Source organism: Sorex araneus, chromosome 4 (genome assembly GCF_027595985.1).
Source record: "Sorex araneus isolate mSorAra2 chromosome 4, mSorAra2.pri, whole genome shotgun sequence".
Lineage (NCBI taxonomy): Eukaryota > Metazoa > Chordata > Mammalia > Eulipotyphla > Soricidae > Sorex > Sorex araneus.
Window position 1 is genome coordinate 132,338,403 of NC_073305.1, and position 263,835 is coordinate 132,602,237.

The following is a 263,835-nucleotide window of genomic DNA, read 5'->3' on the forward strand; positions in this document are numbered from 1 at the left end:
ATACTTCCCTCATACAAAGTTTGGGAACCCATCCCTTCACCAGTGCCCATTCTCCACCACCCGTAAACCCAGTGTCCCTCCCACCCTCCCCAATCCCATCTCCCCCCCACCCCACCCTGCCACTGTGGCAGGGCATTCCCTTCTGTTTTCTCTCTCTAATTAGCTGTTGTGGTTTGCAATAAAGGTGTTGAGTGGCCGCTGTGCTCAGTCTCTAGCCCTCATTCAGCCCGCAACTCCCTTCCCCCACATGGCCTTCGACTACAATGTACAGATGACTAGTTTACTTTATCAGGGAAACTAAAAAACAAATATCTGAAAAGGTTCAAAGCTAAGTATGAGAGAAGGCAGTAGGGGTTCCAAGCCCCTCTAAGTTCATGACGTCCTCCTCACCCCAGATGCCAGCTTCAAAGTTTCAAAGTTTATCCAACAAGAAGCTCTTAAACCCCATTTCTTTTTTGTTTGGTTTGGTTCTGTTTTTCGGTTTTGGGGCCATACCCTGTGATACTCAGGGGTAACTCCTGTCTCTATGCTCAGGGGACCATGTGGATATTGGGAATCAAACCCAGGTGAAGGCAAGTGCCCTACTTGCTGTGATATTGCTCTGGCCTCTTCCTTTAGGTTTTTTATGGAAATGTCACAGGGCATGACAGATGAAATCATTGGCAACTGATTCACCAACAAAAACACAAAACGGGGGTCAGAGCAATAGCACAGTGGGGAGGGCATTTGCTTGCATGTGGTTGACCCAGTTCGATCCCCTGCATCCCATATGGGCCCCCGAGCAGGAGTAATTCTTGAGTGTGGAGGCAGGACTAACCCCTGAGCACCACCAGGTATGATCCAAAAAAAAAAAAAAAAAAGACCCCAAACACACAAAAAACCAAAAAACCAAAAACAAACCCCACAAAATAATGGTCCCCAAACACCTCTCCTCTCCAGTCAACACATAAATCTCCCTGCTTTGCTCAAAAGCCTCACTACCATGGCACTTTGTCTTGTCTAAATTTATCTACTCATTTTGGGCTGGGGAGTTGTGTGCTTTGCATGTGGTAGCCCCAGGTTCAATCCCAGTAACACACAGTCCCCTGAGCACTGCTGAGAGTGGCCACCGAACAACTCTGAGTATAATCCAAAACACTTTAAAAATTTTCAGAACCTATTCATTTCTAAGTGTTGTGTAGACACATGTGTACTGTATGTGTTTCTGTATATTGTGATGTACAGAACTGAACCCAGGTCATGAGTTGAAGTTGAAAATGATTTTTCTGGAGCCAGCTGGTATAAGCTTTGCAGCAGCTGGAGGTAGAATCCCACTTCTGAATCTTCTGGACGTGATTAAGGCCACTTTCTCTCCATGGACTCCAGCCCAGCCATTCTAAACCTTTCTACTTCCTGCCACCAGGGTCATTATTTCCAAAAGTTCCTCTGAAATACAAGCCCTCACGACTGAAAACAATCAGTTCCTCTTGCTATATATGAAAAAAAATCACATCTTTTAAGTCCAGTTCCCAAGGCCTTCTCATTTTGTCATAATAGAATATTAATATGTCTTTTCCTTTCTCTCTAAGGAACTTCACTCCCAGCCCAGTTGGACAAGCTTTTCTCTGATCAAATCCATGTCAGCTGTGTGCAAGGCAAATGCCTAACCAGCTGTACTGGCCCCAAGGAATTAACGTCTTTGTCAATCCCAATGGTGGTTGGGGAACCATGTGATGCTTGAGATTGAACTGGGTGCTCTGGTACTAGAAATTTACATTCCAGTGCTGTGAGTCATCTCCTACTGATCAAGGGAATATACATATGTATGTGCATATATATATATACATACACACATATATGTATATATATAGTGTCTCTTGCCCCTGTTCCTGGCTGTCTTCACCGGGGCCCCTCAAAGCAGGGTGGGTTGTTTCCCTCCCCGTCCCGAGCGGAGCCCTGGCAGCCGAAGACCTCTGGAACCCAGCCACAGCCATGCTAAAGCCCCTCTCCACATGTTCGGATGAGCCTCACACATGAAGGAACCGGCAGAGGAAACCAGGTATGCAGGACCCGGGGCTGAGATCTCCAAGCCTGCTTGGATCGGGATTGGGCCTCCTCCACCCAGAATTCCCATTTTCCAGTAGCTTGGCAGCCACACCCACACACTGCCCCGGTGCCGTGTAATCCCATCAATGGCCAAGATCCAGAGACTATAAAACAAAGCTCCCGACCTCTCATAGCCTAGTTCTCCCTCTCAGAGAAACTGGCAAGGTACCAAGAGCATCCTTGCCCAGCAGAGCCTGGCAAGCTCTCCGTGGTGTATTTGATATGCAAAATACAGTAACAATGATGGGTCTCATTCCCCTTACCTTAAAAGAGCCTCCTGGAAGAACGAGTAAAGAGAGGCTACTAAAATCTCAGGACTAGGACGAATGGAGACATTACTAGCGCCTGCTTGAGCAATTCAATGATCAATGGGATGACAGTGATACAGAGATACAGTGAGATATATGTATATATATATGTAATACAAAAGCCCATATATAATCCCATCCATATGTGTCTGTACACACACACACACACACACACACACACACACACACACACACACACACAAAATCCCCACTCCATGCAGTACTGGCGATTAAGCCAGGGTTTCACACATGTAAGGCAAGTGCTGTACTAAGTTACAATTCCAGATGGACAGTGAAACATTTTGATGAAGGAACTTCCATAGTGACATTTGTCTTTGTCCCAAATGAGGACAGTTGCCTAGATTTGTAGCACCATAAGTGGTAATTGGTAGGTAGAATTAGGGTACTTACAAAGATACCCTCATTGGGACTAGAAGATGGACTCTATATGGATGAGAAGCATGGAATGAAAGGTCAGGAATTGACAATATGAAGCTTTGGGGCTGGGTAGCTAATTATGAAGACGAAAGCATAAGAGAGGTACAAGCCAAGGGCAAGTTAGGATCACAGCTTAACTGGATTCAATTTGTATTGGATGTGTAAGATGGATGTGGCTGGTGTGAGCCACGACGTAGAGGTTTATGTTGGACATCACAAAACCCACAGTGGGTTTTCAAAGTCATGTGATGAGCTTACACGCTGAGTATAGCTAGAGATGAGAACCAAGGCCTTGAGCCTGAGGGGTGTTTCAACGTTTAGGGGTCAAAAGAAGGAACAAAAGTATCATTTCTCAGTTTCCTTAAACTGAGAAAGGTTGAGAGAAGAGGAAAACCAAGAGGGTGTGGTGTCCAGTGAAGAAAGTGCTACAAGAACGAAGGTGTGATCAACTGTCAAATGTTTCTAAGAGGAAACCAAGATACCATCTGGTTCACTCTGAATACATTTCCCCCCTATTCTAAGTTCTCACAATGCTTCATCGGATCTTTTACATTGCAAGTTCCAGCTTGAGCTCAAAGTTTTTATTGTCCCCCCTCCTCTCTCCCCTCAACCCCATCCTCTCTCTTTCTAAATTTATTTTTTATTTTCGGGCCACACCTGGTGGTGCTCCAGTGTTACTCCTGGCTCTGAAGTCAGTGGGATGACGGGCATTGAACCCGGGTTCACTGTGCAAAGCAAGTGCCTTACCCACTGCATTATTGCTCCAGCCCCAAGAATACCATTACTCCTTTTAAAATAAATGCTTGAAAAGGTCAATCAAGGAATTCCATAAAATATAGGAGAATATAACAGAATTAGCAGTTAGAGTGGGTTTTACGGAAATATACTAAATGTCTTTTCAGACTGAAGTATATAGGTTTTGTTCTGTCTAGATGATGACATGCATCTGAACTATTGCTAATTAATCATAACCTCTCTGGTAGTTTTATTCTTTTTTTTTGGGGGGGGGAGGGGCTACACCCAGCACTGCTCAGGGCATATTCCTGACTCTGTGCTCAGAGATTACTCCTGGTGGTATATACAGGAGTAATGAGGTATGAGGTTCTGGGGCTCAAACCATGTAAAGGTAAGTGCCCTACCCATTGTACTACTGAGCTGGCTTTCTAGTCTTTTATGCTGTTTCATAGGACTTGCCACGGTAACTTAGGTTTTACCTATTTTTCCTATATTATACGTATACATATACACTTTTTTTTTTTTTTGCTTTTTGGGTCACACCCGGTGATGCTCAGGGGTTACTCTTGGCTCTGCACTCAGCAGTTACTCCTGGCAGTGCTCGGGGGACCATATGGGATGCTGGGAATTGAACCTGGGTCAGCTGCATGCAAGGCAAATGCCCTACCCGCTGTGCTATCGCTCCAGCCTTACATATACACATATATTATCTTTGAACACACACACAAAATCTCTACACATATGCTGGCTTTCTATTCTCTTATGCAAATGTTTCTAGGTGCTTGACAAGGTAACTTAGCTTTTCCCTATTTTTTCCATATTAGATGTATACACAAATACATACACTACTTTTAAACACACACATACACACACACACACACACACAATCTCTACACATATGCCCTCAGTCTGGTTATCCTGGTTTTTCTTCATCTGGAGTTAATAACTTCCAGGGGTCATTGGTAGCTTGTCACACTTGACTATAGTATCATTATAGTACATCAGATACCGATATTGGCTGACATTCCCTATTACTGTAGCACTGGAGCACTGTCATCCCGTTATTCATCGATTTGCTCAAGCAGGCACCAGTAATGTCTCCATTGTGAGACTTGTTGTTACTGTTTTTGGCATATAGAATATGCCACAGGTAGCTTGCCAGGCTCTGCTGTGTGGGTAGGATGCTTTTGGTAGCTTCCCGGACTCTCCGAGAGGGATGGAAGAATTGAACCAGGGATATGGCATGCTGGGAATCGAACCCGGGTTGGCCACGTGCAAGGCAAACGCCCTACCCGCTGTGCTATTGCTCCAGCCCCGGAATGACCAAATTTTTAAGGGAGGTGTGACTGAAACACAATAACCCAGAAAAAAGGCTACAAGTCAGGAGACGAAAACACTCCCTGGGCCTGCAGAAAATGGACCAGATACCATTAGTGAGTCTTGGAGTTCCTGTTGCTGGGGAAGAAAACTAAGCCAACAGTTCTGAGTGATAATAATGCCAATATCCAAGTTAGAGATATAATCTCTCAGCAACATCACTTATTATTTTAAAAATGTATATCAGGCTTGTTCTCCCTTAAACACTTATCTCGCTTGCTTGCCTCTATTCCTCTTAACAGCCTAACAGCCCAAGCAACTATGATTTCCCACTAGAGATGAGAAATGTCCGCCTGTGTGTGACAGAAAGCCATCTCTCAAAGGTGCCTTTCTCTATCTACTGACCTTAGGGACTCCATGTGGAGCACCTGTGACAATTTTCAGAGACTGACACATGGCAACCCCCTGGTCCCTTTGACTAATTTAATGGTAGCTCCCTGGGTGCAATAATTCATCAAATTCCTATTTGATTGAGAAGGCATTCCAAATGATTGAGAAGGCATTTACCCCCCCAAAAGCCAGTGACCACTTGCCTTATTCTATATGTTTGGATGGATGCTTTATAAAGATAATGTGTGGTCCTGGCCTTTACTACATCTTACTCTGAATGTGCCTGTTCAGATTATAGCTCTGTTGAGCAGCCAGTTTAACCACCCACTGTCAGATTATGAACTCTAAATGGCTATACATACTCCTTGCACATTCCTTGGCATGCATTTGTTCCTCTACACTTGGTAAATGTATTTCAAGAGTAACACTGGCAAAATGGAAAACATTTGGGAAGAAGGAATAAACACATTAGAAATAGTTTGGGAAAAGAAGGCTAAGTCTTATGTTATAAACTCTAGATCACTTAGGCCAGACTGATAGTACAAAGGTTAAGGCGCTTGCCTTGCTAGTGGCTGACCCAGCTTCCTTCCCCGGGCACCCATTTCCTGAGCACTGCCAGGAGTGATCCCTGAGCGCACAGCCAGGTGTGTCTCCCAAGCCAATAACTAAACTCTAGATTATTAGGATTTATGGATTTAACAGAATAATTCTCAAGAGATCAACATGACATGATACTGGGGTTGGGATGGATCCTAGTTAAGAAAGTTTGTTTATAAAACAGTGCTTTATCTTAGATTTTTAAAAAAAGCCTTTAATACATCACTGTATTTTAGCCTTTTAAAAAGGAGCTTAGTATATAGCTTTTGCCCAATTCTTCTTTAAGTATTCAATACAGTTCTCTATGTTCCACACACACTGCCAGGTCCTACAAATACAATCCTGAGCCACGCAGACCTGTTTTCTGTTCTTAGAGAACTTAAATGTGACAATCAAATGCCACATACATAGTTATTAAATTCCTTGCTGTGAAGTGTTCACCAGCATTATCTAAGTAACATATAAAAGAATGTTTCAGTGAAACTCAAATATTTCTCCAATTTCTTTTATGAACAGGAATCCAATAGCTACCTCAGGCTGAGTAACTGCTCACAAATCTATCACAATTCCCTTGCTTCAGCATTACATTTATAGGAGTGAAGGCTAAGAGGCAACAGCAAGACACAAACCACTCATTTATGAAGAGGTCAGAATCAAGAAATGCCTCCAGATGCTGGACGAAAATAGCTTCATATTTTAGAGGTTGCTGAAATTAGGGTGATGTTGAAGCAGATGTGCACCATGGGCCACACTACCCAAAGGCACACCAGGATCTGAGCGACAGCAGTTCCTGCTGAAAATAGCCCATTTGAGTAAGCAATTCTTTGTCAGCAAAGCACACCTGAACAAGAGCACTTAGTTGTACTGATTTCTGAACAAAAAAGTTCTTCCTATTTTTATAGCTGGTGGTATAGTTGGTATTTTTAACTGGAAAATGTAACACTGATTTTGAAGCGTCATTTTTTCCTTCTCTGCAAAGCACCATCATCTGTCTATTGCACCAGGAACTGGGGGAAATAGACACTGCCGGCTGGTGCTTTATTTGTCCTTGCGACACTGGGGTGAGGAAAGTTTCAGAGGCAGCACCAGGTTCATCACTTTCAGAAGATTCAACGGGTATGTCAAAGCAGGTGGACACTCTTAAATTTTCACCAAGTCTTCATCCCATTGTTGATCACTCAAACACAGTCTGTTAATAGGGTCAATTTTTTTTTTTTTTTTTTTTTTTTTGCTTTTTGGGTTACACCTGGCGATGCACAGGGGTCACTCCTGGCTCTGCACTCAGGAATTACCCCTGGCGGTGCTCAGGGAACAGTATGGGATGCTGGGAATTGAACCTGGGTGGACCGCGTGCAAGGCAAACGCCCTACCCGCTGTGCTATTGCTTCAGCCCTGGGTCAAAACATTTTTAAAAACCTACTTAAATGGATCTAAAAGCAGACCCTTTCCCCCTCTCTGGGTTCAGTGTCTACCAGGTTCAACAGTACTGCACTGCACTAGTGATCATACTGCACTGGTGATCAGACTGGGGAGAATCGAAAGGTTTGTCAAACAACAACAAAAAATGCTGGTTATAATGACAATCATCAAATCTTTGAAAAGATACCTCTCATCCTAACACCTTTGTTGGTAACTCTTAAAACTTTCTGACCAGGTAGTGAATCTAATTAGAAAACTAAAGACTCAAGTATTTTCACTGACTTCATCCCAGTCATCAACAATGGAACTGAGTTAAACAGCCTTCCCTGCCCTCTGAAAGCACAGCATTTCTATTTAGTATGATTCTGGAAGATTATTTTGGAGTCTGAGAAAAATGTGATCATGGATATGCATGAAATAATTTGGGGTTACTCCCAGATCCCCAAAATAACCTAGTAAAGCATTAAAATACTTTTTAAAATAGGTTTTCAAACTGTCGATATCATCACATTTCATTTTTCCTTATACTCCCAAGATTCTACACTTGTTTCAATGATGATGGCATACCTAACAGAACTTACCAAGATCAAAATATCAATATAATGTATGGTAAAAGTGAGACTTGCTTTAAAACCGAATTCCTGAAAACTAAAAGTCCAGCTCAACTGGCCTATAAATATACTAGAATGATAACCTGGGTTTGATTCCTCCACCCTTCTCGGAGAGCCTGGCAGGCTACCGAGAGTATCTCGCCCTCACGGCAGAGCCTGGCAAGCTACCTGTGGAGTATTCGATATGCCAAAAACAGTAACAACAAGTTTCACATGGAGATATTACTGGTGCCCACTCGAGCAAACCGATGAGCAACAGGATGACAGTGATAGTGACAGTGACAGAGTGATAACCACTAAAAGTTACTGTTGCTTAGTACCAAATCTTGCATATATTTTCTTAGCATATGTTCAATTCTTTGTTTCCAGTGAATGAAGGATAAACAAGACTAATTTATTCATGGGTTCATCTCAGACAGTCTGGAATGTGGCCTTTACACTGCCACGCTATAAAGCCCGGCAGATCAATATTAATGAGTAGCCACTATGGGTCACTGGATATATAAGTTGCTTATCAATACAACTCCACCCATGGGGCAGACCTTAGGCCACTCAGTGAAAGCCATGAAAATTATACAACAGTTTCTATCCAAGTTGAACTTATTCCTTCCTAGTTGACAAATAATTTGACAATCTACTTTCACTTTCTTAGAGAGAGAGAGAGAGAGAGAGAGAGTGAGTGTGTGTGTGTGTGGGGGGTGGGGTGGGGGTGTGGTTGCCACCAAGGATGAGTTAGATAAGCATATTACAATTTTTAGCTCTGATTTCCCCCATACATTCTCTACCCTCGTTTCCTTGAGAAACTGGTTTTTAAATTTTCAGTTTTTTCAATTTTTGGTTTATAGTACTATTAATAATTTTCTTTTTTTTTAAAAAAGAACTTTTTGGGTTACACCTGGCAATGCACAGGGGTTACTCCTTGCTCTGCACTCAGGAATTACTCCTGGTGATGCTCGGGGGACCATATGGGATGTTGGGAATCAAACTCGGGTCAGCCGCATGCAAAGAAAACGCCCTACCTGCTGTGCTATTGCTCCAGCCCTAATAATTGTTTCTTAAGAACATAATTTCAACATCACACCTATCACCATTGTACCCATCTCCCTCTCCTAAGGATCCCCAACACCGCCCCCCCCCGCTACACACCGCCCATTCAACTGTGTGAATCAGTTCCTCCTCATGTGCCTTTGTATCTTTGCTGCTGCCTTGCTATCTTTAAGTCCCACATATGAGAGATTATACTGTATCTGTCCCTTTCATTCTGACTGACTTCATTCAGCATGACATCCTCAATTTCCATCCATGTTGCTATATGTTGCTTGGTTTTGTTCTTCCTCAGAAACTTTTTATGACTGGTATAGGTATAAGACTAATATACCTGTCTTAGGTATTTCCTTAATAGGTAATTGTTTTATATACTTTCATTTCCAACGTCTAGAAATAAAGACAGATACAACTTTTATTTAATTTTTTAATAAACCATAAGATTTAAATATCCAAACTAAAAGAAACAAAAATAGATATTTAAGCTAGCACTGATTTACTTTTATTTTTCTTCTGGGGACTGGAGACTAGACTTACCTGGGACTGGAATGGAGTAATACAGTTAGGATGCTGGTGTAATAATGAAAGAGTAAGTCAAATTGAGCAATGGCTTGATAAAATTTACTTGATACAGTAGTCAAGATCCAAAGCTCACTTGAGCCAACCTCAGAGACCTCACCCTGACCGTGCCTGGGGAAGGCGTCTATGGCTTACTGTTCTCACCACACTGTCTTCCTCACACAGAGAGCTCTCTCAGGCAATTGGATCCTTTTGCTCACAGAATCTCACTTCAATCTGTCAAAACATCAAGGGGGAAAATCCCAAAACCAAACAGATGAATACACACTTTTAATGTGAACCATCATATTCTACCAACCTCTTCTGAAAAATTACAAGTCAGTGGGTTTTTATGCTTAACTCAAACAATGCTTTTTATCCTCCTTTACGAAAGGTCACTTTTCACTTTATTGACATTAAGTCAATTATTTGCTACCTGCTTTTGTTTTCTCTGATTAGTTTATTTTTTCTTATTGGTTCTTATTCTTTCCATTCCAAATCATTTGATCCCTGACTTGAATCTTGTCCAGTGAATAAATCTGGTATTAATCAGTGAATAGTCGCAAAAGGGTAAAAGGAAGCAGTGAGCACTAGCAGGATCTCACTTCAACATTCGTACAAATTTTTATAAGAAAACATTCATTTTTATTATGAAACCTAAAACCATTACTGTTTGAGGACCGTGTTTTTTTGCATACGCAAATGGGTTGACATTCAATATGGACAGCAAGCTAGCTCACAAGAAACAAAGTGTAATGCACAAATACAGTCAGCTGGTAGAATTCCAGCAGCCTGGTAATAAAGTGCAGCAAAAATTTCCTTATGTTGAGTAAGAACTCCAGTAACCTCTGAATATTTTTGGTAAAGCTAAGGAAAAGCTACTGCAGTCTGGAGACTGGTAATCTTGAGACTTCAAAGAGGCTTCCAGGGAACACCACAATGAAATATTAGACCTGGAGCCAATGAGAAACACGAGGTTGGAAAGGAACAATTTTCCTCCAAATGTAAAATTATCTTCTACAGATGTTTAGCATACTATGATTTAACAGCTCTACATTGATACATCAGCAGAGATACATGGTAACATTACTGATACCTTGAGCATGTGAACACATTTAAAAATAGGCAGCAAGAAATTCTATGCCAGCTCCTGAGACAAGTTATTCTACACCCTGCACCCAGCCCATGCCAGTGATGACCAGCCTGAATGGAAACACACAGAGTAAAAACGGTGATCTACTGATAATCAGAAAGTACTCGAAAAGTGACAAAAATTGTATGTTATTAAATGACAAAACATATTTAGAGGCTTTATTTAAAAATCTCTTACTGTTCATTATCAAAGTTACAAGATTGTTTGCATACCAATAGACAGACTGTAAACATAGGAAATTTTCATTAAGGAAAGATGGGTTTACTGTAATTTGATCTGTTACAAAAAATTACTGCAAGTTATTGATAACAGAATTTCTCTTTTACTTTCTTAAGTCTAATTCTCTTGAAAATTAAACCAATGTTTCCACTCCCTTGAGCTAAAGTTCAACTATGGTCACCTTAGGAAATACCCCTGTTTATTTGTTAATCAGATAGACAAATCGAGTGGCACATATTTCCATCTTCTTCTCAGGCCAGAGGTTTTGGCTTCCCTGGTATCTTACAGGAACACAGAAGACTGGCGAGTGGTCTTGCCAAGTCTTTCCTGCTGCAGCAGAGGCTGAATGACGGCAGTGGAGGGGAGCAGTGGTGATGCACAGGCAGTCCGGCCCAAGGCCTTGGCTCACGTGGACTCTTTCTCTCCTGCTTGGCCTGTCGCAGTGTTTCTGGCCAGGGTGCTTCCGCTAAACCTGACTGAAGCAGAAAGGTGACATGCTTGGGTAAATCCTGTGTCAAGGTGATTCCGCTGAGGCGATGAGTCGAGCCTTCAATCTGTCGGCTGCGGGATGATACTGATATGAAGAAAATTATCCGGGTAGCTCAGATGTTCGCTCAGCCACTGCAGCGGTGTTTCCAACATCGGCTCGATTCCATGGATCATCACCTGATTCCTCTTTTCCCCATCTAGTCCAAGAAAGAAATTCAACAATCATCAATAAATCCAAACAGCTGGAGAAAGATAACCAGCTGCCTTTGGAGACTCCTTAGCAAACCAAGAAGGTCAACCTGGAGGGTCTGCAGAGCAAGAAATGTGGACATGGAGAAAGTTCAAATGTTGCAATATGTCTCACCCAAAACAGAAACTTGAGGGTTACAATGAATTCTGATAAAAATTCTGTTGCTCTATGTGAAAGTATTCATTCTTTCTTAATTACTGTGCACACCAAAGATTGACGTTAATGAAACCATAGTGGAGAAAACAACCCAGTGTACCCACTGACCAAAATTTATTTTAGTTACACATTAAAAACTGTACTGTAGGGCTATGAAAAAAATGACAAGTACACAAAATAGGTCAGCTCATACTTAAAATACATGAGATGGAAATATGAATAGAAATCAAGAATGAGATCAGTGTTCAGGAAGATTGTTTAATAAAACAGAGCTGTAGGCTGTTTTAGTAAAGTTCAAATATATATAGCTGAATGCTCTGGAGACACAATTAGAATAAGACTTAAAATTTTATTGAGAAGGAACTACAAGTCTGACTCAGGGATTCCAGTTTTAGTCATGAAACCTGATTGATTTTTGTCAACACCCATTCACGAATTAAAAAGGAGCTGCAATTCACTTTTCTTTTAAATTCAAACTTTACTACAAATTCAAGGTTAGCAGTTTGTTATTTATGAACTTTGTACGGTATCTTTGTATGGATATCTTTAGGCAGAAACATCCTTGGTTGTTCAAGGAAAAAAAGAAAATAAACCCAAACCAAACCCCTCCTGAAATAAAATCCTTAAACAATTTTATGTCATTCTTAGAGCTCAATTTGTGCCTTGTTTTTTTTAGTATCTTCAACTACAAGGTTTAACCGCTCAGCTTCCTGGAGAAAGAAGTACAAGGAAAAAGGGCATTCATGGAACTACGAGAGGCAAATATCCTACTTTTCCCTTTCTGTTCATAATTGACTTTTGCACCCTTAGTGCTCTGATGTCTGGCAAGATGGGAGGATGATGTATGGTGATAATGGCATGGCTGGCACCTGAAACAGGAGACCCTTTTAAAGTAGTATTTACACTTCTTCTTTTTAGAGGCAGCACACTCCTGGGAGGTGACAACAGTTCAACAGTTTGACAATAAGAAAGGACAAAACAAAAAAACAAAAAAAAACCACACCACACAGAATTGATAAAGAATGTCAAAGTTAAAAAAAAGAAAACTATAGATTCCAAAAAACAAAGTTCCAAACCACTCTTTGAATCACCGACTTAATTTAAAATGCTTTTAAAACATTTATTTATTTTTATATTTTTATTCCTTTTTTTTTTGAGTTGTTTGTTTTGGGGCCATCCCTGGTTGTAATCAGATACTTACTCCTGGCTCTGTGCTCAGGGATCACTCCTGATGGTTCTCAGGGGACCATTATATGGTGCTGGGATTGAATGAGGGTCAACTGCGGCAACATATGTGCCTTAACCACTGCACTACTATTTCTCTAGCCCCTAAAATACTTTTGGGAAAAAGGGCTCCCCTCAGACTACTTCTAACCTAAAAATACTTTCATTCTTTTGATTTTTCTGCCAATCCTATTGATTCCATCCCTACCTTTTACAGTTGTAATCAGAATGTTAGTACAATGACTGGTTCTTTGTGATGATGTGATTATCTACAAGTAAAAGACTGAGTATAAGAAGCAGGATCTAATTGCTTTTAGAAGATTAAAAAAAAAAAAAAAACTCAAGGGACTGGAGTGATAGCACAGCGCGTAGAGCATCTGCCTTGCATGCGGCCAACCCTGATTCAATTCCCAGCATCCTATATGTCCCTTGAGCACCACCAGGACTAATTCCTGAGTGCAGATCCAGGAGTAACCCCTATGCATGGCCGGGTGTGACCCAAAAAAGCAAAAAAAAAAAAAAAAAAATTCCAGTGGATAAATCCTCATATATGTGAAATGATTCATTCCTTGAAAGTTATACGTTGCCAACGTTTTACTGTATTGAATCTTTCTTAGAATATTTGAAAACATTTCCGGTATAATTCTCTTTATATTCTAATTATATATTTCCTTGAAATATTTGAGCATTCTCAGAATCTTCCTCCTACTTAACACTGAGTCAAAAAATGAAAGAGTCTGGTCTAAGAGTAAAAGTTCCTTATCTAAAGTTTTTCCTTACGCTGGAGTTACCTTCATGTAGTCTAAAACAGAGTAGAAGTCACAACTAAAAATCCAAAAGTGATTAGAATGTGAGACCAAATACAACATGGCACAAATCTACTCAGGCATAGCTTGTTAAAAAGGTAAAAGACCAATCCTGTTAACATAAAGATGCAGTTTAAGAGTGTACAAAAGCTGAAGCTGGAGAACATAAGCACTATTTCAACACTTTGTGTAACAAACCCAGCAAGTCCTATTAGCAGAAACCTGAATAAGCAACACTGATTCGCAAATTTAACTGGTGGGTGGAGTGGCAGGGGGAGGGGCCACTTTTTAATCTGGAATTTGCCAGCAGTCTTCAACCACTGGCCCATGAACGGGTGCCAGTCCATAGGGTAAAAGACTGAAACTCCCTGATCTGCTGCCTTGGGTTAAACGGCAGGGGCTAGTTCATGGGTATAAAAAAGTTGAAGAATGTTTAACTAGATAACAAAGGAAGTGGGTCTGAAATGATCATATTCCACAACACAATAACTCAAGATTTAAAACATATCATTCTGCCATCATCTACATTTGTCCAAACATTTCACCAGTACAAGCCCCCCATATGTTATAACACAGACAGACAGACAGACAAACAGACAGACAGACAGACAGACAGACACACACACACACACACACACACACACACACACACACAGCACGCACGCATCCCCCTGCTTCCTCAGTAATCCCCACTGCCAGAAGGGGTACCTGACCCTGAGCAATCAGTGAGTACATAAATGCTTTCAAAACTTGGCGAAATTTGTTGCTGACAGAATACACAGTCACAATGAATGTTTTGAGAATAATTTGATAGGTGCTCTGCCAGGAAGAATAGCTCTACCTATAAAGATTTTTGGTTATTAACAAAATGTCAAAACATTTCTGGATATACCAAGAAGTGTATTTGTGCTCTCCTTAATTCATGCTGCCATAAATAACAAGAAAACATGACCAGACATTTTGGCAATATCACAACTAACAAAATGAAAAAGTAGCAGGTGTTTCTGCTTTTTTAAACAGGAGAAAGGAAACACTTGATGGTAACTCATGTTTTTAGTAAATATGTCTTTGTGTTTCAAAATGGGAATCTAGATTTTAATACTTGGAAGTAAGAAACTTGCTCTACAAAGTGAATGACTAAGGAGAAAAATGTTATTCTACATTTTCATCTGTTCAAGGATGTTTTCTGTTAGTTTGATATTTTAAAGTAGGCAAACATCTAAAACAGCCATTGAGTAAATTAGTTCTGTATAAATTCTTTCATGCAGGACACAGGATAGGGGTATACCTTTTATTTTGGTATAATTTCACACAGAAAAGTTCTAAGACTAGGACAAGGAATTCCCCTTTACCTAGATTCATCAAATGTTTACATTTTGTTCAATTTGCTTTATCACTCTGTGTGTATATACTTATTTTCTGAATCATCTGAGAGTCAAAGGGAAACACTGAGCTCTTTACCCCTAAATGTTTTACTGTGGACTTTCTAATAAAGAGATTCTCTTACATAACTACAGAATGGTCATCAAAAAATTAAAACGCTGAAGTACTAATTTAAACTCCCATTTTTTCTCATCGTAGGATACCATCTAGGAATCACACGTTCATGTCTCTACACTAATTACCCCTAAATTAAAAGCATAATTCTTTTATCTGGGCAGTTTTTAGACCTCTTTGCATGTTTTACCATGAACATTTTGAATAATGCATGTCATTATTCTGTAGTATCTCCATGTAGTAATTTTTAAACAGAATTATTTTAATTTAATTATTTTTATCTAGTAAATATAAGGACAATCATAGATTAAAAACTTGTGATTAGTGAATCAAGGGAAGCATCCAAATTAAACACCAGAGACCTCTATTTTCTCTACAGAGAGGAATTCAATTCACCTTGAGTTAGATAGTAACTCTGAAAATACATCAATAAAGAGAATAGCACAATGATTTTCACTTCTTATATTTACTTATATATCTAAATATTAAGATATGATAAAATGTAAGTATATAATCTACTTTTAATATTACTAATAGCCTAATAAAAATGAACTTACTTTTATCTAACAATTAAAGTGAGCACTTTTTAGTACTGAGCAGTTAAATTGTTGTTTTTGTCTGTCTGGAGCCATACCCAGCAGTCTTTACTCAGGGGCTACTTCCGGTTTGGTGCTGGGGGTGGCTCCTGATGATGCTCAGAGAACCATGTGGTACCAGGGATCAAAACCAGGCCTCCTGCATGCAAAATATGCATTCTGGCCTCTGAGCTATATTCCTTGACTTAAAGTTTTACATTTTATGAAAAACATATTTAGTGTCTATGAGTAGAGTGTTAACAATGACAAAAACACAAAGAAAATATACATTAGTTACCCAAGTCAGTAGTGAAAATTATAAATCTAAAATGACAGTGATTTTTTAATACAGGTATAAAAAAATGATTTTTACATACAGGGATATGTGTATGCATGACAAATGTGTGATACACAATCATATGAAAGACAGATAAAGGAGAAATGCATCAAAACATAAACTGCAGTAAGCAACTTGAATTCCAGTTCTGTTAATGAAGGACTCTGAGCAAGCTTCATATGCTTTGTAGGTTTTTTCTTTACTTATAAAATGGAGGTGTCTAACCAGTTGGAAATTGAAAAAAATATTGAAGACATGGGCCTTTCTCTAAATTATCTGAATCAATATTTGGATAAAGTCTTCTTTTAATGTTTTCTTGAGGGGCTGGTATAGTGGTTAGGGCACTTGCCTTGCACAAGCCCGACCTGGGTTTCTTTCCCAGAATCCCATATGGTCCCCTAAGCAATAACAGGGAGTGACTCCTGAGCACAGAGCCAGGAGGAACCCCTGAACATCACTGGGTACAACCCAAAAACTAAAAATCAATAGTAAACATGCTTGCTTGAATGAATCTCAGGCAGAAACCTAACACACAGCCTTGATGAAGATGGTCAAAGGTTTGGGTCCAGTGGGTTGCGCCTGTCTGCCGAATCTGGAGGCTTGATGACAGACTGTGGTGCTTTCTTTTCTTTCTTTTTTGCTTTTTTTGGGTCAGCGATGCTTAGGGGTTACTGCTGGTTCTGCACTCAGGAATTACTCCTGGCAGTGCTTGGGACCATATGACATGCCGGGGATTGAACCCAGGTCAGCCGTGGGCAAGGCAAACATGCTCCCCACTGTACTATCTCTCTGGCTCCCCGTGGTGTTTTCTGACAGAACTTCGTGAGGGAGCTTGTAAGCCACTGGTATAAAAGAAGGGATCTTGAGCGCGCCTTTCAGTTCCAGTAGAGCAGTCCTTTATAACTAAAGAACAAAACAGTTCAGAGTTCAAATCAGCATAACTCACTCCTTTTCGATAGAAGATAAATGACTTAGCATTAAACTAAGCCTGAGCCCCGGTTTCCTTTCCTTACAGTGTGGATAAAAAGCTTTAGTCTCTGCGCTACATAAGAGTAAAGGAGACGTCCAGGCACAAGTGCTGAGCACACAGTCATACACCTGGTCAGCCCGCTGTGATTCTCTTCTCAACTCTTCCTGTCCATTCGCTCAGGTCCAGTATGTCACTCTTCTGTTCCTATAGTGTAGTATTCAGAACGGGTGTGAGGGGTGCACACTCGGGGCAATGCTGGGGATGAGTGTGGGGTGAGGGAGAAGGTGGTACTGGGAATAAAGTCTGGGTCCTGCATGCACAGCCTGCACTCACTGAGCATTCTCTCCAACCCTGGAAGACTGGTTTTCAAAAACTCAAGTTCAGTAAGCAAAAAATGTGTTCACTACAATCCGCTCCCAGCAAACAAAGTTATAAGAATAAGGCAATTCTCTCAGTACTTAAATATACTAAAAATTCATACAAAGATCATAGTCAATGAAGTGGCTGGCATGTAAAGGTATGTGGGAATTTAGTTTCATGCTAATATATACTTTGAATCTGTCTCCCATTATCATGCAGAGTAGTATACATAAATTCTAAGAATATGTTAAAGAAAAAAAAGATTACAACAATGAAAACCTAAACCCAGATGTGCAAACAACTAAATGAATGACATAAAAAAGAAATCCCTTAAGCACTATAAACCCTATGGATTAATCTACCAGTGTCCTTATTGTGTATCTTCAATAGGGCACATCAACTAAATGTCAAATGAGCCCTACTGTACTATGCTTACCTAGCTTAACTGACTTTAGTTAAGTTTCTTTGTTGTTTTTTTTGTTTGTTTGTTTTTAAAGACCACTCAGAGAGGCTGGAGCAATAGCACAGTGGGTAGGGCGTTTGCCTTGCACGTGGCCGACCCGGGTTCGATTCCCAGCATCCCAATATGGACCCCTGAGCACCGCCAGGGATAATTCCTGAGTGCAGAGCCAGGAGTGACCCCTGTGCGTCGCTGGGTGTGACCCAAAAAGAAAAAAAAAAAGACCACTCAGAGGGAGGGATGTGGGAAGATACTTCCAAACCCTCTAATATATAGTTAAAAATACATCATTATTGGAGAACTCACAAGAGCAATGATAGAGAATTTATTTCCCACCCCAATCTGCATTTTATTTCCCATCCCAATCTGCATTTCAGCCCTCCACCACACCTATCACTCACTTTTCTACAAAGAATGTCTGACCTGTCTTTATAACTGTTTACTTAAAATTCTAGCAAGATGTAAGTTTCATTCTTACTACTAATAAGTAAATCTCTTTTAATCTCTTTTAATTTAAAGGAAGCTAAAGAAATGGAGTTGGTATGTTCAAGGGAAAATGCTTTTAATCAGAAAATTTCAGTTTAAGTAACTAATCTTTTTTTAGTTCATACCTGTGAGTAGGGTACGACAGAAAATTAAGGTCAACAATATGTTTAACTTTGTGGCTTCACATTTATATTCTTAATTCAGCAGAAAATGATTTCGTTTTCTGTTCTTGGAATGTGTGATATGAAAGTTAAAGTTCTGAAAAGTACCCATACTTCTGGAAAAGTTCTAAACAAATAAAAAAGATGAGCTTCATGATTACCACTAGTCTGAACAGTTTTGTTCTGCCTGACAAATTCTTTACCCTCAGATATGTTCATTAGTAAAATGCAACTAATTGAATCCATCGACAAGAAAAGCCACAGGCTGGAATCTGAAGTGCATACATCACGCTGAAGGATTCTGACTCAGCCTCAGCAGTGGTGCTCAGTGAGGTCAGGTCAAAGAGGGTTAACCAAGCCAGGATACAGCCAAAGGAATACATCAAACACTGATTTTAAAAGGGCAATTAATCTTAAGACAGAAATGCTTCCTGGAGAATGAGATCTCAATCTTAAGAGCACACTACATGATGTAGCAGTAAAAATGAACATATACAAGCTCACAGAGCTTTTATCCTATGATCACAAACAGAAGGAGAGTGCTGTGTACAGAGAAATACAAACTCACTTAAAAATACTTACATTAATTTCTTCCGGATTTATACTCAGCTGTACAGCTCTCACCAAACATAAAATATCACAGCTAATACGCAACAACTATTTTCATGTATTAATAATATTTAAAATATATTCTTTCTGTCCACCTTATTACCCCTAGAGCCTTGCCTTGCATCACTGTGAACAAGGTTTTAAAAACATACCCATGTTAATGCCTTCACTTTCTTTTATTTATACTCCTTTATTGCTTAATGAGAAAAAAATTAAGCTAACAAATAACAGGTGATTGAGAAAACTATAAAAAGAAATTTATATAAAATTGATTATTAGATCACTTAAAAAGCTAAAAGTCACCTGCCTCAAGATAAAAATGGGGTAAATTTTAGAAAGGAAACCTTATTCATAAAAAACAAAACAAATCCGAAAAGATAGTGCAGAGGGTAGGGCACATGACTTACATATAATTGACCTAGATTCCATCCAGTTCTGCATATGGTTTCCTGAACATGATTAGGAATGATCTCTGAGCACAGAGCCAGGAGTAAGCTCTGAGAACACATGGCTGGTCCCCAAGTATACCCTCGCCCCCTTCCAAAAAACCCAAAATAAAACTCTGAAAACATGAATTGAATTTTTTTTTATCCTGGTTAATAAAATGGCTCATTCTAGTTGCGTTTAAAATGTCCAGTAATAACTATAGAAATAGGACTTAGAGAATAGTTCGTTTGTGTTACTTAAAATATATGTGACAGGGCTGGAGGATAGTACAGCGGGTAGGGCATTTGCCTTGCATGAGTCCCACCCGGATTTGATTCCCAGCATCCTATATGGTCCCCTGAGCACCGCCAGGAGTAACTCCTGACTGCAATATACTTGTATATTGCTTTTTGGGTCACACCCGGCGATGCACAATCCTGATATGTGTGTGTGTGTATACATACATATATGTGTATATATATGGTAAGGTGATTATCACACTTCTTATATATGGGCAAATGGAGTGTCACTGGACTTAATGAAGAAATCACTAACTTTTGTTTACAAATGTTATTTTAGTAAGAGATTTTTTTGTTTTCTAGTGGTAAAGGTGAAATATTCATTGAGTAAGTGTCCACTCCTACATTTTAAAATGACTGGTATTTCATTTAACATTTTGAGATTTAAACAGAGAACAATAACTGAGAAAAAGTCAGACGCAAACTGACAGTCATCTCATGATCGCCATTATTGGAAAATAATGAAAACAATCAGTTTACTATCACTTTGATTTCTGAACAGATTTCTGTTGATAGATTAAGTCATTAAGAGATTCGTTATCACCAAGATTTGTCTGAACAAATCACAAGAACAAAGCACAAGAGAGGGAAGGAAAATAATCAAGGCAAAGAATTGGATGCACTTTTGTTTAAAATTTGATGGCATAATTTAAATTAAACCTAACAAATAGTTTCTATCCAAACATGAGCATAGAAGAAGACCTTCTTGGAGTCCACCACTGTGAATGCTGCCATGTTGTTCCTCTCCCCTGCCCTCAGTATTTATATCAAATAACAAAGAGGGACCAACAAAGAGCAGGGGAATGTGAGAGAGACTGAAGGGTGAGGAAGGGTGAGATGAGACTGGTATTATCTAGGCCCAGACCCATATTCCAGGCAAGCAGTATCTGATGAAAGGGGGTCTCCCTCCATTTGTGGATTATTGATTCTTCAAATAACTGTGTGATCTGTTGATTATAGTCTCCAGTGAAAAACTTTCACTAGCAGCAAGACTTCTGAATCTTTCCACTGAAGATTTTTACTTCTAATATACCAAGTCTGTTAGTGAGCTGGCTTACAGTGACTAGATTAACATAGGCTTTTTTCTTACCAGAGCCACACGTTTGGCATCTCTAATTGTCTCCAGAAGTCAATTTCTGACAATAAGTAGAAATCAGTGGCATGAACTCTTGCCATAATTTAAGGTATAAATTGTTACAGTATCAGCTTACACTTAAAAATTTCTACATTCTGTTTGGACGCAGAACACTAACACAACCTTGTCTCTGCTGAGCAGGATTATGAACAAACAAGAAAAACAGAACTGTTTCTAGATATTTTAAATTTTTTGAGTAGTCATTTGTGAAGAAATACTAACAAAACTGTAAAAAAAATAAATTACTATGAAACCTTCGAAAAATACAATAAAATGCCACAAACTTTTGGTTCAGTAAAGTCCTATCGCCATCGTGGGAGCCAGGGGTGGGGCTCGGTGGTAAAGCCGGGGTCCCACAGGCCAGGGGGGCCTGGTTCAAGCTCTACCACCACAAACAACATTCTTACAAGGCTGGTGGGATAATGGAATGAAACAAATAAATGAGGAAAATCAGAACTACAATTTCAGTGGAAGGGTCTCAATGAATAAATTCCCAGAAAGCAGGGCAGATAGAGGAATGGAAAAAGAATGGAAAAAGAAAGTGGCTAAAAGAGCCCAGCTGGGGTAAGAAAGATGCATGTCATCTTTACAATTTGCCATAAGATGTAAACTTCTCCCTACATAGATGTGCTCCGCAGATACAATTTCAAATATAAAATTCAGGACAAAAAAGCCCAGCTATTACAACAGTCTAATGAATTGGAACTGTGGAATGAGTTTATAAAACTGAGAATGAGTATTTTTATTCTTATAAGCCCAATTTATTCGTGGCTTTGTAGTCTGTAGAATAAATGAATAAAAGCTATGCTTTTAATTTTTGTTTCATTTTTTTCCTAAGTTGTTTTTAATGAACAAAGAAAACTATTTCATCAAGTCTGGTTCAGAAGCTTAACTCTGAGTCATCTTAACTACAGCTGACACCACAAAAACAATTTACCTGAGCTTACCTTTGGTTATTTCCTGTTACCTCTAACTTGGCTAACTCCTTTAGCCACTTACAAAACAAAACAAAAAAAAAAGAAGCACACAAAGCAACTCATCATTAGTTGCTCCACAAGAACAATGACCTAAAGCATGTCTTCATAAATATAAGTACATTCTACTTTCATATGATGAAATGGAACAAAATTCCTTCCTGCATGAATCACTTGTAAGGAGCAGGAGACAATGGTGCCACAGAACTTTTATGAAGTACTTTCTCTTTTTACTATATGATGACAGCCAGTTTCTCATCCATACACACCCAATCTTAAAGTCTTTCGCTTTCAACTGAAGTTGGTGCAGGTGTTTCAAAATGCTTCACCTGTGACAATACCCAGGTGTACCAAAGTACACAGTAAACAGTTCTTTGCTAAATCAATGACTAAATGTTTTGGATACTCTCTAAAAGTCTTGAAATGAGAATTATTTTTCACTGTAAAGATACTTAAAAAATATATAAAAATTTCTTCAAAGATAAGATTAGAAATTAGAAACACAGCCTCCTTTTGGTATGAAAGGTTAGCATCTACAAGTAGCTCTAAATTACAGATACTACTTATGATGCTACTTATACTTCAAAGAAAGGTGTACATTCTCTGGTCAATGTAAGAAGGCATTTTTGATGGGAAGAAGTCGAATATACAAAGACATCAAGCTCCAGCACCTGAAATAGCCTAAGACACAGATTTATGGGAATAAGCAGACAGTGGAGATCTCACTGGTCCCCTCTTAAAAACAAAAGAACCAATCACAAAGGAAAACACAGTGTATTCTCAGGAACAGATGCACAGGTTGCACAGATGAAACAGTTAGGAGAGATCAGAATCTCTTTTTATTCCTTCCTTAGAGAGGTGGGACACACTGAATTCAGAGTCTCATACAAGGTCTACTGCAAAGTAACAGCTCTGACCCAGTTTTGTTTGTTTATAATCACTATATTTCAGGCAATATGTTTACATTAGTGCCAATGTTGATGGTTTTGATGTACAGTTACTGCACCACACTGCGAACATAGTACCCAACACCTTCCACTTATGCTATTTCATGCCTACCTCTTCATACCTCTTTATTCTTCCCCACCCCCTCCACCCCTGTAATATCAGTTTTGTCATCTAGGGCTGAAGGTTCGTCATCATCTGTTACTGCCTATTCTCCTGTTTTGTTTCTCTAAGTACTACAGACACATGAGATCATCTGATATTTCTCCTCCCTCTGACTTACTTTGTTTAACAAGATACCCACCAGTTTCATCCACACTGTAGAAAACGGCATGATTTCATCTTTTCTTACAGTGGCACAGTATTCCATTGTGTATCTATACCACAACTTCTTTATCCATTCATCTGTCACTGGAGATTCAGGTAGTTTCCATGTCCTGTTTATTGTACTAAGTGCTATAATGAACATAGGTGCGCATATCACTGTCACTGTCATCCCGCTGCTCATCAATTTGCTGGAGTGGGCACCAGTAACGTCTCCATTGTGAGACTTGTTGTTACTGTTTTTGGCGTATTGGATATGTCACGGGTAGTTTACCAGTCTCTGCCATGCAAGAGGTGTGCATATCTTCAAATTAGTCTTTTTTTTTTTTTTTTTTTTGGTATTCTTGAGCAGAGAGTCTCTTGCCCGCACGCCTGGCTGTCTTTCCTGGGGCCCCTTGGAGGGGATGGGCTCCAGCTTCCCTCCCCGCCCCAAGCAGAGCTCCCGGAAGCCGAAGACCACCGGAACCTAGCCACAGCCATGCTCGAGGCCCCTCTCCACACGTTCGGACAGGCCTCACGCATGAAGGTACCAGCAGAGGAACCCAGGTGTGAGTAATCCCATCAACGGTCAACATCCAGAGACTTAAAAGAGAGCTCCCAGAAGATATCTTGTAGCCTACTTATCCCTCTGGGAGAAACTGGCAATCTTCTGAGAGTTTCCTGCCCACATGGGAGAGCCTTGTAAGCTTCCCATGGTATATTCACATGCTAAATCCAGTAACAAGCTGGATCTTATTCCCCTGACCCTGAAAGAGCCTCCAGTGCAACATCGTTGGGAGGGCCAAGTCGAGAGAGACTTCTAAGATCTCAGGGAAAGGACTAATTGATAGATTACTGAGCCCGCTCAAGAAATCGATGATTGGGGCTGGAGTGATAGCACAGCAGGTAGGGTGTTTGCCTTGCACGCGGCCGACCCGGGTTCGATTCCCAGCATCCCATATGGTCCCCTGAGCATCTCCAGAGGTAATTCCTCAGTGCAGAGCCAGGAGTGAACCCTGTGCATCACTGGGTGTAAACCAAAAAAGCAAAAAAAAAAAAAAAAGAAAAGAAAAAGGAAAAAGAAATCGACGATTAACGGGATTTCGTAATCGTGATCGTGATTCTTGAGCTAGATCACAGCCCAGATTTAAAAAATAAAAAGCATCCCAAATCTCAGCGTCATTCTTGTACAGAGCTGCGTTAATCTTGCATGTATCAGGATCTGGGCATAGGGGTGGCAACAGGGCACAACTATATGTTCTGGCAAAACAGGCTGAATGCACGCAAAGCGGTACCATAAACTATTCTCTAGCTTCCCAAATGTTATTTTAAACTAAGCTAAATAGGTTAATACAGGTACTCCAGATACAACAACAATGACAACAATGGTAAAGAATAAAAAACCAAAAAAACACAAAAACGTTTACTTAAGGGGTTAGGGAAATAGCTCAATGGACTGAACACTTCACATGCAGGAGGGTCCCTGGTACCAAGTGGTCACTAAGCACTAGTACTTGGGTACGCCTGAGTGAGGAGCAGCCCCAAAGTACTATGTGGACCGACTAAAGTCTACACAGCAGCTTTCTTTAAACATATGTTAGAAAATGGCAACACTGGTTATCTTAGTCTGTGAAGAGTGGAAATGGATAGGGTTTGGTAGCTAGGAATTGGAAAAGTCACTTGCCACTAAGTTTCTTATATTATGAAAAAAAAAATCTGCTTAATCAAACACATTTAAAAAAAAAAAGGCGAGAGGCAGCAAGACAGCACAGAAGGTGGGCACTAGTCTTGCCTGTAGCTGACCTATATTTGATCCCCAGCACCCCATTTGGTCCCCTGAGCACAGTGCCAGGAGTAAGCCCTGAGTACCTCCAGCTGTGGCTTAAATTCCCTCCATTTCCTCCAAATATATAACAAATAAGACTGTGGAAATTACTTTTCAAAAGAAAATAAAAGGTGAGTCAAAGACTGGAAAAAAGCGTGAGTCCTGTCTGATAAAGGACTTTATACCAAGAATATTGAAATAACACTCAGAGATCAGTAGGTAGATGTAAAATCCAGGAAATTATGAGAAAAAGATTTGAATAGATATTTCATATGTTCACAAATAATAAGTGCATGAAAACACATTCAATATCATTAATCATTTTTAACAAAACTTAAAACTATCACAAATAACACTATAAAACTAAGATGGTAACAATAAGAAAAAAAATACGTGTTGGCAAGAATGCAGAAAAACTGGAACTCACATACATTATAAAATGAAGAACTATATGAGGATGCAGTCAGTTTGGAAAAGTTGTGCAGTTTCTTACATTATTTAGTAAGCAAAATCTTAGCATACAAACAGCTATCCACAACTAGGAACCAACCCCTCCTTCCAGTGAAAACACTTCTACACATGGTTTCTTAAGGATTCCCCACTCATGATCCTCCCCTTTTTGGTTTCTGGTCCACACCCAACAGTGCTCAGTGCTTACTTCTGACTCTGTGCTCAGGAATCAACCTTGGTGGGGCTTAGGGGACAATGTGGGGTCCCAAGATCCAACCTGAAATCACCTGTGTGTGACACAGGTACCTATCTACTATAACATCTCTCTAGCTTCTCATGATTCCTTTTTATCTGAAATTTTTTTTTTCTGTTTTGTTTGGGACTATACCTGGCAGTGCTCAAGGCTTACTCCTGGCTCTGTGCCCAGGGATCATTCCTGGCTAGCTCAGGGGACCACATGGCGTGTTCGGCATTGATCCTGGGTATGCTGCATATAAAGCAGCCCTACCCACTGTACGATTGCTCTGGCCTGAGAATTTTTATTATATTTGAATATTTACTTTTCTCTCTGTATTTTATGCATATAAAATTTTGTTGTAGTTACATAATGGTGTTTACAATGGCTTTGACATTTATGGTCTTGGTGTACACACTTTTTAATGCAACTCTGGGTACACAGATAACTAAAATAGGTAGACAAATCAAACTTTTACTGATAATAAAACATGACACCATTTATTTTAAAACAAAATTTTACAAAGTTATATGGCTTCCACATGGGGTTCCAACCCACAGGTTCAGAAGCTAGGAACTAAACAATGGCCTATATGTGGATTTTATAGTAGTATTATTCATAAATGTTGAAAACAGTCCAAATGCTCAAGGGTAAAAATGAACAAAGTATGATATCCACAGTATCCTCAATGTAACTATTCAGCAATAAAAAGCATACAAATCTACCGACTAATACAGTCTAAAGAGTGTGAATTAAAAAAAAAACAGAAATACAATGCTAAGTAAAAAAAAAGTAGCTTCTGTATTATTCTATCTATGCAAAATATTCATAAGAGATAAATTACAAAGACAAAAAACAGTGGTAGTTTATTAATAGTTCACTGTTCATAAACTTTCCTTCTATTTTGGAAAAAACAAGGAACTAACTAAAAACAAACTACAAAAAACTGAAGATGAACTGGAATTCTTTGATATTACTGTAATCAACTTAATGTTATACTTGAGCCAGAATTTATGGACCAAAATACTTTAGGGTAATGTCACAAAGAACTGATTGGAATAGTGAGTAAACATTTATCCTAACAGTAGAGATATGAAGATGTGAAAGACACCACTTTAAAAACACTGACATGTAGTCTAGAGCAGTGATAATTAATGACGAAGTTAGATTTTATAGAATATAATACATTTTCTAAATTCCATCAGTCATTTAAATACTGGAATATCACCAATTACCCCAAATCCCATTCACTCTGTTTCTCCTTCTATTTATTAGGCAAGCCACATCTTTATTTATTTATTTATTTATTTATTTTTTAAAATTTATTTTATTGAATCACCATGTGGAAAGTTACAAAGTTCTCAGACTTATGTCTCGGTTATACAATACTCAAACACCCGTTCCTTTACCCGTGCCCATATTCCACCACCAAAGACCTCAGTCTACCTCCCAACACCCGCCCCCCCCATCCCCACCTGCGTAATTGATAAATTTCACTTCATTTTCTCTTTACCTTGATTACTTTCCATAATTCAACACAAAACTCACTATTGTTGGAGTTTTCCCCCAAGAAAGACAGCCTTACTGCCAATGAAGCATTTGATAATTAGTTTTCCATTGCTGAGAGTGGAGAGATATGAAGTTCCACTGTCAAGTACAAAGAATTTTTTCTCCCCTCCTTCCTGCGCCACCAAGTTCATGCCTGCTTAATAAATAGTCCTCATATTATGGCTGACACCACACCGCCCGACGAGAAAAAGAGATATTTTCTGTCCTCGACCAGCATGGGGCTATGGCTTAGTTCACAGTCTAGAGACATGGCTGCAAGCAGTTTCTGGAACCAAAAGTAGTTCCTCCGGATTCTGGCTGATCTGCAGCAACGCGGCCGCACAAGAGCGTGGCCACCCGGGTCGAATCTCAGCGGAGCATGCGTTAGTATCGGCCCGCGACTCCCCAAGTGTCCCGCTGTTCCAAGTACATAATTTTTTTTAAATTTTAATTTCTCCCCCCCCCCCCGCCCCATTCCCGCGCCTCTAAGTTCGTGCCTGCTTATAGACCTCATAATATGGTGGACGCCACACAGCGTTTCTCCCAGAAAAGGGAAAAGAACCGAGAAAGGAGGATATTTCCTCTCGTCGGCCAGCATGGGGCTATGGCTTAGTTTACAGTCTAGAGAAATGGTTGCTACTTTGATTACCTTCTATATTTCAACAAAAAACTCAGTATTATTGTTTGGAGTTAACCCCAGTCAGACCTGCTAAAAAGGAACTGTTTCACATTGCTGACAATTAAGATATAATAGGTCTTTTTTTGTATGGAGTCCAAGGAAAATTCTGCCAGTATTTGCATCCCTGCAAGCTTTCACTTCCCTTTTGTGGTGCTCATATGGAGAAGCCTGGAGAGAAAAACCCTACCCTGCTGGCGGTGAATGGGCCGGGGCTCCCATCCCAGTCTGGGGGCCTCTCCGGGAGCTGCTCGTGTCCAAAGTAGCTCAGTTGCCACCGGGGTTGAGCTCGTAGGGCAACAGAAAGGACCAGGCCCGAGTGGCGCTGTGCTTAAATATCAGTAAAGGGCGGGACCGGCAAACCCGCCCTCTGGGATCACCTGGACGTCCCGCTGGTACCTGCATTCTGTGTTCTAAAACCGGCTGCTGCCTTGCTGCGCCCAGTAAGGAAGAGTTGAGAGAGAAAGCCCTGCCCCGCTGGCGGCGAATGGGCCAGGGGCTCCCATCCCAGTCTGGGGGCCTCTCTGAGAGCTGCTCGTGTCCAAAGTAGCTCAGTTGCCACCGAAGCCACATCTTTAGATTCAAGATACAGGAACTGAGATGATTTAAGTCACACAATACTGCAATCTCCCCAACTGAGAACATGTTAATATGAAATACACCATTATCTAGTCACGTAGGATGATTTTTTTTTAACACTTCTTTCTATAAATGACTTGAAAGAATTATAAGACTCCCATTCACTGTATCATTGTCATCCTGCGGCTCATCGATTTGCTTGAGCGGGCACCAGTAACATCTCCATTGTGAGACTTGTTACTGTTTTTGGCATATCGAATATGCCACGAGTAGCTCGCCGCCAGGCTCTGCCGTGCGGGTGAGATACTCTCGGTAGCTTGCCACGCTCTCCAACAGGGGCAGAGGAATCGAACCTGGGTCGGCCACGTGCAAGGCAAACACTCCAACCCCAACAACTTGATACATCTTGTAATTGACCAATCGGCACTAATTCAGTAACACATCTCCAAGTCAGCACACTTCTCTCCACCTCCACCCTAGCCCCCATCACCATCAACTCTCCCAGCACTTCTCTTTTTATTGTTTGTTTGACTTGGGGGCCACACTGGCAGTGCTCAGGGCTTACTCCTAGATCTGTGCTCAAGGATTACTCCTGGTGGGCTGGGCAGACCATCGGAGGTGCCAGGGATTGAACCCACATTGACCATATGCAAGGTAAAGGTCTTGCTCTCAATACACACTCCAGCCCCCAGCCGCTCCCAGTACTTCTGAAACCGCCTCTAACCTGCCTCCTGCTTCTTCCTTTCCTGCCCACACCATTCTATTTACCAGTGAGGGGAACCAAACTGCTCCATTTCCCTGTCTAAAATTCTTCAGTGGCTCTCCATTGCCCTTGAAATAAAATCAAAGAGCTTTACCCTGCAGAATCTAAACCCAGTATTCCTCTCCTCTCCCTCCACCACTCTACCCTCCCTTCTCTGCCAGATTTGGGCGAACATCTCTTGTTCCACATCCAAGCCCCGAGACTTTGCCCTTCCCATTATATTAACAAACACACTAATCTACACTGAAATTTCCCCAATAGCAACAACAGGATTAGTGTTATCAATTACTCAGTAATTATCAATTATTCAGTAGTAGCATGATGATCAAATTATGGTACAGAACACGAAGGGCCACAGTATTATATCCTTATTTTTTTTTTAAGCTTTAGGGCTAAGAAAGAAAGTTAAGGCACTTCTCTTCCAAGTGGCCAACCCAGTTCAATCCCTGAGTCATGAGTAAATCCCAAACAAGGCTAAGTGTGACCCTCAAAATAAAATAAAACAAGCTTTACAAATACACGTATGTCACTCCTCTCAAAAGTTCAAATGTATATCTGCTTATGTACATTTAATAGCCACTACTGTGTTATAGAAGCTTTTTCTTTGTTTTTTTTTCCATGTTCTTATTGCCCCTTATATTGCGATTGGAAAAAGAAGAATGTAACTTATATGTTTCCTTCTTTCTCTACAGGAAAATAATTTTAAGCCACAGTATAAAATAAGCTCTTCATTAGCTGTTAAATGTCAAAGCATACTAGAAAGCAATAGAAAGTCAATCAAGATATTTATTACCCATTACTCTCTCCCTCTCTCTCTCTTTTTTTTGGTGGCGGGGAGGGTTGCGTTTGAGTTCGGGGCTACACCTAGCAGCTTAAGGCTTACTCCTGGCTGGCACTTAGAGACCATTTCATTCCTTGAGGGCTTGGGGAATTACATCTGGTGCTGGGAATCAAACCTGGGTCAGCTGTGTGCAAGGTTAAAGGCATTATTATATTACGTCTCTGATCCCATTATTGAATATTTCGAATTTTAAAATATCAACAAAAGTTGAGAATGAAAAAAGGGGAAGATTAAAAATATTTACCAGAGGGGCTGGAGTGATAGCACAGCGGGTAGGGCGTTTGCCTTGCACGCGGCCAACCCGGGTTCGAATCCCAGCATCCCATATGGTCCCCTGAGCACTGCCAGGGGTAATTCCTGAGTGCAGAGCCAGAAGTAACCCCTGTGCATCGCCAGGTGTGACCCAAAAAGAAAAAAAAAAAATATTTACCAGAACTGATTTCACAAATACCCAGAACACCAACGATGTGATAAAATATAATTTCAAAAGTGTATTTTATTTTGCCAGAGAACTGATTCTTCATTTTGTTAGGGTCAATAATTTATAAAATGTTAAAATACTGTCTCAGAAGTTTGTCTCTATAAAGAAATGAAAATATTTTACTAAAGTAACCAGTAACTACTATTTACATATGCAGAATGCTTATGCTCTCTTAAAGATCAATGAAAGAAGAATTTCTAAACTTTAAAAAATATTAATTTAAAAATTTTGCTGATCATATTACCTTCAGGAGTAATTGCAGAAGGACAAACTTCTTTCAGGAGATCACCTAGTGTGGTCAACTGTCCATCTGTAGCCATAGGGCGAAAAAGCTTCTGAATGAAAGGTCGTTCCGTTGTCGTCTGATGAAAAAAATGAAAAATGCATTAAGTCTCTGCTGCTGAGAATTATGAATCAGAAATCTAGAGGTCAGCAGTAGATGCTTTTTGATATAGTGAAACAACAGTGAACATCACAAATTTATTATGATCAACACACAACATAAATTAAGGATATTTGACAAAACAAATGTAGGGCAAGTGATATTCTAAAGCCAACTGGTTTAAAACCTTAAAAACAGTGAAGTGTGTTAGAAAAATTGAAAACTCAAACAACTATGAGTTGTTTTTAGGTGGAAGATAAACCTAAAAACAAAACTGAACATCAATCAAATTTCTGAGGTATGGTAATAATTTCTGAGATGTGATAATAAGAACAATATCCTTACTCTTAAAAAAAATCATTCCTAGACCCAAAAGCATAGCACAGCGGCTTAGCGGGCCTGCATGGCAACCCTGCGAGCACATGGTCCCGAGTTCAAATCCCAGAGTCCCATATGTACTCAGCACAACATTCTGGCAACCCAGCAGTTTGTAATCCCTGGTGTCTCACACACACAAAATTCATTCTCAGGTATTCTGGGGTGAGGAGGCACTATAAAGGCTGAACCTTCTCTTCAAGTGTTTATGGGGGGCGGAAGGGGGGACCGTGTGTGCATGAAGAGAGCAAGCACATGTGGACAAATGTTTACTGGGATACATGAAGGGTACATGTTCTGAGCTATTTTTATTATTTTTACTTTTCTGTACGTTTGGAAAATTTCAAAATACTAAATGCAGTAACATCTCTGCCATGGTCGGGAGCGCGCACTCCCTCTGTTGCAACAGGAGGAAGACGGTGGGCCTCGCCAGGACAGGGCACAGCCCTGAAACCTGCGGGCTGAGAACACACTGACGTGGGCTCTACGGCCCAGATCCAGTTTCTCTGGAAGTAGGGAACAGTCCAGGTCTCTGACATTTCTGTGGGCAAATGAAGAACTGTACCCAAGTATAAGTGAGGAAGTGAGTAAAATGAAGGAATGAGTGAAAGTTAAAGGAAAAAGAATCCATTTTTCTTTCTCTCACCTTTTTTGATTTATCTACTTTTGAGCCACGCCAGGTGGTGCTCAGGGCTTACTCCTGGCTCTGTGCTCAAGGATCTCTCTTTGCTGGCTTCAGGGACCGGATGGGGCTGGATCGATAGCACAGTGGGTAGGGAGTTTGCCTTGCAAGTGGCTGACCTGGGTTCGATTCTTCCATCCCTCTCGGAGAGCCCGGCAAGCTACCGAGAGTATCTTGCCTGACGGCAGAGCCTGGCAAGCTACCAGTGGCATATTCGATATGCCAAAAACAGCAACAAGTCTCACAATGGAGATGTTACTGGTGCCCGTTTCAGCAAACTGATGAGCAACAGGATGACAGGGACCTGAGATTGAAGCTGGGCTGGCCTTGTGCAAGGCAAGCACTCACCTGATATGCTATCATTCCAGCCCCATAATTATTATTCTAATGTCAATAAATGTTTTCTGGTTAAATAAAAAATTACAAACACACACATCTCACAAGAACAGGATTAATAAAAAATATATTGAGGCACTAAAGACAAGTTTTTCTTGTAACCTTAACTTCTTTGATAGAACTGTTAAGTATGTATCTGGTGAAAAATAACCTGGTTTTAAGAATAAGTATAAAGTAAAAAAAAAAAAACCAACTTTACATTTTATATTCAATGACAACATAATTGTTAAAAGTGATATTTCTATAATAATAATACAGTTGAGTATGGCAAGTATGAAAAAGAGCATAGAAAAGTCTTGATAATATGCACTGAAAATAATGCAATTCACTTCACTTAATTAAAAATTTTAACAGGTTTTTTTTTAAGTACAATAGATATTCTTCAACTTAGAAAGTGTATGTTTTTCACACAAGGTAAAACAGAGAACAATATCATGGATAATCAAGGGTTAGCTGTGTAAGATAATGGAGGTTAGAGTTCAGAGAGTTGAGGAAGGGACAGTAGTCAAAATTTAAAATCACCACCACCCATTTAGGGCTTTCTACCTTCCAGGCAATGAAGAAGCTTTTAAGACATTTTAGCAAAGGAAGTGACGTGATGAAAGAGGCTTTTTTTCTGAAGCTAATGGAAAAGAGCACTGCGTCCAACACCGTGGCTGCAAGGAAGCCCCAGGACTGAATAATGCCATGTAGTGATGGCTGGACTGGACACACAGGGCTGTGCTCTCAGCTGTAAACAAACACACCTCAAGGTCCTTCCCTGCTTAACATACGTGCTTGTATTCTTGTATATACGGGCTTAAATGGCCCCAGAATGAAATACAACAACCTCCACACACTTCCCTCTTATTGTGGTGGGAAGATGTTCGCTGGTTGGGTGGGTGTTTGAATATTATCTGTAATGAACTATTGTGAACTACTTTATGCAAATAAAATGCATAAAAATCATAGAAAAAATTAATATACTAGAAAATACCAGTTTTATTAGTAGGTCACATCACAGACTACGAAAAGCACCAACTTTTAGGAGTGACGTGTCCTTTAAAAATAGCCCTCTATAGACAGGTGATCCATTCAACTACACGCAGAGGTTTGAAAAGACAATGAAAATAAGAGTGTATATTCTTTAATTCTTTCTCTCTTCCCCCTCCCCTAATGTTTGGGTGACACTCAGTGGTGCTAAGCGGACTACAGGGATCAAACATGGGTTGGCCACATGAAAGGCAAATGAGTTACCCATATTCTGTCCCTAGCCCTTTGGGAAATTTCTTAACACATCTCATTAACTCCAAATTGGAGTTCAGCTGAAAAAACTAACTTATAGGCCAAATTATGTATATGTTGAATTCTAAGTACTGAACATTTAAAAGCTATTCTCCCTTTGAAATAGTAAGAATTTAAAAAATACAAAAAAGCTCCATGAATACAAGTTCTGTAAATTTTGATTTAGTATACATTGAAACCAAATGACACTAACAGAAATTTGAATCTTCCCCTCTCAGACAAGGTTGTTTTAATAGGAAGATAGTTCAATACTTACTTAATCTAGCCACTTATTTGCAAATATGCAAATGAACTCCGTGACTTCCAAGAAATAGCAGTACTCTCATATGAAAAATACTATGACCTGGCAGTCATTTCTTTCATAGACATGGTATTCACAACCACCTAAAATATACTTCCTAAAACACACACCACCCATGATCTCTAAGTTCACATGTATGGATCCAGAAACGTACAGAATCATGAAATCTGGCTTATGCTGTAATGTTTATATGGCAACTGGAAAGGGGCAAAGTCATTTTAGAATTAAATTTAAAACTAGTGGGGAAAGCACTGATAAAATGGACTTTATAAAACTGTTATTGTTCTGCAACAGATCCTGTGCAGATGGAGAAAAGAAGTTGCCAAGAGGAAGCAAGTATGTATAAAGCACATCTCCAAAGAAGTTCTTGTACCTAAAAATACTTATGTACCTACATACAAATGTACTAAAAAACATTTAAAAAAAAATAGAATAAGGAGTAAGGAACTCTTTTAGAAGAGGGCAAACAATCAAATATGGCAAAAAGAGTAAGGATGTAGATGTTTATTATTGTCATTAGGAAATGCAAATTAAAACCACAATGCAATTTCACTACATACCATACCAGAAGGTCTAAAATAAAAAACAGTGATAGCAGCAAATATGTACAACCGAGATCACTCACAAATTGTTGGTATGAAAGTTAAGTGGTATAGTTCCTATTTGGGGGGAGGAGTATGATGCTTTCTTACAAAACCAAGCATGCGTTTACCATAAGGCCTAGTAAACTACGCAAGTACTCTCAGAGAAATGCAAACCTACATTCAGAAAAAAAAAACAAAACACAACATTGCATGCAAATGTTCAGAGTAGCTTTATTCCTGACCTTAAGCTTCATACCCAAGATAGTCCAGCCATTTTACTCATTGGAATTTACTAGTTGTTGTCTGCAGCTTAAGGTCACGAATAAAACTAATCAGCAACAGCAGCAGCAGTAGCAGTAATAATAATAAGGAGGAGGATAATAATGAAAACATGCGACACCTTGCATGGAGTTCAAGGGAATTATGCTGCTCGAAAAAGTCAATCTTAAAAGGTTACATGCTGTCTGACTTTATTTACATAATATTAGTATAACGATGAAATTTTAGAAATGGAGAAAGAAAACAGTGGTCGTCAGAGAACAAGGAGAGGGGGAAGCAAAGGCATGCCTATGGCTAAAACGACTAGCATGAAGCTTAATCTGAAACAAAACTATATAAAATTTATGACATATAAAATTTACAGATTGTATCAATCTTCTGGTTATGATACTGTACTGGGGAAAGATGGTTCCAAAGGGGGGAATTGCATGAAGAGCAGACCAATCTTTCAGTATTATTTCTTACAACTACATGTGAAGATGAAGACATATTAATTTAAAATGCCCAGTATGTAGAAAATGTCAGAAGTATTGGGCTGGAGCAATAGTAGAGGGTAGGGTGCTTGCCTTGCACATATAAAGGCTGGTCTCAATTCCCAGCACCATGTATGGCTCCCCCGCTCGATGGTTCATCATGATGGGGGGTGGCAACAGTGCCAAGCAGCGAAGACTAAACCAACAAGTGCTGCCCAGAGACGGAAGGAGGTGAGTGTTTGTCAGTGTGCAGATTGTTAAAACATGCCAGTCAACCAAAAGCTTGCATTCAGTAGACTGGGAGCACCTGTGAGGGCAATTAGGGGTCGCCCTAAAAGCATCCGTCCCTCTCAGAGAGACCAGCAAGCTACCAAGGGTATCTCCCTCCACCCCCGCACTGGAATGGGAAGGAATGGGAGTGAAGATAGACGGTCGGCAACTACACCACCTCCGCTTCGATGATGACACTGTTCTAATAACACTAAACATTAGCCAAGCGGCATGAATACTAGCAGACTTTGACCATAAGTGTGGAAAGGTAGGACTGCAGCAGCTGAATCTCATGAAGACAATGCTCATGAGAAATGGACTAGTTCCTGACGTTCCATTTGCTCTCAACGAAACGAACATCTCCGAATGCAGGAGTTATGTGTACCTGGGCCGAGAACTCAACATGACAAACGACTTAGCACCAGAACTGCACAGGAGGAAGAGAGCAGCTTTGGAACACCTTCAGGAGTGTCAAAGATGTTAAGAGGATGAAAAAAAAACCTCCGGCTCCAGGCACATCTTTTCTTCTTCGTCTTTTTTTTTTTTTTTTTTAATTGAATCACTGTGAGATAGTGAGGCACATCTTTTTGACTCCACTGTTCTTCCTGCACTAACGTATGCCTCAGAGACCTGGGCCCTAAGGAAATAGGATGAGAACACTATTTGGGTCTCCCAAAGAGGAACCGAAAGAGCTATGCTTGGAGTATCATGTTTCACTCAAGTGAGAGAAGGAATCCGGAGTTCCATTTGCCAAGCATCGAAAATCAGATGGGTCTGACACATAATGTGATTTGGAGATGACCGCTGGACTAGAGCCATTGCTAAATGGATTTGATAAGACATCAAAAGAATGCATGGCCACCACCTACGAGATGGTCAGACTTCTCCGTCAAGACCCTGAATGAACGGTTTGATACTCTTCATGTTCCTGGAGCAAGCAGACGCCGTTGGGCTACACTAGCACATGACAGGGATGAATAGAGACAGACGTACTGGCGCTCGCTCGAGCAAATCAATGAGCAATGGGACGACAAGTCATACAAGTAATATAAGTGATGTATGGTTCCTTGAGCCCTGCAGGATTGGCGCCCCAATCAAAAAGAGTACTGTTATTATCATATATGAATTGACAATATTAAACATTCCTATGTAGAGCTGTGACATAAAAACACGAAAAATTGTAACAATTTTATAACAAATTATAACCTTGTAATTCTGTCACTACGCAGCGGCAGTAGCAAAGTTTATTATTTTTGTCACAGAGTATTAATACATAACAAATTAGAAATGTTGTTTGTTAAAATAATTATTTACAACTAGAAAGGTATGTTAGTTGGTTCAGTGATAATGGAGTAAATGACTATAAAGACAAGAATCCAACCTGATAGTAAAAACTAAGGTTCCATTCATAGAAACAACGTGATTAAAAGTTATAGAAGATGGGCTGGAGAGATAGGACAGTGGGTAAGGTTTGTATGTGACAGGACAGTGGGTAAGGCCTTGTATGTGACAGAACTGGGTTCGATCCCCAACACCCCACATGCCTCATATGGTCTTCCAAACATTATTATAAGTTAAATCCTACATACAGCTGGTTATGCTCCCACAAATAAAACAAAAACTTATGAAAATCAAAAGGGACTAGAGACATATTTCAGTGGCAAAACTAATGCTTGCAAATTCAGAAAGAATACAACAACATAAAAAAGATGCTCAGCTAAGTGCATTAATAAAGATATGAGAAGTTCTTTTTTACTGTTAGTACTGTTCTCTGTAGTGATGTGTGTGTAAAATGAGCATTCACATTTAATTGATTTATTTTTTTGTGTCTACCACTTATCTTCATATCAACTCATCCTTATGCCCACATTAGTTTCAAATCATCATGGAACCATAAGTGTTATTTTTTTAATCAATCTTTTCAATTATATTGTATGAGATTATATGATAGTCTAATTTTATAGAACCAGTTAAATATTGTTGGTCAATCAGCTAATTTCCAAATTGTGTAATATCTGAAGTATTATAACAAAAAATATATGCACTTATTTCTTTCTGGGTTTAAAATATTTTAATTTAAATAATAAAATGAAATAAAAAGAGAAAGAAAGACAGGATTCAATTAAGCTCATTAACTTTTAAATGAGCTTGATAAAAAGATGAGGGATGGGGTTTTCCCACTGACATAGCAGACAGAATCTGATGATGACAAGAGACCTGTATGAAAATTATCTTAACAGTAACAAAGGTTCAGGATTTCTGTTCAGTGATCTGAATCATTATAACTTGGATCCATTTATCACTTATTCAACTGAATCTTAAGTGAACATTGCAATCTCCTTGTTGAGTTGAAGATACAAGTACTATTCTGATCCCTTATATATGTTATATTTTTCCAGATGTAAAAATATGTTTTGATATCATCAATTAATTTGTGTGTGCCTTACTTTTTTTTGGGGGGGGGGGTCACATCCCTTTAATTAGGTTATCAGGAACCATGTATCGCCAGAGATCAAACCAGAGCCTCCTGCATGCAAAGCATACACTCTAGTCCACTGAACTATCTCTGGTCACTGCTGCTTTACTTTTAAGTGCTGTGAAGTAGGATGATTAGTTTACCACATGGATAAATAAATACCAAAGGGGTGGGGCAGGAGATGGCTCCTGGCTCAGGCAATTGCTTTGCAAGTGTGATGCCGAGGGTACAATCCCTCACAGCCCTGCATACACTGAGCAGGATCTTGCCAGCGTTGCAGCTTGTGGAGGAACTTGGCTGTCCGTAATTCCTCGCACCACAGCAAGTTCTGGTTGCACTGCAGCCAGGTGTATGTGACCACTCCCCAGAACCCCACCCCCCAGCAGTGAGCAACACAACTAGAAAGATAAAATTCAAGCACTGTGGTCAGATATGTGGACCCCCTCCAGCTGAACGTGTGCAAGCACTACAACATAAGGAAGAGAATATGTGGTGAGCACTGCAGAGGAGTGCGTGAGTAGCTCCTTGTCATCAAAACATCAACAGAGAGATGGGGGCAAGTGCAAAGGATTTCCCTGGCTTGAGGACCGGGGCTGGAGCATACACTTTGTACGCAGGAGACCTGGCTTGGTTTCCAGCACTGCACAGCCTCCAAAGCGGCACTGTGCGTGACCTCGGAGCACTGCCCGCAGGAGTCCCTAGCACTTCGGAGTGTGGCTCAAACACAACTATAAAGACGCAAGGGATTTCCCTGTTAGCTTGGGAGGTGCTTTAAGAGACAACTGTACTGATTTATAATGGGACTTACTCATTAATAAAGAATACTTATATTTAATTGATCGTATAGGCTATACTATGTTTCAGAAGAATTAATCTGAAAGAGGGATAAATAATAAAAATAAAGTAAAAATATTTATTCTCGTTTTAATATATTCCCTTACTATATTTATAAGTAGCATAAAATGAACTAAAAGACATGTAAAAACATTTTATAATTCACAACACTAATAGAACACACACTATATTATGTAATCCATGCACAAAAGTTAGCTCCAATATTAAAAACTTCAACAACCCAAACATGAAAGCTTGTAGCTATCTCACGATGATTCAATAAAATTTAAAAAATAAATAAAATAAAAAGTATGACATTTAGGAACTTTAAAAAATATAAAAACTTCAACAATTTTTAGGGCCATTTAAAAAAGCACTTCTACTTGCCATATATTTGAAAATATTTGCTACTTAAAAGTAGCAAAAGCTTCAAGTCAAAGTCCAAGCTTCAAAGTAGCGACAATAATGAAAAATCATAAACGGTTTTTACAAATATGAGTTAAAAGAAATGCTATGCTTAATAGAACCATGAAGTTATTATTATTTTCTTGCTGATGATGGGCATAAGAAGAATTCAAAAATAAATATATTACAATGGAGAAATTACACAGACTTCCGGTCCATGTTTTAAAAAACTTGACACTTGCTCCTCTTCCCGCATCCCAGACCCTCTGCTTGTTCCCCCACCGTTCCAGGAGGTTCATCTCTACGATGACACTCCAGGGGCCTTTTTGAATAGGAAACAGATTTACTTCGAGGCTGGTCCCAACAGCCTCTACAGCTGCCATCCGCCTTCTCTCTGGGTCCACCTCCACGTCAGACCCTCTGGCTTGCTCCTCCACCCTTCTAGGAGGCCCTTCCACTTCCACATCGCCAACCCTCCGCTTGCTCTTCCACATTCTCAATGAGGTTCCTCTCCTACACCACGTGTGTCTGCAGCAGTGCAACTGCTCTACCCATCACACCTCACTCTCTTCACATTTTTGCCTCCTTTCACTGGGTAGAGACCAGGAGGGAAAAAGAAAAAGCAACACCCAGACATATCGCTCAGAGATTTCTTGGGACGCTAGCTACGCAGATTCACTCTCAACACAGCAAACACAACAGGACACTCACGTCAGAAATCCACCAAGTTTAATGAGTGAAAATAGTACAGAAGGTGCTACCAGCACCGACAAGCTCTGTAAACTCTTGGAGAATTACTTTAGTGACACTGTGTTGCAGATGTTTAATGAATTCACAGAAATGATGGTACGAATAATTAGCAAAACAAATTATGAGAGCAGAAATGGTTAAAATAGAATCTTAAGTGACAGAAAAGAATGGTTGGTAACACAAAAAAGCGCAAGACAAGGTCTGAGCAGCAGAATTATAGCAGCTAAAAGGATCGAAGAGTTCCAAGAGGCCCAACGCCTCCCACTGAAAATAGGCCCAAGTAGAAAATTTCTGAGATACTTTAAGTCAGAATGACAAAAGCCAAAGACAAGAGTCAAAATATTGAAAGCAGCAAGATATAAAAAAGGAATTTACATACAAAGAAAAGGCCAGAAGATTCATAGCAGATGTATCAAATGAGACTCTACAAGCCAGAAGAGAACAGTGGGATGCAATTAAAAAAAAGCCAACTCATCAAAATGAACACCTCACCATGAACACTCCATCCAGATAGATTATCATTCATATATGAGGAATAAGACAGAATTTTATGTATAGACAACAGCTTAGGGAATTCATAGCCTTAAAAACAGTTTTGCAAGAAGTATTAAAGGAGTTCTTTAAAAGACAAGCCTTCTCAGCACTTTGCCCCTGAGTATGGCATTCACATATGATGCTTGGGATTACCTTCCACCCCATTGAGAAAGGTTTGCTTATTCCTAGCTTGTTATAGGTTTTACACTTTCCAATAATGGATCAATGTTTCACTTACACTAACTATGCACTATGTCTGCTCAGCTAGTAATTTTTTACAACTATACAGATTTTTATTACAATATTTTACTTATCAATACAGGTATTTAAACATTATATTTTTTCAATCCATAGCCAGTACTCCCTTTTTAGGATAAAATACCCTTTTACTTTTTTTTTTTTTTTTGCTTTTTGGATCATACCCAGCAATGCTCAAGGGTTACTCCTGGTTCATGCACTCAGGAATTACTCCTGGCAGTGCTGGGGGGACCATATGGGATGCTGGGAATCGAACCCGGATCGGCCGCATGGGCTGCATGCAAGGCAAACCCTCTACCCACTGTGCTATTGCTCCAGCCCCCTTTTACGCTTTTTACAAGCCTATTCACCTTTTCCCTTAAATTTTCTTAATTCTCCTCTCCTCATTCATACTAAGTTGTCTATTTTAAGTGCATTAGCGTAGTATTATTTATACTATTAATTTTTAAAACTTATACCTGTAAAAAAAGAAAGATTCACAGTTACTGATTTACAGTTTTGTAGAGTTTGGGGGTTTAGCAGCATCACTATCTCCACAGTAATTCAAAAAAAAACCAACTCTCATATATGGGACATACAGAAACATGGTAAAGGCACAACACACGGTCAAAGACATAGGAACTAGACTTTGTCTATACAACTGAGTTTATATTGGGGATAAGATAATGGAGGGAGGGACTCTGGGGACACTAATGGAGAGAAACAGACATTCTGGTGATGGGAGTGGTGTTGGAATACTGCACACAGGAAAGTACAATTAACAGTATTGTAAATCCCAGTACCTCAATAAATGATTAAAAAATTAAGTTCAAAAACTTCTCCATTTTTTGGGGGGGCTTTTTGGACCACACCCAGCGATGCTCAGGGGTTACTTCTGGTTCTATACCCAGGAATTACTGCTGGCAGTGCTTGGGGGACCATATGGGATGCCGGGGAATGAACCTGGGTCAGCCATGTGCAAGGCAAATGCCCTATCCTCTGTAGTATCTCTCTGGCCCATGTTCAAAAACTTTTGTGATTGCTTTTAAGAAATGTATGCCTATAATAGCAACAAAACCCATGAACACACACATAGGTTGAATAGAATTATCCCAGTAGTAGTACTCAAGTTCAGAATCTCTGAATAATGAACATTGGGCACAGGTAAATTATATTAGAAATCTTCGTTCATTACAATGGACCGAAAAAAAAAAATAAAAGAAACAAACAACACATGAACAAATGTTTTCTGCAGTGATGTTAAGTGATAACAAAAATGTATGTAACAATAGATAGAAAATTTAAGAGCCTCAGGACCACACCAGAGAGATAGTCAAAGGGCTTGAGGCTCTGAGCTACAGCCCTGAGCCATCCAGCCTGCTCAGTTCATCAGAGGCTCACTAGGAGTGGCCCCTGGGTTCCATGAACATGCTTCCATGCTTGGGAAGCTTCCCCATATCATAAAAACAAAAAACAATAAAACCCACAAAAGTCCAAACACAAAGAAACTCTAAAGTTTTCAGCAACTAGAGCAAACCAAACTGTGTGTGTGTACACATGCACACATATTCTAAAAGTAGACTACAAAGGAGGAGATACAGAATACAGTATTACAAAATAGAAAACATTAAAATAACAGTTTCAAAAGATGATGAAAACAAAGGAAGGAAGAAGGCGTCCAAGATTCCAGGTACATAATATTTAATAAGAAAGTGATAAAGGCATTTCAGGGAAGAGTCCAGCATTATCATTTTCCCTTTCATACTGGTCTCCTTACTGAAGTATTCAGAGGACAGCTGAAATAGCATCCATGAGAAATCAGTGTGTAAGGGGAGGACGAGAGCTACTAGTTTAGTATTGAAAGTGTGGCATGTCAGGTTATAGTGGAATAAAGTAAAGGCCTGGTTAGTATCCAAAATTTATAACACAACTGATTAGGGAAAACTATCAATCTTTAGAAGTTTTGTGTTTGATTTTGACAATGAAAATAATATAACTTCAAAATGACTGCTATAATAATTAAATAAGATACATAAAACACTAAAGGCAACAGGTGCTTACCAATGATTAGTTCTTTGCATTCCTCCTTTTAACCCACAGTTAAATGTAGAACCAAAGAAAGGCAACACTATTTGGTCTTTACAGAACCAATTACAGAGAAAATGAAAAATAACTGGCATTCAACCATCAGTTCCCTTTGAAGTCTTGCAAATTAGAATAAATATGTGGCACAAAGAAAAAGAAAACAGGGGTTTACACAGGATATGCTGCCAGACTTTACCAACAGTGACACATGATACGTGCTTCAAACTGTCACATGCATATTCGGCCTCAGATATATTCATGCATGTCAAATTTTGCATCACATGCCTTTCAAAAGAAGCCTCATATTAAAATTAGCTTAAGAATATACACATAGCTTAAGAATATACACAATTATAATACCTCATTAAGTAAAAAGAACAGACCATTTTCAAATGAATGCTTTTAGACCTTTACAGTAAATAGTCCTTTTGGGGGTGGGCGGTGGGGGAGTCTGGCAGGGAGTGGGTAGGGGAAGTCTGTGCCACTCATCAGACGACTTTTATCCTTTATGTAGGGAAATAGGAGACCTGAAAATAAGCACTTTCTGTAGTTATGCGACCAGAGTCTGAAGTCCACTTTTAATATTCCCAACAAAACTAAAAAATAATAATTAACATTTGAAAAGCCATCATTATTACAGCCAGGGACACTTAATCCTCAAAGCAGTGGTGTCTTAATTGAGACTATGATTAAATGAAAGCCCCCATCAGAATTATATCCACACATCTGGTTTGAAGTTTATATTTTGACTTATTTAAATTGTTATATTTATTATAATTCTGTCTAGACAATGTGAAACCTATTTTGACACATAAATAGTTAAGGCAAAGCTTCTTTGGATACAGGCTACCATTTGCGCCTTTCTTGCAGTGTTTCACTGAATAAAAGAAGCAGTACTTCCCTCTGACTCAAGGTTTGAGTCTATTTGGTGCTATTTGGAAGCCAATTTATAAAACACATTATACTGCCTAAATTTTTTTTCTGAAATTCAGTTGGGTGGCCAAATGAGAATCTATTGATTAAAGCGCTAGGTTAGTATATTTAGTAATAGTTAACTACTTTGTAAAGGTTATTCTCCAAAGATTTCAAAATCATACCAAAAGGAATCTGAGAGAAAATTTCACTTTCTTCTAAAACTTCCTAACATCTTTGCTCATTTTACCCAAAGCCACACAAAAAATGGTGGGATTTATAAGGGCACAGTGATTAATAAACACCTTTTTATAGTTTATTAGTAAGCTGCGTGTTACAGTTTATTAGAAATTGTATTGACTTCAAAACTGATAACTGTTCTCCTAATAACCAATAAAGTGTCTTCTCTAGAAAAATGTTTCTGTATCTGGGCTAGGAACCAGTGAAGCTTTATAAAGAGCCTCAACGCTTGGTCTGTGGGTTTCATAGCAAATGCTGATATTTGTAATATGGGAATGTTTCTGATAAAAATAATTTTAAAAAATTTTATTTTACTTCATCAACTCTGGTCTCATGTTAGAAGTTTGAAATGTACAACATGCCTAAAATCACAACTTTTGTTTTTCTCCATAGATAAAAATCAATGCTACCGGGTTCCGACTTGAAGCCACAGAAAGTTAGCCTCGGATTACTTCATCCTTTCCAAATGAAAGCTTGCTTAAACTTAAAAAAAAATTAATTTTAGTAAAGTGTTATTGATTTCATGAGTCCTTGTGAGTTTTCAGATGTACCAAATAAATATAACAAAATATTTTAGATTGTACTGCTGAATTAATTAAGAAATCTAAAAAGCATAGTAGTTTTACTATCCTGAAGAATAAATCTAAAAAGTAATGTAGCAAAACTCAAAAAAGAAAAAAATAAAAGAGGAAGTTCTATGGTCTAGGATTAGATAAAGGTTTGACAACTTACAAACAGAAACAACGGAAGAAAAATGATTTCATCAAAATTTTAAAATTCTGTATGCCAATAAGCACAGCAACAAGAAAATGAAGAGATGCATGAAGAAAGCTTAGTGGCTTAAGTGCTTGACTGGCTTTACAACCCAAGTACCTGGGTGAGCCTAACAGCTCTGCTCTCAGGATCCCCATCCCAGAAAGGGCCCAGAACATAGACCTGAGCTCAGGAAGCACCTGAAACCAGTATAAAATCATGAGTTTAATCTTCAGTGCCCAGCATGCATTGTATGATTCTGATGCCACGGTTTGGCATGTTCAGTGGGGATAGGGATGGGAGACGATGGAAAAAAACAAACAAAAATTTTAAAGACACATGCCAACTCCCCCACCTCACAGTATGGAAATAAATATCTGCCAATCAAGCATATGATCAAGGACTAGTATCCAGAATATAGATAAAGCCCTCCACTGCAATAATAAAAAGAAAAAAAAACTTTTAAATGAGCAAAGGAGTTGAATATATTTCTAAGAAGATATACAGAATAAATAAGCACATAAAATTTTAGGACAGTGGATAGGGCACGTGCCTTGCACGTGGCTGACTTGAGTACAATCCCTGCACCCCATCCCACCCCCTGAGCCACTCCAGGAGTGAATCCTGAGTGCAGAGAAAGGAGTCACCCTTGAGCACCACCAGATGAGGGCCCCCCCAAACCAAAACAAACAAGAATTTAAATTTCATCTCATTAGTAAGTAGGAAATCTAACTCAAAACAAAAATGATATAGGTCTCTGTGCCCTCTAGGACAACTCTAAAATGACAGAATATAGCAAGTGATGGCATGAATACAGACAAATTAGAACTCACATACTTTGCTTGGTGAGAATATATACATTGCACAGCTGTTTTGGGAAGCAGTCTGGAGTTCCCCCCTCACCCTCAAGTAAACACAGAATCATCACATATACCAACCAAGCAAAACCAGCCCTAAATATCTACCCAAGGTAATTAAAATTTGTACTCTTGAAAACCTATAATCATTATGCATAACTGAATTTTTAATAACAGCCAGAAAATTAGGAAGAATTCAAATGCTCATTAGCTGGTGGCAGGATAAGCATAATATCTTTCCATCAAGAGAATATTAGTTGGTCATAAAAAGGAGTACAGAACAAGGCACAATAGTAAGAGACCTTGGAAATACGATATAGATAAAAAATGCCAGATACCTAAAAGCCATATAAAATTTCCATTCACACGAAATGTTCAGGACAGACAAAAGTGTGGATACAGGTATGAGGTTTCAAGCAGGCACGGGGCGCGGGGGAGATAGTTGTACCAACTATGATTTTTTAAAAAATCCAGTAACAGTAAACTTGGTTTTGGTTTCTAGATAACATCGCCATCAAGCTATTAAAAAAATAAATAAAAAAGAGTAAAAGAGGCCCGAGGATGTGGCTCAAATGGCACAAGAGCACAAACCTCGCTTGTTCAAGGCCCTGAGGTGAACCCATATTACCACACGCTCCACACCCCCCAGCACCAGGCAGAGTCCCCACGACAAAAGCAACAAAATAAAGGAGGAAATAAAAAACAAAAGCAGGCGTGCGACAGAGCACATGCCTCACGTGGATCACACACTGGGTCTGGTTGCTAGCATGAAATAAAGGAAAGGAAGAATGGAGAAAGGGAAAGTAATGTTACAAAGTGCCCACATGGAACAGGAGGAGCCTTCCCGGGGTGACAGCACTGATCCATCACAGTGTGACTATTCATGCACAGTCTGTTTACTTCATGAGTTAACCGAATGCCCCACCCCCAAACTCTAAAGGAGATAGAGATCCCTCCCCGCCCTCCCATACCTGGCCCCAAACAAGGATCAAAAACTATTTCTGCCCTCAAAGATTCAGGAAAATTATAGGTTTTTTTTCTTTGTAAGTTGTATGCCAACATGACAATTTTAAAGTTGCCCTTCAGATTTTAAGTGAGTTTACGTAATAGTTTGTCAAAACTCATTTGCAATTTATTTATTTATTTATTTATTTATTTATTTATTTTTTTAGTTGAATCGCTGTGAGATGCATAGTTACAAAGCTGTTGAGGGGCTGGAGTGATAGCACAGCCTTGCACACGGCTGACCTGGGTTCAATCCCCGGCATCCCATATGGTCCCACCGCCAGGAGTAATTCCTGAGTGCAGAACCAGGAATAACCCCTGAGCAATGCTGGGTGTGATCCAAAAAGCAAAAACAAAACCAAAACCAAAAACAAAAACAAAGCTGTTGATGGTCAGGTTTCAGTCATACCAGGTTCCAACACCCATCCCTCCAGCAGTGTACATTTCCCACCACCAATGCCCCGTTTCCCTCTTGTCACCACTCCCCTCTCACCCACCAGCTTGTCTCTGTGGCAGTCATTTGTAATTTATGTTCTGATACGTAAACAAGTTCTTCAAGTTTTGAAATTAGAAATATTAAAGAATGAGGGAAGGTTTACTAAACTAAGTACAGAATTTAATAATAATGGGGTACATGACAGTCATCTCTCTTACCAAGTATAGTATCTGGATGATGAAAAGAGGAGTTCTTACTGATAAGTTGCTTCAAAAGTCATTACGCTTAGTAACTGGTGTTGGCGTGGATGTGGGGAGAAAGGGACTCTCCTTCACTGCTGGTGGGAATGCCGACTGGTTCAGCCCTTTTGGAAAACAATATGGACGATTCTCAAAAAGTTAGAAATTGAGCTTCCATTTGACCCAGCAATACCACTCCTGGGAATATATCCCGGAGAGGCAAAAAGGTATAGTAGAGATGACATCTGCATTTCTATGTTCATTGCAGCACTGTTTACAATAGCCACAATCTAGAAAAAACCAGAGTGCCCAAAAACAGATGACTGGCTAAAGAAACTCTGGTACATATACACAATGGAATACTATGTAGCTGTCAGAAAACATGAAGTCATGAAATTTGCATATAAGTGGATCAACATGGAAAGTATCATGTTGAGTGAAACGAGTCAGAAAGAAAGAGACAGACATAGAAAGATTGCACTCATATGTGGAATATAATATTGCTGAGAAGTACAAGTTTGCAATGATGCAATTTCTGGCACTTATTTCTCTGGATTTAGTTACTAAAATACTAAAATACAGAAATCCAAAACCGTGTGGCCGCTAGTACGGCCACTCAACCTCATATCGCTTCATTCTCAGCAGTGGAAAACAAATTATCAAATGCTTCCTTTTCAGCAGGTGTGACTTTAAGGGGGAGAAACTCCAAACAATAATAGTGAGTTTTGTGTTGAAATATTTAATGTAATCAAAGTAAAGTGAAATCTATCAGTTACACAGGTGGGGTGGGGGGCTGGGGATGTAGGGGGGGGGTGGAGTTATACTGTGATTGGTGGTGGGATATGTGCACTGGTGAAGGGATGGGTGTTCGAGCATTGTATAACTGAGACTTAAACCTGAAAGCTTTGTAACTTTCCACATGGTGATTCAGTAAAAGAAAAAAAAAAGTCATTATGCTTATTGTTTCTGAACTTTCTACAAAAGCTCAAAATATTGCCACCTGTCAGGACGGCCAAGGAATTTTCATCTTCCTACTTCATCCTCACTAGTTCGGGACCACTGGCCGCACACTTGAAGCATTGCGCCTTGCAAAGGGGAGGAAGGGCCCTACTATAAAAAGGAACTATCTCACTTGCAGATCACTGAATTAGGATCTGGAATGACACAGGAGCAATGAAGGTTAGGATTTACAGCACTGCTATCATAATTAAATTTCAGCAGTACATGGCCTATCCTATGAATTTTAGCATTTATTCTACAAATCTTATCTTCATAAAATTTCCCATTTTTGAAATGTAACATATAAAAAGGGTAATCTACAGAATCCACAAAAGGCTGATGTATCCCAGTGGTATCTTAATTCAAGAGAGTAATAATCCAATTCCACAAAATTTAGCAAGTAAAATGATGGGTTTTCTTTATACAATAGATATTTCAAAACAGTATGAACATTTTTGTTGTTTAGCACACTTAGAAGGTGATTTTAAAACAGGGCCCTAGTAAGATTTTATGCATCAAAGATCATTCTTATAATAATTTATCCATCTGAGAAACGGAACAGATTGTGGTGAGAGACTGAAAGAGACACTCTGCTTCAAAGAATTCACGAGCAAAAGATGATGCTTGTGGCTGAAAGCTATAATCATTGCACTTATTTTAAAGCCCTCTTAGGAACCAGGTCTTAACAGATGATAAGCTTGGCCTCATGAAGAGATAGTTACCAGTTAATCTACAATGAGTGAAAGAGCAAGGTATTTCAACCTAAAGGTGCTTTAAGATGTTTTCTTAAAAAATAAAAAATTTCCTATTAAGGTGTCATGATTTACAAGGTTGTGCATAGTTGAACTTCAGGCAAATAATATTCTATTTAAAAAAAATTTTTAATGAAACACCAGGAGATACAGTTATAGACTTACACAGCAAACAATATTGTGTAAGTCTAACCCACAAATCCCACCACCAGAGATAACTTTCCTCCATCAATATCCCCAGTTTACACCTCCCATCCCAGCTGCCTCCTGTACATTTTGAAGTCTGGTTGTTGTAGATCGGATGTCATGTTTTTAGTTTAGTTGGTCCTGTGGTTCAGGCACATAGATAAACCACACCTCTACACTACCAACGTGTCCGAGGCCCTTGCCCCTCTGCCTGTTGAGTCCTGTCCACCTCTTCTTATTCCCCTCTTCAGTTTCTTTTCTTGCCTACTCTACTTAGCACCATAATCTAGGAATCAGTATAATTAGGTATCCCCCCCTCAGACACCTAGCACTCCTTTGTCCAATTATGCTATATACTACAGATAAGTGAGATCCCAAAGCTGTATCTTTCTCTCCTGGAATCAACGTTGATAAAAGAGGACAATTCCTTACTATTAAGTGAATTAAAAAAAATATTTAATATAGGCGACACTAAAACATTCCAAAGCAACAAAACAATTTGACTACATGTACTGATACCTAAGGCAGGCATAAATGTCAAAAGGTTTTTAAAACTTTAAACAAATGTATTGGAGAGAAAGGAAGAAAACTGTCAATTTCGCTCCACTTAGGATTCCTTAAGCAATGGAAAGAACCAAAGTTCACTTTGAAGTGTAGATTCTTTTGAAAGCGACTCTCCCCTGTTTTATATGAAGCATCTGTCGCTAAAATGAACACCTAGTGAAGAGTATGAATGCTACATTACATAAGCAGACGTCAGAACTGACCCAAGCTGATTCTAAGTTACTTTAAACATGCACACAGAGTCAGAAATTAGCTATGGCTTACTTCTTAAAAGTAACAGATAATTACCCTCATCATGGTGAAAAGGAATTTAAATATACGCTAATAGAGGTATTTTTCCTTTAGCAAAGCTCTGCTTTTAAAAGTAAACTTCAAAACTTTAATTAAAATAGGAAATGCTTTATTTACTATGTAATAAAAACACTTCAGGTTAATGAGGCAGAGAAAAAGGACTCTGTAAAGGAGGAAAGATGAAATATAAAGATGAAGAAAAAGGAGGGCAGAAAAGAAGAAAAAGGAAAGACTGAAAGGAAAGGCAACCAAACTATATTTTCTTAATTTTATTGTTTTGTTCTTGGATCACAACCACTGGTTGTCAGGACTTACTCCTGGCTCTATGCTGAGGGCAAGTACCTTAACCCTCTTCTATATCTCTGGCTCCTTTCTTTTGATTTTAACCTAGCAGAAGAAATTCTTTCCTTTTATGTGCAAGCAATAATCTATCTCCATCTCATCTATGTTTAGGAAAAAAACTAGATAAAATGTAAAGAATAAATACGATGCTCGATTTTTAAGTCTTTAGCTTTGTAAACATGTTTGCTTGACATGCTATTTCTCTACATTTCAACCATAATGTTCACTTATAATGATGCTACAAAGATAAGTTTAATATGATGAAAAGCACAATTAAATGAAGTTCAATAATAAGTAACACATATTAGTTTTACTTCTCAAAGTTCTGGGCACATTTACTCAAGTCATACACCTAATATGCAAATCACTTATTAATAAACTCAATCTGAAATCCCCAGCTTATAAAAATTTCACAACTTAGTACAATTTTAACTAATTGATGCATACAGATATAGAGACAGCTGACTTTCCTGAAAAGATCACACACAAGGAGGATGTATGATCTATTCAAATATGAATTCCAAATGTAGATTCAACTCGAAGCTTAACTGTAACCTGAGTCAGCATTTCACTGAGAAAGGCCTTCCTACCCTCAAAGTCCCTCCAAGCATTATGTTCAATCAATGCCTCGTAACACCAAAACTGATCCTCCTATACACTCCCTGTCTTTTTTGAGACAGAACATTGAGAGAGATTTCCTGTTTAAGATATGTTTTGTAAAACGTTCTCAAGGTATCAAGGTGAGAAATTACAATTTAAGTGAGAATCAACATTTTAATAAACCACAATCAATATACAAAAGAAGTAAAAGATCTGAGGCATGGGAGTATGTCTGTATCAATGTGCATCTGTAAATATCAATATAATCAAAACATATGGGTATGCCTATATATTTGCATTTGAATTGCTTTACTTGTTTTATTGCTTCAAATAATTTGCATAGATCATGAATCAAAAGATTATATAAACCTCCACAAATCCTAAAGTCTAAAAACACAGCTATCTGAAATTGCTGCATTACATATTTAAGGTTGCCAAGACAGCAAATTTTAAAAGTCTTTATCAAAAAAAAAAAAAAAAAGCTCTATGTGGAGATGGATTTAGCTAGACTTACTGTCATCATTCCTCAAAATACACCAATACAGAATCATTATGTTTGTGCAACTGACACTTGCTAAAAAACAACAACAACAACAACTGTATTTCAACTCTACATCAGCAATAAACAGACATGAGAATTAGAAAATATTTGATTTAAAACCACAACAAGAAAACTCAAGCGTGACCTAAAAGTCATAGACTTCATTAAAAAAGTATGCATTGGTAGATGAACTCTCAAACAAAACTTTTCTAGGCTCAGTTCAGAAATAAAGAAACATTATTTTTTTCTTCCATTTCTGAATGATGATCTCTTATGCTGTTGACTTGAAATTGTTTGTAAGTAGTTATTTTAAAAGTCTGAGTAATTAGACCAAAAGCTAACTCTCACAGTTGCCCCAAAAGAAGGAACCACTACTAAGAATCAAAGTCTAGTAATTCTGTTCTTAAGAGACAGGTGGTGTGTCTTCTGCAATGTTATATGAAAATCATTTATGAGAAGAACAGAAAAAAAATCAGAAGGCAGTTTTCACTATTGGAATAAACAAGTGATTAAGCAATTTTTTTACACTATTAAATTGTCAATACATTTAATGATCACCCTCCAAGGCCATTCTAAGTGCTGGTACTCTCTGATGGAAAGAAAAGGTAAGAAAAAATGTGACTGACATCAAAATCAATGTGGATCTCAGAGAACTTTTTGAGTAGTATGGGTGAAAGAGTGAACATTCTTAGACACAAAATGAAGGGCTGCACAGCCAAGACCTTGTTAGTTCAGCAGTAAATTGGGAAATCCCTATTCGTTAGGAAAAGATAGACTAAGTTAATCATTAAGGCAGCATCAAGACTTGGGCTGACAGTCCCATGATACAGGTTATTTCTGGCATGTGTTATCAGGCTGACAATTCATCTAAGAAACCCAAACATAAACTGTAACTTGAGGTACCCTGATAAATAAATAATGGCAAGTGAAGATTTAAACTTTAAACATATTTAAAGGAGTGTAAGAAAAAGAAAAATATTTCATCAGTACATTAAGACTGAAAGAAAGATCTTTATATAATATAAAGATTTTTTATCTTGTAATAAAAATACTATTGAGTAGTTAGATATGAAACAGCTCTTTCTCATTTTACTAACACTTCTAACTTTTAAGCCATCTCATTCACATTAAACCTATGCTTTTGTGACATGTCAAATGGATTCAAATGGAATCTAACAGATTTTTGCTCTATCACTTAGTTTCAAAGCAGTATTAGGGTGGCAAATTATCAAAATGAGAGAATGAAAAAAAATATATAATTATTAACTAAGAACAAGGTATATGTTTACGTCCGAATATCATAAAATGTTAATCATATTACTACAACCAACTTGTGTGTCAAGGAAGCTAAAAAAAAAAAATCCTTTTTCAGTGAAATAATTAAGACTATCTTATCACAAACTCTCTCTCTTAAAGTGAGGTATTTGATACATTAGCTTCTAAAATCACCCTATAGTACTAAATACTTAAATAAGGGGAATGAAGTTTATTCTATTCCTAAATTCAAGAATTCAAGCTTTAATGTGATCACTAAAAACTAGTTAATTGGTAAATGGAAGAAGAGCATTCTCTAAATAAAAGAAAACCACACAATTTTAGTTATCTGTTTCAATCTCTTCACACTAAGGGAGGAGGATGTTATGTTTTTACTTTCTGTCCATGCATTTTCTCTGTTAGGTGAAAAAAAGGACTGAAGACAGGAAGTAACAAAAAAGGGTGGAGTAATAAGCCCAATTTGTGTAAAAACTGGAAATCTGTCTCAAATGGAAAGTTATAATACAAAGAAAATAAATATAATGAACTTAACAGTATGTCAAAGGGAACAGTGATTAAGAGTATGGGTGCTGGAGCCAAGAAGTCTAGGTTCAAATCCCAATTCTTCCACTTACTAAACTGAGCGGTCCTGGATAAGTTTCAGTAAGCAAAGTTTATCATCTCAACTACCTCATCTAGACAATGGGAACAATACCAGCGCAAATCTCAGAAGACTATAGTGAAGATTAAATGAATTAACACATGTAAAATATTTAGAATAGTATGTGGCACACAAAGTCCTCAATGTTAGCTAGTATTTGTTTATAGCTTGATTAGTAGCAATATTTTGAATATATTAAATTAAATAATAACCTAATTTAGACATCATGAAAAGTACTGACCTCCTTTAATAACTTTGTAAGTTTGATATAACACCAGTAACGGATATTCTGATTACTCAAAGAACAAATCAGGGATATCTCCATCAGATTATCTGTATTATATGAAAATATGGTAATAAGCTTAAAAGCTCTTAGAAACATTATTTGCTCTCATCAAATACTTTAAAAACAAAATAGCAAATCACAAGCATCAAAAAGTTCCCATTTAAAACCATGACTATTGTCTTTAAAAACATCCGCCAAATAAGTTTGTAATTAATAGCTGGTTTCATTTTTCAGAAATCCACTTAGGAAGCAACTCAAGTCTAAAACAATCTCGGAAGGCAGTAGCTAGTTCTAGAAAGGGCACTGGAAATTTGCTGTGTTGGACTGCCACCTACAGGTCTTCATCTACCTATTTCTTTACGGATAAAGACTAGAATTATTTTTTGTTACACATCAAGAATATTAATACCAAAGAAATTATTATCCATTCATTCTAGAAGAATAGTCTCTAAGAAATTTAAGGACAAAAATGAAACAATTCCTTGCCATATGGATTTCACATATTACAGAAGAACTATTTAGGCTCCTACAGAATCATGCTGAAATACTGGTTAAGAAACATCTATATTACATTATAATGTTACATATAGAAGAAATAGTTTAGAAATCCAAGACGCAAGTTCTACTCCTGTTTCTGCTATCAAATAGCCAACTGAACGTAAATTTCCAAGGGCTGAATTAGATTACTAAAAATTAATTCTCCCTTGAATATTCTACAAATACATTTGTCATAATAAAAAGTAAAATAAAATGCTTTACAATGAAGTTCAGAGAAAGGAAAGAAATAATCATTATGCAGTATGAAAGGGCTGGAGTGATAGCATAGCGGTTGAGTGTTCGCCTTTCACTCGGCCAACCCAAGTTCGATTCCTCCGCCCCCCTCGGAGAGCCCAGCAAGCTACCGAGAGTATCGAGCCGGCACGGCAGAGCCTGACAAGCTACCCGTGCGTATTGGATATGCCAGAAACAGTAACAATAAATCTCTCAATGAGAGACATTACTGGTGCCCGCTCGAACAAATCGATAAGCAATGGGATGACAGTGACCGTGACAGCAGTATGAAAAGTTGGAGCATGTATAGAGAATACAAGACTTCTTGGGGAAGATGACATCTGAAGAAAGTTTACAAGCATTCTGGAAGTAGGTGTTATTCCTAGAAGGAATGAAGAGAGTAAGAAATTAAAGTATTAGATATGTTCTTTGGCACAACACATGCTACTACTTGGTTGGAATCTTATTATGTATTATAAGTTAGACTAACAGGAACTAAAAGTGCACATGGCAAGATGGGGTAAATGCAAATGTTTCTGGTATATTACAACATGCAATTCTAAGAAACTGATCAAAAGTGATCCCAAGCTATTAAGGCCAGGGTCACGAAGAAAAGTGGTAAAGAAACATGGAACTGAAACAGAAAGAGTAAGCTGTGTGAGCATTAGGTAGTGATGGGAAATAGATTTGAGGACTTATATTTGGGGCCATATTAAAAAAACCATATAGTTTTCTATACAAAAAAATATGCTAAGAGCAAGAATATACTAATAAAAGGAGTGAGCTATTTGTCAGGTTAGTTCTGCAAATAAAGACACTGGTAGCGGGGTGGGATGGGAGTGGTGGGAACGATACTGGGGACATTAGTGGTGGAAAATGTACACTGGTGGAGGAATGGGTGTTTGATTATATTGTATGACTGAGAGCTTCGTAACTATATCTCCTGGTGATTCAACAATAAAAAAAAAGAACATTGGCAGCGTGGTAAATGATCATTACTGGTGATAAAATAGCACTGTAATGATAAAAATAACTCACATCAAATCATACTGATTTAACACAACAGCATCTGATAACAGTAAAGCAAATAACTTAAAAATCATCTAATCTGTACCCGGTATAAAACTTAATAAAAATATTATTTAGGGACCCCGTGCACAGCTGTTTCATCGGGGGCACCCAGGAGGGAGGGGCAGATGAGGCCCCTGTCCGTCCCAAGGGGCCCAGCTCTAGCAGCCCAAAACCTGCAGAACTCAACTGCTGCCTTGCTCAAGGCCACTCTCCAAGTGCTCAGGCCAAGCCTCGTCCACGAGTAAACCTATTTGTGGACATCGCCCACCTCACACCACTCATACTCCAAGAGTAGCGCGTCACATTTTACGGGGTTTAAAGTAGGAGGCAATCAATGTTAGAGGGTGATAAACATATTTTTACAGATATATATATATATATATATATATATATGTGTGTGTGTGTGTACACACACACAAACACACACACACACAAAAGCACACAAAGCTCAACCCTTAACAACATAATAGTAATCTCTTATAGACAGGGCGAAATACAACAATCTTCACACACTCTAAGGAAAGTTTTTTGGAGCATTTTCAGCAGGTTATTCATAACAAATATCGGTGGTCACTGTCACTGTCATCCCGTTGCTCATCGATTTGTTCGAGCGGGCACCAGTAACGACTCTCATTGGGAGACTTATTGTTACTGGTTTTTGGCATATGGAATATGCCACGGGTAGCTTGCCAGGCTCTGCCATGCGGTTGGGATACTCTCAGTAGCTTGCCCGGCTCTCCAAGAGGGGCGGAGGAATCGAACACTGTCGGCTGCCTGAGAGGTGAGTGCCCTACCTCTGTGCTATCGCTCTAGCCCCATAACAAATAATACAAAATAAATTATTTCAGTTCTGCTTTGGGGCAGGGGTCGGGGTTAGGAATGGAAACATCCAAAATATGGTGGTGGGAAGGTATAATGGTGGTGGGACTGGTGTTGGAATATTAACTGTAATCAAATATTGTGAACTAATTTATATAAAATTAAGTTAAAAATAAAAGTATTATTTAATCTCTATAATAAGCTTATGAAATATCAGCATTCCTATTTTATTGATAATACAACTGAGGTCCAGAGAAATGAAGTAAATGTCCCAAATCACACAGGTAACTGGGATATAAATTTAAAATTGCCTTAATGAAAAAAAATTACTAACCACTTGTTATGTTAATCAATTCTTCTAAATTTTTCAAATCTATATCAAATTATCTGTGGGAGAAAAAAAATCCATAATATGTGGTGCCAGAGAGATGGTACAACAGATAGGGTACTTGCCATGCACATACTCAACCTAAGTTCAATACCTTGCACCTTATATTGTCCCCCCCAAGCACCACCAGAAGTAAGCCTTGAGCACTACTGGATGTGGCTCCCAAACAGAAAACAAATAAAATCCAAATAAAAATATGTTAACTTTCATGAAAAGCAATAAGCTACCACCCTACATCAATATTCATATTTTAAAGCTATATAGTGAGATAAAAAATAATTTTTTTTCCCCTTTTTGGGTCACACCTGGCGATGCACAGGGGTTACTCCTGGCTCTGCACTCAGGAATTACCCCTGGCCATGCTCAGGGGACCATATGGGATGCTGGGATTTGAACCCGGGTCGGCCGCGTGCAAGGCAAACGCCCTACCCGCTGTGCTATCTCTCCAGCCCCAACACCGAAATAATTTTTAAAATATTTTAAAAGTTATTTAAAAAACCAGTATTTTCTTCCTCTTGTTTCTACACCAGTTGCCCTCTGAAATATAAAGGGTAAGAATAATTACAGAAACTAGTATCTGAATAATTAATCTCAACTATCTCTTTCTCTGTAAAAGCAACAAGGAATGCTGGCATGAAAAAAATGTTCTAAACAGATCTTAAACTCTTAGAAAAACTAGAAGAGAAAATGCACAGTACCTATCACAGTTGAGATTTTACATCTGTTTGTATACTCCCTTTGATTAGTTTCTTTCCACCTCTGTAGACAATTTGCTCCACACACAGATTGATGGATGGTATTAGCCAGCATGTGTATCCCCTGTTCTTAGTACAGAGCATGGCATACAAATATCTGAGTTAATGAACATGTTGTGAATGAATAACACAAATGTTTTCTTACATATTGTATACTGGCAGGATAATATTTATGAATCTACTACTTCAATGTGTCTAATTTTTATTATAGTCTAAATGCCAATGCTTGAAGTCTTCAGTCATTTTATAATTTTTTAAACAGATCATCTCATTAAATACCATCTGTTTATGTGTGCTATTCTAATAACATTTTAATTATGTTTCTGAAACACTTCCTGCCTTTAAGCTCATCTCTAGAATACTGGCTAATATAAAGCACCTGGATTTCAAGAACACAGACCTGAAACTCTCACACCAAACTAGACTGTTATGTAAATGATAGATATGACACATTTTAGTCTATTATGTATCTCTAGACTACTTTTGAACCTATTTTACTTTTACCACAAAATTTTTGTCACTATATTATAATCATTTTGTGCCTGTGGTCATAGAAATACAAATGAAAAAGAACTTAAGTTTTCCAACAATATATACAAAAGCCAGTTCTTTAAAGAATATCATCATCAGTACAGGTTTCCTAGGTTCCTATTAGTTTACCGGCCAGGTGAGCTTCAACTTTATGTGATATAACTTGATATTCTGCAAATTAATTTTTTAAGTCAAATCATACTTTGTAAGTCTTATCTAGGTCTAGGTTCCACTTCTTATAATTTTATGTTTGCTTCTGGGCAGTGACTTAAAAATCCCTTAACTTCAGTTTCTCCCATAAAAACCAGATAATGATTCCTATACTGTTAAGATAATTTTAATACGTCAAAGAATAAAATAGGGGGGCTGGGAAAATGACGGTGCAAAGAGTTAGAATGTGTGCTTTGCAAGTACGAGGTCTTGGTTTAATCCTGGCACCACACAGTCCCTTGAGCATTCATAGTCAGGTATAGCCAAAAGTTATTTTTTTAAAAGAAGGGTCTCCCTCAATTTAAAGAACTGTGTCAGGAGTCTGCAAAGTTAAAGAATGTTTTAATGAAAATTATATCCTTCACTATCATATTAACAAACCTAGACTTTAAAGTTTTATTTAAATTTACATACTAATTTAATATGTCAAATAGTACAGGGATTTTGTTATGGCAGAGCCTAGCAAGCTACCTGTGGTGTATTCAATATGCCAAAATCTGTAACAATAAGTCTCACAATGGAGATCTTACTGGTGCCCGCTCAAGCAAATTGATAAACACCTGGAAGGCAGTGCTACAGTGCAGTGCTACTACACTTTAAAATATAGTAAAAACTATGTTTTATCAACGGAATATTGCAACCATACAAACTATTCAGCTACAAAGAAGTCATCAGTGGGAATCTGGTTTTACTGTTGGATTTAATAATTAGGGAAATGGAAAACAGAACCTATCTGGCTTTGGCCAAAGTTATGAAAATGTAAAAATACAAAACAGAGAAATGGGTGAGGTCAGGAAATGACCAACTGACAAAAACGAATACTCCTTTCAATTTTTGGTATTCACTTACATTGATCAGTAATAAAAATTCAATCAAGTCAAGTAACAACCAAGTTGGAAAGAAATACCGCTAACAGGAAATGAAAACATTTTCAGGCTCTGTTCCTCTTGTCTGATGAAAACTGCCAACCACTTAACACAGAAAAGCGATCAGACAGCAATCCTAACAGAGACCCACCTGGCAACTAGGTTCTGTCAAGCAAATTTTGAGAATTCTCTATCTTCCCACTTTCTAATTATAGAACTTTATATACTCTCCACCCCCACCCCACTCACACACACGACTTTCATGTTCTCTCTACCTTAACCTAAGTTATGATGCTGTAATAAGAGGTATGAATACATCTGATATTTCCCCTAGAAAAGAATAATGAATACAACAGTTCTCCCCTATGCATATTATCTTGATAATAATCTTTAAAGTAGTAATAATAATAGTATTAAAAGTATTATAATGCATCTGTAGTATAGATAGTAGAGCATAGTTAAAAGTATACATGCCACAATCTCGCCAAATTAAATACCTGAGAGTTATATATTAAGAAACTCCTCTTTTAGGAATAAAATTTTTTTAACCAATTTTTACAAATCAGATACTTGCTGGGCTCTGGAGATATATTACATGATATATTGCTATTATGCAGCTCATGGTACAAAAGAATAGTTCTAAATCAACTATTAATGGTGAGTGATTTAATATACAAATTCTATTACAAGCAAGGATCCTAGACAAACTGCAATAACAAAATAACATTCTTCATGAAAAAGACAAACAACTAAAAATGTATTATTTTCACTCTTAGAAATTATTAAAAGTCATACAGCACCAGGGGCTGGAGCAATAGCACAGCGGGTAAGGCGTTTGCCTTGCACTCGGCCAACCCAGGTTCAATTCCCAGCATCTCATATGGTCCCCTGAGCATCGCCAAGGGTAATTCCTGAGTGCATTGACGGGTGTGAGACCCAAAATGAAAAAAAAAAAAAGTCATACAGCACCATAAAGAAAAGGACTATACTTGTTATAAAAACATCTGACAAGTGTTCTAAAGTCAAGAGTTTAAAGTGCATTAACAACCAAGTCACAGATATAATGAAAGAAATGTGTAATGGGGCTTCCTTAAAAATCAGCGTCTGCAGCAGGTCTGAATCCATCCATCACTCCGACCCCTTTCTTATTCTGGACAGGAAGACCTCCTGGCAGGGCTGCTCTGCCCACCTTCTGGACACACAGGAGTCAGGGTCACCCTCCCACAGAGCCAGAGGAACTCCATTCCAGTTACAAGCTCTTCTAGGAAAAGCCAACTCCCTTACAAAGCCAAATGCTTCAACCTTCAAAGCTCAAATATTTTAAAAGTCTGAGCTCAGCAGGATGTAACACAAACTGATAAAAAAAAAAAAAGTCAAAACCACTTTTTTACAAGTGAATGAGGCAAACTGTGGTCTTAATTTACTGTGTGCTGTCCTTTTATGTCACCCTTCTAGTAGTTTTCACTTGATCCTACTCTTCTCTCATCACTGCTTACTTCACAAAATGCTTCGAACTTTTTAGCTACTACGAAAACATTCTCCTTACTACAGTTTCCAAAATCTAAACTTAAAGGAAATGGGTGTATTGGAGGGGAGGGAGGAATGGTACATATGTGGATGGGCAGAGGGTGGAACTCAGAGGTCTGGATTAGAGATTCCTCATTCCACATGAGGAAGGTCTGTTGGTTTCCCTGAGCACCATGCCAGGTACGGCCGCCAAATTTAGTTTTAATTAAAAAATTAAATCTAATATAAAATAAAATGGCTAGTTTCTTCAGTCTGGTGTTATCTGAATTACAAAGTATTTCTTTTATTAGCTTTACAATTGTTACTGGTGCTGTTTTGGTGCAAAAGAAACAGTTACAGTATATGAAATAATGTGCTAAATCCTGCTGCATAGATATTTCAAAAAAAAAAAAAAACCCAAAAAACTAACACTGATAGTACAGCAGGTAAGGCGCTAGTCTATACACTGCTGACCAGGGTTCAAACCCCAGCATCCCATCTAGTCCCCTGAGCACTGCCAGGGACATCATCAGGTGGGCCCCCCCACGACAAACAAACAAACACACAAACAAAACTCTAACCTTTAAGATTTCACTAGCCTGTTGAAGGTATTACTGTATTCAAAGTGCTAGAGGGAGCAAGAGGTGGCTTTAAACTTAAAAGTCACTACTTATACATACAAATACTGATGCTACAATCATTGATCCCAGGAAAGTCAGGCAGGTGGAATTCGTACCATTCAGTTACTCATCTTCCCCTTCCCAGCCCCAGAGTGGGCTACTACTTAAAACAAAACTGGATTCATTCAGAAAAAAAAGCTATTATATTTGATCTATATGTTCAGGGTCTTATTTGACTTTTCTTTGTGGCATAATTAAAGCATATCACTATTAAATCTAACTAGAAAATCACTCCCAAAACTTCTTTTAGGAAAGACCTGGGTGGCCGGTACAGATTCATTTTATGTGAGATATTTGTACTCTCAGTTAAGACAAACTTCCTGTCACTTTTCCTATAATGTTCTATACAAAAGAGGAAATTTTTTATTTGCCCACTATCAAACAGAATCAGCTGCCAAAACTAATAAACTCCTGTTCTTAGTAGATAGCTTTACACCTCAGTATAAAAAGGCTTTCCCCGAAAGAGTCACAACAACTTTGCCCTTCTTTTCCTTAATATTTCTCTGCAGACTTTTCCTTTCTTAATGTTTTTTCCTCGGTGCCAGGGAGCAAACCCTGAGTCTCATACATTCAGTCAAGGCAAGTGTTCTACTGCTGAGCCATATTCCCACTTCTCTTGGGTTAACCTCTACATTTAATTCAAATTTCTAACTGCTTTGCTCCACAAATTTTTATATGATAAACACATCCTTCCATAAAATAACATAAATATCTTTACAGTGTTAGCATTATGATTACTTCATTCAATGAACTACGATAATCAATGAGTTATGAACTATGATATCAATGAACTATGATAATCAATGACAATGATTTCCTTTGGCTATCATTGTCAATGTAGGAAATAGCTAAGTGGCCATTATTAGTATAGCTTTACTTAGAAAAATTATAAAGTATTGCCCCATTCTCTCTAAATGAAGTCATATAAAAAATTTTTTTCCTATGCAATGCCCCATAAAATTTAGCTTCTCCTGATGTCATGATAAATTTTTATTTTATGCATAACGAGAAAAACTTGTATCTCATCACACTTTCTCCCACGCTTTAACTTTTTAGGTCAATTTCAGTAAATCTGAACCTCACTCATTTATAGCTTATGTGATTTATCCGAGTTTCCATTTTATATTTTCAGTGGGTTTGATTTTAGTTCTTTCTCACTTAACGATTATATATTCCTATAAATCACCTCAGGTTCTTTATAATATAAAAAAATATAAACAATGGTGATTTGAAGCTCATTGTCTTAATATTTATGTTGAAAAATTACTTGTGGAATTAACTTCCTTTTCCTATTTAAAAAATACAAGAGCTGGAGAGATAGTACAGTGGGTAGGATGCTTGCCTTATGGGCAGCCAACCCAAGTTTGATCCCAGGTACATCACCACATACAGCCCCACTGAGCCCCACATGGCACCCCATCACCACCGGCAACAGTTCCTGACTGCAGAGCCCAGTTAGTACATTGGGGCCAAGTGTTTCAAGAAGCTTGCACAAGTGACAATGTTAAAAATACGACTTCCTACCTGATATATTCTAAAAGGGATGTATCGAAATCCATTTTCTTCTGCAGGATATTCCATGAGTTTCCGATTGATGGCCCAGAATTGATCAAATCTGTCTGTAATGATAAATTTACTTGTTATTTAAAATGAACATTATAATATCCTATGAAGAGATGATAATTCAAGTATTTTTCTATATTACTTTTCACTCTTCTGGGTTATCGATATAGATTTTTTATTTTGGAGAAACACTAAACAGATTGTGACAACTTGTGTTAGGCAAAAAAATATATATCAATAAGGAATAAATGTCTTGATTCTTTTGGTCCTATTTCTATTACAAATGTGCAACTCTGAGAAAATTAAATTTTACCCAGAACTTGTTTAAATGAAGGAGGCCCAGGATGTATATGTCAGTGGTTTAGAGCACCTTTCAAACATATATATATATATAACATATATATATATATATATATGGCCACAATTTTGATCCCCACAGCTGCCACATGCACCGAGTGCAATCTTGTCAGCTTTACTGTCTGTGGTTTCTGCACCACAGCCTTCATGTGCAGCACTGCAACTGAAAGGATGCCACCCCCAGCAAACAGTGTGACTAAAGAGTGTGCAAGCATCATGAACAGGAGTGTGACTTCCACCAAGTACATATGTGAGTGGGCTGGAGCAACAGCACAGCGGGTAGGGCATTTGCCTTGTGCGCGGCAGACTCAGGTTCGATTCCTCCGCCCCTCTCGGAGAGCCTGGCAAGCTACTGAGAGTATCTCGCCCGCACCGCAGAGCCTGGCAAGCTACCCGTGGCGTATTCGATATGCCAAAAACAATAACAAGTCTTACATGGAGACAAAACTGGTGCCCGCTCGAGCAATCAATGAACAATGGGATGACAGTGACAGTGAGAGTGACACATGTCAGCATCTCCGGGAATCCCAGGAAATGCTAGAGTCTGCACAAGCACCAGAATTAAACACGTGTGAACCCTGGCAGAGCTCCACAAGCTGATGTCCAACCCTGGCAAGCACCACAACCAAATGTGTGTGCAACCCCTGGTGTGGCAAAAACATCAGGACAGGGAAGGGAAAGGGAGGTAATGGAAAACAGCCAAAATATCAAAGACAGAAAACATTAAATAACTAGATTAAAATTACAGGAAATACTATGAAAAAAATGTGCAACTGACAAGAAGAAGCTGTCAAGTGTAGCTTAATCTCACACTAACAAAAAAACATTCTCAGGTTCAGGACCAGAGAGACAGTGCAGCAGGCAGAGTGCTTGCCTTGGATGCAGCTGACCTGGGTTCTATCCCCAGTGCCACATATGGTCTCCTGAGACCTGCCAGGAGTGGTTCCTGAGCCTAGAGCCAGGAGTAAGCCCTTGGCACTGCTGGGTGTGGCTCCAATACAAACAAAATACCAACCAACCAAACCAAAAAACCTTCTCAGGGACAATCTTAAGAAAACTTTCACTGAACTTTTGCTTGCTGCTCCACCATCCTAGGTGAGGCTTGCCTCTGCTGATAGCACTGTTGGGAATGGAAGGCAGAGCCCCTCCCTACTAGCTGGGTCCCAGCAGCCCCTACACCCATCTGACCCTATGAAAGGCCCACATCACAGCTTCTGAAACACTGGCTGTAGAAGAGGCCACACAACAGATCACTCAGCAAATTATGGATGCTCCCAGGTATTCTTCCTGTCATTCTGTGAGGATGGGCAGAGAATACAGAGCAACCTCCAGTTTAATCCCTCGGCATCTTCCAGGGTGCGCACAACAGACTTACCCCCAACACAGCAAGAACACTAGAAAACCAATGCGCAAAAACTATAGAAACCCACCAAGTTCAGTGACCGAAAATACTACCAGTAAGTCCTCAGTGTCTGCAGTGGCACTAGGATGAGTATGTTCAATCAGTCCAAAGAAATGATAGCACAGATAGTCAGCAAAGTGTAAGGACGTATAAAAGGAAAAATTAAAAAAAAAAAAACACTACAGTCAGAAATGACAGAAATGAAGAACATGGTAGGTGATATTTTTTTTTAAAATGTCATAGAAGCTCTAAATAGCAGAGTAATAAAATCTGAGTAAAAGATCAAGGAGCTCCAAGACAGAGGAAGAAAACCTCTAGGAAACACCAGAAGGTGTTCAGGAATATAGTCTGAAATGAAATGAACAGCAAACCACAGAGCTACATGATGAGTTCAAGAGGGACAATCAAAAATCATTGGAATCCCTGAAGAACATGAAGAGAAACATGATGAAGAAACAATAGTAAAGAAATCACCAATAAGATTTCCCAGAGTTGAGGAGCACAGGCACGAAGATCCAAGGTTGATCCAATTAGGAAAAGTATAAGACAAATTATACTCAAAATGGCAAAATCCAAAGATGGAGACAGAATATTGAATGCAGCAGGATCAAAAAAAGGAATTTATATCCAAAAGAAAGCCCATAAAACCTATCAAATGAGACTAAGAGCCAGAAGAATATGGAAGGCTACTGTATAAAAATTTAATGAAATGAACACCTCACCAAGAATACTCTATCCAGTTAGATTATAATTCATATTTGAAGGATCAATACAAAACTTCAGACAGCCAACAGCTTAGGGAATTCCTAACTTTGAAACCAGTTTTGTAAGAAGCATTAAAAGAGCTCCTTTAAAGGACAGGACAAACTTCTCAACATGCGGCACTGAGTATACCCCTCACCAATGTGCGTATGGTTGTCCGCTACTAGATTAAGGAAAACTAAAAACATAGCAATTAATCATCACAAACTCTCTTTTATTGATTTATTTTCTGACAATTCTTATTTGCCATTCCTGTAAGTTTTATTGGACCAAGCAACATGAAATAAATTTGTAATATGCCTGCCAAAAGGACAGGCTGGCAGAGTGGAAGGGAACCTGGGGTCACTGGTAGAGGGATGGGAACCCAGGTGATGGGATTGGGATTGGAACATTGTATGCCACAAACAACTCTATTATGAACAACTTTGTAAGTCAAGGTGTCTCACTGTGTTTTTTTTTTTTTCTTTTTGGGTCATAACCCGCATTGCTCAGGGGTTACTCCTGGCTCTGTATTCAGGAATTGTTCCTGGTGGTGGTTGGGTGACCATATGGGATACCAGGGATTGAACCTAGGTCAGCCTCGTGCAAGGCAAACACCCTACCCGCTGTGCTGTCACTCCAGCCCCTCACTATTCTTTAAAAAATAACAAAAACAAAACTTTACTGACACATAATTCACACACCAAAATTCACATTCACCCTTTCAAAGTAGACAACTCGGTGATTTTCAGTCTATTCAGAGCAGAGGAACAACTGTCAACATCTAATTTCAAAGCATCTTCATCATCCCCAGACAAACCCTAACCGCGTCCCCTTTAGTTCCTGGAAATCACTACTCTACTTTCTCTATCTAGTCTATTTTAGAACTTTTATACACCGAAGTAATCCAATGTGAAACCTCTGGCATTGCTTTTTTTCCCCCCTGAACGTGTTTTCAAGGTTCACTTGTACCGTAGTATGTACTTCATTTGCTTTTATGGCCATGCGATATTTCACTCCTACCCTACCCCAGCCCTATTAACAAAACAAACAAACAAACAAACAAACAAACAAAACCAGTGAATTTCTCTACTAGCCTACTAGCCTGAAAGATGTCTTCTCCAGCAAATTCTAAAACCACTCTTGGAAAGGATAACTTGATACTTGTTGTATGTATGTTCCTTCTATCCTAGGGGATTATATGGCTTTCTTACAGATGTCATTCTTTATCAAGTGTTTAATAATATTTTAAAATTTTGAATTAGTGAATCACCGTGGGGTACAGTTACAGATTTACAAACTTTCACGCTTGCATTTCAGTCATACAATGATTAAGTACCCGTCCCTCCACCAATGCCCATTCTCCACCAGCAATGAGCCCAGTATCCCTCCCGCCACCCCGCTTCTGTGGCAGGGCATTCGATTTTGTTCTCTCTTTCCTTTTGGGTGTTGTAGTTTGTACTAGAGGCATTGAGTGGCCAGTGTGTTTGATCTACAGCCTACATTCGGTTCGAATCTCCTAACCCGAGCTGGTCCTCCCAATGTTTAATAATTTCTTACATGAAACTTACCCTATTTACCCCTCAGTGGTTTCAATCTCTAAGCAGAGTCAGAATGATACAATTACATTAAAAGAACAGATATAATAAAACATCTGTATTCATATTAAACCTTCTTATAAAAAAGTTTATGTTCTTAGCTAAAATAGACATTTCTCAACAATACAAAAAAAAATCCAAAAGTAAGCTATCACTTGCAAGTCAAAGTTAATGCGAAAAAGGAAAACTGAGGAGAATAAAAGATAACCAGTGCTGAGACTAAATATATAATCAAATGTATTTTATTGAATTCTGAATTCTAATCAACATTTTTTTAAAACCTGGAAGGATACATTGCTAATTTCCTCCATATTAATATATCAAGAAACACGCTGAGCTGTTTTCAGGTAGTACTTTAAGTACCGGAACTATGCTATAATTTAATAGCCAAAAAAATAGTACGAATAGGGGCTGGAGCAATAGCACAGCGGGTAGGGTGTTTGCCTTGCACGCTGCCGACCCGGGTTCGATTCCCAGCATCCCATATGGTCCCCTGAGCACCGCCAGAGATAATTCCTGAGTGCAGAACCAGGAGTGACCCCTGTGCATCATCGGGTGTGACCCAAAAAGCAAAAAAAAAAAAAAAGTACGAATATAAAATTAGCACCAAAATGGTCATTAGCTGTTCTTTTTTTAAAAAGTGCAATTGTAAGGACTGGGGTGTGGGTCAGTGGAGGAATGCCTAGCAGGAATAAGGCTCTGGGCTCAATTTTGTACATCTCAAAAATAAACAGGAAAATAACTCAAAGGGCTAGAGTGTATGATTTGGATTGATCCTCTGCACAAGGTGGTCCTCTAAGTACTGCCAGGAGCAATTTCTGAGTACTAAGCTGGGAGTAGCATCAAAGCATTGACGGGTATGGCACCAAAAGTAACAAACTGCAATCGTACAGGAAAAAGCACAAGTTCAACAATTTCCAAATGAACTTTATTAACTTTATTCTAATTCAAAAGCAAACAAAACATGGGTAAGAGGTAGGAGAAATTTAACACTAGTCTTCACTTTACTTAATCAGAGGGCAGGAAATGTGAAGATAACTTAGAGCTGTTAACCCTGCACATTGCCTTCTAGTCCTAAAACTAGCATTTGTTTAGAAAGTTGCCCTTAAAAGTCAATTTGCAGAAAAGGAAGGAAGGAAGGAAGGAAGGAAGGAAGGAAGGAAGAAAGAAAGAAAGAAAGAAAGAAAGAAAGAAAGAAAGAAAGAAAGAAAGAAAGAAAGAAAGAAAGAAAGAAAGAAAGAAAGAAAGAAAGAAAGAAAGATTCTTTTTGCTTTTTGGGTCACACCTGGCGATGCACAGGGGTTACTCCTGGCTTTGTACTCAGGAATTACTCCTGGCAGTGCTCAGGGGAGTACTCAGGAATTACTCCTGGCAGTGCTCAGGGGAGTATGGGATGCTGGGAATCGAACCCGGATTGGCCATGTGCAAGGCAAACGCCCTACCCACTGTGCTATCACTCCAGCCCCACAAGCAAGCTTTTTTTTTTTTAATTTATTTATTAATTAGTGAGTCACCATGAGGGTACAGTAACAGATTTACACATTTTCATACTTGTGTTTCCCTCATACAGTGTTCGAGCACCCCTTCCTCTACCAGTGTCCATTCTCCACCACCAGTGAACCCAGTATCCCTCCCACCTCTCAACCCCTTTCCCCCTCCCCTCACCCCTCCTCCCTGCCTCTGTGGCAGGGCATTCCCTTTTGTTCTCTCTCTCTCCTTTTGGATGTTGTGGTCTGCAATAGGGGTATTGAGTGGCCATCATGTTCAATCTATAGTCTACTTTCAGCATGCATCTCCCCTCCCGATCGGGTCCTCCAACCAGAGTTTACTTGATGTTCCCTTCTCTATCTGAGCTGCCTTTTCCCCCAGCATGTGAGGCCAGCTTCCAAGCCATGGAGCCAAACTCCTGGTACTTATTTCTACTATTCTTGGGTGTTGGTCTCCTACTCTGTTATTTTATATTCCACAGATGAGCGCAATCTTTCTATGTCTGTCTCTCTCTTTCTGACTCATTTCACTTAGCATGATACTTTCCATGTTGATCCACTTATATGCAAAATTCATGACTTCATCTGTTCCAACAGCTGCATAGTATTCTACTGTATAGATGTACCAAAGTTTCTTTAACCAGCCATCTGTTCTCAGGCACTCGGGTTTTTTCCAGGTTCTGGCTATTGTAAACAGTGCTGAGAGGAACATATAAGTGCAAATGTCATTTCGACTATACTTTTTTTGCTTCTCCGGGATATATTCCCAGTAGTGGTATTGCTGGGTCGAATGGGAGCTCAATTTCTAATTTTTTGAGAAGTGTCCATATTGTTTTCCAGAAGGGCTGAAAAAGTTGGCATTCCCAGCAACAGTTGTAGAAGGGTCCCATTTTCCCCACATCCTCTCCAACAGTGGTTGCTTTTGTTCTTTTGGATGTGTGCCATTCTCTGTGGTGTGAGGTGGTAACTCATAGTTGTTTTGATCTGCATCTCCCTGATGATTAGTGACGCAGAGCAATCAAGCTTCTTAAAACTCTGATGAGCACTGATTGTTTTTCTCATTCTCTGTTGCTTCTACTGGTTCTGGAAATTTAAAATAACATCTGGGGGACCTGAGAGATTGTACATTAGGTAAGCCACTTGCCTTGTATACAGCTAACCCAGCTTCAGCCTCCAGCATCCCATATGCCCCCCAAAGCTTGCTAGGAATGATTCCTGAATGCAGAGCCAGCAGCAGTGATCCCTGAGCATCACCAGGTGTGGCCCAAAACCAAATAAATAAACATCTGGGAGAAAAAAACTTATTTTAAATTTCAAAGACCCCAAACTGATACAACTAAGAAATGTTCTGAGCTATAGTCAATGAAATTTGTCTTTATTTTGTTCCTCATAAGGAAAAAACTTTAGGAAAAGTGTGGTGATTTATTCGAGCTGGGGGGTGATTAGGGTCCTATCTGGTGAGGTTCAGGGCTTATTCCTAACTCTCTGCTCAGAGATCACCCTCTGTGGGGCTCAGGGGTACCATATGTGGTACTGGGGATTGAACTTGGTTCTGCCACATGCAAGGCAAGATGTTCTATCGCTCCAGCCCCAAGAATGGCAATTTTAAAAATCTCTATTTTTCACTGACGATCTATGAGTTAAGCATGTAAGACAAAGTAATTTTTAGCATGCTGGTTCCATAAATCCTGTGTGCTCTAAAAAACACCCCCAGGAGACACAGAGGGCACCTAAGAGCAGCAGGGGTCTGACACTGACTCTGTTCTGCCATGGGGGGGCTGCTGGCAGGGACCCTCACACTCCTTTCCACAAGGAAGGATGGCCTGCACCACACACACTCCCCACATGTACTGTCCCCAGTATCTGTGATGTCAAAAAGAACACATGCTCCCAATTAGGTGTCAGGACAAGTGTTTTAGGACAAAGGGATGAATGTCTTCTTTCTGCTTATCCGAGGTAGTCATAGAATATCTCGGAGTAAATACAACACAAGCTTTTCTTTGAAGAGAAAAGCAAGTGACTGAAAATCACCTTGTAGACAAGTCACGCCTCTCAATTACTCAAATCAGTACTATAAGTGGCTATAAACTACATGAAGCATTTTAACTAGAGGCTTTCAAAATGCGCAACAGAACAGCACATCCAAGCACAGGTCTGTTCGAATTCATTTCTTCATATGTTACAAAGTGAAATAGGAGGAAAAAAGGAAACAGAAATTACTGAGTGCCAAATGCAGGTGTGCAAAGAGAGCGACCTATCTTCAAACTCACTTGTCTTCTGAGCTGAGTCAAATTAAAAGACTCACATGTTCAACATGACTGTTAGGCTACACTAAGGCAGGAAGCATCCGCTATGTGGCATCAGGGGGGGCTCGGGTCTGCTCAACAGAACTGCACCCACATGTTTCTATGACTCTAACTGTCTGAGGTTTTAGAGTTACTGAGATGTATCTGACAAGAAGGCCCTAACCAAAGCAAAACAGTCTTGAAAAAACCTCAAGGTCTCTGAAAAATTCATCGTAAAGAGAGAAGTGAGGCAAGATCAGAGGGTTGGCTTCTGCATTAAAGCTAAGGAGAGTGCCAATCCTGGAGAAGCTTAATCCTTAATCCTGCACATAAACACTGATCTTGGCAGTAGGCCGGTACCCTGGGGAGTCTGTTGTTCGAGTGAATCAGAGGAACAATAAAACCTAGATCCAAGGACAATTTTGACCAAGGCTATGACTATCTCAGAATAAACAGAAAGAAGACATTCATCCCTTTGTCCTTAAAAAAAAAAAAAGTGCTGCAGTTTAGAAAACTGGCATCAAAGGACAATAATCAAAATTACATTGTAGTAGTCCCCTAGTCTGTCCCCAAATTAGTATCCCTCCTACATATCCAGAATGCTCTTTCTTGAACATGAATCAAATTATATCATTAATAAAAAAAATTTCCTAACATTTTTCTTTCCTTTGTTTTGATGCCCAACGGAGCTGGCGATTATTCCTGGGTGTGTGGCCAGGAGTTGTGACCAGCAGTGCTCAGGGGACTAGTCAGAGCCAGGGGTGGAATCTGGGCCTCCCACACGCCGAGAATGTGCTCCAGCCGGCTGAGCTCTCTCTCCAGTCTAGTTTTCTAATGGACTGTAAGGAATAATGACTCATAAAGCACTGTTAACAGTATGGCTTATTGTGAAATTAGATATCAAACTCATTAGGGAGGGGGGGGGGCTGCACCTCCTTCTAGCCCGTGAGTGGAGCATGGTAGCAGGGCTGCATGCACACAAGCAACCACAATGTACTGAAATACCTTTCCTGGAAGGCACCTCCTTCCAGCCCCCTCACCCAGCACCTCCTTTCATCCCTCTTGGAATGCAGCAGCTCCTGAATTCTTCTGAGATCTCACTGCCGACCAATGTGCTTACTTGACTCCAAACCATGCCACTTTTCTTTTCTGCCTTAGAAAACACCAGACTGATCCCCACATCACAATCTAAGATGCCTGGAATCCCCACTTTTCTGATCTTCTCAGTTACTTGTCTCACACCACTCAAGCCTCAACACAAGCATCACCTAACTCCTCTTGGAGAGATTGCTTGTAATTCCTGGTAAGCAACCGTCTCCTCATTCATCCCCCTGGCCCCCAAACACCTATCCTTATTTGAATATATAGCAGGTCTTATTTGACCTATATATCAGGTCTTGAAAAGGATGCCATTTCATTTTAAACACTTTTAAATAGCTGCCTGGCCATTGCTAGGGACCATCTTCAGCATGGGCTTCATTCCTTCTTGCAGGTAGCTACAATTCCTCCCTCCCACATCCTAACGTGGGAGGAACTGTCCCCGTCTGAGTGAGTACAGGTGAGTGTGAATTCACCTTTCAACTTGAAAGGTTTCTTGTCTGTGACTGGTTCCTGTTGTACACTCTTAGCTGCTGGGAGAGCTTCTAGTCACCTGTGACTCTCAACTGTCGCAGTTGGAAGTTGGATGAGTGAAAGAATGAATACAAGTAATTGTTTAACAGAAGTATTGTGGGTCATGTTTAGAACTTTGGTGGCTTTTCTGTCACCAGAAATATGCACAGGAACTTAAATAACTCCTGTTCATATCAGCCTATTGTATAATTGGTTTTTAAATACACAATTTCTCATAAAGTGGCTTCCATGAACCTATGTAATTAAGAACTTACTGTACGACACTTATCCTACTTGCTTAATTACTTATCTCTTCTCCCAACTAAAATATAAGCTCCATGAAAGAAGGCCTTTGTCTTCAGTTCTAGAATGGTCCTGACAAGTACATGTTTAATGATGTTAAGGAAATGACTGAGAAACTAAATGAATGACAAATTTAAGCAAATGGGGAAGAGTAACAAAGGAAGTGACCCTAAACGTGGCACACAGCGTAGTGGGAAAATTGGACACTCTAAAACCTTACTTGCCTGGGTTTGCTTCCTAGTTTTGCCAGTTAATGGCTGGGTGAGTTTAAGCAGGAAATTTTGTGTTCTGATTTTCCTCATCTGTGAAATGAAGTTATTACTTTACACACTCATAGCTACTGAAAGGATTTATGAACTATTAGCTGCAAAATGTAACAATACCTAGTGCAAACACTAGCACTGGTCTCGGGTTACTGCAGGTTCAGTGAACACCTCCCTTCAGCTACCAGGTAAGTCAAGTGTCAAAACCAGTATGGGAACATAGTTCTGCCAAACCCCACCATCAGGAGATGGCTAAAGCATTCGGTGTGGCCCAGGGCCAGGGAGTCTGCAGCACTCAAGTCAAACTCTGAGCCAATGCTGCCCCCTGGAGCTATGCAAATGAGTGAGAAGTCTAGGTGAGATAAGACATAATGTAGTTCAGCAGCAACTCTTTACAACACCAATTTCCTCTACCTACCCCCTTCCTCCAGTCCTTTCGACTACTGTCCAAGGCCTTATCATCTCACGCCCATGGGAACAATTTAGTTGCCCTTTACCTCCCACCAATTTCAACAGTATTACTTTCCACTTCCTTATCTTGAAATAGTAGTAGGGTAGGAATGGTGGCCCAAGAACATCTAGGTCAATTTCTGAGAAGCCCTCCATTCTTGACAGGCTAGTCTGAGTTCTAAGATATTTAAAATCAAATAACAGTTCCTTCCCACTCTCCTGCCCCTCTCTCCCAATATATCTTAAAATATTAAGGAAGAGGGGACAAGCATGGTGGGTAAAATCTATAAACAGAGCCAGTGATAACAGTAACTAAAAAGCAATTATAGTTAGTTTACAAATGGTTAAAAAATATTGTTGAAAACTTTAAAACTAATTTTATTGAGATCGAAAGAAGCAGGCTACAAATTTCAATTTCAACATCACAAAACAATAAACCATAACTGCAAGTTACAACATCTTTAATGTATTCCAAGAGCCAATCCCAGTAATTGGGTTTATTTTTAAGTAGAGAGAATTTAATTATTGTATTCCAAACAATTAAGAAAAGTTCATTTCAAATTTTATTTTGAAATTGGTCCAGTAATAACTTAAAAGGGATTCAAAATCCAGTAATTTCACAATGTAAAAAACCCAATTTATTCTATGTGCTCATGTTAAAAGTAAAAAAAGGAAAAATGATTTCAATTACATCTAAGTCTTCACTTAATCTAAGACAACCTTTAAAGTAGTTTCTTTGCCAAAAAGAGATTTGCACAGCTGTGGCAGAAAGACTAAGTATACTTCTCTGTAAGTCACCTGGAGCCTAATAACCAATAACCCAACTTTATTATCTTTCAAAACTACTATAAATTGGAATTTTTTTCTCTCAAGCTAAATTATACTTTATCACTTTTCTAAATTCAGAGGGCCAAAACACAAATTTAATCAGTAAACAAGTTCACAATTCCAGAGGATACTCCAAAACTGTAAAACAAAAGACCAAAAAACCAAACAAAAAACCCTTAATGTTTTATTATAAAGATACTCCATTTTAGTCACCGTGTCTTTGCAATATTTATTAGGAATAAGAATATCCTATATTTAATATAAATTCCTTATGTTTCTGCTCACAACATAAAAATGAAAAAACTCTACTATCATCAGTCACCCACTGACAAATAACAAAAAGTTTAAAGGGTGGGGATGCAACAAAGGTCATCCAAGAGACTGAATACATAGCACCATTTCCAAGCTTGAGTTGCTGAGTTGCTTACTTGGGTCATTTAAAAAACAAACACAATTTTAAAATCCCTTAAAGAAAAAAAGAGGAATTAAATATTAATAACAATGCCAGAGACGTACTCCAGACCAAATATTTTAGACTCACTGCCATGGTCCATTTTGGAAGCTCCAGATGATTCTAATATATAGACAAAGCAAACCACCTCCAGATGTAATGAAAAGTAAGAGCACTTTAAAATCACTCAGACAACGCATATAAAAGTATTCAGGTCTGGACATAATAATTTAGTAAAACTAATATAGTTCCAGGTGAATTCTGTTTTACTGCAAATCTAACTAACTTGTGGCTGGTTAGTTACATGAAAAATAATCTTTTATAAAAAAGTTCTCGGGGCTGGAGTAAAGGCTTTAAGGCACTTACTTTGCACTTGTCTGACCCCGAATTGATCTCCAGCAATGCATATGGTCCCCTACACACTGCCAGGAGTGGTCCCTACGCACACACAGAGCCAGGAGAAAGCTCTGAGCATTGCCCAATGTGGCTCCCAAAAAATAAACCAAGAAGTTCCCAATTTTCAAATGATTAAGAATCTTTAGATTAAGTCTAGGCAACAAAATAAGGAGCATGCTGAAGCAAGCACAAGTTCTTATTTTGGAGGTCCCGATGTATGTACTTACCTATCTAGCTAAGTATTAGGCACAATTGAAACTTAAAAGCAAGAAAAATGAAACGATTATACAACCAGTTCTTTCATCATTTAGTATGTAGTGAGGAAGCCAAAAAACATGAACAAAATTATCACATTTTCTAATAGTTTTGTCTGATTGGTCATGTACTAATACTGCTGGTGATTTGTATCCCCGAACCCAGCCCTCATCTACTCATATAGCAAATTTAAATCACATTCAAGCATGAGGCACCAGCAGTACATACCACCAACATCAATGTTAAGTAAAAAGCATGTTAGAAGTTGTATGGCAAAGTATTATTAAACAGTACCAAAGTGATGCTACAGGGAAAAACTTGGCTGATACAGTAGGACTAGAGAAATCATTTTATCAGTAACACTGCCTTCCCAGAATTCCGCCTTTCCAAACCCCATAGGGTGGCCCTGTGGATGGCACCGTGACCACTGCCGCCCATTCTGCCAGCATGAGACAAAGAGTTTAACTCCCAGTACCGTCCACATGAGCTGAGTGCAGTACTGGTGGCTACACAGGAACTCCTGGTGCCACAACTGAGTGCACAGATTTCTAGTGTACAGAACCTGGGCATGGTGCTTTACTCACAGAGCTTATGGGGATTGCACATTTTAGTTCCAGAACTTGCACACATTGGTGAGTTCAACAACCAGAGAATATGTGAACACCAGAACTAAATTTAGAAATTTTAGCACACAATAATCAACCAGAGATCTTGTTGAGTTACAGATTGCTGGGTCTGTCCCCAAGTTTCTGATTCAGTTGGTCAAGGTGCATTTCTAGTCAGTTCCTAGGTAATGCTGATGCTTCTCATCCAGTGTCCAAACTTTGAGAAAATATTGCTCTAAGGAAAATAGATGAGCTAATGGACTAAATAAAATATTAGGAAAGTACCTTTGGGGATTTTTCTGATCTCTTAGAACTAACAAAATCCTTCATTTTCATTAAAAAAAAAAATAGGTTAATCTATATGTGCAAAAAATATGCACGTATGACTTTTAAAGAAGAAAAGAATCACAATATAAACTCAAATAGTAATGATAGGTCATGATTCTAAGAGTGAATATTATTTATTAAAAAATGTGTATAAGTGTCAACATTCACAAGGAAAAGGTTCTTGAGCCTTCTTGAAGTTATAAAAACAATGACAACATACTAGAAGGTATAAATTTTAGGGCTGAAGAGATAGCACAGCAGGCTGGGTGCTTGCATATGGCTCACCCAGGTTCAATGCCCATTACTCTATATGGTCCCTTCAAGTCCTACAAGGAGTGATCTCTGAGCAAAGAGCCAAAAATGAGTCCTAAGCATCACCAGGTGTGTTCCCAGGCAAAAGAAAGCTATAAAAATTTTAAATGTGTTATAATGAACATAAAACTTATATTTAAAAAAAATGCTACTATCAATAAACTTTGCGATATATGCCCATTTGCTGGTAATGGAAGCATTCAATAAATGTGTTAGTATAATTTATAGTATGTTATGAAATAACTGTCTAAATGTTTTTGCCAAGTCTTAATCATGGTGTTTGCTGCCAAATCTACCGAAAGTACTGTAAGAAGTTGTAATCCAAATTACTACCAAATTTACTTTGAATTTACCTTATTGTACTGTAGGCAAAAACAGTCTTGGAAATGTTTAGCTGTGTGCAGTAAGAACATACAATAATGGCTATGAAGATTCAACAATTATCAAGGGTCAGAGTGATAGTATTGTGTGTAGAGGACTAACTGGCCTGGCACACAGTCAACCTGAGTTCAATCCCCAGTATCCCTTAAGGTCCCTCACACACTGCCAGAAGTAGTTCCTGAAAACAGAGCGGGAGTAATCCCTGAACATCACCAGGTGTGCCCCCACCTCTCAAAATCAATAAACATGAGGATTATATGGGACCGTTGCATTAGTTCACTGCCATCTATCATTGTGAATTTTAACTACTGCATCTTTAAAGACAAAATAATAAGGACGGCACTTATTGTGAAAGTAAGTGAGCATGAAATTAGAACCTATCTCATTCAATTCAAATCTCTAAGTCTATTTTTTGTTTGACATATCCTTACAATTTTTAACTATAAACAACTAACTCAATACATCTCCACATGATTGCCTCACTTGTATCACTTGTCACTTGTCATCCCGTTGATCCTTGATTTGCTTGAGCGGGCGCCCGTAATGTTTCCATTTGTCCCTGTCTCGTGCTAGTGTAGCCCAATGATACCTGCTCGCTCCAGGAACAGGAAGAGCCTCAAATCGTTCATTCAGGGTTTTGACGAAGAAGTCTGACCATCTCGTTGGTGGGCAGCCATGTGGTCTTTTGGAATCCAGTCGGTAACAGCTCTAGACCAGAGGTCATCTCTGAATCGCATTATAGGTCCGGCCCATTTGATTTTTGATGCCTTGGCAAATGAAACAGTGTCCCTGATTCTTGACCTTCGACGGAGGTCGGAACTCTGGATTCCTTCTCTCACTTGAGTGAGACATGATAATCCAAGCATAGCTCTTTTGATTGCTCTTTGGGAGACCCGAATAGCGTTCTCATCCTGTTTGCGTAGGGCCCAGGTCTCCGAGGCATATGTTAGTGCAGGAAGAAGTGTGGAATTGAAAAGATGTGCCCGGAGCCGGAGGTTCTTCATCCTCTTAACCACTTCTTTGACGCTCTTGAAGGCGTTCCACGCTGCTCTCTTCCTCCTGCGAAATTCTGGTGTCAAGTCGTTCCTCATGTTGAATTCTCGACCCAGGTACACATAGCTGCTGCATTCAGAGATGTTTGCCTGACATGACTGCCTCAGAGACAATTATCAAACTTTTGGCCTCAAAGCTCTCCTCAATTTGGCTTTTGTTTCCCATCCCAAGTTTACTCTATATCTAGTTATTTCATATCTCAAAATAAAACACCTCTACCATTTGTCTGTCCACATCAGAACCCGGGAGCAATTCTGTGCTGCCCTCCATCCTTACTTTTTATATGATAAATTATCTGATTCCTTCAATTCTACCTCTGAAACACCATATTAATTTTTCTCCATCTCTATCATCGTCAATGTAAAAGGTACTACCATCTTACATGTATGTCTACCACTACAGCCTTTCCACTTGCACTCCTATCTCATTTAATGGCCAGAATGCTTTCATTTGCATTATGTATCTCAATATCCTGCTAAAAACCTCCCAACGGCTTTCTACAGCACACAAAACCTAAATACGCTCCTCTGCCAACAGAAGCCTACCATACACACAGCATCTAGTTCTTCCCCGTCTCTCCAACACGTCATTTTGGGTCACTCTTTCTCCTCTGCTACTCTAACCAGAAGATACTGGCCTTCTTCTAATCCTTTAAAGCATCCAAATTCTGGCTTTGCTTTATCTCCTTGAAGTATGCAACTGCCCAGTGTGAACAGTTCCCTCTCATCCTTACGATTTTATGTTAACTATCATCTTATAGAGGCCTTCCCTAACTTAATATAAACAGCTCCAGTACTTTATTGCATTCAGTGAGAAGACTGTAAAATCAATAGCCAAAACCAAAATTTTTGTAGCTTTTCATGGTCTTCAAAAGTACTAGCAAATTCCTACTTCACAGTGTTTGCCCTTGTTGTTCCCTCTACCAAGGAAAAGGTTAGCCCCAGATAAGTGCGTATTTTGCTTCAAGTTTCTTTCTTTATTGGCATAGACTTTCCTTTTTAAAGAGCAATGCCCAGTCCTACAGAAATCTTTCTCAACTTTCCTTATTTAATTTTTCCCTTTAGAGCACGTATCGCATGACATATAATATATGTTTTGTTTATTACTTTTATTTATTTATACTGTATTTTCCCACTATAATTTGAAATGTAAGAGTAAGAATGTCAACCTGTTTTGACCACTGCTTTATATCCAGTACACATTCCCAATACACATGGAAGTACTGGCAGTCACCCCCACGAACCAACTCCAGCACCACTCTGTAAACTCTATTACTGGCGTTGCTTCAGAAACTCATAAACAAATCTCGAAAGAGATCAAAAGCCAGAGACACAGCAGCAAGTCCCGGAAGACACCACAGAGCCAGAGACTGAAGTTCACTATCAGTTAAATGACCTATAAAGTTCTGAATAAAGTTCTATGTCTAATTTCAATACTATCACCATGCTCCAGTCAACACGTACTCCTCTGAGCTCCGAGAAGTTACCAAGCTCTTTTCTGCTTTGGAGAATAATCCAAAGCATGCCTTATGCCCGAACACTTTTACTAGAAGCCCTGTCCCTGTTCTCTCTTACTCCTTCCTCTGCAACTCAAGTTATAAGCACAGTAACTATTTAAAGGCTCTACTTAGAGTGCACCACCTAATCACACATGTTAGAATAAGCCTCTTAGGAAAGTGACCATGCCTCTCTATACTGCCACCCCAGCAGTCTGTCTCTGTGCACTTAACACAGGCTAGCCCCTAGTACCAAATCCCTGGGTATAATTCTCTGTGTACAATAAATATTGCTTTCGAAAACTGATTAATTCTTGACCCCCCTCAGCACCGCTACATATAGTCCCGACGAGTGCCAAGCTCCAATGGGTATGGCACTCGTCTAGCCCCCACATTACTGGGTATGGTCCTGAGAGCCAGGGCACCACTGGCCTGACCAATGCTGGCTGGTGCACAGAGAAGCTCCAGGGCCCCAAGCACGGCTAGATGTGACCCTTACATTAAAAAAAGAAAAATAAATTTTGCTAAAAATAGGAAGATTTCAAAATTTCACTAAAAGAAGAGATCCACAAGTTTACTTATGTTTCCTATTGGCAGTTCTACTTAGGAAATTACCTTTTATATTTCTACTCCCACAACAGTATCTGACACCATTTAAAAAAAGAATCACAGAATTAAATCTTCATACACTAAATTGACTTCAAAAATCTGTTTAAGTGCCATATATGACACAAGTATTGTTGGAAAGCTATTACCTCCTACTAAGTCCTGGTTAAATGATGGAGGAAGAGGAAAATGGAAAGAAATTAGTAACTATAATTATTCTTCCAAGAAACCTTTCTGGAATCAAGTAAGCATATTTTGCATCAGAATATATGGACATTTTGTAGTCAATGAATTTTCCTCTGTGTGGTGTCATCATCTTTATATTTAAAAGGAAACTCCGGCATAGAGAGAAAAGTGATCTACCAAGGCAAACAATAAGAGATTTAGCAAAGTAAAGATCAGATTCAATGCTTCACCCAAAACAACGAATTATCAAATCAATGCTTGTCCTATCATATGTAACTGATAAAAAAAAAGGCAATTAAAATTCATCTATTTCTATAGCTTCCAAAGAGCTAGAATCACTGCATTTATCTTTTATGTCATCTACCAAAATAACTTTTTTTTGGTTTATTTTGGGAGCCACACCTAGCAATGCTCAGGGGTTACTCCTGGCTCTGCACTCAGGAATTATTCCTGGCTGTGCTCAGGGAACCATTTGGGAAGTCGGGGATCGAACCTAGGCTGGCCGTAGCAAATGAACAATCAACCATACAATCACTCCGGCCCTCAAAGGAATTTTTACAATATCATGACTCATAATAAAAATCACCTATAGCTTACTACTCTTTCTACATAAAAGGCAATTCTGAGGTTAAAATGGTACACTACCATAAGAATTTCTTTAAATAAGATCAACCACACTAGAGATAATATAAATTTTCAACAAATTTAACAATCAAAATTTATATTATATTCAAAGATATTAGACTGATTTAACATCATCCATTTTTAGTATATTTAAGCTAAAAACAAAGTCAATAAATTGTGCTAAAACAATATTTAGAAATTCCCTTAAAGCTGTAACTTATAAGAAAAATAGCTTCACTGAAAACATAAAATTAGTGGTATTTAAAAAAGAACATGACATTTAATAGAAAACAGCCTGTACTTATAGCAACAACTGCCTCTAATTAATAAAACTGCTACTTTCTTTTCTTGTGGTCATTAATTTCTTTTCATGGGAGGTTAAAAACTTTTGTAAAGAAAATGAAAACCCATAAAAAACATTGAAAGGCACAGTATGCCTTAAATGAGTTTTCTTGGTTTCAAAAGCTTTTCTTATTTCTCTTTCATAGAGATCTGAAAAATTAAAATTAGCATTTGAAAGTATTCAAAAAATGTTTAAATCGTTATTTACTTGCTGTGCTCTACAGGTGCAGCTCTGGATAAAAAAAAAATGCCACCTGCTACGTCTCAATTTTGACGGATTCAGAATTGTATTAGTCAAAGCTGAAATATCTTTAACTTCTCAAGTAGAACCTAAGGTAGAGAATTCTTAAACATAAACATGTTTTCCACGAATAAAATCAAGTAAGTACTTTCTCTATTTATAGCAATATTAAACTATATAGAATACGCTATTCATATTATTTCCTCATAGTAGTAAAGAAAAACAAAATAATCATTTCAGTCAATATCCTAAGACTATTCCAGGTGCAAAGGATATAAAAATGCATGATACAATCTAGTCAGGGAAAATATATATTCTAGCAGAATACATAAACTATTAACTAAACCAGAGTGACAAAATTAGAGCAAAAACACAGAGAGCCACGAGGACATGAAAACAAATACTCTGCTTCCACTGGGCTATAAACTCATGCAAATAGGGTCCATGTGTGTTCCAGCACTGCCAGATGAGCACCAGTTCCCAGCGCAGTGTGTGGTACAAGCTGAGGATTCAAAAAATATTTTTTGGCTAAAAAATAAAAGGAGAAAGACATCATAAAGTCAACAGAAATGAGCATCAGCATGTAAGTGGGGGCCAGAAGATGGCTTGATGGTTAAATCAAGTCTATGGTCTTGCAAAAGCATAAGGTCTTGAGTCTACTCCCCAGCACAGCCACAGGTACCGAGTACAGTCCTGACACCTCCCCACAATTTCCCCACCACACTGCACCTAGGAGTGTGTGAGCACCACATAAGGTGCATCCCTCAGCCAGTATTGCAATTAAGAAGATGCACAAAACTACGAAGAAGACTGAGAGGATTGGAGTTATATACTATTTAAAAAAACAAACAATTGAGAACTGGGTATTTAAACCCCAAGTAATGCCTGGTCCCCCAAGCATGGCCAGGGGTAGTCCAAAAACTAAATTAAATAAAATTACTGTAATGAGGATAACCTAAAAAGTCATGTCAAAGAAGGAAAGTGAGATAAGACAAAATGGAACTTTACGCCCCCTCACCCCCCAAAAAAAAATCAATGGAGGTAGTACTTCCAGACTTAGCACCCAACGAAGTCTGATATGTTAAATTACACTAAGTTCAAACTTGTACTGTTGGATTCATTCTGTAGGTCAAGGGAGACTCTGAGCTGTTGGCTTGGTGTCTCCTATGGACTGACACATGGCTTCAGAGACAGGAAGTATTTCCCTCTGCGGGTGGCACGGTCTCTGTCCCAGTATTTAACACAGTTGTCACAGTATGAATGCAACCAGAGGTAATTATAAATGAATAGACATGGCTGGATTCTAATAAATCATTTTTTTAAAAAAAAAAAAAGTGGGACAGAGACTGGAGCAATAGCACAGCGGGTAGGGAATTTGCCTTGCACGCAGCCAACCCAGATTCGATCCTCAGCATCCCATATGGTCCGCCAAGCACTGCCAGGAGGAATTCCTGAGTGCATGAGCCAGGAGTAACCCCTGTGCATCGTCAGGTGTGACCCAAAAAGCACCCCCCCCCCAAAAAAAAAAAAAAAGAAAAAGTGTTTATTTCCCCCATCCTTTCCCTGTAGCGGTTGTGAGTAGGAGCAATACTCACACCCAGGTGTGGTGCTTGTGCATTCAGATGCAGTCCTGTCGAAGAGTCGCACACTTAGTGGTCTAAAGCACATGGTAGTTACAAGTGTTTGCCAGCACTTAACACTTCCTGGGCATGATGCTCATACATGTTTTAGCCACCCACAGTGTGGCTCTTTCCTGTGGTGCTCACACAGCTGGTTTCGGTAGAGTCAGAAACTGCCTGCAGCACAGGGGGGGGTCACAGGCAGTGGCACCCAGCACACGTGGTAGCACCAGGGACTGAGCCTCTCATCTCACATCCGTTTGCAAGGCAAACGTTCTCAACCACTAAACTGTCTCCCAGGCCTCTCTAATCAATCTGTATTTATTAGCCATGACCATAGTTTGCCTACCCTGTTCCAGAATTACTTTGCAGTAATTCTTTTAACAAGACAGCTTTCCTTCTTTTAAAATGTTTTTACATTAACTGTATTAGCTTCCATTAAAGTCACTGAAGACACTGTAACAGAACATGAGATATTCTCTTGTTTTAATGATTGAGAAACTGAAAGTTCGAGTAATTTGTCCTACAGAACTAATAAGCTAGGCCTTTCTTTCACTATTTCTGGCCATTATTCTCTAATACCTCAAGTGAAACATTTTAACCCTGTTTGGAACCATTTGCTGAGTCCCTAAGCATTTTACAGCAGACTCACCACTCTCAGAACATTTTAAGAGCATCTACTTCAATGTGCATTTGTATATTTATTTTGAATCTGAAAGTAAATTATTTTCAGATCCCTTCTCTCTTTGGAAGATTTCTGTCTTTTCCCCTTCAATTTAACTTTCTACACACAAGTCTCTTAAAATATCACATTTTAATCACTTAATAAGAATTTGTATGCACGGCAATTTGAAGGTCTATCTTATCAAAACTTATAATCAAGTTAAGAAATGCCAGAGATGACACTAAAGAGCTTACTTCAAAACTAATAAGCAAATTCATGACTTGGATCATATCTTAGATAATGAGAAAATCTTATATAAAGTATTCCTATTCGTAACAAGGGTGTCCCTTGTACTACTGAAATCACATATGTCCTGAGTTGTCTAACTGATAGTTTAACAAAAACTACATATTCTAAATCAATTACTCACAAGATGATTTCTTTCATACTTTACATCAGCTTTGTAGAAATTAACATTGCAGGTTAGCGAGATAATGCTGGAGTCAAGGTTCTTATGCTGCACGCAGCTGACGCTGGCCTGGTCCCCGGGACACTGCTAGGAACAGTTCCTTCACCACTGGCAAGGTCCAATCCCATGCCATCCTCACAACAGGAAGAAATGAAATACTGTTATACTTGCCATTTTGTAATCCCATCCAGAGTTGCTTGTGATCTTTTTTCTGCATTTCATTGATTACTTGACTTTTATGTTTTAGAGCATCAGCTTCTTTCACACAAGACATAAAATGAGCTTCAATTGCATCCTTAGACGGACAATGCAGAAGATCCTTCTCCGGAAAACTCTACCAAAAGAAAACACATAAATATAAAATATGTCAAATATCTTAAAATTAGCTTCTTAAAAAACTATATTGCTTCCAATTTTCCAATATTTTATAGCAGACTGCCTTTTATCTTCTCAATAAAAGATTTCAGTACACCTCTAAATATTTTTTACAAATAAGTTATAAATCTGTAGTCATCTGAAATTTTTATAACTTTTCTAAGTAATTATTCTGTAATATGTGTTTACAGAAACATACAAAATGGTGTGAAAGATAAATCATTCGTAAAACAGCTTTGATTATTCAAAGTTGTCAAGAACATGGAATAGAATCTCACACTGCTGGGGCTAGAGCACCAGCACAGAGGGTAGGGTATTTGCCTTACACGCATTCCATATGATCCCCGTGTACGCCAGGAGTTAATTCCTGAGTACATAGCCAGGAGTAACCCTGAGCATCACCAGGTGTGGCCCCAAAACAAAGCAAAAAACCTCTCACAACACTGCTGATGGGAATGTACAATGGCACTGAGAGTTTTGGAAGACAGTTTGGTAGTTTCTTCAATATATAACCACTACCTGATCCAATCATTCTACAACTAGATTTTTAGTGGAGAGAAAGAAAAAAGTATATGTGCCAGAGTGATAGTACAGCAGGTAGGGCACCTGCCTTGCATGCAGCTGACAGGGATTAGATCCCCAGCATCCCATATGGTCCCCTGAGCACCACCAGAGTAATTCCTGAGTGTAGAGCCAGGAGTAACCCCTGAACAACACCAGGTGCGTGACCCAACCCCCGCCTCCTACCAAAGTGTCTGTCTGACACAAAAAAACATTCATGAATGATTACAGTATCTTTACAGATCTTACACTACTTACAATGGGGTTACATCCTGATGCAATCATGTAAGCTGAAAAAATGCTAAGTAAAAAATAATGTGAATATGCCTTACCTGCCAAACATTATACGTTGGCCTAGTCTCCCATAAACAGGCTCAGAATGCTCCAAATAACCTCTGGTTGTGAAAAATCACCTAACACAAAGCTAATTTTTAAATAAAGTACTGGTTATGTCATGTAATTTATTGACGACTACACTGAAAGTAAAATGGCCTGTTGAGCAAAGGTTTCCAAACTAATTTACCCTACATCCACTTTCCAGAAAGAAAAAAAGTCAGTCAGCACTCTTCTGCAAAATACACCTTCTTAAAGTGAACGCACAAAAAGCACCCCCAATTTCAGGGGCCCCCAGCTGGCAGCTGCACTCTGGGAAGCACTGCTGTCGAGTATCATGATGGGCCCCGGGGACTGAGCTGCTGGGCGCACAGTGCAAGCTCATTGCTGCGGCCCGGCATTGTCAGAATAGACAGCAGTATTCAAACAGGCTTCCTAATAAACATGTAGCAGCCACCACAGCATAAGATGGACGATCTCATACAAATATGGTAAGTAAAAAAACAAAACAAGGGAAGAGACAATGTCCAATGAACACAAACCTAACTCTAACCAGAGAACTGAGCCCAGAAAGAGGGTTGAACGGGTTCAATGGCCAAGAATGGAGGGATATTTGGGGGCAGATACGGTGCGGTTAGCACCATAAGCCTAAGACATACAGGCACCTACACTCTATACACCGATGTTACCTCAATAAAAAAAAAAAAAGAACCAGAAGAAAAAAAAGTTAGCACTTTCTATTTGTAACAAAAACCAGGAAGCAGTCAAATAATAAAAGTTATTATCAACAGGGAAATGAACATGTATGACCAAGCACTATTTTTTGGTGATAATACTCAGAATGGAACCAAGGGCTTCACAAGTACAAAGCAAGAGCTGAGTTGCCTTTCTAGAGGATTTTATGGATTTATAGATTATGGATTTTTGGATTTTATGGATTCTTATCCATAAAACGTGCAATAAACTTACCAATGTTGTAATAGGTACTACTTGTTGTATGTCAATAAAACCTTAGCAAAGTTGCTCAAAAATGTAGCTTTTTTACTTAAATAGCTCAATTTACACGATACAACAGAATCTTTAGGAAGGTGAGGTTATGATCTTTAAATGCTAAGCAAATGAGATGACTTTTCATAGAAAAACCAGGTTATGATAGCTAAAACTAATTGTACTCAGACCTATCAACTCAGTAAATCCTCAGGTCATGACTTTAGTAACAACATTACCAGATATATGTTGTAATAAGCAATATAAATTAAATTAATCAGTGCTGCTAAGGGAAGAGGTTTGGGAGATGGGAGGGAAACTGGGGACAGTGGTGGAGGTTAAGGGGACTCTGGTGGCGAGGCTGGTATTGGAACACTGAATACCTGAAACAACTGTATTGTGAACTCTGTAAATCATGATGCTTAAAGTTTAAAAAAAAAAAAGTGACAACAATGAGATTATCACCTCTCTGAAAGTCAAAATTTTTAAAAAACTAATTATATACTTAGTATATGCCACTGTGATCTTTAAATGGATTAGACAATTTAATCTTCACAACAACTCCTGTGGAATGCACTGCTATTTTCTCTGTTTTATAGATTAAAAAAAAAAATTAAACCTCGGTGGGGAAACAAGAGTCCAGAGATTCATACAGCTCCCAAATGCTGGAAGGAGGGAATCTGACTTGAGACACTGCTTTCAGCCACTCTGGAATACCCTTCCTTCACAGGACCTAACATGGGAATTAATCATTAAACTCAAACAAACTTTTACTCCTCAAAAGTTACTGAGTTCTTTAGTTAAAAAAAAAAGGTCAAAGAGTATACAGCAGACAATGGCATTTAATCAGAGTACTGAGGTTACCGTATTAACAGTCAACATGCATTCAGACAAGTCAGAGAAAGCTCATGAGTGACTAAGAAACTCATAGCAGATGCCCTCCTACCAAAAGAAAAGACACTTGAATTATGTATTTCCTAAAGTTTATATTAAAATTACAAAGAATCTGTCATACCTCCTTCTAGTCACTAGGAGAATGATATCTAATGTAATGTCCGATCAAATTGTTTCTGCTGAGTAAAGGTGAACCATGATATCTACCGACCTACCCACTGGTCACAACTGCCTACAGCACAAAGAACAGCTGAGACAATCAGTTCCAGTCCAACTGTTGAATGACTGTGAAGAGGTAACTCACTGGTATTTTGCTTTCCAATTCCCTAGTGACTAATGATGCTGAGCATCTATTTAGGTGCTCACTGGCTATTTATCGATCAAGAATATCGACTGAAATCCCTTGCCCCTATGTATTTTTATGGGGGTTATCTCCAGCAGTGCTTCGGGGCCCAGGGCAACTCCCGGCAATGCTCACTCGGCCCAGTGTTGCTGGCCTGGCAGTCTGGTGCTAGGGCCCAGGGGCAGAGCAATAGGGGAAGGGCACATGGTGCCAGAGAACAAACTCAGCTCTTCCACTTGACCTATCTGCTTAACCTCGTGCCCATTTTTAATTAGGTTGTCTTTTCATCACTGAATCCTAAGAATGGGATACTACACCCAGCAGTCCTCAGGGGAGACTCAGGCACCACCAAGTGCCCAGAACCAATCAAACCCAAGGTTCTGGCATGTAAAGAATGAGTGACAGTCCTTCGGACCATCTCCCTGGTCCAGTCAAATTCTTAGATTTGGACCTCTGACCCATTCCTACGTTGCCCCGTATGCCATCCTTAATGAGGTGCTAGGTATCAGACTGCAACCAGTGCCACCCAGTGACTGCACAAGACAGCTTCAGCAGTGCTAGGAAGGACCCCAGGGCCTGCGATGTGTAAGGAGTTTGCCCTACTGCTGAGCCACATCCTCAGCAACAGTTTCACAGGGGCCAATTCCATCCTTCTGCATGTGAGTATCCAGCTGCCCCACAACTGCCCACTGGAAAGCTATTCTGTCTCACTGAACTGTCTTAGCATTCACAAATAAAATTAACTGCTCATAAATTAACTGCTTGGGTTTATGTCCTCCCTCTCACTTTTAATTCATTGCATTGTGTGTCAATCCTTATCCTTATGCTGGCAAGCAGTCTGGGTTACTCTTGGAAATTAAAAAAAAAAAAAAGTCTGAGTCTAATGTGTGTGCGCGTGTATTGCTGAGGACTGAACCCAGAACTTCACCCATGAAAAGCAAGACTTTTTATTTATATTTTTATTTTTTACTTTTTATTTTTTGTAATGGATCCCCATGAGGTGCAATTACACTTAAAAACTTTCGTGGTTATGTTTCAGTCATACAATGCTCAGCACCCATCCCTCCACCAGTGCCCATTCTCTACCACCAAAGGTCCCAGTGCGCCTCCCCCCACCAAGGACTTTTTTTTTTTAAATCACTTAGCTCTATCCCTGGTGTTAAATTACTTTTGTGGGGGTGGGGTGGGGTGGGGTGGGGAGCAGCGGAGAGGGAATGTGGGGGGGGGGCTAAGTGAGTCTGCGGAGACCCAATCAGGTGATGTTCAGCCAGCTGAGCCAGCAGTTCAGTGTGAGGGCCTGAGCTGTCTGGGCACCGGGGTAGCAGGATATATCCAGCTCGACTGGGCAGTGCTCAGGGAACATGCGGTGGCAGGGAACAAACCAGGTTTGTAAGCATGCAAGGAATGCTCCTAAATTTTCAATCTAGCGCTGACCCCCCAAATAAAACTCTCTTAAAAATCTTGTTTGACCCATTCTGTCTCTTTTCTTCTCAGACTCTGATTACACGTGTTCAGAGTCCCAGATACTACTGTCCTAAATATAATAGGGACTCTGGTCTATCCCCCATTTTCTTTTTCTCTATCACATTGAAAAATACAATAAATCTGTCTTCAAAATCTCACCAAGGCTTAAGGTTTCTTGTTAAACCCATCTAGTAAAACTTTTCTTTTTTTTTTCAAAATGTGCGTGGGGGAGGAGGAGCACACTCAGCTGTGCTCAGGGCTTATTCCAGGATAATTCCTGGCAGGTCTGGGGGGGACATATGAGGTGCCAGTGAAGCAAATCCAGGCCAGCCGTGTGCAAGTGTGGAAGCAAAGTGACCCACACACTGTACTATCACATCACTCTAGCCCCCCATCTAGTAAACCTTTGACTTCAGATACTACTATTTCCAGTTCCATATTGTTTTTCGAGTCTGAGTCCAAGTCACTGAGCTTCTAATAAAAAGCTTCTCAGGGGGCTGGAGCGATAGCACAGCGGGTAGGGCGTTTGCCTTGCATGCGGCTGACCCGGGTTCGATCCCCAGCATCCCATACGGTCCCCTGAGCACCGCCAGGAGTAATTCCTGAGTGCAGAGCCAGGAGTAACCCCTGTGCGTCGCCAGGTGTGACCCAAAAAAAAAAAAAAAAAAAAAGCTTCTCAGGACCAGTTTATGCCGGTTGCATTTTCCCCTCTAGTTCTGGTTCAAATTTTCCTGCTTGGCACGTGTCCAGTAACAGCTGACTCTGGTGCCTGTGGTTAAGGTACAGTGCTCTACATCTGTGTCTCCCAGAGTGGGCTCTGCCCCTCCCTGGATGGTGCTGGCACTATTGGGGGGGTGAGGGCTGGGGGGAGGCAGTGTTGGTAGTAGGCTCAGGGGCAAGGAAAAGGGGGCATCTTCTCTTTGTCTGCTAAAAAAGGGTAGATTTCCAGGGGAGCACTGAGTTGGTTTTTGTTTCGCTTTCCTGAAAAGAAGACAGCAGGCCAAATAATCTGAGGGCCTCTGACCTAGGTTACACTGTCTTCTTTAGTTCTGTTCTGCCTGGTGGACATCCTTGATTCCAAAATGGCTTAACTGCAAGTATTATTAGGGCCGATTGAGAGCAATACTTACTCTGTAATAGGAACTGACAAACTTTTTTTAATAAGGGCTAGAGTATAATGGTGTTAGATTTGTGGATCAAGTTCTCAATTGACTTTTAGCCAGGAGTAATTATGTGAATGAATCAATATGGACGGCTACATTTCAAAAATTCTGTACAAAAAAATTTTTTGTTTGTTTTTGTTTTTTGGGTAACACTTGACAATACTCAGGGGCTACTCCTGGCTCTGCACTCAGGAATTATTTCTGGCAGTACTCAGGACCAAATGGGATGCCAGGTATCAAACCCAGGTAGGCCACATTCATGGCAAGCACCCTACTCACCGAACTATCACTCTAACCCCCACAACACTATTTTTACTTTGTCTACCTGTAATCATTCAGCAGTGTTTGCACAGATCCATCAATACTTATGCTACCCTGTTTTGCTTAGCTAATGCAAACTCAATTTCAAAATTCAAATTTCTGCTCTTATTAAAATATACCAATCTAGTACCATATTATCAGGAAGAGAAAAAATACCAAATTATTGTTAGCTTTTGTTTTTACTGTTCTATATTTAGAATATGCAACAGAACAGAGCATTTTAAAGTACTCACTGTCCTCACCTCAGTTTCTGAATCACACTAACTTACTTTCATAAAAATTTCAATCACTGTAAACAATCTTTTGACTAAATGCACTTTCCAAGCTGCATGTCTACAGGAATAATTTTTTTAAACAAAGAAGAAAGGAGAAAGGTCTGGGGAGTTAACTAACGAGTAGGAGCAGGCGCTCTGCATGTGGCAGGCCCAGGTTTGAGTCCCAGGAGATGCCTCCAAGCACAGAGCAAGATACAGCTTGTGTACCTTTGAAAACAAACAAACAAACAAAAATTAAGGGGGAAAAAAAAACAAGCAGAGAAATAGAGCAGAGGGAATGAAATGTTAACTGGCAAGTCTAGTTGAAAAAATGTGTGCTAACTAGACAACTCTCAACATTTCTAAGAGATTTAAAGTATTCAAAATATAAAATTGTGGACAAAGAAGCTGATTTTCAGTAAGCTAATCAAGATTTAGGAATAAATAATGTTCTTAAAGTTAATAAGGCAAGTGTAACTCTTATTTAAGAAAGTAATTTAAAAAGGAAGGAAAATATCCAGACCTACTTGTTTCAAAGCAATTATACTAAACAACTACAATATACTCCTCTATCAAAAATCTTAAAAAAACCTAAAAAAGCATTAATTTTATAAATCACCTTTCCAGTTATTTGGTTCTACACTCAAGATCATCTTTTAAATTTTCAATGTTTTGTAAATGCAACATGGGAAACTAATATCCAATTTTAATAAACACTGCATTTATCTGTGGGTATTAAAATCACTTAACCGCTGACCTCAACTGAAACCTACAGAAGCAAAATGAAAAAATGTATTTTAATAAGAAATAATTCAGATGTCCATTAAAGTTTGAAAAGCTGTATTCTAGATAGTAAAACTCACTTATTTCATGCATTCATTATATGCATAAATTATAATTCAAATTATTAGTATCGACATATGTAAAAATTCAAATAAATATGTCTATGTGAAGTTTTGAACAGGTTTCTCCACACAATAAGAATTCAATTAAACTACAAAATGAAGCAAGTGTGGCGGTTGGGGAAGGGGGTGAGTAACAAGGCAGGGGAGACTTCAGCACTGCATAAAATCTAGTGAAAATCAGTATCTTTGAAAATAACTATGAAAGAAATAAACTCAAAGCAGTCTGATTAAAGCTTAGGTAGCATCTGACACAATACAACATCATCAAAGAAAAAGACTGGGGCCGGGACGATAGTACAGCAGGGAGGGTATTTTGCCTTGCACGCAGCCGACCTGGTTGAATCCCTGGTATTCCAAAAAAAGTAATAAAAAGAAAAAGAATGGGGGACAGGGTGATAGTACAGAGGGTAGGGTGTTTGCCTTGCACGTGGCCAATCTGGGTCCCTCCTGGCATCCTATATGGTCCCCCGAGCACCACCAGGAGTGATTCCTGAGTGCAGAGCCAGATTAACTCCTGAGCATCGCCAGGTGTGACCCAAAAAGGGAAAAAAAAAAAAAAAAGAAAAAGGAAGAAAGAAAAAGAAAAAGACTAACACACCATTTGATAACATAAACCTTAATTCCTGTTTGTAAAAAGCATTGATTTTCCTCCCCGAAAACTTGTTACTCAGTTTCATTATAATCAATCAAAAGTAATGCAATAGAACAGATAGGCTTGTTCAAACAGTATAAACTATCAAATATGTGGGAACAATCTTTAAGGCAAGCTATATTTTGATGTAACTTGAAATAAATGCAACTTAATACAGAGAAGAAATCTGGCCAATAATTTTCCTGCAGTGAGGCCAGATAGCACTGCACCGTCACTGTAGCACTGTCATCCCATTGTTCATCGATTTGCTCGAGCAGGCACCAGTAACATCTCCATTGTGAGACTTGTTTTAACTGTTTTGGGCATATCGAATACTCCATGGGTAGCTTGCCAGGCTCTGCCATGGAGGAAGGCCAGATAATAGTAACTAATTTAAACACTTGGAAGCCTGAGCAAATCTGAAATGTTTTCTAAAATTTTTTTGTGTTAAGATTCTGCCTTAATTATATCCTTATTAATTTAATTTCTCTAACAAACTTTGCTGGGAAGAAAATATTTGATTTCCTATGAACCTCAAAGAGCAATTCATTTAAATTACTAAGAATAAATCCATTAACTATTAAATTAAAATCATGTTTTCATAAAAAATAATTTTTCAGGATAACAAAAATTAGGGGAGAATACGAGCATTATTTTATAACTTTATAATATCTTTTTATGTTTGGCTTAATAGGAAATGGATGGATTATCTCATTTACTTCAGATTCAATATCCTATAATTCATCCTGGTTAAAGTATGCAAATATCCAAGCTAATAAAAATGTGGTTAAATGTTGGCAGGGATGTGGTAAAAAGGGAACTCTCATCCACTACTGGTGGAAATGTTGTCTGGTTCAACCCTAGTGGAAAACAGTATTGAAGTCCTCAGTAAGCTTAGAACTGAGCTGCCATAAGACCCAGCAATTCCACTTTTGGGCATTTAGCCCCAAGACAAAAAAGCATTCATTCAAAAGGACATATACACACAATTACTCTTTGCAGCACTTAGTACAATAGCTAAGATATGGGATTAACCTAGGTGTCCAAGAGCAGATGAATGAATTATGAAGATATATAGACACAGTACATAGGAATACTCGGCAGCTGCAAGGAACGGTGAAATCACGCAATCTGCTGCAACCTAGTTGGAGCTAGAAGAAATCACTTTAAATTAAGTCAGAAGAAGGACAAACACAGGATGACCTCACTTATCTGTGGTATATAGAATAACTAGATAAGGAAATGTAGTGTAGTAAAGGGGGGATGTCTAGATCACTCTTGACCCCAGAGTTTGGAAAGATAACGACTGAGAAGAAATGGAGGGATAGAAAAGAAAAAGATAAGAAGTAATGGGAGAATTGGGGTCAGAAGCCTTGGTTATACCAGTGATGTAGGAGAATGTATTGCTATATATCCAAAGAATAGACTCAACAACACTGAAAACACGAGAGCCAAACTACAACCACAGAACTTTGAAATGTGCCTGTCAATGTGGGGGTGGGTTGGGGTGGGGGTAGGAAGAAGCAGGGAACACAGGTGGAGGTAAATTGACACTGGTGCTGGGATTGGTGTTGGAATACTGTATGCCTAAGACTCAACTATCAGTAATTTCATGTCCCCCGCTCTCAAGCAAGTTAATATTAATAATTTATACGACTTTCTCCATACCACGTCCTCCAGAGCAGTTTTAAGTGAAATTGGTATTATTTTTATAATACGAGTGCATTATTAAATAATACAATGATATTTAATATAGTTTGGTACACTGCCTTGCTTACCATGTGCTTACATGCAAACAATTTTACTTTTCGTGTTTTTCCAGATCAGTATAAATGTAAACGTAGCAGAGGGGACTATGTGTGTAGCTGAGTAAAAGGTAGGTGCTCTGCCACTGAAAAACATCCCCAGTCCAGTAAGAGTCCATCTTATTAGGGATTCTGGAGTCTCTCTGATTATACTTAGAGTAATTTAATCTTTATAGCATTATAAAGTTAGTATATTATTATTATATACAATTTCTGATTTGCAAGGTAACACAGTAAATGAAAATCATTGGTTTCAGAATAACATCATTATTTTCTATAGTGCCAATCTCAAATCTGTGGCAACAAAGCCCTGTGCAGAAAAGCATTTAAAGTAAAAATGATAGGTAAAGACTGCCAGTAATCCTCAAACTCAAGTTTATCAAAACAGGACGGAAAGTACCTTAAGAAGAACAGATGAGCAACTACAGGCAGTGATTTCACAAAATGGTTACCAAAAAGATCTAGTTACACCTTAAAAACTATTGGAATTATTTCTCAAAACAAATTTAGATCAAGTCTTTGGAATCGTTTCTCAATCCTTTGTCTCATTTCATTCAAACTTGCTTTGGAGTTTTTCAAAAGTATTCTTTCCCTCCCCAATCCCAGGATCCCATTACTCTCAGAATCTATGGATTTCCTATTTGTCCTTTTAAATGAATGCATTTCAAATACTATCAATATTAAACAATGCATTAAGCTCCAACAAAGAGGCAATTATACTTGAAGAGCTAATCAGGAACAAATTGAAAAATATTTTATAGATGAACTCTAACGGCAGTTTAGCAGTTAAAAAGTGTCAGGAAAAAAAAGCAATAAACCTTCTCAGGAAAAAAAAAAATTCTACTCTAAGTCTACTTACTAAGTACCACAAGTGGGACAAGTGGGAAATGCTATTTAAACTATACCTTAAAATGTACTGTGATGTTCCAAGGAAGAGCTGAACTTGATGCAAGAAGATCAAATAGCAAACCAATTGGATAATGCCTAAAAATGAAAGAGTATATTTTGAGAGAGAACAAGAATTTAAGTATAACTACAATGCTAAAATAAAACTTCCAGCAAATGTTTAACATGAAATATCAGGGGGCTTTAACTGAAAATCACAGGAAGGTAATATTTTATATTACCTTATACTTGCCTGGACTAATAAAGTAAGCAATATCCAGGCATTAGATAATTTTATTCTAACCATTTCATTTCTCATGAAAGCCTCAATATACTTAATGGGACTATGCTAAAATACCTTATCAACCAAGAGCATGGTTACATCTCAGCATTGCAGCATCTAAATGATTATCCCAATATTTATATAATCAACGAACATTTTAAATATATTTATTTTTAAAACAATGTAAAGTTTTAGGAAAACTGATGTGAATTTTAGGAAAAAGTAAAGTTTTAGGAAAATTAAATAAAATTTATGTAATCACCTATTTTGTAGTCATTACTACCAACACATAAGCTAATCTTTTATCTTCGTATATGAATCTCAATAGATTAGGCTTATCATTAATAAACTATATTATAACCTATTTATTTCACATAATAACATGCCAATATATTCTAAAATCACTGAATATTCTTATGCAACCTAACACTAAATCTTTAAAAAGAACAAATTTTGGACTTCCCAAGTGAGAGAACATTTCTTAATATTACCACTACTAGCAGTGGAGCAAACTATTTAAGGATAATAAATGTTTAATAATACAAACCTTGCAGAATTTCATAAACAAACCTTATTTTATAAATGATCCTTTTAAAGTATTTATAAGGAGAGGCTGGAGAAGTAGACCTGGAGATAAGGCACTTGTCTCATAAGCACCCAACCCTGGTTTAACTCTGGTCAACATATGGTCCCCCCAACAAGGCTGGGGTTCACTCTAAGCAAAGAGGCCGAGATAGCCCCTGAACACTACCCAGTGTGGTCCAAAGACTCAAAAACTAAAAAAAAAAAGAAAAAAGAAAAAAAAAAGAAAAACAGGTATCTACAACAAATAGTTTATTCATGAATAGTGATTCAGAATCCCAAATAAGACCAAAAAAAAAAAAAAAAAGGAGGACTACTTGTTCTATGTACAGCCCTGTTCTCTCCCATATATTAGTGAATCGCTCCTAGAAATACCTGGGGACTAGAACAAGAACACAATGGGCAGGGCTTTTGCTTTGCATGCGGCCAGGTTCAATCCCTGGCACCCCATACTGTGGCCCGAGAATGACTCCTCGATGCAGAGCCAAGAATAACCCTGAACACCACCGGTTGTGGCTCCAATACAAAAAGCTGAAAAATCGGAAATACATACCTGATTTTTCTCAGTAATCCCTATATATTACTTAATCAAGATTTAAATAATAGCTAATATTACTGTTATCTTACTCTTAAAATATTATAGTTGTCAAAAAGTCGTCAGTCACTAGCAATCATGTATTTATTTGAACGAATGCTCTGATAGTAAAATAAAGCAACAGGTATCTTTAGTCACACATGTGTTGTATCTCAATAATAACCTTTGAACTTCTATTTAAAGAAGTCAGAATCTATCAGAAATCTTTTGAAACTCTAACTATATACTAAAGGAAATCTTATACCACAAACAATGGAATATTTCCCTCAGGAATTTCTGAAACCAGATAAGCCTCTGGCATCAAAGACTATAAAAATAACAATTAGACATATTATATTCTATGTAAATAATAGATTCTATCACATTCTGGTCTTCCTGGCTGAATTCTTAATAGATGGCAGGCTTCACATAATTTCTCCTCTCTTTTGTTTTGGGGTCATTCCCGGGGATAACTGGGGGACCATGCAGTGGCCATGGATCTAACCTGGGTCTCCTGCTCACTAAGCGTGATTCAGCCTTATTGCGCTACCTCTGGTGCCAATATACACCATTCTTAGTCTTCAATTTCATTTTTAGGCTGTCCCTCTTAGGTGTCTGCAACTAGGTTAAGAATGAATGTTAAATTAACAGCACACTGCTTTCCAATTCTCTGAAGTGCTACATATCAACTAAAGAATTCCTTGAAGAGATTGTGTAGTTGATCTTTTGGATGAATTCACCAGTGATCTGATCCATAAATGATTAGCAACTCAGTGTTGCATGCATTCTCTGGCATTCAAAAATGAAACTATAGGCAAACTCTAATGTTAAAGACAATCTTAAAGCAATCTGTATCATATAAAATTATGCATCATATAAAAAATAGCCTCTATTTGGGTGAGCATACAAGTTAACCACTAAATATATTTTAAACTCAGTGTTTTTTAAAAGGCCCAAAAGTACAAAACTTGAGCACAATATAAATCAATAAAACATTAAACAATGTATAAATCAATAAAGATCCACAAAATAGTTATTATAAAGATCCAAAGGATCCAATTTTAGGTTCTTAACTTCTTTTGAGTGGTTTCCTATTTTAAAAATGGATATTTCATGGTTTTTATTCTTACATAAAGTCTTCCAAAAATCAAGGAGAAAACTTCCTTCTTTTTTTAAGAAAAAAAAAGAAAGAAAAAGGATTTGGAGATGTTGCTCAAGTGGTAGAATTCACACCTGACTCTCAGTTCCTTCCCAGGCACAAGGCTTCCTCTCTACACTGTATGGTCATCCACAAGGGACCACCAGGTATGCCACCCCACCTTTAGAACACATGGAACTTTCTATCTAGTTAGTAACATATGTATGCCCTGGATTCTTTTATGAATCTAAGATATACTGTAAGATCTTGGTGACTTTATTTTTTCCTATGTGTCTTGAAACATTTTGTGATTTCATCCTTCCAGGAATTATTTCAACACCCTAGAAATGATTTCAAAAATGTCATCATTTCCAAACCAAAATAATACGTTGGCAAGCCTAGATAAAGTAATATATCCTACTTTCACTTTCTTTCTTTTTTTTTTTTTGTTTTTGTTTTTGTTTTTGGTCCACCTGGCAATGCTCAGGGGTTACTCCTGGCTCTGCACACAAGAATCACTCCTGGTGGTGCTTGAAGGACCATATGGGAATTGAAGCGGAGTCAGTCGCGTGCAAGAAAGTGCCATATGCACTGTACTATCTCTCCAAGTCCTTCCATTTTCTTATTGTATTGCCTAGAGAACACTATCCTATATCAATAAAATATGAAATAAGAATGTAGACACCATCTTTGGAGTCTATCATTAAAATAGCTGAAAATTCAAAATATTTAATTTTTTAACCTGTAACAAGAAAGATAAAGCTGACAGAGAAAGATGCTTTGCAACTGAATAAACCATAAGACTTTGCCCAAAAACAATACTTAGGATGACAATGAAAAAAACTAAATTAAATCTCAGACCACTAAGTCTTTAAGATAATGGTATCCTATTAAATTTATAGAACTCAAGAATTAGTAGTGAATATAGTTCTGAGTAAATGACATTCTCATCCACAGCATTCAATAGTAGAATTTAAGCAAACAATACTTTATGACAAATACTTCAGCCTCTCCAGTTTGCTACAAGGATGTGTGACAGTATTCTTTTACCTTTTATACTATTTGTGCACTGCAATTTATTTCACAGTAATTGGACAAATGTTAAAAGCAAATGATTTTGTACAATGGTGATAAGAATTAGAAGAGTAAAAATGAAAAGGTATTCTTCATTCTAAAAATGTAAGATCAATAACCCAAAAAATGATCTGTCAAAGAATTTTAAAATCTAACACTGTGGTTAAATGCAATTAAGAGCCAAAAAATAATAAACTAGCGTATCTTAGAAGTCTACAGGAATGTAAGACTTAAGCTATTACTTAAGGAAATGCACATTTAAGGAAAGTACACATTCAAATTCAGAAAAACAGATAGTGAAAATTTATAGGCTAAATTTAAATCACTGTATCACTGTCACTGTAATCCTGTTGTTCATTGATTTACTTGAGCAGGCTCTAATAATGTCTCCATTCGTCCCAGCCCTGAGATATTAGCACCCTCTCCTTACTAGTTTTTCCCAAGAGATCTGAGGCTCTTTTCAGGATCTGGGGAATGAGACCTGTTATTGTTACTGTATTTGGCATATCAAATACGCCACAGGGAGCTTGTCAGGCTCTCCCGACTAAATTTTAATATTTATGAAAATTTCTAATAAAGTCATACATTATTCTTCTCTAAATTATTTACAAAAGTGAAATACATTTTTCAAAGCTCTGAGAACAGTGCAGCAGGTAGGGTATTTGCCTTGCATGCTGTATGGTCCTCTAAGCCCTGGAGTGATACCTAAAGCTCAGAGCAGGGAGTAAGCCCTGAGCACCACCAGGTTTAGGCCAAAATCCGAACGCCAAAAAAATTTACCTAAGTCAGAAAAACTTACGAATAAAATAATTTCTACTGTCAAAGTCTACTGCACTGATGCGCAGTAATTACATCAGAACAATTTTGATGCAGGACAATAAACCCAAACAAACAAAGTAACTGAACTAGGGGCTGGAAAGATAGTATGGCAGGTAGGGCAGCTGCCTGGCATATGACAGACCTGAATTTGGTCTCTGACATCCCCTATGGTCCTCAAGCACAGCCAGGAGTGATTCATGAGTATAGAGCCAGGAGTAAGCCCTGAGCAACCCCTGGTGTGGGCCTAAGTCCCCCCAAAAAACCCACAAAAACGAACAAAAAAATCAAACAAACAAAAACAAAACTGGTTTTAAAACTGTGTCTGACAAATTTATTAATATGCAAGAAAATCTAAACAAATAAAAGAATGGCAAAATTTAAGGTACTGAATTTCTCTTACTATAACTGGTTTAGTTTTATCTGTCAAATATTTCAAAAGTGCTACTTTGCACAACTCTGAAACAAGCATTCTATATGTAATTTTATTAGAAGGCTTCTAACCCACAACATAGAAACCACTTCAGCAGAAACCACATAAGAAAATCATGTTGCCATTGGCTGTTGGGCTGCTACTCCTGCCAATGTAACCTAAATTTAATAAGAAAGGGAAGTGGTGAGATTTTGAACCTGGAATACATCCCAGAAGAGAGCCAACCAGCTAAAAGACCAGTCCACTGCCCTGCACCTGTCGGATTGCACCAGAGTTTTACCGTGCTTGCTGCTTCCACTTCATTCCTTTTCTTTCTCTTCCTTTAATTGCTCATTTTCTCTAAATTCAATTCTCAACTATTTAACTGTCTCATTTTTCTTTGCATATTTTTTTCTTTTATTTTGATAAAAGAGACAATACCCTGGCACAAGCAGCAGCGAACATGATATGCTCTGAAATCAGCCAAGGTGCTGTTTACTCTAGTCTAACATCTGCAGTCAGAGAGCCAGCCAGACTCTAAGATCAGCACTGAAAAGAACCTTCCAAGTTTACTAGGACTATCATCCCATCTAATATGCTATTAGAGATTCTTGTTCTATCCTTGACAAGTCTTTCTAAATTTTATTACCTCTGGTATAAAATCTAAACCAGCCTCAGTATTCTTCAGGAGTACCAAGAACTAATCTCTTAAAATAAGTCTAATTATAAAAGTAGAAAGTTTGAATGTGAGTAATAATAAGAAACTTTACCCTTTAAAATGCAATGTAAGAGCACCCTCTACTGATCAACTCAAATCACTAAAAAAAAAACCAAAAACTGAATTAGATGAGTATCATCCATTTCTCATGTAATTTTTAAGAAAAGAACTACAGAGGATGAAACATCAATTAGCTGAAAAATTTCCAGGAATCTCTTTGCAAAACATAGGAAGTATTCATTATACATACCCAACTGCTCACCATTTTTTTATTTTGGAAGGGAGGCCTTACCAACCTGATACTGTAAACCATAAGTCAGTAAAGGGTTGGATTTTTTGTTTTTGATTTGGGTTTTTCTTTTTTCTTTTCTTTTTTTTTTTTTTTTTTGCGAGGGGGTGGGAGCACTAGCAGTAGGGCTTCACACAGGTAGGGCAAATGTTTTTTTTTATATATGTATATATTTTTTAATTTTAAAGGTTTTTTATTTTAATTTTTGTTAAGTTGAATCACCATGAGATACATAGTAACAAAGTAATTTATGACTGGGTTTCAATCATAACAATGTTCCAATACCCATCCCTTCACCAGTGTACATTTCCCACCACAAATGTTCCCATTTTCCCTCCTACCCCGCCCTGCCCCCCTTTGCCTCTATGACAGAAACTTTTCTTCTCTGACAATGAGGTTCAGCCCAGTTCCAGTAAAAGGTTCTCAAGGAGAGAACAATGTCAGATCTATACATAGAACTGGGGATGACAAAAAATTAATAGTACTGGAGGCAGGGAAACAACATATTCAGAAAGAAGAATCAGAACCTTGGGGCTAGATGATAAGGAAATGAAAAGCGAAGTCTGAACACCAACAAATTAAAGAGTCTGTTCTTTGATAACAACAGAGTCAAACTTGAAATCAATAAAAGACAGACCCAAAGCTGTGGAAGTTGAACAGCTCATTTATTAATAATGAATGGATTACCAAGTCTTGAAGATCTGTTAAATCTTAACAAATGTCAAAAACAAAAATAAAAATAAAAACTTAGTACCAAAGACAAAAGCAATGTTGAATTTTGTATAGCACTTTATTTTAAAAATATGTAAACAGGGCCAGAGAGAGAGCTCAAAGGACCAATCTCAATGCCAGGATGCCATGGAGCCGCAAAGCTCAGAGCTGGATGTAGCCCAAGCACACAGCACATGGACCCAGACAAAAGCAAACAAAATTATATATAAAAATAAGGTAAGTGAAGTACCAGTGACTGATGGCACTACAATGTACTTAGCACTACTGAAGCACTTGCACACTATAAAATGGCTGAGACAGGGAACTTTATGTATTTTACAACAATTTTGAAGATTTTAAAGGTATGGTCTTAAATCAATACTCTAAGTCCCCATCTAAAGAAAGTAAAGGGGGAGGAGTAAAATGAACTTGAAGCAAGCAGAGGGAAGAAAATTATTAAAAACAAAGATATTAATAAAACTGAAAATAGGAAAATAAAAAACAAAGAAACAAAAGAGACTGGCTATTTAAAAAAATCAATACACTTAGAAAACCTTTTCTGAAGCTAAAAAAAAATTAAGGAAGAGATCATCAACATTAAGGATAAAATTGGGAGTATGGGAATGTCAATACAGACCCTAGAAGCATTAAATGATACTTAAAGAAACAACTTGTTATTAGAAACTCAACAACCTGAAAAAAAAATGAATCAATTCCTCATAAAACACAAACTACCTAAACTCAAAGTCAGTGAGACAGCTAGTGTGTATGGTTTGTACATGGGAAGCTGAAGACCAATGCTCAGAAAAACAGTCAGTCCCCAAACACCACCAAGAGTGACCCCGAATCAATCTCTTTCTGGGAGGAGCCCCTAAGCATGACTAGGCCTCACCCTGCAGCAAAACAAAGGGGGAAAAAAATGAGGTTTGCTCTTTCAAGTCCATGTTCTTCCTTGAACATATATCTTGTTTGCTTATCTCTATTTTCTGCTTTTTTTCTTTCACTATGGAAAAGTCCCTGATCTCTCTTGGACACTTAGTTCCTCTCTTTCTCATGTCTCATGTCTTCCTAGATGAATTTTGTTAAATAAAAACAATCTTGCTTCCACAAAAAAAAAAAGGAAGAAAAGAAAAATAAAAATGCACAATCCGAATACACCTATACACAAGGAAATAAAAATTCATTATATCAAAAGTTCCCTCCTCCAAAAATCTCCAGGACCAGATAGTTCCACTGACGATTTCTCCCAACCATTTAAAAATTAACACTATTTTTACATAATATATTCTAGAAAATGTAAAAGGACAGGCGTCCTAATCATTTTATAAAAGCGTTAACCTAATACCAACCTATTTGATGACAGTAAAAAGGTACAAACAAAAAATAACACAACTATAGAGATAAGCATCTCTCACAAATTTAGTCACAAAAATTCTCAACAAAATTAGTAAACATAGCAATACATAAAGCAATTATATATGATGATAAAGTGGGATTTCTTTTGATCTTATATATTTTTTAATGATAAAGTGAGATCTGCAAGACTGGCTCAACATTGAAAAAACTTCATCAGTGTAACAAAAATGACAGAAAAATTATATGATCATTAATAGTTAATAAAGAAAAGGTATAGGGAGAAAAAAACTTTCACCAAGTTAGAAATGGAAGAGATTTACCTCAACCTGATGAAAAGCAGCTGAGTAGTCAGAAACACAATTGAAGACAGCTTTAAAATTCAGAACTGTTCCTTATATGATGAGAAAAGCCCAAGTAACTAAATTAAGACAAAGAATCAGGAATAGAAGGAACATTAATTTCCACTTTCTTCTTTTATGACTCTAATGTTTAATGTCCTTTATTCCTTGGATTTATTTAAAACTCCAAAAGCATGGTATAAAAAAAGATGTTGTGTCTACTCAAATATTCTCCACTCTTCAGGCACTTGCTTGGTCTCAAAAATCTACATCTCCAGGGGGCTGGAGTGATAGCACAGCAGGTTGGGCGTTTGCCTTGCTCGAGGCCGAACTGGGTTCGAATCCCAGCATCCCATATGGTCCCCTGAGCACCACCAGGGGTAATTCCTGAGTGCATGAGCCAGGAATGACCCCTGTGCATTGCCGGGTGTGACCCAAAAAAGAAAAAAAAAAATCTACATCTCCAAAAATTTCAGTGGTAATTGCTTCACTCCAGTAATGATCTTACCCTAAGATACCCACTTGGGAAGTGCCAGGGTATATTGATAGCATATCACTAGGAAGAGAACTGATTTTTAAAAAGAGAAAGGAGAAGGACTTAGCCCAGAGTCCCTGGATTACCTTTCATGCCTCTGGAAGTTGCTCATTCCGCAAATATATGGGCATACCCAACAATATTAAAGAAAAAGTTCTTAAATATTCTTAATTACAATGAGGCTACAGAAACACATAACCCATAAAAGTGATATGAATAGAAAGTTCAACACTCCAGAAACTAAAACAAAGGTATACGAGTAACTTTTAAGGACGCTGAAAGAGAAAATAACTCATTAATAAAATACTATTAGAAAGAATAAATACTGGCAAAATAGGAAGCTGACGTACTTAAGCCAAAATTTTTCTACTCATAGGGAGAAATAAGTTCAGACATTACTTATTGGTATCATACGAGAACATAAATCTGCAGAACACAAATTACATACAATCCGAAAATCACCACCAGACGGGGTTTGTTAGACTAGCAGCTGAAAGACAATATTTAGTAATAACTTACTATAAAATATAAACTGAAGTTTCCACTCCTATCCAGAGTTATCTCAATTGGTGTGGTTTGGGTGTTACACACACACACTGGGCAATATTTCTGATCACCACTAGAGGGAGTGCTACTGGTGCTAGTGAGCAGAGACAGCAACCACAAAAACTGTTACCAAGTATAAGACAGCCCCTTCAGAACAAGAATTAGCTCAGTCAAAATGTCAATAGGACTATTGAGAAGCTGCTTTGCAATAATAAAACTAAAAAGCAATGTTTCCATAGCATTAATCAGTATGAAAATCTACAACATATATAAAATACATTTTCAATATTTAAAAGACAGTTTAGAACAGAGATGTATTCTATTGCCACACAAGATAGTTCCTCCTTCCTTCCCTTTACTCTACTGATCCTTGCTCCTTTTACATTTCTTTAAAATCACTTTCCCATTCCAAAATCTTTAGTTCTTCTGAGAAACGTACTGGTGCTGGGGCGATAGTACAGCAGGTAGGGCGCTTGCCTTGCTGACCTAGGTTCGATCTCTGGCACTCCACAGGGTTCCCCGAATCTGCCAGGGGTAATCCCTGAGAACAGAGCCAGGAGTAAGCCCTGAGCACTGCCAGGTGTAGTCCAAAAAAGCAAAATAAAACAAAACAGAAACTAAACAAAAACCACCGACTTACCACTCTATTTGAGGTCTACAGCTTCTCAAAATCTTGAGTCTAACATAATCATGAAGGTCGTATTGTTTTGTTAAAAAATTATGTTATTTAAAAAAAGTTGACACCCTCTTTGCAGGACCACCTCAAAAGGCTAGAGTTACGACCTATTACTAATACAAATACATGAACTGTATGCATTAGTTATATCACTTTGTATGCTTTTAAATCATAATAAAAAATTACTCTGGGAAATTCAACAGCACAGAATGCATTTCAAAACTTCACTACATATTTCTTTTTTTTCTTTTCTCTCTCTTTTTTTTGGGGGGGTGGTTTTGGGTCACACCCGGCAATGCACAGGGGTTACTCCTGGCTCTGCACTCAGGAGTCACCCCTGGCGGTGCTCAGGGGACCATATGGGATGCTGGTTATTGAACCCGGGTCGGCCGCGTGCAAGGCAAACACCCTACCCCGCTGTGCTATTGCTTCAGCCCCATTCACTACATATTTCTGAGTAATTCTTCTATTCACATTAGCTTCACTTAATTAACACCAAGTACCATTCTTCTTAATTATGTCTAAGTTAGAACTTATTTTAATACTCCTAGATTCAAACAGCAAGACCATTTTTTTAACCTTCTTATATTTTTCATATTTCATTTAAATCTTGACAGTCTTTGTTTCTTTTAATCAACTATATCCATAAGGCAGCATTTCTAAAACCTATATATTTCAGCCTAACTGAACCATTTAAAAATTCTCTGTAATTTTCTTTCTTCCTTTTGACAGTTATAGAAGCACAAGAATAAAAGACGAAAATAAATAAACTAAAAGATTTACTACTGGCTCAGTGAGGTTCAGGGTGTACTGCTGATTCTGTCCAATGCATCTATATGTTCCCCCTCTGCATTAGTTTCAGGTTATCTGCTCAAAACAGTTCTCAAAGGCCACCAGCAGAATATCCTTTGGAAACTCCCAGTAACAGAGGAAGTACAAAAACTGCACTGTGTATCAATGAACCCAGATTTATAACTTATTTTTCATGTTACTTAAAAAAATTATTGTTCATATCACAATGAAACTTTAGAATACTACATCAAGGTTAATGAATATGTACTCATATATACTGGTCAATTAAATGTGTTAATTTGAAAGAGACACTTTAGGTAATTATGAATGTATGTAAATTTTGAAGGCAGGAAATAAAAAAAAACCTGAATGGTGTCAGTAAATTATTCAGATGAAATTTTAAATATATCTGCAAAACAGAGAAAACAAAAGGCCACATCACAACTACACTAGCAATTATGCCATAAAAAATGTCCACTGATGAAAACAGAAAAATCTAATATTTTATGTGACTAGAAGGCAGAAATATTTTCAATAGTATTCTATAATGCTTTAAATTAACTTCATTTTAAAAACTAGATTAGTGATTTCTTTCTTTAGAGCAAGGCTTCTGAAATGTTTCCTACTCGGGATCCCTTTTTGCCTTTTTGAGTTTTTGAGAAAACTCAAGTGACAGCTTTCAGAAATACCTCAGCTGTACTATGAGGATAGTTCTGAATTAAGATCCACTTGTTGTGCATTCAGAAATCTTCTCCTATTGCTGTATTTTTAACAATCCTCACATTCAGTTGCATGACCTCTCATTGGACCAATATGCTCAGTTTAAAAAGCAAGGCTTCGCAGAACTTACTACAAATGACTCAGAGCACAATACCATCTCTTAGCTCATATAATTAATGCTTAACATTGTAGAAAATCCACTCACCATTTCAGAGGTGTGCCTTCATATTCAAACCATATCTCACTAATGTCTTCTTGTCTCATAACCTTCTGAAAGTGTTTTTTCACTTTGTCAGTTACCAACGTCAAGTAACTTACTCTTGGCAAAAGCAACTGAAATGAAAATTTATAAAACCTTATTTATTTATAATTTTTCAATATAGAGATATATATACACATACTGTAAAGTCCTAAATTCCAATGAAAAAGCTATGTCTTTGTATCATTTTATACTCTCTATACCAAGCAGCTTTTTATGTAGAAAATGAAGGGCATTTAAACATAAGATGTCTAAATTAGATGTCTAAATTTCTTAAGGTATCATTAAGTACTGCTTATGCCATAAATGTCTAAAACGAAACACCTATGTACAATCTTTCCATAATACTTTCCTCCAAATAAAAATGCAACAGAATTAAATAACATACTACCTGGGATACTTAGTTCTACCAAATTTAATTTCAAAAACTAACAATGATTTAGGGTCCTAGATAGCTCAGTAGGCTGGAGCACGTGTTTTGCATGAGGGAGACCCAGTGAAATCCCAGCACCACACTGCCCACCAGGGCAATGCCTGGAGCAAACCCGAATACTGAACCAGAGATAGCCCTGAAGCATCACCAAAAGTAGCCCAAAACATGAAAAGAAAAAAAGAAGAGGAAAAAGTGCCGAGAGAAATTAAAACTGATTCACTTCAGTTAAACTGTTCTGAAAAAATAACTCAGCCTTAATGTACCTCACCTCTAGACTGATAAATCAGGGATTTTCATCAACTGACGAAATCTTAATAATCTACAGTTCAATAAATTAGCTGCAAAGAACATTACAACAAAGATATATATACGACTAAAGTATGTTGGGCGTGAGGGGTATAGTGCCACCCAATAGGTCAACCTGTATCAGCAGCCTGATGGTGCCTACAGGCTTCCTGATACCCCAAAATTGCCACTGTGCCTCTGGGCAGACCTCAACAACTTGGGACTAAGTTTCTTGAGAAATTAAACGGCCCAAAGTTAGGTACGTGAGAATCATGCCCACAAACCACCTCGGCTCAGTTATAAAAGCTCATATATCGTCCTTGCTTCAGAGACCCATAAATAAATCTCGAAAGACATCAAAAGCAGGCCATTTAAGTGCATTAATGGCCATGATTCAGAGACTCACAAATGAATCTCAGAGGAGAGCAGAAGGGCCGCAGAGTTGTCTCCCCACCCCACGTCAGGCTGATTTCACCAGGGCATCTCGGAGGGGGCAGGTGAGTTCCTCCGCCTGCCCCAAACGAACCCCCGCAGCTTGCCAAGCTCATGGCCAACCTTCATGGGCTCATCCCCAGCCCCCCATGCATTAGAATGAACCCAATGAAAAACCCAGGCATGTGGGACCAGTGAGTGAAAACTCCAGGCTTCACAGGGATGGGCAAGCTTCCCCCATCTCCCTGCCCTCCCGGTTTCCTGAGAGTCACACCCAAGAACTGCCTCTGTGCACCACTAAAGCACACTAACGGTCAGGATTCAGAGACTCACAAATGAGTCTCTGAAGAAAGCTGTACACCACAGATATCCGGACCAAATACTTAAAACTTTGAGAATTCAAGGAGCACGCAGTCACTTTCTCGGCTGTGTGACACCTCATACCATTCATGTCAAGCAACACAAAAAATATTATTTAGCATCTGCCTAAGGGGCAGATTGAGGTGGTGGTGGTGGGAAGATTTAAAGTAATAGTGGTAAGAAGGTGCAATGGTGGTGGGATTGGTATCGAAACATTGAATGTAAGCAATTACTGTGAATAACTTTCTGAAAAATTTAAAAATTTTTTAAAAATTAAAAAAGTAATACGAAGTTCAAGCCTGCTTCAGTCAGCTTAATCAGTGGCTGAATAAATAGCAGTACTATTTAAAATAAAAAATACATTAAAAAATAAAGTAAGTTCAAAGGAAAAATACATTCATAAAAAGTTCTCATGAGGGGCTGGAGCGATAGCACAGGGGGTAGGGCGTTTGCCTTGCACGCGGCCGACCCGGGTTCAAATCCCAGCATCCCATATGGTCCCCTGAGCATGGCCAGGGGTAATTCCTGAGTGCAGAGCCAGGAGTAACCCCTGTGCATCATGGGGTGTGACCCAAAAAGCAAAAAAAAAAAAAAAAAAAGTTCTCATGAAAGTATGTCTTGGCAGGTCAGAGAAACTGTACAGGGGTTAGGGAGCTTTACTTGGACATGGCCATCCCACATTTGATCCCAGCACTGTCCCCTGAGCACCACCAGGAATGATTCCTGAGCAAGGAGGCAAGAGTATGCCCTGAGCATTGTCAGATGTCATTCCAAAATGAAAACAAACATGATAGCATCAGAATGGCCTTTAAGGGTCAAATGAAAATTTTCATTTGAAAAACTATCATAGGAGTTCATTATAATATCATTTAAAAAGGATGGTCTAACGAAAAACAGTATTATTGAGGAATGCACTAGCAGCTGAACCTGAAAGACTTAAAGATAAACTCACAGAAAAATCTACTATATTTAACATGGGATATGGAGGGCTGGAGCGATAGCACAGCAGGTAGGATGCCTGGGTTCAATTCCTCCATCCCTCTCGAAGAGCCCGGCAAGCTACCGAGAGTATCCCACCTGCACGGCAGAGCCTGGCAAGCTACCAGTGGCGCATTTGATATGTCAAAAACAGTAACAAGTCTCACAATGGAGACGTTACTGGTGCCCACTCGAGCAAATAGATGAACAACAGAGCTACAGTGCATATTATATGGGAAGATGGGATGAAGGATTGGAAAAGATCGAAAGATAAGAGAATAAGACAGAGGGGTTGGAGCGATAGCACAGCGGGTAGGGCATTTGCCTTGCACGTAGCCGACCTGGGTTCAATTCCCAGCATCCCATATGGTCCCCTGAGCACCGCCAGGAGTAACTCCTGAGTGCAAAGCCAGGAAGTAACCCCTGTGCATTGCTGGGTGTGACCCAAAAAGCAAAAAAAAAAATAAAAAATAAAAAATAAGACGGAAGAGATTTTGGTAATTACTAACCAAAAAAAATCCAAGGAGAAAGGCAAGTCAAAGATGACTTTTGATCTACACAGTTAATTCTTTAGACTGCAATAAAACAGAAGCTTAGGGTACAATGCATGCAGAAGACTGATGATCCTGATACTATCATTAAATCCCTCAAGTGTGACTGTGCACTTTGAAGACAGACAATTCTGGCAAGAAAAAAGTAAGGCACCCAACTGTGATAGCTTGAAGGCTATTCTTTTCTTTCCCCCCACAGAAATGCATTCCAAAACTTAAAGACAGCATTCTGGAAAACTGGTTAGGATTTGTATAAAAAAACCCACAACTAGATAAATGGAGTCTTTCTTTTTTTTAATTAGCATTCTTTCCTCCTCTGTAGTAAGCATTTTATTTCTTGCTTTCTCAATTTTCTGCCTTAAAAAAAAAGTGTTATTCGCTTTCTGCTTCTGTGAACCTAACTACAATTTTTTTTTCTTATTATTCAGTATCTCTTGATCAGTTAATGAACTAAAACTACTGTACTCTAGAGTACAAGAAAAAAAATACTGCGGTGAAAGAACTGATATTTACTCACTCTAGGCCAAGTTAACAGGTCCCAATAGGTAATATACGACAATGATCCCAGGGCTGTAAATACAGGGAGATTTAAGTATAGATCAGAAGGTTGCTAAAGGTGTTAAGTAAGCTGTTAGAAAGTACTGTGAATTCAACAAAGAATCCCTCTTTTACAAAGAGACAACTGGTATGTGATTAGAAAAGAAAACGGAAAGTAATAGAAGGTATAAAGAAAAGTATTAGGTGTTTTACAGACAATGTTAGTGCCTCTATTTACATACAGCTTAAGCAACTTGCCAAAATCATTTTATTAAATAAATGGCAGAGGAAAGATTCATTAGAGGCAGAAATGATAACCAAATACAGACGTGGCATGGGCAGTCTCTGAAAAAATTTTAAAAGTACAATAAATTAGTTCTATTTAAAAAATAAGGGCCATCCCCAGTGGTGTTGGGGGCTGGCTGAGGGAACTACTGCTAGCAGTGCTTGGCCGAGCAGCTCTGACCTAAGGGTTCAGCGCTGCAGGTGCCACCTGGGCTATACCAAGCAGTGCAAGAGCGGGGTGAGGTAGCCACAGTGCTAGACTTCAGCTGAAGTCTCAAACAAGCCCAGCAGATGCTTAGCCACTTTCAGCTCTCTCCCTGGCCCCAACGGGACATTTTTTAGAATGAAATAAATGAGTAAACTCTATTCGTTTGTTAAGTTTGATATTAGGAAGTCCAGAGCCTTCATTTTAAATGTCTGCTGGACATCGTGCTGTAATCTATCCTGTGGAGAGCAACGTTAGCCTGCAGCAATGGTAAGAGAGACATACCAAGACTAATGATACTGAGCTCAGGTATCAGCTCCTGATTCTGGACAGTGCTGTGCTACGTCCCAACGATCCGCTCAGACTTAAAAGAACTCACAAATGACTCTCATGAAATAAAAACTGCTTTGCAATAAAAAAAAAAGAGAGAGACATTAGAATTAGACATGGATTTTCATCATTTTCTGATAAAATCATAATGCCCCACATAATGCCTGCTTGACATAATCAAACACAAAATAAATATTTGCCAAAAGAATCAAAGATGCCAAAGGTTCAGCGAAGCAAAACACCAGAGAGCAATTGTTATGTTTTTTGTTTGTTTGTTTGTTTTTTACTCTGGGAGATGGGAGGGTTTGGATGATATCCAGTGGTGCTCAGGGTGGCTGTGCCCAGCTCTGTGCTCAGGAGTGGCTGACTCCTGGCAGTACTCCAGGGACTACATGTGGTACTAGAAATCAAACCGGAGTCAGCAGCAGGATCCCAGGAAGGCACGTGCCTGAACCCAACACGATCTCCCTGGCACATTTCAAATGTCCTGTCAATATGATTAAGTCCATCATACAATGTATTTGGAATCTTCTGCTCAAACCGGCCTTTGGTGCAATTTGCACCTAATACCTACTGTAATAAATAATTCTATCTACAAACTCTATGATTGAAAATTCTACCTTCAAATTCTATGATTGAAAAACGACTACAAGAGTCAATACAAAACCAATTTATCTGGCAAACAGATAAAAATATCAAAAAGAACAAAAAGACACCATCATGAGAGGTCTTCCCAGCTATAGCTCAGTGGCTGTACATTCCTCTTTTATTAATCGTGCCAGTATTTACCACTTGGTCTTTTTTATCTCGTTTGGGAAGCCATGGAGCCTACGTTCATAGGTCCTGAGCTAGTGCTGGGGAACCACAGTGTGCTCAGGACTGAACCCAGGACCGCGCCTGCACTCCAGCCCCTGTGAGGCATCTCCCCAGCCCTGCTGTGAGGAGGTCTGCATGGACAGCTGAATGCCGCTAAACATACTCACACTGCTGGGTGGGCATCACTGCCAGCTGCCTCCCAAACTGTTTCATCACTCCAAACTCAAACTCTGTGCCCTTACCCTAAACCCTTGGCAGTCACTGTTCTGTGATTACAAATTTGACAACTCTAAGTACATCATGTGACTGGAATCGTAAAATATTTGTCCTCTTGGATTTATTTTATTTTATCTTGCTCATTTTTTTTTTTAAAGATTCCTTAACCCATGTTCATTGCTAGGTGTGATCCAAAAAGGCAAAAAAAAAAAGAAGAAGAAGAAGATTCTTTAAGATGGTTTAATATGAATAAAGAGAGTGGCTTCTTTGGAATACTATAGGCTATATAAAAATCTATCCTCCAGCTCTCGGGGCTAATGGAAGTAGGGGTGGGGAGGATAGGGAAAAAAATCAATCTTCTCACTTAGCAAGGGCAAATATTCATTGAGTATGATACAACTGATTTATTATTTGCTACGTAATTTGTAAAGAAAGTATGCTTTTTTTCCCCCACAGTTGTATAAGTTATGATTCTGAAAAAAGGTGCCTATGATTTATTTATGCCAAATCCTATTTTGCCCAACAGTTTCCAATTACAAAGTTAGATATTTACTTACTGATAAAAAAAATATTAAAACATTCTGTAATTCTGTTCTACTTTTAAGTTGTCAGGGAATCACACTGAACCATGAATATAGTGCAGTGAATGCAACAGAAAAAAAGGGTTCCTCTCCACACCCTCGCAGCCGGGCAGCATCGCAACCTGAGCGCTCTCGTCCCCTTTCTTCCATACCACCCCTATGTAAAACTTTACTTTAAAACTGAAATTTCCCCTCTCACTGAGCTCACACAGGCCGAAGATGTAAATACTAAAAACAAAGTTTAAAATATGATGAATTCCAAGTATGAGAAGAAATAATGTTACCAGAGCAAGGAACAAAGAAATATAACTAGATCTACAAGCTCAGGGAAGGCCTTGAGTACAAGCCCTTAACACAAGAATCAGAAAGGAAACAGGAAGGAACTATGGGTGGGTGGGAGTGTATGGATGTGGAGTAGGGACAGGAGAGGTGGCCGCTCACTCCAACAGAAGGAACTGCAAGAAGGCATAGGATGGATGTATTCATTCTAAAAAGGCCGAGACAGACATATTCGAAGAATTTTAAGAAGTTGAGTATGACAGGAATGTAGAGAATTACCAAGAAAAATGAAGAACTTCATAAAATTCATTAAGGATTCTACGGACAGTAAGAACCACAAAAAGCTTTAAGAAGGCAAATAACAAGATATGTAACATTTTGAAAAAAACTACCTGCGCAATAGAAAATTTTAAAGGGGAAATTATTTATGCAAACCATTAGTTTTTAACACAGTGGTTCAAACTAGGCTAAGCAGTGAATCAAGTAAGAAATAGGGCAGATTCAAGAGCTATTTGAGATGAGAAGAAATTAACTGAACTGCTGACCAAGCATCAGTACTGGAGAAGAACACAGCAAATAATGAATCCTACGTCATTAGAAAGAAAAATGACTGATTTCACTTTAATGATAGTGCTTATAGGACAGGTGACTGGGTTATCTGGGAGTGAAGATGATGATTCGTTTAAACAAACACAGTTTGAGCTCCTTTAAGACACTCAGAATATTCAGCAGTGTGTACGTCTGAAGCTCTAGAGAAAAAAAATCTAAGGAATGGCCAAGATAAAAAAGATACTTAACAGGGTCTGGGGAGATTAACTCAAAGAACTGGAGCACAAATCTAGCATGGATGAGGCCCAGAGTCTGATGCCTGGCAAAGTAAGGCCTCCTGAGTACTGTCTGCGCCTGGTGGTCCCCAGGACCACCCGATGGAGGAATAGAAACCATGTGACAGGACATTCCCCCCAAAAATAAAAGCTCAACAAAGATTACAAGAATAAATAAGAATTCTGGAGACAAGTTAAAAAAAAAAATTTACAGGCAAAGTCCTGTGGAATGCCAACACTGAGGATCAAGAAGGAAAATCTGGCAAAGGAGAAAATACACACCCACACACACACCACATACACCCACACACACACACACACATACACACACCACCACCACCACACCACCACCCCCAGGCACTACAAAGCAAGAGATGGCAGTGGGGACATCAGTAACCGGTATCAAAAACTGCTGACAAATTCAGTTAAAAGTCAGAAACTTGGGGCTGGAGCGATAGTACAGTAGGTAGGTAAGGCGTTCGCCTTGCACGTGGCCGATCCGAGTTTAATTCCCACCTCCCATATGGTCCCCTGAGCACTTGCAGGAGTAATTCCTGAGTGCAAAGCCAGGAGTAACCCCTGAGCACTGCCAGGTGTGACCCAAAAAGAAAAAAAAAAAGTTCAAAAACTTGCACAACACTTGGCAAAAGAGAGGTCTTTTTCTTGGAGGAGTGTGAAATACAGAGAAAAGTAAAGGGTGAAAGGTAGGTAGGCACCAGATTTTTAAGAAGTTTGTCTCCTAAGGAAAAAGAAATAAGGCTGAAAGGGAAATAGGATCAACAAAGAACTACTATAAGCTAACAAGAATTTTAAAATATAAATACGGTAAAGGCGGCCTCATAGGTAAAAAGTTGAGGAGCCAGATCAACAGTACAGCGGGAAGGGTGCGTGTCTTGCACAGAGTTGCTCTGGGTTCGATCCCTGGTAGCCCAAATGGTTTCCTGAACCCTGAGCACAGAGCCAGAAGCAGCGGAAGCATGCAGATTCTCCAAGTCATGGAGACAGTCCTGTTTCGTCACTTCACCTGAATTTGGAGAGTCTAGGAAACAGACCTATTGCTCCTCGAGCTGCAATATTTTAACCTCATGTCACCCTGTCACTATCATCCTGTTGCTCATCAATTTGCTCGAGCGGGCACCAGTAACGTCTTCATTTTTTGAGACTTGTTGTTACTGATTTTGGCATATCGGATACGCCAAGTGTAGCTTGCCAGGCTCTGCCGTGTGGGCGAGATACTCTCAGAAGCTTGCCAGGCTCTCTAAGAGGGGCAGGGGAATCGAACCCAGGTCAGCCAAGTGTAAGGCAAACGCCCTACAGCTGTGCTATCACTCCAGCCCCACGTCACCCTAACTCTCAAAAAAAAATTATTATAACTAAAGAAATTAAAAATACTTTCAAGCATTAATATACAGCCAAGATACATGCGAATATGAGCCCAAACATGTTCAATGATACTTCTGAAAGATTAAATACTGCCAGTGTTTTTGTACTTTTTTCCTATGTATATTTAGTTAAACTCATGCATGTATGTATTTAAGGAGCAAAATTTGAATTGTACTACATCATTTACAACTTAGCTTTGATCTTATCTTTTAATTGAACCACCTATTTTCTAATAAAACACACATTCACAAAGTTGTGCATGACTGAGTTTCATCCAATGTTCCAACACCCATCCCTTCACTAGTGTACATTTTCTGCCATCAGTGTCCCCAGTTTGCCTGTGCCCCCCCCAGCCCCCACGTTGCCTCTATGGCAGATATTTTTCTTGTCTTTTTTTTTTTTTCCTTTTAGGCACTGTAAAATCTAGCTTTTAGATTACTATGCTTATCATGCAACACTCTGCTGCATGTGATTCTATCACAAGAATCTTTTCCAAATTAATCAAATTCAGATATAAAGTGAGAATATTTCAAGTTTGAATATTTGTTAACTTCAGAAGTGTGTCATATTCTGATTTAAAAGTAAAAGAAAAAACACTTCTCAGTTTGGGGCTGGAGCAATAGCACAGTGGGTAGGGCGTTTGCCTTGCATGTGGCCGACCCAGATTCGATTCCCAGCATCCCATATGGTCCCAGGAGCACCGCCAGGAGTAATTCCTGAGTGCAAAAGCCAGGAGTAATTCCTGAGTGCAAAAGCCATGAGTAAACCCTGAGCATCGTAGCTGGGTGTAACCCAAAAAGGAAAAAAAAAAAAATTTCTCAGTTTCACCATTTTCACAAACTAGATACATATACACTTTGTTTAAGCGGTATAAGGTTACTCAGGATTAAAATTTTAATTAAAATAGCAAAATCTAGTTTGAAAATAAAACAAGTAATATCTTAAACCATATTACAGAAGAGTGAAAAGAAATACCTTTAACAAAATTCTTCTAAGCTGGAATTTACAGTTTGTATTTAACTATTGAAGTTTTTCTAAAGGCGGAAAACAGCTAAAACTTCAAATATATAGAACTAAGATTGCAAAAGCACTAGTAATAAAAGGCTCCTCTATGCAGGGCACAAAGAGAAAAATCAAACAATTTCTGAGCTCAAAAAAAAGTTAATAAATGGGTTCCCGAGTAACCTGCAGTAACCTGACTTCCTGTAACAACAGCAGGCTAAAGATTAACAGTCTCTCTAACAGCCAAGGGAGAAAGCACAGAGCAAGATTTATTTATTTGGCAGGGAGCTCTATTTGAGGGAAAGCTGGCTGGTGCTCAGCACCTTCTCCTGGCTCTGTACTCCCAGGGATCACGCTTGGCAGTGCGGAGAGTCATATGGAGTCCCAGGGATCGAAGCCTGGTTGGTCAAATGCAAGGCAAACGACTCACCTGCTGTACTATCTCTCTGTTCTACAGCAAGCTCTATTAAAGTAAAATAAAATTTACTGAAGTGAAATAAACACACAACGACTTTTCCAAATCTGTCTGGGTAAAAATTATTACATGTAACTTAGAATAAAAAGAAAAAAACTGAAATAATGACAACTGATAAGAATGTCTAGGCTTGGGGCTGGAGCGATAGCACAGCGGGTAGGGCATTTGCCTTGCACGCGGCCGACCCGGGTTCGATTCCCAGCATCCCATATGGTTCTCTGAGCACTGCCAGGATTAATTCCTGAGTGCAAAGCCAGGAATGACCGCTGTGCATCGCCAGGTGTGACCCAAAAAGCAAAAAAAAAAAAAAAAAAAAAGAATGTCTAGGCTTATTAGGGATTATCAGTAAAAGAGCAGAAGAATCTGATTAACAGACATGTTAGATGCCAAAGTTACATATGTACTCAAAAAGGGAAAAAAGGAGAGACAGTAGGGTAGGAAGAGTGCTTGACTTTTACGCAACAGATTCAGGATTGATCTGTGACATCCCGTAAGAGCCCATATGGTCCCCCAAGCACCAAAAGGAGTTATCCCTGAACGTACAGCTAGTAGTAGTAACCCCTAGGACCTAAAGCAACATTTCAACAATAGCTGGTTCTTTCCTCTGGTCAGCAGCATTAGAAGTAAATTTTACTGCCTTTTTTCTACTTACCTATGTTTTCTGATTTGTTTAGTCATACCTAAAATGCTGGATAACAGCCTTCAGGTTTTTATAGTTTTATTTACAAAATTAGTCCAAATTAAATATCCCACTTGCTACAATTAACATACTTACATAATATGGCTCTGCCTCCCGTTCAGTTATCTCATCCTGATACAGGGTAAAGCAAGTTGGAATTCGCCCAAACCACACATCTCGAAGCACATCTTTGTCATCTGTCATTCTTCCAGTGGGTAACGCAGTACATATAGGCTAAGTTCTTTTCCAACCAAAAGCCAAACTGAAAATAAAATAAAGAGCATTCGTCAGGGCCTTTCAGATAAATGCACTCGTAATGAAACAGTAACAGAAGCAAAACAGCAAAAATGAATGCCTAAAAGTCATTTTCAAAAACTGGCATCCACACTTTTACAAATGAAAGCAAAGATCACTAGCTTCTACATGCAGAACTATGTATTTCAAATAAGCATACATATGTAACCAATTCAAACTACATGTGATAATGTATGCAAGTAATACACTACAATCTGAGTGAAATTATACTTGCACCATTCTCTCAAGCCCCAAAGCAGTTGATTATTTACCTAAAATATACATTTCATCTATGCCCTTTATTTTCTTATGGCACAAGCCCCCAAATATCATTTTCAAAATTACGCCTTCCCATCTAATATGGTCAACCCGCCATCTCTAGATTCTACATCTTGCAAGATATACATTTCACAACTTGGAAAATATCTTTGTGAAAATCTATTTCCATCTCATCATTTGGGTTCATCAATATGTTCAGTCTTATTTACTATATTTGTTTTTACCAACTTTGCTGAAGACTATGTTCTGGTTTTCATATTTGTTTTTATAAACTTCTGCTGAAAAACAGGTCCAGCAAACTATTCTGTGTCCTCTGAAGAAATTTCCTCTCTGATCCATTAAAATTCTATCTACTAAAAACACAGCTTATAATACTATGCCCCAAGAGAATAATCTTTCTATTCTGAGCTTTTTTTAGAATAGTGTCTAAATCAGAAATATGGCAGTAAATCAGCAAACTGAAGAATTCTGAGTGTGGCAGAATTTAAATTTTAGACTCTGTAATATCCAAGTGCCTTCCAGTACTAATCCTCTACAATTAGATAATAAGACAATAAACAGTAAGAGTAAATGCTAAAGACTCTTGATATCTAGACCAACAAATTCAATGTCCTACTCATACATTTCCCAGTATTCAGGAGCTAGCCAATCCACAACTTACCATAACGCACCCTATAATTGTACCTTAAATACTGATTTAATCAAATATCAAGTATTAACACTGAATTATTCAAGAAATTCTTTGTTAGCTCTTCTGAGCAGTATGCATCAAGAGTGCCATAAAATTTTTTAAAAGTCACATTTTCTATCACTATATTTAAACACACTCTGACGGTCAATCTGATGCAATGTCACCTAAAGGTAAATAAGCTGTCAAAGGAGTAGATAACTTGTTCCACATAACACAAACATTATTTATGAGTCAAATAGCATTCTAGGCACTTGAACTGAGTTCAGTACTCCTTCCAGCACACTTCAGTGTTCTATCTCCTACTCAAATATATCCATAAAGTTCACTATTCTTAGCAACTAATACATGCAAACTTCGTGTATTCTAATTCTACCTTTCAAGGCTTCAAATTCAAATGATATACTGAGCTTCAGCAATCTGCAGAAAAATTTCAAGTTTACAATTCACACAAAATCAACTCGGGAAAATATTGCACTACTTCCTGATAACACTGATAGCATGTTCTTTTTCAATATATTTACTGGTTGCATTAAGTGAAATCTGAATTATGACAAATTTAATCTGGCAAGGTGGTAAGTAAAGGGTCTCTGTACTCGATACATCATTACTATTAAAATTCCTCTTTTATTCACAATGGAAGAAAATGGAGACAAAGAGTGCCTTTCCTAAGAGACTTTATGAACATTCAAATACAATTTTGGAGTTGAAAAATCACAACCCATACTGTCACAATGGTATATCTTCTTTCCCCCCCAAAAAATAGTACAGGAGGGGCTGGAGCGATAGCACAGCGGGTAGGGCGTTTGTCTTGCACACGGCCAACTCGGGTTCGAATCCCAGCATCCCATATGGTCCCCTGAGCACCGCCAGGGGTAATTCCTGAGTGCAGAGCCAGGAGTAACCCCTGTGCATCGCCAGGTGTGACCCAAAAAGCAAAAAAAAAAAAAAAAATAGTACAGGAAATAAAATTTGAAAGAAAATTCAAAATGTATGTATGGTCACCATGGAAAGGTAACGCTATAGCCTCTCTCCTTCTCTCTAAGCACTCTTCTCTCAAGAAGTAATAATCATCTGAACAGTCAGATTCCAAGACTTCATTTGATCATTTGAGCCACGTTTATTAAAAAGCAGGGGTCACTATAAACCAAAATATGATAATGCGGACACAGCTCCCTTTTTTCTCCCCATCTTTAGATGATAGAACTGAATCACTTGTTCATTCTTTTCACAATTCCTTGTCTTTCTTGTGTCAGAAACATTAAAAAAAAAAAAACCTGCAAATGTTTCCCACTTTCTTTGTGAGAGGTCCTTACCAACAGTCATACAAACACCGAACTGCCTCTTTTTTTTGTACTTAAAAAATAAACTGCAGAACTTGGGTAAACGTGATGTGAGAGAAGACAGGCCATCAAAATTCTACAATGGCATCTTAGGCACAGAACCAGTAAAAGACATTGGTATCTCAGGGGCTGGAAAAACAGTATAGCAGACAATTTGCCTTAATGCAGCCAAAAAGACCCACCCCGTCCCCCACCAAAATAAAAGTTGTTACCTTCATTTTCATAAACCATTGTTTCTTACATACATATTTTTTATGACCTCAAGGTGCAACGTGACAACCAATACAAATTCTACCAAACTGCACGAGTCCTATAAACTGCAAACAAGATAATGTACTGACCCTGCCTCAAAAGACCCAAACTGATAGAATCATAATGTCAGTCTTCCAAAAGGTATTGCTAAGTGAAGTCAAAGACAAATACCATGTGATCTCACATGTAGAATCCAAACAAAAACCTCTTCTCAAAAAAGATATCTTGTGTTTCCCAGAGGTGTATGGTAAGGGAAGGTAAAGCTGGAGAAAGATGGTTTAAAGGTATAAACTACCCATCATAAATAAAATTCTAAAACTAATAAATACTGGAGGTGTAATGAGCAACATGATAACTAGAGTTAATACTACAGAATAATACACAGAAGAGTTGCTGAGAACAAATCATTGACCTCTTCACAAGAAAAAGAATGTTTTCTCTTGATTCTTTCTTTTTCTCATATTTTCATGAGAAAATGTTAGCAGAGTCTACTGTAGTAATCAATTCACACCATGTAAATCAACTCATCATGCTGCATATACCTCAAACTTATACCATGGCGTATGTTAATTATTTTTCAGTTAAACAGAAAAATATCAAGAAAAACTGCCTGATAAATAAAATGAAAGGGCATAAGTAGTATCCTTTTCAAAAAGGTAAAATACAAAAACCAACTCCTTAGAGGCACTACAATGTGGGGTGTGGGAATTCAAAATGTGGAATAAGGAGCCAAACTACCTGGATTCAAAAATCTAAATTTGGGGCTGGAATAATAGCACAGCGGGTAGGGCATTTGCCTTGCATGCGGCCGACCCGGGTTCGATGCCAGCATCCCATATAGTCCCCTGAGCACTGCCAGGGGTGATTCATGAGTGCAGAGCCAGGAGTAACAGGAGTAACCCCTGTGCATCGCCAGGTGTGACCCAAAAAGCAAAAACAAAATCTAAATTCGTCACTGACTCTGATCACAAGTAAATCACTCAACTTCTCTGTTTTCTCATCTGCAAAATGAGAATAGCACTTAATAGATATAAAAATTACGTTAGTAGAAAGCACTTAATATAGTGCTATAGGACTACAATAGAATATGGTGTTTACAATATAGTACTCAACGGTATACCTATCGTATTAGTTTGGAAAACAAAAACCATAATTCCAAAACATTTAAGTCTCTTAGGGACTTTAAGAACTGGTGCCGGTGCACACACTCTGTATGCCATGGCTTGACCCCAACAACACATGGTGCACCCAAAGCTACCCAGGGCACCCAAAGCTACTCCCTAGTAGTCAGAAAAAGCTCATGTGCAACACAGCGTGGTACAAAAAAAAATCCCTTCATATGTCACAATTCTTTTAAAGAATTCTGTTCCTGAAGTTTTTTGGTTTTTCCTCCCCCCTCCCACCCCCGTTGATTTGTTTTCTTTTGTTTTGAAGTCACACTCAATAGTGCTCAAAGACAGCATAGGGTATAACAAATAGCCAATGGCAACAAACCCTGAGGATCTTTCTACAGAACTAAGTTTACCCAAAAGGTGGGCTGTGGGTAGGGACCTTGAGACAATAGCGGAGGAATGCTAACACTGTAGTGTTGGAACATCATTGTATGTCTGAGATTTTACTACTATTATAAATCATGTGTCTAAATAAAAATTGGGGAAAAATACAAAAAGTAAAAACAGGAATTACAAGAATAAAAAAAGCGTAACTTTTACGTCTAGCACAGCAGGTAGGGCATTTGCCTTGCACATGGCCGAACCGGGTTCAATTCCTCCATCCCTGTCGGAGAGCCCGGCAAGCTACTGAGAGTATCCTGCCACACAGTAGAGCCTGCAAGCTACCCATGGTGGTTTCAATATGCCAACAACAGTAACAAGTCTCACAATGAAGACGTTTTTGGTGCCCACTCGAGCAAATCGATGAGCAACAAGACAACAGTGCTACAGTGCAACTCTTACATACTGAACACTGCAAATATCAATAAGAGCCAATAAACATTTCATGTTTTATATACCCGGGTATTTGGCAGGTGCCCAGAGGCTATATCTTGGTGGTGGTGGTGATGATGATGATGATGACCACGATGTTTTCCAAAATTTAGACACAGCCAGAGACATTACCTCTGAGTCTCCTAAATACCTTTTCTTCCCATGCTTCCCATGCCTTTGCTTACACCAGGGGTTCCTCCCCCTAGGGGAGCACTGCCCACACCATCTCCCAACTGAGATATTCTCCAGGTGCCAGCTCAAACAGCCATGCTGAACCCTGGTTTCCTCTCTGAGCCTTTTCTTTACTGCAGCACTTACAAGTCCAGAGGAAAGACTTTTCTTTTATCTCTGATTTATAATCTCATAATCTTTCCATCACGTCATACCCACCACCAACTTCCCTTCCAACTCTAAAATGTCCATGGTTACAATTAAACGTTGCTTTGTAAGAACTTTTATAAGGTGGGGTGGGTGGCACTACTGCCATATCTGATAATGATCAGGGAAAATTTTAAAAGATAGAACTTGAAGAATGAACAGGCAAAGAAAAACTAAGAACAGGCAAAGAAAAGGCAAACATTCCAATCAAGGCAAACTAACATTATCAAAGGCAGGAAGCAGGCAGCAGTAGGACAACTGCCAACTTTTGGGGGAACTTTGGGTTGGAAGTTGGTCAAGAGAGAGCTAACAACGTAGCATGTTTTAATGTAACATGATCCTAGAACATTCATTTACCTCATTAAGGTTGTCTTAATTTATCTTTCATCTAAAATTCACCAAGGGTGCTTAAAAATAAAAAAGACAAATTCATTTACCTAGTTAAGAGATGAATGAATATTAACTGTAGAGACACTTTTTTGTGTGTCAAGTCTCTGTAACGGTAACAAGAGACCAGACCATGAAGCATACCAAATGGTAGACTGGGGATTCTCGTTATCACCCTACAAGCCTCGAGAATCTGTATGATTTCATGATTGTGAAATATAAAAATCAGAACAATAGAAAATATCAACATTTTACATATTAAATATAAAATTTAAGTAGGAGCAGTGGGCAAAGTAGATCTTCCCATCAGAGAGAAGCCAGACAGGAAGCAATGCTAACAACTTAGTTATGTAGTAGCGAGCGCCTGAGCTGGGGAGGGAGCAATGAATTCACGACTGACATGAGGTCTTCCTCATATCTTGAAGTTGGTTTAAAAAGAAAATATGGGTGAATGATAAAAAGACTGGGGAAGATTTATTTATTTCGGGTTGGGGGCTGCACCCAACAGTGCTCAGAGTCTACTTCCAGCTCTGAGCTTGGTTTTTGGGGGTAAACAGATGGCAAGGAATCGAGCCAATATGCAAAGTGTGTGCTCAGTCCCTGGAGCTATCTTTTCAGACCTGATAGGGAAGATTTAAATGCTGACAACAAGGAATACAGTAACATAGTAAGTTAAGAGCTTTCTAAATCCAACATGACTTAAACCTCAGAGTTGTGTGTCCCTGGGGTACACCCAATTTTCTGAATCTCATGTTAAAGGTTATTCTAATTTCTTAGGGCTGATGAATATTTTCAGTACCTGGTAACCAATCAGTGGTATACGTATTTAATACAATTTCCAAATTTTTCCATGACCCCTCTACTTCAACACTTTTCTATTCTTATTTTACTTTTCTCTCAGAGAGCCCGGCAAGCTACAGAGAGTATCCCACCCGCATAGGCAGGGCCTGAGCCTGGCAAGCTACCCGTGGCATGTTCGATATGCTAAAAACAGTAATGACAGATGGAGCTGGAGCAATAGCACAGTGGGTAGGGCATTTGCCTTGCACACGGCCGACCCGGGTTTGATTCCCAGCATTCCATATGGTCCCCTGAGCACCACCTGGAGTGGTTCCTGAGTGCAGAGCCAGGTGTGACCCAAAAAGAAAGAAAAAAAAAAAGAGTAATGATAGGTCTCATTCCCCTGACTCTGAAAGAGCCTCCAATCGTTGGGAAAGTCAAGTAAGGAGAGGCTGCTAAAATCTCAGGGCTGGGAGGAATAGACATTACTGTTGCCCGCTCGAGAAAATCAATGAACAATGGGATGACAGTGACACAGTGATACAGTAATTTTACTTTTCTCAACGTTTCATTTATGCACCGTGATTTACAGTATGGCTACAAACAGTATTTTAGGCATTCCATATTCCAACACCACACCCTCCACCAGTGTCAGGATTCCTCCACCAACACCACTTCCCACCCACTCAGCTCCGTATGCTGGCTCTGTTACCTGTGGCCATCTGTGTTCCCGCAAAATGCTGTATATACCGCTAGAGATGATTCTGTATTCGTCCCTCTCCCTCTGCCTTTACCCAGCAGGACACCCTCAAGGTGCATCCAGGCCGCAGCACTCTTCCGGAGGCTGGACGGCATTCCCACCAACAGTGGATGAGGGTTCCTTTTATTCGCCCTACTGCTCTGGTTCTTCCCACTCTTTCTGATGTGTGCCAATAGCCCTGGTGTGAAGTGATTATCTTCTTTTTAATCAATTTAAAAGTTTAATTTAAACTTTAACCAATTCTTAATCCTCTTTTTAAAAAAAAAAAATTCAGTTGAGAGCCAGAGTGATAGTACCACAGGTAGGGCACTTGTCTTGCAACAGCTGACCTGAGTTTAGTCCCCAGCACCATATAAGACCCCGCTCCCAAGGCCTGTACAGAGTGATCAGAGCACAGAGCCAGGAGCACGCCCTGAGCACAACCAGGGTAGCCCTCCAAAAAATGAAACAGAAAATGGATTAAAAAAAATTCTATTGAACATGAGCTCCTTGGGAAGCTTTCTGCTACACAACTACCAATCTGATTTTTTAAAAAAATCTTTACAGATGTGTTTTGGGGCTGGAGCGATAGCACAGCAGGTAGGGTGTTTGCCTTGCACAGGGCCAACCTGGGTTCGATTCCCAGCATCCCATATGGTCCCCCAAGTACCACCAGGAGTAATTCCTGAGTGCATGAGCTCCGAGTAACCCCTGTGCATCGTCCAGTGTGACCCAAAAACCAAATAAATAAATAAAGTGTGTTTTGTTTTGTGCCACACCCAGCCATGCTCAGGGCTTACTGCTGGTAGGGCTCAGAGGACCATAAGTTGTGCCAGGAACCGAACCCATGTCACCTGCCTTGGAGGTGAGTGCTTTCTTTGCCTGCTGTACTATCGCTCCAGTCCCCTTTTTACTTTTAAAATAGTGTGTTAGGAATAGGAATTGTACAGCCAGTACAGAGCTTGTCTTGCACAAAGCTGGCACAAGGCTGACCCAGGTTCAATCCCCAGAACCACACAGTGTCTCTTCAGCCCCTCCAGGAGTAAGCCCTGAGCACCACAGGTTGTGGCCCCAAGATGAACAAAACACACACACACACACACACACACACACACACACACACCACACACACACACAGTGTGCTATAACAATCCACTGCACTTATGTTAACCTAAATCTGTTTCCTGTCCCCCACCCCACCGAACTGTGTGAATCCTTGACAGCAGAAACAGAATCATATTTACTTTAGTATTTAGCACTAGGCTCTGAAATTTGTGGTTAGAAAATATCTAATTACATAAAATATATAAAACCAAAATTTGTATCAGATACTTATAAAACTTCCATCTAAACTCTTTCCCAAATCAGTGCAATCACATTTTAAATCCAGCAAAATTCATGGTTTTAGAAAGATACTTTTCCTCTCCTACAGCAAATGAGACCATCACTATACAGCCAGCCATCCACTTGAAGGCTGGCTCTCAGAAGTCATGGACTACCCAGAAATTACCAAGAATAACAAATACTATTAGCAGTAAATACAGTGGTAAATCTTCTAAACAGTAAATAGTAAATCTCTTTAAAAATATTATTTGTGCTGGCTGATCTACCTTTAAATCCACAAACATTAATTTCTTTCTTTTTTAATTTTTATTAGTGAATCACTGTGAGGTACAGTTACAAACTTACAAACTTTCATGTTTGCATTTCGTTTACATCCCTCCACTAGTGCCCATTCTCCTCCACCAATGTTCCCAATATCCGTCTCACCACCCCCACCCCACCCCCACCACCCCACCCTGCCTCTGCAGCAGGGCATTTCCTTTTGTTCTCTCCTGTTGGAAAATTTCTAATATGAACCCTGAGTTCCTACATTTCCCAGATAACTTTTTCAAACTTTCCCTTTTGCCAAATGTCCACATCTTCTAGCTCTCTCAGTTAATAAATTTGTTTTTTCTATTTCCCTCTGAGAATACTGATAATATCAATCCTGTTCCTAAGGTTCAGGGGTTTTCTAACGGGATGGGGTAGGGGGGGCGGGGGCAATGACAGCCAGGGGTTCTGCTTTTCCTATGGTACAACTTAAATAGAACTCTCAGCTTCACACCTACAAGGCAAGGGCTGGTGAGATAGTACATGTTAGAAATAGCACTTGACTTGCACAAAGCCAACACTGGTTTGATTTCTGGCACTGCATATGATCCCTGAGAACAACCAGGAGTGAACCCCCAGCAGAGTCGAGAGTAAGCCTGAGCACAGCTGGGTGTGGCTAAAATAAACAAATGTTCTACCAAACATACATAAAGCAAATGTTCTACCACTGAGCCAAATGCCCAGCTCCTCTTATGGCTTTAGACACCATTTATAACTACCAATTCCCACATCTTTATCTTCAGCTGAATTCCAGTTTCATACATATTATTACACATTATCAGTTCATACATACTATTACACATTATCAGTGCATCTGAAAATTCATGTACAAAAATGAAAATGAAAATCATTTCACAACTTCTTCATCCACTCTTATTACTCTGAGATCTTCTCCATATCACTAAGTGGTAAATTATTTAGTTGCTCAGGCCATAGTCCTTGGAGTCATCCTTGACCCTTCATATCTTGCAGGCTCTAGCTGGGAAACAAGTCTAGAATCTGGCCATTTATCATGAGTTCCACAACTACCACCCGGCCCAAGCCACCCTGACCTTTAACCAGGCTACATGCAAGCGCCTGCTAACAAGTGTCATTTTTGCTCTTGCACAGAAACACAACACACCAGATATACCATTTAAACACCAGCTGGATCAGTTTGCTCCTTTACTCAAATGCCTAGCATCTCAGATCTTCAAAGTAAACTAAGGTTTTCCAAAGTTCAGCAAGGCCCTACATCAGTGGTTTTTTAACTGCAGGTTTAAGGATGAATGCAAGGCCAAAGGGTAAAAAAGTTGAAGACCACTGATCTACCACACTGGTTATGAGTGAGACTGCACAAACCTGTGTTTGAGGCAGGTGGGAAATGCTGAAACTCTCTGCAAATGACCTGACCTGGCTACACTGGGACCTGTTTACTTGCTTAACTGGGTAAGGGCCATTTAAACTAGAAGATACAATGTTTGTTGCAGCAGTTAGTATATATAATAGTCAAGATATGGAAGCAACCTATATGCCCAACTACAAATGAATGGATCTATAACTTCTGATATACACACAATGAAATACTGTGCAGCTCTAAGAGAACAAAAATCACACACTCCATTGCAAGAACTAGAGGATATCATGCAACAGTCAGAAGGAAAGAGACAGATACAGAATAATCCCTCACATCTCTGGGGCTTGAGATGAAGCAAGGTAGCAACAAAGGGCCACAAACTGAGAAGTGATCCACACAAATGAGTTGGGGAGGAAGGGTTTGAAAGAAAGGGGCATTGGGAACCATGAACAAGGGATGTGGTGGTAGGTATACCGGTGATAGGTGTGGTGTTGGAATTATGTACAAAGGAAACCATCATTAGCAATATGATAAATCACAGATCTCAATAAAAAGTTTTGAATGTTTAATGAATTAGAAATAGAAGGTATGGAATCAGTGAGATAATACAGAGGTTAAGGCTTTTGTCTTGCACACCGGTAAGCCCTGTTCCAACCCAAGCAACCACCAGGAGTGACTCTCAAGAACAGCGCTAAGAGTAAGCCCCTAAGCACTGCAGGGTGTGGCCCAAAGACCAAAATAAAAATAAACTAGAAAGTATGCTAATGTCTCCATAACTTTCAGGGTGCTCTAATAACTCTTTCTACTAAACTATAAGCCCCCAATATGCACCATTTTTAGGTATCTAAAGCCACCTATACAATAACCTATGCTCAATATCAAAATTCCGAAAAGTCACATCAGGGTTTGATTTTCTTTTCCCCTCTAGTGCTTAGTCACCACCCGTGCCAAAGTAAATTGTGCTTTACTTCTTATAGTGTCTTGATGGACAGCATAGGGTTGTCCTTGCTCCTCCACAGGGAGCTTAGGTTTATTGAGTTACTCCCACAACAGTGCTCCCGAGGCACACCAATTCCATCAGGCATTAGTAATTCTATATTGCCTTTCTCTTTCCTTTATGTCACTTGCATGGTTTAGCAATATCCTTTTTTAGCAATGTCCTTTGTACAGACACAGGAAGACAGTTCATACTATGCTTTGGTAGCATGGGAGTTTATGACTCCAAATAATATTTACTCCTGGGCATCCATCATATTTACTTAAGCCTCAGCTGCCCTTACTTCCGAACACCCCCAAAAGGAGGGTCCCAGTGAGAGACAAGGATGAACCCAGGGCAGGCTGTAAGCAACCCTGGCATCAGAATGGGACAAGCTATAGTAAGTTAAGAGCATGGTCATGGACAAATTCTGTCATGACCCAAACAGAAGTAACTGAATAAGGACCCTGCTGGGGTTAGAAAAGACTAACCTGGCCTGAGGACTGTAGTCTGGGATATATAGCAAGACGTCTCCAGGAAGAGCCAAACTTTTAGCTTAATATATCTGTGTTCATACAAAATGACTAGAAATATAAGAAAAAATTTACTATGATTGTTTAAATGAATTACTAGCTGAGGAAAGGAGAAAGCAATACACTCTGGATGGAATCCTGTCCTTGAGCAGATCTCCTAGTAATCTAGAGTGCTGAACCCTCAGATGAGATCTTATCCTTGAGTTCATCTCCTAGAACTTCCCCTGGAGGAACGGTTTAGCATCTGTTTGTTGTAAGGACAAGGTTCAACCCCACCTATGTGTGCCCCCCCCACCCTTCATGGTTTCTATGTAACTATGCTCTAAAGGGAAGAGAGGAGATGAGGCTAAGGACAAGGGGAGAGAAAAAAAAGGAGGCTTAGGGACAAGGGAAGAGAAGGAACAACGCTGGAGAGAAAAGGAAGAGAGAGTACTAATGCTGTAAAGGGAGAGAGAGAACTACATTCGGGAGGAGAGAGAAATAAAATGGGCCCTGTTTCTTAGTTTCCCGGTCCTTTGTCCGTCATCACCATGGGACGACCAGGGGAAAGGCTCTCGGCCACTGACCACTCAAGTCCCACGTGCCCACATTTCTTCTTTGAGTGTCTCCTGTTTTATATAAGGTCTCCAATGCTTGTATTAGTGCCCTGTCCTCAAAGAAAACTTCGTGATGGCACGGATTGTTTTGAATTGTGTTTTTTCCATTACATGCCAACTTGTCAAACCTTTTCGTTCTAGAAAGCCAGGCTTCAGTACCTGTTAAATGCTGAAAGCAAACCTACACTTGGAAAACCACACGGTCTTCTCAAAACCCATATCCGTGCAGCATCGCTCTCGTTGGATCTCCCCCTCACCCCCATCCACCCCCGGATTTTAACTAGCATCCTCTGCACCACACTGAACTTCAAAGCCCGGGCTTCCATCGACTGTGAAATTGTAAAACTCCCCCGGAACCACTAGCCTGGGCCAAGAGCATTTCTTTCCCATTCAAATTCCCCCACCCGCCCTTCCAACTCAAGAGGCGTTCAGCTCCTGTCCATCCAAACACCCGGCCTTTGGGAAGTTGCGTGCTGGTCCCTGGGTTCCCATCCTGGCTGAAAAGCTGGATTCTCTCCCTTCCTCAACCCTGCAGAAAAATCTAGAAACCCATCGCATTTTCCCAACCCTGGGTCCTCCAGAGCAGAGCGTTGTTGTTTTTTGTTGTTGTTACTATTTTTCCCCCTGAAAACCCTCCCAGCAATTCGCGGCAAGGTGGAAAAAAAAAAGTGCTTGGCAATCGCAAAACGACTTTGGTATGATTGAAACGAGACTCTGAACGCCGCGGCGGAAAGGATGCCGGTGTCCGCAGGGGAAAATATATAATAATAATAACAACAATAATAACAAGAACAACAACCTTGCGAATTCCGAGAGAATCGAACTGGCCTCCCCTGCGAACAGAGAATGCGGCCGGGGAGGAGACCCGTGGGCAGCGACGGTGCAGGTAGGTCCAGCCGGGACCCCGCCCGGGCTTGCCCCCTCTCGGGAAGGGCAAGCAGACAGGCAGACAGACCAGACAGACAGACACACACACCGTCCTGGGGACACGGCACACGCTGCGAGGGCGTCTCCAGGGGGGCATCCTCTGGACCCCGGCGGGACAAGCCCCCTTCGCCCAGCACCGCTGCCCACCAAAAGGCACCTCTCGCCGACCACTCAGGCTCTCCCGACCGCCACACCTCCCAGCCTTCCTCCTCCTCCTCCTCCTCCTCCTCCTCCTGCAGGCGTACACACACACACACACGCACACACCCCGCGGACACACGCGCGCGCACCCTACCAGAAGCGCCGGCTCCCCGCAGTCCGGAGAAGACGCTGTGGAGTCCCGGGCTAGGGCTGGGCGGCGGCGCAGGGAACCCGACCCGCAGAGGTGCCGCCGCGACTCGGACAGCCCCGGAGCCCGCGCAGCCGCACAACACACCAGCGCGGAAGTCGGGGCCGAGCCCGGCAGCGGCCACTTCCGCCCCGCGCTCTCCAGCGTCCCGCGGCCGCCGGCAGCCAGCGCCCCGGAACCCGGGCAGCCCCCCGCGCGTCCCAGTCACCCTCGGCGCCCGGAGATGACGTCACGGTGCCCCCACGTGGCCCGCCCTCCGCCCCTCCGCGGTCGGCCCAGCCCCGCTAGGAGGCCGGAGCCCCGACGGAGCATGCGCAGACTGAGCGGCGGCGCGCCGGTGGGGGTCAGCCGTCCCTCCCCCCTCCCTCCCTTCGCCCCCACCATCTGGCACGTTCAGGACTTGGGGTCCTTTGCCAAAGGCCATGTTGTTTGGTTTTTCTTTTCTTTTGAATCCCGATACTTGCTTCGCTAGCGTTTGAAACGTAGCAAGCTCTGTGGTGGGTTTTGCAGAACAAAGTGGAAGAGCGTCTGCCCCCCCCACAAACACACCCCCGCCTCCTGTGCAAGAACTTTTAAAACGACGTGAGTGCTTGGAATCGCGCAGCAGCGCGAGGGAGCCAATGGGAATGAAATCCCGCTCAGTTGTGGCTGCTGCGTCCACCACGTGCGGCCCAGATGTAGGACTCTTGCCCTTTTTTACGCTCGTCCTTGGCATAAAGGCTCCATCCTAAACCTGCAGTCCTCCCGCAAGCCCAACTCGCGACATAGACTGCCATGGAGAGTCCCTGGCTCACGCTATTAATATTGACAGAAGTCTGGTTTTTGTGGTGTTGTCGATGATTTTTCTCCCATCTGTTCTCTCTTTACTCATTTCTGTTTTCTCAACATTGTCAGTGCAAAGACAGGCATTAGTATTAGTCACACCTAATGGAGGAAAACAAATCTATGGATACTGAAATTCTCTGCTCTGTTCACTAGCGTGTGTCTATACCTTTCTGCGGTGACATTAATAATCAACGAGTAAAATGCAGTGCTGAGAGATCTGGTGCTAAGAGTGCTTGATCAGCAGAGGAAAAGAGCCCAAAAGTAGAGAGAGAGTATGGGGAATATTGTCTGCCATGGAGGCAGGGGGAGGGTGGGAAAGGGGAGGTATACCCGGGATATCGGTGGTGGGAATGTGCACCGGTGGAAGGATGGGTGTTTGATCATTTTGAGAATGTAACCCAAGCATGAAAGCTTGTAACTATCTCATGGTGATTCAATTTAAAAAAAATTTTTTTTAAAGAAAAGAGAAAGCAATATGCCCCTAGATCAGATTCTGCTGCTGGGCAGATCTTCTAGAAGGAATTAGAGTGCTGAAGCCCCTGGATGGAATTCAGATCCTTGGGTGTATCACCTAGAAGAGTTTCCCCTGAAAGGGGGCTTTACATCTGTTTATGTTTATATTAATGTTCAACCACACCTATGTGTATTTGTTGAACAATACTACTTCCCCCAACCCTTCACAATTTATCTATAATAATCCTGATTGATTTGAATGAACTGACCCTGGATAACATCCTGTGAATCTATTCCTTCCCCCATCAGGGATGGGGGGAGGTCCCTCCCACCACATCAACTTCTAAACGGTGGGTGACTCAAACAAATGGCACCCGGAACAGAGATGCCTCAGAATTCAGACAGCCCACCTGTTCTAAACATGTGTTTCCCTGTTCTTTCTCTTTTCCTATAAAACTGCATCTTGGACCGTGCAGACACGATGATTCGTTGGGGACATGAGTTCATCATCTTCTCAGGTTGCTAGCCCCTGAGTGAACCTGTTTTGTATCAACTCTTGTCTCTTGGTAAGTAGTGAACATCTCATGAATAATTTTTAAATGTGTTTCAGAGTATATTTCACACTTAGCCACCTACAATGGAAATATCAATCTCCATTTTTCTAAACAACACTTCAGTATGTGAAGTTAGCTCTTGAAGGAGGAAGCCTCAGTTTCCCCTTGCCAGTGAAAGAGATAGCCACAGTTTCCTCTCTCCCCCATCAACCTGACACACATTCCACCCCCAAGGCCTTGTCAGCATTCCCAGGGCTTCCCCGGGAACTTAAAACTCTGCCCTGTCTCTGGGTTGACCAGGAGACTAAGATAAGGGGCGAAAATGCCCAGAAAGATTTAGACCAGCTAGACATCACTGTAATTTTCTGGCACCATTTGTTAACACTTGCCACCTAATAAGGGATGCCAAAAGCTCTTAAAACGGCCTTCACCAAACTCCCTTACCTTAATTTAGTCCTATGCTAAGTTTCTCCCCCACTTGGGAGTTCCTTTTTCTTTTATTTTCTTTTCTACTTTCCAATAAACTTTTCTACTTTACAACTCTGAGTCTGAGCATCTTTATTATTCAGTATTTTCACTCTTGAAGAACCTGGGAATTATGGGCATACACAGACACCTGCCACTGCTGCTTTTGCCTAATCTGCCTCACTCTTGGGCCCCATAACCCATTTGGGGATAAACTTTGTCAGTCCTTTCCACTGTTCTTCACATTCTGTCTCTTTTTTCTGGATGATGGCCCAGTTAGTAGCACCCTTACTAAGTGGTGCTGCATCTTCTGAAATTTTCTATTGAAAGTAACTTATTTTTTTTAATTGAGGTAAGTGTACTTTAAAAAAATACCATTTCAGAAATAAATTTGCAAGACTGGGCAATCATACAAAAATTAGAGTGCGTGCTAGGTTTGTGGATTGAACTTGGCTGGGTGTGGTCCTGGAGGTCCCCAAGTCTAGCCAGATTGGCCCAAGTAATCTCTGGCACCACAAGCCTGAGCAGCACTGCCACCTCTTAACACCCTAAGAGTCATTTGGGAGGCCTTAAAAAAAAGTTATCCACTATGACCACCATAAAATTGCTGAACTCCTATGTACCCTTGTTATGGAGCTTCCTGACTGGTGGGATGAGAAAAATAAAACCAACATCTGCTTTCCGCGCCCCTCCTCCCAAAGAATCATTGTCAATCTCTTAGCATTGTTGTTTCCAGGCTAGATCAATTTTCATGAACTTACTCACTCTCATTTCACAATCAGTTTATCGTGAAAAATCAAATTTTTCTTGCCAGCCAACGAATGAAATCACAAATATGAGATGATTTATAAGGGTTTTGTGTTTGTTTGTTTTGTTGTTGTTGTTGTTTGTTTTTGCAATAAAGGAAGACATTTGTTGATGATCAGATAGTGAAGCAAAAAGAAAGAGGCCTGGACATTGTGAAGGGACCTAGAACTACCTACTGAAACTGCATAACAAAGAAACTTTACCATTCTAAGTGTTGGGAGTTGTGTATGTTAATTTTATGAACTAGAAGTTAAAGACCCACTCTCAGGAGAGCTAACCAGTTTTGTAGAAACACCATGATCCTCAAAGCAGCTCTACAATGGGTCCTTCCTTCATTTCTTCTAGCCTCATTTTATTCCCTGACTTGTACTTCAAAGGCCAATAGTTTCTTCTTCTTTCCCCTTCTCCTTCTTTCCCCTTCTCCTTCTTTCCCCTTCTCCTTCTCCTTCTCTTCCTCCTCCTCCTCTTCCTCCTTTTTCTTCTTCTCCTCCTTTTTTTTCTCCTCCTCCTCCTCCTTTTTTCCCTTCTTTCTCCTCCTCCTCCCCTTCCTCCTCCTCTTCGTCCTCCTCCTTCCTTCTCTCTTCTTCCTCCTCCTCCTTCCTCCTCCTTTTTCCTTCCTCCTCCTTCCTCCTCTTTCTCCCCTTCCCCCTCCTTCTTCTCCCCCTCTTCCTTCTCCTCCTCCCCCTTCTCCTCCTTCTCCTTACCTTTTTCCTCCTTCTTCTTCCCCATACTCCTCCCTCTCCTCTTCCCCCCTTCTTCCTTTTCCTCCTCTTCTTCTGCCACGTCTTCCTCCTCCTGTAGGAGGTGTCTGCACATACTTCTATTTCATTTATACCATCGTTCCCAGTGTCCCTGTCCTATAAAATACTATGCTCCCTACAGACCAATTGGTACACCCTTCTAGTTCCAACTTGGCTCATTCCCCAAGACACACTTCAAGGCTTGAAAAGCTTCACCAGGGGCTGAGTGATACTACAGTGGGTAAGGCAGCTCAATCCCCAGCATCCCTTATGGTCCCCTGAGCATTGCCAGGAATGATCCCTGAGCACGGAACCAGGAGTAAGCCCTTGAGCACTGCTGGTGTGCCCCCCCTAACATAATAAAAACAAAATAAAGGAAAAGCTTCACCCAATCCAGGCTACATGCTCTTTAGTTACCTCAATCATTTTTTTAAAAAACGTCCGAATCCGGGGCTGGAGCGATAGCACAGCGGGTAGGGCGTTTGCCTTGCACGCGGCCAACCCGGGTTCAAATCCCAGCATCCCATATGGTCCCCTGAGCACCGCCAGGGGTAATTCCTGAGTGCAGAGCCAGGAGTAACCCCTGTGCATCGCCAGGTGTGACCCAAAAAGCAAAATAAATAAATAAATAAATAAAATAAAAAACGTCCAAATCCAACACAATGCTAGGCATTCAATAAATGTTGAAATAAGTTAAGCTAAGCATGAGCTTTCTTTCAAGAGTCCCACCACTTTCTGTACACAGAGGGATTTTCCCTCAAAACTTTCAGTTTTAAGAAATAGTCACTTTGTTACTTCATCAATTTCAAAATGATCATCAAGTTAAGTTGCAGGTGATGGAGACACATCAGTGCTCCCAGAGTGGGTCCCATTGCCACTTGCAGTCACTGCTGCACTATGCCTTGGTGCCAGGGTTGTCATCTGCTTGGAGAAAGTGTCATGGCTTCCTCCATCAGACTGCACAGGGTGCAGAATATTCCCAGAACACAATCATATTTCTTTTCTTTATTTCATATTTGGTGGGATTATACGGCGCCGGGGGCAGTCCCTGGGTGTGACTGCCTAGCTACTGGAAAATGGGAAATCTGTGCGGAAGAGGCCCAGTCCCTAACCAAGCAGGCTTGGAGGTCTCAGCCCCGGGTCCCACACACCTGGGTTCCTCTGCCAGTACCTTCATGCTTGGGGCTCGTCTGAAGGACACAGTCTCTTGCCCGCACACCTGGCTGTCTTCACTGGGGCCCCTCAGAAAGGGTGGGCTCCAGCTTCCCACCCCACCCCCAGCAGACCTCTGGAGCCTAGCCACAGCCATGCTCAAGGAAGGCCCCTCTCCACACGTTCGGATGAGCCTCACGCATGAAGGTACCAGCAGAGGAATCCAGGTGTGTGGGACCCGGAGCTAAGACCTCCAAGCCTGCTCCGATTAGGACTGGGCTTCTTCCGGCCAGATTTCCCATTTTCCAGTAGCTAGGCGGTCACACCCAGGGACTGCCCTTGGCGCCATGTAATCCCACCAACAGCCAACAGCAAACATCCAGAGACTTAAAACCAAGCTCCAAGAATCACATGGCCACTTTGTGGCCACACAACATCTTATAGCCAACTTCTCCTTCTGGAAGAACCCAGCAAGCTACCAAGAGTTTCCTGCCCACATGGGAGAGCCTCGCAAACTCCCCATGGTGTATTCATATGCCCAAAACAGCAACAATGCTGGGTCTCATTCCCCTGACCCTGAAAGAGCCTCCAATATGGCATCATTGGGAAGGACGAGTAAAGTGAGGCTTCTAAAATCTCAGGGCTAGGACGAATGGAGACATTACTGAGATCGCTCGAGAAAATCAATGGTCAACGGGATAATGATGATGATGATGATTTCATATTTACTCAAAGATGCTGCTCCAAGGATGTGAGAACAGAAACTCCTAGGAAGTAGTGATGAATTCCTATTTCTGAAAGACTATAAACTGGAATTCCCCAGGTAAAACTGGAATACTTGTCCAATATTATATGTATACTAACATCTCTCTACTTGTATTAGTGAATTAAATCAATGTATCACATATCCTATAGAAATAAATATTTGGAAATAGATACATATATACATTCATAAGTCAAACTTTATATATAATTTTTGATTCTATAAATAAGGCTGGAGCGAGAGCACAGTGGGTAGGACGTTTACCTTGCATGCAGCCAACCCAAGTTTGATTCCTCCAATCCTCTCGAAGAGTCTGGCAAGCTACCGAGAGTATCTCACCCACACAGCAGAGCCTGACAAACTACCCGTGGCATATTTGATATGTCAAAAACAGTAACAACCAGTCTCATAATGGAGACGTTACTGGTGCCCGCTCGAGCAAATCGATGAGCAACAGGATGACAGTGACAGTGACACAGTGAAATATTATTATAAAAAAATCTTGAATTAAAAGTTCCTTAATTTTAATCAAATCAAAAGTTCTTGATTTAACTGCTTCCATAGGAATTTTTTCCATAAAAAAATTTTTTTATTTAAAACAGGGGCAGACATTGGTGTAGTGAAGCAGGAATGCTGGGGGAGGGTGTGTTGTTGGAATGATGTATGCGTAAAACTATTCATCAACAATATTTTAAGCTTCAGCATGTCAATAAAACATAATATGTAAAAAACAAAATAAGGCTGGGATGATGGCACAGTGGTCAGGATGCTTACCTTGCACATTGTTGACCGGGTTTGACTCCTCGCACCCCGTATCGCCTTCCGAGCCCCAAAAGGACTGATCCCTTAGTGCCAAGACAGGAGCAAACCCTGAGTAAAGCCCGGTGTGGCCCAAAATAAAAAGAGAGAGAGAGAGAAAGAGAGAGAGAGAGAGAGAGAGAGAGAGAGAGAGAGAGAGAGAGAGAGAGAGAGAGAGAGAGAGAATAAGATAAGAGATAAAAGTTAAACTAGAAACAGGGCTGGAGAGCGATGCTAGCAGACTGAATCGTGCTTTCATGCAGGAGGCTGGGTTGGAGACCAGGCACCTCAAGTTTTTCAGAGCCCCAAGGGGTGACACATCCCCACATCCAGTACAAAGCTGATGGAGTTCTTCTGTCCTCATACCAGCACCGGTGGGTGTGGCCTCAAAACCAGAGCTTAGGAAATGTAACATTTAAGCAGTCTTCTTTTGGGGTGTGTGTAGGGGCATGGGTTTGGGGTGGGGGGCACACCCAGCTATACTCAGGGGTTGCTCCTGAACTAGTCTTAACAACGCTAGGGGATCAAACCCAGGTCAGTCTTATGTAAAGCGGCAAATGCCTTCTCACTGTACCCTACTCTCAATACTCTAAGGAGAACTCTTACAGAAAACTCTGGGTGGCCTGATGGTTAAACTGGTAAAGAAACTTTTGGCAATAACCATTATTTCCACCAGGTGTCACCCTTGACCAAATGTAAATGCTTGGGCCCCTTATTTTAATGTAATCTCATTTATTAAGAAGTCTGCACTTCAAAAGGAAGGTCTAGAATAATAATCACTGTCACCATCGATTTGCTCGAACGGGCACCAGTAATGTCTCCGTTGTGAGACTTGTTACTGTTTTTGGCACATTTGAATACACCACGGGTAGCTTGCCAGGCTCTGCCATGCAGGCGAGATACTCTCGGTAGTTTGCCGGGCTCTTTGAGAGGGACAGAGGAATCAAACCTGGGTCCGCCGCGTGCAAGGCAAATGCCCTAACCACTGTGCTATTGCTCCAGCCCTAGAATAATAATATTAAAAAGAAAACCACCCCACAGACCTGAAGCAAATGTTTGCTTATCACTCATATTAAAGGCTTAATATTTGACATACATAAATCCCTTATAAAACCTGCTGCAACAACAACAAAACACCATCAAAAACTGTGAAGAGAAAAGCAAAACTTTCCTTAAAGGTGACCAATGGGTATATGAAAAATGCTCTTCCTCACTTCCATCAAGAAAACGCAAGTGAAAACGCTAAGATATCACTTCAGACTAGTGAGACTGACACACATTAGAAAAGAACTTCACAGCCAATCCTGGAGAGGATGTCAGGTAAAAGAAACCCTCATCTCCTGTTGGTGGGAATGTCCTCTGTAGAAGACAGCCTCTGTAGAAGACAGTATGGATGGACACTTCTCAAAAACTAAGCATTGATCTTTGCTATCACCCTACAGCCTCGTTTCTTGACATCTACCCCCAGGGCCCCAAACCACTATTTAGTGAACCCAAAACACTATTTCAAAAAAGACAGTTCTTCTCCTGTGTTCACTCATCACAACCAAGATCTGAAAGTAACCCACATGTCCAAAAACAGATGACAGGGTACTGAAATTGTGCTGTACATATACACAATGGGATACTACTCAGCTGTCAGAAACGATGAAATCATATAATTTGCGTCTAGGTGGATGGAACTTGGCATATCATGCTGCGTGAAGTTAGTCAGTAAGAGAAGCAAATGAAGAATGATCGCTCTCTTATGTGGGTTATAGAAAAACGTAGTCAGGAAATAACAAAGGGCCAAAGGCGGTTATACAGAACTGAACTTGCCCAAGGCATTAGCAGGGGCCAGGCAGGGAGGACTATGGGACATTGGTGGAGGGAAGCTGACAATCTGAGGACAGGGTGTGGTGTTGGACATTGCATGTGTGAGGCTATCATTGGCAGTACTGTAAATCATGGTGCCTCAATAAAAATTAAATCAATATAATTAAATAAAAGGGCCCCTCTGACTCCCTAGCCAGTGGGGCCAGTCAACAGCTCCCTCCAGGTACTGTGTTTCCCAATGGAAACCACTGGTTTATCTCAGAACACCTTGTGAAATCCTGCTTGTTCTCACAACAAAAGTACTTCAACTTTTTTTTTTTTAAAAAAAGATTTTCTATACCTCAAATATATGTCTAGGACACAATTCTAATCTACCCTGCCAGCTCCCTAAAAACACAGTTCCTCACTATCTGTAAAGCAGATCCATATGTCTTGCTCAAACCCTAATCCAGTTTTTTGGCTTGTCTCTAACCTCCTCTGCTTCACAGCCCATGCCTCTGCTCCCACTGATCCTTCTGCAAAAAGGACTCACTCCCCAGAGGTGTAAGGAAGACACAGGCCATCTCTATCCTGCCCGCTAGTTGCTCACATTCTAGGGGGCAACATAGCATTTCAGAATTTAGAACACTGAGAAGCAGAATGAAATGAGTGGCTAGTGGGTCTTATGTATAGACTATAGGTTGTGTGTGTGTCAAAACCAGTGCTTCAAGCACTATTTGTGAGAAATGTAAATTTTACTCATGTCTTTGCATGACTAAATACTAAGCCTAAAATAGGAGGACTATGTATTTGCACATTTGTTTTTAATTACTGAACTTTATTTGGGATGGGGGCTGGAGCGATAGCACAGCAGTTGGGTGTTTGCCTTTCACGCGGCTGACCCAAGTTCGATTCCTCCGCCCCTCTCGGAGAGCCTGGCAAGCTACCAAGAGTATCGAGCCCGCGCGGCAGAGCCTGGCAAGCTACCCGTGTGTATTGGATATGCCAAAAACAGTAACAATAAGTCTCTCAATGAGAGACGTTACTGGTGCCCGCTCGAACAAATCGATGAGCAACGGGATGACAGTGACAGTGACAGTATTTGGGATGGGGAGTATTTTAGTTTGGGGATGTGGACGTCACAATTGGCGGTGCTCAAGAGCTGTGCCTTGTTCTGTGCTCACTAGGGCCCCCTGGCAATGCTCAGGGAAGCTGGGAATTGATAGATATGGTGCCTGGGATTTGAAGCAGGGTTGTAGTGGCCCAACACCATGCCACACAAGTGCTTTACCTCTTGTATTACCTCTCCAGCCCTGGAGCATTTTAGGTTCACTGTAAAACTGAGTAGAAAGAACAGATGCTTGTATATTCCCTGCCTCCATACATACAACCACTTCCAGTATCACATCCTAGACTATGTGCAATAGTTACAGTCAATCAAACCGTGCTGACATGTCCTTATCTCCTGAAGCCCAGTATTGGTATTAGGGTCCATTCTTGGTGCCAGTCAAACCATACTGACATGTCATTATCATCTGAAGCCGGTATAGACATTAGGGTTTATTCTTGGTGTAATGCATTCTGTGAGTTTGCCAAATGTGTACTGACATGATTACAGTCAGCTATGATTACAATCACATGCACAGCAGTTTCACGACCATGAAAATCTTCTGAGTTCCACCCATCCACCTCTCCCTCCTGCAGCCCCGGCAGCTACCCATCCTTGGGGTTCTCCGTCACTTTGCCTGTTACAGACGTAATATAGTTGAAATCATAAAGTACACACTTTTAAGATTAGCTTTTTCACTTAGTCACATGCATGTAAGAAACTTTTGTGTCATTTCAGGGTGGAGTGTTTGTTTTATTACAGTAAACATTTATTTATTACTTTTAGGTTTGGGACCACACCTGATGGTGCTCAGGGCTTACTTTTGGTTCTTATGCTCAAGGATCACTCCTGGGAGGCTCAGGGAACCACACCGGCGACTGAAAACTGAACCCAAGTTGGCCACATGCAAGGCAAGCACCCTTTCCACTGCACTATTTCTCTGGGCCATAGAGTAAGCATTTTTAAAGATTGTTTGTTTAGTTTTGTTTTTTGGGTTTTTTTGTTTTGTTTTGTTTTTTGCTATTTTGTTGAGCCTAAATTCTCCCCGTTCTCTCCCCTGGGTCTCTTACTGTCACTCCCTGAATTGAGGGAACCTGTTAGCTTGACCCCATCTCTCCCATTATTATTATTATTATTATTATTATTATTATTATTATTATTATTATTTTGCTTTTTGGGTCACACCCGGCGATGCACAGGGGTTACTCCTGGCTCATGCACTCAGGAATTACTCCTGGCAGTGCTCGAGGGACCATATGGGATGCTGGGAATTGAACCCGGGTCGGCTGTGTGCAAGGCAAGTACCCTATCCGCTATGCTATTGCTCCAGCACCTCTTTTATTTTTTTTAAAATTTTTTATTAGTGAATTACCGTGAGGGACAGTTACAAACTTATGAACTTCCGTGTTTGCATTTCAGTCATACAGTGATCGTTTACTCATCCCTCCACTAGTGCCCATTCTCCTCCACCAATGTTCCCAGCATCCCGAGCACCACCCCCACCCCATCCCCCATCACCCTACCCTGCCTCTGGGGCAGGGCATTCCTTTTTGTTCTCTCCTTTTGCGTCTCTCCCATTCTTACACTTCCTCAAGAGGCACCACGGAAAATGCTGATTTGGTACCACTGCTCTTCCCTTGGAATCAGGTAAGGAGCCCCCCCACCCACTTCTGGCCCTCAGAAGCCCTGGGACCCCCAGGAAATGTCTGAAAAGCCTGGCCTGAAAGAACAATTGTCATTCAACCACCTCCATGTGGCACTAGCACTCTTCTCCAGATGCACCTTCTCTGACACCCCCACACTGGTGACACTCTTCAGGAAGGTCCTGCCCTTTTTGCCTCTGGGCCTAGAAACAAGCTGTCTCCCTGCTGGCTCATTACTTCCCACTCCTTTTCATCATTCGTGCCTTCCTGTCTGTTAAGCATCTATTTGGTGTTCTCTTTCTCTGGGCAGTCCCCACTACTATCCCCATGAGTGGGCTAAACTCCCTGTGTTCTGCTGACCATTGACTGATGGCTCTTCTCTTCGCCATGGGAAGACTATACTATTTTTTGTTCCTCAAAATACTGTTGCCCCTTCTCCAATCAGCACTGAAGCTCTCTTCGCTGTTTTATTTCCCACATTGGACCAATGAAGTAGGTGTGGGACAAGTGTTAACCAGTGAGATAAAGGAAGAAAAAGAGTAGGTTGTCTGGGATTAGAGTCAGAAAAAGGCCTAGAAGTCAAGATGAGGAATGAACTGTATCTTCTAGATCAGAATTTTTCAAATTGTCAGTTATGATCTAGTAGTGAGTTTTAAGATCAATTTTGTGGCTTGCAGGAATCTGTGTCTGTGGAAGAGAAATTTATAGGCTAGACTAGATAGAAAAGAACAGAACAGCATATCAGGGTTCCTTTAAGTTGCAAAGTTAAGTTTGTTTCATAAAACTTTAGTTATGAAACTTTAGTTACATATATCTTATGTGAACATTTACATATATCCTATATAAGTTTTGCTTGTAATGTAGAAATTTAATTCTTCTTATTTTCTATGGCAAGAAGTTTCTGCAGAGGTCTGGAAGATAACTCAGTTGCTTAGAGCACCTGTGTTTTATTTGAGATTTTTTTTTTCCTCATTGTTTTAATGAAGCACCATGAAATACCGTATCACTCACTGTATCACTGTCATCCCCTTGCTCATCGATTTGCTCAAGCGGGCACCAGTAAACATCTCCATTGTGAGACTTGTTGTTACTGTTTTTGGCATATAGAATACGCCACGGGTAGCTTGCCAGGCTCTGCCCTGCAGGTGAGATACTCTCGGTAGCTTGCCGGGCTTTCTGAGAGGGGTGGAGGAATCGAACCCAGGTCGGCTGTGCACAAGGCAAACACCCTACCCACTGTGCTATCGCTCCAGTCCACCATGAAATACGCAGTTGCAAAATTGTTCATGATTGAGTTTCAGTCTTACATTGTTCTAACACCCATCTCTTCACCAGTGTACATTTCCAATGTCCCCTCAGCCTGCCTCTATGGCAGACATTTTTCTTCTCTTTCTTTTTCTCTACCCCACCTATTTTTTTCATTATTAGGTACTGTAGTTTGCAATACTTTTACTGAAAGGTTATCATGTATATCACCTTACCTCCTTTCAGCACTCAGTTCTTATCCAGAGTGATCATTTCCAGCGATCACTGACATAGTGGTAACTTCTCTGTCCTAACTGCTACCTCCTACCTCATACCAATCCTCCTGGTCCTGTTTCTACTGTCTTTGGATATTATTCTCATACTATGGTTTTTTTATATCCTGCAAATGAGTGTGATCATTGTATGTCTGTCCTCCTCTCTCTGACTTATTTCATCCAGCATGATATCTCCATGTCCATCCATGTATAAGCAAATTTCATGACTTCATTTTCCCTAATGGCTGAGTAGGACCGTAGCAAAGAATTTGAGTTCTTGAGCAAAAGTCATTCAAGGAGCCTCTGATCTCAGGATAGGCTGCCTCAGAGTACCCTGGGCTCCACCTTGATTGGTCAGAACTCATAGCACAGCTGGTGGGAAGTGCGGAATTAAAAGCACAGCCCTGGTCCTTTGTAAATTACTCTCATTTTCTGCTGGAGGTGTGAGAGACATTGTCTCCTAGCCCCACCACACTTTAATGAACAAATATGCATCAGTATCCAATACGGGAAATTTCCCTTCTCAATCAGGAGGTGCGGAAGGGAAATCTATAGCTTTGTCTAGTCTAGTGAGCTTTATAGCTCTTCCCACTTCCCTTTTAGGTGTGCCTCTGGATTCTGTTACTCATATGTTGCTTTTCTAGAAACTAAAAGATAAAACTGTTCATCATAACTTACTGCTGTGTTGCTACTTTCTCTACACATCATGGTGTGGTATTCTCTTAGAACGTTGCTGATTTCTGAGTCATATCAAAAATTTGGGAGAGAAAATAAATAGATGCTTCTCAGAGGAAGACAGGTAGATGGCCAGTAGGTACATGAAAAAAAATGCTCAGCATCACTTATCATCAGAGAAATCCAAATCAAGAAGACAATGAGATATCATTGCATGTCACTGACAACAGCACATAGAAAAAATACTGGGAACAATCTGTGTTGGCAGGAATGTGGTGATAAAGGAACTCTCACACACTGCTGGTGGGGTATAGCCTGGTACAACCCCCATGGAAAAGAGTATGGAGATTTCTCAGTAAACTTAGAATTGAACTGACATATGACCCAGCAATACCACTTTTGGGTATCTACCCCAAAGTCATAAAAACACTCTCTCAAAAGGATATATGCACATAATTGCTGCACTCAGTATAATAGCTAAGCTAAAAAATCAACCTGGGTGTCTAAGATAGATGGATTATTAAGATGTGGTGTATATACACAATGGAATACTATGCAGCTGCAAGGAACAGTGAAATCATGTAATGTGCAGCAATGTGGTTGGAACTGGAAGGTATCATGTTGAATGAAATAAGCCAGAAGAAGAAAGACAAACAGATTATCTCACTTATCTGTGAAATAGAATATTGGATGAGCAAATGTAGTAAAAAGAGGATGCCTAGATTACCCTTGACCCCTGGATTTAGAGAGAAGGACACAGAAGGAAAGAAATCAAGGGGGAGAAGAACAGAACTGGAAGTAGTGGGTGAACAGGCATCAGAACTTCAGCTATACTGTTGATATGGGTGAGTGGTATCATTGTATCACTGTCATCCCATTGATAATCAATTTGTTCGAGTGGGCGACAGTAACGTCTCCATTCGTCCTAGCCCTGAGATTTTAGCAGCCTCTCTTTACTCATTCTTTGCAGAAGTGCCACATTGGAGGCTCTTTCAGGGTAAGGTGAATGAGACCCATCATTGTTACTGTATTTGGCATATCGAATACAACATGGAGAGCTTGCCAGGCTCCTCCATGTGGGCAGGATGCTCTTGGTACCTTGCCAGGTTCTCCAAGAGGGAGAACTAGTCTATAAGGGGTCGGGAGCGTTGTTTTTTTTTTTTTAATTTTATTGAATCACTGTGAGAGATTTACAAGGTTTCATGTTTGGGTTACACACAATGATCAAACACCCATCCCTCCATCAAGTGCACATTCCCCACCACCAATATCCCTGGTATACTCCTCCTTTCCCACCCTCCCCCTGCCTCCATGGCAGATAATATTCCCTGTACTCTCTCTCTCTACTTTTGGGCATTATGGCTTGCAATACATACACTGAGAGGAGCTTTGTTTTATAGTCTCTGGATCTTGACCATTGGTGGAATTACATGATGCCGGGGGCAGTTTCTGGGTGTGATTGCCTAGCTACTGGAGAATGGGGGTGTCTGGGTGGAGGAGGCACAGTCCCAATACGAGCAGGCATGGAGATCTCAGCTCCGGGTCCTGCACACCTGGGTTTCTCTGCTGGTTCTTTCATGCATGAGGCTCATCCAAGTATGTGGAGAGTGGCCTTGAGCACGGCTGTGGCTGGGTTCCGGAGGTCTTCGGCTGCCGGGGCTCTGCTCGGGGCAGGGAGGGAAACTCAACCCGTCCGGCTCCGAAGGGTCCCAGTGAAGAGGGCCAGGTGCGGGGGCCAGGCACGGGGTGAGTGGTATAGCGGTACATCCAAAACACAGACTCAACAAAACTGAAAACATAAGATTTAAGCTGCAGCCAATAAAACTTTGTAATGTGCTGATCTAGTTGACAGGTGGGGATGGGATGAGTATTGGAGTGGGGAGAGAATATGGGAACACTGGTGAAGGGAAAATGACACTGGTGTCGGAATTGTGCTGAAATATATGCCTAAAACTCAACTATCAATAACTTTGTAAATCACAGTTCTTAATTTTTTAAAAATGAAGAAAATATATTTAAAACATAATTTTTTGAAAACTTGTTAATTTCTGAACCATTTATCTCTATTAACCTCCTTGAGAAATGCTCAGTTTGTTTCCATTCTATTTTATTTCTTTATTTTCAGTTTTGAGCCATAGCCAGCAGTGCTCAAGGCTTACTCCTGGCTCTAAGCTCAAGGATCACTTTTGGCGGTGCTAATGGGAGGTTATATGGGGTACTAGAGCTCAAACGTGGGTCAGTAGTATTCAAGATGAACACCTTACCTGTCGTACTATCTCACAGCCCCTGCTTCAACTCCTTGTTCATTTATTTCTAGACTAATTGAAACTCATACCTTGATCTTTCACATTTGGGCATAGTCTACTAGAGGAAGGCAGGGGAGAGTAAAGACAGGCACATCATGGGGTGAAAAATCTGGGCCAAGCTGTAGTCTTCAGTCAGTACTTCCAAATGTAACAAAATTTGGTGATAAAGTCTTTAAAGAAGTGATTAGGTTAAATAAGTTTTTGGGTTGAACCTTAACAAATATGATGAATATTTATATCAGTGACGAAGATGAGGGCCCCCAAGCAGACTATGTGTGGGCAAGTAGAGAAGACAGCTGTGTGCAAAACAGGCCACAGGAGAAACAGAGTTTGCCAACATCTTGAACTTAACCTTTCCTCCCCTGGCGCAGAAGACCGAACCTAAAGGTCATATCAAGGGCAAGTGTTCTACTGCTAAGTTACTTACTTGTCCCTGAAGTTGAGCTTTGTGAGTAGTGGGTGCTCAGGTATCCTGGGGGCACCTTCTGGAAATTTTTGACCTACTTTGATACAGTGCTTCTTGGGCTTTGCAATGCCAGGGCCTAGCCAGATCATCCAGCAGTACTGGGTGACCATGTAGTGCTGGGATCAAACAGGTTAGCCTAAGAAGGGTGGCTCCCTAACAACCACACTGCCTTTATCTCGAACTGAACTTTTTACCTCTAAAATCATAAGATTATAAATTTCTACTTAAGAAAAAAAGATTCCAGCCCTCACTATCAATTGGTTATATTAACCTGAAGCAATTTATTTAACTTTTCTAAGCTTCATTATTCTCACTTGCAAATCAGGGCTAATAACGGTCTCCTCCCCCCCACCCCAACATGAGATTTCCATACGTAAAAATTCAGATATATATACATACACCTAATACATAGTATAATACTGACATATAGCAGACCATCAATAAAACATAACAATAAGCTCAAATGGGAGTGCACATGCCTTGCACACATAAGCTCGTGGGTTCAATCCCTGGTGCCACATGGTACCCTGAGCATCTCTTGGCATGGCCCCTACAAATAAAAAAATGAATTATCATTGATCATATTACTATATATGATTTCCTGCTATTATATCCCTTCAGATAATTTTATATTAATTAATTCCTTTATAAAATATTTTCTATGTATTAGATCTCACATTTAATAGCTACCATTTGGGGCATACCCCTTTCAGACACCTTCTCTTTATGCTTTTGCATTGTCAGGGATTAAATTAAAACCTCACTTATGCAAGACATATGCTATAACACGGAACCTCAACTTCAGCCCATTTTGGACTTAAAATCTATGTAATTTGACTGTAAGTGGCAGAAAATTGAACAAAATAGAGATGTATTATTTTTCATTTTACAAGAGGTCTAAAGATATGCATCCAGGGCTGGCTGGGTCTCCAAGACTTCATAAATATTCCAGAATACTTCTATGTTTCTGTCTCTTTGGGCAGAATCCTTTGGGCCACAATATGGATCTGGCTGGGGCTGGAGCTATAGTACAGCGAGTAGGGCGTTTGCCTTGCATGCGGCTGACCCGGGTTCGATTCCCAGTATCCCATATGGTTCCCTGAGCACCACCAGGAGTAATTCCTGAGTGCAGAGCCAGGAGTAACCCCTGTGCATCGCCGGGTGTGACCCAAAAAGCAAAAAAAAAAAAAAACATAATATGGATCTGGCATCCTTGACAGGAGGGATGAAGAAGAGCGGTAGAGGCCAAAGGATTTTTTTCTTTCAAAAGCTTTCCTTAACAGGGGAAACCCTCCTATGAACATCCATATATACCTCAATGAAAACAACTGTGTCCAATGACCAACCCACGTGGAAGAAATACTAGAAAATCATATAATTTTAGCTCAATATGTTTCTTGCTTAAATATAATTGGTACCAGATTTTGCAGAAGAGGAAATGAATATTGGAGTGGATAAACTAGCCCCAAGTTTGCTATATGACTTCATTTAATTTTACTTTTAAAATTAAAAAAAAATAGAGTCAAATAAAAAAAAATACTAGTCTGTATTAAAATTTGGTACAATGAGTTTGAATTTAGAATTTCCTAATTTAATCAATGGGGATATTATAGTCAATGTCAGTTTAACTGGAGGAAATATATTAACTTTTAAATTGGATTGGCTAATCTATTTAGTCAGAATAATTAACCCACATTGACATGCTTTGCATTGAGAACTAAATATAGTGATAAATGGGCTCGATTGTTGTATATATAAATTACCTGTATCTGGAGAGTTAAGCAGTATTTGAATCGGGTTGTTTAAATTTTTAAGATATTTCTATTATTCAATTACTACAGATGTGATATTCTATGTTTTTGAGTATGGAAATCAACCTGTATAGACTATTGCTTGTTTTATCTACATTTCACTCACCTACCTCAAATTCTTTTATAGAACAAGATTAATATGACTTAAAAACCCATAAAAAGTCATCATCGATTTTAAAGAGTTAGTTAATATCCGATCTACCTGCATAAGTGACATTTAACCAGTGTGGTATGTAGATATAGCATGTCTTAGTTTTAGGATGGGTCCTTATCCAAGTAATCTGAACATTTTAGTAAATCAGGTATGAGTGTTGTCCAGATTAGTTATTCGGGCCAAGTTAGGAAAAGAGAAAGAGGAATGAGGTGAATGAGGTGAATATGAAGTAGCCAAATATCACTGTAGCACTGCCGTCCCATTGTTCATTTATTTGCTCGAATGGGCACCAATAACATCTCCATTGTGAGACTTGTTACTGTTTTTGGCATATCGAATACACCACGGGTAGCTTGCCAGGCTCTGTGGTGCGGGCGGGAAATTCTCAGTAGCTTGCCAATCTCTCCGAGAGAGACGGAGGAATCAAACCCGAGTCAGCCGTGTGCAAAGCAAACACCCTACCCACTGTACTATCACTCCAGTCCGAGGAGTAGCCAAGTAATTAAAATAAAGTTAATGTGTGAGGAAGAATTTTATGTGCTGGAGAGCATCCTTTGCATGTAGGAGGCCTGGGTTTCATCCTGGCATCACATGGAAATGATGCCCCAGCACAGAACCAGGAGTAGCCCCAAAGTGTAGCTAGATGCAGCTCAAAAACCAATAAAAATAATTAAAATTATTATATTATAATCAGATTATAAATGATTAAAAAATTCACATTAAAGCAGAGACATCTTTGGTTTGTATTTTAATCACTTAATTTTTATGTCTTATGTGGTATGCTAGGTGTTAAAGTCCTAAAGGATGTTCTGGGCCTTATATTGCATTTTGTAATGCCCTGAGTTATGATAATTGATTGTTTAAAGTATATACTTATTATAAAGTTCAGTATTAACTCTAATTATCAGGAAATTTTCTTTATAGCTAAAATAGAATGCTTGATTAAAACCATTAGCTTAAAAGTAGAGTTAAAAAGTTGGGTGACATTTTAAAATGAACAAATAGAATACAAAATATGTTTTCCATCAAAGCTGAAATTCCAGGAGGCAACATACTTATTGAACAATAATGTAATTACTCCAAGCATTAACAAAACACTTTTGCAATTTCTTTTAAAGCCAATTAAAACAACACACAAGTAAAACAATTCATTCTACTTTGTAAATAGAACTGGTTTTTATATCCTCCCTTCTGAAAAAAAAAGTTACATCATCTTCATAAGTTCATAAATCTTTTTTTTTAAGGGGGGAGGAGAGAGGGTTTCAGGGCTCCGGATTCACACCCAGCACTGCTCAGAAGTTAGCTGTGTCACGGTATATGGGGGTGTTGGCTTAGCCCTGCAGTGGGTGGGCACAGTTAAGGCACACAGTGATGGTGTGTTGAGTGGGTAATATTATGAACTCATGTCCACATGACTGCTGCCCCCGAGATAAAACCAGATATATGAGTATATCCTGTGGAGTGCTGTAGTAATCCCTAATACTTGTGGGCTCAGGCCAGAGAGCTCTAGCAGCTGTGGATTCCAGGTGGTGATATAAAACTATATGTCAGGAGTGGGTGGAATTTTCAGCAAGGCTTTCCTCTAGGCTTTAGGCTGTGTGCAGGGTTTTCAGACGGTGCCCATGGGTGTTGAAATTAGAAAGGTTGTATGATGTTGCCACGTTAGTCACACCAGTGTTCCCAGCCAAGGGATCATCCTCAGAACTTCCTGATTCTCAGGCAGTTTGTAAGATTGGTAAACAGACTTCCTTCACTTATGGCTGGGTGCTTTTCAGGCTACCTTTACTGTTCTGAGTCCCGAAGTGAGCCAGCGTTTCAATCCTTTACAGATGGTCTTATATTCTCTCCAGCGCGTTTTCACGCTGACCCGCAATGTAACAGATGGAGAAAACTGTCTCTGTTGTTAGAATCAGAAGATTGGGATGCCTTATGCAGGCCACTGCCCTCCTCTTCTCCCCTCCTTTTCTGCTCAGGGAAACATTCAGCAACATTCCAGCCCCCAAATCCCGAAGTTTTAGGTGCTAGTGGAGGTAATCTTTCTTGACGAGAGCTTGTCTCTCTTTTCTTCGTTTCTGGATTCTGTCCTCTGTTTTATTTATTTTCTTTTGGGCCACAGCCAGAAGTGCTCAGAGTTGACTCCTGGCTGTCATAAGATCACTCCTGGTGGGCCCAGGGGACCATAGAGGATGCTAGGGATCAAATTCTGGTTGTCCTTGAGCAAGGGAGGCAACCTACCCTATAATATAACTCTGGCCCCTGAATTCTGTCCTTTTATTCGTTATTGTGATATCTCTGTTTGGTTACTTTTCAATTCTCCTTTTTTAAATAAATAATTTCATGTGTAGTTCAAGATTTGAACTAGAGCAATAGCACAGCAGGTAGGGCGTTTGCCTTGCACGCGGCCGACCCAGGTTCGATTCCTCCGTCCCTCTCGGAGAGCTCGGCAAGCTATCGAGAGTATCCTGCCCGCACGGCAGAGCCTAGAAAACTCCCCATGGCATATTTGACATGCCAAAAATAGTAACAATAAGTCTCACAATGGAGACGTTACTGGTGCCCACTCGAGCAAATCGATAAACAGCAGGACAACAGTGCTACAGTGCTGCAGTTCCAGATTTGATATGTCCATCGGAGAATGTGAGTTCATTTTACTCCCATGCCATGGTCTTAAACCCCATCCAAATCTTGAAGAACAAAATCACATGACTCTGAGTACACCTTACCCAAGACTTCCTCTTACTGCTTCACCTGCTTTTATCTGGCCCATATTCTGTACTGACTCCCACTTATCTGGGGGAAAAAAAAGAGAGAACTTAAATGTAGTGTTCCTTTTCTACATATTTCTCTGGATGGTCTCATTTAATTTTATGACCTATCATGTTTAGTAATTATGTCTAAATCTATGTATTTGATCCTGGAACAGGACCATATTTTTCTATGATTTCTCGGGCATCTTTAAAATTGAGTCTCCAGGTACTTCAATCTCCATATGCTCAATAGCAAATTGATTTTGTATCCATAAGCCTGATATTCCTCTCTTTTAATTGATGGTTCCTTTCCTGTCTATTTGTCTAAACTGGAAAACTAACCTTACTGTCACCCTTCGGAGACGATAATAGTTTCTCTGTCTTCTTCCAAGGTGAGTTACTGATCCCCTCTCCTACACAGACCTTCTTTTCTCTATCGGCACCCTACTGCCCTTGTGTGGGTTCCCAAAATCTCCCACCTGACCTCTTGCAGTGACTTCTTACCAGTCTTCCTGATCCGCTTTCATCTATTTTCTCTGTATTCTGCTCCATTCAGAGTACTCTTTATAAAACCCTCATTTGTTCATGTCACTTCTCCAGTTGAAAGTTCCTATTGTGTAGAAAGTTAAATTCGAATTCCTTGGAAGCCATGATGTACTGAGTACTTAGCAATCTCGGCCTACCTAATTTTACCAATGTTATCTCTTGCCACTTTGCCTACTTCCCCCCCGCCCTTCTCTCCAGCCACACTTAACATCTCACTATTTCCCACTAACAATACATGTCCTTTCATAATCCTGGGCCTGGCTCAGATTGTTTACTCTTCCTGGATTGCCTGCCCTCTCTTCTCCAGCTGGTACATTCTTATTCATTGGAATCTTCAATAAACCTGCCATCTCCCTGCTGATGACTTCCTTGAGCCAATCAGACTTAGTCACTTCTCTGTTTTCATGACCCTTAACTTTGCCAGTGATCATGCTCCATGCCTTTAGCTGCCTAGATGCTTTTGAATTCTGTAATTTTTTAAAAACTGTGTGTGAGGTTTTGGAATCATATCTGGTGGTGCTCAGGGTTTACTCCTGGTTCTGTGTTCAAGAGCGACTCCTGGCATTGCTTGCAAGACCATATATTGTGCCAGGAATTGAACTAGGGCTGACTGTATGCAAGAAGTTCTAATCCTCCTGTAGGATCTTTCTTACTTCCTTTGTAAACTTTTAAGCACAAGAATACCATCTCTCTTTTTTTTTCTTTTTGGGTCACACCCAGCGATGCAAAGAGTTTACTCCTGGCTCTGCATTCAGGAATTACTCCTGGAGGTGCTCAGGGGATCATATGGGATGCTGAAAACCAAACCCAGGTCGGTCGCATGCAAGGCAAATGCCCTACCCACTGTGCTATCACTCCAGCCACCCTGTCTCTTTTAAAACCTCCCAAATTCAAGCTTCCTTTGCATAGACAAGTAGTTATTAAATGACTTATGCTGGGACAGGAAGATAGCTCTGCAGTAGAGCACTTGCCTTGAAAGTGTGAGTCCCTGAGTCAATGTCCAGCACTATGGGGGAAAAAAATCTGAATAACCCAGCTTCCCACAATCAGATGTACCTACATTGACTACTACTTTTTTTGTTTGTTTCAGAAGTAGAGAACATGTATGGCAGGTGGGTGAGGTGGAGGACTTATCAGGACTGGGCAAAACAAACAGGCCTTTCACTTTTGGTTTGTAGAAGAAGAGCTTGTGGTTTATAGCCAGCATAGCTGAGAGCTGATAAGAGTCAGATTTGCTAGAGCAGCATTCAGGGTGGCTTGGCATATCTGTGCTACAGATTCTTGTTCTCTGATTCTGTGCAACATACTATGAGTCACTTAATTTGCCTTGAGAAATTAATTTATTCCTCAAACAAGCTTAAGTGGATCTGTTATTTTTGTTTGGCTTTGTTTTTCCTGTGCTGGGAACTGAACCCAAGGCCTCACACAGGCAAGGGAAGCACTGTTCTGCTGAGTTATATTCCCAGCCCCTAAGTGAATCTATCTGTAATGAGTAAAAAAAAAAAAAAACCAGTGAAACAACTCAGAACACTATTTATAAAATAAAATATTTTATCTTCTTGAGTTAAGTTGTATTACATCTAGATATCTGTTTCACTAGATTAATCATAAAACCTTTTATGTATCTATGCATATTTCCCATTTCTTCATAATTTTATAGGGCTAGAATTATAGTATAGGGATAAGGTGCTTGCCTTGCATGTGGCTGGCCATAGTTTGATCGCTGACTTCCCATAAGTTCCCCAAGCACCACCAGGAGTGATTCTTGAACATGGAGCCAGGTGTAAGCCCTAAGTACAGCTGGGTGCTTCTCAGATACTAAAGTCTCTATCTGTATCATTATGTCTATATTTACTGACTACCTCTTCTGTGCCAGGCATTATCCTAGTCACCGGGGATATAATGGTGAAAAGGTGCACTGTGCTGATATGAAGTATATAGTCTAAAGGTCTGTGACTGCAATAGTCAAATAAAGGAATCAACCTAAATGCCTGATCACCTCATAATGAAAACTTTGGTACGTATGTATGCAATGGATAGCACTCTGCCAATGAAATCATTCCTTTTGAGACAACTGGATGGAACTTTAGGTGATTGTGTTAAGTAAAATAAGTAAAGAAGTGACAAGCAATGACTGAATGGTTTCACTCACATATGAAATGTAATAAGGACAGTTAATATTCTGGCAAATAAGTTTATTTACTGTCAAAACTAACAAAATAGCTCCTGCGCCAACAAAAACTATGGTGTTTACTGGGGATCAAAGAAGGATGCAAGAGAAATAAGTAAATGAATCTGTTGGTGGTGGGAAAGAGCTGCTTGTGGGTGTGGTGTCTTATACACATAAAAAAGGTGATAAACTATACTCTGAAAATCCACAATATAAACTAATTAAAATGAATTTAAGAGGAACAAGCGTTTTCATTTAGAAAAAGAAAATCTGCCTGAAATATTCTAGAGATCCAGTTAAGCTAGTATAAATAACTTTATTATTTTATTTAGCAAATATTTTATCTTAAAGTATAAAGAGACAAAATTAATAAGTGATAGAGATCAGAAAAACAATAAGCTTTGACAAGAGAGTAAATAAGACTCTAAGAGGGAACAGGGAGAGACTTCTGAAGTTTTGGAAATGTTAATATATTTTAATGATGCTTTCAAAAGCTACATAAAGAAGAATTGTCCTCACTAAAAACATTGTAGACCCTCAGTCAATAACAATATACAACTTTGAGATATACGCATAATTGTTTTTACTGTGCCTAAGCTACACCTTGGTAAAAATGTGAAAATAATGAAATAGAAATAAATGTTGCTTAAATGGACGAATGAATGGATGAATCACCTGGGTCTTAAAAGAGAAAAGAAAGAAGACATGCGTGCACTGCACTGAATTTTTAATCAATACTTTGTTCTGGAGTTCATAATTTTCTCTAACAATTGCTCATGTACTTCCTTTAGCTAAATATTAGTTGTGTTTGCCATTTAACCATGACCATGAGTCCATGAAAAGAAAACCGTGAACAGTAAAGCGGATGATGAGGATTTTGTGGGATTGGCATTTGATTCACTGCGAGTGAACTACTATAAGCCCTTTGGAATCGGAGGAATATGTCTAATTCCCTTTTGCTTCGTTTTGTGTTTTTATCCTTTTGTGTTTTATGAGATAACAAGTACAAATTAATTACCCAGACTCTCGACAGGAGAGGAGTTGGCACCCGCGTGTTTACCAACAGGAACGGAAGCCGCCCAGAATGTGACATTCGGAGCAGGATCGTCTTAATTGCGGGCAGCTGGGCCACGGGATGCGCCTCTCCCATCCTTCTTCAGGCGGGGTCATGACTGAGCCACGCATGCATCCTGCCAGCCTGACACAGGCCACAAGCAGCCAGCCACCAACTCCGCGGGCGCCCCGATGGCCCAAGGCCCAAGGACGCTGTCGAAACCTGACCCAGAACTGGCTTCCAGGCGGGAGCTGGACACTGAGGGTCCAGGGGAGCAGTTCCCAGGCCGCGCGGTAGGTGTCGCTGCTCCGCGCCCGCCGCCCGCGCTGGGGACCGGGGGCGTGTCCGCTCTACCTGTGGCTCCCGCGGCGCGCGCCTCACCTGGACCCGGGGTGGCCCGCGCCGCTGGGGGGCGCTGTCCCGGGGCCCGGCTGCTGCGCCGCACGCGCTGGGCGCTGTCGCGGTCCTCCGAGCCTCCGCCGTCGCCGTCCCCCGCAGCCGCGGCCAGGGGGCGGGGTCCGACGGCGCGCCTGCAAAGGCGGGCGAGCTGGCACTCGGGCACGTTCTTCCACCCGGGCCGGGCGGCGGAGCGGACGGGGTACGAGCGGCCGGACGACGACGGAGACCCGAAGATGCCACTGTCCACGCCATCGGAGGGGGACCCCGGGGAGTCCGTGCCGTCCAGGGCCCCCAAGAAGCACACCCCTTTCCTCATTTGGCGCCCCAAGAAGAAGCAGCAGCTTCCGCCGTCCAATTGTGGAGTGTTCGTGCCGCACCCGCCGCACCAGGCTCCCCTCGGCGAAGCCAGGTAAGAGGCTCGGGCCCGTGTCCTCCTCCCCGCCGTCCACTCGGGCTTCGCTGACTCTGAGTGGTCTCCACCACCGGCCTCAGACTCAGCACCAGCGAGAGGAACTTGGACCTACCCCCTTTGTGCAGAGCCTTTATAGCCAAGGGTCTACACTGTCAGCTTGCAAACTTAACGAGAGCAGCAGGCGAGGGAAGGTGATTCCCCGGAACGAGGATAAGATACCTGCTGTGCCTTGGCATTACAGAATACTTTAGATAGAGGTGCTTTTCTTGCCAACATCTCTGCTTTGGGAGTGGGTGTTTGTTTGGGCGCCACACACAGCGGTGCTCGGGAGCTAGTCCCAACTGAGTATACAGGCAGAGTCCTGGCAGCAATAACTCGTTCCTCCTGCATGCAAAGCATGCTCTCTAGCCCTGTGCACCAATTCCGTGTGTGTGTGTGTGTGTGTGTGTGTCTGTGTGTTGCTTGTTTTGAGGCCACCCTAGGGGCAAAGCTCAGAAGCCAAATTAGTGGTTGAGCTCAGGTGACCTTTAGTGGGGGCACTCCTGCCCTTTTGAGCTGTCTCTCTGACCTGAGAGCGCCACCGTTTCATTTAAGTTCCATCCCCATTATTTCCACATTCCATTCCATTTCCACACAGTGCGAAAGGAGGAAAGGCTAGGAATGCCTTCCCCCATTTTATAGTGGAGAAAATGACACTTGAGTAAAGGATTGTCCCCTCTGGGGGTCAGTGGAAGAACTCAGTAGCACCCTAGTTATTCAATGTAATTGTTATTGGGCTTTAAATTTTTTTTATCACGACTTTATGGTAGTTTTCTCTATATATAATTATTCAGTTATTCTATTTGTATTACACGTTGAACAATAATCAATTTGAAGTAATAGTATATTTATCTGGTTGGGGTGATAGAAAATAGTTTTAATGAAGGGTAGTTGGTAGAGTCCAGCAATTCCTCCTTTTTAAAAAATCCACTTTGTGAACAGTGAAGGCTAGAAGAAAATCGTGCAACATTTGCATTTCAGACATATTTACGTATACTTACAGAAAAGCCGTATTTAAAAATGTTTTCATTTAGTGATCATTAATTTTCCTGCACACCTTAATAATTACAAGAAGAGCTGTCTCTGTGAGCAGTGAGAGAGATGCTAGAAGTGACCATAGCACAGAGGAGGGGGTTCAGGGAGTCTTCCTGGAGGAGGATGACTGCAGTGGCTAGTCACACAGAAAAGAGGAGGCACAGCAAGTTCCAAGCAGGAGTTGCAGTTTCCTCCCCAGCACTTGTGCATAGCGCTTCCTGGGAAGCGCAAGTGGTTTCAGGGAAGCCTGAATGTGTGGGAAGGAGTGGAGGAAGACTGCTAAGAGAGGGAAGTTTTTGCTCAGATTTTATCATCGGCAGAGTAATTACAGTAATTATTTACAGCAGAACACATCTCTATTCAAAGACTTATTATGTTTATTTATAAATTGAAATTTCCAATAGTACTATTTAATGATGCACTCAATGTTTTCCCTAATACCCCAGTAAATAAATAGTCCATACATTTCTATAATGGTTTTTCTTAGCTGGTTTTGGGTCATTGTTTCCTATCAGAATGTATTAATAAGCAGGGAGCAATAATTTACTCAAGTATATTTTAGTCTGAAATCCAAAGTAGGTCCTTTTGTTTCTCTCTTAGAATTTCCTGTACTTTAGTTTAGCCTGGAAGCACTCCATGCTTTCCTTCAGAACTGGAATTTACTTGGTACTAACAAATTGTTCTGAAAACAAGATGTTTGTCTTTGGGCTGTTTTTCTAGTTAGATAATCTATATAGATACTTTACATGTGTTTGAGAAAGTGTGCCATCTGATCTGAAGTGTTATTCCTTTCTATCTGGGATTTGGAGGTTGCAGGGGTAGGGGGGGAACCTCAGCCGGGATGAGTAGGACTCATGATGTGACTTGTCTCTATCTAAGTATGGACAGAGGATAGCCATACTAGTTATCATTTGCCAGACATATATGATGAATAGGCTTTAAGCCAAGCAAAAATAAATTTCTGGTTCCAGAGAGATAGTACAAGGGTTAAGGCACTTGCCTTGCATGCGGCTAATCCTGGTTCAAACCCCCAGCATAACACAGGATTCTCCAAGCATTACCAGGTGTGATCCCTGAGAACAAAGCTAAGAGCAGGCCCTAAGCACTGCTGTCATGTATGCCCTCAAGTCCCATTCCCAAGAGAATTTCTATTCTGGCTGTGTGTCCATGGACAAGTTACTGCAACTTTCTGAGTCTATTTCTTCATTTGAAAAATGGAGAAAATAGTTATTCTGACCCAATAAAGCTGTCCTGGATACTAAAATAGAGTTTATTCTATTAAATATACTTTTCATATGAACTGGAGCGATAGCACAGCAGGTAGGGCGGCTTGCACTCGGCTGACCTGGGTTCGATTCCTCTGTCCCTCTCGGAGAGCCCAGCAAGCTACTGAGAGTATCCCGCCCTCACAGCAGAGCCTGGCAAGCTACCTGGAGCATATTCTATATGCCAAAAACAGTAACAACAAGTCTCACAATGGAGATGTTATTGGTGCCCACTCGAAGAAATCGATGAACAACGGGATGACAGTGCTACGGTGCTACTTTTCATACATCTGCAGCCCAAAGTAGAAACTTAGTAAGTGTAAATCATTATTATCAGCAGCAAAGGCAGCATTATCAATATTACAAATGCTAAGTTCTAATGAAATAAATGGAAAGGGCAAAAAGAGTTAGATCAGGGCCTGGAGTGATAGCACAGTGGGTAGGGTGTTTGCCTTGCACTCGGCCGACCCGGGTTTGAATCCCAGCATCCCATAAGGTCCCGTGAGCACTGCCAGGGGTGGTTCCTGAGTGCACAGCCAGGAATAATCCCTGTGCATCGCCAAGTGCGACCCAAAAAGAAAAAAAAAAGAGTTAGATCAGGGAAAATGTCTTCTCATAGGAGGGCTTGCCATTCCAATGATGGGTTAAAACTTATTGGTACTGGGCCGGAGAGATAGTACAGCAGGTAAGGTGCTGACTTGCTTGCAGCTAATCCCAATTCAATTCCTGGCACTTATATCATCCCCAAGCACTGCCAGCAGTGATCCCTGAACATAGAGCTAAGAGTAAGCCTTGAGCACTATTATGTATTCCCCAGACTTCCACATAAACAAATAAAATTAACTAGCTAATGAGTAGATGCTCTTAGAACAGTGACCGGTATACTGTGCTATATGTTAATAATGGCATTTATAATTTTTGCTCCTTGAGGCTTCCAGTATTATTCTGATTAGGAAAGGACTCTTTAAAACATAGAAGGAAGGAAATAGACTCATGGTTAAAGCTCAGTGTGGTGAGTTAAAACAACACAAAACAAAAAAAGATCAGCCTCAAACTGAACTGAACCCCAGGTCTAGAAGCAAGCGTTCTTGCTTCCTGTAATCTGCCACAGAGCCAAGGGCAAGTGGTGGGTGGGCCTTGTAATCCTCTGAGATCTGCAGCCCTAGTTTCAGTTGGAGGAGAGCACCAGCCTCGCCAGAGGGCAGAGCATCCTCCCTGGGCAGACCGAGACCTGCTCCTCGTCCTGGTAAGCAGGATTGGGTTTCAGGACTGCCTACAGCTGGGCTTTGTACTCCTGTGAATCTTTCTTTTCTTGAAATGGAAAACAGTTACTCCCTGTTTCTTCCCTATGAGGCAAAGCTGTCTATCTTTTCTTTAGGAAAAAGAACAATGGTTCACAATCTTGTTTGGAAGCATTCTGGAAGTATTCTGGAATGATAGAGTGTTGATCTTAGTGATTTAAAAGTGCTTCTAGTTTTCAGTATTTTTAGGGGATGGGTTGGGGGCGAGGCCACCTCTGACAGTGCTCAGGGTTGACACTTGATTCTGTGTTCAGGTATTATTCTTAGAGGTTGGCAGGGGGAAGGGGGGTGCTTTATATGTGGTATCAGGGTATTGAACATGGGCCTGTTGTGTGCCTTACCCACCTTATTATCCTTCTAGTCTCTTTAGTTTACCCACAGCATTTGTGACTTGTTTAGTGTTTTGAATGCTAAAAGGTTTGATTATTTTCTTTTTCTTTTTTCTTTTCTTTTCTTTTTTTTTTTTTTTTTTTGCTTTTTGGGTCACACCTGGCGATGCACAGGGGTTACTCCTGGCTCTGTACTCAGGAATCACCCCTGGCGGTGCTCAGGGGACCATATGGGATGCTGGGAATTGAACCTAGGTTGGCTGCGTGCAAGGCAAACGCCCTACCCGCTGTGCTATCGCTCCAGCCCCCAAGGTTTGGTTATTTTCTGACTTAAAGACATAGTTAGATTAATCTGGTTAAATTTTATCTAATGTTACCTCTAAACTTGTTAATAATTTTTTGTTCATTGCCAAAGCCAGGGATTTGAAACTTTAGCTTCATCTTGTTCCACCAAACCCCCAGCAATTTAATTTAATTAAAAAATTTATTTTTTATTTTCTATTTTTTTGCTTTTTGTGCCCCGGTAGTGCTCAGGGGCTACTCCTGGCTCTGCACTCAGGAATTACTCCTGGTGGTGTTCGGGGGACCATATGGGATACCGGGGATCAAACCCGGGTTGGCCGCATGCAAGGCAATGCCCTTCTTGCTATACTATCACTCCGACTCAAAGATTTTATTTATTATTATTATTTTGCTTTTTGGGTCATACCTGCTGTGCTCAGGGATTACTCCTGGCTCTACACTCAGGAATTACTCCTGGTGTTGCTCAGGGGACCATATGGGTTGCTGGGGATTGAACCTGGGTCGGCCGCATGCAAGGCAAATACCCTACCTACTTTACTATCTCTCCGGTCCCACCCCCAACACTTTCATTTCAGCTTTTTCATTACTTTCTGTGAGCTCCAGGGAAAGTTACTGCTGTAACACCAGTTTTATGAGTGTCATGTAATACCACTTAGCATCTTATTATTTTTTTAGATTTTTCTTTTTCTGCACTGATTTACATAGTCTCATACCCAGTGCCTGGAAGATGGTAGGTGCTCCATAATGACTTTGAGTGTAGGCTTCAGTGAGGAAAGCATAGACACTGGTATAGGGCTGATCAATTTCCAATCTGCCTCAGCATTTGGATAGCTTGTGTTAAGTCCCTTCAAACTGTTGGAGGTCTTCAGGCTTTAGCTTTCTCCCCTGAAAAATCGAAGGCTAGCACTTCCCCTTTCCGACTCTATGGAGATTTGATATTTTATGTGTTAGACACCAGGCCTAGGACCTGACCCCAAGCAAGTGTTGTGCGTAAATGAAAGGTGAAAACAGAAAATTTTGAGGCACTGAAGACAGTGATTGTCATGGTCTTCAGAGTCTTGGCAGCAGCATGAATAAATACATTTTGACTTTGCAAGTGGAGTCAAGCAACTTCAGAAGCCCAGAAGTTGTAAGTAGGTCTGGCAAGCCTTGAAGTGCCTTTTGAGTGTGTGAATCTGCCTGCTAGTCTATCAAAGGGCGGCCCTTTATCCATTCAGGGACTACACAGTGTTCAGACATCTGCTTTGTGAAGCCAAAGACAATCTCTCTGCTTGAAGTTAGGAGTTCCTACTGAAGTGATTTTAGAATCTAAGGTTATCATAGGATCATTCTTTCTCCCTAACCGCTGGGATTATATCATCTTATCTACCCTCTATTTCTATACTTTTGTTCCCCATCTCTTTAGTCCATGTAAAAGAGGTGAGGAGTGATGTCAGTCCTTTCAGAGATCTTTAGAAAATCTTTTCAGTTCACTTTTTTTCTATTTTAGTGTTTGATTACAAATGTTTTTTTTATAAGAATAAGACAGTGTACTACTATTTTACTATCTGTCCACAATTAGTTTAACAGACATTAGACAATCAGTTCATTTTCTAACTCCTAATATTCAAATTGCCCATCTTTATTAATGAACATGAAAAAAAAATCTGTCTTGATGGTGGAGCTCACCTAAGGGGTTGTTTGGATTCCAGGAATATTCATGGAGAGTAACAGGATTTATTAAAAAAATAGTGTCTGATGAGATCATTTGAAGCTTGAATTGCTTACATTACTGTGTTTACCTTGAAAACTATCAACTATTTGCTTCATCTCCATATCTTGTACTTTTTATAGGGAAGATTTAGAGATCCTATTTATGGGAAGCAATGCAATCTAACCACTGTATCACTGTATCACTGTTATCCCGTTGTTCGTTGATTTACTCGAGTGGGCACCAGTAACATCTCTATTCTTCCCAGCCCTGAGATTTTAGCAGCCTCTGCTTACTCATCTTTCCCAACAATTGAAGACTCTTTCAGGGTCAGGGGAATGAGACATATCGTTACTGTTTTTGGCATATCGAATATGCCACGGGTAGCTTGCCGGGCTCTCCAAGAGGTATGTGTATATGTATGTATAAATATGTATATATGTATATATATATTACTCTTTATGATGTGTTGCCTACTGTCTGAAATCCATCAAATATGCTGTGGTAATTATGGAAAAAGGGTAGGAAGTGTCTTATATTGTGTCAGTCCAGAAAGCGTTCTGGAGCATGGCGGCGGTTTGGTAGTGGAGATCGCCTGCTGGGCTGGGTCCCTTGAGGTGGGAAGGATTCCCATCCGCCCCCTCTGTGTCACCCCTAGTGAAAACAGCCTGGCGCAGAGTCCCAATATAACCATAGAGTGATTTTTCTAATGATTAATGATTCTCTGTTGCATGTTCCTTTCTGTATCTTCACATTGGATTATCAACAGATTTAAAAGCAAGTTTCTTATAAACATAAAATGTGAACACCTACTAAACCCTTCTTCAGTATAAGACATTGGGGAATAGAATTCTGATATTATCAGTGATCCCTGTTTTTAGAAATTCCCAGACTAGTTGGGGATAGGCATATCAGTACAAATGAATAAAAGGAACACAGGATGTGTTAATGTAGAAATAGAAGATTGGCCACATGTACTGAGACCAACAGACTTATAGTGAAGGAGAAGACATATTCTCTTGTGAAGAAAGTTTATTTATATTGAATGGTAAATTATATTTAAGTTTTCTGTTAGGAAGTCCATCAAAGACTTTGCATTTTCTTTTTTTTTAAGTGTTTTTTTTTTCCTTTTTGGGTCACACCCAGCTATGCTCAGGGGTTACTCCTGGCTCTGCACTCAGGAATTACTCCTGGAGGTGCTTGGGGGACCATATGGGATGCTGGGAATTGAACCCAGGTCGGTCACATGCAAGGCAAACGCCCTACCCGCTGTGCTCTAGCCCAGGCTTTGCATTTTCTTGAGGTGATGATCATCTTAAACGATAGCCATAGTATGGAAAAGAATAATCATGGAAACTTATTTTCACAGTGGCCTTAAAACAAAGAGGATCATATACTCAGTATTTCACATAAATAATTCCCGCAGCTTCTTAAATATCTGTAGTTAAAGGTAGCAGTGGAGATGCCTCAAAACATTGGATAGCGTGCCTTGTGTGTGGGATTCTTGGGTTTGATCCCCAATTATGAATGCAATGAATGGCCCTTCAGGACCTCCAGCTTTTGGTTACAAATTGATACCAGGAGTACCACTGGGTGTTCACCCTCAGAGTCACTGTCACTGTCATCCCGTTGCTCATCAATTTGTTCGAGCGGGCACCAGTAACGTCTCTCATTGAGAGACTTATTGTATCTGTTTTTGGCATATCAACCAATATCAACGCACGGGTAGCTTGCCAGGCTCTGCCGTGTGGACTCGATACTCTCGGTAGCTTGCCAGGCTCTCCGAGAGGAGTGGAGGAATTGAACTCGGTTGGCCTCGTGAAAGGCGAACGCCCAACCGCTGTGCTATTGCTTCAGCCCACCCTCAGAGTAAATAAATAAAATATAGAACCTGAGATTATATTATTTCAGTTCTATCATTTTTTCGCATTCATGAATAGATACTGGCCTTGCATGTGACCCGCCAATTTGTAAATCTTGACTTAAATTAATGGGAAACATGACACTGACATTCTAAAATTATAGGTGGAAAATAATTAGCTCTTGATATTATTCAGATGAATTAACAGACCCAAAGAAGATTGTTATTTTGAGTATACAATTAAGTTGGTATCTACTCAGGCTTTTGTTGTTGTTGCTATTTAAAGGTATTGGAGTGTCTTCCAGAGAGAACTCAGCATTGCCTATATTCTCAAAGCATTGTGTTTGTGTTTTTTCTTAAAAAATAACTTGTCTCTGAGGTTGGGGTTGGAGAGATAACCCGGATTCAATTCACAATATCTCATGTGGTCCCCAGAGTCCCACCCAAAGTAATCCCTGAGCATAGAGCCAGGGGTTAGCCTTGAGCACTGATGGGTGTGGCCCCAAAACCAAACCAAACAACAACCTATCTATATTTTTCATACCCTGTTGTTTGGCTCAACCAACATGTGTGAATGAATGGCTGACACTTGTAGGGAGTTTAGCAAGAAATGCCGGTCCATTGTTTATTAGCCTCATTGGCTCATTTGCCATTCCCTTCGAACACAGCTGCATGAGGCTAATCCAATGCCTTATCAAAATAGCTCAATGGATTCACTGAATGGTGAATTAGTTAGTTCTAGAGAATGAGAAGTTGCTTAGTACTGTCCTGACACTCTGGTGAGGGTCCTGACTGGCTGCTTAGCAGATGTGGCACAATGGCCCAAAACCTTGCATCAACTGGTCATTCTGACCAAGTACTTAGAGGCCTCAAGGACATAACAATGAAGTAAGGACTCCAGTGTTGCCAGTTTCATGTCAAAATGGATGTATATTGAACCCATAGCTAAATCAATAACAAGGTAACAAGTGCCTTTTGTTTTTTTAACCTTCATATATGTGGCAATAAAATGAGTAAAAGTAAGTTGCTGTTAAACTTGGTACAGCAAGTCTTCTTTCTGTGGTGAAGAAAGTTGGTTGCTGACTGTATTTATTATTGTTGTGTGCTTCTCAGGCCAGTCGCCCTGAGTCTCGTTCCATAGTAGTTAGATTATGACATCCTTCAGGTAATATCAACAATTTCAAGAAGGGATTTGGCCATGGTTACGTAAAGACACTGAATGTGATATACCTCTGACTTTTTTTTCAAATTAGTTAACAGACATTCCCATGAGCTCCTGCTAGTCCTTTGGGCTTTATGAATGATTCCTTATTCCATAATTCAGGGTCAGATGGCAAAATTATAAGTGCTATGAAACTAGAGCAAGTTTGGGTTTATAATAATAGTTTCTGACTGTATCAGTGAAAAGATAGTTATCCATGAAGATTTGATTAAAAGATGCATTTCTTGGGGGCTGGAGAGATCATATAGTGGGTAAGGTGCTTGCCTTGCACACAACTGACCCATATTTATACCCCACACCCTACATGCCCTCCCCCAAAAGATGTAGTTTCTTTAGCACACACTGTATCAGACACTGTCTAAGCACCTGACTGATATTAAGTCACTTTAGATCATTCATATCTTCCCAGAGGGGTACTTTTATCAGTCCCTTACTTTGAAGGAAAATAAGACAGAGAAAGACAGGAACTGGGATTCCTCAGCTTTTGGTTACACTGTGGTTAATATAACTTCTTTATATTTCCATCACATACACTTAAGTTCTAGATGCTACAGGCAGAAAGTTGAATATATATATATATTTATGTGGGAAATAATGATAATTTTTGGAATAATTTCTTTGTCAATAGTGGGAAGAAGAGCATGCAAATTTATAGAAATATAAGTGCAGCAATGTTTTGGAAGATCAATTTCTAAGCAGAAATTCTCAAATGCATGTTATAAACAAAAGGTATTATATCGGTATTCTGAGTCAGAATTTCTGCCCAAGCTTTGTCAGGAGACAGCAGCACCAAGAGGTGGGCCCAGTTTGCTCACCTTACTTCCTCCCCCACAATCTTGGCACTGGCAGTAGAATGCGGAGTCAGAGATAAATGCCTAGATCCAGCCCTTTCCATACACAGGTTAGGATGAAAGGAAGAGAAGTCTCCTCTGGAAGCTAGAGCTTCTCTAGCTGCTCTAACTAGGAGAAGTCCTGTTGTTTGAGTTTGACGCCTTAATTTGTCACTCAGCCTTCTCTGCTAATAAATAATTTTACCTAGGTTGACCTTAAACTTCAAGGAATTATAATGCAATGTTGATATTTGATCCCACTAGAAGTTCCAAATTCTCTGTGCTATAAGCCCATACTTTCATTTTATTAGTGAGGATATTGAAGTTCCAAAAAGATAGTGCAGATGAAAGAAGCGAAACTAAGACTCAGGTCTTATAGTTTATGGTCTGTGGTTATTTTGAGTTCTCTTAGACTATAAACTATACTTCTCTATTTCTGGTCTGTGTCACCTTTGACAGGAACTCAACTGACTCACAAAACTTCCAGATGACTATCCCTTGGAAGACTTCCTCTAGTCATAAACTGTGAGGCTGTCTGATCCCTAGATTTGGCTAGCAGGTGTTCAATAAGCATATGCCCTATAATCTGGCTTCTGGCATAGTAAATAATTTCAAGGTTTCTGTTATTAGTACTTTCCCATCTCTCTCAAAAACTTTCCAAATTTCGTTTTTGTTTTATTTATCTTTTCATTTTTTTTTATTTTCAAGGAGTTGTTCACAGTGATTGATTACATTCAACATTTCAACACCAATCCCACCACCATTACACCTTTCCGCCACCTTTATTTCGAGTTTCAAAAATATTTTTAAAGCTATCACAATCCATATTTTATAGCAGTGAAGTGTTATGTAAAATTATAGAGACTGTCTGAATTATCCCCATTCAGGAGCACCCTGTGGAGGGTTTAAAGTGATGCTGGTGGTATGATATATAATATATTTTATTTATGATTTGTCATTTAAATATTTTCATAATGCTGAGGGACTTATAAACATTCTATGGAAACTGGTTGTCTTTGCATCTGTTATTAGGAAAAGATGCAGCTGATAAACAGAATGCTTGGCATTTTACAGACAGTGTCTCCGCTATCACTGTCTCCTTGCTGTGAGTGCCAGTGCACACCTAAGAACTAGTTCTTTTCAAGCCCGTGCCGAGGAGGCTCTGTAAGGCCTTTCCAGCCGTTCTTGGCTCTGCTGCCCTGCAAATGTTGGCTTCCTTTCCTTCTGCTTAGCTCCCAGGAACTAAGTGGCTATTATCTGGGAAGCAAAGACAAGCTATTTGCTCTAAAGGTAGGATTACAAAGTGATTCTCATATGATTGGCTAACCTAAACACTTTTGTTTCAAATAAGCTCAATTATTGATCAGGCTTCTTTGTTGCAGCATGCTTTGGATTAAAACAAGAGCATTTGTATTTCTGTATGTGTCAGTAAACGTGTTTAAACATGCGGATCTAAAACTCGATTTTGAATTTTTTTTCAAGATAAAAGCAAAGTAAAGTTGAGCGTCTGACATCTGCTCAAAGTTTTGTCTTCACCAGTTTGCATTTTACGATAGTCTTAATCTCACTCTGTAAGAAGTTTCAAGTATTTTGTCCTACAAGTCTTAAGAATGAACGCAAGATTGACACTCGTATCCTTCCTTGTTATTTCACTTTTATTGAAATTTGGAGCGGGGGCGGGGGGGCGTGTCCATAAGGGAACAACTAGTCCCTAGACCCAGGTTGTAACTCTTGAAGATGCAAAGAAATTGTGTTCCCTTCATTATCATACAATTTTACCCTCCAGGGAAGCTTTCGTTGCAGCATCCATTTCCATGCTCACTCACAACAGGATACCTGGTTACTTTCCTGTGTACACAAACTCTGGTTACGGTCCCATGATTTACAAAGCCAGCAAATGTTGAACAAAGAAGAGCGTTAGCTTTATACCCACAGCTACTCCACAACTGATCAACAAAGAGCTGAAGTGACAGCAGATTGGATTGGGCATGTTTTCTGAGGAAAATGGTATGGCATAGGGGGATGGAGGAGAATTCTCTCAACCAGATTAACCCCAACTTCTCCAATTTAAACATTAAAAAAAGTTTGTTAAGGGAAAAATTGAGCAAAGGCCATGAACAGTTACTGAGTGTTGTTATGTGAGTTGACTTTATTTAATGTTCACAATAGCTTTGCAGGTGGTTTTATCCCCATATAGCCAGTTGAGAAGACTGAATTTGAAAGAGGGGAAGTAACTTACTCAAGCTGATTTCTCTAGTAAATGACAGAATAGTATTGCAATCAGGTCTTTCTGATTTCAAAGCTCATAATATTTTCACCATACCATAAGAAAATCAGAGATCATTGAAAGAGTATTTTGTAAAAGGGGTGTGTGTTTGTGTGTGTGTGTGTGAGATTGAAGTTACAGAATAAAAGCTATTGATTGAAATATACTTATTCATTTGTCCTCAAAACTTTCATGATGTAGGGGCTGTAGCAGTAGTGCAGGAAGTATAGTGCTTGCCTTGCACAAAGCCGACCCCGGTTTGATCCCAGTGTCTTGTATAGCCCCCTGAGCACCACCAGGAGTCATTCCTGAGTGCAGACTAGGACTAACCCCTAAGCATTGCTGGGTGTGACCAAAAGCCCAACCCCCCCGTCAAAAAAAAAAACCCAACCTATCACAATGTCAGAAACTAGGGAGGAATCATTTATTTTTTGGATTATTTACACTCTAACAGGTTCCTTCATAGAGAAGGGGAGTATCCAAATGGGAAAATTTCATGTGCATTGACAAGTTTATTGGGAATCTTTCTTTTCCTGGCACCTTTGTTTTCTTGAAAACTCTTGACTTAAGGTAATTCTACTTAGTATCAATGACTCAGTTGCTGAAGTGTTAACTAAACTAGTTGTACCTGCTCTCCAATCTACTCTAAAAGCCACAGAATCTCACTATCTGTTGTGGGGATGATTCGCAACACATTGGAATGTAAGGTGAAAAATGCTGAGGATTTTCCTCTCTTTGTAAAGATTAATCATTGCCTTATAATAGGAAAGAACATGCTGGTGACTAAAACTTCATATATTTCATATATATGTGTCACTACTGTTGCTTAAAAGCCTTAGATCTAGACAGTTTGGTACAAAAATTATAAAACCTTTTAACTAATCATTGTCTCTTAGGAGCTAGTAAAACCGTCTTTTAAAAAATTTTTAAAATTTTTTAAAATTTATTCTTTTATTGAATCACCATGTGGAAAGTTACAAAGTTTTCAGGTTTAAGTCTCAGTTATACAATGCTCAAACACCCATCCCTTCACCAGTGCACATATTCCACCACCAAGAATCACAGTATACCTCCCCCCATCTTTAATGCCATTTTTCTCAAGATGAAATTTTACTTATTTACTTATTCATTTACTTTTTTTTTTGCTCTTTTGGGTCACACCCGGCGATGCACAGGGGTCACTCCTGGCTCATGCACTCAGGAATCACCCCTGGCGGTGCTCAGGGGACCATATGGGATGCTGGGATTCGAACCCGGGTCGGCCACGTACAAGGCAAACGCCCTACCCGCTGTGCTATCACTCCAGCCCCTCATTTACTTATTTACTTATATATTTATATTCATTTACTTATATACTTATATTTATTTGCTTATATATTTACTTAAGTAAGTAAATATATAAGACTTTTTCTGTGTGGTGCTCAGGGGTCTATGTGGCATGCTAGTGATAGAACCTAGGTAAATCACATACAAGCAAGTGCTGTACTATTTCTACAGTTCCTGAATTTTATGTTTGATATTGATATCTTGGGATTTGAAAAATTGCATTTAAGAATGACCATTAATTTTTATGAAAATGATCATATGTAATAAGCTAACTCAGAGTATGTGATGACAAGAGTAAATTTCTTTTTCTACTTTATATGAATCAAAACATGCCTCATTATCTAGATTTAATGTAGTTGTTTTTTAAAAAACCTAAGTTACTGTAGTCATTAGTACCATACAGTTTATGGTAACAACTGGAAACTTGCTGGTGTATCTTAAACCACACTCTGCTCATTTTTGCTAAACATAGAACTTATCTAATTTTATTTATTTATTCTCTTGGTTTTTGGGTCGCATCCAGGTCTGATCAGACTACTCCTGGCCCTGTGCTCAGGGATAATTCCTGGTTTAGGGTGCCATATGTGGTACAGAGTACAAATGCCCTATTCATTGCATTGTCACTCCAAATGACTTTATCTAATTCTGGAAATAATTAGTCAAGGATAGTGGTAATAGAAACAAGAAGTGTGAGTCAAGTGCCTGAGCAGATGTTACATCCTCTAAAGTGGTCTTGATAGGTGGTCTTTGGTGACTGTTTGCCACTCTTAGGAAGTAAGTCAATATGAGACTGGACTTTACTGATAACAAGTCATCTATTCAACAAATGTTCATGAAATTGCTTCTGTGCAGGAGGCCCTCGATGTGGGCTGGTAAGCCAATTCAAGTTGGGTCATTAGGAAACTGAGTCTCAATTTCCTGCTTTCTGGAGAAGCTGGAGCATTTGTCATCAAAGTAACAAATATTTGCCACAATTAGAGTTATATGATGGAAGAAGAAGAAGAATCAAAGGTGTTCACAATAGAGGCAGAGAGGTACAACATACAGTGTAAGGGATGGAAGATTTAAATGTCCAGAGCTCTCAGCACAACTAAAGGAATTCTGAAGGACACTTGATAATGTTTGTGTATGTGATACACGTGACCCAGTTATGTGGATATAAGATCTCTAAATTTATGGTATCTACAGATAAGGAAGCAAGGGTGTGTGTACATTCACACATTCTAGCACTAAGTACTTCCCACATGAGTGGAAATAGAAAAATGCGTTCTGTTTATTTTCATGTTCCTCCCAGGAGTTAGATTCCAGGTTCCAAATGCCATTTTATTCTCCTTGTAGAGGCTTGAGCAAGTGTTGATGGTCAAATTGGTTAGGTAATGTCATTTGTTTAGATGTCCCATCCATCTAAAATGGTTCTGTGGGAATGGTCAGAGAACATTGCTAGATCACTTCTTTTGTGAGTGGGTCTCTCATTTTACAAATGTCACTGATATCTGCGTTGACTAGCTTGCCAGATTTACCCCTGTAATGAACAGTCTTACTTTGTTGATAACAATACTAATATTCTGAGCACATTTTCACCTACCTTGGCACTCAAGATGAAATTACAGATAGCCCTTTACATTCCTTTTGAATCCTGTTCTACTTTTTTACTTAGTACTTTGTCAAAGCATTTTCTCACTTATTTGAAATATCTGAAATAATTTTCTTACTTATTCTGTTAGTGCTGGACATTTTGTTTATTTCCAGTGGCTCATTATTATAAGTGATGCTCTATGGAAAAGTTCTCTCTGGAAAGTTCCTATTTGCCCAATCCAGAGGCACTCTCTATTCTGTAATACTGAGGGCTCTCATATCCTCTAATTTCGCATTTGCTTCCTCCAGTGCTCCTAGAGAGGAGACAGTAGGATTTATACTGTAGCACGTGAGAGTGGTTTGGTTCCCGGAAAGCCTGTGTTGGCTGGATTTTCGCATAGCCCAGCTCTTGTCTATTCCAGCACTCCTTCCCTTTGCCTGGATGTCCCTTGGTGGTACTGGCTCCCTCTGGTTCAAACCTCAGAGCCGCTGCACTCTTACTGGTTTTCCCTCTCCTACCTTCTTGCATTCCTGAGAACATTTTCTTTTAAGAAAATATATTTTTTTAAATTTAACTTTTTTTCGGGCAGGGCATTTACCTTGCATGCAGCCGACCCGGGTTTGATTCCTTCGTCCCTCTTGGAGAGCCTGGCAAGCTACCAAGAGTATCCCACCAGTACTACAGAACCTGGCAAGCTACCCGTGGTGTATTTGATATACCAAAAACAGTAACAACAAGTCTTACAATGAAGACATTACTGGTACCCACTCGAACAAATCGATCAACAATGGGCTGACAGTGCTACATTGCTAACTTTTTTTTTTATCTTAATGAATGACTGTGAGATACAGTTACAGATTTACAAACTTTCATGATTGGGTTTCAGTCAATGTTCTAATATCCATCCCTCCACCAGTGCCCATTCTCCACCACCAATGTTCCCAGTATCCCTCCCCACTCCCTGTATCCATGGCAGGCACATTCAATCTTACTCTCTCTCTCTCCTTTTGGGTGTTGTGGTTTGCAATACCAGTGATAAGCAGCCATCATGTTTGGTCCTTGGTCTACTTTCATCACATATCTCTCCTCCTGGGTGATCCCTCCAACCACCATTTACTTAGTGGTTCCTTCTCTATACCAGCTGCCTTTTCCCCCAGCACATGAGATCGTTTTCCAAGCCATGGAGCAATCCTCCTGACCCTTATTTCTACTATCCTTAAGTGCTAGTCTCATATTTAAGCCATCCATTCTTTAAGCTCTTCAGTTACCTTTTTAATGTCTGCCACCCATTTTTCACTGGGATGTAAATAACATCATGTGCATCTAAGGGAGAGACTCTTTTTCTTATATTTTACTTCCAGTCTTTGCGCTGCTGAAGGGTAAAAGATCACTTCCAATTGGTTGGGAGAGTTAAATTAGGTCAGGTTTGAACCATTATTAGTGGGAAAATGGTGACTGATTAAATTAAGCTACTTTCATAAAGATAAAACAGATTGCTATTGTAATAGAAGGAAGCAATAAATTCTTCTCGCACTGTGTTGGCAGTCTTGATTTAAAAGATAAGGTAGACACTTAAGGTGCCAAATGTTTCCAGTTCTCTTTTATAATGTGGATATAATTGATCAAATTGATTTGTGTCTCTTTTCATTCTGAGACTTTGTGGCAAAATCATCTTTTCCCTCTTGTTCTTGGCTGTCTGCATCATATAGACCTATATTCTTTGATATTCCTTTTTACTTGCTTGTCTGCTCATATGTCCTACCTTATAAAAAGGACAACAGATTTTGTTACTTGAAAAGATGTCGTATTTGGGGCACCTCTGAGTGATTGTTCTCTTAGTTCTTCAGTGAAATGCAGGGGCCAAAGGGATGGCACCAAAGGCAGAAGGGCATATGTGACATGCAAGAGTCCTGGACTTCATCCTGGGCACCACATTATCCCTGATACTGCCAGAGGGATGCCTATGCACCCAGTTGGGAGTAGCCTGAAAATGAGAGAGCGAGAGCAAGAGAGAGAGAGAGAGAGAGAGAGAGAGAGAGAGAGAGAGAGAGAGAGAGAGAAGGCAAGCACATAGTAGTTAACTTCATTTTTGCTTCGGTTCTAAGTCTATGAGATTTCCAGAAAAGTTCAATAAGAGAGCAGACACAATAAGGACTGTGAGTGCTTCACAGAGCTTTGCAACACCCTCTCTGGCTTGTGGGTCCTCCCTGACAGGATCCTTGACTGACAAAGAGCATTGAGGTGTAACCAAGGACTCTATGGGTTGCTCAATAGTGTTAGTTCTTTAGAAAACAAATTCCATTTTAGCAAATGTTTGTTGACCTCACAGTCAGATAATATTTAATGTTCTTAGAAATATGAATTGCTGTGAATATCTTCTACACAGGTACAAAATGAAGCCAACTCACTGAAAACTGGAGACGTAATTCTCATTCTTTACCCATGAACAGTAATTGCAAGAAGGAAAAAAAAACAAATAAAACTAAAACTGCACTGACATAAAAATGTGATGGCTTGAATTTTAATCATGTTTTTCAGTTTCCCCAAATGACAGAGCCTGGCAAGCTCCCTGTGGCATATTCGATATGCCAAAAACAGTAACAACAAGTCTCACAATGGAGATGTTACTGGTGCCCGCTCGAGCAAATGGATGAACAACGGGATGACAGTGCGACAGTGCTACAGTTTCTCAGTTAAGAATTAGGTGACTTGGGCCAGAGATAGAGCTCATCGTGCTTACCTTGCACGTGGCCAACCCAGGTGTGATCCAGCACCGAATAGGGTCTCCTGAGCTCCCTCCCTCCCCAAGCGAGCTCTGAACAGAGGTGGGTATGGCCTCAAAACTAGAAAAGAAGCCCCTTCAATCATACACGTCACATCAATCCTCAAATCAACTATACAAAGTATCTTGCTGAAAAAATTCAACTCTCAGACTTTTGCTCTAAATTATCCTTAAAAGCAGAAATTTGCCTCTGGGAGGACTAGACAAGGAGGTGTAGTTTAAAGCAGCCTGCAATAGTATGCAGAGGACTTTCTTTGAAGATGAAATTTGATTATAAAAATTCATGCAAAGTTTCCAGTCTTTCCTTTTCTTATTTTTTTTCCTTTTAAATAAATGCTTTACTTAGGGACAATTGAGATTTACTGAAAAGTTGCAGTATTAGTAAAGACAGTTCCAGATTCCCTCCACCCAGTTTCACCTAATTTTAACCTCTATAACCATGGTATAACCTCTGTAGCCATGCTGGAGCGATAGCACAGCAGATAGGGCGTTTGCCTTGCATGCAGCCGACCCGGGTTCAATTTCTCCATCCCTCTCTGAGAGCCCGGCAAGCTACCAAGAGTATCCCACCTGCACGGCAGAGCCTGGCAAGCTCCCCATGGCATATTCGATATGCCAAAAACAGTAACACCAAATTTCACAATGGAGACGTTATTGGTGCCCACTTGAGCAAATTGGGACAACAGTGCTACAGTGCTGTTAGCACTGTACCCTAACCCTAACCCTAACCCTAACCCTAACCCTAACCCTAACCCTAACCATAACCATGGTATATTTGTCAAACTAAGAGATCAACATTTATGTGTTACTAAGCCTTGAATGATATTTGGATTTCTTCTTTCACTTTTTTCACTAATAAGGTTTGATATTTTTTGTCCCAGGACACCACATTACTTTTAATTGTCCTATTTTCTTGGTCTTTTCTGGTCTCACACACAAAGGAAGGGAAATTCAATTATTACCTTGGATGGGAAATGTGAAAATAACTGTATCATCAAACATTCTCCTCTAAGATTTGTCTTTTCTTCCTTGTCATTCATTAAGTCATTTATATTGGTTTGTATTGTTATTGTTTTAATATAAAACCATGTCTTCAGTAGCCAAATCTACAACTGGAATTGACTCTGTAGGATCATGTGTATCCTGAGCTGCTCATACTTTCTAGCAGGAAGTATGAGAAGAACATACAAAACCCAAGCCCCCCCTAGTATCCTTCCTTGCTTCTCTGGAATCATAGGATTTAATAATTAGTATTTCTGAAAGAGGACTGGAGCAATAGCACAGCGGGTAGGGCATTTGCCTTGCATGTGGCAGGCCCTGGTTCAATTCCACTGTCCCTTTGGAGAGACCGGCAAGCTACTCAGAGTATCCCGCCCACATGGCAGATCCTGGCAGGCTCCTTGTGGTGTATTTGATATGGCAAACACAGTAGCAAGTCTCACAATGGAGATGTTACTGGTGCCCGCTTGAGCAAATCAATGAACAATGGGACGACAGTGCTACAGTGCTACTTGTGAAAGAAAGAATAGTTGCCTGATACACACACCAGTGAATAGTGAAGATCACTAGTGCATTTCAAGGGTGATCATGATTTTCTCTAACACAGTGTTTGAGAAAAGATTCTCTTTTTTGTTTTTGAGCCACACCTGGCTGTGCTCAGGGCTTACTCCTCACTCTGTGCTCAGGAATCACTCCTGGTGGGTTCAGGGATGCTGGAGATCAAACCAATTGGCTGTGTGCAAGGTGAGCACTCTACCTACTGTACTATCTCTCTAGCCCATTTTTTCCCCTTGGAAATGTGTTAGGGGACAGTCAAAATCTAACATGAAGACTAAGAGCTAGAGATGATATTTATTTAGCCACTTTGTGAAGACAAGGCTGTGCTTTTTGTTCAAAACAGAAATGAGGAGCAGAAAAAAATGGTCTTCAGTAGAAAACTTGCCAGTAGGATGGAGATGTAGGGGATAAGTTAGGGAAGGGAACATTAAGATAATGATGGAGGGAAAGAGTGTCTGACACAGTGGCAAAAACTGGGGGCCAGGAGGGAAACTAGGGACATTGGTGGAGGGTAGTAGATACTGGTGAAGGAATTGGTGCTGGAACAATGTACTCTTAAAACTCAATCATAAATAACTCTGTAACTTTGTAATCCACAATGATTCAGTTAAAAATATATAATGATTTATAATTATATACATTTTTAACAATTCAGCAGCCTTCCAACATGACTGAAGGCCCTTAGGCGTCACCTGGAAAGACTGTCAACTGCTTTACAAGCTTGATAGACCCTGGAACGAGCGTAGCTCCTAGGCGTTCCATTGGTCCCCACCTGGGTTCTTTCGAGACTAAATGAACAAAGCCACAATGAACAGATGAGTAGGAGTAAAACAAAAATGTAATGATATGCACAAGGAGAATTTGTGTGGCTGTGAATTCTAAAGAATAAGACAGACCTGGGGTAATGATTTAGCCCTGTGGTACCTAGGCATCACGGAGAGGGCAAACGCTGCAGAACACAAACAACGATGCTGCACATGCAGCACAACGGTTGTTGCACTAGCCCTGGGTTCTGTGCCCAGCACCACAAAAAGCCAAACCAGAACCAAACACAAAGTGAATGAGAAACAGATGACTTCATCTTTTTTTTTTCTGAGAGTAAGAAAGAGGATTTTTTGGGGGATGGTGAGAATATGTTCCCTGATAAATATACACTTAGGTGATATCCTTTATCCTCCCCCCCACCACCACATTTTCCTGTGTCATTTTAGAAAGGGCAAGTAGTGCTTGTTTATTGGGTTAGGAGAAGGGCAAAGGACTGAGACTAAACGAATGAGGGGCCAGGGAGGTTGCATAGTGGCGAGGGATGCATACTGGGTCATCTATGCACCTCTAGCATCAGAGAGTGATGCTACCGAAATCTCTATTCAGAAAAGACATTTGCATTCCTGTGTTCATTGCAACACTATTCAAATAGCCAACATCTGGAAACAACTCAGGTGTTCCAGAACAGATGAGCGGATAAAGAAACCGTGGCACATATGCAAAATAAAATACTACTCAGCTCTATGAAAAGATGATATCACACAATTTTTTGCTACGTGGATGGATCTGAAGAGTATGATGCTGAGTGAAGTTAGAAGGAGAAGGACACACAAAATGATCTTTCTCATTTGTGGGATATAAATAAACATCATAGCCGAACAACAGATGCTCTAAGGCAATAGAAAATGAGAGCTGGTCCTCAGTAGGAAGCTTGCCATGGAGTGGCAGGGGTAGAGAAAGGGGAAGGAGACTGGGATAATGGCTAAAGGAAGGGGACAGTAGTAAAGGCTGTGGTGCTGGAATCATTTATGCATGAAACCCTACCTTTGACAGCATTGGGCTGGAGCAATAGCACAGCAGATAGGGCGTTTGCCTTGCACGTGGCCAACCCGGATTTGATTCCTCTGCCTCTCTCGGAAAGCCCGGCAAGCTATTGAGAGTATCTCGCCTGCATAGCAGAGCCTGACAAGCTACCCGTGGCGTATTCGATATGCCAAAATAGTAACAAGTCTCACAATGGAGACGTTACTGGTGCTCAAATTGATGAGCAACGGGATGACAGTGATACAGTGACAGCATTGAAAGTCAAGGTGTCTAAAAGAGGAGAGAGAGAAGAGAGAGAGAGAGAGAGAGAGAGAGAGAGAGAGAGAGAGAGAGAGAGAGAGAGAGAGAGAGAGAGAGAGAGAGAGAGAGAGAGAGCGCCCCTGGACTCCAGCTCTGCAAGATTTAAGTAGCACCATGTACTGGTCTCAGCATGGAAACTTCTGGCCCCCTCAGCAGAGTATTGCTGGGAGAGGTCCCTGGGTCCTTTGAGCATGGCAGACCTCCCCACACTCCCAGTACAATAAAACAAGAACACTTCTCATTCTCTAGGCCTACACAACTTTTAAATTGAAAAAAAAAAATCTGTGTTCTTTTAGTAAGGGTAACGATTTCTATTTCCCTACCCCACCTCACCCCCAGCCCTAGGCCCACAGGCACTCACTTGCTTTGCATTTCCCACACCAGGGTGAGACTTGGGGAAAGAGCCTGCTCGGGTCCTGCTGGGCACACATATTCCCTATCTCCAGTTTCCGTACTGAGCTATTGAAACTTTTGCCGTGGTTTAATGAGAGTCTATGTCCCTGACTCTGGAATTTTAGCCAAACTGTCTTTCCATGAGATATGGCAAATAATCTCAGCAGAGAAGCTTGAAAGAAGGAAAATATTTTGTAGCTCTATTAGTTTCTTCTAACATTCTCTTCTAGTTCTTAAGTATAATATGAATAAAGTTAATGGGAAAAAAAGAGGATAATGAAGAAGAAATTAAAAATATGAAATAAGTCGTGGAGCTTTCTATTCTAAAGATCATACTCTTGATACTGAAACTTTAACATATTTTTCCTTTTTTGGCTCACACCCGGTGATGCACAGAGGTTACTCCTGGCTCTTCACTCAGGAATTACTCCTGGTGGTGCTTGGGGGGACCATATGGGATGCTGGGAATCGAACCCGGGTCAGCCACCTACAAGGCAAACGCCCTACCCGCTGTGCTACTCTCCAGCCCCTTACTTTTCTCTAAAAAAAAAGAATCCCGTAAGTAGAAAATCATGGACTGGTGTCAGTAACAAATGACCGGCTGCTGAATTCTGATGGTTAACTCTTACCTCCTTTGTGCTCTTTTGAAAGACACAACCCTGGGGCCTTCCAGAGTTGGGAGTTTGATAACCAAAGACCTGTCCTGACTTGCACAGCTCCAGTGGTGCAAGCCCACGGAATGATTGCCTCACCAGACATCCTTCCTGCTGGAACGACTCAGCTTCAGGCCCTGACACATGCCTTGCTTTATTTTTCCAACGTGTAAATGTCAGTAGTTTTGGACGCAAAGTAGGTAGGAGATTTCAATATTGAACTGTCTGGGGCCAGGGCAATAGCTCAGAGAGCATGCCTTGCTGTTTTGCAACATCACTTCCCAGCACTGCCTGGTCCCCCAGCACCCCCAGGTGTGGCCCTCGAGGCCTCCAGTGCCACAGGGCCAATTATCACTGTATCACTGGGCTGAGTTTTGAGTCCTTAGGCTCACACAATGGGGCCAAATATCACTGGGGGTAGTCTTGGGGACCTCTGAACACTGGAAGGCCTACCCTCACCACACATACACAAATTCCTAACAAATACTGAACACTCTAACTATCCTTAGTTTTCGTTGGGAAACTTGCAATTTGAGAAGGTCTTTAATAAAATCTCCAAGAGCCCCCATGCCATGAATAATGGCTGGATCCTAAGTTCCCTGAGGTTCTGAAATATGGAGCTAGCTAAGAGCTACGGACTCGACATCTATAGGAGTCAGCAATTTGTAAGCATAGAGAGGGACATGTGGTTAGGGGACAGAAGATATCTCTGTCACAACTCTTGGCATTTCATTTATTTTTTATTATTATGGTATTAATAATGTAGATTAATTAAGAAAAGAAAAGAAAAGAAATGGTAACAATTTGAGAAAAAATAATCAAACTGAAAATTTGAAGCCTCTAAGCTAGTTAGAGCTGTATTAATTGAGTAAAGTCACTTTACTCTCCTGGAATATCTATTTTTCAGTCTCCTTAGTAATGATGAGTTTGGTCTTTCACCATAAGACTTCTTCTATTTTGAAGGTTCCTTGACTCATGTATTTGAGTGTATCATTTTTACAGGGAAATTTGTTGTGTGAGTGGAATAAGCAGCAATGTCTCTAACAAGGAAAAGGGAATTGGGTTCTACTGATAAGTTGTGATTTCCGTCCTTTCAGCATGAGTATCCCTTAAAAAGCATGAGTCGACTGGCAAGGTTAAGAAGCTGGCAAGGTTTTATCTCAGTAGAAGTCTTGGACAGTTGCAAAATGGAAAGGAAGAGAACTGCAAGAGTCCTCCATTTAACTTAGACACAGAAATCACATAAATGAAGGGTGAATCATTTAATGTTTTGAAGAGTCTTTTAAGATCTTTTCCTCTGTCATTGTTTGATGATGATTTTCTGATTCAATGGAGGACCATAAAATTTAAACTGAGATTTGCCCAAACACCTTTATTTGAAGCCCATGAGTCCTCACTAGTGTTGAAAATTCAGAAAACAAAAACAAAAACAAAAACAGGTAAAAAAAAGTGTAGATAATTTACATGACTGGCTTCTATATCTTTGACAGAATGAAATAGCATGTTGCTTTCCTTCTATATCTTTTTTTTTTGCATCACATCCAGTGATGCACAGTGAATTCATGCACTCAGGAATTACTCCTGGCGGTGCTCGGGGGACCACATGGTATGCTGGGAATTGAACCTGGGTCAGCTGTGTGCAAGGCAAACGTTGTACCCGCTGTGCTATCACTCCAGCCTTCCTTCTATATCTTTGACAGAATGAAATAGCATCTTACTTTCTTTACATTGTTGAGGCAATATGACCTTGTGACCATATCTCAATTTCACTTCTGATCTAGCCACATGCTGCTGATTTAGATTATTCATCTTACTTCTTTGGAGCCTTGGAGCCCATCTTCCTCAAATTAAAAAAAAAAAACCATGAGCCAGTGAACTAGTGATTTTGTTTTTAATTGAATCACCGTGAGATATACTTACAAGCTTTCATGTTTGAGTTTCAATCATAAAATGATCAAACACCCATCCCTCCATCAGTGTACATTCTTCACCACCAGTGTCCCCAGTATACCCCTCCTTTCCAACCCTTCCCCTGCCTCCATGGCAGACAATTTCCCCCATAATCTCTCTCTACTTTTGGGCATTAGTGATTGTTTTTTCATATTTTATATTCCTTGTGGGGGGCACACCCAGCGATGCTCAGGGCATACTCCTGGCTCTGTTCTCAGGGATCACTTCCGTAAGGTTTTGAGAACTATATGGGGTGCTGGGAATCAAACCCAGCTGCATGGAAGATACGTGCCTTTCCCACTGTACTATCTCCCCAGCCCATCTGTATTTTACATTCTATTTGTCTAGCGAGTCCAGCTAATGGAGATTGAAGAGCATTAACCAACAAAGAAAATTTTATCCCCACTTGTACACACCAGTCTATCCTAAATGTTAAAAACCATGTCCAGGGCCAGAGAGACAGTATAGGGGCTGGCCGATTAGATCAGTATTACAAACAGTTCCTGAGCACAGAGAGAGCCAGGAATAGCTCCTGAGCATCACCAGGTATAGCCCAAGTTCCCCAAAACAAAATTGAACAAAATAAAACCGTCTTCAGCGAGAGATGCTTGGAGTGCGGGCAAGGTCTCTAGAGATGGTGTCCTAGGTGAGTTCTCCCATAAGCAGGCCCCAAGACAAGGATTCCAGTACAGGTGTAATTTGGGAAATACACACAGTGAAGAAGTGGGGTGGGGAAGAAAGTCTTCCCAAGTAGGAATTAGCGTGGGAATGAATGTGAGAGGTTCTGAGTATCAATTTAGAATTCAAAGCTGTGGGCCAAAGATATTAGTACAGGGGGTACGGCACTTCTCTTCTTGGACGTGGTCACTAGGGTTTGATCTCCAGCGCCATACGTGCTGTCCCCTGAGCACCACCAGAAGTGATTCCTGAGCGCAGGTCCAGGAGTAAGCCTTGAGCATAGCTCGTATGACCCAGACACAAAAACAGACACACAAAAAAATCCAGAGCTGTGTTATTCCTGGAAAGAGAACTACAGATAGGAATTCTGTGCTTTGTTAGTCTGTTCCTGTGGAGTCTGTCTCTCTTACGTCCTGCCTTGGACTTTACAGCTTTCTGCTCTTTAGAAACACCCCAGGTAGTTAGAAGTCCCGTGGGTCCTAGGCTGCAAAACCCTTGTAGGGATGTGTGGGGGTCAGTATGGATAGGGCAAAGCAGTGCCCATCTGAATCTAGTTTTAGAGGTATGGTTTGAGTAGTCCATCCAAAGTACTGATCTGTGGCACACCCGTGAAGCCAGCATTTATTTCCAGAAGCAGCACCAACGAAGGAGCCAGAGGCACCAGGAAGCAAAGAGCTGCCACGATTTCCTGCCCACGGCTAAACACAATGGCATGTAGCAGTGAGGGAAGGGTAGGATCCTGAGCATCTATTAGCCTAGGGAGGCATCCCCAGACATTGCAAGAAGGGTGTGTTGGTAGCACACACGTGGTCAGTGGAGTCAGAGTCATTGGACTAATTATTGACCGCACCTAGAATGTAAGTCCTTAGAGGGAGTCGCATCCGTGAGGATTTTGTGATGCCACATGAGGACGGTGGCTTACTTTAGAGAAACACTTTTCATTGCATAAAGTAAATTCTCAGATGTGTTGTAAAAGTATGTCCGATGATAATGACTTGTGTGTCAGGATCTTTGTAGTATTAAACCAACTCTCAGCAGCATCCCTGACTGATCTGGAAATATCTTGGCTTGGGAATAAAATGTTTGGTATGAGCATTGAGTGTCTGTTTCTTTAGCATCATTCAACATTTTATGACAACTTGATTTCTTTTTAGAATTGGATTTTTTTTAAGGAAAGGGAAGGAGCTTGGACCCTCCCTGACTGTACTCCCAGCTCTGTGCTCCAGGGTCTCTCCTAGCAGAGCTCAGGAGATTGTATTTGATATTGGGGTTAAGCAAGGGCTGTCCAGGACAAGCACCTTAACCCCTGTGGTATCTCTCTGGCCTTTAGAAGTTGTATTTTAAAACTTAATCTGCAGGGGCTGGAGCAATAGCACAGCGGGTAGGGCGTTTGCCTTACATGCGGCCGACCCAGGTTCGAATCCCAGCATCCCATATGGTCCCCCGAGCACCACCGGGGGTAATTACTGAGTGCAAAGCCAGGAGTAACCCCTGTGCATCACCAGGCATGACCCAAAAAGCAAAACAAACAAACAAACAAACAAAAACTTAATCTGCATGTTGTTATTTTTGTAAAGGAGATATGTGTGAGAAAAATAGCTATTTTTTCTTAAAATACTAACTTTGTTTTAGACTAATTTAGAGTTTATTTTTAGCATTCATATCAGAATTAAAAGTTAAGTATTTATATATGACTTCTATACTACTGGTATGCAAAAATCAGTAAAAAGCCTTTGATAATTCATTAATTTGTAGTTATTATAGAAAGGGTATTATCTACCAAGCACCCCAAGTGCTAGCCCTAGAGACCATCCACCACTGTCTGGGTGGCCCTAGTGATCTCTCTTAGCATAAGTCCTGAGCAGCTCACATCCTTGGGTTCTTGCATTTGACCTGTATGGCCCAGTTGGCTAAAATTACCAGACCAGATAGCCAAGAGTGGCCCCTGGGCCCTCTGCACACTGTTTGGGAGGTCCCCCCCCTTACCTGCCAAAAGCTATTAGTGTAATGACCTGGTAAATAATTGTCCTTGAGTTACCCAGATTGCAAAAGAAAATTATATTATAATTAAAGCATCATGACAATATTGTTGTTAAGTAATCTTCTAACTATAAAATTATTGATATCCAGGTAGGGATATCTGAGAAATCCTGAGGCATTTTTATTTTCAGTGTCTTTGAATTCATAAAAGGCAGATAAGAAATCTGGAGAAAAGATAGACACTTGTGGTAGCTTTTGGGGGAAAAGTGTTGAAAGTTCAACTTCACCTAGTCAAGGAATAAGATTTCTGTGGACTTCTTTTTTTGAAGTATGTGATGAGATACTTATTGTCTAATGTTTTTTAAAATTAGATATTCTAATGATACAGCTAGTCTAATGATTCTTTAAAAATCACTTAAATCAAAATCACTTGGAGAAAAAAGAAGATTTGGAAAGTTGGGTTTTGTGTCCCTCAAAACCACAAAATCCAACAAAATATTCTGGTACAATATGTTTCCTAACAGTGCTGTGCTATAGATGTATCATATGGTTTATCATGCATATTTGTCCTCTGATTATTTCTTTTCATGTCTATTGTTCATACTTAGCACATTTGCCACAAATAACTTCCTCCTGCCATCTGTCATATTCAATCTCTTACGTGTTTCAACCAGCAAATATGATGCTTAGAGTCAGATTGTTGCTGAATGTCTGGGCTAGTGAGTTAGCATGAGTAGTCCCTGGTGAGGAGTTAGGAAAGGTTTCATTGTGGTTATTATTCCTAACTTTGGCTAGGCAGCTTAGCACAATATTTGGAGAAAATGCTTCCTTGTTCTCACACAGCATTTCTAACTAGGCAGGTCTTCCTACAAATGTGCAAGGCTGACTGTGCAGGCCCTGGCTAAGAGCAAATGCTTATCTCAGTTCAGTATGTCACCTTTAGCAGGAGGCAAATTGCAGCGCATGTCCTCCCAATGGTGGGTGGTATCACTTTGTTTAGGAAAGGTTTGGGAAATACCATTTTGGGAAATAGTACGCATTAAAAAAAAACACCTTAAAAATTGCTTGACTTACTGTGATTTACAATACTATTAATGATGGTTTCCTGTGTATGTAATTCCAGGACCACCCCCATCTTCAATGTACCTTCCTCTCTCTTCCATGGTCCCAATGCCCCTTTCTTTCAAAGTCTCCCTCCCCCAAGTTCAGTTGTGTAGATCAATTCTCTGTCTTTAGCCTTTTGCTGCTACCTTGCTTTGTATCTTTAAGTCCCACATATGAGAGAGGTCATTCTATATCTATCTCTTTCCTTCTGACTTCACTCAGCATATCCTCTAGTTCCATCCACATCGTGGCAAATTGCATGACTTTTGTTCTTTCTTAGAACTATATAGTATTCCATTGTTTCTGTATATCACAATTTCTTGATCCATAGATGAGTTTTTGGGTTGGTTCCATGTCTTGACTATTGTACTAAGTACTGCAATTAACATAGGTAGATGTGCATGCATTTACACTCTTCCAGGAGTCTGTCACATGTAGCACTGCAGAGGAAAAGGATGTGAAGGTGGGGTGATTTTGATGATGATAAAAGTAAGATTAAAGTTTGGAGATTCTAATTTTTTTGTTGAATCACCGTGAGATATAGTTATAAACTTTCATGATTAAGTTTCAGTCATACAACGATCGAGTACCCATCACTCCATGAGTGCACATTTCCCACCACCAAAGTTTCCAGTATTCCTCCTGCCACCCCCTACCTCTGTGGCAGGCACATTCCCTCTTACTCTTTCTACTTTTGGGTGTTATGGTTTGCAATGCAGAAACTAAGAGGCCATAATATTTGGTCCATAGTCTGCTTTCAGCACATATCTCCCATCCAGAGCAAGATCTCCAAGCATCATTTACTTAGAAGTCCTTTCTCCGTCCCAACTTGCCTTTTTTTTTTTTTTTTGGTTTTTGGGTCACACCCGGCGATGCACAGGGGTTACTCCTGGCTCATGCACTCAGGAATTACTCCTGGTGGTGCTCGGGGGACCATATGGGATGCTGGGATTCGAACCTGGATCTGCCGAGTACAAGGCAAACGCCCTACCCGCTGTGCTATCACTCCAGCCCCCCCCCCAACTTGCTTTTTCCCCAGCACGTGAGGCCAGCTTCCAAACCATGGAGTGATCCTCCTGGCCCTTATGGAGATTCTAATTTTACTTTTATATCCTCTCTTTCCTTTCCTTATTCTTTTATTATAATACAATGTGGATATCAGACAGTTTATCAGAGACAAAAAACAATCTGACAAAATAGAGGTCGGAGCATTAGTACATTGGGTAGGGCACTTGCCTTGCCCGTGGTTGACCTGGCACCTGGTCTCTCAAATCCACCAGGTATAAGCCCTGAGCACAGAATAAGGGAGGAGTAAACCCTGAGCTCTGCTGGGTGTGGCCCGAGGATAAAACACACAAACAAATAAACAAAAAACAAAAACAAATAAGGTTTTGTTATTTCTTTGCTGCGCACAGTGGCCTGCCTGTTAGTGTGCTTGGGTCTCACTTTTAGCCCTTAATTTTCTAGCATTCTTGGGAGAAAGAAAAAATGGTCTAAGTTACTTATACAGTCCTTGAGTTACAACTTTCTTTGTTTTCAAATGAGGATGGGGCATAATGACAATTCTATGATCTATAGAAGCATTTTGTTGTTGCTTACCTTTCTTTGTAGTTTGAGGGCTACACCTCGCAGTGCTTAAAGATTAAGCTCAGAATTTCCACCGGCCAAAACCCTCTGAGCTGTCTCTATAGCTCTGATATCTGGGACCACCGTTTGGACAATCTCTTAAAATAGACCAAACAACACATTTTATAATGGTGTTTCTTATAGACCCCAATTTTGATTTGGAATATAATTTAGTTAAGGTAGTTCTGCAGGGTGGGGTGTGGGGGAGTGGTATGGAGGCAATAAATGCGTTTACGGAATGAAATAAAAAAGCAATGTGAAGTTGTATAGATTTAAAGAACTTGTTGAATTATCAAATTTTCCACAAACAGATTAATTGTCATTAGAAATACAAAAGTCTAAATATAAATAAACTCTAATTTGGATGAAACATTTTAATAAAATCACAGGGGATAAATAGGAAGGGAATGAAGCTCAATAAAGATAATCTATACTTCATGACTTATTGGCAAATGTTTAATTGAATTGTTTCTTCCTTCTGCTTTTCATGAAGAAAGATTTGAAGGAAAGAATTTTAATTCCAAGTTCATCTATGATACTGAACTGAGCATAAAAATATAAGCAGATGGGCCTGGAAAAATAGCACAGTGGGTAGGGCGTTTGCCTTGCATGCAGCCGACCCGGGTTCAATTCCCAGCACCGAATGGTCCCCTGAGCACCGCCAGGGGTTATTCCTGAGTGAAGAGTCAGGAGTAACCCCTGTGCATTTCCAGGTATGACCCAAAAAAGCAAAATATATATATAAGCAGAAACATTTATATATATATATATATATATATATATATATATATAAAAGCAGAAACACAAGCTAAGTGCTAGCAACTTAAAAATTAGTGAAATTAGTCTCAACTTTGTAACAGTGTTTATTCTCTACCTAGGTATTTTCTTCTTTTAAGAAGTTTCAAAGTATTAATACTACTAGTTAGCACAAAAAATTCTATTTTTCTTTAAAAATGGATATGACTGTAAAAAGTATTGAGTTTTCTCCTAGACCACCTCTACAGTACAGATAAATCTAATGTTCTTACCAAATAGCTATAATCCAAGTACTGTTTCTTATCTGGAGGTATCTTACTCTAATCAGCAGTTGAGAGAGAAATTTGCCAACCTGCACCTACAAAGTGCAAAGCATAATTCACAAGGCTATCAGAAGGCATTTTCCTCCCCATGCTGATGGTTGACACTTAGAAGCTCCTATTCCATGTAGAATTGTAGTATTCCTGTTTTGAAGAAACTTCTGCTTAAAATTTTATTATTTTTATTTTTTTAAATTTATTCTTTTATTGAATCACCTTGTGGAAAGTTACAAAGCTTTCAGGTTTCAGTCTCAGTTATACAATGCTCGAACACCCATCCCTTCACCAGTGCACATATTCCACCACCAAGAATCACAGTATACCTCCCCCCTCCCCCCCACCTCCCCAGCCCCCCACTCCACATGTGTAACTGGTAAATTTCACTTTACTTTCACTTTACTTTGATTACATTCAGTATTTCAACAAAAAACTCACTATTATTGATTTGGAGTTTCTCCCCCCTAAAGTCGACCTGCTGAAAAGAAAGCATTTGATAATTTGTTTTCCATTGTTGAGAATGAAGAGATATGAGGTCGAGAGGCCACACTACTGCTTAAAATTTTAAATAATATGAAATTACATATGCAAAGTATTTTTCAAACCATAAGCACCCCCACTCTTTAAAGTTGCTGATAATAGGGGTCAGAGAGATAGTACAGAAGTTATGGTGCTTGCTTTGCATGTCACCACCCCTATTCAGTCTCTTTGGGGCTGAAGTGATAGTGCAGCATTAAAAGTGCTTGCCTACCATAACTTCTGGTGCTTCTCAGGGTACCAATTGTGGTCCCAGGCCTCTGCAAAGAGTGTTTTCAGTCTATTGAGTGCGCTCTCTCTCTCTCTCTTCCTTCCTTCCTTCCTTCCTTCCTTCCTTCCTTCCTTCCTTCCTTCCTTCCTTCCTTCCTTCCTTCCTTCCTTCCTCCCTTCCTCCCTTCCTCCCTTCCTCCCTTCCTCCCTTCCTCCCTTCCTCCCTTCCTCCCTTCCTCCCTTCCTCCCTTCCTTCCTTCCTTCCTTCCTTCCTTCCTTCCTTCCTTCCTTCCTTCCTTCCTTCCTTCCTTCCTTCCTTCCTTCCTTCCTTCCTTTCCTTTCCTTTCCTTTCCTTTCTCTCTTTTTTTCTTTCTCTCTGACTCTGGGAGAATCTGATCTTCTTGAGACTAGTTCTGATATGAATTCCTCTGATTGTGATTGCTGCAATTATACTTTCTGATATACTGAAAACTTGGACTCTCCTGTTTGGATCACAGGCTTTGGCATTTTGTTCTTCAGTGGAGGCTTTCTCCCCCTTATGCTGAGCACTGGGCACATAATAAAATTTCTTATTACATTCCTAGCCATAGCAGATATTTCTGCTTACATTTTCATGGAAGAAGTGTCTCATCCATGGACCCAACCTTATGACAGAACTTAGTTCCAGTTCTCTACCATGCTTGATCCCAAGCTGCTACTCTTGTCTCCTCATGTTCATCCAAGTCTTTGGGCCTAGCAATTAGAGCTTATTTTGACTTTTTCCCCTCGATAGGACTCTAAAGTACTCAGTACTCACTGCTTTTGCCTTGAGTTCTATGTAACTTTCATTCTGATATTAGGGTGTTTCTTTTGCTTTATTTCCATTTCAACTTTGGTTTTTAATCAGTTAAATTTTATCTCATGTTTCTATATATTTATAACGAGAGGGTGTCAACCTTTGATTAGCCTCCCAGAATCTTTGTCAAACAGAATCTTGACCTCTATTTCAGTCTGAATCATACAATGAGTGCACAAATTCCGTGGAAATGACTTACCACAGCTCCTCCAATTTTAGCATCAAATGATTCAATATTGTGTATGAGTTCACCAGCATCTAGCAAAGTAAAATTTTGCCACTTTTGCTAGAATATATAATTTCACTGCTACCATTTTAAGAAGAACACATTGGTCCTCTTTGACAAACTTAATGCCAGAGTCAAGAAAAACAACATCTGAAATCACTAGCATACCTCTCTCGGTATGGGTAAGTCAAAATGGAACTTTAATGGTATTTGCCTATTGACCAAAGGTACAAACCGTAGCCTTCCTGATACCCTGCTCTGCAAGAAAAACAGGACTTCGGGGAAACACCCACTGTTTGAAAACATTGATTGCAAAGAAGTAGGCAAAGACAGACTAACATAGCTATGATATTGAATGAATTGATAATATTTAATATCTGTATATTTTTAAATAGTGTTTAATCTGATTCACTTTATTTTTCATTTGGATCTGACTGTAGCTACAAGAATTTGGAATTATGATTTCAGATCTTTCCCCAAATAAGACAAAAGTTCAGCTAGGGATTCAGAACTCTCAGGGTTAAATACTTTTAAGGACTTGTTTCAGTTCACAGACCACAACATGAGTCCGTAATCCTCAGCTTTATGCCCTTGTGTCTGATAAAGAGGGAGTGTGACCAAGGGGCAGAGTTCAGGCGCCAGGGCACCGGGCTGAGAAGGTTTGGGGTCAGTGGCAGGCCACTGCCAAGCCTCCTTCAATGCAGTCATTGGGGTGTATTACCACCAACTTCCTGATCACTGAGTGATAATCTCCATGTTTGAAATATTTCTAACAGCCAACTGGAGATAAATTGTAATAGCCACACTTTTTGGGGTATAATTCCAGGAAATCCTATGTTTTTACCTATTTCTGAACTCTATGTGGAAATCTTGGCCACTGTATCTGTCAGTGGAACTTTGGGCATTAGCTCTCCCACATTTATAGGCCTGTAGACACTAATGTCACCATGAGAACTATTCAACTCGAATTTTATCAATAAGTGCAAAAACACTGAAAATACTGAGCTTGGTAAGCGGTTGTTTTCCTTTTCTTTTTTTTCCTATAAAGTTTTAATTATTTTTCTTTGTATTAGTATCTGGTGTTTTTTCTTTTTTTAATTTAATTTTATTTTTATAAAGTAGTTCACAGTAGTTGATTACATTTAATATTCAAACACCAATCTCGCTACCATTGTACCTTCCTACCACCCCATATTTCGAATGTTCCCATCTCGAACCCCAACCTCTGCCCCAAAGCAGAACCAAAATGAACCACTGAAAATGCTCCAAAATATTTCCTTAGAGGAAAATGTGTGAAAATTGTTGTATTTCACCAAGTAAGGCCTTCTATAAGAGATTACTAACATGTTGTTGAAGGTTGAATCTTGTTAGCATGTGTGTGTATATATATATATACACACATATATGTGTGTATATATACGTGTATATATTTATATAAATAAATATATTTCCCCTCTAAGATTGGTTGCCTTTGACTTTAAACCCCACCACATGTGGTGTGCTACTCTTGGTATATCAGGGGTGTAAAGTATGGGATGTTGAGGAATAGGTTCACTCATGGGTGAGGTTTGGCCTAAGTGTATGGAAAGTGGCTGTGAGCAATGGCAGTAGTTGAGTTCTGGAGATTTTCTGCTGCTGTGGCTAGGTCCCTTGGGGCAGGAGGGACCTCACCAGCCCCACTCCAGGGTGCCCTGAATGAAACAGCCTGGTGCGGGGGTCCGATGGCATGGCTATGGTGAGTTGTTTTATTCTGTCTTCTGAGAGATTTATAATAAGTTTCTATGAAGTTTTCTAATACGTAGATCGAACCCTTGTCCATTTTTCCAACTTTCAAATGTTTCCAGGTTGACTGGACGTGGGCATACTCAACTGAGAGGAGAGAATAACAACAAAAATCCAACAACCTACTAAGCAGTGAATTCAAAAGTTATTTTAGCAATGGATGAAAAAATCTATTTCACATAATATATACAGAAAACTGTACATGTACTGTAAGGTTATCATGTATGTCCCTTCACCTACTTTTAGCATTCTATTCTTGTCCAGAGTGATCATTTTGAACTGTCGTTGTCCATAGTGGTCCCTTCCTATCCTAACTGCCCTTCTCCCGTTCCCCCAACTTGTGACAAGCTTTCAACTTTAGGCCAGTCTTTCTGGCCCTCATTGTCCATGGGTAATGGTATCATATTGTGCTTTTTATATCTGACATATGAGTGAAGTCATTCTGTGACTGTCCCTCTCTTGCTGACTTGTTTCACTCAGCATGATACTCTCCATATACATGATAACCTCACAGTACCTGTACCACAAACCAGAATAATCAAATGGAGAGAGAGAGAGAGAGAGAGAGAGAGAGAGAGAGAGAGAGAGAGAGAGAGAGAGAGAGAGAGTCAGAAAGTGCCTGCCATAGAGGCAGACTGGGGGTGGGGTATGAGTAATTTAGGACATTGGTGGTGGTAACTGTACACTGGTGAAAGGATGATGAGTGTTAGAACATTGCATGACTGGAAACCCAATCATGGACAACTTTATAACTTTATCTCATGGTGATTTAATTAAAAAGTTTTTAAAAATTTAACTTCACAACTTTGAAATTAAAAAAAAAAGTCAGGCAATGAAATACTTGGTGATCTTACTTAAGAAAAAAAAAGAAAAGGCAATTTTTTTTTGTTTTGGGGCCACATCTGGCAATTCTCAGGGTTAACTCCTGTTCTGCACTTAGGAGGACCATATGTGGTTCAGAGGATCTAACTGAAGTCAGCTGCATGTAAGGCAAGTACCCTACCCACTGTATCATTGCTCCAGCCTAGGAAATGCATTCTTTTTGAAACCAAAATTACTTGTATCACTTGTCATCCCATTGATCTTTGGTTTGCTCGAGTGGGTGCCAGTAACGTCTCTATTCATCCCTGTCTAGTGCTAGTGTAGCCCAATGGTATCTGCTCTCTCCAGGAACACAAAGCTCCTTAAACCATTTGTTCAGGGTTTTGACGAAGTCCGTCTCGTAGGTGGGCGGCCACTCGGTCTTTTGACATCCATGGAATCCAGTCGGTAACAGCTCTAGTCCAGCAGTCGTCTCTAAATCCCATTGCGTGTCCGGCCCATCTAATTTTTAGCGCCTTGGCAAATGAGACAGCGTCCCAGATTCTTGATCGTCGACAGAGGTTGGAACTCTGGATTCCTTCTCTCACTTGAGTGAAACGTGATACTCCAAGCATAGCTCTTTCCATTCCTCTTTGGGATACCTAAATAGCGTTCTTGCCCTATTTTCGTAGGGCTCAGGTCTCTGACTCATATGTTAGTGCAGGAAGAACGGTGGAGTTGAAAAGATGTCGAAAGAATCAAAATATTTCCAAATATTTTTTTTAAAAAAAGCTATAACTGCTGTTGGGCAATATTTTACTGATCTCTAAGCCATCCTGAATTGTTTTCATTAATTTTTTTATTCCACTTTTCAGTTGCTAAAACATCGTCATTTCCAAGCATTCCCTTTTCTATGAAATCTTGGTTTCTTCCAAGCAGTATTGATCCCCTTCCTTTCTTTTCTCACATCTTATAAATCCCTCTATCTCAAGTTGTATCCCTCTTTTTTGGCCTTTGTTTCTTTACATGCTTGTTTCTTTACCAGAGTGCATGCTCCTCAGAAGGCCCCTGTCACCTCTCTTCCCACTACAACACACACTGTAGCACACATCACACAAAGGTTGTTGAGTGGAGAGCTAGTGTTTATTTACCTAGTAATTTGTGGTTTTTTTTCAATAAAAGCAACCACTCACCATTTATTGTCAATGGCAGTAAGATAACATTGATCAAAACAATATGAACAAATGTTTTAGAGTTACTTTCCCAAAAGGAACACCTGAAAAACAAAATATAGTGCCTTCTCAATAATTTATCCCTTCACTAATAATTTTCTAGTTGGAGATACTGTGGAGCAGAGTAATATTATCTCCTTTTTTTTACATGATCTGACCCTGTTTTTTCCTTGGCATTTTTTTCTGAGTGATTCTCATCTGTATCATCTAATATCACTGTCATCACTGTCATCCCATTGATAATCAATTTGCTCGAGCAAGCGCCAGTAACATCTCCATTCGTCCTAGCCCTGAGATTTTAGCAGTCTCTCTTTACTCATTCTTCCCAGTGGTGCCGCATTGGAGGCTCTTTCAGGGTTAGGGGAATGAAACCCATCATTGTTACTGTATTTGGTATATTGAATACACCACGGGGAGCTTGCCAGACTCTGCCGTGTGGGCAGAATGCTCTCAGTACTTTGTCAGGTTCTCTGAGAGGGAGAACTAGGCTATAAGAGGTTCAGTTATATAAAATTTAGTTATATATATATATAAACTAATCCTTTTTATTTTGCCTTTTTGGATCACACCCTTCGATGTCAGGGGTTACTCCTGACTCCGCACTGGGAATTACTACTGGCAGTGCTCTGGGAACTATATAGGATGCTGAGGATCAAACCCAGGTTGACTGCATGCAAGGCAAACACCCACCCACTGTACTATCACTGCGGCCCTATTTTAGCTGATTTTTTATATTTTATTTTTAGTAGATTACCCTAGTATTTTTTCCATTTCTAAAATTTAATTTTTATTTACTCATCACCCTATGTATAAATATTTACAGAATCCTCTATTATTAAGCCACACTGAACACACATCAAATTAACCAAAGCTTTCCACTCCCTCTGAAAAATCTGAGCAAAGGTTCTCAAACGTTAATGAACCTCAAATGATCCAAAGAAATTGTTAAAACACAGACTTCTGGGCCTCATCACCTGAGGCTCATATATTCATCAAAACCAATGATACGGGTCCTCTACCTACCTATTTATTTTCTCATAAAGTCACAGTGAAATCTTAGATCTATTTTGCAAAGATCTGAGGATAAGGTTGATGGACTGTACCATCACTTCTGCATTTTCATTTTTTAGCCCTGGTCATGGTACACTATAGTGGAATCTCACAAAGACTATACTAGCCTGTATGCTAGCACAGAAGCAACTTCTGGAATGATATATCATTTGAGGTTTGTGTGTTTGTGTTTGTGTGTGTTTGTTTTGGGGCCATATGTAACAGTCCTCCTGGCTCTGTGCTCAGGGATCACTCCTGGTAAAGCTCAGGACAGTAAGTAGTGTTAGACATTGAACCCAGATCACTGCAGGCAAGCCAAGTATCTTACCTCCCTATACTTTCTTTCTTGTCCCTTGGTTTTTGTACTTTTTTTAAACTTAGATTTTATTCAGAACAATAGTTTATCTTTCATTCAGTCTTCTCAGTAGGGAATTTTTTCACAGAGAAAATTTATTTTGCATAGTAGAAGTTCCCAATAAATATGCATGAATGCTTAAAAATACCCTATTTAGCAGACCTGGAATGTGGCTTAGTGGTATAGCATTCTCCTGCATGCCTGAGCCATGAGTTTGATCCCCAGCAACTTCCCAAAACTGTTGATGTGGTACCTGCACCATAAGAGCAATCTCCACTCACCCATATACAGGGTAACAGCCAAATCTTAATCAAGGCAATGCCCTTTTTACTTCTGTTTTTCTTATTAATGTATATGCTTGTATATTTCTCCATTTATTGTCTTTCTTTATTGGATTCTAACAATGGATGAAAGAACTAATTCAGAAAATAAATAGTCTGGAGTGCACGTTTGGCATACACTAGGGCCTGAGTTCCATCCCTGTCACTGCATGGCACCCCAACTCTACCAGGTATAACTCTGGTTGTCCAAGCACTGCTGTGCCTGAACACCTGGAGCCATCATCCAGGTGACCTCCAGATCCTCTAAGTACTGTGGTGGAGTATTTGACTGCAGATCCTCCGAGTATTTGGTAGATCCTAAGTACTGCTTGAATGCCATCTCCTACCCCACCCTAAAGAAGTATACTTCAAATGAGGAAGAGGAGTGAATGGATATTCAAAACATGGTTGTTCCATAATTATTTTTAAAAATCATTAGGATGCACTAGGCTTTTAAAAAAGAAAAAGATTAAAAGAGGGAAGACATCATAGGAGGGAAACAGTGATCAGAGTAAAGGCAGAATTTTTTTAGGTAACCATGAAAAGATTTGCCTCAGTGTTAGAAGAAATTGAGTGACCTTTAGGAATAGAGCTGATCAATAGTCAACAACTATTTATGAGACACAGACTGGGAAGAGCCAGGAACTGTGTAAGATCCCAAGCAAAAATAGAAAAAATGAATATAATACAGTTGCTATTTATATGGACCTCAGAGCTCAGTGGGTCAGAAACACATAACTGGCTAACTACTCCATTTGAAAACAGCAGTGCCCATAAGCATGAACAAGAGCTTAGAGAGCAATCAATCTTTTGCAGGAAATTCAAATATTCTACAACGAAGACATCGGTTAAATTTCAAAGTTGAAGCAGGATTGTGTGGGTAGAGGATGAAGGGAAGAACATTTTGAATATGGTGGAAATGGAGATGAGGTTAGACCACACCTCTAGAAATTCTCAGGGCTTACTCCTAGCTCTGTGCTCAGGGATCACTCCTGAAGGGGCTTGAGGAACCATATGCAGTACTAGGGATCAAGCCCCGGTCAGCCTGATACAAGGCAAAAATTCTACCCCCTGAACTGCCTCCCTGGGCCAAGAAAAGCATTTTAAACGGAGAAAGCAACGGAACTCAGTTAGAAAAGTGCACGGTGAGTGAGGTAGTTGAGATCCCATCCCTGGGTTCTGTCCTGACTGAGGCAAGCAGGCTCTTCCTTTCCTAATCCAAGCTCCTAGATCATCTAAAGAGTTTCTGGTTCTGACACAAGCCAATCTTGGAACACAGCAGCTGCTGGCAGACATGCTTCTGGACTGTGAACTGAGCTACAGCCCCGTGCTGCCCAGGGAGGAGAAGGATTTTTGTCCCTCGACCTTTTCCCCTTTGCGGCAGCATGGCGACTGCCACCTTTCAGAGCCAATTGGACAGAGAGATTGTAGCTTGCAGTGATAGAGTGCGTAGGAAGTCTCACGATGTGCGGGGGGTGGGGGGGTGGGTGGAACTGGCCCTGCTCCCCACTCAGATGAGACCCTGAGCAGCCGCCCACGAACAGCTCCTCTGCTCCTGAACAGCCATGATCCCAGAGGCACACAAACCAATCTCGGAACCGAGCGGCTGCTGGTAGAAATATCTCTGGACTAATTACTAAAATACCATAATTCCAAAACCGTGCAGCCTCGACAGATATCATATGCTCTTCATTATCAGCAATAGAAAACAAATTATCTAATGATGCCTTTTTGGCAGGTCTGATTGTTGGGGGGAAATTCCAAATAATAATAGTGGGTTTTCTATCGAAAATTGAATGTAATACAAGTAAAGAGAGAGTAAAGTGAAAATCATCTGCCACACAAGCAGGGTGGGGGGTGGGATGGGGGGCATACTGGGGTTCTTGGTGGTGGAACATGTGCACTGGTGAAGGGATGGGTGTTTGATCATTGTATGACTGAGACTTGAACCTGAAAACTTTGTAACTATTCTCATGGTGATTCAATTAAAAAAAAAGAGTTTCTGGTTTTCAGGTGAAAAATGGTAGGAAGGAACTTCTTTTTTTTCCCCTTCTTGATTTTAGTTTAAAACCACAAAAATCTCTTGTTTCTAATCTACAGAGCAATTAAGAGTTAAGTTCATTTGTCTCAAGTGATTCTTAGAACCTGGGGAATGTGTTGGAATTTACTTTTGTTTTTCGCGTATTACCTGCTATGGAGAAAGCTCAGCTCCACTTTGTTTCCCTTTTGTAGAAAATTAAATTTTAGATTTTACCAGTCATAGTCTCTACACTAGCTCTCAAATGATTCTCTTGTCTTCTGATTGAGCTTTTAAGAGATGCTTAAGGTCAATGCCAGGAATGTCCTGAGTGCAGAGCCAGGAGTAACCCCTGAGTATAGCTGGGTGTGCCCTTCCCGCACCCTCTCCTGCCAACACACACACACACACACACACACACACACACACACACAAAGAAGACTTGCTCAGGGTTTTCCAATAAATGCTGGAGTTATAACATGTGATATAAATACCTGAGCTTTTGATCTGTACTGATTTAGCACTTGCTTTGCAAACATGAGGTACTGGGAGCCCTGCAACAACTGAAGAGAATGAGTGATCATTCATTCATTCACCTGGCAATTTGTAGCAAGGGGAGTTGGGACTGGGAAGGGCAGAGAAGTGGACAGTGTGATGAGTATACCCACCATGGGCAAGGAGCACTCCGCATTCAGAGTCGCTGGAACATGAGCTCTGTGACCACAGGAAACTGGTCTGTGCTTTCTCCTGCACTTAGAGCATCGTCTGTGCTGGGGCAGGTTCCTATCCAAAATGATGTTGAAGAGGAATTTAAAAGGTCCCGTTGTGACTAGATCAGAGACCAAGAGGTTGCACGGAATAAAGTGATTGTTAAGGAAAAGGCCGTGTCAGGTGAGGTCTTCCAGCCCACATGAAGGTAAGGGGCTTTGTCATCAGTCATAAAAGGATCTGAAGCAAGGGTTTGGCATGCATGGATTTGCTTTACAGAGCACAGCAGTGCTTTCCAACTGGATGATGACTAATACGTTTTGTAACATATTTTTGCCTTGTAACCTATTAAAGTGCATACATGAAATATTCTGTGAACAACCCTTTACCTTCCTAAGTGTGATGTGCTCTATTTTCTGTTATTTTTAAAAAGCACTGGTCAAAATCAGTGAGACTTAATGGATTATAAGGAGAGCTTGAAAGACACCCCACTGGAAATAAACACCATTATGGTAGCGGCTATGTGGATAAAAGTGAGGGAAAGAACAGTTTCATGGTTTATTCATAGCAAACAATACAAAACAAATTGTTTTGGTTCTGCTTTGGGGCAGGGGTGGGGTTTGGGATAGAAAGATATCCAAAATATGGTGGTGGGAAAGTGTAATGGTGGTGGGATTGGTCTTCAAATATTAAATATAATCAAATATTGTGAACTATCTTATAAAAATAAAATAAAATTTAAAATTTAAATTAAAAAAGAACAGCTTCAGATGATCTAATAGGGAGAGTAGGATCGCCGAGCTCACCAGATTGAGAAATGAGTTTAGGAGTTAGCGTAACCAGATGAAGAGTATCCAAAGAGAGTGAAGTTACATAAGGGCCCACGAGAGGCCTGTCAGAAGCCAGATTTCTCCCACATTCATGATCTTTCCATGACTCCCTTCAGCCTCCCTGTCAGTACTTTTCACAGCAGCTGTGAGGCGTGGAAGCTTGGTGATGTTATCAACATTTTATAAATCTGGAACCTGAAGCCTTGGTTGGTTACATGACATGCTAAAAGATTAGACGCTCATTAAGAGAACAGACCAGGGCTGGCCTCCAGGTTTTCTTATTACTGGTCTGGTGATCTTTCCATTTTTATGGCACTATTTCATGCATATGCATGAAAAATAATTAGGATTATAAAGTGTCAGTGCAATCTTTTGCTAGGTACGCCTATCTGTGCCAGAACAATAAGAGTTGTGCTACTAGTGTCATTGAATCCATTTGGTAGTAAATATTAAGATTGTGCTATCTGGGGCTGGAGAGATAATACAGGGCCAAGCCACTTGCCGTGCATGCTGCTGACTCCAGTTTGATCCCAAACTGCATATGGTTACCCTAGTCCCCACCAGGAGTGATCCCTGAGTATAGAACCAGGAGTAAGCCCTGAGTACTGCTGCTGTGACCCAGAAACAAACAAATAAACAAATGCTGTCTGAATGGTTCCTTAGAAATTCCAGAATGTAATACTTACTTCTGAAAAATAACAATCTTATCTGAATATCTAAATCTCAGTCACTTTCTATCCTGGTGTTATGGCTGAAAGCAAAGGAGAATAAATTTTAAAAATGCACTTGACATAAAAATTGCTAATTGCTAGACATTCCTGGGAGATTGATCTTAATCTTAATAACTGGGTAAAAAGATGATAAATTGTGGTTAATAAGTAATGAGTATAAAACAGAAAGTGTGTGTGTATGTTGACTTGCAGTAATAAAATCAAATTAAAATAGGTTTTCTGCCCAAACCTGCTGGGTTTCTAGAGGAAATAAACTTTTGGGGTGCAACAAAACATTGAATGAGTACTGACCTACTTTTGACAAGGAAAACTTCTGGGCTGTCTGCAGCAGGGGCTGAGTTTCGTGGGAGTCCTGTGTGGGAGTCTCTGTGCTCCGACCAGTGTTGCAACTTCGTTTTAAGGAGGCAGCAATGTCAAGTTAGAGTTTTAAGAGACAGCTTAGCACTTGTTGACTGGTTTCAAGATTCATCCTGGTGTTCCTGTCTTAGCTCAGAGTTTCTGCCATCACATCATATATCTGTTTCTGCATCAGCTTAGAACCTTGAGATTTAAATAAGGGGATTTTGTTGTTGTTTGGGTTTGTGTATTTGCGTGTGTGTGTGTGTGTGTGTGTGTGTGTGTGTGTGTTTTGGACCATAACTGGTAGTGTTAGGGCTTGCTCCTGGCTTTGTGCTCAGGGATCACTCCTAACAATGCTCAGTGACCATATGTGGTGCCAGAGATTAATCTGAGGTCGGTTGTATGCAAGACAAAAGCCTTAGTCCTTGTACTATCTCCCTAGCCCTTAAGTTGAGTTTGATATGTTTTTTTTTCACCTATAGTTCTTTGTGCATCTTGGAAGCAGGTTACAAGTGAAATTCTGTAGTCTTTATTCACAGATCACAGATTTTTAGTGTTCTTACTTTTGAATATGTCAGTGTGACTGTCTTCCTATTGCTCAACGATTTGCTCGAGCAGGCACCAGTAATGTCTCCATTGTGAGACTTGTTACTGTTTTTGACATATCGAATACACCACAGGTAACTTGCTGGGCTCTCCGAGAGGGCGGAGGAATCGAACCCAGGTCGGCTGCATGCAAGACAAAAGCCCTACTGCTGTGCTATCACACCATACCTAGATATTTTCAATTTTATTATAATTATACAGATTTTCTGTGTTTTGGAGTGGAAACAGAAAGTTTCAGAAATTGCCTGATTTCATCACATCGACTTCTGTCTGTTAGAGAAGTCTCCTTTATCTTCAGTTTTGCTTTCTAGGGCTTTAGTTACCTGTGGTCAACTGAGATCTGAAAATGATCCCAGGGCCTCATACACGTGAAGCAAGTGTTCTACCACTGAGCTATAAACCTGGCACCAGAGTCATGAGTCTTTCATTAGAATATATTTTATACTTGTTTTGCAGGGGGCAGTGGTGGGGACACACTCAGCTGTGCTCAGGGCTTACTCCTGGCTTTGCACTCAGGGATCACTCCTGACCAAGCTCAAGGGATCTAACCTATATCAGCTGTGGGCAAGGCAATAGTCCTTATACTATGAGTACTATGCCAATAGTACTCATTGTACTATCTCTGCAGTCTCTATCATTGATTTTTATTTTATTATTAGATATTAATTTATGCATGCCCCTAAATTGATAGTTAAGCTTTATTAACAGTACCTACTTTTGAGAATGGATATATGTAAGGAAAATCGGTATATTCAGAGACAAGCACTATCTGTGGTTTCAGGCATCTATTGGTCTTGGAACATATTCACCAGGAATGAGAATGAGCTGCTGCTCTTTCAAATTTGACTGTTCAGAAGATAAATATACTTTATTACATTATTGGTTTATCTCCTACCTCTTCTGGGTGGCATGATGGTTGTGGGCTGATATTGCAGGGGACAGAGGTCATTGCTCTAAATATCCAGAGTATTTGCTGCTGACAGGAGTATTTGCCGACTAAAGACCATATGCCGACTCATATGGTTAAGAACATCTGTAGAGAATACATTGACCTAACTGAACTTAGGAGACTTTAAGGCAATGAAAATAGACAAAGCCCAAGCTAGAGTGATTGTGCAGTGGGTGGGGCACTTACCTTGCATACAACTGACCTGGGTTCAACCCCTGGCATCACATATGGTTCCCCAAGCCTCACCAGGAGTGATTCCTGAGCACTGCCAGGTATAGCCCCTGCCAAAACAAGTATTTTTAATAAAGAAGACAAACCTTCTTATCTTTCTTTCACAGTCAACTTTAAAGCTAACAAGACTCCAAATTTCAGTGTGTTGTGTAAACAGTTTTAACAGTGGACCCATGACGCTAATCAAACCCCTATTGGGCTTCTAGAGTCACTTGTAGCTTATTCAGTTGCAAGCACTGACATTTAACTCGAATTCTCAAAACAACAAAAACAAAATCCAGACTTTCTTGGCTTCCACATGTGCAAAGTCTAAGGTGACCTCTGTAGGAATCTCTGGTCCAGAGATTCAACCTCTCCTGATTCTCTTTTCTGCTATGAGGGCAACATTCACTGGCTACAGTTGGTCCCATTTCCTGCCCAAACATGCTTCCCACCCTTACCTCTGGGCTTAGTTTGCAGAATCAGGAAGAAGAGTTCTTGGACCAGGGAGATATCCCAAAGGATTGGTATACGTGCTTTGCATACACAAGTCTCAGGTTCAATCTCTGGCATGTCCTGTCCCCAGAACATGGCTGGGTGTGGTCCCAAAACCAACAAAACAAACAACAACAAAAAAGAGAAATTCTTTCCAACTGTGTCAACAAAAATCCAGAATTACTTCTCAGTGACCTGGTTTGGGTTACCTGTTCATGCGTGTGAAATGGTGTGTTCCATCCACTTGGCCAAAGCAGTTGTACTCACCCCTGAGACTGGGCATTGGGTTGGTTCCAGCAGAACTATACATACCGTCATGGTGGAAAAGGGCTCTTTCCCACAGAGCACTCAAAGGCCTCTACTTAGAGAGAAACAGATAAAATTCTAGGCCATCAGAAATAAATGGAATATTACTTTAGTGGGAGTAGATGATTATGAGAAGACAATTAGTTTTCACAAGGATCTACCACCCCCATTTTTATTGAGCCACTATAATTTATAATACTGTTAATGGTAGTTTCTTGCATACAGCACACCCTCTTGCATAGTTTCTTCCAACAGCACAACCTCCACTAGAGTGTCTGTTTTCCTCTACCATTGTCCCAAGGACCTCTCCCATCCACCCCATTATAGGTAATCCCAGTTCTGTAACCCAGTTCTCTGGTTCTTTGTCTTTGGCTACCTGTTGTTCCCTTACTGATTTTACTTTCTTTTTTTTTTTTTTGCTTATTGGGTCACACCCAGCGATGCTCAGGGGTTACTCCTGGCTTTGCACTCAGGAATTACTCCTGGCAGTGCTTGGGGGACCATATGGGATGCCGGGGATCGAACTCGGGTCGGCCGCGTGCAAGGCAAACGCCCTACCCGCTGTGCTATCGCTCCGGCCCCCTGATTTTACTTTTTATATCCCACATATGAGAGATCATTCTGTGTCTGTACTTCTTCTGACTGACTTCACTCATATAGCTGCACCAAATTTGGGATTTGATCACATAGGCCCTATCATAAATCAGAATGAATTTTATATCGCTGCTGGCTGGAGAAACCACATCCAGTCTGAGAGACCATAATGAAGCATAATGTCCAGAGACACACTTACTGGTTTGGGGGTGTATTGCAGAAGAACAAAATTGTCCCATGGTCTCTGCTGTAATTTATTTACTCCATACCTTATGATATTTCTTCTAATTTTTAAAGCATATTTTGGAAGAACTTGACCTCATTTCCCTTGGCATCCAACTGAATAAAATTGCTGGTGTCTCTTAGTACACCAGCTCCTCATCTTTCTCTGTCCTGTATGAGTGCTCTTCCGCCTACTGAGAATGTCTGGTTTTCATGTAATGACCTTATTAAAGAATCAGGAAGCTCTGAGCACTAGGCTGGGCTTAAGAGATTTTGAGAGCAAGACCTTAGAAAGCATAGACTCGGGACTGGAGTGATAGCACACCAGGTAAGGCATTTGCCTTGCACGCGGCTGGCCGGGGTTCGATTCCCAGTATCCCATATGGTCTCCTGAGCACTGCTAGGGGTAATTCCTGAGTGCAGAGCCAGGAGTAAACCCTGTGCATTGCCGGGTGTGACCCAAAAAGCAAAAAAGAAAAAAAAAAAAGCATACACTCCAAGGCCTCGGACATGCAAGGCAAGAGCTCTACTACTAAGCCATGTCCCCAACCCCTGCTAAATTCGTTCTAAATATCTCTCAGTACACTCAACAGCCTTCCAAAATAGTTGTTGTTTACTTTAGAATATTGAAGAGTTTACTTTAGAAAATTGAAGAACTGCTGAGGTGTGCATTGGGTCTGACTTCAGATCTTTGAAGTCTGGTGAGTACTCCCAAGCAGCTGGTGCCTCTGGTGTTTGGTCTGGGACTTTCTTGTGTCACTACATGAAAGTCTTTCTGTATTATTCTCATTCACATCTTCTCACCTTATTTAGTTCTCCTTCAGGCCAACGAGGTAAAAGAAGAAGGATGTTCTATTTGGAAGTTTCTTTTGGAGTTGCCACGGACTTCCATGGTCTTTGCAATAGCAAAATGTTGTTTTTCTAAAGAACATGTCAAATGGGAGCTGCTTTGGGTCTTCTGTGTACCAGTTCCCCTTTGGTGCTGAGCCATGTGCCTGGTGTGCACCTGTGTATGGCAGTTGTTCCACATAGCATGATGGCTCACTGATTTCTGCATGGCTGTGGCTTCCACCACAGGCCTGGCCACACAAAAGCTTATCTACTAGGTCTACTCTAAGGCTTGGAATTACTTCCTTCCTGGGAAGGTTTTGACAAGAAACTGGAAGCCTAATTTCAGTTTTTTGTCTATTACACCATGGGCTGGTGGCTCTGGACCACAAATTTGAAGTGCTTCATTGACTGCCTTCAAAAGTTTTATTTTCCCCAGAGATAAATAGGGAAAGTTCACTCTCGGAGCAAGTCAACTGAGAGCAATGAGTGTGAGTTTTGCTTAACTTGCTCTGTGTTATTTGCTTTATTAATGGCATGAGCCTCATTCAGAACCACGCAGGCAGGGTTATAAAGTGGTGCTATCAGAGGAGACACATGGCAAGAGGCTCCCAGGCTGCCTTTCTGGAAGAAGAATTTGGAGGACACACATTATTGGGCTTTCAGGACTGGAGGCAGCGTTGAGACAAGCATTCATCACTCTCCCTCAGGCAGAGATCACCTGGAAACATGAGTGCTTTTGAAGGTACAATGTTAAGTCCTCAACCTCCAGGACTTAACATTGAAAGTGAATTTGTAATCCCTTGCTTTCTTTTAGAAGCATCCAGAGTGACACAGACCTACCGAAAGATGACCTCAGGAATCTAAGGACAAAAGACAGAATGAAAGTGCATTCAATAGCAGAATTTAGATGAAACCCTGTCTCCCCCCCACACATACACCACATACAAAATTTGCACTTTATCTAGCAAAGTGAGAGATGAGCGTTCTGGTTTCCACTTGTTTCTCCAACCTTTGGGGGCTGGGTTCTCAACCATGATGGCTGCTAATATGCAGTTTCAAAATTGGCAAGCTGTCAAAGACTGTCTCATAACTTCAGCTTCTTTACTCAAGCTATATCACATCAAGTATTTCAATGAGATGTCTACTTATACATCTTGGATGCTTTCATTGTAAGAAATATTGTAAGAAATATGGTAAGAAATATGGCAAGAAATAGTGCTTGACATAATTCTATGCCAAAGAGAAACGGACACACACAACCCAACTACCTATGGTTAAGTAAATCCCCAGGGTTCTTTCTTCAGCTTCCCAAAAGGTTAGCACAAGTAGGGCGAAAGTTTTTTCCTGAGCTGGTACAATTTGCTTGTCTACTCTTAGCTTCTGTGTGTGGCAGACACGCACATGCTGCCTGTTTCTTGGAATCTTTTATGGATTCCTGGAGAGCCTGAATAAGTGTTTTGGCACTGCCGCATTCCCTGCAAAGGAAGTGATGACACTCACCTCCTTTCCCTCCCTGAGGTCCGGGGCCAGCATAGCTCAGCAGTAGAGCTCTTGCTGTGCATGTGCAAAACTCTGGATTCAACTCTCAGAGCTACAAAATAAACAGCAAACCTGAGGTCTTCCCGGGATTCCCGGGAAGAAAGCACTCTGGGAATGCTCCATATCCTTCTTGGGGGTTCCCTCAAGGTAAATGTAAGCCTGGTGACTTTGAAGTGCCTCTCTGTTCTAAAGGAACTGCCTGAGACCATTCATTCATTCTATTCTCCCTTGATTGCAGGGACTTTGGGCCCTCCGTGTTCCAACTTCTCCTGGAGGAAGGCCAGGGCTACTCTTTGTGTCTGTGATCCCCCAACACTAGCGTCGGGGAGGGAGACCCCCCGGTATTAGCTTTACTTTGATGGAGCTCTTCAGTCTGTGCTGAGATTTTGAGACTCCTTTGATAAAAGTCTGAAGTAGAAGAGGGGCTGATAGTTGCAAGACTGGTTCTGCTATATTTTAGTAAGTCTGAAACAAGTTCTGCGGATACCTGCTTTGAATATGTTGCCTATTGTTCTCAAAATATGGGGCTTCAGCTGACATTTTGAGAAAAGGAGCTTATGTGAAAAGTTTTATCAGAGCAAAATCCCGGATCCATCCTGCAGTTCCCCCCAGGGAAGGATCTATTGTGATTGGAAGTGTCTTTTGAATTGAATTTCTGGCACCGGGGAATTTGGGGAAATGTTTGCTGAGTCACCAAGAGACTGAATGGCATCTGGCTTGTGTATGTGCCCTGTTTTTGTGCTGAGAATCAAACTCTCGCATCCTTCATGCAAATCGTGTGCTCAGTCCGCTGAGCACTCTCTCCAGACTCCAAATTGTCTAATGAAAGGAATACAGGAAGAATTTGCAGTGTGATGAATTCTCCTGTACTTGATAGGATTTGGTAGGGATTATTGGCTGCATTATCCCCATTGTCTTTCTGGCCCGCCTATCTCCATTCTCTAAAAAATTTTTTTTTTCTAAAAATATTGTGTAGGGGCCAGAGTCAATAAGTAGAGCACTTGTCTTGGTTTGTGCCAGCAACCCATATGACATCTGAGCACAGAGCCAGAAATAATCCATGAATACTTTCATGTGCAGCCCCAAAATGAAGAACTTGAAAAATAGTGTCATTCTTTTTAAAACACAGGCCACGGACTAGTAGGGTAGAGTACTGGCCTTACATGCTGGCTTTGAATTCCAGCACCATACAATGTCACCTGAGCCCTGCCAGATGTGATCCTGAGCACAGAAATAAGAGTAAGTCCTGAACACCTGGATGGGGCATAAGAAAACAAATATATGTATTTGTTAAATCACATAAATATATATATAGATGAGAGAAAAGCCCACTCTTCAGAGATAGCAATCATTAAATTATATTTTAATATTTTGGTAGATTTTTTTCTAGCCTTTCTCTCTATGTATTTTTGAGAGTTAGATTTATTATGTGTGTTTATGTGTGTATGTGTTTGGATATATGTAATATAAATATGTGTGTATATATATATGCGCATAAATGCCCTTCATTTTTTCATTTAAAATATATGTTATGGAGCTGGAGAGTTGCACATGGCTAACCCAGATTTGAACCCCATATGGTTGCCTGAGCACTGCCAGGAGTGATCCTTGAGCACAGAGCTAGGAGTAAGTGCTGAGTACTGCTGGGTGGACCTAAAATCCCCACCCCCCAAATATGGTGGGGCCAGAGAGATAGTATATAGAGCAAGGTACTTGCTTTGTACAAGGCCAACCCCTGGTTTGATCTCCAGTACCCCATATAGTCCTGTGAGCCCCACCAGGAATGACCCCTGAGTCAGAGCCAGGAGTAAGCCTGTGGCCCCCAAACAAAACAAAACAAGCATTAAACAAATTATTCTGTTATGTGCACGATGATATATGGTTGTTATCTATATATCAGAGACTAACTTTTATTTTGATTGATGGGTAGCTTGGCATCTGGGTATTAACAACAACTATAATTGGGGGGACACACTGTGATTCTCAGGGGCTATTCTGTTTTTATCCCCAGGTCCTGGGTCTCTCACATGCAGAGCATGCATTCAGCCAGTTGACTATCTCTCTGGCTTCAGCACTCCTAATTGTATGAATAGGTTATGTCTATTCTAAACTGTAAAGAATTATTCGACTACTTTTTAAAAAAAAATCACAGAACTTTTCTAGTTCCAGTATTATGCACCTTTCTCCTATTTCCAAGTATGACATCACTGTTTATTTGACTTGAGGAAACATTGGTTTCATCTAATATTTTAAAGAAATTAGCAGATTTTTGCATGTCTTCATGAGTTGACTTTAATTAACTGTTTTGTCAGCAGCACTTTATTGGATTTTTATCTTTTAAAATGAATTCAGAATTGTAATAACCTTTTCAAAGTTCTATAGAATAACATCACATGAGGCTGACACCGAAGGACAGTAGATACAAGGGCCAGGAGGATTGCCCCATAGCTGGAAGACTGCTTCATGAACGGAGGGGAGAAGGCAGATGGAATAGAAAAGGGATCACTAAGAAAATGATGGCTGGAGGAATCAGTCAGGATGGGAGATGTGTGCCGAAAGTAGATAATGAACCAAACATGATGATCTCTCAGTGTCTGTGTTGCAAGCCATAATGCCCCAAAGTAGAGAGAGAGTATGGGGAATATTGTCTGCCATGGAGGCAGGGGGAGGGTGGGAAAGGGGGGTATACCGGGGATATTGGTAGTGGGGAATGCGCACTGGTGCAGGGATGGGTGTTTGATCATTGTGTGATTGTAACCCAAACATGAAAGCTTGAAACTATCTCATAGTGATTCAATAAAATTTTTTAAAAAGTTCTCTCTCCACTTACCTAGATTACTTTGCTTTATTTTCTGGCTCCTCCAGAAAATAAATTCCACATCTTTCCCTCCCCACATTCCTTCTTCAGGAAGATAGAAACTTAGCCTTCCCTTGGAAGCCCCAACTGCTTATTCAAAGGATATAATAAATACTTGAAAATACATCATCAAATAAAACTCTTTAGGTTTCAAGAATCGACTAGATTTTTCTTGTCATTTTGTTTTCTCCGTATACAGAGCATATATTTTAGTCTTTCTACTCCTCCAAATGGGGCAATTCCTGCGTGCCTTCCTGTACTATCTGTTTTATAGTGTAATTACATAAACTACTGAAGCTGGTGAAAGATGGGCTCTACCCTCAAGCATTTCTTTCCAGACAATGGAACTGAGTCAACAGGTAGATAGGTTTGTGCCAGCTTCGGGAGGTTAGGGGCTTAATGTTGATGTCACCAACGTCATCCTCCTTCTCAGGAGCTGGGTTATGCCTCTTCTTCCCAGTGTCTGTGGCTTCTCTTCCTCTTCTAAGCAGTAACAGGCTTCCAGGCTCAACCTTCAATTTCTTTTCTCCAACTCATTTGTTTCCTGGGTGAACTATCCAGACCCACCACGTTAAAGCTTCTTATACTGACGGCTCATGTATTTCTATCCCTGATGTTAGCCCTCTCTTGCGTTCCAGATTTATATGCAACAGACTGCCTTCTCATCACTTCTACTTGGTTGTCCAGAATTACATTCTAAGATAGCTGGTCCAAAGCCTATCTATTCATTAGCCACTCCAGTTTCCCAGCATTCCCCATCTCAGAAAATTGGACAACGCAGTAATGCTGTCACACAAGTCTTGTAATCATCATAAACATCTTGCTTTCTAGACTCTGATTACTTCCTTTTTTTTTTTTTTTTTTTGCTTTTTGGGTCACACCCAGCAATGCTCAGGGGTCAGGGGTTACTTCTGGCTCTGCACTCAGGAATTACTCCTGGCAGTGCTCAAGGGACCATATGAGATGCTGGGAATTGAACCTGGGTTGGCCACATGCAAGGTAAACACCCTACCCACTGTGCTGTTGCTCCAGCCAGCCCCGACTCTGATTACTTCTTAACACACAAACACACACACACACACACACACACACACACACACACACTCACCCCAGTACTTTCTCCCAGTTCATACTCCCATCATCTGTAGCTCAGATTATTGCAGTGACTTCCTGACTGGCTTGTTCATTCTTCCTCTCCCTATAGTCTGTTGCCTATATAGAAACTGAAAGTATCTTGGAAAACTTGTCAGATTATATGACTTCCCTGCCCTAGTGCTTTCCCAGAATAATAGGCATAATGTCCAAAGCAGCTTTGGACCTGGACTCAATGGCATTTGACGCTATTTACTTTGCCCAGTCCATTCAGCATCCAAAAGCATTATTGGCTTTTTGTTCCTTACCTGGGCCATATCAGCCTCACGGTTCTATCTGTCTGCACAATAATGCTTTTCCCGCAGGTTGCTGCTTAGTTCTCTCCTCACATTAAAGTTTCTGTTCAAGGGACTAGAGTGAGAGCATAGTGGGTTGGGCATTTATTTTGCATGCAGCTGACCCAGGTTTGATCTTCAGCATCACACATGGTTCCTGAGCACTGCCAGGAATAATTCCTGAGTGCAGAGCTGGGAGTAATACCTGAGCATCAATGATTGTTGCTCAAAAATAAAAAATAAAAAAAATTAAAAAAGAAAGTTTCTGTTCAAATAGTAGTATCTTCCTGAAGAACTCTCCTGAAGAACCCTTAAGCCAATACCCTGCATAGCATTTTCCTCTTGCTTTTTATCCTCTGGCTTTATTGTTATGCTAGTGACATACAACAATGAAAATTTAAGGTGATAAGCAGTGCTTGTGTATATCATGACACAGTAACACAGTAAATGCAATTCACACCTCCGTCCTCTTACGTAGTCCTACTTTTCTGTTGTGATGATAGCATATGTTTTCTCTCCTAAGATCTCACAAGTACTAAATTCAAATTTTTAATTATAATTACCATGCAGTACAGTACATTCTTAGGTGTTGTTTATCATATATCTGGAAGTTTGTACCCTTGACCTACATTTCATTTTCCCATTTTTAGTCCTTGGTTAATCCTATTCTTTTCCCCATTTAAAAAAAAATTTTATTAGTGAATCACTGTGAGGTACAGTTACAAACTTATGAACTTTTATGTTTGCATTTCGTTTGCATCCCTCCATCAGTGCCCATGCTCCTCCACCAATGTTTCCAGTATCCCTCCCTCTGGCCCCACCCCAACCCCCACCATCCCACCCTGCCTCTGCTGCAGGGCATTCCCTTTTGTTCTCTCTCCTGTTGAATGTTGTAGTTTGCAACATCATGTTCGGTCTGTAGTCAGTTTTTGGTATGCAGCTTTCAACCAAGCGGGTCCTCCTAACATTCTCTACTTGGTGTTCCCTTCTCTATCTCTGCTGCCTTTTCTCCCAGCATGTGAGGCCAGTTTCCAAGCTGTGGGGCAGACCTCCTGGTTCTTATCTCTACTACTCTTGGGTGTTAGTGTCCCATTCTGCTACTTTATATTCCATATATAAGTGTGATCTTTCTATGTCTGTCTCTTTCTTTCTGACTCATTTCTCTTTTCCCCATTTCTAAATTTCACTTTCTTAGATTCCACATATTAGTGAGAGCCTAAAGGTTCACTAGCACAAATCCCTCAAGGTCCAGCCATGCTGTCACAAAAGGGAGGAGTTTCTTCTCTCTTTATTGTTGAATTATAAACATGATGGTGCAGATTAGCTCTTTGACATTGTAATTTCATGCCCTTCAACATACGCTCAGAAGTGGGATTACTATATTCAATTATGTCCCCAACTCCAGTGTTGGGAGGAGATGTTTCCCATAGCAGTGAGCAGTTGGGTATCCTCCGGGAGGAGCACTCCCGACCTGGAGACAGCTTCAGATCCATAGGTCAAGGGTTCAGTGTTTTATACTGAAGTGTTCAGGGTTATACTCATTCCCCTGCAGAGGTCAGTCACAAATGCAGGTTGTTCTTGGGCATTTGACCAATCAGCCTAAGACTAGAGGTTACTACAAACTCTACCTTTGATTTGGTTAATTTGCAAAAGTGGCTTAAGAAGCCTTAAGTAATGTGCTGGAAGTAGACCCTGAGTATCTCTGAGTCAGCCTATAAAAAAACTACAAAACCCCAAAAGTTATGTGGTTCTTTGTCTTCTCCAACTGGGCCAAATCTCCCCAAATCTCCCTGTGACCTCCAATTTGGAAGCTCTTCTAGTCCACTCCTTTTTTTTTTAAATGGAGGCTCTTTTTTTAAAATTGAATCACCCATGTGGAAAGTTACAAAGCTTTCAGGCTTAAGTCTCAGTTATACAATGCTGAAACACCCATCCCTTCACCAGTGCACATATTCCACCACCAAGAATCCCAGTATACCTCCCCTCCCACCCACCCCCTCGCCTCTGTAGCTGATAATTTTCACTTTACTTTCTCTTTACTTTGATTACATTCAATATTTCCACAAAAAACTCACTATTATTGTTTGGAGTTTCCCCCCCAAAATCAGACCTGCTGAAAAGGAAGCATTTGATAATTTGTTTTCCATTGCTAAGAATGAAGGGATATGAGGTTTTGAATTTCTGTATTTTAGTATTTTAGTAACTAAGTCCAGGGAAATTTCTGCCAGAAATTACATCATTGCAAGCTCGTACCTCTCTTTAGTGGTCCTTATAAGATAGCGGTCGCCCCGCCCCCCCCCCCCCCCAGCCAAAAAGAAAAAGCCAAGAGAGAAAAACTTCCCCCTCTTGGGGTGGCATGGGGCCATGGCTTAGTTCACAGTCTAGAGACATTTCTGCAAGAAGCTGCTGGTACCAAAAGTAGTTTAGCTGGCCTCCGGGATCATGGTCATCCAGCAACGGAGAGGCCGCATGTGTGCGGCCACTCAGGTCACATCTCAGCAGAGAGCCTTTAATGGAGGCTTTTGGTGTCATATCCAAAAAAGTTATTGGCAGGACCAACCAAATGCAGGAATCTTTTGCTTTTGGTTGTTGTGAAATAATGAAAGTTGAATTAATTTAAAAAATCAAATGGGCTTTATTAAATGATTTATGAATCATGCAGCATCCATCTAATAAGTATAAAGGCAATGAAAGAAGTTACAAAACGGAAGGCTTTTTTAGTCAGAAAGAGGTGGGGCAAGGTAATTAGTAAAAGAAAAGAAGGCTTACTTCAGGTAAAGCCATTTCCATTAGGAGAAAAGGGTGGGGGGTACCTTATAGATGAGTTTACTGAGACTTTAGATTGGTTAGTTGAGATTTCCACTCTGAAGATTTCTGACCTCTGCATGAACCACTTCATTTTGGACTCCGTTTAGGCCTCTTCTTTCTTCCTTTAAAAAAAAAGAGGGGACTGGAGCGATAGCACGGCGGGTAGGGCGTTTGCTTTGCACGCGGCTGACCAGGGTTTGATTCCCAGCATCCCATATGGTCCCCTGAGCACCACCAGGAGCAATTCCTGGGTGCAGAGCCAGGAATAAACCCTGTGCATTGCCGGGTGTGACCCAAAAAGCAAAAAAAAAAAACCAAAAAAACAGCAAAAAAAAATATTTTTTAGGTTTTCCCTTGAAATTGCCAATCCATTTCAAGTTAATTTTTGTGAGATAAGGTTTCAGATTAATTCTTTTGTTTGTAAATATCCAGTTTTGCCAGGATCATTTATTGAAGAGACTATCTTTTCCTCACTGAGTGTCTATGCTTCCCTTTCAGACTTGCCCTATATGCATGTATTTATTTTTGGGCTTCTGATTCTGTTCCATTGGTCTACAATGTCTATTTTTATGTTTGTATCAACCCAAGAACACAAGAAAGCTTTCCATTTATTTAAGAAAATTTAAAAATTTTTCATTTATTTCTCTTTGGGTCACACCCGCGATGCACAGGGGTTACTCCTGGCTCTGCACTCAGGAATTACTCCTGGCGGTGCTCTGGGGACCATATAGGATGCTGAAGATTGAACCTGGGTTGACCGCATGCAAGGCAAATGTCCTGCCCACTATACTATCACTCCAGCCTGATACCTTTCCATTTATTTGTGTCTTCAGTTAATTTCATAAATTCTTAGTATGGGTTTTTGGTTTTGTTTTTTGCTTTTTTGGGTCACACCCAGCAATGCTCAGGGATTACTCCTGGCTCTACACTCAGGAATTACTCCTGGAAGTGCTCAAGGAGACATATATGATGCCAGGGATCAAACCTTGGTCAGTCGCATGAAAGGCAAATGCCCAACCCACTGTACTCCAGCCCCCGATTCTCAGAATGTTTGGTGTGCAGATATTTCATCTCTTTGGTTAAACTTATTCATTATTATTATTGTTATGGTCGTTATGGTTTTCCAGTGGTTCTTAGGACTTATTCCTGACTCAAAGCTCAGGGATCACTTCTGGGGGAGCTCAGGAGATCAAATGAGATCTGGGTTAATCATGTGCAAGACAGTCTCCCTCTCTGCTCTACTATCTCTCTAGCCCCGAAGTATTATTCTTGATGTTATTATTAATAGGATTATATATTGAGTCATCCTTTCATCCCAGGGATTAATCCCATTTGATCTGGATCATGTTCTATAACCCATTTGATATGCTGCTGAATTAATTTTGTTAATATTTTGTTCAAAATTTTTACATCTATCAAGATTCATCATGGACATTGGTCTGTTGTTTTCCAATAGGGTCTTCTGGCTTTGATACCCAGTTAATGTTTGTCTCTTAAAATGAGTTTAAGAGCTAGGGGGATGGCTTGGGTATCAGGGGAACAAGACTTGCATGCTTAAGGACCTGAGTTCAGTCCCTATTACCATGTTCCCTCTTCCAGACAGCATTGGATATAGCCCTGGTGATCCCTGAGTGCCATCATGGTGGTCTTGGAAGCCTCCAGACTGCTGGACCTTGAGCAAAGCTGCATTCCAGGTCCTAGCATAGAAGTAGTTCACTGAAAGTGGTCTGTGGGGGCCCTGAGCACTTCTAGGGAGTCCCCCAATGAATAAAATTAAGTGATTTTGAAGTATTCTCTCCTCATTAATAAAATTTAAGGAGAGTTGATGCTAATTTTTTTTAATTAGAGTTTGGTATGATTCATCAGTGAGACCATCTCATGCTGACTGATCTTTCCTATCGCTGTTCTGATCTCTTTTTAAGTTATTTCTGCTGTAATCTGTTCTCCTCTTCCTTCTGTTAAATTTGGGTTTATTATTTTTTATTGCCTCCTAAGATATAAAATTCGGTGTTAATTTGTAATCTCCATTTTTTTCTCTCTCTCTTTCTTTATTTATTTCTTTTTCTTCTTTCTTTCTTTCCTTCTTTCTCTTTCTTTCCTTCCTTCCTTCCTTCCTTCTTTCTTTCTTTCTTTCTTTCTTTCTTTCTTTCTTTCTCTCTCTCTCTCTTTGTTTCTTCCTTGATTTCTTGCTTTCTTTCCTCCCTTCCTCCTTCCTTCTCTTTCTTTCTTTCTTCCTTCCTTCCTTTCTTTCTTTCTTTCTTTCTTTCTTTCTTTCTTTCTTTCTTTCTTTCTTTCTTTCTTTCTTTCTTTCTTTCTTTCTTCCTTCCTTCCTTCCTTCCTTCCTTCCTTCCTTCCTTCCTTCCTTCCTTTCTTTCTTTCTTTCTTTCTTTCTTTCTTTCTTTCTTTCTTTCTTTCTTTCTTTCTTTCTTTCTTGTTTTCCTCTTACTATTGATTTCTATTTTATATTATTGTGTAAAAAGATACCTGGGAGCGACAGCACAGCAGATAGGGTGTTTGCCTTGCATGCGGCCCACCCGGGTTTGATTCCTCCATCCCTCTCTGAGAGTACAGCAAGCTACCGAGAGTATCCCGCCCGCACAGCAGAGCCTGGCAAGTTACCCGTACCTGTGGTGTATTCAATATGCCAAAAACAGTAATAAGTCTCATAATGGAGACGTTACTGGTGCCCGCTTGAGCAAATCGATGAGCAACAGTATGACAGTGCTACAGTGATACATTTGCTACAAGCTTGTTTTGTGATGTAATATATTCTGACTTAGAGTGTATTCCATGCACATTTGAATATATATTATATTGCTCTTGGGAAGAATGTACTATATGTCTTTATTAACTTTATTTGTTTTAAGATATAGTTAAGTTTTAGTGCTTTTTAAGTGATTTTTATGTCTGAATGGTCTATCCTTTGTTAAAAGTAGATTATAAAGTTTTGGGGCCGGAGCGATGGCACAGCTGGTAGGGTGTTTGCCTTGCAGGCGGCCGACCCAAGTTCTATCCCTGGCACCCCAGATGGTCCCCCAGGCACTGCCAGGAGTAATTCCTCAGTGCAGAGCCAGGAGTAACCCCTAAGCATCACTGGGTGTGACCCAAAAAGCAAAAAAAAAAAGGTAGATTATAAAGTTTCCTGATATTGTTATTCCTTTTTGATCTGATAGTATTTGCTTATTATATTTAGGTACTCCAAAGTTACAACTCTATCCTCTTGTTTTACTGAAGTCTTCTTTTTGTGGAATGTATCACTACCTAGAATTATAAGTGATATAAGCTTATAGTTTTGTGTTTGTTTTTATATCTTTTCTTGAATCATGCAAACTCTCAGGGTATTTTATTTAAGGTGGTAAGTTGCTCAACAATATTTTTGTTGAATAAATAAATGAATAATATATTTGTTGAATGACAAACAATATAACATACATTGATCAAGCACTGAATCTCCATTTGTCTGGGGTTTGATTTGTCAATTTTAAACAATAAATAGCTGTATAAAAATTCATGAACATTTTCTCTTAAAAGCTGAAAATGTACACTCATGAAATATAGAGTAAAAATGTTTCTACCACATAAGAGACCTTATGATAATTAAAACCTGTAATGAGTTTTGCAATTTACAACATATTTTCACAAATACAATTTTACTTAAATATGTTAATAACCCAGTTACATAATGTGTCACCATCTTTACTGTGCAGGTGTAGAAGCTGAAAATCATAAATTAAGGTGTAGAAACTGAAAATCATAAATTAAGTGCTTTGGACATGGTAATGCAGTTAGATGTGACAGTGCTGGTGTTTAAAAAAACATTTTGTACATTGAATCACCATAAGCTACATAGATACAAAGTTATTTATGCTTGTATTTCAGCCATACAGTGTTCCAACACCCATCCCTTCACTTGTACATATCCCACCACCCCTCTTCCCAGCCAATTTCCCTCCTGCTACCCCACCCCTAGTGTGCCTCTACAGCAGATGCTCCTCCTCCTCCTCTCCTCCTCCTCTTCCTCCACCTTCATCTTTTTCTCCTCCTCTTCTCCTCCTCCTCCTTCTCTTCTCTTCCTCCTCCCCTCCTCTTCCTCCTCCTCTTCTCCTCTTCCTCCTCCTCCTCTTCCTCCTCCTTCATCTTTTTCTCCTCCTCTCCTCCTCCTCCTCCTCTTCTCTTCCTCCTCCCCTCCTCTTCCTCCTCCTCCTCCTCCTGCTCCTCCTCCTCTTCTTTCTCCCTCTTTCTCTCTATCTCCCCCTTCCCTTTGAACATTATGGTTTGCAATACAGACACTGAAAGGTTATCATGCTTATCTCTTTACCTCCTTTCAGCACTCAGATCTTGTCCAGAGTGATCATTTTCAACTTTCATTGTCATAGTGGTTTCTTCTCTGTCATAACTGACCTCCCCCACCCCCAACATGTGGCAATCTTCCAACCATGTACGAGTCCTTCTGACACCTTCTTTTCTACTGTCCTTGGATGGGCATTAGTCTCATACTATGCTTTTTTTTATATACCACAAATGAGTTCAATCAGTCTATGTCTGTCTCTCTCCCTCGGACTCATTTCGCTTAGCATGACATTCTTCGTTTCCATCCATTTATAAGCAAATTTCACGATAGTGTTTTAAGTTAGGTACTTGATACCAAATGCAATTTTTCTTTTGCTCTAAGATACAGAAATGCTTGACAAAAGGCAAGTGTCTCTGTTCCTCAGTTCATTGTCCTTTTTTGTGTCTCACACCATTTTCTGAAATTCTAGTGCAAATTGGCAATGCCGAGGAGCTGTGCAGGTCCTTTGTGGAAATGACAGATAGAGTGTTCTGAGGTGTGGTGGCTTCTCCAGAGTATCATTTCTCTTGACCTTTGGTGAAAACAAACTGCTCATTGAGATCCCAGAAGTGCCCCAAACAGCCATTCACTTAGTTTTAGGACAAATTCTCCTTGGATGTATTTTTATAGTGTATTAGATTATAGAAAATAAAATTATTTTGTGTGGCCGACAAGCTGACAATGTGGAAAAATTGCCAATTGACAAATTATCCTTATTATTATTATTATTATTATCTGTTTTCTTGGCTCTACGTGGATGCTGTAGCCACCTGCAGCCTTGCACATGATCAGGGATGTTAGGGATGTACCTTCACAGAAAAATAAAAGAATGGCATGTTTGGAAGTATGTGTGTGAGTATGGGAGGGGCTATGATTTTAAAAGAAAGAAAAAAAGGATGGGCAGAGTAGAAACAACTAAATATAGAGCAAATTAAATGCTGAGATCACAGAAGGAAAGATGTAGAAAAAGCAACCATATTGGATGTTTGTATCTTACCATTTTCCTTTCATATAATATAAACTAATAAAAAGGACAGCTGGATCCACATTGTAAATGAGAAATTTTCCTATATCCTCCCAAAATTATTTATCCTGGTTCTCACTAAATACCAGCATGATACAAAGGGTGACAAACTACAAATAAAATACTTTGAGTTACTTAAGATCAAACAATGCTTTCATTTTTGCCTATGGCGAATGCTAGAAATTTCTCTCTGAACACGCTTGTTTTCAAAGAATGAACCGTTTTTATTATGAAAGGTGGAAGTCACATGGTATAGTAGGTGGTTAAATGGCATTTGAGTCAGGCTAATGGGGTGTAGTCCCAGCCCCACAACTTTTTCGTGCTGTGGCTTTAGGCCATTGCTTCATCTCTCTGAGCCTCAGTTTCCTTATCTATCTACAATGTGGGAGCTAATACCTATATCACAGGCTTGCTATAAGGAGTACATGAAATAATAGAGGTAGGTAGAGCACTTAGCACAGTGCTCGGGTATAGCAGTGCCCTAATAAAAACTGCTAAGCAACACTTTTCTAAAAATGTTTAGTACTTCTGGGTTAATTCTGTTTGTCATTTCCAATTTCTCTATTTAAACAATAAGATACAAAATATGTAATATTTATACTTTTTTTTTTTTTGCTTTTTGGGTCACATTCAGCAATGCTCAGAGGTTACTCCTAGCTCTGCACTCAGGAATCACTCCTGGCGGTGCTCGAAGGACCATATGGGATGCTGGGGATTGAACCCATGTCGTCCGCGTGCAAGGCAAACGCCCTAGCTGCTGTGCTATCGCTCCAGCCCCTTATGCTTTTTTTTTAAAAAAGAAAAAAATCCTTCCCAACCCTCTTAAAAGTCTATTCAAAGTCTAGCTTCCAGCTAATGAAGCCTTAGAGCAGGGTTTTGTCTGGGTGATTTCTACCAGGAATAAACAAGAGTAGCCTAACATAAGGAAGGCGATTTGATTTTATCTTGTTTTAGTCCCCACACTACAGAATTTTGCAAAGTTGATTACAATATTTTATTACTTCAAGTTATAGCCTTTTAAACAGAGCATGGAATGTCAGCTTGTCTCTGCTCAGGACTTCAAATTTCAACTAGTTCCCGTACTTCGATGCCCAGTGGCTCGGCGGGAACAGGTCTACTGAGTTGGATGTTTGGGGTCTCCATTCTTGCTCTTTGTTGAATTTCAAGGCTCTTTCCCAAATCTTCTCTTTCTGTGGCCTCTCCATTAGCAGAGGTTCACTGCTTTCAAGGCAGCTGAAAAAAAGCATAGTCCCACTTAAAATTTTTTTTTTTATTTTATAAGCTGGTTCACAATATTTGATTACAGTTAATACTCAAACACCAATCCCACCACCATTACACTTTTCCACCACCAAATTTGGGATGTTTTCATCCCAAGCCCCAATCCCTGTCCCAAAGCACAACCGAAGTAATATATTTTGTATTGTCTGTTATGGAAAACCATCTTATGATGTGTTGTGCGGCCACATTTGCAGTCCAAGAATACGTTCACTCGTATGTGAAGCTTGGGTTGAGTGTGTGGGGAACGGCCTTGAGTGGGACAGCGGTTGGGTTCTGGAGGTTTTGGGCTGCTGGGTCTGGGTCCCTTGGGGCAGGGAGGGCTCTTACCCAACCCCCTCTGGGTCAGCCCGAGTGAAACAGCCTTGCGTGGAGTCCGGTGGCATGGTTATGGCAGGCATCATGTTGCTCCCTTCTGGGAGAAAAAACTGTGTGATCTGTAGTCCCACTTTTAAGATGAGGAATAGCATGAAGTACTGGGAGAGGGGCAGTTGGGAGACTTTCTTTGGTGTCCAGTTACCAGAGCCCCTAAAACCATGTTCATCTAGCCCTCAGCCATTTAGAATCCTAGTCCCTGCTTTAGAACAAACCTCTCCCTTAAGTCTAGAACCTTCTAAAGTAATATATACATACATTTTTAAGTGAACACTGGCCTTATCTTCAACCCCAAACCCTTTGTAAATCTTTCTAAATAAAACTTTTAGATGCCCAAGCAGCTGGGGAGCTATGTCAAAGGTGGACTTTAAAATGAAGGGAGAATAGATCCAGTTAGGCAAACAAGTTGCCTCTTACATTAAATACGTGCATCTGAAAATGGCTATGGGTTTTATTTTCTTGATTTAATCCTCATACCTAGAGGTAGGAATGTTATACAAGGAGGGGAGAAGACCCTTAGGGGAAATGGCCATAGGGCTCTGTGGTTTGTGGCACCTGTATTTTAGAGTAATAATAAAAATATAGGTTTTTCCTGTAAAAGCCTGGGCTCACTTAGAATGTTTTGTGGATCCATTGAGTCAAACTGGAAATTCACACCAGAATCAGAGCTGGTGTGGGTCCATGGCAGCTCCCGGAAGGAAGCAGATGTTACCAGTGGAAAAAAATGACCCAATGAATTTGTCAGCACTACAGGTTGTGTTGACATGAGGGGCTCCCGGACACCACCTGCTTTGTCATTGATTACAAATGCTTGTGGGCAGGGTTCTGTTTTATGGGTAATTTTGTCCTAATGCTAGTTATGTTTGCAATGGACCAGAATGTTCATTTCCTCATGACCAAATCATTGCTGTCTTTTAGTTGCCTCTTGTTGCTGGAAGCTCTTGACAGTGAAATATGCTAAAGTCACTTAATTGTAACTCATAGCCTAGATTCCTAAGGAGATGAGTCATCTCTCATTCTAAGAGAAGCTTTTCACCCCAACTTTGGCTTCCTTAAGTGTCTCAGGCTGATTTTTTTCTGCTTCAGAAATTTTAAATAGAAGGAAATCCATTGAGAGAGAAATTATGCAACTGTGTTTAAATACTTCGTAATACAGTAAGTTTTGTAGTTGGAAGTAAATCAAATAGTACTTCAAATCTCTTCTTCTTTTCTTTTCCCAGGCATTCAATGAATACAGTGTAGGTGAAATTCACTGTACTCTAGCTTTAGTGGGTACAGAAAATAAACGACACCCAGTATCTATCTCAGGGAGTTAAGTATGTTCCTAGGAGGTTCCTAGTAACTTATTGGAGGGACTGGACAGTCAAAAGCTAATAATATGAAACTCTGGTCCAGACACAGAGGTTTCTCTAGTGAGTGAGTCCTGGCCGAATGGAGGATATTTAGTGAAATCTTGGGAATGGGGCTGCCCAGTACACCACAGATTTCAGATTGTCTCCCTCCCTTCGGATTCAGCCTTTCCTTAAACTTTTGGGCTTTCCCCATTCTCTGTAAATCATCCTATATTTTATAGAAGTGATTAAATGTTATTTTCTATTATCATACAACTAGTCTCCCCTCATTTCTCTTTATAAAAAATATACCCAAAAGTCAGGGGTGCTGGGAGGATTATAGATAATCACTAGGTGAAAGCATTAGTTTGAACTTTGACACCAGAGCCAAACCTTATTGACATTATCTAGCTGGCTTGGTAAAAGTGTGAGAGAAAGACCCTGGAGACTCTTGGGAAACAAACTGGTCTGAGAAGTTCGAGGTCTGATTCCTCCAGTAGTTTGGGAGTTTGGTTGTTGACATGTTCTAGAGGATTCCAATTCTTCTGGGGTGATGTTTGCTGACATTATCTTGAAATATAATCTAGATGTTATCTCAGGCATTTCAGTGTCAGTGTAGTTGTAACATGTAATGATCAAAATAATTGAGAGCTAACTTAAAGTTTGATAGAAACCTGAAGTTCTTATGGTATAGAATAGTATACTAGTATACAATAGTATCTATATTTATATTGTGCATAAAAGTCAGATTTGTTTGAAGCCCTTGATATTTATTCATGATAATAAATATGTCCTTGATTAGACCTAAGTCAGTGTCTGTGTCTTGGGTCTGACAGCCTTGTACAGATTGCTTTTAAAAGCCAGAAATTCCAGGCTCTGCATGTGGGCGGGATACTCTCAGTAGCTTGCTGGGCTCTCTGAGAGGGACAGAGGAATTGAATAAATAATATTGTCATTTCCTAAGCTGATTTTCTCTTTTTTTTTCTTTCTTTCTTTCCTTTTTTTTTTTATTAGTGAATCACCGTGAGGTACAGTTACAAACTTATAGACTTTCGTGTTTGCATTTCAGTCATACAGTGATTATTTACCCATCCCTCCACCAGTGCCCATTCTCCCATCACCCCCACCCCATCCCTGACCACCCCACCTTGCCTCTGCGGCAGGGCATTCCCTTTTGTTCTCTCTCCTTTTGGGTGTTGTAGTTTGCAATAGACCAAGGATGAATTGGGTCCTGAGCAATTTCATTGTTAGATGAATGTGAGAAACCTGCAAAGAAGTTTGAGAAGATTCAGAATTGAAGAGAAAGAAAAGGAGAAGCTTGTGGTATTCTGGAAAGCATGTGAAGAAGTGTTTCCAATAGTTAGGCTGGAGCACTCATGTCTGCTCAATTGTGGGGGTTGATTGACCTTCAGTTCCTGTAACAGCCCTCCAAAGGCAGTGAACATCCAGGGGGGGAGTAGGAGGTGACTCTGAATTGAGTTCATTCCTAATCATTATCCATTTGGTCTCAACTTCCTAATGAGGCCATATCCCAAACCAGAGAAGTGTAGTATCCATCCTGCTGAGTGGGTGTTGATTGAAAATGAATACAGGGACTTGGCTTTCTAGAAGTTGGAATATGACCCTGGGCATGGGAACTGTTAGAAATCTATTCCCGGCATAATGTAACATGTGCATCACACCATTTTCCCGAGAAAACTTTCTTCTCACACCTCTGTGTTTTTGTATAAATATGACTTGTGACTTAGGACTGGGGCGATAGCACAGAAGGTAGGACTTTTACCTTGCACACATCTGACCCAGGTTTGATTCCTCTGAACCTCTCAGAGATCCTGGCAAGCTATTGAGAGTATGCAGCCCGCACGGCAGAGCCTGGCAAGGTACCCGTGGCGTATTTGATACGCCAAAAACAGTAACAACAAATCTCACAATGGAGACGTTACTGGTGCCCGCTCAAGCAAATTGATGAGCAACGGGATAACAGTGCTACAGTGCTACAGTTTGCAATAGAGGTATTGAGTATGGCCATCATGTTTGGTCTGTAGTCTACTTTCGGCATGCATCTTTCAACCCAAAGGGGTCCTCCCAACATCTACTTGGTGTTTCCTTCTCTATCTCGGCTGCCTTTTCCCCCTAGCATGTGAGGCCAGTTTTCAAGCTGTGGGGCAGACCTCCTGGTCCTTATCTCTACTACTCTTGGGTGTTAGTCTCCCATTCTGTTACTTTATATTCCATAGATGAGTAAGATATTTCTATTTCTGTCTCCTCTTTCTGACTCATTTCACTTAACATGATACAAGCTACCCGTGGAGTATTTGATATGCCAAAAACAGTAACAACAAGTCTCACATTGGAGACGTTACTGGTGCCCGCTGGAGCAAATCGATGAACAACGGGATGACAGTGCTACCGTGCTATATTATGTAGCTATAAAATAGTTATTCAGAATATATTTAAAAAGTTAAAAAATAAAACCCAGAGATGAGCCAGAGAAATAATACGAGGGTAAGGCACTTGCGTGTATGTGCATGTGCATCACCTGGATTAGATCCACAGGACTGTCTCTATCTCACCAAGAGTAAGCCCTGGATACAGCAAGTTGTGGCTCAAAAAGAAAAAAGGTACAAGCTAGAAATGGAGATATAGAAGTGGTGGTGTATAGAATGAATTACGCCAAAATTATGGAACTTAAGGCTCAGCATCTATCATCTGAGTTTGAGCAGCTCAGGAATTTGGGGACAGCCTGTCTAGATAATTGCTGCTTTGGAGTGTCTTCTGGGTGTCATTCTAGCTGTCAGCCTGAGGCTATCATCTCTCTTATGTTTCTGGGGCTACATTCTTTGAAAAGGTTGTTGGGAGCTTGAAGATTCCTTCCTTCCTTCCTTCCTTCCTTCCTTCCTTCCTTCCTTCCTTCCTTCCTTCCTTCCTTCCTTCCTTCCTTCCTTCCTTCCTTCCTTCCTTCCTTCCTTCCTTCCTTCCTTCCTTCCTTCCATCTTTCTGTCCTTCTATCTTCTATCTTTCATTTTCTTACCTGGAAGTATTCAGGTATTACTCCTGGCTCTGTGACTAGGGATCATTCCTGGAAGTACTCACAGGACCTCATGTGGTGCCTGCAAGCCAACCAAGGTTGGCTACATGCAAGGCACATTCCTTATTCCATGTACTGTCTCTTTGACACATGTGAGAATCATTTCTAAGCAGACTGTAGCAGCTATTGTCAGGAGGTCTTAGTTCTTCATTTGCTGTAAACTAGAGGCCCCAGTTCCCTGTCACATCAGCCTTTCAGAGGATATCATAGAAGCTGACTTTTCCCAAGCACCAAGGAAAGGAGGTGAAAATAGACACACACACATACACACACACACAGAAATAGAGGCAGAGAGATAGAGAAACAAGACAGAGAGACAGAGAGAGAGAGTGAGAGAGAGAAAGAGAGCAGTGCCAGAACCATGTCTTGGATGTGGGTTATGATCTGTGTGAGAAAGAACTCTACAAAGGTATAAACCAAAGCATTGAGGATCACGAGGAGCATGCAGAACATCTTGGAGGACAGCTGCCCCTGTCCCCAACAAAATTAAATCAGAGAATAGTTCAGATTTGGACCATAATATAGCATTATGGGTAGTTTTTCCCGTCTTTGAATTTATCCCAACTTGAACTTATGTTGTATGTTAGTTATCTGATACTATTTGAGTTTTAAGAGTGCTTATTCCTTTTCAATGAAGACTACAAAAGTGCAAAAAGAAGTTACTATTAAGCAAGCTTACTGAAATTTGATCTGAAATTGGTACACAGAAATTTCATCAGCAAAGGGCCTGATAGTAAATATTCGGGGCATCATCATCAAGTGTCTGGTCTCTGTTGCAATTGCTTCACGCTGACATTGCAGCACTAATACAGCCATTGGTGCCTCTGTTTTGCAGCTATTGTGTATATGGTTGTTCCAGTAAAACTTTATTTATAAAAAGTTAGTGGTGGACTGATTTGGCTTGCAGTTCATAGTTTCTCTACCCCAATCTAAAAGAAAACATAGAATCATATTTCATCCTGGATCCCAGTGTAAGAAGAGTGATGTACTTGTAAATCCCTACCAATCTTCACTTTATAGATTAACCGATTTGTTCTATAAGGTATGAGTAGATAACAAAAAAGAGCTACGGAAAGAATGAAAAGGGTACAGATCTCTGCCAAGCAAAACTCTTACTAGGATCAGGACAGCCTTTGGTTATTTGCTCTCTTTGATCTGTGGAAGTCTGTTGCTTTTGAAGTGATTCCCTGTAGGCAACAAAACAGAATCACATTCTTCTTAACCTCGCCTCTTATCAACCTGTCCTCCACTTCAATCTGTTGTTCAGTAATTTTTCCTTACAAACATCAAAACAGATATTGATTGCCTTAAACAGAGTGAACTTTCCTACCAGTATTTTTTCCTTACAATTTTTTTTTTAAAAAGGTGTCTTGGAAAGTATCCAAACAAAAAATATTTGTCACTCTCATGAGATAATTGGCAATTACCTGGGGTGTCCTAAATTTAAGTTGGGAATAATTGGTTCAAGGAATTGGGGAAAAGAACTTGAGACTGACAGGTAAAATCTGTGCATTAATATTTTATTAGATTATATAAAAAGGATCTGTTCCATCATCTGGGTTTTGCCTTCTGTTACTGCCACTCAAAATCCCTATTTAGCCCTCCCTGCGGAGACTATTAAGAGTTTTAAAACTTTTTTAATGAAGTTCTTTTATTATAAGAAATAGGAATAGTAGAAAATTCAGAAGAGAGCAAAAGTCACTGATAATAAAACTAGCTCAAAATGAATATATCCTTAGGATTTTAGCATATTTCCTTTATGTTGAATTAACTTAACATAGTTAATATTACTATTTTTATTTTAATTTTCAACTTACTATTATACCTTAGGCTTTAATCCCTTTATCTCAATGGGTAGATGGATTTCCATAGATGGATGTTTCATATTTACTTATGTACTACCTATATTTTTTATTCTAAATTTTATTATCATAAGTAGGAAACACACAAACTGCTTTGTAAACAAGTCTTTAAATATTTCTTGGATTTACTTACATCTCCTATAAGTACAATAGTGGTATATAGGTAGAGTGATATTTTGAAGCCCCATTGGGGAGTACTAATTAATTGCTTATTAAAATTAATTAAAATTTTTTTTCATTTTTTGATGCCTTCTTGGGAATTGGATTCAGGACCTCACAAATTCAAGAAGTATCCACTCCCTACTAAGGCATATTCTCAGCTCCAAGATTGTGGCACTTAACATAGTCCCTTTCTTTCTTCCTTGGCAAATGATTTCCATGTACATTTAATCAGGTTTGCTAATATTTTATTGTTCATTTCTGTTGTTTATTTTCCCAGTATGACTCTTAACAATTGTTGGGTTTGAGTTGTACATACTTGCTTGGATTATTCTTACCTTTCTTTTGTTTTTAAAAAACAGAACCAAGCAACCTTCCTCCCTTTCTCTTTCCTCTCTCCTTTCTTTCTTCTCTTCCTTTTTTTCTTTTTTCCTTTCCTTTTCTTTTATTTTCTCTTCTTTCCTCTTTCCTCATTTCTTCCCCTCTGTTGATGTTGTGATGACCAGGGACTGAACATTTAGCACATTTGGTTGTAGTGCTCACACACATGAGGCTGAGGCCTGTGGCAAAGGGCTCATGTTGTCTAGTTGTGGTGCTGGCACCCACATGGCTGGTAATGGAAGTGGTTTACAGTGCCCCTGATTTCAGCTGGCAGAGCTGCCAAGCTTGCTGTCTAGACAAGTAGCAATCTGGGGGTCAGACTTGCTACCTCAAACTTGCAATAGGTTTTCACTTAGAAAAAAAAAAAACCTGTGAAAATGGTTGCACAGTAAAATGATTGCAGTTCTCCATTTTTTTTTTCTTTTTGGGTCACACCCAGTGTTGCACAGGGGTTACTCCTGGCTCATGCACTCAGGAATTACTCCCAGTGGTGCTCAGGGGACCATATGGGATGCTGAGAATCAAACCCAGGTCAGCCGCGTGCAAGGAAAATACCCTACCCGCTGTGCTATCACTCCAGCCTGTTCTTAATTTTTGTGTTTAATCTTAGGAAGTTGTTTTCTAACCTCTTATCTTCTAGCATCACATCCTATGCTTCCTAATCTTCTTTGTGATGTAATGTTTCCACATTTAATTTCACAGTCACCTGGAATTAACTTTGCTCTGAGGTGTTGCTTTTTGCTAGGAATTAAAGAAAGGTATGGTGTAGAGACACGTAGTTTTGATTTTATTTCAGGGATTTTTGTTACCCGAGGCAGCGTTTTTGATCTTAGACAAGTTGGTGTCTTTAGCTGACTTTAGAAGGCAAAGTGCTCACATTCTTTTCATTTCTCTCTTATTCCCCTAAGGCTTAGGAGGCTGGCCTGGGCCCAGAATCATTAAAACGTACTCAAAAAAATTCTCTTCCTTAAAAAGTTGTCTCCGCTAATTGATTGTTCATGCCAGGAATACCTGATATTTTGTCTGTGTTAAACATGTCTCTCTCTCTCTCTCTCTCTCTCTCTCTCTCTCTCTCTGAATTCTTTTTGAAAAGGAGCATTTACCTTGGTCTAGCAGCACAGTTGCCTGTGGTGACTGTAATAAAGCCGCCCAAACTCTTAGTGGTCAAAATAAAAGAAACTAACATTCTCCCACTTCTGGAGGCTGCATGTGGGAAATCCAGGTGTCAAAAGGACAGGTCTCCCCTGAAAACTTGAGAAAGCTCCTCCTGGTTTCTGCTAGCAGTGAGAAATCCTTGGAGATACTTTGCTGGTGGCTGCATTTCTCCAATCATTTTATTAGATTTTTGGTTTGGGTGGGCTGGAGCGATAGCATAGTGGTAGGGCATTTGCCTTGCACACGGCCGTTTGATTCCTCTGCCCCTCTCAGAGAGCCCGGCAAGCTACTGAGAGTATCTTGCCCTCACACCAGAGCCTGGCAAGCTACCTGTGGCGTATTCAATATACCAAAAAAACCAAAAACCAAAAAACAACCAGTAACAAGTCTCACAATGGAGACATTACTGGTGCCCACTCAAGCAAATCAATGAGCAACGGGATGACAGTGACACAGCGACAGTTGGTTGGGTGCTATGGGCCAGCAGCACAGGAGGGTTACTCCCAGAGAGATGCTTGGGGGAAATGCTCCCAGTACTGCAGGCATAAAATCATTCTGATTGGTACAGAGTGGATAAAGTCTAAGATTGTCCCATGCAGAGTATGTTCTCCAGCCCTGTGAGCCTCACACCACTTGCTTCCTCTATGTCTGTGTGCCTGTGTTTCTGTTTCCCAGTGACCCTCCTTGTATAGGGATGCTGGTCATGGGATTAAGGCCTTCCCTAGCCCAATATTTCATCATATTTTAAAAAAACTTTAAAAAATTAAATCACCATGAGATAAACAATTACAAAGATGTTCATTATTGATTCTTAGTCATACAATGTTCCGCTACCTATCCCATCACCAGTGTACATTTCTTACCACCAATGTCCCAGGTTTCCCTCCCGAAACCCCCCAAACTCTCTCTTGGTCTCTCTTTCTTTTTGGCATTATGGTATGCAGTACAGGTACAGAAAGGCTAGCATGGATAGCCCTAAACCTACTTTTAGTGCTCGAATTTTGTCCAGAATGATTATTTCCAAGTATCATCATGATAGTGGTCCCTTCTCTTTCCTAACTGCCCTCTCCCCTTTCCCTTCACTGTGACAAGCTTCCAACTGTGGGTCAGTCTTTGTGACCCACATTTCTATTGTCCATGGTCATAGCCTCATACGATGTTTTTTATATTCCACAACTGACTGCAATCATTCTGTCTCTCCCTCTCTTTCTGACTCATTTCATTCAGCATGATACTCTTTATGTCCATCCATTTATAAGCACATTTCATGACTTCATTTTTCTTAACAGTTGCATAGTATTGTGTAGAATGTCATCGTATTTTGATTGCATCTTAGTTTTCCATCTAAGTTTGAAGTCAGTGAGCCTTCAGGGGATGGCTTATGTAAGGCAGAAAGGAGAGAGACTGTCACTTTCTTCTCATCCACCTCTGCCACCCAGGGACTGGCTGGGAAGGCTAAGACTGATAGAGTCTGTGGATGAGTCCCTGCTCGGCTTGGGTCAGAGCCCTTCCAATCCCACCAGCTGGCTGTCAAGCCACACCTGACTTTCACCTGGTCTTCTTGGCCCCACCACCCCATCTCTTGGGGAGCCACGGACTCAGGTTGAAGCCAGGAGTTATTTTTTGTAGGAAAGCAAAGTCAGTCCTAGGTCTTACCCAGGGTTTCCAGGTCCTTGTCTTTCTCGCAGAAAGGAATTTCAGGAGTAGACAAGCAGTGAAGTAAAAACAGATGTTGGAGGCTTTTAGGAAGGGGAAGGAGAAAAAGCAAAGGGAGAGAGAGTAGTAACATGTTCAGGGAGAACGTGGGCTTCTCCAGAGACAGAGAGAGGCCCAGTACACGTCTCAAGAGGGGAGATGCAGGCAACACATGTGCTTGGGCAATACAAGTGCTCAGGTACCACATATGCTTGGCCGTGTAGGACAAGCAGCATATAGGCTCGGGCAGCATATGTACGCCCTTCCTTTGTTCAAGGTGACTATTGTAGGGTTTTCCAACCTGCCCCCATGTGAGGCTTCTATCTGGTAAAAATTCATTGCTAGGGTGGTTGCCAAGGCTGGTAGAGTTGGGAGTGGTCCATGGTCTTCTTTGAAATTCCTTTCCTTGGCCTTTGTTCCTGCTGGAGCTTCTCTGAGAGAGGGCGGGGGACTCCAGCCTTCTCTGGGTCTGATGGCATCAGGTGAAACCCTATCAGGCCTTAGTTCTTGTTTCTGCAAAGTGGGCTTTTTGCAACCTGGTGGCTCTATGTTTTATTATTCCCAGGAATTCCATTGCCATGGGGCCCTTTCCTGTCTAACTGCCTACATCAAATTGATATCTGCAAATACTCTATTTCAAATAGAATCACTTTTGGAGATTTAGGATCCCCATGAATCCAGGAGGGGACATTATTCATCTCAGTTCATTCACACCTCCTGTTAATAGCTCTTTTTCATTTGGTCTATTCTTAAAAAGTCGATAGGAAGCTGCAAAAGAAGTCTGGGATCTTCAGTGAGGAGCCAAGGGAGAAATGTCTATGTTATTTTATTGATTGATTGATTGATTCGTTCACTTTGATTTGGGGCCATACCCAGCAATGTTCAGAGCTTCCTCCTGGCTCTTCCCTTGGCAGGAAGAGCCAATGAATTGTGGGGAAATGGGCACAATGTGAGGTTCTACTTCTTCACCTAAGGTTGCTCTTATAACAGTTAACAAGGAAATTATGTATTTGGGGTTAGGTTTGGTTTGATTTTGGGTCTATACCCAGCTGTGCTCAGGGCTTTTTCCTGGCTCTGTGTTCAGGGATCACACCTGGCAGTGCTCAGGGAACCATACATAGTGCGTGGGACTAAAACAGGACCAACCAATCAGGTGCAAGGCAAGCTTATCCAAGCAAATTATTGATTTTTAAAGGCATTGCTCTGTATCTCATCATGATTTGATTTATTGAAAGCAAGTTTAGGGGCTGGAGCAATAGCACAGCAGGTAGGGCATATGCCTTGCATGCGGCCGACCTGGGTTCGATTCCCAGCATCCCAGGTAGTCCCCCAAGCACCATCAGGAGTAATTCCTGAGTGCATGAGCCAGGAGTAACCCCTGTGCAATGCTGGTGTGACCCCAAAAGCAAAAAAGAAAAAAAGAAAGTTTAATTCCATTTTGAAGAGTCGGCAATATTGAGAACTTTTTATTATTGAGGCAGTATGAGGATATTTTTCAAAAAAAGAAAGTGAACAGATTTGTTCTGTTAGTTTGAGCCAAGTTTCACGTGAGAACACTGAAAATTCTTGCCTTCATTGTAGTAGCAAATTATAGTCTTTGATCAGGACTTGCTGACTCACAAGTCCCCACTCCACCTGATGAGCTAACACTCCTTCACTTAAAATCCTGTTAGACACAACAAATATTTTCTTGGGACAGAATGCTTTGTGGTTTAGTGACTCAACTTTCAGTGCCAGAAGCCTGAATGCTTGCTCTTTCGCTACCACAAGAAAAATCTCATTTTTGACCAAAAAAACTCAACCCCCCCCCAAAAAAAACCCTTTATTTTGTGCCAACTAATTCACATTATATGGATAGAAGATGTTATGCTGCTTAGTTCTCCCAAGCCTATAATTGAATTGATATGTTCCTAGAAAACTGAACATTGACATTTAACAAACAACATGAAATTGAACCAAATGAAATTATACTGTTTGGTTTTGACCTGAAAAAAATGTTGCCTTCATAACATGCAACCTAAAAGTTGAAAACCAGAATCAGGAGCATAGCTCAGCTCAATCCCTGGCATGAAAGGAATAAAGTGAAATGATATTTTAAAAGATAATAAAATAACCTAAGCAATTACAAACAGTTCAATCCCAGTTGCTGTGCTTCCTTGAGTTCTGCACAGCCTCTGTCCTTTCTGCGTAAAGAGCTGCAGGGCGAGAAACAAAACAAAACAAAACAAAACAAAACAAAACAAAAACACCAAATAAATAAAAAACTTCAGTGCAAGGTCTGTGCTGATATAAAGGACCGTGATTTCCTTTCAAGAATCCAAGAGCTAGTATGTGCTGTGTCTCCCTTCTGGCCTCTGGCCCCCTCTTGCCACTTCTCTACCTCCACATGCAGGAATTCTTCTTCCTCCTCTGCACACCCTCTGTGCGCTGCTCTCGTGAATCCTTGCCTTTCTTTTCTCTTTCTGGTTTCAACCAAAGAAACTCTTCTTCCCTCTTGACTTTTAAATGTCCCTCTTCGTCTCTCCATTCATTACACCATGGATAAGGATCACATAGTTTATATCTGTTGAAACCCAAGAGTAAAGTTAATAATGCCTATGTAGGAAGCAAAGGGAAAACCGTGAGTTTTGACCCAATGACAGTCTAGATGTGGTAACCAAAAAGTGTTGTAAAGGATTCTCTAGCTGCTCTTTCTAATTGAACCCACTCTTTCTTAGACAGTTTGATCGTTTTATTTTTTAAACAAACAAATCAGTTATGTACTTTGTATTAGCACTCTTTCATTTTCTTTTATTCCCTTCTCTTTCTTTCCACCTTGTCATAGTCTATGTCAGCTACATGAAATTGACTTTTATAGACTTTTCTGGGAACTATCGCCCCTTTTATAATACTGCATTTACAGAATGAGAAATTAGTTACTTAAGAGTCAGAGAGATAGAGAGTACAGGAGGTCAGGGCCTTGCCTTATGTCCCATCAGTTCTAGTTTGAATCCCTGACACCACATATACTCCTCTGAGCACAACCAAGATCATTCCTGAGCACAGAGTTGAGAACAGCCTTACTAGGTGTGACCTCTGCAAACAAACAGTGCCTGAGCAGAGGCCCCGGTCCCATCCCCTGCACTGCACGGTTCCTCAGAGCACCAGAAGCCTAAGATCAAAAACAAAAAAAAAATAATTTTTAAAGGCAGTTTGGTGATTTTCTTTTGAATAATGGGAATTTTCTTTAGTCTAACCCTAACCACTCAGGAGTAAGGAAGCACTAAATTTGTCATAATCGGTGAAGCCTTAGAGGCAGTGAAATTTGAAAAGAAACTTAATAGAATTCAATAACCAATAATCACAAAGAGAAGAGGAGAAATAATTCATGGGAAACCAAAGCAGAGACATGCAAATAACCAGCCCGTTGTAAGAGTACACAGGCCTTGTATGCCTGGGAGGGTTTCAGTTCCTAAGAACTGAGATGAAAAGTATCAATCATCACCTTCTTATCAGCAAACTCATTTCCCTCCTGTGTCTGTAACAGGTTTTTCCTCCTGTGCCTGTGGAAGTTTTCCTTGTTAGATATTTAAAAAGAAATTTTTAAAAATTGAATCACCGTGAGATGTGCAGTTACAGAGTTCTAACATACAATGTTCTAACACCGTCCCTTCACCAGTATACATTTTCCTATCACCAATGTCCCCAGTCTCTCTCCTGCTGATTTTTTAATTAGAATTTTTTTTTGGTAACATTATCACTAGTTAAGGGCAGTAATTGGATTTATTTGTTAAGTAAAAGATGATAATTCTAGTTTCTCCAAAGATGCAGCTCAGAGGCCTTTAAGCAACACCATTCTCTTAAATTTGCCAAGTTGGTGCAGGTGGATTGGAGAAGCAGAGGTGTGAGCCAGGCAGTTGTGTATGAATGACTTATCACTGAACAGTAATCACTGCACAGCTGCCTGGGATTTGGAAATTAGTAAGTATGAATGATAAAAAATAGTTATAAAAATTAAAGTGAACATAACCTCCCTAAGAATTGTCTTTGAACTGGAGCGACAGCACAGTGGGTAGGGCGTTTGCCTTGCATGCGGCCGACCCAAGCTCGATTCTTCCGTCCCTCTTGGGAAGCCCGGCAAGCTACCGAGAGTATCCCGCCTGCACAGCAGAGCCTGGCAAGCTACCCGTGGCGTATTCGATATGCCAAAAACAGTAACAGTACGTCTCACAATGGAGACGTTACTGGTGCCCGCTCTAGCAAATTTATGAACAATGGGATGACACTACTATAGTGCAAGAATTATCTTTAAAAAGTAAATGCAATTAATAAAATTAAAAGAAACCCACTTTAAAATTAATTTATCAGGTAAGAGTGTCAATTACATAGTGATGAATAGAATTGGACTTTTAGTAAGAAACTTACTATAGTATATACAGAGACAGGAAAATAGCTCAAAGGCTGGAGTACTAGTTCTTTTTTAATTTTTTCTGTTTTTTGGATCATACCTGGCAATTCTCAGGGCTTACTCCTAGTTCTGCACTCAGGATTACTTCTGGAAGTGCTCAGGGGACCATATAGGATGCCAGGGATTAAACTCAGGTCAACTGAGTGCAAGATAAACATATATACTATATTGAATACACAGATAACGATTTATAATCATTACACCTGAATATATAATCACACACCTAAAGCTTGTGGGTTACAATGCAGAGTTGTTTCAATAAAAAATAAGAATATATTTGATTTCTGGTTAGCATCAAAGGATATTTACTCTAAAGACCATATCAGGTATGGGAATGTTTTCAGTGTCTTTTTTTTTTTAATTTTACTTCAGTCTATTTCTGCGTCTTCCAAGAGCACTCAGATTGCCCAGGGCCGCTCCCTGAGATACTCAGCCAGGCAGGGTAGTTCAGTGTGAGGCTGACTGGGGGTGTGGAGCTGCTCCAGGCCTGCGGGACAGGGCCACCACCCAGCAGCGCTGAGCTGGGAGCAGGAGAATGGGCCGAGCTGGGCTTTGAACTCATTATCTTTCCAGCCCCTCTCTTAGGTGTCTTATGAGAAACATTAAAAGACAAAATTCTCACTTCTAGAGAATTTTTATAAGACTTACTGACCACCATATAGTAAGATTACATTGACTAGAGCCTTTATAACTTAGTTCTGAGAAATCAAATTCTCTGATTGGTAATAAAAGTTGATATTTTTGTGAATTCAGAAATGAGTAAATGCTGAAAAGTATTTCTACAAGGAATATTAGATCATTTTTCTTAAAACATCATTGCTCTAAGAGGAGCCACAAAGTAATCATGCTTGCAGCAATGCAAGTATTAGCAAAGCTCAGGAATGTTGAAGAGAATTCTTTAAGTGCCTAGAAGAACTAAGTGGACAGTTGGCTGCCAGGAGTCCCAGAGGTTCCTTGGAGACCCCAGAGTTTCCTAGACCCAATACTTATGGGCATCAGAGTCATTTTGAACTAGTGAGTTAGGTGGGGCAAAAGTCAACAAAGAAATTAGGTGATGCATATTAAAGTGACTATAAAGTCAGTTTCAAAGTGTATGGCATCACCATCACCTTCTGGAAAAGAACGACAGAGCAGCCGAGCATGCAACGCTGGTGGTTAGGAGGAGGTGCTTTTAAAGCAAAGCTTTATTTTTATATTATTTGAAATCATCATAAACGGCAGCAAGCTCTGCAGCCGGATACTGGGGACATGAGTCAGGCCATCTGTGCAGGAAGACTTTGTCTTCGCTCACCTAGTAAACTCTGACTGTGATGTGATAGGTGTGGTTCGACGCCAGGGCAGAAACGAAACCACTCTCATGCATCCCTTAAGAAACTTATTCTCTGGGATGAGAAAAAAAGTCATCAGTGGTTTTAATGAAGCTGTTAAGATATACAAGAAAATTGCCTATACTATACAGTGTTTGGGGAGATCTTTGAAAAGATAGACTGGGTCCAAAAGAAAGGAAAGGTTGAAATTCAGGGGTTGGAGGGATAGCGTAGAAGTTAGGGTATTTGCCTTGCATACGATCAACCCTGGTTCTATCCCCAGTACTGCCCATGATCTCTTGAGCACTATCAGGAGTGTCCCCTGGGGTGGCCCCCAAACAAAGCAAAACAACAACAAAAAGCTTGAAACCCAGACTATGACATTAGAACTTGATCCAAGTGCTACACAGGGCTGAACTAGTTCGTTTTTCAAACCATAGACAACACCAGGAAGACGGATCTGGTTGTATCATGAGAAGGGGTAAGCGGGATGCAGGGACGATGATAGAGCAGAGGAAAGCTGCAGATGCTGCACTGAAGAGACAATGAAGTCTGGAATTAAGCTCGTGGCAGTTGGAATGGACAAGTGTGGATGGAGGTCATCTAGGGCGAGGCAGAAGCAACGTGTTTCTTGCTTTTACAACCATTACTAGTCACTTCCACATCTTTGGCTTCCCAGAGGATTCACCCCCACTTACACCCAGCTAAGAAGTGTAAATAGGTAAATATGAGAAAACTAAAGGAATAAGAGTGTGATAAGACCAGGAGACCATTACTTTAGAAGTAGGTTCATAACATTGTATATGATAACTAAACTAGACGAACAATCAAGGACTCAGTCCGGGTTTTCTGAAAGACCCTGGGTAAGGAAAGGGAAAGCTTTTCTTATTTATTTATGTTTTGAATCAAGGATAAGAGGACCATTTCTATCCCACTGAGAGAGGAAGTAGGACTAAGTGGCTGATAATTTTCTTGACTTCTCTGCAGCTTGTCGACAGAATCCTCATGTGGCTGCATCTTGGGGTTTCTCAAAGCAAACTCAAATGTGATGACAAAAGGCTTCTTGACCCTGGGTCACAGGTGGGAGGAGGAGAGCAGGTCACACAGCAGTGACTCCCCAGAGTTTCTCTGGGTGACTGAGGTGTCCTGCTCCTCCTTTGCACCTCTAACCAATCCACCTAGGTCTGACTTCCTGCTCCACGGTGATGTGGTCACCAGGTCACCGATCATAATAGCCTCTTGGTGTCGCAAGGGATAGCTATTTAAAACACTCTCTCTTGAATTGCTAATTTGTTATTTATGAGCTTTGAAAGACCATGAGACAGTCTTTCTTTGGGGATTTTAGGGATCATCAAAGTGAAAAATACATTTTTTTCCTGATAGGAATTTGGGTTATTTTAGTACGGGAATACAAGCAATCAAAGACAATTCTTTTACATTTTGACAGCTGATAATTTGTCCAACTTGAATGTGACAGAGTTGGGGGTGAGGGGAATGCAAAGATTTTCAGTTGCTCTGAATGAGCACAGGTGTGGTCAGGCGGGAAACATAAGCCCCCTAATGCCCTTGGACCCCTCCTGGAGAATGAGGCTTCAATCCTAACTCCCCTGAGACTGGGAGCAGTGGTTTTTCAGGTAGTTGTGGTCTTTGGTCCCTGTTTCTCTGTCTTGTCCAGAATGAGATTCTTCCATCCTCTGACACCAGCATAACAAAGTCAAATCTTGTTGAGTTCAGCTTAGCTGTGGGTTGACCTCCTAGTTGGTTCATTATGGAGAGTGATCCCAAATGATCAGGATGCTCATATTATTGGTCTCAAGGTAGCTTGATTACATTTCATTGTCTCTGCAGCATTTGAAGTCTAGCTCTTACAAAATGGACTTCTTAGGGCAAATGTCCACAGTCTCTGTTGAGAAAATGAGCTGCATGCCAGAGATCTCATAGGAGAACTTGACCTTTGTTTTGTCCCACAGAGCATATTAGGAAATGCCACCCCCACCCCATCTCACCTTTAATCTTCCACTTAAAACTTATGGGGGGCTGAAAAGTTGGAGGCTCTTGGGGCGCAGTCATCTAGAAGTGGTCTCTGGGGAGCGGGAGCCAGTTGGGTGAGAGGTACTGTGCTCATTGCTGATGCACAGACATTCACATGCTCGGGCGCAGCCACAAGATGGCAAACTTTCTGCGCTAAAAGGGATCGTTGCCATTTGCGGATACTACATACTTCATATCATTTTCTTTACAAAGTTAAAACTTGGAGGACACTTTGGATGTAGAATGAGTGTTCTATTCATTCCTGCATTTAAGTGAAGATTCATATCCAAGTGATCATGAACCTTAGCTCAGAGACTAATTCCCAAAATCTTTGCAGCTAAGAATTAAGTGGCTTCTCTACTCCCAACCCCTCCCTGTGTCCTTGAAATAAACACCATCTCTGCACCTCCATGAGCTCATCTGTAAAATGAGATTGCACTGGGGTGTGGGGTGGAGGGGGAAAGGAGACTCCACCAAATTATGTCGAAGTTGTCTTCTAAATCACATTCTTGTTTCTAAATCACTCCACGGTTGGGACAGATAAGATGCTAACTCACAGCACCACATGATTCCTAGAAAGACTTAAGGAATGTCATAAATGGGTGGGTGGTAGAACTTAATCATGTCCACTGATAAATAAATGTATACTTAGTTAGCCATACTTATTTTTTATTTTTTTGCTTTTTTTTTTTTTTTTTGAGTCGCACCTGGAAATACACAGGGGTTTTTCTGGCTCTGCACTCAAGAATTACTCCTGGCAGTGCTCGGGGGACCATATAGGATTCTGGGAATCAAACCTGGGTTGGCCCGTGCAAGGCAAATGCACTACCTGCTGTCCTATCGCTCCAGCCCCTGGCCATACTAATTGAGAAACTATTTTGTGTCTTATTTCTGGGCTAAGCATTTTAGGGTTTCTCAACGATGATTAGTGATTTAATTAAATTCTATTTTGTGTCTTATTTCTAGGCTAAGCATTTTAAGGTTTCTCAACGATGATTAGTGATTTAATAAAATTTAATTGATTAATTAATTTAATTAAAGCAAACTCAACCATGATGAGTGATTTAATTATTATGATAATGTGATTATTAGCTCCATTTTTTTCTATTAAAAAATGGAGACTTAGAGAAGTTCGGTAATTAATCCCAAATCAGATAGCTAATGGCAAGACTGGTAGAAATCTGAAATCTTTGCATATACCAATACTATCCTTTAAATCTTACTTAGCTGAAAAAAATATATATACATTTATAAATAAGATGACTTCTTCTGTAAATCCAAAACTCTTGGATTTTCAAAGAAACTGAATTTTTGTTTTGGTTTTTGGGAGTGTGGGACAGACTTGGATAGACTTGTGGTGCATAGTCATTACCTGCCTCTGATGTGGGTGGAGTGGCCAGGCTCTTGTTCTAGGCACAGAGCCGCCAAAGACCTACGGTTCTGCATTTCTCAGGGCCAATGTCTCTTCAAATCAGCAACAGGGAATTATCAGCTCCAAGTGGTTTCCAGGGACCTTGGCATGTTCTAGAATGATCTGATACAGAATCTAATGTCAGCAGGCTGAAAATCTCTGGTCCATAGAAGATTCCTACCCCTTAGGAATTACAGCAAAGAAATACTATGCTTATGATTAGTGCTCTTTGATAGTGAATTCAAGGTATTTATCCTTTCGTATTATCCAGGAAATGTATGTCACCTTATACCAATGCTTTAATTCAGAAGACTTTAAGTGGAGTCTAGGAAGTAATTCAGCACAGGTTGGGTTGAACTTTGAATAACTTTGATATCACAACTCCAAGGCCTAGTCGAACACTCTAGTAATTCTTTGATTAGACAGTAGATGGCAGTACAGCATCACATTGGACCCTGATATTTACCCTAAACCTCGACATTTATCACACTTCATTTAACCTGCACTGTGAATCTCTGAAGTAGGGATTGTTAGATAAAGATCTGCAACAAACTTGCGTTGAGACTACATATTGGATCTGTAACTGTATCCTCACGATAACTCTCTAATTAAAAATAAACTAATAAAAAAATAAGAAAAAAAATAAAAAAATAAAATGCTCAAGAAAAAACTTGTTGGGGAAGACCAACATTTGGAAAACGAAAGTAGAATTAAAAGCAGTAAATGAAGTTTAAGTTTCAGGGCCAATTCTAAGGCCTTACAAGAAGCTTTAGCCCTATACATTTTGAAGAAGTTAGATGTTTAATTTCATTTTTATTGAAGAAATTTCAGAGCCCTAGATTATAAAGGGCTCAAGCCTGACAAAGCTTGGGTTTGTCTGGAAGTAGCCTGTGGCTCTTTTAATTAAAGAAAGGGAAAAACAATCTTGCCATTATTCATTTCCTCTCAGCTTAATCCCTAGGGAGAAAGACTATCTGGTTTTTTTTTAACTGAACCAAATAAAAAATAAACAAAGGATAACTGAATGAGGTGGTGCATAGTCCATTATTTATAGCTTTGTGTTAATAAAGTTAACACAAACTCATCTCTGGCTGTAAATTTTCTGTGGTTTTTCTAAAAAGTGAAGCATAGATAATTATTAGCAAGCTAATCAAGTGTCCTCAGCAAATATTCAAGACCAATATGACAAAATATGGAGGATTTTATTTTATTTTGTCCTAATAAGAAACCCGGAGTGAAGGTTCATAATAGAAAATGTGTTTTATTTGCTGATCTTACATTTCTCACTAGAGGGCTAAGATTAGCCTTCCTTATAACCATCTATGACTGAATTATTAGAAATGAAACGAAGATTTACCCTTCCTTGGGAAAAGGAAATCTAACAAACTTTCCAGTTGACCTTTTTCCTGTTGCAAGTACTGAGCAAGGCCAGCCTTCAGGTGAGGGAGATTTCTCTATCTGATTCAGTCACTGAAGCACTGCCTTCTCCCTGGGCCCCTGAGTCTACTGCACCGTAAGCGCTGGAACTGCAGGCCGTAGGTTTGCTCACCTTGGTTTGCTTATGCCCCTTTGACACATGACATAGAGTGGGTAGACATTTTTTCTACTTGCTGAAAGAATGAGTGCTAAGGCTAGAGCGATAGTACAGGTGCTTTGCATGCCACCAACCCCAATTCAATCCCTAGCACCACACGGTCCCCCATTTACTGCCAGGAGTGACCTTTGAGCACAGAGAGCCAGGCAAAGCCCCTGAATATTTCTGGGTGTGGACCCAGTGCTCTCTGCCTCCCACTCCCAAAAGAATATTAAGTACTGCTTAAAAGTTAACTTAGGATGTAGGGACCCCTGAAAATGATTCTAGGTCTATGATTTTCATGGAACATCTTGGGACATTTGCATTTCCAGACCTAAGGTTGTACAATTGCTGTGAGTACAGCATCTGACATGTAGAGAACTAGAAACTCCACAGGGCATGGCCTAAGCGGGTGGTAAGAAGCTGAGCTCCACTTATAAAACCCGCTCAACCCACACGCCCTGTGGCCTGCCTTCACCTCCCAACTGTGTCCCCAGCCAACTCTGAAACTATGGCATCTCGGATCAGGTGCAGAGTTTGGATCTAGGTCAGGAGGAAAGGGAAGTCAGTGCATCATACCCCTCCCCTCGGGAGGTCAGAGGTTATTAGCTCTACCACAAACAGTCAGCATTTCCTGTTTCAGAATTAGGCGTGAAGCAAGAACCTGCCCTAAACTATCTGTAATGGTCGTCCTCTGGAATAGTCCTCCTCTCTGGCACTGAGAAACTACCTTCAATCTGGGAGAGTACAGTCCCAAGCATGAAGAATTGGTCCTTGAGGTGCATCCTAAGTTTTGCTGGTTTATCCCCAAATCAGAAGGGTGAGCAGGTTGATCGAGTTGAACTTGCCAGGAAGCCAATAGTATAAAAATTTCACAGCAGATATATATCAACTCTGTTCTGACAACTGAAATTTAATCACAAATGTATATCAACTCTCCCACTCCCAGCAGTGTAGGAAATATGGGAAACATTTCACGATGAGGTAGAGATGTGCTGTAGCACACACTGATACCCATTTCCACGCTCTTTGTTTCAATTATAATTGCTCAGGTTCCCTCTCTGCACAGTCACATCCTTTGGGTCCCAGCCTGCAGTGAGGGAGAGGTCTGGCAGTTGATTCAGAATGAAGAGGAGTCAGCTAGATAGTTTCTAGGAAAAGTTCCTTCCCTTCCAAGAAGGATATAGAGGAGACACCATCTCTTTACCATATCTGTGTTTGGTGCCCAGAACTGAACAGCCACTGAACTTTGCAGCTACTGACTGAAAACAGTGATTTAACCAGCTCACTTCACTGCTCTTGTTTAATATCACTGTCAGTCTCGTTTTTGATTATTTTTTGATGAATTGGACTTTCTGCTTCTTACACCAAAAATTGCCTCAACTGTTGGAAGGGATTGGATTCCAAGAAAGAGCTATAGAAAGAGCCCTCCTAGCTTGCCAGAACCCTGACCACACAGAGTGGAAGTGTCTAACAGAAGGAGCGAGCCTCATGGGGGTGCTCACTTCCAACCATATAAAGGTCAGGAAAACATAGTTTACCTTTATCTTCACACCTTCCAGAATCATCCTGTGGACACATGTTGTGTTTTGTTTTGATTTGTTTTTTCCTCCAACAGAAAACATTAACCTCCAGCCCATGGGGTGGTCCTGGTAATCCCAAGAACCACAGGACTCGAGCAGCATCTTATTATTGGGCCCAATATTGAGCTGCCCAGCCTGATTGGTCAAGTGTCACCAGGACTGGTCCCCTGGCCCCCTACGTACTATTTGGGAAGCCCCCCAAAATAGAAAAAAGATAATAAAAATTTGAAAAGTGGTAGACACAAGGGACCAAAGGAGGTAGCTCAGAGGGTTTTAATTCATGGTTTACATGCAGACTCCAGGTTCAAACCGCAACACCGTTTGAAGATCTCCTGAGTACCTCTGCACATAGTTCTGAACATGAGGATAAAAGTCCTACAACTCGATCTGAGGTTCTAATAGCTATGGTTCATTTCTACTTGTGAGGCTCTTAGGAAGGGATTCCCATATTCTCCTTGCTTCCCATGGTCGTATACAGGAGTCAGAGTCAGCCCTTCTCTGTTTCCAGAATTGGGGGACAGGGAGTACAGGTACAGTATTGGCAGCCTGAGCCAGGTGGAAGCCCTGCTCCAGCATGGAAGGAGGATGAGGTTCATCTCAGGGTGGAGGGAGGGTAGGGTTCATCTCAGGGATGAAGTATAGTGGGGCCCATGTCAGGTTGCAAGAATGAGGCTCATCTCAGGATGTTTGTGGGGGAAGGTCTAGAATGGAAAACAAGAGAACTTTCGTGTTTTCATTCTGATCCTAGATCTTAGTTTGCTTCTTGTTTTAAGAAAGAAACAAACCATTTCTACGGATTGAATGAGAGTTCAATTGTAGCATAGAGCAGCATTTCCCAGCCAGAGGCCAGATGGTCTCCTGTGGGTTCCCACCGCTGTCTAAGGGAGCCATAGGTAAAAACTGCATGAATGGGGAGTGGAGTCATAGCAAGACTAGACTCAACAAGATGAGAGGCAAGCCTACGGGAGAGGGGAAGCGAAGTTGGAACGGGGCCATGGTTGAAAAGAAGTTGAGGAACACATGTAATAGAGGGAGAAATTGGCATGGCTGGTTGGAGGAGTTTCTTCTGATAGAACTGGAGGGATAGCACAGCAGGTAGGGTGTTTGCCTTGCACGCAGCCGACCTGAGTTCCATTCCTTCGTCCCTCTCAGAGAGCCCAACAAGCTACGAAGAGTATCTTTCCCACACGGCAGAGCCTGGCAAGCTCCCAGGGCGTATTTGATATGCCAAAAATGTAACAAGTCTCACAATGGAGACGTTACTGGTGCCCACTCGAGCAAATCGATGAACCATGGGATGGGAGCACAGTGCTACAGTGCAGTGCTGCAACAAGAATTGAAATGCAAGGGGTAGAGATAACTCAAAGGGCTGCTGAGACTATGCTTGCAGACTCTGGAGCCTGAGTTTGATCCCCAGCACCATGTGGCCCTCTGAACACTGCTCGATGTGCCTTGGTGGCCACCAGACCCCACCGGGCCTGAGTCGTACCAGCAGGCCAGACCCCATCACTGAATGTTGGACCTGCATTGCCAGGAGCATTGCCATTGCTCCTGAGTAGTGTTTGGAAGACCCTTGTCCCCAAAAGCTGGTAGACTTTCTGATCATTCCTGGCTTATTAATCACAGATTATAGGATCACGGTGATTGGAATCTGTTTTAAGTTATTTTCTTGCTCTTCCCCTTGGTGTATTTATTAGCAGGACAGGTATGTTTTACAATAAGTAAAAAGGTATAAAAATAGTTCTTGATTCAGAGATGCAACCATGTAAGTTTTTAATACCTTTCCTACTTTATGATAATTTCCAGGCTCTGGAATGATAGCACAGTGGGTAGGATGCTTGCCTTGCACACAGCCAACCTGGGTTTGATACCGGGTACCTCATGTGGTGCCCTATGAACAGCAAAGAGTGACTCCTGAGCACAGAGCCAAGGGGTATATTCTGAGCACTGCCAAGTGTGACCCAAACACACACACACCCAAAAGGATATTTTTCCATATTTTTTAAATCCCTCTTAGCTACACATTTCTCTGTCCTGTCATATATACTGACTTTATATATATTTTTGAGTTTCAGACAATACTCAGTGGTCCTCAGGCCTTATACCTGGCTGTGCTCAGGAAACATCTTTTTTTTTTTGGTCACACCCAGCATTGCACAGGAGTTACTCCTGGCTCATGCACTCAGGAGTTACTCCTGGTGCTGCTCAGGGAACCATGTAGGATCCTGGGAATTGAACCCGGTCAGCCACGTGCAAGGCAAATGCCCTACCCGCTGTGTTTTTTGCTCCAGCCCTTCAGAAAACATCTTAACAAAGTGCGCAGTGAACTATATGAGGTGCCAGGAATGAAACTGGGGCTGACCACATGCAAGGCATGTGCCTTAACCACTGTACTATCTCTCTGGCACCTATACTTCCTTTAAAGTCTTGACAAGAGATCTGCCTCAACAGTAAGTATAAATAAGAATTTATATTTTGGGGAGTGGGGGATGGATAAAAATGAGGTGTTTTCAAACAAAATTCTATGTACAAGCATTGACAAAGGGTTGGATTTGTTTCATGAACTTGGTTTGCTACAGGTTTTAGCCAAAGGGGGACACTTGAGGGATTTTGTTATGGGTTTCTGAGAAAACATTCATTTGCGTGACATTTTTAGAGGGTACAACGTCATCCCCCTTCAAAGTGTGTGTTACACACCTCAGCCACCACCCAAGTGCCAATATTTTTCGCCCAAATTCCATCTGGGCTGGGCTACAGCAGTAGCACAGCGGGTAGGGCATTGCCTTGCACGTGGCCAACCTGGGTTCGATTCCTCCACCCCTCTTGAGAGCACAGCAGAGCCTGGCAAGCTACCCATGGCATAGTCGATATGCCAAAAACAGTAACAATAAGTCTCACAGTGGAGATATTACTTGTGCCCGCTCGAGCAAATCGATGAGCAACGGGATGACAGTGATGACAGTGACGCCTTGGCAAAATACTACTTTCATTAAAAGTAAAAATGTTTAAAAGTAAATACTACTTTTATAGAACAAAATTGGGGGAAGGAAGAAAGACATTATTGCTACTAATACTTTTTCACATCTTCTATAATACACAAAAAAAGTTTTCTGAAACAAACATGTGCAAAACAGATTTCTTCAAACAATGTTCATATGTCTCTCCCATGCTGGTATCACCATATTTATTTATCTCCTTTTTGCTGTAAAGTGATAGGTTTTTGCCCTAGTTAATTTTTATCTATCCATGGCACATTATAAAAATGTTGCAAAAAATCTACTGTTTCTTTTGTGAAATGTCAAAACCTTAAATTTCTAGCTATTTCCATCTCATTAGTACTCACTTTTAAAGCTATTGCCCTGCACCATTACTTTTATCTCAATCTTCACTAAGCACTTAACAAATGTTATCAGCTCAATATACCAGCCCTGATGTTCAACTGCAGAAAACAGAGACCACTCAAACTGACTCAAAATAATGGAACACTTATATAATAATAATAATAATAATAATAATAATGATAGCACTGTAGCACTGTCATCCTGTTGCTCATGGATTTGCTCAAGTGGGCACCAGTAACGTCTCCATTGTGAGACTTGTTGTTACTGTTTTTGGCATATCGAATATGCCACTGGTAGCTCGCCAGGCTCTGCCGTGTGGGCGGGATACTCTCGGTAGCCTGCCGGGCTCTCCAAGAGGAACGGAGGAATCAAACCCGGGTCAGCTGTGTGCAAGGCGAATACCTTGCATGCTGTTCTATCACTCCAGTCATTAGTAGTAGTAGTAGTAGTAGTAGTAGTAGTAGTAGTAGTAGTAGTAGTAGTAGTAATATCAGGGCTACAGCATGTCTAGAATTGGTTCATTCAGTCAACCAAATATTTGATAACTCAAATTGTTCTACTATGCCTTGCTTCCTCTTTTAGCTCTTGGCTAATTGCACTCACATCACATTTCCAAGTTGGATGTCACATGCAAGTTACATGCAAGTATGACAGTGGCTTGTAGGGAAGAAGTGAGATTTCTTGACTAGAGATGTAAGAGAGAGAGAGAGAAAGGGAGAGAATTATTTTTCCTATAAATCACCCCCCCATAAACCTTTTAAGATAAGTACTTCCTGTGATTCCCCCAACAGATGTTCTTTGCATCTCATTAGCTAAATTATATCAGATAAATAGGACAAAGAACACTTTATGGTCAAGGAGACCTGAACCAGAGTGGAAATATCAGCAAGAGAGATGTGTATATGTAGGCTAGAATCAGTTACAGGCAAGGGGAGCAAAATGCACGATGGGTCCAATCCTGATTAACTCTTGGGGCCAGGAACAGCTTTGTCTGAGCCATGAGGAGGTGAATAGCTGGGCAAAATCAGGGTTAATAGTGAAGGAATTGTGGGAGAGGGGATGGAAAGGTAGAGAGTTTGGATAAAGCAAGTTGTTTTTGCATAGGCAGCCGCCACCAGTTGTACTCCAGTCTCCATTCCTCCCAGTGACCTATTCTTAGTCTAATTATAATCCTGGGACTGGTTCCACTTTCCTGGAAACTCAGGTCCCTCCCCTAACTGGAATTCAGTTCCCACTCTATTGCCTTCTCTTTCTATAAATAAGGGCTATCCCCAGTGGTGCTTGGAGAGTTTGAAAACCACCAGTCTACCCCAGTCATGCGCTACAGTGCTGGGACTTGAACACAGAGCTTCAAACATGCTAGGCATGAGCTCAGTCACTTGAGATATTTCCCTGGCCCCATGTTACTTGTAATATTCGGGAAGCTTGCTGAAGAGATAGTACAGGGGTTAAGGCACTTGCATTGCATTGATTTATACTGGTTTGATCTCTGGCACCACATTTGGTCCCTTGAGTTCTTCCAAGAGTCTCTCCTGAGCACAGAGCCAGGAGTAGCCCTGAGCACTGCTAGGCGTGGCCTCACACCTCCCTCTCAAAGTTAATAATTTTGGGCCAGTGAGATAGTACAAGGATTAGGGTATTTGCCTTGCACACAACCACCTCTGGTTTACCCCTAGCACTAACACATGGTCCCCCAAACACCTCCAAGAGAGATCCCTGAGCACAGAGTCAGGAGTAATCCCTGAGCCCAGATGTGCATAGAACAAACCAGAAATCATAAAATAAAATTGGATTGCTTTCATTCCAAAATTTGTCTACCCATCTAGTTATGCATTTATCTGCCTCTAGTTTGTACTCTGGGGGTTTAAAAATGGTTAGCCACCTGGTGGCATCATCAAGTGTTACTTATAAATGTTTATGAGAGCCAAATTATCTACATTCTTTTGTAGAATTTGAAGAATGGCTCATTGCTCTGAGTGTTTGGAAATATACTGGAGAAAACTATGTCTTTGGATTTTTTTTGAGGAGGGTGGGTTGAACTATACCCAGCAGTACTCAGGGCTTAATCCTGGCTCTGTAATCAGGGGGTCAACCCTAGTGGGGTTTGGGGACCATATGAGATGCCAGGATTGAACCCAGCTTGGCTGTATTCGTGACAAGCACCCTCCCTGCTGTACTACCTTTGGTACCACCTTTGGATTTCTTGCATTTTCATTGTTCCTGATAGGTTGTTGACATGACTGTATGTGCCTTTTTTGCAGAACTTTGGAGGCAGTGGATGAAAGTCATGCTGCTGCAGAATTCCAGAGTTCTGCATCGCACTGTGGGGAATCCCAGCCCTTGGAAACTGCCAGTGATGTGCCCGGTCCTTCCCTTACAGAATCTGGAATCTTCAAGAAGGTAAATGCATTTTTTCTGATATTTGACTTGATGGAATAAATACTTGAATTAGCTAATGGATTATAATAAATTACCCCCTATATTTTTCCTGATTAAGAAAGAGTCACTGGAAAAGAATATAGATGGAAAAGGGGCATTCTATGTTAAAGCACCAAAATAATAGATAATGACCCTTAAGGGAAAATCTTGAATGTTATTCCTGCTCTCTCTAAGGTGCTCCTCCTCATTGCCATGGGCCCTATTGGTCCTTTTTATATTATTAAATTTGAAGGCCTCTCCAGCTGTGCTCAGGGGCCATGGGGACCACTCCTGCAGATATTTGGCCAACCTGGCCAGACAGTTCAATGGTTGGACCTATAGATCTTTGTTGCTCTTGACTGTGCAGTACTGGGGGCACCCAGGGCTGTACTGCTGGGTGGGGGGCACCAGTGCTGGAGATCAAGCTTGGGGCCTTGAGCATACAAGGCTTGTGCTCCAGCCCTTTGTATTGTCTCCCCAGCTCCTGCCTTTCTGCTTTTTCACAGACTATATTTAATTTATAGATAAGTAATGGGATACCAGTACTAGGAATTAGACCTTCCTTTCATTAAAAACATATTTAACTACTGCACACTGTTAGGCATTCAGAGTTTTTATTATAACCATAATTAGTTAATTTTAAAAGAAATTTTAATTTTAATAAAGTTGTTCACAATAACTTATTACATTCAATATTTCAACACCAATCCCACCACCATTACACCTACCTACCCACCATCATTATTTTGAATTTTCCCATTGCCACCAAGCCTGCCCCAAAGGTAGATGCCAAACAATTTATCTTGTATTTCTTGTTATGAACAATCCATAAAAATGATCAAAAAGGTTTCTTTAGAGGAAAGTGTGTGAAGAATTGTTGTATCTCACCTTGGAGCCATTAAGCCGCTGTATAAGAGATCACTAACATGTTGTTATAAGTTGAGCCTTGGGTGCTAAGGATATATTGTATATGTTGGATCAATATTGGCTGCCTTCTACTTTACACCCCTCTCAAAAGTTGTGTGCTACTCTTGGTATATCAGTGGCATAAAGTATGAGGTGTTGTGTGGCCGCTTTTGCTCCAGGAATTCTAAAATTTTAAATAGGCTGCTAGAGCTGGAGTTAAATTTTTAACTGGATGGTGATTTTGGGGTCTGGAGGCATGTCTGCAGTGTGTTGGTCTCTTCCAAGATTTATTTGTGAGTCTCTTGATTATGGTTGTTACTGAGCTGATAAGGCACCCAGAGGTGGTTCAAGGGCATGACTGCCAGGCAGCCAGAAGCACAGCGAGATGCGGGGTGTGTGTGTGTCGGGGGGCGGGGGGGGGCACATTCCTGACTGTGCAAGCCTGGAGATTTCAGTCACAAACCCCACATACCTGGGATTTTTAGCAGACGAGTGAGGAGCTTGTCCTGAGCCTGTGAAGATTGGCTGTGAGCATGGTGGCAATTGGTTCTGGAGTTTGTGGCTGCTCACCTGCCCCACTCCAAGGCACCCCAGATAAAGTCAGCCTGGCACGGGGTGAGGCGGCATCTCTCCAGTAATTAGTTCTTAATATTTAGATATATATGCACAGAAAGGTCTTATCTAGTTATGTTGCCCTTATAATGAGGTTTCCTTGCGGCTGGAGAGGTAGTACAGCAGATAGGGCTTTTGCTTTGCGTATGGCTGACTCTGGTTCAATTTCTGGCAGCCATAAGGTCCCCTGAAGCTCTGCCAGGAATGGCCCCATAATGTAGAGCGACTAAGCTCTGAACACTGCTGAATGTGGCCCCAAAACAAACAAAGATTTCTTCAAGGCGGGAGGTAGGGATGTGTGTCCACAGGGAAGCGCGTTGAGTCATTTCTGAGGAGACAGCCTCCCATGTCTGTCGCTGTCGGAAAGACAGTCATATCTTGGGTCTCAGGCTGAGGGAGGGCCAGGTTGGCTTCAGGGCCTTGAACATTGTATAATAAATGCATTTCTTTAAACATGTTGGCCTCTCAGTATCTGTATTGCAAACCATAATGCCCAAAAGGCGGCGGGGGGCGGGGAGAGAGGGAGAGAGAGAGAGAAAGAGAGAGAGAAAAGGAGGGAGGGAGGGAGGGAGGGAGAGAGAGAAGAAAATTCATAGTCAGGCTTGGGGGAGTGGTGTGGATGTGGGGAGGAAATATTGAATATTGGTTGTGGGAAATATATACTGGTAGTGGGATGGGTGTTGAAACTCTATATGACTTAAACCCGATCATGAAAGCTTTGTAACTAATTATATCTCATGGTGATTCAATTAAAAAATTAATTATTAAAAATAAATAAATGCATTATAAATACATTTCTTGTTGCAATTTATGATAAAAATGAGGATTAGGAGAGAAAGTCAGTTTATTCTGAAAGAAATCCTACCCCCCAAATGAAATATGCTTTAGTGGTCCTATATATTAAGAATAAAAAATTTATAAAGCTGAAAGTTATGAAAAAGTTGCAAAACATCTTGGAGATTAGATGCACAGAAATGTAAATATACCTAATTCTACTTAACTGTATGCTTAAAGTGTTGAAAATGGTAGATTTTATGTTATATCTATTTGGGCTCAATTAAAAAATAAAATTTAAAAATTAGTTCTTGAAAATAGTAAAGGAAAAAAGGACATGATAAAATTACTAGCACAAAGTTTATATTTTTCTAGCATATGACAGAAGTAGACAGATAGTCAACCAACAATGCTTCCTAACTCAAATAGCAAACTGCTGATTAGAATACCATAAATATGATTAAATTTTATAAAATATAGAAATTAAAAAATTGTCTTTGGGGTCAGAGAGATAGAACAGCAGGTAAGGCACTTGCTTGCCTGTGGCTGATCCAGGTTTGATTCGCCAGTACTCCAGGTGGTCTCTTTGGGAGTCATCCCTGAGTTCAGAGCTGGAGCCCAGATGGGGCCCCCAAAACAGAAAAAGGAAGTGTCTCATTATGAACACTAACTTGAACCTGCCTAATAACTGGACCTCACCAGAGTTCTAAGTGACTTCCTGTGATTGTCCTTCAGTAACTTAAAGTAATCCGTGAGATCAGAAGATAGTACAGCAGGTAGGCACTTTGCTTTCATGTTGCTGACCCAGCACATGATTTGATTCCCAGCACCCCCTATGGTTGGTTCTCCACAGGAGCGAGCACTGAGCACAGAGCCAGGAATCAGCCCTGAGCACCACAGGTGTGTCCCCAAACCCAAAATATAATTAAATAAATATAAGTAATTTAGTAAGTATACTATAATTACATATCATATGATATTTATTGAAATACAGAAACTAAACCCGGGAATTAGTTGGTGGCATTAGAGTTGGGGCCCAAAACTCAAGTTTCTGGTTAACGCCATTCTGAGGTAACCCACATGCCAACTCTGGAGGTCATCTCTACCTCACAGGACTCCGTCCAGGACCTGCCTGTCCTCCAGGGCTCACTCCAGGCTGCATGGTGAGCGACCACTCAGGAGCACATGCAGTGGTTGGGGTTGGCGGTGTGCAAAGGAAGGACTTGATCCCTTGTACTATCTCTCTGGTCACCCTGTGTCCTTCTTTAGCACACGGATTTCTGTCACTCCTGGCCCTTCCTCTCTCTCTCCCGCGGGAGAAGCCCACCTTCTCCCTAGGCTTAGTGTCCTCCCTCAGGGAGGCCACCTTACTTCACAAAGCAACAAAAGGAGAAGTAAACTCCCAGAGCGGGAGGGCCTTTCAGGTTCCACAGGGCGCCTCTGCCTCGTGTTCGCCTGCCCCCGGTGTCCTGTCTTCCAGGTGCTGGGTCTTGGCGGGCCGTCGCTTCCCGCCTTTGCTCTCTCTGGGCAGCCCACAGCAGAGGCCTCTGGGGTCAAGCCAGAAAGTTCGTGAGTTCCAGGCCTGGCAGTGGGAAAGAGGCCCGTTGGCACATGTGGGAAGGTCAGAGATCTGGAAGCAGAAAGAGCTGGAGCTCTCCTTGGAGCAGGAAAGCAGCCAAGGAGCAAGCAGAGGTGCCGTGTCCGGCTTTCCCAGCGCAACCTGTCACCTGAAACGGGGTCAGCCAGGCACCGCCTGTACTTTCTGCAGGTAACCACACCCTCCTCCGCAGAGATGCCAAATACCACAGCAGGAAGAACTGGCTCCGGGGGTCCTCTCCTGGGCTTCCCTGCAGCCTCTCCCCGCTCTCACTTCTCACCCCTCCTCTGTCCTCCCTCTGCCCACTGCCCCCACTTAGGGCTCTGCTCTCTGCATGCTTCTTCTCTGCACATTCCACTAGAAGTGGGGGGAAGGCCATGCAGGAATTTCTCTTCCCTGCTGGGAGGTTCCTAACTGGAGTCTGGAGATCAGGGTAGGAGTCCTGGGACCATGCGTTCTCAGAAGCACAACACACCCCACCCCACCCTTCTGGCCAAAAAGATGGGAAAACAAGTTGTCACCACTTTGATTCTGGGTAGTTCATACCTACTGCAAGGACTCAGTGCCAAGGTAATTTTCACAGCTTCCAAATACCCTTCTCTTCATCTACTCATCTAGTCACCCCAGGGAGCCTACTACCTTCCTTCCAGACTCAGCAGAATTCTAGACCTTTGGGACTGGAGCAATAGCACAGCAGATAGAGTGTTTGCCTTGCACATAGCCGACCCGGGTTTGATTCCTCCGTCCCTCTCAGAGAGCCCGGCAAGCTACCGAGAGTATCCCACCCACACAGCAGAGCCTGGCAAGCTACCTGTGGCATATTCGATATGCCAAAAACAGTAACAACAAGTCTCACACTGGAGACGTTACTGGTGCCCGCTCGAGCAAATCGATGAACAGTGGGACAATGGTGCTACAGTGGTGGAGCAAAAAAAATTTTTTTTAATTCTACTAGCAAATGTTCCTTGTATTTCTCTCTCTCTCTTTCTCTCTCTCTCTCTCTCTCTCTCTCTCTCTCTCTCTCTCTCTCTCTGGTTAAAGATGCTACCACTCATTATCCTGGCTGAAGAGAGTGAAAAGATGGAAAGTTGTATTTAAAAAAATCTTTTCAGCTGAAAAATATTCATCTGATCAGCTAAAAATTCTTGTGGAATTTTAGACAATTCTATCAGGACCACCTGTGGCATTTTCCAAAGCAGAAGACTATATATTCTTGTTCTTTCCCCCCTCCCTTTTCCTCCTTCTCCTTTGTTAAATAAATGCTTTGTTTTTATGATTTATTTTTATTGTAATTTAGGTTACATGATTACTGGTAGTGTTAACTTTCATGGTTTTGATGAACAGCATTATTGCACCTTCACCATCTCCAAAGTGCCCAGGACCTCCTTCTCATAAATACTTCTTTAGATCCAGCCTTAGAATTATATCTCTTAATTAAAACTGGTGTTTGCACTATTACCTGTTTGTTTACTCATGGGCTATGCCCAACAGCGCTGAGGGCCATTGCAGTAGTGGCTGGAGGACCTGCAGTGTTTGACCGAGGCTGGGACTCCGGCATGCAAAGCATGTGCTCCAGCCTTTCAAACACCATCTCTGGTCCCTTATATATAGAACCATGTGGTCCCCTGAGCTTTGCCAGGAATGACCCCCAAGTGCAGAGCCAGGATTGTGTGTGTATGTGTGTGTATAATTTTTTAATTTAAATTTTTTAAATTTCATTAAAGAGCTGTGGTTTACAAAGTTATTGATAATTGAGTCTCAGGCAGACACAATTCCACCAGCATTCCCACTGTCAGTGTCAACTTTGCTCCACCAGTGTTCCCCCTACCCCCCACTCCACCCCCACCTGTTGCCTTGGCAGGTGCATTTCAAAGTTCAGTGGCTATAGTTTAGATCTCATGCTTTCAGTATTGTTGGGTCAGTGATTTGAGTATATAGCCATACCACACTCCCATATCACCGGTATACGTGGGGCCCCTGGCCCCTGATCACTTTACTTTTCTTTCTCATCTTCCTTCCCCCTAGATTTCTTTCCTTCCCTGTCTTTCTCCTCCTATACTCTGGAGTAAAGGGTGATCTAGGCACACCCACCCCCCAACTTCACTATATTAAATGCAAACATACTGTCTTTATTCTTACTATTCTGGCTTACTTCTCTCAACATGATATCTTCCAATTTCAACCAGATTGCAGAAAATTGCATGATTTCATCATTCCTTGCAGCAGCATAGTATTTCATTGTGTATATATACCACATATTTGTAATCTATTCATCCGTTGCTGGACACCTAGGTTGATGCTATATTTTAGCTACTGTATAGCACAGTGGGTAGAGCGTTTGCCTTACACACGGCCAACCTGGGTTCGGTTCCTCCATCCCTCTTGGAGTGCCCGGCAAGCTACCAAGAGTATCCCCCTGCATGGCAGAGCCTGGCAAACTACCCGTGGAGTATTCTATATGCCAAAAACAGTAGGAAGTCTTACAATGGAGACATTACTGGTGCCCACTTGAGCAAATTGATGAACAATGGGACGACAGTGCGACAGTGCAGTGCTACTTAGTTCTTCAGTGAATAATGATGTGCATATGTCTTTACGATTTTTTTTTGTCTTGGAAGTAGATGCCCAAAAGTGGAATTGCTTGATCACAGCAGTTCAGGTCTAAGGTCACTGAGAACTCTTCAAGTTGTTTTCCACAGGGTTTGAACCAGACAACATTCCCATCAGATGAGAGCACATTTTTCACCACATCCCTACCAGCACTGATTGTTTGTACTTTTTAATTGGGGAGGGGGGCACCTTCCTACCACCATTATCTCCAATTTCCCCAGCTACCCCTTAATCCTGCCCCCATAGCAAGCTCTCAATAATTTACTTCGTATTGTTTGTTATAATTTTCTAAAAGAATGATAAAAAAAATGTTTCCTCAGAAGAAAGTTAGTGAAGATTGTGTATCTCACCATGAAGTTACTAGGCCCTTGTATAAGAGATTACTAAAATGTGTGACAGATTAAGCCTTCTGTGTTGATAATCGAGATTGGTTGCCTTCTACATTGAGTCCTATCCAATCTGATGTGCTAGTCCTTTTTTATCAGTGTTGTAGAATTTTAGATGTTGCTCCAGGAAGTTGAAAATTTAAAAAAAAAATTTTTTTATTGAATCATCATGTGAAAAGTTACAAAGCTTCTAGGCTTAAGTATCAGTCTACAGTGGTCAAACACCCATCCCTTCATCAGTGCACATGTTCCACCACCAAGAACCCCAGTATACCCCCCATCTCACCCCCACCCCCTGCCTGTGTGGCTGATGATTTTCACTTTACTTTCTCTTTACTTTGATTAAATTAAATATTTCAACAGAAAACTCACTATTATTATTTGGAATTTTCCCCCAATAATCAGACCTGCCGAAAAGGCATCATTTGATAATTTGTTTTCCATTGCTGAGAATGAAGAGCCTATGAGGTTGCGCGGCTGCAATAGTGGCTGCGCAGTTTTGGATTTCTGGTATTTTAGACTGGTATTTTAAAATTATGGTATTTTTGACTGGAAATTTAAAATTCTGGTATTTTAACTAAGTCCAGAGAAATTTCTGCCAGAAATTGCATCATTGCAAGCTCGTACCTCTGTTTAGTGGGTCTTATAAGATGGTGCTCACCATGCTGCCACCAGGAAAAGCAAAGGCTGGGAGAGAAAAACCTTTCCCTTCCCGGGGCAGCATGGGGCCATAGCTTAGTTCACAGTCTAGAGGTATTTCTGCAAGAAGCTGCTGGTGCCGAAAGTAGTTAGTTGGCCTCCAGGATCATGGGCGTTCAGCAATGGAGGGGTCGTTCGTGTGCGGCCACTCGGGTCTCATCTGGGTGGAGGGAAGTTAAAAATGTTTAACAAGGTGATGCAGCCAGAGTTAAATTTTTAATAGGTTGGTGTTTTGTGGTGTGTGCAAGAATGCTGGACTTCCAGTAGTACCAGTGAATAGGGAGAGGTAACCCACCACCAACTCCTTGAAAGCCTGGAGATTTCAGTCACAAACCCACATACCTGAGTTTCTCCACAGGTTAATTTCTGGATGAGGCTCATCCACAGGAGTGGAGTCTGGCTGGAAGCACGGCAGCAATTGTGGAGTGTAGAGGTTTTCGGCTGCTGCAGCTGTTTGGGCAGGTGCCAGACTCACCCTCCCCTCTCCAGGGTACCCTGGATGACTCAGCTTTGCTTGGGGTCCAGAAGAATCTCTGCAACACATTGATCTCTCTCAAGATTTATTTATGAGTTTCTGGATCTTGGCCTGTGAAAGAGCTTCTCCGGGCCCTTATTTACTTTCATGTTAAGCAGTTTGCTTTTCCCTAAACAACCAGAATATATTCACTCTCTATCTTTGTTTTGAGCATTCTGTGTTATTGTGTTTGTTTATTTGTTTAACATGCTATTAAAATTCTTTAGAGCTGGCGATGCTATATTGAATCCTTCAATTAAAATAAGAAGATATTTCCCACACCCACTTAGGTAAACAGAAATATGAATCCTTAATTACAAGGAGAGTATTACCTCTCAAGGCATATGTATATATACCAATGAGGGGGAAAACGTGACTACATTATCAAAACAAGAATATTACTAAGTTTAAATTTTAGATGGTAAAATTCACTGGGGATTTCATACTTGTTATGAGAACACAACTTTCCTTTTAGGCAGTGGCTTACAGTCTTTAGTCAGATTTAATATAGAAGACATGTCTGAATGAAGCACAGCAGACCAATTTTATTTTTGTGAGAGAAAAGTATAAATAAGCAGTAGCATTAAATTCAGTTATATAGAGCATGTGCAACAAACATGTTGAATAATTCTTTCTTTACCTGATAGAGGTTTGATATTACAGATTAATTTGCTGTATTTATTTTCACATAGATAATTGTAATTTCTTATGTTGCATTTATGCTGAATTTAGTTTTGTATGTAAAACTATCTTAATTCCTCTACACTTCTAATTATCCCCCAGGAAACTTAGAACACCTTTATTAATTAAATATTCCTTTTGAAAAATAGAACAAGTGTACTGAATAATATGTTGCTAATTAAAGTGAACATCTTCAAAGAGGACAATTATTTTAATGAGAATTTAGATGATTTCAAGTAAAATATTTTAATCTCCCTTGATTCTAATTATTCTGATCGAGAAAATTGTATGTGACTATACTAATTATAAGTAAAATTTTTCACCATTTCTATGACATATGAAAACTTTGTCATATTTTATTCTGGAGCTAAGTTCCAACAAGTACAATGGAATAAACAGGTACAACAATTATTGGATTGATGCAAATCTAAAGCTACTTATCTTTATCCATTTGGATTCCTTTCTTCTCTGTGAACTAGATCAAGCCTCTTTTTCTCATTGTCTATAAGGGTATGTGCATGTGTATAGGTATGTCTGGATTTGTGCCTTTTTGTTTTAACATAAGGTCATACCTAGGAGGCTGGAGGCTGGAAGTGGGGCCACTCTTACAGTGGCATTGAGGAAATGCCAGGGCTGGAACTCAGGGCCCTGCACATGCAAGACTTGTGTTCTAGCACCTGAGACATCTCACTGGCCTTGGACTGGAACAATAGCATAGCGTAGAGCATTTGCCTTGCGCACGGCCAACCTGAGTTCGATTCCTCTGTCCCTCTTGGAGAGCCTGGCAAGCTACAGAGAGTATCCCACCTGCACAGCAGAGCCTGGCAAGATACCCGTGGCATATTTGATATGCCAAAAACAGTAACAACACGTCTCACAATGAAGACGTTACTGGTGCCCACTCGAGCAAGTCGATGAACAACGGGATGACAGTGCTACAGTGCTATATATGTATGTGTGTTCATAGTATATATATATATATATATACATATATATGTATTGGAAGGGTCTGGCAAGCTCCCCGTGGCGTATCCGATATGCTAAATACAGTAACAATAACAGGTCTCATTCCCCTGACCCTGAAAGAGCCTCCAAACATTGGGAAAGACGAGTAAGGAGAGGCTGTTAAAATCTCAGGGCTGGGATGAATGGAGACGTTACTGGCTCCTGCTCGATTAATTCAATGAACAACAGACAGGATGACAGTAATAGTGATATATACATATATATAAAATATATAAAGGTATATATATATACTTTTTTTTAAAGCACTGTGATTTTAAAAGTTATTTGTGCTTTATTTTGTTTGTTTTGTTTAGAAGCCATACCCAGGGTGTTCTGGGACTATTCCTGGCTCAGTGAGTGGTGCTTGGGGGAGCCCAGCAGTGCTGGAGATGGAACCTAGGCCTCCTTCCTGTATGGAAAGCGTGCATGCCAGCTGTTTGAGCTGTCTCTCCAGCCCCCAGAGCGTGATCCTTGTCCATGTCTCTGCCCCAGCATTCAGGAGACAAACATTTGTGAGTCTCTGGCCCCACTCTTGGGAGTGGAGCCTGCCTAAGTCATCCCAAACAGAAACTTGTCCTGTTTGATCTCCCAAGATGGTTTGACTGCCATTGTTTCTGAGAACTTTTTCACCGTGGGACTAATCTTATAATTGTCCAGGTGGGGCACGTCCCAGCTTCCAGCCTGGTTAGTTTAGTTTGATCAATAAGTGTAACAATTCATCTCAAGAAGAAGTGGCTGTGGAAGTAGCAGAGACATTTTCTAACACTTTCATTTCTATGTTTTCTATAAGGTTGACCACCCTTGAGAGGTGAAGTGCCATTTTCCTACCTAAACCTCCCCTTCCCATCATTCCCTCTCTCTCCACGTTTCTCTGGATGCCCAATGGAGGAGAATTACTCCAAGCTCTTACCTCTACTGATCTAAAATACTGAATACTCTATCAGGAAAAAAATAAAAAATGAACAATGTGTGGGCTAGAGAAATCGTACAGTGGGTAGGGCTTTGCCCTGCACCAGACTGACCAGGATTGGATCCCTGACATCCTAGATGGTCCCCTGCCATAAGCACCACCAGGAGTAATTTCACACTGCAGAGCCAGGAGTAACCCTGAGCATTGTCAGCTGCCAGGGCCAACCCAGAGGTGCGCAGGGGCTACCAAAGCTATGCCCAGTGGTGCTTGGGGCATGTGGTGCCAGGGGTCAAACTCAGAGCTTTGCATATGCCAAGCTTGCATGCACTCCATCCATTTGAATCATCTTCCTGGTACCTGCATGTTTAATTTTTGACAGCTCTTTGATTTCCTGTGAATTGTGCTGATCTAAATGGCATTCTCTGAGGGGCCTACTGTGATTTCCATATGTCCTTAAAAATGAAGGACTTGGTAGGCATGAGAAAGGGTACATGCAAACTTCAAAGCATCCCTTAAGAACACCTCACCCAGCATTTTCTTTGTGATCTCTGCCCCAGGAAAAGTTGCTGATTTTCCTCTTGTACTACCACTTACCAAGGATGGATTGCAGCTTCGGCACTTACCATATTGATTTTTAAGTTCCCTTCCTTTCTAGACCAGGAGACCCTAAGTTTCAGACTCACAGACTCTATCTGTAGGATTGACACCTTACCTATCAGTTTTTCATGATGAATGCTGTATATTAATAGAAAAAATGGTAGGAAATGTGTTACAAATGTGGTGTGTATTTCAGCCCTAGTAAGAATTTAATTTTATTGAAACGTTCAAAAGTCTGTCAAGGGACCGGAGTGATAGCACATCAGGTAGGGCATTTGCCTTGCATGCAGCTGACCTGGGTTCGATTCCCAGAATCCCATAGGGTCCCCCGAGCACTGCCAGGATGCCAGGAGTAATTCCTGAGTGAAGAGCCACGAGTAACCCCTGTGCATCGCTGGGTGTGACCCAAAAAGAAAAAAATTCCATCAGGAAAACTCAGCACGAGGCCTAGACATCCAGGTGTATGTAAATGGGGTGTGGACAGTGGAAGGAGAATATGTCCTTTTGTGGAGTGTGATCCCCCGCCACCCCTCCTCCTGCATGTCTGCTCAAGAGCCACATGTAGTGGAGGGAGTTCTCCCCCTGCACCTCAGGGTTCCTCGCAGGCTGGATGAGCAATAAAATTAGGAGAAAGGAACAAATGTAATTACATATGTACTGAGACTCTACATGGATATGAATTCTAAAGTAAATGGAGGTCCAATTAAGTCACTAAAATACATTTTATGGAATACTTTGTAAAGTCGTTGTAAATAAAAATGGCTAAGTGAAAACTAAAAGGTTGAGTGAAAAGTTGAGCTAAGGAAGAGGGTGGGCCCTGGGGCTTCCAAGAGAAAAGGGAGGGAGGACTCACATGGCCAAAACACTAATTTAATATTTATCCTGTTGGGTAGATCCATTTGACTAAAGAGTTATTTTATTTATTTATTTTTGGAGATAAACCTTAAATCTAAATAAATGCCTTCAGTATCCCATATTCTAGGTAGTTAAGGGAATGGTGCAAAGATTCTCTTGAGCCTTCAGGGCCTTGATTGATGTCAACCCAAAGTAATTCATGTACCAAAGTGGTTTGTCTTGGAAGGCCTATCCTTCAGTTGCAGAAACCAAAGTAGAACATGGTAGTATCCGAGATACTTCTTGTCTCCTTAAAAACATGGGAACATTGATAGACAGCAAGAGTTGCTTTTCTGTTAGAGGTTTCACAAGTTGCTTTTCTGCAAGAAGTTTCACATTCTCCATGCTGGAGAATATTGCTTTATTTATTTATTTTTTTATTTTATCACCATGTGGAAAGCTACAAAGTTCTCAGGTTTATGTCTCAGTTATACCATATTCAAACACCATCCCTTCACCAGTGCCCATATTCCACCACCAAGATCCCCGGTATACCCCCCCGCCCCCCACCCCAACTGTATAACTGATGAATTTCACTTAATTTTCTATTCACCTTGATTACGTTCCATATTTCAACACAAAACTCACTATTGTTGTGGGAGTTATACCCCCAAACAAGATAGCCCTACTAAGGAAGCATTTGATAATTAGTTTTCCATTAAAAGATTGTATGTTTTCAGGTTTTAGAAAAGGTGTAACGTGGCCACGCGGCTCGGATGTGTCCCAGTCCTGAATCCCGGAGCCATGTTAGTTGCTGCTCAGTGTCGCCAGGGCTCCATCTGGAGAAGGTGTTGTGGCTGCACCTCCACCTTCCGGCTCCCTGGTGTTGTTGGCCCCAATTCGGGTCCGGAGCATTTTCCAGGCCGCGTTGCTCACCAGAATGCCTGAGAATATTGCTTTAATATACTAAGTATGGTATTACTACCAGCAGTTATTGCAAGTCAACTGTTTCTTTCTTTCTTTCTTTCATTTTTTTTTAGCCAAAAGCTAATATCTTCTTTCATAAGAAAAAGATTGTTGAGGTCTGGTGTGATAGGACAGCAGATAGGGCACTTGCCTTGCAAATGGCAGGCCTGGGTTCAATCCCTGGTATCACATGTAGACTCCGGCCCTGCCAGGATTGATCCCTGAGTGCAGAGCTAGGAGTACATTTTGAGCATTACTGAGTGTGAGCCAAAAACCTAAAAAAAAAGGAAAAAAAAGAAAAAGACTACCTGTGTGTAACTGGTTTTGGAAAAATGCAGATTGTCTGCATCTGTCTGGTACTTAGTATTGGACGCGCTCTTGGTCGCCAGGATATAGCAGGATGCAGCTCAATGAGTGGTTTGTTTTCTTTCCACGCCAGGTAAATGGGTTGTCTTCCTTTGAGGTTGTGTCTGTGGGTGTTGTTTATTTGCATATGTTCAAGAAAACATAAATATATATCAGCCAGCCTAGTTCCTTTATGAACCCTAAGTAGGAATCCAAACTGGTAGAGTTTGGAGGGGCTTTTCGGAGTGTGGAAATATTATTAGCTTTGTTCTCAATATTATATTGGCTTACAGAAAAAAGTTTCAAACAGTATTGAAACTTAGAAAATGATGATTTAAAGCCTCTTTTATCCTTCAGTTATACCAAGTTTAGTGAGTATGGAAGTTTTCAACGTTTTTCTTTTCTTATGAGTACTACATAAGAAATATGTATGCTCTTTCTTTATGCTTATTATATAAATAAAAACTTTTTTTTTTTACTTATGTGGTAAGCAGTGTCCATCTGTGTCTTCCCTGCTAAGGTATCAGATACTGCATATAATTCTCTAGCTTTAAAAAGCAACAAACAAAAACATCAGTGATCTGTGATCATCCTTACCAAGTCAGTGTTTATAACTATGTGTCTTTGAATTCCATAATATGATGGGCCTACAATTTTATAATTTACCAATCTTTAGGTTGACCTTATTTAGGTTGACTTTATTTGTTTGTTTTTTTTTTTATTTCATTATCTACACTGTCTTGGTAATGTATTTTGGTCTCAGGTTGGTTTGTTTCTCTAAGCCAGTGCTGACGAAAAAAATCAAGGCAGAATCAGAAGCCTGGACTAGTTACAGAGGGAAAGGGTTATTTTGGGTGTCACATGCAGCCTGAGGAATACCAGCCCAACGGGTAGAGTTGCCTACCCAACTAGCCCAGGGCTAAAGGAGTTTATGTGTTCCCAAAAGGTACATAATTCAATGGCAGGTCTTCTTTATACAAATGAGTTTTCAGTTGGTGAGTTCTGATTGGTGGACAGTTTGTTCTAGCATCTGGCCACATTCCAGTCCCGAGTGGCCTGGGCTGGCTGGGTCTACTTTAGCGTCTGCTGCCTCTGGGCATCCCTAAACAAGCCAGGCTGCCTGGACTTGCCCCCAGCTATTCCCTCAAACCCTCTGGATTGTTTTAGATACCAAATGCAAGTGACTCCAAAATGCTTGATATCTCTTGTCAGCAGTATTTCTGGGGGGATAAATTCCTTAGAAATAAAATGACTGAATCAAAGCATGCATATATTTGTAAATGCCACAGGTATTATCAAATTGCACATTCAAAAGTCTTATCAACCTGAACTCCCAACCAAAGTGAATGTATGTGCATATTTTCCCATCACTTTGATTACACAGTGTTCATAGTCTTTCATTTTGTCAACGGGTCTATATCCCCTCTTTTTCCCCTTCTTTGCTCATTTTTGTATTGAGTTGTTCATTTGCTGAAACTATTTGTGCTAAAATGATGATCATTTATATTCAGAATGGATGTGATATTTTTATATGGAACATTTTTGTCTTTTCTGTATTCCCACACCTCTTCCGCTTCCTTTTCTTCTTCCATTTTATTTTCTACTTTTCCTCTGTCTTTTTTCCTATTAACATAGTTAGTGTTTTGTTAGCCTCTCAGGGTTTAACTTTGTTGAGTTTTTTGTGTGTGGGGGGGGAGGGGGTTTATGTGAGAGGAACTCTTAAGTAGAAAAAAAAGTCAAGATTTTTTCTGCATGTCCTATAGGTGTGAGTATCAAACATAGGGGACTGGAGTTTTGAAATAATTGGATGGGGGGCGCTGACACTGATACAGTAGAATTAATTCAGAGCACAAAAGAGTACCAGAAATGCCATTTCCTGTCATTCTTGGGTTTCTTTCAGTTCCCTTGTTCAAATGAATTTCTGGAACTTAGTATTATAAGCATTTACAATAGTCCTCAAGATGCATCAAAGACTGAAAACATTTAAATGACAGACCATGAGATATTGTTTCCAGCTCTAGTCAAGGTGATCCCTTTCTTCTAGGAAGACCAGGCCTGCATGCTCCTGGCATCCTATAAGGAATCCCTAGCCATTATAAAGCCCAGGGCAAATACAAAGCTCCATATAAGTGGTAATTACTATTATTGTTCTCCAACATCCTGACATTTCAAGCCGAATTCCTACTGGCTAATTCAGGTCAGGGGGATATTAAAGTTCTCATGACATCATCCCCGTAATAAAGAGGAGTAGCTGGTCATGATGCTCATTTGTTTTCCTCAGGTCACCAAGAGAGGAGCCCATCACCATTTAGGCCTGGGAGATGTAAAAGTGGGGTTTTTATTTCATTTAAGTAGAAAAGTTTTTCCTAATTCAGATAGGATATTCGTTTGGGTCAGAAGGCTCTCGTTGAGTATTCTTCTTTTATCAAGAAAAAAAGATCAAGACTCTGGCTACCCCCACCCTTGACGATTTGGGGCTCAATAAGAACCATATCTGGTGGCCTATGTAGCTCTCTGGACATTGCCCCACTGCAATATTTAGTATTCTCTTGTGAGGAAAACTCTGAAGACTGGTCAGATAGAGAAGCTCAATGGGGGGCCGAACCTGCTGTGGCTGCGGCTGTGGCAGGTGTAATGGGTGTGCCAACAATCGCAGCAGGAGCTTGGATGCTCGGAATAGGTGTTCTGACTCTCGGAATCGATGTGAAAATCCCAGGAACAGGTACTATGACCGGGACATGGAGGTAAGTCCTTGGAAAGGAAACGCTTCCAAATCACTGATTTGTTCACTGTCTCTTCAATAAGTTTGACTGTGAGGAATATGCTCCTGAATTGGTATCTGTTATGATCTGTTGCAGAACAAATGCCATTTTAGTCTCTGGCATTTAAAAATATTCAGAGCATTATTAAGTTACATGCTCTCATAGATCATTCTTTCTGAGCATTAAACAGCTATTGCGTATGTGTGTGTGTTGTTTGTTTAATTTACCTGTACTTTTGCATTTTTCAATTGGTAGAGCTTAACAAGTCAAGCAAATGCCAGTGAAGACAGTTTCTGCTTTTTAGTATTTTCTAAGACCTACTATC

General features: G+C 40.4%; 1 protein-coding gene across 1 annotated transcript; it reads right to left on the minus strand.

The window, feature by feature from the left end:
• Window positions 1–9,774: 9,774 nt before the first annotated feature.
• Window positions 9,775–131,624, minus strand: ATG5 (autophagy related 5). Its single transcript, XM_055135148.1, has 8 exons — window positions 131,343–131,624; window positions 117,998–118,163; window positions 107,197–107,324; window positions 95,452–95,530; window positions 84,682–84,844; window positions 63,121–63,215; window positions 30,979–31,096; window positions 9,775–11,560 (listed from the first exon to the last, which is right to left on the minus strand). Exons 2-8 carry the CDS (start codon window positions 118,103–118,105, stop codon window positions 11,424–11,426), a joined length of 828 nt encoding a protein of 275 aa, XP_054991123.1. The 5' UTR covers window positions 118,106–118,163; window positions 131,343–131,624; the 3' UTR covers window positions 9,775–11,423.
• Between the last annotated feature and the right edge of the window lie 132,211 nt (window positions 131,625–263,835).

Coding starts and splice junctions, on each gene's coding strand:
- ATG5 (XM_055135148.1), bottom strand. CDS start 118,105: ATGACAGATGACAAAGATGTGCTTCGAGATGTGTGGTTTGGGCGAATT. Junction 31,097..63,120: donor TCCCTTTTAGAATATATCAG/GTAGGAAGTCGT, acceptor TTTTTTCATCAG/ACGACAACGGAACGACCTTT. Junction 11,561..30,978: donor TTCTGCAATTACTCCTGAAG/GTAATATGATCA, acceptor TTCTTGGACTAG/ATGGGGAAAAGAGGAATCAG.